This window comes from Seriola aureovittata, chromosome 21 (assembly GCF_021018895.1).
Source record: "Seriola aureovittata isolate HTS-2021-v1 ecotype China chromosome 21, ASM2101889v1, whole genome shotgun sequence".
Taxonomy (NCBI): Eukaryota; Metazoa; Chordata; class Actinopteri; order Carangiformes; family Carangidae; genus Seriola; species Seriola aureovittata.
In genome coordinates this window covers 15736967-15955094 of record NC_079384.1, presented here as the reverse complement: position 1 = coordinate 15955094, position 218128 = coordinate 15736967, and the positions used below count along the sequence as shown (strand labels likewise).

Here is a 218128-nt window from a genome sequence, read left to right as displayed (position 1 = left end):
CTCCCAGGAAGTCGTCCAGAGTCTCAGCACCGGAGGGACACTCCGAGTCAAATGATCTCCTCAGTGTTTGTTTTGTTGAAAAGGTGTTTCATCTTGTTCTTGCTCTTCAGGATATCTTGGCTTTGTGTTTGTTTGCTCGCTTCCCCCATGGGTGGATCCATTTAATACTTTGTCTTTAACATGCTCAGATATTTGCTTGTTATGATACTGTGCAGGATGTGCTTTGTTGCCTTGGAAAAGGAGAAGGTGTTGAGTTCTTTTCTGTGTTCAAAAAGAACTCAAACGTGTTGGCTTGCAATAGAAACACAGCCGATATCAAATAACAGTTGATATTATGAAATAGCATAGAAGCTAGAAAAGTAAATGGATTGGAAAAAAAAAACCCCACCAGGTAGTGAGAAAAGGGGCCAGTTTCATTCTGCTATAACCTACAGTACAATATGTATCCAAGAAAACTTACATCTGGATGCCGAGGGGGGGGGGGGCTTTTCTCCGTGGGGAATCTTTGAAGTCCCTGCCAGCTCTGCAGTCATGCTCTGGGTTCCACTGTAGATAGCTTGAAGGCAGGACACCGAGCCTTTGTTCCATGGGCTCCCTGGCTCAGACGAAGCACTTTTCCCAAAGCCGCAGGGGGAAGACTGCAGGTGGCAAGCAAAGAGGTTTTGGGAGTCTAAGACTGTCTTGGAAAGCTTTATTTCTCGAGAGGGGTGGAGGATGTTGCTTATATGCAACTAGGGTTAAATACTGTGAGTATATTCCACAGCTGCTGTCATTTCAAATTCCATATAGTGTGAATTTGTATTGCTGTGTTGTTAGGTTTGAGACCTCTGCAGGACTGTGATAATGGTTAAAAACCTTCTCTTTATCCCTCCCAAAAGAAGCAATGATACAGTGGAAGCAGTGCAAAGAATAACATTTTCTGTAAAACTATCGTGCAACTTCCAGTACCTGATTTAGTGTTACTGAGGTCTTCAGCACCCTATCTCCAGGTTTTGAGGTGCAACCTTGAAACACAAAATAGCTTACAGTGTCATAATTATAACATAACAGATGGCAGCCAGCTAGTGTGGAAGAACATCTGCAGGCTCAGATATCATCAGGTGTGAAATAATCTTGGAGAAAGCAAGACTGTAGCGAGGTGTAACACCTGTTTCCACTGTCAGGTGTATTAACTGTGTGTGGTAGCAGCAAAGCCAAGGTCATGTTACAACCTCTGACTTGCAATGTTATCCAAAAGTTGTGATGAGAAGAAACATTGCCTGTTTTTACACCTAGAAACTATTTACATTTGAGATAAAAAAAAAAAAAAGTCAATGAGAACAGTAAAGACAAAGAATTACATTTACCTTTGGGCCAAAAAGCTAACATAATGTTTTAACCTCAGACAGTTATTCATAAGTTGTTATGAAATGTAAAAGTATATGAAACTTTTCCTTTTTTATACTGAAGACATTTTGGACAAAATATTTCCATTTTACATTATATATTAAACATTAGGATTTGACAGGGGGGAAAGGACTACAATAACAGTAAAGACAAAAAAGTGTAATGGTAAATAAATCTCAAATGTTAAGAAAAAAAAGGCAACATATTGTTTTAATATTACCGTCCTGGAAATAAAAGACCTGAGGGAATCTTGTTTTATATGGTTTTGCCAAATGAGCAAATCAGCTCTTCAGGGATCTGACCTGTGTCTTCCTATAGCAACTGTTGTATATTCAATGAGGGTCGGAGCAACCTGTCATTTCTTGTTATTTGCTAATATGCTATTATCATCATCTGTTCTTCTCAGGTTCAAATTCTTTGTTATATGACCTTATTTTTCCACTGTTTTTGATTTGTACCTCCTACAACACACGCAGTGGAGACTTGAGCTTTCAACTGTGGCAGGAGTATCTTCCGACTGCCTTACTGGCTCCAATGTTAATTGAAAGGGAAACAAGGCAAACAGCCCTAATGTAGATCGGTTTTACCAGACCCATGAGTACTTTGCAGAGAATTCTGGAAAGTACTTGAGTAAATGCTCTTAGTTACTATTTTACATGTTGGATGTGACATGATCTAGTATTATAGGGTGTTGCCTTATCAGTCACGCATTTAATGTTTTGATTTTTGTTCACATTCTAAATTTTTCAGCCACACAAATTTCTGTCTGGACCTCTGCTCGCTCATGACACACAACCACATATCATCACTGATAAAAGCACAGACCCTGTGATCTGTCAGTCTGATATTAGCATAACATCTGAGCATAGTTTAAAAGATACCCACTGGCATCACACATAGTTTTACCAGAGGAGCTGGAGCTCCAGTGGATTAGCAGAAGATCCAGAGCCAGGCCTCACTGAGTCACTCTCTTACTTCTCTGGCTCCCCCACGACTCTGCTGATCTCCCGGCAATCTTGTGTGAGCCTCCATTAATCTCACCTCCACTTGCAGTCGGTTAAAGGGAGAGTGGGCTGCACACTCACCTTTTACTGATTTCATTCTTCATATTCAGACAGAGGGAAAGTACAGGGGAAGACGGAGACAGAGAGAGAGAGAGAAAGCTGTGACAGGATTTGATTCAATGGCACTGGAAGCATATGTTGTTTCCTTCCAGAGGTGGGAGGCAGGGGGGGTTTTACCACTCGACTATCTGCAACCACCTCTTCCTCCATCACGCCCACCAGCACACATGCCCACACACACGTGCACACACTGTTAGAAACCCTGCACCAATGCCAGTTTCCAGGGCCTCCCTGAGGTATTTCTCATTACCATTTGCAGAGAGGGGACCTTTTAAAGTACAAATATGCCCTTTGGCAGGTTTGTTACGTCTGCCAACTGAAGGATATATTTAGGTTCATTGCTTACAAGCTGAGATGTATGATGTTGGCATGTCTTTCTGGCAAGTGTCAAATATGGGAGCAAAGGATTACCTTCTTTCTTAGAGAATTAGTTTTTATGAGAGTGCACCACACTACTGTTTTTTCCTTAGATATAAGAGAATACTCTTCCTTTATCAGTCAAACGATTATTGAAAATATTCATTATAAAATGAAAGGTGAGCACTGAAGTAGAGATGCACATAAATTACAGTTACCAAACAAAACCAAACAAACCCTGTGAAGCTCACACTAGAAATGACAAAGGTCACACGAACTGTTGATCCTACAGGTGTTTGTTCACTATGTCTTGATAGGGCGTCAGAGAAGCTGTAGTCAATAAAGCTGTGGTGCTTGAGTAAATAAATATAGTGGCTACACTGTGTGAGATACTGTGCTACACCTCCTAAGTTCATATCTTAATACTGGTTACGAATTAATCACACAATAAGAGAATAAGTAGATTACAGCCAATGCCAGATAAGTAGATTATCATGCACCTAATAATCAGTCTGAATCAGCACTTAATGTGGTGGTAAATAAAGAGTATTTAAACTATGACCACAACAACAGCCCCAAATATAATCAATAAAAATAGTTCACAAAACATTAAATTTTTTCCCTTTCAGCAAACAATTTCTAGTAATTGAATTATGATGCATTACTGTGATGCCTTAAAGGTTAAGTCCAGTCATCTGACGGCCATTTGTATGCCACAATCAAGCACTTTGTATAGTTAATTTTACTCCATACAGCATCCCTGATTGTAATTCTGGCTGATAGGCCTGTAATTTTATTGACTGATTGAGGAAGAGGTCAGGATAATGTCTGACACCGGCCAACCTCCTCTCCATCTATCATCTCAAATGGCAAACGCCATGGTCTGCAGGGGAGAGGAATTGAAGTTTGATTGGCATCGACCTTGTTTCTCTTGAATAATTATGAATGATTTAGGTATTAGTTCCTCCTTTTCATCATAAATAATTCATCAGACCTGCCTGCCTCCAACCCCCACTGTGTGTATGTGTGTGTGTGTTTGTTCCTGAGCTCCGTCTGTTCGCCATGGGATTTCAGCTGCGTCAAGCCGCTCAGAGAAAAACCGATTAATACCGGAAATATGGCACAAAGGCGGAATGACATGACATTTATTTTCGTCGAGTTCATGCATTTTGGAGGTATACTTTGAATTTTGGTTTTCGCACTTTGCACCAGGCGTTGAGAGCGATGCAAGTGTTGGGGTTTTTATTTTGAAAAAATAGGCACCGGAAGTGTTATACTTGATAGCTTTAACTGACTTGATCCAGTGATAGGCAGGTCAGCGCTCCATGTTGCGGCGCTGCGTGGCACTGGGCACCGACTGGCTCTGACTGCACTACACACACACACTCACACACTCTCACACATACTCTCACACACTCTCACACTCTCACACACTTGCCGTGAATGGCCCCGACACTTGGCACATTGGGCGGGGGGCGAGAAGTCGCCGTCAGTCCGGGCACTGCTACCTGCTGCAGACCGAGCTTGCACCGCATACACCCATGGGTGTCGCTCCTGTGACCGTCTCCTACGTTTGGACTGAATGTAGCCGCTTCGATCGGGTGCAGTTATTTTCAGAGACGCTCGCTCAAGCTATTTCGGACGGATTGGAAACGTGCAGACTGGACGGGTGATTTGGGTGTAGGAGCCGCACGGAGCGCTGCAGTAGTCACGGTACCGGAGCAGCAGCAGCAGTAACAACAGCAACAGCAGCAGTGGAGGCACGAATGTGATGCCAAAGCTGACCAGAAAAACAAAGGTTCAAGTCTAGCAAAGGTAATCTGTCCTTCCTTTGAACTGCAACTTCTGCTGCGTCTCAGCTGCGCCTGTTTTTCATGTTAAAGTTTATTTGATCACACCTTTTAATAATGAAAAATGTTAGTGTTAGAGGTGTCAGGCTCTTGCAGCAGCCAATCTATAACCTATAATGCCTATATCTTGCTGCCTCTCACAGGCAAAGCCCAGCCATTCAGCTAAGCCAATAAACACCCCCCAGTAGTGTTTAATGTGATGGACTTAGCTGGTCCTTTGTACACAATAACAGGCTGTTTTTTGTCACCAGACTGCAGCATGTGTAATTGTATTTTTTCGACTTTCATGTTAGAGCTGTGCAACATATTGCGGAGTGTTTTTTTTTAAATCATTATATTGTTTCTTGGTGATGGTCATTCACCATTTGTATCCTTGAAAGACCAGGCAGGCTTCCACAGAATTTGCAGATGATTTTAAAACGGAGGCCATTTTCATTCATTTAACACGGAGAATGGATATTAACGTTATTATGTAGGATTTCTATATGGTGACTACACTGCAGGTTACACATACTTCCTCTATGTGTAACCTATATTCATCATCTCAAGGTAGAAGAGGGAGGGGGGGGGTTGCCCACCCAGACAACAAACTGTCCATAAAGTGAAGAGGTTTATATGGAAGAAGCTGTTCTTACTTGTTCAATGGCTTGAGGCCAGCACCTACCTCACTCTGCACAGCCTATTATCTGACATCTGGTCCTTCTCGACAGGGACTTATGTGGTAATAGTATGTTTCAACAAAGGCTGTTAATCTGTGTAATGCCTGTTGTTTGCAAGGGAAAATGCTTATTTCCCTATGATCACCATTCAGCGCTTTATACGGTGGAAAATAATGCTGCTTCGGATGGGGAACGTTACAAGATGTGAAAACCTTGGCAGTTGATTTTGATGTTTTATGTTACTCCGTTACATGGCTAAGATTTGACGTGGTAGAGGTTTGTAAAATAGCAAAACCGTCACTGAGGAAAATGTCATTTTTCGGGGGAATAGTTTACACACACACACACACGCACTTACAATCACGAGCTCTGCCTTCGTGGCTTCCAGAGAACTGCTGTGATAAAGCATTTATCAGAAAAATAGGTCTGCAGACTGGTAAGATTTGAGCTCAAGTACTCATGGTTTTTGTATGAGGCTGGAGATGCCTGCTGTCTCGCTGTACTTTTTTTTATTTTTTTTTTTATTCAAGTTCTTGGTTGTCAGCTCGCCTCGGCATAGATAAAAGACAGTCATCCTCAAAGCTTTCTCTCATCACATCAATGACATGCGCTAGTTTTGCTTCTCTCTTGCTACCCCCAGTCCTGACACACATCTGTGAGTTCACAGTGTGGAGGTTTTCCATTATGAGATCATGATGTTTTTCTTGTTTAGTCGACCAGACCCAAACTTTTTGTCTTTCAGTCCTTATATCTCTCTCTCTCTCTCTCTATCTCTCTGTCTCTCTCTCCCTCTGTCTGCTCAAGGGGGGGTAGTGACAAGGCCTTGTTTTCCACAGCCTGAGCCAACATAGTCTCTCCTGTCACGCTCACTGACAGGCCAAAGGTTAGAATAAAAAAGATTCTGCTGCAGCAAATGGGCGAAGGATTTCTCAGCAACTTAAGTTGACAGAAAACAGCCTTCAGGCTCACAGTGTACTTAAGAAATCGACAGTATAAATAAAATATGCCTCAAATCTTTGAATACAAACTGACTCTAAAAGTAGTCACTCTGCACCAGATCAAATGTAATTCACTGTTGAGAGCAAAATCGTTATCGCAAGTTATTATATGATACATTATGCAGCTCTGAGTGAGCAGAATTGTCAGAAATTCAGTTTATACAGCACATGAAATCTCAGTTTCCATCTCAGTGGCCGATCTTTAACAGAAATGTTTCCCCTAAACCTCTAAACCTCATTAAAAACCGCTTCCTGTGACATTTGGCATATTGTTGACCGCTATATTTTTCCAATGCCAGTGGAGATCTGTCTGTTTATTGCAGAGACTCTTGTGTTTCTAAAGAACAAATGACAGTACAGCAGTACAGGGGGCCGTGTTGTCTCAAGAAGATTGACAGCATCAATGGTTTTCCTAAAATGACATTTGTCTACACTGAAATGACAACGCTCTCTAGTGACCATAGGAGTTATGACAAGAAAACAGCAGCATCAGTGTTGTTTTTGTTGTTTTTTTTTTTTTTTTAAAGCATGATTGTCCCTTAACCTAAACCAAGTGTGTTATTGTGACCGTGACGTCAAAGGTCTCCTAACCTTAACAAGCTAGGCATTTTAAACCAAACCGATGCTATTCCCTAATCTAAATATGTATTTTAACCCAAACCATGGCCTTTCCTGTAAACCTAACCAAACCTTGTCACACCATTAAATTGATTTATTTGTCAACAGAGATTTGTCACAGTTTTGAAGGCTCAGACCAGTGGACGTCAGACCAGAAAACACTTAATCTGGAGGACCTGTTGGTACAAGGGAAGATCTATTGTACCGGTTTCACTACTTATGAAAGTTATGTTTTATATAACATGTGAAACCAACTTTTTCCTGACCAACAAAACCCTCTTATTTTAGCACAGCTATCATTTTTTTCACCTTATTCCACTGCTAAAATGTTCAGGCGCTTTGGTATTCAGCGGCCCACTGAGGGTCATTTTTGGAAATGTAGAGAATAACTGATTAAATCGGGTGGACGAGGCCGGCTGAGGCAAAGTTGATGCATCAAAAAGAGGCAAATTCCAGCACTTTGTCAGAAAATAATACCGACTCTTACTGTATTGTATAATGTTTAAGTTCAATAAAGCTTAAAGTCTTCAGTTTTCCTTTTGAAGAGTCACCAGCAGCTGTTTATAGACAGTTTTATACAACTTATACTCGTAACAAATATACTGTACCTGACACTGCACTTTGTGTTCTTTTAAAGTGGTTTGAGTTAATTAAGAGACTTCTAACCGCACAAGAGTGTTTGACTGCTCCTTCAGATATGAAAAGGTCTGTTTTTTAATGAGCTAAAATGGCTCTTTTGCTGTTGCATCCACGACCCAGCCAGACGGCACTGGGTGTCGCTCTCTGAATCTTATCAGCTCTGAAAATGCGAGCTGTGTTTCCTGCACAGGGAATAAAGGTGTCATCCTCAGGGATGTTTTGATTCATTCCCCTGAGCGCGGAGGCAAATGGCTCTCCTTTATGCTGTTTTAATCAGGAAAAGCCGTCACGGAAACCAGGAAAGCCTACTGGAAAAAAAAAAACCAAAAAATGCCAGGCTTCTCAGTTTTGTATGCACACGATTGTGCAACGTACGTGTGTACTGTGGTATGAATAGCATGATCATCAGTTTAGAAAAAAAATGCAGTGTAGAGGGAATTAGGATTGATACTTTGGTCGTAATTTATTTCCTTCTTTGCCAGTAACTCAGTTTAAGACCCTAGAGTGGGCAAGGCAGTCGCATTAGAAATGCAAGGCGAGGGGGCTTTGTGTAGAGTTAATGAGTGGCAGTATAGTAAAACACAGGTGCACTAATATAAAATATGTCCTTATAGAAGAAATTGGCTCATTTGGCAGAAGCGGTGCACTGAACTCCTTTTTAATGAGGGACGGATCCTCCCCCGGCATGTCTGTCATCTTCGGTGTGGCCCTTTGATTGTGTAATAATGATGCGGAAAAGGCGTCTTCATAGCGTCTCATCCTTTCTTGTTAGCGAGCGGACTCTGAGGCAAGCCGGGCCATTTTTATCTCGGCCTTTCAGCTCCTCTGCCAGAGCTGTTGCTATACCCTTTTGTCTCCTGTACTGTCGGGGAGTCAGTGGCATTCATTGAGTTCTGATGGGCTCATTTTGACTCCACTGGCACAGACAGACTCTTTTGACTAGATGAAGATGTTGAAGTTTGTATCAGGAATCAGCCCCTCTGTCGCCGCAGTTCGGTCTGAGCCGATTTGAGGTTGTTCTGGGGTATTATTTGTCACAAATACCACTTCACGTTGCTTTCTGTGGCTTTGTTATCGCTGAGAAGTGCTTTCAACAAAATGACGAGGACAATGGTGCAGCAGTATTTTGATTGTGCAGTTTGTATGGTCTGTGGTTTATATTAAAAAAAAAAAAAAAAAAAAAAAAAAAAAAAAAAAAAAAAAAAAAAAAAAAAAAAAAAGCCCAAACAGAATAGATTGGAGGAAAGATGCTGGTGTATTTCTTGTACATGTTGTTGCCTGTTTCTCTTCAAAGGAGTTGGATATACACCTTAAACAAGAATCCAGCAGCTCAACCAAAAATACAGCGCAGGATCAAAGTGCTGTAGTTGTTCCTCTGCTATGTACAAGGGAAGCTATTATGATATGTAGGCCTAGTTACGGTTTCATAACAATAAACGGGAGCACTGCATCAATTTCTTATAACTTGAGGTTTATGTTTTTTTTTTTTTTTTTTACTTCATATTTTAGTCTGTCTGCTACACAGCATTGTGATTTGTATATCTGGAAGGAGCATGTGTTCAGTTGCCATGAGACGTTGCTTACAGATCATTACAGTAGTGTGGTAACTCTTTATATGTCCCAGAAGAGAAGGTGTGTAATAAGATCACTCTTTCAAATGAGAATAGATGAAAGGCTGTGTATGTAATATACTGTTCTCATTTCTATCTGCACTTCCAGATTAAAACCTGCAACTGATTTCTAAAGCATGCAAAAACAAAATGCACAAATAATCTTAATGGGTGGGTCATAGTCCGCTGTGCTGTGTGCGGAACATCTACCTGTGCGAGCCCAATATCAGAATTAACAAAACTAGTAATAATCATATTCATCATCATAATCAGAAGTGAATTGCTGGCACGCTGTGCTCTGAGCAACAAACAATAAACAAGGCTTTGAAAACAGTGGAAAGCCACTTGGTGTAAATGGAGTACAGCTGCTGGCTCAAGTGGCCTGTGAATGCCCTGCAGAGGAAATTTAAGTGGCGCTCTGTTGTTTTGGCATCTCAGTGTGGATGTAGAAAATGTTCTTTCTAAAAAAGCCTGAAAGATGCTGACATGCAACAGCACGTTCAAACTGATGTGTTTGAGAACAGAGGCTTGTTCTAGCCGGGCCTGGGACGTGTGGAAAGTCATTTCTAGCCCCATAGTTTGCACAGATTTATTTCGTATTGGCAGTTACTGCCGTGACTGGAGACTTTGTTGCTGCATTGCAGCTTTAATGAAATCAAGTTAATCACTCCTTTCTAGACGAGCAGAAGTGATACACGCATTATTTTCTATGTGCCACCTCTTAAATTACATGGCATTACCTGATTCTGCCAAGATGGCTAGGCTGTTAGATAACAAAGATTGGCTATGCGGCTGTATCCAATCAGTCTGCCACTCAAACTTTCCTCCTGGGAGCCAAAGATCCCTGTTAGCCTATTAGTCCGCTGCTTGAGCCGGCCCCAGCTGCTGATGGCAGATGAATGGCAGAGTATTCATCAGGCTTGAAGGCTGTGTCTCAAAGCCGGAACAACAGCTATGATAGCAGAAACCTTCATTTTGCAGTGTTGTCGGGAGCAACTGTGACCCCTGTGATGCTGAAAGTGCATAGTTTTACACCCGGCAGATACTTTCTCATGCACACCAGAGACATCATCATCATCCTTCTCCTCCTCGCCTCAATCACAACATCTGGTGTCACTATTAGCAGATTATCATGGACTTTACCATCCGCGATGAAAGCTGCGCATTTTAACTGTGCGCTGTAATAGGTTCAGCGCAAGATAAATAGGGGTTACCACCATGCCACCTACTTAATGCCTGTACATTGACGCCGCTGCTGCCAAGGCTTTGTGATGTGATCTGTGGGCTGGCGTGAAGTTGTCAATGAAACACTAGTGCTCTGTCATATCTAAATAGCTCCACTGTTCCTCTATGAGTGGTGCTGCAGTTAGTCAGTGGGAGATGGGGCCTCAGCTCTGTGATGTGAAGCGCCCTTTAATGGGTTAACTTCATTATAATTTGCCAGGCATTTCTGTGTCTGTAAAACATAGTGGACACGTTGTTGTTTAATCCAGCAGCATGCGTTGGCTTTGTGTGCTAAAACAGGGTGTGACGATGAGTGTAGGAGTGTAGGAGAAAAGGATTTTTATGAAAAGTAGCATTGTTATGAGTCTGAGCCCACACAGTTTTCAATGATACCCTTTGTATTAAGGAGCTTGAATGCATAAATAGCTATAAATCATGATGCCCATGATTTAAGGGGAGAAGTTTGGAGAGGACACTGATGCAACCTGAAGCATCTCGAGTTGCAAACATGTTTGACATGGCTGACAAAACCACGAGATCCACTTTTTAGTTTGTTTTGTCAGCATATGACCTTGCGTCTCTCTGAGGAGTGAGATAACGGTCGGTGAGCGGCCAGTTCACGGCGTGGTCAGGCGGAGTTGAGCTAAATCGGGCAGTTTACCACCATTGTTTTTAAATATTCACAGCTTTGTTCGCACATTCCTGTGAGCTGATGACACGAGTTTCTTATCGGCCGTCACTGTCGGTGGGGAATTCTCCGAGTGTTATCGTTTCATCTTGTTTGTGATATTCCATCCTCCATCCATCTCTTCGTTTGGCACCACCACAGACAAAGAGTCTCCAGGTTTTCATTCCAGCTGCATAGGTCCACATCTGTATGCTCGTACGACCTGATCTAGCCTGAATCTGTTTTGTGTGTGAAACCAATGCCAGAAAACACAGTTGAAACTTATTAATCATCATGACAGAAAATGAATCAAAAGCAGTTTGAGAAGTTGAATAATTGTTTCAGGTAATTTATTATTAGAAGCCAGCTTTTCAAATTAGAGGCTTTCAGTCCAGATTTGTGTCCAGGTGAAGACCCTGTGTGGTCAAACCAGTTGGCATTTTACACCAACATGCTCGATAAAATAAAAGCTTTTGATATAACTATTCTCCTTGCACTGAAAAACCTGTTATTGCATCCTCAGTAGCACCTTAGGGCCCTTGGACTAGCTAAATGTGAAACTGACTAACGACTGTGACTCTCATCTCTTATGCTGAGACTGAATCCCTTTGAGTTTTTTTCATGGTTTGGCTTCACATCCTGGCCATGGACGTTTATCTTTATTTCACGACACTTGAAGCAATAATCACTTCACAAATGAATCAATATCAGAATGAATCATTAGTTGCAGCCCTTTTCGTTACATTTACGCTCCCAGCGTCATTTAGATATGCAATACAGTGGTAAGCAGAGTTTACAGAGTGCTGATGAAATAGTGTGACTAAAATTGGACATTGTTGATCTTCCTGGTGTTTAGTGTGTGTATATTCAAATTAGTGTAGCTGCGGACCAAGCCAAACATGTAGTATTTGCTGGTAGCACAGCAAACACACTAAAGCATCATTTCAAGATTATATATTTTTTGACATCTACATTTTTAAATTGATGTTTATATGAATTTATATTTAAAATAGAATGCACTGTAAGTTTGCAAAGAAGTAATGTTACACACTGTGAGTGCTTTACTGAATGCATTCCCCACAAACAACAAAATCTGATTAAATAAATCACAGCTAAGTGAAGTGGCTCTTGCTCTGCATGCTGTCAGTCTGCAGCCCTGTAATGCTACGTGGCACAGCGTGCAAGCTATTTTTAAGACTCCTTTTAACCACACTTTTGTGTTTCGCTCAGGCCAAGATGGTTTTACTTAGGCCACGCACACTTGTAAATTTCAAAAGAGAAAGCGCATGCAGATCAAAAAGATGCATTTTTTTCAGTTCAACTAAATGTCAGATTATTGACCACAATGCTTGCAACTGTATGGGCTTGTGCAGAAAAGCCTTGACTGTGGGAGCTTCAGCACTCTACCCCTTGGTGGCACTGGGATTTAAAGATCCTGTTTATATGTGTAAATGCAGAATATTCTGTGGGAGATGCCCTACAAAATGGATTAGCCAGTTTCCTATGGTATGGAAAGATAAATGTCTGTAGTGACAGACCCCATACACAGCAGCAGGGCTCGTTTGAGTGAGTGGCCTTCTCCAGCAGTGGCTTGTTTTGAAGGTAGGGGAGTGGTCTACTGCTTGGCCTCCAGTCACCAAAATATGTCCTTGTTCAGGCATGAGAGTTCATTGTGTTAGCAGTCAGAACACAGAGTCCCCTCTGAGTCTGTCTAAAAATACTCCATACCACCTCTGCCCCAAACTGCACACCAAGGGGCAGGAGTAAAGAAGAGCTGCATGAGGCTGGGGGAGTAAATATGCAAACATGCAGCACACACACGGAGCCAAATGCATCTCTCTGCAATACGCCCTGCAAGCATGAAAGCATTAAATACCAACTAAGCTCCTAATTCAGGCTGTATTGGAAAAGTAGCTGAATGCATTTAGTCAAGTATTTCCAGTTTATGCCACTTCATACTTCTCAGCTGCTACATTGCAGAGGTAAATTTACTTTCTACACCACTACATTTATCTTGCAGCTTCAGTTAGTCAGATTATTAATGAAAAATATAATGAACAAATAAATGTTAGTGTGCTCTAAAGGCAGTTAATATAGCTCCACCTTTAACAGCTGCAACATTAAAGCAATGCATACACATGCAGCAATAATTATAATCCAATAATATAGTGTAATGTAATGTATATTGTACTGAAATGGGCCATTGTGCATAATGAGTTCTTTTGCTTTTTCTGATACTATTTTTACTTAAGTAAAACTGAATTTATGACTTGTAGCAGAGCATCTTTGCAGTGTGATCTTTCTACTTTTAGTTAAGTAAACTGAATTCAGGCGACTATTGGAGGGTGAATGACAATGAATTTGCAAAAGCCAAGCCCGAACTGTTTCAAGTTGTTATGCAGATCTGTGAAATTCTTTTTCCTGTTTAGCTCTCATGACCACATGGTTTTTTTGTTTTTTTTTAAGTGTGTGTATATATATATATATATATATATATATATATATATATATATATAAAAAATCTATTTCAAAACATTTACAAATGTGTTTTCTGAAATCTAAGATTTGAGGGATGCACGCCTGATGCAGTTCCTTGACAGCTGTTCTCCCAGCACTGAAAAGACCGAGAGTGCCAGCCTTCCCTCAAGGTAAGGGTCAGCCGGTTTCACAGTGGGCGACAGGAAGCCAGAGGGACTGCCATGTCTAAATGCCTAATGAGCTTCTAATTGATATCCAGCTGAAAACCCCACAGAGTGTTAATGCCAGTTCCAAGGAAACTATATTATGTTCCCTCTTCATTTAGCCAACAAGACACAGCAGGCCCTGAAGCATACATTTTTAACATGGACTCACATAGGTAATGAGAGGTAATGACACAGAGGTTAGCACAGATGGATAACACAAACACACACACACACTAACACTATTGAAAACAGGTGAAAATGAACTTGGATCATGCTCTTTCCTTAACACGTCTTCCTTTGGTCAGTCGAAGTTTTTGTGTCCCCTCTAGCTGTATGTCTGGGATCCACGGAGAAACACATTTCCCCTGAGGCTCCGTGACCATGACTTTAGTTGCAGTAATACGGGCAGAGTAATATTCCCATCATCTCCCACTCTTTTATGAGACGTAACTGCTGTAATGAGACGGATTTTAAGAAAGGGGTTAATCTTAGGCAATGCTTTAAACCAGCTCGCTTTAACCATATCCCATTCTCAACGCTTTGAAGGCTCCAGCCCCTTCTGCCAGAGCAGCTTTCAGACTGTATTTGCCCCTAAACGTTTCCTTCATCGCGATCGACGCTGACTAAGATCAAGCCAGTGCTCAAAATAGCAGTGGCTGCAAAGCATCTGCAGACTTTTTATTGTTGTTTTTTTAGACTGTAGACCGACAGATGATGCGTGTTTGTTTGAGAAAGTTGCTCCCTGTTAATTCAGACACGCCTTGTCATTCAAACCTGTACCTGCCACTTAAAGCATGGACACCTGCTGGGGTGCTGCTCAGGTGTTCTATTTTAGTTTGCTATGATAAAATGGTGAGCACATTTTAGGTTGGTTTGTGTAAGTAGGTTGTTAGAGGTGGAGCTCACACTGATTTTCTTAGCTTCTTAAAGCTCCATATTTTACACTTCTCCTGTGTTTCATTCGAAGTTTGTATCCATAAGAACATATATTTGTGGTTTTAAGAACCAAAAACCATGTCAATGTAGTTTTGCATCTCCTCTCTTGGACTTCTTCCTTACCCTAGCAACAACAGGTTGGTCAGCAGGTTAGCCAATCAGAAGAGAGGCTCTGAGCCTTGTCTGAGTGATTGAAAATATAGCAGATTTCAGGTAAACACTCAGAGAAACCAAATCCTGCAAGGTTGGATGCCGGGGTCCAGGTGGGACTTGCTTGGGGTATGGCTTAGGGTGGTGTCTGTTTCCTTATGACATCATAAAGTTATGGAAGTCCTGACGGCTTGTTTTAAGGCTCCGTTTTTGAATACGTGTGTTGTGCACTAAGTATTACAATATTAGTATAGTATTAGTATTAAAAAAAAAAACAGTATAACTATAGAACCTAGATATACTTTATAATCAAGAAAGCTTTAAAAGGCGGGCCAAAACCTGTGTCTGGACGCCACACTGTGCTTTTCAGCCTCTCTTTTGCTGGCTTCCCACACGCCAACATTAGCAACATGTTTTAATGAACCAAGGTCCCAGCACAAGAGGCAGCATTTGTGCTCAAATGATGCTGGACCTATGTGAAAAAGAGTGTTGCATTGGTCAGACTGTCACATAAGAAACTGCCTTGTGGTGGTGGTGGAGGAGTAATGGGGAAAAACAGTCCAGGTTCACTTCCACATCAATTTGAAGGGACATACCTCGTATCCACTGATGAGTATATCAGTGGTAGAAGTTGAAGCACGGGTGAATTGCCTCTCAAAACTAGACGGCAACTTGGGAATGCAAAAAAAAAAGTTGTTTAAAGTTGAACATTTTTTAATTAACTTTATGCAAATGATACTGAAATTCTCCTGGAAGCTCTGAGGTGTTTAGCAGAAAAAATTGGCAGTGGGAAAATGACGCAGTAGCGGGTCAGGAAGTGACCTGATGTGAATATTCAGCAGTGGTTTCTTGAATTCTTTCTGTGCTTGATCCTTTGCTTTCATAATTAAAGATACCAACAGTGAGGTTGGTAATAGGTTTATGTAAGGACACGGTGATGCATGAGAAGAGGTGGAGGCTTTTGCAGGATTTGTTCACTTGGGTCTTCCCTCTGTCTAAAACGTAGAATACGTGGAATAACAAGAAATGTGAGATGATCATTTTGAATTTTGAGGCCAATATTTAGCTATTTTTGTCTCAGAAATAAGAAACACAGAAATAATATATTTTTTATAAGGAATCCCTCAAATTGAATTATTTAAGAGCTGTGACAAAGATGTGTGGACCAGGCTATTTTACAGTTAAGCAAAAAAATGTATTATCAGCATTGACAGTAAATAGAACAGTTGAAATTAAATTAATATAGATAACTGTAAATAGAACCACGAGTTAAACAAAAGTATTTTAAACTTGATGTGCTGTCAGTTATGTTGACTTGACAGATTGGCTTGTCAACCGCGTAACGGAGCGAATTATAAGTGCAAAGAATATATAAACAATTGATGAGACATCTCAGAGGGACATGAAAGACAACTAAATTCCCCATTTACAGCTTGACTCGTCCTCTGGTTCATCTAACTTGTTCGTTGCAGAAAAGCAGTTTCATAAAAGATCATTTTTAAAACCTTTATTTTCTGTTTTCATTGTATAATTTACTGCCTTTTGTATGACTTCAGACTGACACACGAAATAAAGACAGTATTGATCTTACTCTCAATTTAGTCTACGTGCAATACAAGAGCCACTTTGATTGCTCTGAATTCACAGTGGCTTGTTCTCCTGATCTCCTGTCTTGACTATATAATGTAAATTAAGTGGCGATAACACTGGTAAGTGATTTTTCTTTTCTTTTTTTTAATGGCGGTAATTGGTCCGCAGTGCTCTGTGTTTTATTTCTCAGACCATCAACGAATAGAAAATATGGTCAGGGGAGAAGTCAGACACCTTGTTGTGAGCGTGAAGGCTGGTCTAAGCCGGCCAATTTGTCTGAGTGCCTGTTCCTCCAGTCGGCAAACAGAGTCTACAGAGCAGCGTTTTTTTTCTGCATGTGAAGCAGCACACGTTAGCCAGTGATTAGGAGGCAAACATGGACTTTACACAGAGGCATTTGTATTACATGAAAGCTTAAACACTTGTGGCCTCTGAGAAAAAGATGAGAGGGAGCGCTTTAAATGCCATATTTATCAGCCAAATGGGGATTTAGAGTGTTGGTCGCATAATTTGTTTTGATCTAATTTCTGGCCTTTTCAGTTAATAATACAGACACCCAGTGGACAAGGGAGAATTATGCATTCTGTCACATGATGGAGATTTGAATGGGCAGTCTATGGGACCAAGATTTTGCCAGCTTTTGCTCCCAACAATCCATATCGTCGTAAACCAGACAAACAGCACAGGGAGGTGTTCTGCTCTCGCTTCTCCTCTAATCATCATCTACTGGGGGGACAGCTGCCCGGGCCTTTGTGACCCCAGTAGCTCCAAGTGACAAGCAGAGCTGACCTTGGAAAATGTTCTGTGTTTTTCTGTAGCCTCTGCCATTTTTATTTAACCCCAAAACCATTAGATATCATGTCCAGTAAAACTCATTCTGTCACACATGAAAACTGTTTGCACAAATTAAGAAAAAAAGAAAAATCCAAAATAGACAAAAGCAGTTTCTGATTGAGGAGATTGCATTTCATTAAAGGATCAGTGTGTGGGATTTCACAAACATTTTATAATTGCTTCAAATTAAAAAAAAAAAAAGAAATAAAAAGCCAAGTGTTACCCCAAGCATCACAGAAGCTATTTAAATTTCCCCTCCAGGCGTGCAAAGACCCGAACACAAAGACTTCCAAAAAAATAAATAAATAAAAAATCAAACTGAGAATGATGGAGATATGACTTTCTTACTGTTTCTCATTATTATTGCTGTAACTTATTTAGGCTCCCATTGGTTGGCTCGGTTTAATTAATGTGTTGGCAACTCAGTGTAAAATTCAGATTAAGTCTTACAAAGTGTTCCCCACTGAGAGCAATGTGCAAACTATAATTAGAAAGTGATAAAAGTATTCAAAGTCCACGTGGCACCTTGAGGAAACTTGATTATGGTGTTGCAGTTTGTCTGACGACTTCTTTTGTACAAAAGTGACATTCTTCAATAAAAGGATGTCGCCAGCATTGATGCTGGAGGATGTTGCAGAGGCAGGATTAAGGGTTGAAACAGGGACCTTTTTTTTTTTTCTTTTTTTTTTTGGTGTTTGCACATTTTCAACATTTTTTTTATTAAAAAAATTCTACTCATAACTCAATTTTAAAGTAATGTGCTCTTTCCAAAAGTGTGGGCTAATTAATTCTCCACAGAGCAACTTAACTGCCATTTCTGTTTATGTAATTGCCTGATAACCTGAACATAACTGGGCCAATGCAGCTTTAAAGGACCTATTTATAAGTTTTGCTATTGCTACATAGCCATTGTTAGCATTAACAGCTGTTTACTCACCAGTCTTACAAAGAGCTTTCAGCCATCGTCGAGTAAAGGAATGAAATTTGATACTGAACTTGCATCGTTTCGTGGTAAGTAAACAGCTGGTAATGCTAATGTTAGCTATGTAGCAATAACAAAATTTAAAAAAGAAGACGTCAAAGACTAAATGTCCTTGTGTTTTGTGACTAGCTAAGACGCTAAATAAGCAAACGCACATGTAATATGTTTACATCTCCCTGTTACTCCCCCATTTTAGAGTTTCTCATCGTATGACCCCTAATGTCTCCCACACAGAAATGTCAGTCCCCCCTCTCTCCTGTCCAAAACCCGCCACCTAATTTCATAATGACACATTTGGTGTGAGTGCTTTAGGGATTGCGTGGCAACACATCACAGCTCTGAATGCAGCACTTTATGTCAGATACACCCCCTGAAGAGAGTGACAACTGTTCACTGTCCCAGTCTGCCCTTTGACAACAAGCCCTTGTAGCCACCCCAGACAGTGCTGCTTGCATCACCGACCACTGTTTGTGCTCTCTGTTTGGAAAAAGATCATCAACAGTGAACAGAGTGAACAGTGACAGCCCGGGCCATCCGCTGCATAGACTTACCACGCCACTGGGCCGGATGTCAGATTGCGCCGTCTGCTGTTTTCTGCTCTGTGTCAATACGGGGCTCTCTCAGTCCGTTGCTCTCCTTGAGTTAAAGTTTTTCATTTCACTGTGGTTGCCTTTGTAGAGAACTGTCGGGTGTCCCCTTCTGGAGAGGGATCGGGACCGGGGTTCAGCACAGCGAAATGTAGCGCCTCACTGCCCTCAAAGCCGGATTTGGAGACCTGCCTGCTGTCTACTCATGGTGAGTCTTCTCTCAAGTTTCATGCCACTTGAACCAGTGTATATTGCCGGAACCTCTTTACACCTATTGATGCGTCACACCAAGGTCATCACAAGGAGTAACATTCACAGAACAACACATTATCTGCCTCTTGAAGCAGACTTATGTATTTGTGCAGTGATTCCTATATATGTTTGGGTAAACTTGTAGAAAACCAGCCTTTAATAACTGTGTTCTTGTGTGGTACTTTTACTTAAGTAAGGGATCTGACTACTGACACACTACTGACTACTATCTGATGACTTAAAGTCACACAGTAACACCAACCAATTTTAGTGGACATATGTTGACACAAACAAATGCATAATTTGATTACATTGTAAAAATGTAAACATGGGGAAATAAGGCAGAGTTATCCTTTAAGGTGCTTTATCGGTGAACTCCATCTTGGCATTTTATCTTGGATTATCATATGGGTCTTCAGCTTGTTTAAACATGTCATGTAAAACAAGTTGTGCACGAGTAAACTTACAGGACTTGTCTATCTGTAACATGTCATCATACAGAAGAAGCTGTTAACACGCTGGTAAAAACAGACCAGAAATAACATTCACTTTTTCCAATTGCTATTTTTCCAAATTAATTTAAGCTCAAGCTCTTTTTTTTTTTTTTTTTTTTTTCATTATTTGGGATAATTAACAAACGTATTTGAATGCTTATCGCCAGCGCTGCAGAATTTTTAAAAGAGCATTTTATCCAAACAGTCTAAGCTCAGCTAATGTTCTCACATACTTAGTAGTGACGCATCTTTTTGGGATAGCGCTGCAGAATAACTCTGCTGTTTATCCAGGAAAACTCTATCGACATTTTCACAATACGTGTGGTGGAGGTGCTGTCGCCTCCACAAGAAGCTGTCTGTCAAAAATAGTCTTATTTTCAAGAAGTGTCCCGAGCACTGATCGATGTGTCGGCTTGGGGCCATATGTAATTACTGTGCGACTGACCAGCCATGAAATTGTTGTTTGGCTCTGAAAGGGATCCAAAGTCATTTCATAAGAAGTTTTTTAGAGAAAGGCCTTCTAGTGCTGCCATTGTCCAAATGAATTACCATGGCAGCACCAGGAATTGTGTCTCCAATAAATAACGTAAGAAGTTTTAAAAAGAAAAATATCCAGTGACCTCTGCAGTCTCATTACCAGGCTTTAACGTCATCTTATCTAAACACATTAAGTCTGTAATCTGTTTAGTTTTTCAAGTGTGCGTCTAAAAGATGAACAACTTCTGTCAGCTGTTAAAGGCGGTGTGGCGCTCGCGGTATGCAGAGAGGTATGCGGAGTGACAGTTGCTGCCTCACATGTATGCAGCTGTGGCCTGTAAGATGCGGGCCGGCAAATGGAGTGGAAGAGTCGTCCCATTAAACCCCGGCTCTCCTCTGAGAAAGAGGCTAACGGCTCTGAATGCTGGCCTCTCACTCCCTGGCAGAAAGTGCTGACACAAATTTTTTGTCTGACTAAAATGCCTCCTGACCGCATGACACTGGCTCTTTTCTTCCCCTGAGATTCCACGGCTGTAAAGCACGGGCTGCACAAAAGACACACAGTCTGCGAGTGCCGCTAAGGAGATGGCATAAATTATAATCATACCATAAACTGGCGCAAAGGTCTGCATTACTCACATTTTAGGGGGTGAGGAAGGGATTTCTTTGTTTGAGCAGTTAATTGGGTGTATATGCGTAAAATCTTTCATTTTTCATATCATGCCAATACATATCCTGGGAAACAAATGGATTTTGTTCTGCAAGCTCTCTCTCGTCTGACAGCTTCACATATACACTATGTTCTTCGACATCTATTCAAAGATACAAATCCTGTAATTTGCATGTGTCCTGGGCCGGAGAAAGGCCGCCTTGTCTGTTTTTTTGGCCCGCAGCGTGGATCTGTCAGGTTGTGATTGACGCGCCGTGGCTCCTGTATTGGTCACTGGTGCGGATGTGCAGAGACAGGACAGCGTTTCTGGGGACATAAAGCACCGGCTTCTAGTCCTTGAATTGTGCAAGTCATCAAATGTGATGTGCTGTTAACCTCTAGAAACTTTTGCTGGTGGTGGTTTTGCACTGCAGAAGCTGTAGTTACTCATTTATACAAGCCTCATGTTCCTGTTCCAGTAAAGCTGCTGCATTTATTATTCTTCCAGTAGTACTAGTCATGCTTTGACCAATCAGATGCTTTAGGCTGTAAATCTCTGGTGAGTTCTGGGGGTGAGGGGTGGGGGCAATGACGAGTGTGATCAGTGTTGTCAAGTTGGTGAATCTGGATCTGAAGACGATGGCTGCTCCCCAGCGGGGTTTGTGGGTGTTTATACAGCCCACAGCTACTGAAGGGGAGTTGTGTCAAATCTGACACGCTGAATCCCACAAATGCCAACACTGACAGCCAGTTGTGACGAAAACCAATTTACAGGCAAAATAAATTCTGTTTGAGTTGCGGGGGAGCTGTCCTCCATGGCTTGATCTTGCTGCTTTAGTTTTTTTAAGTCGTCCTCGTATGATGGTAGGTTGGCTGGTTTCTCTTTGGGCTCTGCTGGGACTTGTCATCACAAATCCACCAAAGATTATAGAGCAGATGAGGAGTTGAAGAGTTTATTTTTCCAAGTCGCTGGAATGTTCAAGGAACGTGATGCAGGTAGCATCACATTGTTACATTACAGAGAAGCCACAGACTTGGATCACTAAATGGCTCAAGATAGACGGTTAAAGACTGAGTCTGTTGTTTTTACCTTTACCAGCCTTGATTTTTCTGAAAAGTGACTGAATGAATTTAGTCATGACTGAATGCATTAGCAATGGCAAAATTATGAGGTGCTGCATGTTCTTAAAAATATCATCAGTGACAATTCTCACCCTTCAACACACTCACAGTCTGCCCATTGCAGTTTCTGTCACTTGCGGTCTGACTGAAAAAAAAAATGTACGGCTCTATTGACAGTACAAATACAGAATTCCTCACAGGGTAAATGGCATAAAAAGCCTCTTGAAGCCCTTTCATGTACAACTTTCCATATTTCGCCCTGAATAAGCGATTCTCTGCTCAAAGCCAATGCAGCTGCCTCCCGTCTCAAGCCACTGAGTCCCGAGCGAACCGAGGTGTCCAGCTTCAAAGCCACCAGCCTGAAATGTTTTAATGAGCTGCAATTAAGGCTGGCTTATAGGTATGAACACACAAGTCAGCGGACACTGTAGAGCATTTGTTTTTGAAGACAACAACAGCCAACATCGCGGATTAAAAGCACTACTTGGTTGGTTGGTTGTCCCCCAGATGAACACGATACAGCTGCTTCCTTTTTGCATTATCCTGGAAGCTCATGCTATTCACGTCAGATCCCACCACACAGAGGAAGTCATAAGGGCAGTGAGAAGACAACAGTCCCTCACTGGCTTCCCATGAAACGGCCAAGATCTTCTTACCAGGAATTGAGCCCAGGTTTCTGTGGGGGAGAGTTTTGCTCATGTGTCACCAATGTACTATACATGAGACACAATAGTTGCATGTCACATGCTGCTCCAGCCCATTTGCACAACTACAAAGGCTCTTGAAGCCGTGCCATTAAGCATAACGGTGCCTGGCTTCCAGTCCACACTAATACCAACACAGGAATTGAAGGGGACAGAAATCAGTCTGTGCTGTAATGTATGTTTTGAAAAATAACACAGCATGGACAACATGAATAGCAAATCAGCATTTTAGTCTCGACCGAGCTGTACCACAATTTCCTTTAAATTTTCCTCTCGTTTGACTTCATGCATAATAACTGTGGGGGCAGGAGATACGGCCCAGCAAAATTGTAGTGAATTAATTTTTTTTCTCTCAAAATTGGGACTTCTTTTCCGTCTCCCCTCTCAAGAAACCCCACCTCAGTGTGTCCAGTGCAATTGGCTGAACTGTGTTTGAACTTAATGCAACAAGACCACAACATGTTGTGGGTATTTCTTAGATTATCACACTGAATGCGCAGCAAACCAAAAAGACATCTCACGTTCAGCCCGATTCTGCCAAGTCAATCATGTTTTCCGCATCTCTATCACAGTATTTAGCATAATTAATGTGCGCATGGGATTGTAAATATGCGGCAGATGCAGAGGTAAACAGAGACATCAAGTCATCATCTGGGTTTTTGAGGAAATTCTTGTGATGCTCCATTGGGACTGTGTATGCACAGGTTTGTTGAAAATCAGCTCCTCCCCTCTCTTCTCTGCCAGCCCTCATTGACAGCTGGGCCCAGCGAACAGCTGCCTCCCCCTCCCCCAGAATCTAATACATTAAAAAAACAAAAAGAGAGTTGGCAGCAAGCGTTGCTTTGTAGGCGAGCAAATGATTTTGTAAAAGCCACAGTGAATTTGTGGGTGGTCCCTCTTGACCATGGTCACAAGGTGTAGATTGGCCTTTCAGTTCAGTTTATTTCAGGTCAATCCTCGCTGCCCAGGGGAAGATTTGGTGGGATTTTTAATATTGAATACAGTAACGCAATAAAAGTTTGGACAAAAACAACAAATAAAGAGATAATATGACGATAATAACGATGATGATGGTGATCGAAAAGGACTGATTTTGTTTAGTGGGCCAAGCCTGACATTAGAGAAATCCAGACTTCTGCGATATTCACTTCACCTCTGTGACACACATGACTTGTAAAACCACCCACATGCACAGCAGACATACAGTACATGTGACGGCCACTGCCAAATTTCTGTGGATGAAATGCCTGGTTGGGGTCCATTATGAGGGCGTTCTCTCTCCTGGGCAGACTGCTTCTATAAAGTTCAGTACTGAAACCGAACCCTGAGCCTACAACGTGACTTTTTTTTTCACATTTTAATTGGTTTAAACAAGATTACATGGCTACCTTTTTTTATTCTGATCTTCTGTAGACAAGTTTCAAAGACGTTACTGGTAAAATTGTGTAAAGGACACCACATAGAGTTGTGTTTTTCAGTGTTATTGAGAACTAGTGATAGGAAATGGGTTTAGGCACCTGCTGATGAGTGCAACCAAAACTGACATAACAAAAAGATGGTGGCAATTTGATATCGCCTTGCAGCTGACCTACAGTGTAAACTCCACTGGCTATTGCCCGCTGTCGCCTGCTCTCTGCTGTGATTAATAAAATATATGAATGCTTGTTTACCAGTAGTTCGATCCAACAGGGCCATTGACAGACTTTTTCGAAGGTTATTTCTCCTCAATCATTCCTTCCCATCTCCACAATCCCTCCCCACGGTCACACTGTTTTTTGCACTATTTACACTCACTGTAGATGGTGTGTGTAAAGCCGACACTTTCTATCTCAAGAGGGCAATAGAACCTCGTCTATTTCTTTTGCTGATGTTTGCAAGGCCTGGCTCAGCCTGCTAATGTGCATGGCAGAAGGCCCGATGAAAGGCGCACTCATCTGTCGGCGAGTGACCTTCAGCAGAGGGGAAGGACTGGACGTGACCCTTTGCGTGTTTTCCATCTACATAATATCTCTGCACCCTCACCTGCATTAGCTCCCTTTTCAGGCAGAGGTGTGCAGCCTCTATTCGCCACCTTAATCATCTTCTATCTGATTCGCAGGTTCACGTCTTCAGCTCGTGTGTGAGGACACCTCAGGCGTGCACACACACACACACACACACACACACACACACACACACACACACACACACACACACACACACACACACACACAGGAACACACACACACCGGAACACAGACAGACAGACATGTACCTCCTTGAAGATACATAGTGGCTGCTACCGTGTGTGACTATGTTCTGCAGACATTATCACCCAGAGGAGGATGCTGCGCTCCTATTAAGAATACACTGCCTTGTTTTAGTGAAATTAATAAGGACTAGATGGAATGAAGATGCCCTTTCTTGTATGTATAGATCATTAATTTTCACAACAGAGCCTCATCAACCCAACACTTTGGATTAGTCGTCATAGCGCAGGACAAATAATTGCAATGCGATGTGAAAACAATCAAAGTCATTTAATGAAATGACTCATGATTAATATCTCTCAATTAAAAGCCACTAAAATGCATCGCTGCTGAAGTGAAAATGACATGGATGAATGCCGGTATGAGACCCAGTCTTCGATAGTCTTGAGTCTTCACACTGTCACCACACTTTCTTTCAAACCAAGCTCACGGTGTTATGTGAGTGCAGGAGTAAAACTGCAGCTCCATCACTCCGTGCCTGAGCCGCTCGACTGACACGCGGCGCGATAGTGGCCTGAGTCGTAACGGACATTTATTGGTGGTCATCAAATTGCCATCAGAGGTCAGTGGCCAGCTAACACGCTAATTGGGTGTTAGGTTTTCCCGTGGTCTTGTCTGCGCTTTCAATCAAACGTCAGTCCAGCCTGACAGCAATCTGGTGGTGGGCTGAACTGGAAGAGCAAGTAATTTAAGATGTTTTCTCTCTCTCTCTCTCTGTTTCCCTCTCTCTCTCTCTCTCTCTCTCTGTTTCCCTCTCTCTCCCGCCCACGCTCCCTTCTATCCTTTGTACCGTCGCCTAACATCCAGATTCGTAGTCACAAATAGCAACCCTGAAGGTATCATTGTCCTTGTGAGGCACACTAATGTGTCTCCTCTTTGTTGTATTGTATTGCAGGCTCTGGAATAAATAGTGAGTCTGGAAAAATAAAGAAAAGCACATCTCTAAATCTTGAGATACATGTGAGGGGGAAAAACAAATTTAAGCCACACATCCCATTTACGATGACAAAACTGCTGTTGGTTGTAGACTGAAATCCTTTTTTTTTTCTTGCCTTCCACAAGCAAGAGTGATTACAATAAAAACCCCAAAAAACAAAACAGTAGTGCAGCACATCTCTGGAACCTGTCAGCGCCTCTTTTCCACTGTTATATTAAGTCATTTGCATGCTAAAGGCTTACACACTTATCTCCCGCAGAAACTGTCTGTGGATGAGATGAAAGGAGATTAGAGAGGTGCTGCTAATTCACAGTGGACAAAGAAGTTCTTCAGAGTGAGCGTGAACATGATGGTGGTGCACGTGATAATACATGGGCTGGAACAATGCATAATTCATCGAGAAACAGATTTCGTCCCCTATCTCGGTTAGTGTGCCTGCGCTTTAGTGCTTATATCCACGCCAGTGTAATTCACAGACTTATTTCCCCAGACGTGAAGAAAACCGAGACTGCTGTCAACAATCACTTTTGACAATTGGACCTGTTTTTCTGTCTTATTTAAGTGCGGTCGGGCACAGTTGAGGGCAGAAACTCATTTGGCTGGCGGCAGATGTCATTATGGGTTCCCTTTTGACATACCTAAGATACTCTGATTCTTCCTCTCTTTTTCTCCTCCTGTTTGGTTGGACGGTGATACCTTATTGATCTGTTCTGTTCTTGTCTTGTGGCTTTGAAATCAAACCCACCCTCTGAGTGTCTGAGGACTTTCTGTCTATACCTTTGGGACGTGCTGGGTACACGGACTCGTTGCGGGCGTTCTTGACGTCACTGGCACGATCTGTAGATGTCATGAAGAGAGAGTATCAACACGTAACCTCATCATCATTGTTTCTCTCACCTTCACCTGTCAGTCAGTCAGAGATAACTGTTTCTGCTTCTGTTGTCTCACACAGCAGTGAAATGAAAAATGAAAAATGTAATACCGAGATAAAATGACAAGATGTAAAACGTCAGCTCGGTACCCCTAATAATTTTTCTTTTTTTTTCCATTTCGGAAAACATCGCACCTTACAATTCATGCCCACATGCAACTGAATGAAGAAGTGAGACCTTTATGTAGCGAGGCAAAGATTACAGAGTGGAAAAGACTCGAGCAGTAATAACTTTAATGCAGGAAACAACAGTTCACATCTTGTCACAGAACTGCAATTGAATTCTCATTTTTAGTAACTTTGACCTTTTAAGTGTTTCAGTTGCCTAACCATAACCCTACCTTAACTGTAGTTTATAGGCCATAACCACAATTTTGTCTCTCACCTTAAAGGTCCCCTATTTTATACTTATCTGGTGTTTTTATTTGAAGTTTTGATCCCCATAAGAAGATATATTTGTGGTTTTAAGCACCATAAAAAGAACCAAAAACCATCTCCATGAACTCTCTGGAACTCTAGTTACAGCAGGTCAGTGAGTGTCTGACTGTTTTATAAGTAATTGAATAAAAATATAGCAGATTTCAGGTCAACACTCAGATAAACTGAATCCTGCAAGGTTGGATGGTGGGTCCTGGTGGGCCGGGCTTGACGCATGGCTGAGGGCGGTGACTGCTTTGTTGTGACATCGCAAAGTTATGGAAGTCCTGATGGCTTGTTTTAAGGCTCAGTTTCTGAATACAGGCTGTGTGCATTTCTCTGTGGACTGAGCACTTTGATACCTTCACAGTATTAATATAGAACCTAGACCTGCTTTATAGTCAAACAACACATGGACATCTACCTTTAGACAATATGGGACCTTTAACCATGCAGTATTTTCTACTATTGCATTTGTTGTTGAAACATCCTACTGTCACTGAATTTCAATTGGGAAAAAAAAGGGAACAATGTGCCATTTTATTTTATAGTGAATTGTAATTGGCTAGTTGCATTGCTGCAGTGCAACATAAGAAAATATATGACTCTGACACTTATTTTGTTGCTGCAAACAGCAATGCAAGACGAAGCAGCTGAGCTTTGCAAGTCAAAGTGGTGCGCCAAGCTTTTTTTTTTTTTTTACATGACGGTTGAAGCTTTGACTCGTGGTTTGTAATGCATTTCAGCTGCAGATGTCCGTATGAAGGGGTAGACGTTATTCTGCACAACTGCAGTGCCTCTACTCTAGTACACTTTGGTTTAAGTTCATTTCAGATGGAGACTTTTGTAAATCTGACGATTCACAAAGGGAGCCAACCCCGGAGTACCCCCGTGGCTTTATTTCACTTAGAAGCCATGTTAAGCCTATCAACCACCCAGCTGCACTTAATACACAATAGCCTAAGGCAAGGAAGTCCTACACTCTATCTGGCTCTGCTGCTCAGAGATACAAAGTTACTACGAGCCCTCAACAGGCCTCTGGCTGAGGAACGTGTGGTCAAGCATTTTAAGGAAATGAATTTAACTTGGATGCGCACATCAACTTAAATAAGAGCCAGCGGCAGCTTGTGCTAGTTGGTTGTTTAGTTATTCCCTTGAAGTGGCCAAATCAACCCATTTGGGTATCATCTGAGGGCTAGTTATGTCGGGCAGAGAGAACTGACAGCGCGCAGGGAAGGAGGGGCACTTACAATTCTGTGTGAAACCAGCTTCAGGCTGGCACTGGATCCATGTGACAGCTGAGCCAGGACAAGATGTGTGGGGATGTGATGAGAAGCTATCACAGCCACTTTTTTGCTTTCATTTGGAGCCTTTAAAAGTTATTCACAGATATTAAACCTTTTTGTGTTTTATTCTTTTACAACACCAAAACACAGTGGATATGATAACGGTAAATTGATTGCAACCATCAATAATATATAATACAAGACTGATTTTTCTCGTTTTTATCTTCAATTTAGAGAATTCAGTTTCCCTATACTGCCGTTTTAAATTGACTAACACATTGATTTAGGGATATGTGGCATATAAGCAAAAAAGTGAAATGATATAGGTCTAAGAACTAGAGTTTTTCAAGACAGGGTTACCAGATTAGGTCATGAAGCAGTACCCACCTTGCAGGTACAGGAACCCCTGATGCTGTTAGCCATGGGGTGGTTGCTAGCTTTGCCCTGTTGGTAATCCAGCCTCGGTGCCACCTCAACTATCCCATGTTGTCACCAGCCGTGTCTTTTCATCTGCTCGTGACGAGCTGCACTGGGGGCTTCATGCCATGTCTTCCAAGTCACCCTGAGGGCACCCAACCCATACGAGTCAGTTTTGCAGCTACAAGGATGTGATCCCCTGCTGGCTTCCCACAGGCCAATTGTTTATGTCTTCTGACAAACACAATCCAGAGTACCATGAATCAAAATCCAGGGTCTTTGCACTAGTGGGTAAGAATTTTGCACAGATTGACCTTTTCTATTAATTAGTGTCAAATTCAGCTCAAATACATTCATCGCTAAATAAAATAACAGGACATCAAGGGTGTATATACTTTGTCTAGAAATTGCAGTTCGGTTTTAGATGCCCTTTTGCATGGAATCTAACAATTTTCCATGTTGTTACCCTGTTGTCTCATGGAGTGGGATTACAGTGAATAAAATCCTACACTGCACCTGTCAAATACCACTTACAGTACACCAGGAGATCCTAGTCTGACACAAATTTAAGCCATGATTAACAAGCAAATGAGGAGTGACTGACACCAGGAGATGCTGCAGGACCCCAGCCTGTTTAATTCTAAAAATTCAATCTCAGCGCCCGCCCAGACCAGAGACACCAACTGATTTTTAAATGCCTCTATCTCAATGCAAATGAGGGCTTCTGCCGATGTTGATTACCTGCCGTTAGCGGCCTTCTGCAGAGTGACCTTCCCTCCTCATGTCATGACTGTATTTGCCCCTTTAAGCTGCCTGTCAAACATAGAAGCATTCTTCTTACTGAAGCCGGGGTCTATTTGTTTGAGCAGGATCAGGACGCCGGAGGCATACAAATGTGAGCCTCTGAGAGGATTTATGCAGAACAAAATATTCTGTGTATTCGACAGACTGGGTGATGGACATCTCAGTGTCATATGTCAGCAGCGAAGATGAAAGGCTATGATTTAGATTAGGTTTAGATTTATCATTTCATTAATACAACTACTGGCACCGCTGCTCAGCATGTCAATGCGGATGGTGCAGCAGCACTTCCAAATGGCCAGCAGGTGTAGCAGTGAGGTCTCTGCATGAAGAGGCAGTGGATGAAGATGGGGAGTGGAGGGAGGACTTGGAAGCAGCAGTCGGTGGGATTAATCGAACTGTCTCATTTAACCATCCCTCTCTCTCGGCGAATCCAATATTTAACACAGTGTTTGACCTTTAGTGTCCTCATTTAGCTTCATTTGTTGGTAAATGGTAAACTTTTAAGGATGCTCCATTATGTCCTAACCTTGTAAGATTAACTGAAGGTGATGCTGTACCAGGAGAATAGTCCCAGGAAAGATGCTGAGCAGCTCATTCGTCCTCCACTGTGTTGCTCCCTCTGCCTCGTCTGTTGCAAAGCTTGGTTAGCTTTACACCACACATTCACTGCTGCTCATCCACACAGTCTTGTGTTATTGTTCACAGCAGCAACCAAAACGAGAGCGAGGGAGCAGTAAAGTAGCACTTTCACAAGATATTAAAATCAGAGTTCTGCTGCTGTTGTCTTTTTGATGTCTGCAGGGAAAAACGCTTTTTCATTAATCACTGACAAACGCCTGCATCCGCACTGTCTGCCACTGAGGAGATTACGAAGGAGACATGCAGCTGAACTTTAAAAAAAAAAACTGAAAAAAACTGTGGTCATGCAGTTCTGAGAGAATAAATAGGTTTTGTGCATTTAAATGATTTCTTTCCTTCCTCGGTCTGGCTAGGGGAATTTTCCACACCTGCCCACATGGCTCACAGTATTTCATCCCATTATTTGGTCTTGCCGAGACATCCTCCAAAACAAACGAGGGAAAATAAAGACAATGAATTACGTCCTTCTTCATTTGGCTCTCTTTGACTCTGATAAAGGTTGACATGCTATTTCAGTCGCTTCCTTTTGAATAGATTTGAACGAGAGGGTGAGAGAGGTCTAAGCTGGTTTAAACTGGGCACAGATCTGGTAATGAAACGGCGTGCCAGTTGGCCCGCGTAGGAGGACTTCTGTTTCCCCACAGGGAGATGACACAACCAAAACACATAATAATTCACTTGGCTATATGTGGGCCGTGTCAGTGTGTTGGAGAAGAAATGCATTAAGCCCCGACTTTTCCTGAGCGGCATTGACCTTTAACACAAGGCCGGCAAGGAGAAGATACCTGCTTAGACCCACAGCTTGTTGGGCCTGGTTCTAAAAGATCAGATAAGCAATCATCAATCAGCCAAAAGCAAAAGACGTGGAACCTTCATATGAGAACATGTCACTTCGAAGGGGCTCTTGGGAACCCGAAACTTGTGCCAAATGTTGACTTTGCTCTTTAGCGTTGAGCCCTCAGGGGTTGGGGTCACAGATGGTGTCCTGAGAGTAAGATCTAAATCATGTGTCAGTGGAGAGCAGAGTGGTAACTGGTTTTCGGTTCGTGACAGCACACATAATCTCAGCAGAATTCACTGCACTTTAGGAGTGCAGGGTTCCAGAGGTAAAAGTCTCATTCATTTTCTATACAGACAACATCAGGCGACTGAAAAAAAAACGTAAGGAGAGAAAGTATACTACGATTCCCAGGGTGCATTTTAGTGAAAGTGATCCAGTCACTGCACCTCATTCAGCAGTTAAAAATGAGTTTGCTTTTGAATTCTGGGTTGGTTTTGGATGAATTATGTTACTGTGGCTTGGTTCTTGGTTCCCAGTCATTCTTAATTTGGTAGAGCTCTGATTCACACCTTTTATTGGCTTCATCTCCACAACAACAATGGCTGAGGTTCATGGGTAAAGTACTCAGAGCTGCGATTTCTGAGAAACAAAGTTGAAATAATTGAAGTTAATGGCCATGACATAATGTAATATCCTTAATTGATCCTGCAGTAATTATGAAGATATCTTATAAACTTGAGGTGCACACATACATCCAAGCCAGAAATAGGACAGGTGCTGGGCAGAAAAACAACAAACGAATACAATTTTCACTTATTTCTTGCAAAAAAAAAAAAGCACCAGTGGAGCCCTTCAGTGTGTGAGGATCATTTTAAAACAATACACTGAACCAAGAATTTATTGTCAGGGAATAAAACTCTAAAGCCAGCAGGTCCATCAACTTTGCAAATCTGTTACTATTAGAATTTCAATATTTTATAACAGGTGTTTTTCTTATCGCTTTTTTTTCAAAATGTCAAAAACCAAATCATATTGCCATTCTTGGAAAAATGAAACTGTTATACTTTGCTAGGCTATGTGACACTCCCTTAAGTATGTTTTTTTGAACATACCTTATGTTCCATGAAGAACTCACGAAAAAGGTCCTGAGGACAGCAATCCTGGCCGCCCTGAGACCAGCTGTCTCGTGTGTGTGTGTGTGACTGATCATACCCTTGAATGGTGCATGGTGATACAGATATCACCGCCTTGCCCTGCAAAGCAACGAGTGCGGGGGCATTAATCTAGATTAATAAATAATCTACCGCAGGGAAGGAGTAAAACTTTGTTAGCAGCAACCTTAAGTGGTTTCTGCATCACCCCGCGCAACTCTCACCTTGTGAGCCGGGCCCTGACACTTCCCCTTATTGATATCAGTGTGATTTATGGAACTCTGCTCCCCTGGCCATCCTCAAACTGGAGATGGGAGTGTGATTTATCCCCGTCTGATGCTGCGGGGTGTCTACTGCTGGAGAGATGAGGGAGGAAGCTCTGACTGAATTAGCCTCCGGCTTGAGTCCTGCTTTTAGTTTTTTTTTTAAGAGTGAATATCTTCTCTGCACTTCTGCAGCAGGATTTTGTTTTAATGAACAGGTCCATTTGCCCCCTCCCCCCTCATTGCCTCACTGTTTCTCCCTGAACCCTGACAGCAAGAATGTGTATAGAGACAAATGGAGGAAATCAATGGATTGTGGATGACTCAGCTTCAGTTATTACTGCAGTGCTTTCTGTTATTATTTAATAACTTAATATCTGCTCTGTTTTTTTTTTTTTTTTTTTTTTTTTTTTATAAAGAGCATAATTCGCTCCATTTCAGCTGAAACCTCTCTCTGCTCTGTGACCGCTGTAACTTCTGTGTCACAGGTAATCACAGTAACAGCACTCCCATGGGAAACATGTGTCCTCTCTAATTCTATGATTGTGTCTGTGTGGTTTCCTCTCAGATGAGTTTTAATTTGGAGCCGAGGGGTAATATGAGATAAATCCTATTGCATGCCCTGCAACACTGGCCTTTGCCATGGCTGGCCCCATTAAAGGATACTTTATTGATTGTAAATAAGCTTTGTAATTAATGGAGTATTATGGCAGTTCTCAGTCCAGGCTTAGACTGACGGGGGGGTGTCTACACCTGCCACCAGTTGGATTTTTAGTTTTTTGTGTGTGTTTAGAATTTAGATGAGGCTTTAGTGTTTAAAATTTTTAATTCATTCAACAACAGGGCTGCAGAATGAAGAGAACTAAGCTATAATCCTCTAATAATCATAACTCAGGTTTCTCAACATTATGCCATGACGAAGCAATTCTTCCAGCAAAGCTTATAGCTAAAGCTACATATTTAATGGCTAAGGCTGGTAAATCAGCACCAACTTTAAAGTCTTTCACACAGGTGTCTGTATAGCTCTGTCTTTTTTTTTTTTTTTTTGTCAATTCAGCCTTCGTGAGCCGTGCTTACAAATGAACCGAGCTGCGTCTGTGTTTTATTTTTCATCAGAACAAACAAGTGCGCTGCCACCGCTCCGGGTGACCAGAGCAGATGAAAGTGGCTCGTCACGCAGGGCCGGTGAATGTGCCTTTAAGTGGCTTTTAACACACTGTATGAGCATCATGCCCGAGCTGTGGAGGAGCCTGAGATGGGCTGCATCCGCTTACGCACATTATCTGTGAGAGCATGCTGCTTCTTGGCTTCCCTTCACAAAGGCTGGTACACAGGGTCAGAGAGAGTGGGAATGAGAGATGTGTATGCTTACACCCTCAGATGAAACATTGACTCAGCTGTGCATACGGGTACATTTTTTTTTTGTGTGTGTGCGTGCCTATCTCACTCTGTAGCAACCCGCGAGTCTGTATGTATGTATGTATGTATGTATGTATGTATGTATGTATGTATGTATGTGTGTGTGTGCTTCACTTGCCTACTCAGTATCCCGTCCTCTTAAGATTTCAAACATTGATTGCCTCCTCTAGAAACAGACAGCAGTAGCTCTCCCTTTTTCCTGCTCTGGCAGTGAGTAAACTGCAGTAGCCTTGTCTGGTTAGCTCACTGCTCTACATATGGACACAGATTTATTGGGCGAGACTGTGAAGTCCTTAGTCCTTTCGGCTACAATGTGTACTTACTAAGTCATGGCTTTTTAAGATTTTGATTTAGTATGATAATCACAGAGCACCTTCTGGCCTGTAAGCTAACCAGACCAGACATAATAAGCTGCTCCCTGCTCATATTTTATACTGAGGTGACGTTGCGGTGAGTAGCGCGGATGCTTGCGTAGATGCCCCCGCACAGCCTTGGCCTGTATCTCTGGAGATGAGCGTGCATGCCAATAGACCTGACCCACTGCCACCTTACACTCTCTTACCGCTGTCTACATCTTGTCATAGGAAAGCACATGATTCATACCAATGAATGGATCTCAGACAGAGGGAAGGGCTTGCGTGGTTCTACATGATAAAACCACCCCTCATCGCTGGAGCGTTTATTTAAGCTACGGAACATTATCGTCTCAATTTAGAAAATGTGTGAGGTTAAAAGTGTTATTCTAAGGGAAATATACTTAATTCTTTGTTGATGGTAATTAATAGTGTGAATTAGCTCTCAATAAGTAAAATTGGATTGTGGGAAAAAAAAAAAAAAAATCTGGATCATTCCCGTCGGCCCACACCGCGATGTCGCCATTCATGGCATGTGTCACTGCTCAGCCACCTTGAACTAGAACTGCTGCGTTTGATGTGACTAATGCTTTTCATCTACCCCTCTGGTAGGTGTGAGGATCGCTTGTGTCACTGTATCATAAAGCAGCTGTAATGATTGCTGTGATTAAGCTGCCTTTTAACTAGTTCTTTCCCACAGCTCAGGGGACCCGATTAATGCAACTGAGATTGACTGTAGAACTAAAACCTTTATCACACGTCACACAGATACATTTACAGCCGTTAGAATTGCAAAGGTGGCACAAAAAAAACAGGGAAAAAGAATAAAATACTGTGAGGATTCTTTGAAAGTGGCAGCGGTGCGACTAACCCCATTATTTCCAGCCTTTAAGCATCTGGTCTAACGTGACCAAATAATTTCTTAATGTCAATTATTCCAGTATCACACAATCGCTGTCCTATTCAACACTAGTAAGAGTACAGTGGGAAATTAACCTTTAACATTTGCAGGATGATATTTCATCAGTAAACCTTTGTTAAAAAGTGACAAGAGGCCATGTTGCTGCCTCGTACTATGATTATAAAATTATTACATTTTCTATCCTTTGTGTCACATGTAATTTACTGCACTTAATTATTGCAAAAATTAGAGAAATTTCATATCTTTTGAGGGTCTGTGTGCCTGTAGCATCAGTTAACTCACTGCCTTAGCTCAGTTCCCAAGACAATCATATCATTAGCTGATAACACATTTATAACAGACAGCCCTGTAGGAGGCTCTTAATACCATCGCACACACTCTTAAGGTTCTTTTCACTTCACCAGAGAACAGTTGCATCAGGGTCATGGCCAAGCATTACGGAGAGAAATGGCAGCCTGTCCTCGAAGATCCACTCCTTTACATCAGGGCTCATTTTTTATTTAGAAGAACCCGTCACAATGGGTGTGACGGGTGAGACTGCTCGGAAAATGAGGTCAAAGATATTCATATTTATTGTCAATGATCCCTCTAAATCAGAGTGTTTTTTATGAGCAGTGGAATTATTAGCCAGTGATACAGACTTAACTTGTAAGTATGAAGGTACGTCAGAAGACGGAACACTAAAAATGCCATAAGCCTTATTCACATTAGCTTTAATTTAACCTGTGCATGTGTTAGGGACATTTACTAGCACTATAACTGACTGGGGGAGAGGAATGGTAACTGTGTTTATTAGATGGACAACCATATGAGGCATCAGGATCCTCTCGTACTGCCACTGATGGCCAGCAATTACTAATCCAGCCGGCCAGTAGCAAGAAAGATATTTCTATATTGTAAAAAAAAAGTGGTTAAAGTAAACAGAAATTTTACATAGGCATAATTATAGTAATAATATTATGTGCTCTTTCTTCTGTACTACGTCTTTTATTCTGGAAAATAATTATTAGATTGGATTCAACTTTATTGTCATTGGATACAGTAAGTATACAATGACATGGATGTAGTTTTGTATCTTACAGTGCTGTAGTGATAGAAAAGCAAACATGATATACGAAATGTAAAGCAGCAATGATATGTAATGATATGTACACAATGAACCGTAGAATGGTCTGACTATGTTATATTTACAGTATAAACAGTGAGCATACACATACATCTGAACATAGTGAGAGTTATATAAGCACTGTAATACAATCTAATAATGTAAGCAGTTAAATATTGATAACGGGGAGCGCAGAATCATCCATTCATTAGATTTCGCAGGTTATGTTGTGGTTAAAGGCGTGATGCCGAGTATAGGCTTCACGTCGGGAATGAAACCTTGTAGTATGTAGTGGTGTGTCACAGTGGACGGCAATTCTCTGACCGTCCTGATACAGACTCGAGCGCTTCAGATTTCTTTCTTCTCTGTCCTGGTTTTACAGCTTCTATCATGTTTTGTTCGCACTCTGTTGGGGTTGACTGTGACTCCTTCATGACTCTTTCACCTAATATAATCTAATCTAATACAGTGACCAGTGAGTAAATATGACTACAGTCACCACATTCTCTGTGCCTCCTGCCTCTGAATCAACGTTTCGCAAAAAAAAAAAAAAAAAAAATTACATTTACAAAAAATCTGAACAGTCATTTATGGAGGAAAGGTCAGAGTGTCAGCACACACACTCTTTCAAAACAAACAACAAACACACAGAGTCATTTCCAGGAAAGCATCTGAAGTGATATGAGCCTGTGTCTGGTCTCGTTTTGGCAGCTGCAGTCGCTTCCCTCAATTTTCCCTTGGTATAGTTTTTGTTGTTGTTCAAATTGACTTTCTCTTTCAGTTCTATCTCTGTTCTTTTATTTTTTTTCTCCCCCTTTTGCTCTAGGCCTAAACTCAAAATGGACACCTGCCGGGACTGCACTCAGGTTTCAATCTTGTTGAGACTTTACTGTGGACAACTTCATTTTACAAAAAGCAAGGCGGACACAGCCTGATGAAATCAAAACTCTGCTGGAGTTGTGGTGGAGTCAAAGTCTCAATCTCATCAGAATTCAAGCTAATCTGCAACTATAGTCTAGTGGCTTAGACCAGCCACAACTAGTCCAGACACCATAGGTCCATTTCGGCTTAAATCATTAAGTGTGACGCTTTCAAAAATAGAAACAAAGAAGACGAAATGTCCCAAATCAATCAGTAAATACAAATAGATTTTGTATGGTTCGGTTTCATCCGACCTGACCGTATCATCCATTGTCTCATTGTCAGTGCCATTTCCCATGTCCATCCCACTGTCTGGACTGTTATGATCCTGGAAGCCTTTGAGAGGGGGATTGTGAAAGACATTGGTTTAGTAGGGTTGGGGGAGGGGGAGGATGGCTTTTTTGAGAGCTTTTCCATGTTATCCATTCAGTTATTTTTATTATTATTATTATTATTGTTTGGGTCCAAAGCCGACTCCTCAGCTGGAGCTTTTCCATGGGGCTTTGCAGAATCGCTCCCACCTAATGGAGAACATCTGCTGCCATGCTTTTTACTACCAGGACTCACAGCAGAGTGATGTGTATGCCTGGGGTGAGGGGAGTGGGGGCAGGGATTAGCTGTGTAACTCCTGTTTTGTACTGATACACCCAGACCCCCCATAGTCTTACAATACTGTACAGTATATGCCTTGTATTAACTTTGTATGCTATATACTGAATATATCAGATCCTCCTCACTTTATTTGGACAAATTCACCATAAACAATCAATGTGATGTGACCAACTTCACAGATGTTAGCTATAGCTGTCAGCTTTTTCCTCTTGTCTTAGTGCTTTTGTGGAAAGTAGTCCTCCAGCTATGGGATAAGTGTAAACTTGACTTTTTTAATGCTCTTCCACATCAAAGCTTTATATCATGTGTATATAGATATGAACAACTGCTTTATGAATATGGTTTAGGGGTGTCTTCTGTCTTTTTTTCCATTATCCAGAGTATATTTTGATGGAAGCTTCTTGGATTGATTACTTAAATGATACATTAGCAACCTGGTTAATAACTCTGCACTGTAACAATGATACAATGCTGTGCCTCAGCAGCCGGAGTTGTTGGAGCATTAAAGGTCCCATATTTTACGCTTCTGTGTTTTATTTGAAGTGTTGATCTACAAGAAGATATATTTGTGGTTTTAAGAACCAAAAATCACCTCCATGAGTTTTACATCTCCTCTGTCAGGCTTATCTTTGAAGCTCTAGTAACAACAGGTCGGTGAGCCAATCAGAAGAGAGGAGGCTCTGAGCCTCTCTTCTGATTGGGTGTCTGTTTTCTGAGTGATTGGATAAAAATATTGCAGATTTAAGGTTAAAACTCAAAGAAACCAAATCCTGGAATGGTTGGATGGTGGGTCCAGGTGGCTTGGGGCATGGCTGAAAGCCGCAACTGCTTTGTTGTGACATCGCAAAGTTACAGAAGTCCTGACGGCTGGTTTCTGAATATAGGCTGTTTGCATTTCTCTGTGGACTGAGCGCTTTGATACTTTCACAGTATTAATATAGAACCTAGAACCTAGAACCTTTTTATAATCAAAAAACACATGGAAATCTCAATTTCTACAATATAGGACCTTTAATTACAGGGTTGGTGGTTTGATCCTTCACCTCCACCTTATGTCCACATTGTCAGTGTCCTTGAGCAAGACACTGAACCCCAATTGCTCTCGAAGGCCTTGTAAGCAGTTTGCATTGATCACACTACTGAATGTATGTAAATATGCTTTTTGGTAGGCAGCAGTAGTAAAAGCTCTGGTACTCTGGACACTATGAATAGGATTTATCCCCTTTTCAGTGTTTTCTGACACATGACCTCTGTGAAATGACCATTCCTGTCTCGACAATCTATTTTGTTGTGTTGCTCTGAAATTAATCATTATACTTTTATCTAAAGAATGTAGTTGTTAATAATGTAAGGTCTCACAGCAGACAGTTGGTCAAACCACTAGAGCTCTCTCGGAAATATTAATATGTATTGTCTTTTCTTTCCCTGACAGATTTTTCTGTAGTCTGGTCCAGGGCATCTGCTACAGTCATGTTCAGGAACAGCTTGAAGATGCTGCTGACGGGGGGGAAGGCCAACCGCAAGAGTCGCAGCAGTGGTGAGTCTGTCTTCTCATGCCAGCCACAAACAATGACGTATCTGCCTGTCAGCACATAGAAGGTGTTCACTAGTTCCTGTGGGTATATTTTTAGGAAGCAGAAGATGAAATGTATTTTGGTTCTTAAAGAGTAATGCGTGACTCCTGGAGACCCCTTCAGACCTGTTTGGTGCTTAAAATAGGTCTAAACTTACTCATCATTTGAGTAGTTGTGACTCCTGTTGGGAGATCTTAAAGGCACAGTATTGTATAGTAGGAGTCTCTAAATCAGAACAATAACAAAAAGAAGTTGGGTAACGTTGTGAAATAGCATGGGATCATGGGAGTTGTTGTCATCACTGAGATCAGCTTCTCCTGGTTGGGATTCCTTCAGTGTCAATCGTTTTACCGGGACTTATCCACAGAGGTACCAGGTGATTAAATCTGGTAAAAACACTGAATAAAGAAGTTTCACATTAAAAATCTGTGTTTCTCCGACAATGTGTAGTGTAATGTACACGACGTCTCGGAGTGGGTGGGAGCAGAGCTGTAGCTAACTACAAAGCTGACGTATGCGCAAAGGGGATATGACGCCGTTGCCAGGCGACCGAATGAAACGGACCATTACTTTGATTTAAAATTACAGATTTCTCAAGGTTTGAAAAGTGCTGGAAACATTTGGGATACTGTAACTACACATCTCAACAAAACGTAACCCAGGTTTAGTTGTTTGTAGACATTTTAATGCGGAGAAGTTACATATCAAACCTTTAACACTAGTTTTCCACCAACACTTGCAGCATGCTTTGACCATGAACGTCATGCTGTACTATGAAGATTTTTCCATTATGCATTTACTGCAGCGGATTTCTGAGTTGCCCTTTATCATTTAGCCTTGAACAGCCATAATGTGATGCTTCCTAACTCAGCCAAGCTCTCAAGATATCAGTTCAGTAGTGGAGGAGGTTCACTGGAGGTTTGTTTCACTACGTTCCTGTTCCTTCCTTCAGCTGGCTGATAAGAACCGCACCGTCTCATGATCGCTTTCCTGCGCTGTGCCGTCAGAGCTGTGATAAAGGCGTGTTGATACACTGCACAGCAAACTCAACGCTTCCTGCAGCTGTGTTACAGTAAAAGCTTCCCACCAGTGAAACACTTTTTGTCCTCAAATCACTCAACAGATCAAGCTTTCAAGGTCTTGCCATACATTTTTGTTCTTGTTGTATTCAAACACGTTTTTATCATGCATGGTACAGTACATAGGGTGTCTGCGGGTCTTAAAGTCTTGAAAAGGCACAAAAAAGGCCTTAGAAGGTATTAAGAATTCTTGAATTTGATTTGCTATGGTCTTGAATGTTTTTCTTGCCTACTGTGGACAGGCAAATTAGTTATAATCCTTTTATATCTTCAGACACATCTACAAACTAAAAGTGGGATTGTTGCAACTGTTGCGACTGTACACGTAGGAGGTTTATCAATCCTTTATTGTAGAGTTTCAGTCACCACCTGCCTCCAGAGTTCTTGCGTGGGCCTGGGCTGCTGCACTGAACGCACCGCATGACGCACAGGAGTCACATAACGTCACCTTCATTCACTGAAAATGAAATGAAGTTCTAGGATAATTCCACAATAACCGTGCGGTAATGATGGCAGAACGTTCACAGCACAACTCGGCCGCGGAGAGAGTGAGTTCCACTCCGAGCAATCTTAAAAGCCCTGTTGAGAAATATTTTGGTCAGTAGATTGTGGACGTTTTATGGAAGGTATGTAAGCTAGAGTTAGTGTAGCATTCCAGCGCTAGCAACCAGAGGGCACATCTTGGAGATATGCACCCAAATGAGCAGCTATACAAGTAGTTACCGCTCTCATTGTATTGGTTTGCGCAAAAGTAGATATTCGAATGGTTTGAACCTGTGTGTTTATTACGAAGGAATATCCAAACGTCATTTTTGGCCAGTTTTGACAGTGTTACTATGTGGTACACAGACCAACCTGTGCATCCCCCTTTTTCCCCACACTCAGGTGAAATGACTATTAAAAAGCAGAAGCCACGTTACTCTGAGGTCCTTGGGGGGAAAAAAAACCACATGAAAACTTTTGTTCCTGCACATGCATTACTGCCACTCAAGCCTCATAAAGCTCTCACTTACAGGAACAGGGCCTTTGATGTGGTGTAATCCCAGCCAAAAGCAACACTTGGGAGAGCTTTGACCGCTCATTTTGAAATGGTGCGGCCGTTCTTATTCCAATCTAATAAGTTTCATGTTATTGCCTGGTCAGTGTAACAGCCTCCGCTCTCGTAAGAGTCTCCCCAGGATAGGGTCTTTTATTACGGTGTGAAAATGTGCCTTCTAAGGCTTTCGTCCAGCCGCCCACTCGATTTGCACAGATGAATTAATTTTTTAAAGCCTGAAATATCGCACACTATATTATGTCACTGCCTTTTCCCTCAACTTAGCCACTCAGCGGATGTGTTTATGAAAATCAGTCTTTGCAGGTCTTTTTGCAGTAGTTTGGGAGGTTTTTGCGGTGTCGCATTGATACAGTCAATTTCAGCAAGTATCCCAAATGAATGTTTGACTCCCATTCACTGGTTTGGACAAGATGTTTTGAAATGCAGAGCAATGTATGTGCAACTTTAGCGGTTGTCATAGAGTTCTGTGGCAACCTTGAGATGTTGAGTTAAAAACCTTTAATAACTTCACTTTAGCAGCCAGTATTCTGTTTTTTTTTTAGTGTTATGATGTTCCATCGTTCTTTTTTAGGCTTCAATAAAAAATAAAAAAAATCCCTTGTTTGATGTTTGACTTCCTGGCTTATTATTTATCTCGCTTGACTTAAACTCTCCTCTCCTCATGGAGCTGGGTCATCAAAGGAATTGAAGATTTTTTTTTTTTACTGTTACTACAGAAACTATGTGTTGTAATTCTCGGTGAAATCACACTTTTGTCACATTTTTCTAAACATTTACAACATTTAATTGGCAAAATATGATAACACAGATCAACTTGTGTCACAGGTTTTCACGAGCGCTGCTCTAGATTCTTGGATTTTGGGTTAGCAGTAATCACCATTAAACTGGTTGAACTGCTTTCATCCTGTATATATACATATACAGTGTATATGCAAATATCTACCCTTTCTTGCATGTACATTGTGGGGCCCCCACTGCGAGGCTTCAGGGCTGAAGTGAACTTGCTGCTAGCAAAACCCACCTCCTGTGCCTTCAGTGTGTTTGTGTGTTTATGTGTGAAGTGACGAGCAGACAGACCGAGCAGCAGCGCATGAGTGGAGTACCCTCCAGTGTTGTGATATCTGTTGCTGTCACTTTGCGGGGAATCCACTCCTCCCAGCAGACGAGTGCTACTCTTACAATCTGGCTCCTCCACTGAAACATCTGTATCAAGGCAGTTTCCTACATATCTGCGTGCTCCAACAGACACCACCACTTTTTTTAAAGCTTTATTTAGACAGATAATTTACACTTATGTCATGAAGGTGAGACCCACCCAGATATAAATACACACAAACATGTTTTTCATTGAGCTGTTCCGTCCCTTCCAAGGACATCCGAAGGACTGGTTCTAGCAACTCCGACTTATCAGCTTACGACAGACGGAGAGTGCCCGAAAGCCACATCCGTCTGCTGCTACTGTGGGAGGAGCACTCGGCTCAGAGGGAGGACTTGCCGCTCTGAGTAACTGCCCCCTGTACGTGGATGCACTGGCCGCTGAAATTGGTCTTCGGTTCAGATGTAAGATCGCGGGATAAGATGATCATCCTCCGTGTTTGATGCAGTTACAAGCGAGCTTCTGGCTTCAGGAATGGCAGAGCTCCAGAGGGGAACAGGCACGCTAATCTGAAGACAACAGATGAGCCAGCTGTCCCCTTGATCTGCACTGGAGAAATTGTTTGAGCCCCAAGTTACTAAGCCGGTGAATGGCATTTTTTAAATTGAATAACACAGATAAGCGGCTCTGATTGTGACGATGCAGACATGTACAAATCTCTGTCACGGGAATGGGGTGTTATCTTGTGGGAAACTACACTGTGCAGCCTGTTTTGTCCTCAGACACTATCATTAATAGTTTGAGTCAGTCTCTAACTTGCTGCTATTCTTCTCAGTCCAGCTACTCTGAGATTAATCAGCCGCCGTTCAAGCTCTGAAGTGAATGTTCACTTGAGAGAGCCTATAATCTCACAACCTGAGATTCCGGCTGTTTAAACAAAAAGGACAAATGTCTTGGAGCTACTGCAGCAGCGGTGTTTAGATATCAGATACGCTCTTCGTCTTTTCGTTAAGACACAGATCAGACTTCAGCGTGTCGTATGTAAGGCTTTCTCTCCGACAAAAGTGGCCCATTGTTACTGTTGCCTACGGCGGTTTCATGTACAGTTATACTCGCCTGGAAAGCTGAAATGTGAACAAGAAGGAAAATGTCCCCTCATGGTCTTAGGATATTACACTGACTTTCTAGCTTGAAAATGGAGAAGTGTGTCAAGCATTTGTTTCATTTTTGTAGTGTTATGGGTAAAGATTTTGACTGCCTCTCTTTCTTGTTCCCATCACCAGGGGTGGAGAAGTGGGTCTAGACTTGAAACAAAGTCAACAGCCTGACACCGCAATTACAGTTTATGGCATTGGCTGATTGGAAAATGAGAAATGGGGTTGAAAGGTTGGACAGCGAGCTGTTGCATGACTAATACGCGCCGAGAGGGGCCCGAGCGTGGAAGTTGAGGAGCAAGATGTAGTGTACGCACATGTGCACATCCTCACCGGGAGTTGAAACTAATGTGGATTAACAAGATTTTTTTTTTTTTTTTTAATTTACTGGAAAACAGAATAAAAAAACGTATACCGGCTCATAATATCCAGCTTCACTGTTTTAACCCATGACACGTTGGCATGCCGCATCATCAGCGCTACATGGACCCACGTGGGGAAGCCAAATAGAAATGCAAGTCATGCTTCACTTCACTGCACCTTATGTTTAATTTATCTCAGCTGCTGTTTGCAAAAAAAAAAAAAAAAAGCCTTAGAAAAATTAACTGATCTCTAGCATTAATAGTCCAGACTGTACCTGGACCTCGTTATGTCATAAATGGTGGTGAACAGACAGAAACGGGACAAGAAGGGACAGCTTGTTCCGTAATAACATGGGACTGTGCGGCTGCTGCGTTTTAACTGCTAAGATTCAAAGTAGGACACAAGCTCAATGCACTTCTGCTTTAAGTTGTATTAATTTTTTGATGGACCTGGGAACTGGATGGACCACAGTTACAAATGATCTTGTACAAATAAAGAAAGGCCACATATTGTCTATACAGACTGGGAACAGTTTGCAATCAGCAGATGTATTTAACTGTTGAAATTCAGCTTTTGGATTCAAAATCTGCACTCACACAGTGATTAGTCTGCTTTCTTCTCATGCCTTAAGTATGAAGTATGCATTACTTCCAGCTATCTCAGTGCTGTTTGTACGTGTTGTGCCGTTGATGCACAGAGACGCTTGCAAGGTCGATGGTTCGACATTTGACTGTTCCAAATTGGCCTCTGTAGATTGTCGAAGACTATCTTGCCAACCTGTTCTTCCGCAGAGATGAATCACGCTGGCTGTCATTTGAGAGCATTCAAAAAGGCAGAGATATACTAACTTAATACCTCCTAATACCTCCAATTCAAATAAGGGCTAATTAAAAACGTCAGTATTCTACTGAACACAGCCCTTGCATTGTCAGCCCCCCCCCCAGCAAGGATTCATCCACGTTCCGCCCTTCATTCAGACGTGGAACGTTCCAGTAACTCGACAAGTCTGAAGGCAGCAGGTGCTTGACAGGAATCAAATTGCTCCCCCCTAATCACGGCACTCTAATTGATGGCTCATTTTCCACAGTGGTGGGGAAATCTAATTAGAGATCATCAGATCAGCAAACATGCTTTGAGCTCTAAGGCACAAGGAGTGACACAACAGCCAAGCCTAATGCAGTGTAAACGCAATTATTGTCAATCTTAAACTGCAGATAAGCCCACTTGCACAGGGCAATTCTAGTAAAAGTCAAATAATAATAATAATAAGTTTTGCCTTTTCAGATACTCCAAGTATCTTTCTGTATGGATCAATGGATGTGCTGAATTCAGTCATTCATGCTTTATTACTTAGATTTGAATAATTCTACAGTTTGGCTTCTTTGTGCTTATAATATGACACATGAACCTAAAGTGCCTCGCTCTAACTACCATTATGTTGTTAAGTATTCCTCTGCAGACTCATTATAAACCTATAATTACTGTTTTCCAAAGATTTTAGTGGTTAAAAAGATACACGACCTTGTATTCTGTCGATCTTCTGGTATACTTAACACTGTTGATGGATGGAAGGTATGGACAAGAACTAGGTACGTTTCAGTTAATTAAAAGTGAAAGACTTGTAGCCAACACATAAAAGAACATTTAGGTTGCTGACATCTATGAAAAACTACACTGAGGACACGTGGGCCTAATGCATTAGCAAGCCCCCTCTTGACTCTGATGTAAATCAACAGTTATATCCAGATCTATTCAGTCAATCATTTGCGAACCATCTTTGCAGCCATTATTTAGTTGATTTTCATGTTTGCTTATGTATCTGTGATTGCTTTTTATCTGTCGCGTACTCTCTGCACTTTAAAATCTAATAAATGCAATGGGGGGAAAACATATATGCAGATGTTGCAAATTTCCATATATATTGCTACTTACATGCAAATAAAGCTATGGAATATCTAGGGAACATTAGCGACTGCATTGACTGCATAGAAATGAATCATTCCAGTGAGTAGAATATTATCAGATAGATGTGAGAGGCCACAGGAGGAGCAGCAGCAGCAGCTTAACATGCACTGATTCTGGCTGATCTCCACAGTGCGACAGATTGGCACCTACTGCTCCACAGAATGGCCCCTTCCTTCCTGTATTAATGAACCCGGGAGGGGAAAAAAAAAAAATGAATGGAGGGATTTCAGTGGATCAGGTCCTGTTAACATGCGGGAACACTGTACTCCTGCAGAGGGATATCATATTTAGCCCTTCATTCACTCCAGACTAGAAAATGTTCAAGTTACTCTGGTTGCAGACCCAAATAATACCTATAGATACATTGACATTTTGGGATCTGATTGATGCTATATTTTAGGGCTACAACTTATGATTTTTTTTCATTATCCATTAATCTGCTAATTATTTTCTCAATAATCGATTCATTGTTTGGTCTAAAAAATACCAGAAAATTGTGACAAATGCCTGTGAAACCTCCTAAAACCTGCAGATGCTTTGTTTTGCACAACCAACAGTCCAGAAAGCTATAAATATTCAATTAATTGCAACAATATAAAACAGAAAAACAGCAAAATCCTCATATTAGAAAGACTGGAGCCAGAGAAGTTTAGGAGTTTATGCTTAAGAATGACGATTAATCAGTTGAATAAACAGTCGCAGCTCACCGGCCAGTCATTTCAGCTCTACCTGATTTGTATTCAGCTGATGCTTGTGTTTTTCTGTTGTAATATTCTGCTGCTCTCTGGCTACTGCAGAACGTACATTCATCTGTAAACTCCTTTTTATCTCACACCACGCCTCAGTAACCTCCATATGTCTTAATTCCCTTTAAACGTGAACATTAAGATGCTGAGTAAACACAGATTGTAGCCGGCAAAGCAGACAATGAATCTGTGAATCAATATGGTGCGCAGCTGTCGAGAGGAGCTTTAACCTTTGGTTACTAAGGACAACAGCCTGATGTCTACAACATCCTCGAAGCTTCGCTGCGATGTGTCATCCTTCAGCTTTTGACATTTATTTCTGAGCTGCCTTTACGCGGCGGTGACTGATAAACGCACTGTCTGCCAGAGTAAAGTTGCTGAATCAAGAGTCTGTCCGACTATGAGATGCCTTCTTATGTAGATATATGCACGAGTATAATCTGTTTTCCTCATCAGAGCTCAGGAGGTAAAGTGTTTACGAAACTGTCAGAAAGTGCTTGTTTTCGGCTCTCGAGTTTGTCTCTTCCCCCTGAGGATCGTCTCGTATAATTTTCCCTTCTCTCTAGAAAGCTCATTATCATTTATAAAGTCTGTTAACTCTGTCTGTGAACTCAGTGTGGAGTTGGTCTGCAAAGGTTTTAGGAGTGGCGACGAGAAGGGTCCTCAGGAGGAAGACCTCATCACTTCCTTGCCTGTGGCCTCATCAGCTTTCTCCCAAAACAACAAAGAGCAGGAGAAGTTAGTCCTCGCCTCGGGTCAGAGCCGGTATCACCAGTGTCAATCAGGTGGACGACACGGCCCCTCGAACCTGCCAACCTCATCAGCAGGCACCTGTGGCCTCGTTGCTGAGTAACCATGGTAACAAAGCTGCAGCAAAACGAAGAGTGTGCTAAAGGTCAAAGACAATTCAGACGACCCTTGGAGAGGGCTAGGGGGGGCTGAGAGACGATGTGCCCGAAGTGTCAGCAGCGGCACTCTCCTATCTCGTAGAGTGTGGGAGGCACTTATGGTCCCATCATTACGGCTCAGTGGTGCCACTTGATGCACATACCACCCTTGTCACAGCCACCCGAGTGACCTCCTTAAAGTCCCTCAGGCTCAAGAATGTGACGGTTGAGTCACGGTTAGCTCTGGATGACATGGTCGAAATCAATATCATCATATTAAAGAGTAACTTAAGTCCAGTTAAGTCTTTCCACAGAATATCAAGAATCCGATCCTCCACACACACTCCATGATCTTGAAGTACGAGGCAATGTTCACCACCATCAGGACACATAAACGTGTTTTAGATCGTATTTTCTTTTGCATATTTTCCTGGAAATATGGTTAAAATTTGAGCTACATTCAGACATAAAAAAAAAAAACATTGCTACTGTCATGACTTATTGTTTAATGACACAGTAAGACGTCATTAACGTTTTCAGTAACACCCGTGCTTTCCCTACTGTGACAAATCAAAATGTCTACAGGGAAAAATTGGCTATTTATTTATGTTTTTCCTTTAATTTGCTACCTGTCTTCATAAGGTACATGCACAACTTGAAAGATGAGCTCTAAAGACAGAACACAGTCATTGCTAACTGTTGAATAAAAAACACAATACTGTCAAGTGCATTCTTTGCTGTAATAGCGGGCACTCACTGCTGCTAATGGTGCTCAGCTGCACATTGTTCCTTTTGTATCACCATCATCGCAATAATCACAGTGAAGCACATCCTCTAATGGCTTTTTTTGCTATAGTACACTCTGATGTGTGAAAGATGGCGTGAGTCATGTCTGAGTATGTCGTATCACCAGTCTGCACTCCATATTCAGCAGTTCTGGATTGATTGCTGTCATAAATTTATATTAAAGGCCTGATGCATGTCTAAAATCAGTCCAGTGCATGTTCGCCCTGAGACTGCCCTCAGCATGGTCTTTGAATATCCAAGTGAGGTTGACGCTGGCGGTGGTTTTTTGACGACTGTTCTCACCTTATTCCTAGTAATTTAACTTGTCCGTGTAGAAATACAGTGACATTTAAATGGAGACCAGGGCGAGAGTCCCTGGCTGCGTCTCTCTCACGCAGCTCTTTTGTAAAGGGAACCGTGCTTTCCAGTTCTGGCAGTAGGGAGTGGGCAGCATGAAGCGTGGGTAAAGAAGCGCTGGTCTAACCTCTCCTCCACTCTCTGATCACAACGTCAATAGTGGGAACTCTTACTTCTGTTCGCTCTGTCTCCGTGTGTCCACTTCCCTTCCCCTACCTCCCGCTCTACTCACTTTCCTGCTATCCCTTCTATGGACTTTTCCTCTTTTTAGTTTCCTTACATGAAGTTTCCTCATTTCACTCAGGCTCTAGGTAGAAAATTGTACAGAGAGTAGACTTTGATGGTGTATTGTTATGTGAGAGCATGTTGCATCTTTACACTGGATCTGTGTCAAGTCTCTACGTTCACTGTTGGATTGAAGGGACGTGTTCATGGCTGAAGTGTGACTGATGTTTAGCAGTTAGCAGCCTTACTGTGACCTAGATCTAGTGTCCTTTTCTTAGGTGGCAGCTGAGAGGGATAGTGTTGACAGTGTTTTATGGTAATGGAAAGTGATAGGCCTCAAACATGTGATCACTTACAGGTCAAAGGTCAAGGTCACGGTGGCGGTGTGTAGCCTTACTGTGATTAGTTGATTAGTACCTGTGCCCTGATTGGTTGGTAGCCTGGTTTGTTGGTTTGTACCCGTGCTCTGTTAATTGATTTGTAGCCATATTCTGATTCGTTGGTTGGTTTGTAGCTGTATTTTGATGGGTTGATTTGTATCTATTCTGATTGGTTACTCGGTTTGCAGTTGTATTTTGATTGGTTGGTGTATAGTTGTGTTCTGATTGGTTGATTTTTGGCAATTTGTATCAACCAATCAGAATAAGACTACAAACTGACGAATCAGAACAAGGCTACAAATAATTAATTTGTAATAATAATTCAGTTATCAGTTAATTGAAGAATTACTTCAACTTCAGATCATACATCATACAGGCAGGTGCGGTACCTGCTGCTCTTCTGTTATATGTGAACATGCGTAGAAGTTGTGTATCTGTCTACATACCTCACATAATGTTACCCTGTGCCCTTGGTGGCAGTGTTGCATTTACTAAACCTGACTATACAGAAAACTGAATTTTCAGCCCCTGGAAATTAATCTTGATGTGAAAATTAATTTGGGAAATAAATAAACCTGAAAGCACTCAGAAAACCACATGCATGCACCTCTGCCAAGTCTGAATTTATTATTTTAAAATGCACCTAAAACTACTGTAATTACTTGTTCCTTGGCCTGTGGCCGAACTTTCTCCCACATTTCATTCACATTTTTTAACAAGCTTCAGAAATGTCCTGCTAACTAAGAGGAACAAATGGGAACAAAAATATAACCTCATCCATGGTGATAATAATAACCTTTGTGTGTTTTGCAGGACTCACCCTAAAAATCCTGGACATAATTTTACAACCAATTAACAAGAAAGAATGACACACACAGTGGTAGACTGTATGAAGCAGTTCATGATAAAATATATTTAAGAGGTCGTTTGAGCCAGTTCCAATCCTGAGGAGCCCTTTTTCTCTACTGGTTACCCAGGACAGTAGACACACTCAACATGTAATAGAGATTTTGAATATAAGTATTTCTGCAGGCTTCCCTGAGCTACTGTTACCCATAAGCCCTCCCACTGTGTCCCAACACACAGTACAATTTCATATATCTTCAGAGAGACACGTTTCAGCTGTAAGTCCCTGATGGGCACTGAGCTCCCTAGTGTATTATTTCTCTGTGATATTGGATCTTTTAAGATGTCGCCTATATCGATGTCATCCATATCTATATAGAAGAGGCAGGTAGACTTTAACAGTGTCTTCTGTATGACTAAAATAGAATAAAGAGGCTGTTTGAGACATGGCGTATTGAATGTGGACTCAGGAGAATGGATACTGTATATATGGTGGTACATGAACCTGCTTCCCTTCATTTCTCTCTTGTACTATCTCGCCATTATTGTATGATGCAGTTCTAGGAAAATGATTAAATGTTCATGTTTTATGTGGCTGTTGTGTTTGGTGCCGAATGAAAAGTATTGTAGTTAGGGCTGAACCATTTGAGGAAAATGTGTAAACATGTGTCTAAACATTATTAAACAAGATACAATTTATACCAAACATAATCACAAATTTCTCTTGATACTACATGGATAGAATCTGTGAAAATAATCCAATTACATCAGTTGCATAAGTCAAAGAGAAGTCAACTTCTTAGTAAACTTGGCTAGTTTTGGCAAATCAAAAACTGATATTACTTTTAGAGGCGTATGTGAGATTACTGACCACTGTGCAGTTGTAATCATGACACTTGAAAGTGGCTTTAACTAGCAACATCTTCAAAATTGGCTAGTTTTTGTAATTATAGCAAACAGCTGCTAAGTCACATCTGACAATGATGCAATTGACCGCGCCGCACTTTGGCCGCCTATGCTAATGCTAACGTTAGCTTCACAGACTGACAGCACAGACCGCTTCATTGCCCTGAATGCAGGAGGTCCTGATTTAGAGCTTTTGAGGTGATAAGCTAACCTCCACTCTTCAGTGTTTAAGTGTTGTTTATCTTCTACAACTAGCTAACAAGCTATATGCTAGGTAGTTGTCTGAAACACAACAACTGACATTAGGCAATCACCCAAATCATTACTCTAGAGAACTCACCATCTTTGTCCATCTTTCAGGACATACAAAAGAGGTTTCCTGGAAGATATTTTGACGTGTCATGGTAGGACAAGTGCAGGTGTGAATTGTAAAATTAATGATAGCTGAATTCCAATTAGCTTCTTTGGTTTCATGGTCCTGATATTGTGCATGCTGGCTCCCTGTCACGCTTTAATAGAACGTGGCCCTCGTTAAAGTTATTAGCAACACCTGTGCCTTTCCTACTATGACTATCTGCTGTGAAACAGGTGTTTGGTTATGCAGGGAGCACATTAACCAGGCAACAGTTTCTTCTTTTCTTTGGTCAACTCGTGGAATTAATGAAATTGGGTACAGTGGAGTAAATTTTTTTTGGCAGTGGTCACCTGTGAAATCAACAGATACCTACTAAAATATGTACTTCCTACAACATGGTAAGATGCTGTTAATTGTGTAAGGTATAATTAATATATAGCATATATGTTTTAATATATTTTTATTAACAATGTGGTTAAGTGGTTGATCGAGTGTAGTGTAAAAGGGAATATTACCTTTTCAGTTCTTTTCTGCTCTGGAATTTTTTCTTTCAGCTGTGTTGTTTTTGGCCACATGGCTCTTTTTTTCATTGACAAGTCTTTGATATAACCACTGTACACTGTCTGCCCAGCACCTAATGGTAGACGGACAAATTTAGTGACTACCTGGTGAACAAAGTGGAGCATTTAGCAGCTAAAGAGTCACATATTTCCCTCAACAGTTGGTGGAGACCAAAAACAGAGCTAAAAGGAGAGGTGGCTTGAAACATGCTAATATTGCTCCATGTCTGCTGGGTGTATATCAAGGCAACTGTTTGCTAACAAATTCACTATATCGACTTTATGAGGCGATCATTTGTTAATGTTATGTTTACAGTTTGTTTCTGCTTGTGGCCAAAACTATTAAGCAAAGCAGGCTTATAATCGGTCCTTCTGCGGTTTGGATATTTCCCTCTTTCAAATCTTGATTTTGATATTAATCATTTCATTCAGCCTTAGCATGATTGAAAGTAGAAAGAGCAATCGCTCTAAGAGATCGCTGGCTTTGAAAGAGTTAAGGAATTCTACCATGGCTGAAAGAGGAGAGAGAGAGAGAGAGAAGGAGGATGAGGGAGTTATTGCCGCCAGAGAGCCAGAGGAGGTGGAGGAGGAGGAGGTGGAGGAGGAGGGGGAGAGAATGAGAGCGAGAAAGAGTTGCCTGTCTGCCTGTGTGTGTGTGTGTGTGTGTGTGTGTGTGTGTGTGTGTGGTGTGTGTGTGTGTGTGTGTGTGTGTGTGTGTGTGTGTGTGTGTGTGTGTGTATGTGAGTGAGTGTGTGTTTGTGTGCGTGTGTGCATGCGCGGCTCAGTGAGTGTATGCGTACTGACACCTGGCGCTCGCCCTTCCCCGCTGCTCACATTGTGGAGAGCTCTCTGCCTGTCTGGGCCATTCTTTACCTCGCTCTCTCTCCTTCTTTTCCCTTCTATTCCCTCCCTCTATCTTCTGTCCTCTTCTCTCTGCCTTTTTTTTTCCCCCTCATGTTGTTTTTTTTCCTCTTCGTGCCCCTACAGTCTCCTCCTTTTGTTTAGGATCTCCCTTACTATGGTGCAGGATTTTTATTGCCTGGGCAGACGAGGCTCTCAACTGACAAAGGTGAGCCGGATGAATCGGGGCGGGAGAGTGGATGGATGGATGGATGGATGGATGGATGGATGGATTGCATGGATGTAAATGATTTAAATGCTGGGATCTCTGAATGCTGATGTGAACATAGGGAGTGGTGGAAACTGGCTTTGGAGAGAGACACTATTCATGAGGATTCAGCTGTTAATTGTTTGCTATGATTTTGGTCGTCTCACGGTGCAGGTCTGAGCAGCTCTGGATTTCCAAAAGGCACTGTGTAGGCGTCTCGGGGTGTACTTTGAGAGGTGAAGGGCTTAAGTGTGTGATTTAAGAGCAGTGCTGAGGGTCCGATTTTTGACTGGCGTCAGCAGCACGTGTCAGAGCCTTTCTCTGACTGATTTGTTTGCTCTGTTGTGGGTACTCTGCTGGGTGTCACCTTGACCCAGGTGGTGGGCTTTCTCAGCAATCAGTGTCTTGCCGGCATCGTGCCACACCTTGGACACTCTGTGTGTGTGTGTGTATGTGTGTGTGTGTGTGGCTGTAGATAGACACTGAAAATAAATTTAGAGTGACAAAACTGGAGAGGCTGTGGTGTCTGACAGATGGCCATTAGAAGAGAAAATTGTGTGAGCGACAGAAATGAAAGATCAGGTATGTCTTGATGGTGATTCACTCTGTTCTTCATGAAATATCTGTCGCTCTTTATGTCCTCAAGTTTATTAATAACACCGAGTCTCTCTGCTTGCTCTTGGTGATTGGTTTCCTCAAATTTATATCACCTCTCTCTGGTTTCACCTCTCCATCTTTTTTCCCCCACACTCCATCAGCCCCTCTCTAGAGTTGGGGAACAAACCTACAGAGTTTTTTTTATACTAACCAAAAATGTCTGTTTATATACTGAAAGCTCCCTTTGAAAGCATGGTTAGATTGTAGTTTTGTTTCCTTATTTTTTTGATCAGATAGTTCCAGATTTAGATCAGAATTTGGCTAATTTTAGATGTTTTGTTTAGGATTTCCCGTTAGGATTTAAAACTTAAGAACTCTGGCTTTGTTCAAAGGTTTTATAGAAAAACACAATTCAGAAAAGTGTTGTTACGGTTCTGGTGCTGCAACTCGGGTAGAAATAATATAAAAAAAAGTCAAACAGTAACCAGTTTGACCTCTGTCTTTCCTCTCATCCATTAAAAACACTCTCAAATGCTCCACAACATTTTCTCTCTTCGCCCTTTGCTCTTCACCTCATTAGTAAAACTACTTGAACAAATGTTCATATTTTTTGTGTAAGTTTTTTGTAAGTTTCCAAAGTTGAAGATCCAAACAAATGCTTTGTCATATTATTAGTCTTGCTTTCTCGATCGGATATTTCCTGATATAAATCAGAATTTTATATAGGATATTTCTGCTGCACTACAACCTGAATGTTATACACGATTAGTCAGACAATCAGACAGGTTGCACATAAGCCAAATGTTTATCCAGATGATCTAAAATGACTTTATTTAAAGGTAAAACTGAAAGTGAGAGCGCCTTAAATGCTGTCAGCCATTCCTCGTTGCGCAGGTAGACAGGTATGTTCGGTTGAAGTTAGACCCGGAATTTCGTTAAACTGTGGTCTGCAACTAAAGATTAGTTGAACTGTTGGTTAATCTGCCGATTATTGTCTCGATTTCTTGATCGATCACAGTTTACTAAAGCACTAAGTGACCGACAAACAATCCAGAAGCTAAGATATTCGATTTACTATCACATAAGACAAAGAAAACCTGCAAATTCTCACAATTATTTTTGCATTTTTGCTTGAGCTTACTGATTAATTGACTAATCATTTCAGCTCTGATTAGTCTGATGGATATTTACCAGAGAGAGTTTGAGTAATGATTTTAGTGTTTAACCTCATTTTCTTCAACATGTCATAATGAGTTTGTGTAACCTAGCTACTGTACCTTTAAAAGTGATGATGGGTTAAACAATCACCTCGCAGCTTCATCCTCAGCAAAGTAAATATCAAAAAATAACTCAGATATCAGCACCATTGGCACTGCATCTGAAGATTTCTAAAGATATCAGACCAGCTCACCAGTCATCTCCTTCCTCTGTCACTCTGGTGCCTTCTCGCTCCCCCTCACTCTGTCATCACTTCACTTACTGTAACTGTTCCTCCTCTCTCGCACACTCTGTTACTCTCTCTCCCACCTACTCAGATATTTCTGGAGAACAAAAGGAGTCAGAAGAGAGGGAGATAAAACAGTAGAGCAGGGAAGGCTTAATGTACCAGCCCTGTGTAGGCTAATGAGTCTCCACCACTCCATCCCTTCTCTTCCTCCCATCCTCCTCTCCTCTTTCTCAAGTCCTTCTGTCTCCATTTATCCACATCATCTCATAACCAAACTTGTCCACCTTACTCCGTTAAGGTGCTCCCACCTTGAGGTAATTTCCCTCTCTGTCTTTGTCCTCTCCATTTATCATTGCTGCTTCTTTTCCTCCTCCTTCATCCCTTTTCATCAATCCATACACTCTAACATTTTCATCACAGCTTCTTTTTACATCCATCCTCTTTTCTTTTCATTCCCTTTTGGAGTGGTTATTTTCTTCCTCCCCCTCATCCTCCTTTTTCTTTTTCTTTCTTTTTTTTTTTTTTTTTACTCAAGTCCCACTCATCCCACTCATTCATCATCCATTTATTCTCATTATTACAGGTGCTAACGATTTGCCATCCCTTGTCCTCACTTTCATTTGTTTTTGTTCTGTCAATCTTATTTTTTCCCCCCCCAGACACATCAATCCATTCCACTGTCCTGTTTTATTCCATCACTGTTTTTATACCACAGCCCTTTTTTTCTCCCTGGTGTACCACACACTGACACACACGCAATCATAGACCCCAAATCCTCCATAAACAAAACAGCCTGCTGGATTGTGCATTTGGCCGTGAGAAATATGAAATAACATGGTGGTGGCCCATTTAAATTTTTGATGCCATGCAGGACTTATCAGCCCCCCTTCTGCAGCGGCTTCCTGTTGTTCTTGCCAGTCGGGAAACTGGGCTTTCATTGTGCCTCTTGATGTGGATGGGCTCATTATTGCTGCTCAACGCTGTGTGGCTTTGAATAGCAGGAAGTGCCCTTGCTAGCTGAGCATTCTGAGGGATATTGTGTTGCCTCGCACTGAATGATAAAGGCAGCAAAAAACACAGCGTTACATAAGTGAGCGGTTCACTTCACAAGATCTGTAATTTGCTAAGGACCACAACAGCAAGGCGTGGACTGAGCCCACGCCAGCTGTGTGTCCAAATGCGTCTCCGCGGCTGTCTCAGATTGACGGCGGTTATCGTGCCATCCCTGAATTCAAACCTACAGTCTGTCTATGTCTGTACTTGTCTGTCTGACTGTCTGGTCCCCTCCTCCTCCTCCTCCTCCTCCTCCTCCTCCTCCTCCTCAGCCATGTTTTCCGCTCTCAATAGCTCTAACTCCTGCTGACATTCACTGGGAGGACAGGATTTATCAGGCCCACCGGATAAATTTATCTGCCTTGACGGATGATGGTGCCACACACGTGCAAGTGCACATATGCAGACACATATTACAGGTGCATCCCCATGTGGGCTAAAACAATTAGTCGAATTTGAGCAATTCTGAAACAGTCAATAAATTGGTCAATCACCAGAAACTTTTTGATAATCAATTTCAAACAATTTGCTGGTTTTCAGTTTTTTATCACTGTAATTTTTATATCTTTGGGCTGTGGACTGTTGGTTGGATCAAACAGGAAGTCTGACTTCACCTCGGGCTTTAAGAAACCGTCATGAGCATTTTGCACTATTCTGTGACATCTTGTTGACCAACAATTAAACAGCTGATTGACAAATAGTTGACAGATTAATTGATAATGGAAATAATCAATAAGACCATACACCCAAACAGTATAACATTAAGTACCCAGCAGAAAGCTACACATGAATAAATTAATGTAAAACCAACATGCTGTACCTGCCAAAAACAATACGCTTCTCTCACACACACACACACACACACACACACACACACACACACACACACACACACACACACACACACACACACACACGCTGACCCATATCCCGGAATTTGTAACCTTGTTTTTTTCATCCATTTGTGAGTTTTCTGTACTCAGCAAAAACCCTTGTTTTTTGGATCTTTGTATTAAAAATTCCTTTTATAAAAAAGTTTGTGTCTGACATCGAGCTGGTTCAGCAGTTATTTAAATTATATACTAATATAATAATATAATCTAATAAAATATTGTGTTTTAGTCCGTCTTTGTGAAATATAAAACTCTAGTTGTTCACTTTGATAGAACAGCACTAAATATGATCTAGTTCAGGTTAGGACTAACCCTAACCCTTTTTTCTAGACGTCTAAATATATCCACATATCACACATACTGTAATATAGGGTGTAGCCTTTCATAGTAATGATAAAAGACATCCAGCCACATACAGTAGCCTACTTTCTCCTCACGATGTGTAAGTGTTGGTGTCTGCTGTGCCACTGCAGGTTCTACAATCCCCCTGCCTCTTTTATATTTAATGCGTATTTCATTATTCAGGCCTGCTTGTTTGCAGTTGTAGGCCCATCTCCATTGCAGTTGAGATGGTGTGTGTATTATCCATGTGTGAATGTAGTTTTTTTTCCCCCCCTCCGCGCTCTCCTATCGTCACAATGACACTGAGAACAGAGTGAATTATTGCATTGCTGTGGGCAAGCAAAGGAGAAGAATAACAGAGCGCAATGAAAGAGGGTGCAGTAGCAAGGACAGCCTCTGTCATATCTCTGTTTCACCTCCCTCCGTCCTCCGTGCTTCGTCTGTTACTATGGCCACAGTCAATGGCCATTTCTCCTTTTGTTTCTTCCTGTCTTCCTCTTCGACTTCCTCCTCTCCCTAATTGTTATCCCAGCCCAGGTTGAAAGCTTTGCACTCCAATTGGAATGAGGAGAAAAACAAAATGACACTTTGCCTGTCTGCCGCTGGCCTTTTTCTATCCAACATCAAACACCCTCTTTTACCGTGGTGTTTTTGTGCTCATGGCTATTTTGGAGACAGTGTGTGCCGGGCTTTTTTATCTGTTTGTTTGTTTAGCATTTAGCTGGTGCTTCACAAGGAGAGGTTGCACACTTTGGCCCATATAAAACGGTACTTAGGATTAAATCCTTATATATATATATATAGGTAAAAAAAATAAGCATTTTTTAACTTCAGTAAGTCTTATATATCCCTATATGAGGTGGAATCCTATCAAAACATGACTCATTTCAATGGCGACTCGAACAGGATGATTTACATTAGTCAGACGGCTTGCAGTAAAGTACATGGAAAGTTGAATTGTTATGTGTGAACCTGCGAGAGAGGAGTCAGACTTTAAATGTAGCATCATACACTAAGCCACAGCCACCACTGTGGATTGTTTGTCTGAATTTCATTACCTAATCTGAGCGTTGCATTTTAACAGGCTTACAATTTCAAGACGCCTCATTTTTATATAAAATAAAAAAACATGGCGGTCTGTTCCTCTAAACATCAAGTTGTTAAAAATCAAAATTTCTTTGTGATAGGCAGAGGTGCACGGGAAAACAATCGGTGCTCATGGCGTCATTATAGAGAGCAAGCTAATGCATAACTTTGCAACAAGTGATGGCTGCAGAGTTGCTAATAGAATAGCAGTGACAGTTGTTTCAGTGTTGTGTGCGGCAGAGTTGTTGATTTTTGAAGCAAACATTTCTGAAGCCCCTTGAATATCGTTCTTGATGTGCTTGATCTTCTACGAGCTAATTCATCCTCAGAGGAGCTGGCAAAGGCGAGATTAGGGTGTGGTACAAACTTCTTCCACGTTTCTGGTTTTGTTGTGAGGCTTACAAATCCCCACAGTACAGAGGAGCCCCTAAGCAGCAGAAAAAAGGATCAAATTTACCTGTACGCGTCTTTAAGCCGCTGTATGGTAATGGCTCTGACTGTCATTCACAGAGGCAGTAATTTGAAAGGCAGTAAATATCTTCCACCGTAATGAACAAGCACCGGCTGCAGCAGGAGCTCTCCCTCATCGGCTTCCCTGTGTGAATTTATCAGGATTCCAACCTTTTCTCATTAAACACTCTTCTTCGGTGCAGAGAGAGGCATCTGCAACCTTAGCAGGAGTCGCACACACCCTTCGCCTCACTGTAGACAGCCAAAGGGAAGGAGAGGTGACGCTGCAGACTGAGACGTGTAGATTAAGTGAAACAAGGCAGCAGAATAACAACAGTTCCTAGACAGCAGGTGCAGTATGGTGGCGCGGGTCCAGCAGGCTGCCCCACACGTCAGATGGAAAATGTTTACCTCAGTCTACTTCTTCATTTACTCACGACTCGAATAGTCCTGAAACCGGTAGTCATCTAATTGATTAATCAGGTGACATTTTAAAAATGAGAATCATCTAAAAAGGATTTAGAATATGTGCTCAATGGCTAGATACATGATCCTGTGCTAAAAGACTGAAGCTAAAGCTAACAGGTCAGGCAAAAAGTTAGCATTCTCAACAGCTGATGATCCAGAAGATATAAAGCTAGTTCTCAGTGTTACAAAGGTGATGAGAACAAAAATGTAAATTCAGATTATCATTATAACCTTGTTCAGCTTGTCACTTTCAATATTAGGCCTGTAAAAGTAAAGGCTTCCAGGATGAAACCAAACCAATGTGTTTGGTGAATGTAATGCTTTGTCAGGTAACACATAATTTCTCAAGTTATCATAATTTATTTATTTGACGCTGCTCACATAGACTCCCCCCTGGAGTCATAAGGATGTTGATGTGTTGCTGAGACCTATGCTAAAAAATGTAACATTTAATTTCTCAAAAACAGCGCGAGCACAAACACAGAGGGTCTGACGGACTGGCTCACTGAGTTTACAACATCTATTTCTATTTATGTTTTATGAAAATAATGCAACTATTTTCTGTGTTAAGGCATTTCATGTTTCAATATTTGTGTCTACAGCTATCTGAGCCTCCAGAGTCCTTCAAGTGTCCAAACCTCCTCCTATCTATAACAAGTCTAAGGTAGTAAAGCTGTTCAGTGTGCACAACAACACCGCTGCTCCTCGGAGAAATACTGTAAACAATAATTGGACAATCGCTGTTTAGGGGAGGAACTTTAGCAAACGATTGATTACTAATGAATCGTTCGTCATTCACCTAGAAAGGATGCCAAACATTTGCTGGTTCAAGCTTCTCAGATGTGAGGATTTGTTGGTTTTCTCTTTTTGAATTTCATATCTTTTGGACTGTTAGTCAAACAAATTGAGCAGTCTGAAGACATCGCCTTGGGAAATTGGCATGTCTTTAAAATATTTCCTGACATTTTATAGATTAAATCTTTAATCAAAAAAAATAATAGGCAGATTGACTCAACCTCTTAATGAGGAGAGGTTTAAATTAAAAAAAGAAACATGGGAGATTGTCATAGTGTTGGTTCTAGTATTAGTGATGGAGGAAGGAGGAAATGTGAAAGGAGATGATACAGGTGTGATGTCTGCCGTTTTTTTTATTTTTGTGGTCCCTCTGTGTGTCATTGTCAGGGATTAAAAATTATAGAAACAAAAGCATCATTCTTTACCGGAACGCCTGGAGGCAGACCGGGAGCATTACCAGCTTTTATGTCTCTGCTCATGCTCTTACTCTCTGAGTCTCAAGGCAGCCAAAGCAAAATCCTTATAACACTTCCATTTCCGTTTGGTTATTTTTGCTGCATGCTTTTCACTTCTCTGCTCTATGATGTAACCCCAGTGGTGTGTCAGACTGAAGGTAGGAGATGCTTCATGCAGCCTCTCTTTGTTTTCCAGACTCTTATTCACTAGGTTTTTTTTTTTTTTTTTTGAACGAAGGCCACCCACTCAGTGCTGCGACACAGCTTTTTTCAGCATCGGATGGCAGTGTAGGAGTCGGGGCATATCACTCTTTTCTTTCTTTTTTTTCCCTTTCTCTCTCTCTCTCTCTCTCTCTCTCTCTGTGCCACACATTCTCCATTCCTCCCTACTTCCTCCATCATAACACCTCCATCCATCCAGGACACTGCTGAGTCGTGGTGCTGTCAGCCAGAGCCTGACGCACTCAGCCACTCACATATGCGTCACCTCTCTGGCCCACCGCCGCCGCCGTGCTGTTCACTGTCCTCCAGATATACCCCGGTGGCCAGGGTCACAGGCTCTGGGCTTTTCTGGAGGGTGGGAGGGGATAAAATGTTATTTTTAAGCCAAGGAAACACATCTTTTTTGTTGTTGAGTGTAGAAGATGATGCTTGGGGCGAGTATGCCACTGTTCAGGTGTACTGTATATCTTCAATATACAGTACTTATAGGTGTGCTATCAGCAGAGCTAATATCTGCCAATGTATCAACTCTGCATATTTACTGGTATAACTATACTGGTTTTAACTGATTTTAAATGTATTATGTATTTAAATGTACATACACATTTTATTGATGTAGTACTTAAAGCTGGTGAACATATTTGGGGCATTTTGCAGCTAAAGAGCCAGATATTTCCCTCAGAATTTGGTAGAGACCAAAAATAGATCTTTAAGGGAGGGAACATCATCATTCACCCAATGAATGATAATGTCGCTCTGTAACAGCTGGCTGTTTAAATAAGCAACTGTTGCTAACAAGTTTCCTAACTTAAAAGATGATAATATGTCAACGCTATGTTTCCAACTTACTTATTCCTTTATTGCATGAGCTGTTGTTGGTAAGTTGGAAGATGCCACTAATTTACAGATTGCTTTTGGCATGTAGGAACAACAGATGAGGCATGGATATAACAACAAAGATTCATCTAATTGATCTGCAGTACTTTCTCAGAAATTAAATCTCTTTGTTTAGGTTGTGCTTTGGGTGTTTACCTAAATTAGAGGTAAAGCATTTACTGGCTCATCTTGGATTTATATAGATAATATATGCAAATAAGCCTAAATGTATAAACTAAACCATACGGTTGTGTGTATCGGCTGTTAAGTGGGCGAGCTTTTGAATCCCATTGGCAGGTGTAACATGAACTCTTGTTATTTCAATTCGTTAGCACCGTTTTTGATCAGAACACAAACGGAGAATGATGATCATCATGTATTATACATATTTTATTGGCAGATAATCTTTTGGTTCTCGGAAGAAAATATCAATGACAACAGTCCTGCTAATAAATACTATTGTTCCTCTGATTTGTCCTGTTGTGTGCTTGAGGAAAGGTGCTCCAGCTGATAGGCTTTTTCCAATACAACAACTTAATGAGGTTGAGCTCCTGAAACCTCAGGTTCGTGTTATGGGAAGCTCCAGATTACAGTTTTCCCATAGTGGAAAAGAGCTATGAGCATTCATTAATTTGCTTGGTACGCTCACTCTATGTGAATCCAGAGTCAGCTAGTTCAAATCCAGTGTGTGCATCCAGGATAGAGATTGTGTAGGCAGTGTGTTTTTAAATTCAGTTTTTGCTGCATTATTGTACTCTTCAGCAGGCAGTACGCATTAGAAACATTCAGAAGTGTCTACTACCCACACAGTACACCATGTTTTGCTTGAATGCTGGCTGGCTGGGTTTTTTTTTTTTAGCTTTCTTGCTTGTAAAGGAGTACGATACACACATTAAATCAAAGCTGATATGGGCATTGTCCTAAACGCAGTTAACAGCTTGTGAAACTACTGGCTCGTCTGGCCCTCCCTCTCTCAGTCTCCTTCCTACTAGACTCGGCTCAGCACACCTGCATTATGCTCTCCCCGCAGACTCACAACTACAAAGGTCCATAACAGTATCTTCCCCTCTGCTGGGAGCCCTCATAGCTGGTGCCGTTTGTCCTCCCTCAATCTAAGATTGCTTAAGAGTTGACAGGATTGTCTTTCGGCCTGTCACTGCAGGTAATACAGCCGGTGACAAACAGGCAGCGTGCCTCAGTCTCAGCCTCGGCCCTCCTGCGGTATCGCTTTAAAACCAACACACGGTTGAAACATTGAGCAGCAACGCCTGAATAGTGTTTACAGACATCAGATGTTTAAACAGTTATCAGAATAGTCGCTGAGCAACTGTCTGTCAATCGACTAATTGATTGAGTAACTGTTGATTGTTTTTAGTCCAGCAGGCGACAAAACTTATAATCTCAAATGGCATTTTAACTAAGTAATTATGTTCTTAATGAACACAAATTTATATTTGACCAAGTTCTCGTTATATCTAAAGAGGGTTTTCTGCAGTTTTTTGTTTTGTCTGTGCTCTTGATGGTTTCAAGTGTGTGGGGAAAAAGGTGATGTCACATATTTATGTGCTCCGATCAGGAATGAGCAAGATTTGAATCAGTGTCATGATGGTTAATGTTCTGTCCCCGGATTCAAACTTGATGGATATTTAATACAGAGGAATCAGATTTTAAACCAAAGTTTTCTGGAGCTTTGATAGTGAAGCAGCACTGCGGCTGCTGGTATGTTGCTGGTGTATCTGTGCTTTTCTGTGATTTTCTGCTCCTGCTGTGTTTCCTTCACCACTTCCCTCTTTTATCTGTAATTTATCAAAACAAAAGTCTGAAGAGCTGATTCCAAACCAGAGGTGGACTCACAACCTCGTTAAAGCCAGTGACCCAAAGCAGATTACATTACACCACAGATATACTTTTAATGAAATTCGTAGTTGGATATGTAATTGCCGAGGGGAGTGAGATGTAGAACCTCCTCATCGACTGTTGAAATCTAAATTACTGTTCACACAAGTATCTCCTGCAAAGAATATTTAGTCTTGTCTGAGTTTAGCATCCCTATTCTTGTTGTGTATTGCTGTGTGTATGTATATACAATCTGTGTGTGCTTGTGTGTGTGTGTGTGTGTGTGTGTGTGTTGTGGTTTGGATGAAAGTGGTTCCCTATTGTTTTACATTGGCAGGATGTCAGAACCCTCCACTTCCTGTGGTAGAGCGGGGCTGGCTCGGTGCAGCAGGGGAGAGACAACACTCGACGAGCTCTCCCACAGAAGACGTGCACGTGCTTATCATCCTATGCATGAATCTTTGTGTTAGCTTGCGCCGCGGCTGATGCTAATGAAGATGTCTGCCAGCTTTACATCTGAGCAGATGTCTGCGCTCTCACGCGGCTCGATGCAGCACACTGTGGTGTTGTGATTCATTAAGACGCTCCACTTTGTTGTGAATCTGATTAAATCCAGCTTAAATGAATGTAACACCAGAGGAGCAGAGTTTCTGTCAGAGACAAACTGGATCACTCGACAGCACACTTTAGCATCCTTGTGCTTAAAGGAGGCGGTGATTGATTGATTTGTTGATGGACAGCAGGAACAGTGTGTTGATATTTGTGCTGTCGGTGTGTCTGCTGACAAAATGTTTTGAGATTCAAATATAGGTAAAATGGTGAGTTGATGAATTGATCAGACAGTGAATGGATTGTCAGAAACTCAGTACAAGAAGTTTGATAATTAGGTGATTCATCAAGCAGAAGTGTCAATCATTTTCTGATTTCAGCCTCTAAAACTTTGTTTTGTGTGTGTTTCTAGCTTTTCTCTGTTTTAAACTGTTGGCCAAACAAAACTAGTGGTATGAAGGCTTCATCTTGAGCATTTGTCACAGTTTTTTAACATTTTTGGAGCAATGAATTATCATTTAAGGCATTTATCATACACAGAGGTTATTCAATGTGCTTAACAGAAGTGGAAGTAAAAGAATAAGAAAACAGTGTAAAACAGCATAAAACACAGACTATAACAGGTAATATCAGTGCAAGATTCAATGTTTCAAAGAAGGCAGAGGAGAATAGAGCAGTTTTTAGCTTCTTTTTAAAGCCAGTTAAGTGTTGGGACATATGTCCATTGGGAGCTGGTTCCAGCAGTGGGCAGCATAGTGGCTGAATACCATTTCACCCTGTTTAGTTTTAACCAAGCATCAACCTCTGGGGCTGAAAAATGAGGCCGACATGCAAATGCTAAAAACTGCAGTTCTTCAAATGGCCACTTGACACTAGAGAGTCAATCCCCACAGACTCCCATGTTAAAATGTCCCAACTTTACAGCAGAATAAAAACATGTTTACAGCCTGGTGCAATAACAGTTTTGGTCTCTACGGTTAAGTTCATCTTTCATGAAAACTGTACGGGGGGTGAATTTTTATATAACTTAAATAAATTTTATTGAGGCTTAAAGTTATATATAATAGAAGGCGTGCCGCTTTGAGTGACAGGTGGGTGAGGGTATGTCTGCCACAAACCGGCATGCACCAAAGTTTCGTCTCCACACTCTCCTCCTCTTTGCTCATTTTTGGATTAACAGGAAGTTAGGTGGAGACTGCCAAAACAGCGACAGCAGAGCAGCTCACTCTTCAACTTGAGCTTCGAAACCGCTTTTCAGAAACCTGAGGGTGACATCACAAAGGCTACATCCATCTTCATTTACAGACTGCGGTTTTAACTCCAGGCATCACCAGCTCCTGACCTATTAGGCTTATATTTAATCAAAAAAGTATTGATGTAATTGATCATCTAAAGAATGATTAGTTGGAGCTCTGATGCAAACATAAATGGCTGCAGCTTTGTCATTTTCAGGATAATCTTCAGCCTTCCTGTAACACACTTGCATTGAAGTTCAGGGCCCTGCTCAAAGGCACATGAGCAGTAAATATCGCAGCCTCTTCTCCAATGACATCAGCAGTTGCAGTTTGGCAGCAGCGACTGTTATTCTCTAAAGGAATCAACACATAGCACTGATTCACTCCTTGGCATTTACCTTTTCCAATTCCAAACTTTTCTTTTTTAACACTCTTTTAAATCAATTTCTATTTTGGTGAATTACCCGTGGTTACATCCAGTCGCACAAGACAAGTCCGTGTGATATATGGCGTGCACATTCGTTTTATTTGTGTGTGGGTTACCGTGTGATGAATAAATGTCAGTATGTTTTATTATCGTAGCTCGCACATGAGCCCTTTGTTTCAGATATGAATTTGAGATAGTTCAACATTTAGCTCACAGGAGAAAGAAGTGTTTAATAGGGCCCTAGGATAATGCAAGGATGGCGTGCACTTAATTACGAATGAATCATTTTTCGCACCAGACTTGCACATTTATTATTCTGCCTTCGTAGATGCCATGCTTTTAAGATATTTAAAGTACAAAAGGGATTTCTGTGCCTGGTGTAATGCATTACAAAGAGACTGTGATAAAATAGGAAGAAAAATCTGTACCTACGTCCAACCTGGAATATTAGCTTGATGAAAGGTGAGATGAATTTGCTGTGACGTGGAAAGTAACTGGTGTTTAATTAGGGTACTACTTTGCTTCCTGGTGAGAAAGTGGGGGTTGACAACAAGTTGGCAACACAACAACATTAGGGCCCCGTGGAGGCAGTAAGCAAAGGTAAGAAATAAGGCAGAGAGGAACTGAGCCTTGCACTGAATCAGTGTGCTGTCACTGAGTGAAGTCATTGAGCTGAAGGATGTAATTCTCCGGGCTCCTAATATCCGGGATGTGTCTCAGTTACACGGCTCAGTTGTAATCTCTTTTTCTCTTCCTATTGTTGGTTAGTTTGGAGGGTCCCTCAGCTGGAAGACGGGCTTCGATCGCACTTTTGGGGCAGGTCGATTGATTCCTTTTTGTGTGTGACGTGATTGATAAGTCATAGTAAAAGAAGCATATCCATTTTGAATCTCAATTTTGTTCCACCTACTCTCCCCCAAATTAGTTATTCAGAGTTTTTGGATGCCCAGCGTGAAGATTTCAAACCCCCTCTGTGTAACTAGTGATGACTTGGCTTTCTGTCAATCTTTGTAGGTCTTCTTTTTTCCAAAGGTGATCACACAAATGATCATAATTTATAGTAATCACTCTGACAGTACCTGGGGATAGAGGGCTCATTTCGGAGGTCACGTTGAGCACTGTGACCACAGGCATGTTCATCAAAGTCGGCCCGAACGATAATGATAGCGGAGTTCTCCCCGCCATGCTCCATGGGATCACTATCAGATGTCACGCTGACTTTTCCCGTAATGACTCTTTGTCCAAGTGCGAAATTGGCTTGCTCCTTTGACATCCTAACACAGCGCCGTGGCATTACAGCTACAAAGAATAGCCAACAGACTAAGTGCACCATTATTTCTTCGGTTTAGGAGACGGTCTTTTACTTCCAGCGAGAGTAAAGCTTTGATTTTACAGCTGTACAGATCGCCTGTGCTGACTGTGAATCGGATACTGAGCTGTGTTCCAGTTGTATTCTCACAAGTGGATGACAGATGTTCTGTAAAGAACCAGACTGATGTCCACTGTTTGTCTCTGCGGCCGCAGTGAAAACATGCCTCTGTCTTCTGTCAGCCACAGGTCCTCCCCTTTCATGTTCCCTGCTTAATATGCCATTGATCTGTGGCGCAGGACAATGCACTGAGATCACTGGTAACAAGAGAGCAATCTGCGCAGAAGAATAGAAGCTTTCTCCTTGGAATGAAAGAGCTACAAAGATGTGTTTCTCAAGCCTAAAAAGAAATTGTAGCTTAGAGAAAGGAGGCTGCAGTAAAGCGGGAAAGCCACATTTGTGCTGTGTAGAATTTTTCCTCAACCTCAGTAACAGTTGCAGCTTTAACGTAGATTTGTCATTTAGTGGGTGGAATGTAATTGTACCTGAATATAAACTGTTCCATCCTCATTTCTATTTTACACCAAGCTACTTACCATGCGTAACACAATAGGTAGCACAATCAGGAGTACTGCAGTTTTTAATATCAAACAATACAACCACACATCTGAAGGAGATAAGGCTCAAGAGCTTTGTCATCTCTTGTATCTAATTCTACAGCTTCTTGTCTTCATTTAAATTATGAACGCCTCAGATATGACATTTCGGGCCGCTGAACTCGTCTGATGACAAGCAAGTCGCTCAAAACGTCACCTGAGGTGCTAATCAGATACGCCACAGGAGCATAGCAAGTGTGCAAAATCTATTACTGTACATCATTGAGCTTCCCTGCTCACAGCATCACACTCTTTTTATATGTGCTTGCATGCGCGCGCGTGTGTGTGTGTGCGCGTGTGTGTGCGTGTGTGTTTTCACGGCTCACTGGGCAAGCAACGCTCATCGCTTGTGCGCACATCATCTTCAAAGCCTGCATTGATTTTCACGACATTGATTTTACAGGACGATATGGCTCATCAGGTATACGAGGTGAGAGAAGCTATTTTTGGTCGGATGAACCAGATGGAGGTTGTTGGAGGAGCCGGTTAGCAGCCGGATGTTTGTTTGTGTCTGTAAACATCGAGAAGAAAACACTTGTATTGCCGATTTCTTTCTTTTTATTAAATCACTCCCAAATTGTATGTTTTCACTGTATCACATTTCACCTGCTTATTTTTGTTGCTGTACCTATTAATTTGACACACCTTGGTGACGGTGGCTCAGGTCAGGAAGCGAGCGCTGAAAAATCCTCTGCAGAAGACTCCCTCCCACAATCAGTGTCAATCTCAGGCTGGCCCAGTTCTCACACACAATCATGCCCCACAGCTTATTCTATCTGTCCATCGACAAGCTTGATCTTTCCACCAGCGAGCCAATCTAGCCTGCTGTGTGGCTACTGGCACACAGTGTGTGAACCTGCGATGGGAGAGATAATACTTGAGTATTTGTTTGGGTTTTTCTGGGTTGGTGGTGAGCTCTGTGATTGAAACACAGTGCGGGGTTTGCCAAAATATACAATCCTTCTGCGATAAAAAGGGCTCGACTTAATGCATCACGCTTTGATCTGTCTACACATAGAAAACCAATTTGCTTAGACTGTTTATATATATATATTTATTTATTTATATATATATATATATATATATATATATATATATATATATATATATATATTATATATATATATATATATATATATAAATACAAGTAGTTTAGATTTTATTAATAGCTCATTTATTTCCAGTGGGATGAATGTATTCTGAGTATCAATCACTTGTTCTAAACCTCCTCTGCTGGCCTGTCGTGCTTTACAGTAGATCCATCCACACTTGAACAGGATTATGAAACAATCCCCCAGTGACACTGACTGTGCTGCCCAGAGATGCTGCCCCCCCCCTTCTTTTCAGCTCCATCCACTGTGGCTAATTCTGCCTGCCTGCTCCCTTGGGCGTAATTGATCCTCATATCGTTAACGTATGTGGATCTATCTTGGGGGAAACGCCCACTGCTTTACTGCTAGTCCGCGCTCATTGAACCATAGAGTCCAGTGAGCTCTGTGATTGTGGCTCTACCACAGCACTATCCGCATGCAACAATGGCTGTAATGTAAACTGTTTTGTTATCTGCATGGGCAGGCCCCACAGATAGACTCGGTGACTGTTTAGTCTAACCATGGGGAGGCGGAAAAAGTGGATCTTTGCGGCGCGGTCCCCCTTCGCAACCATAAGGGGCCACTTGGGCCCCAGGAGGAAGGGTGTGGAGGGGCTGTGTGTGAGCAGCCTGCTGGGGGTCCTCCGGTATCACACCTGGCTGATAGGAGAGGAGGAGGCGGCCCTGCTGCTGGCCTCCTCGCAATGCTACCAGCACCACCGAGCTCACTCCCTGTCTTTCTCCTTCTACTCCTCCTCTGCAGATGGTGGGAGCGAGGACTTGGCAGACCCCCGCTCGCCCAGTCTAGACCCTCACCTGAGCCACGTCGGCCAAGGTAAGCTGACAATGATTTCCCAAATCTGTTTAGTTATTCAAAGTAAATCTCAAAAAGGAAAAGAATGACCTCACAGATTCATGAAATACAGTTTTGCCTGTGAAATCTGAGCACCCCAGCAGCTTGTCTTCTCTTCTGTTGCTTATTATGGAGTGTACTGAGCCACACCCAGATGTGAATGTGTATTATGTGAGTGAATGAGAAGATAAGGTACTGAGGAAAAATCATGCAGCTCTTTTCCCACCTTTACCTTCTCATTTCCTTTAATACTTTTCTCTTAGTAGTCTCTTTCCAGACTCTATTTCGTCTCCCTTAATGTTTTTACAGCAGGAACCCACGGAGGCCTTGTTTGCCGGGGCTATATTTTATTCTTTTTTTTTTTATAGCAGAAAAGTTTATGACCACTGGAAATTAAGTTATATTTACAGGGAGAGAACTGTATGAATTTTATATTCTTGTAAATTTGTAAATCAGTGGGAAACAAGTACAAGTTTATTAACAGTGGGAATGTCAGAGCAAGGCAGGAAATGTTCTGGGCAATTATAATTTCATATGCAGCCTTTTTTTCCCCTCCTTGTGCATGTTTTGAGCCGAACACCTTGATGAGTAGGTGTTTGTGTTTATTTCTAGGCATGGAGTGGCCCTTAAACATGTCTCTCATCACAGTCTAAAATAAAAGACCATCATTTCCCTCTTGACGCTTTTGTTGTCTGGATTTTACCGCTGAAGTGCGGCTTTTCCTCCCTTTCCACCCTTCCAGTCTTTGCCTTAAATCACACCTTACGATTTCTGCTTCAGTGTATTGCAGCTTGCATGAGGCTGTTCAGAAAAATAATGTAGTGGGTGTTGAAATTGTATTACAGAAATTTCAAAACATATCATCTTTGGCATCACTGCTGATTTTGAGATGATTACCCTTGTGTAAAATGTCAGAGAATATTATGTTAGTAGTAGAATCCAATATTGAACATGCAGTAAAGGTTCCATATTGTTATATATAGTGTGTGTATACATATATATATATATATATATATATATTATATATATATATATATATATATATATATATATATATATATATAAATACAAGTAGTTTAGATTTTATTAATAGCTCATTTATTTCCAGTGGGATGAATGTATTCTGAGTATCAATCACTTGTTCTAAACCTCCTCTGCTGGCCTGTCGTGCTTTACAGTAGATCCATCCACACTTGAACAGGATTATGAAACAATCCCCCAGTGACACTGACTGTGCTGCCCAGAGATGCTGCCCCCCCCCCTTCTTTTCAGCTCCATCCACTGTGGCTAATTCTGCCTGCCTGCTCCCTTGGGCGTAATTGATCCTCATATCGTTAACGTATGTGGATCTATCTTGGGGGAAACGCCCACTGCTTTACTGCTAGTCCGCGCTCATTGAACCATAGAGTCCAGTGAGCTCTGTGATTGTGGCTCTACCACAGCACTATCCGCATGCAACAATGGCTGTAATGTAAACTGTTTTGTTATCTGCATGGGCAGGCCCCACAGATAGACTCGGTGACTGTTTAGTCTAACCATGGGGAGGCGGAAAAAGTGGATCTTTGCGGCGCGGTCCCCCTTCGCAACCATAAGGGGCCACTTGGGCCCCAGGAGGAAGGGTGTGGAGGGGCTGTGTGTGAGCAGCCTGCTGGGGGTCCTCCGGTATCACACCTGGCTGATAGGAGAGGAGGAGGCGGCCCTGCTGCTGGCCTCCTCGCAATGCTACCAGCACCACCGAGCTCACTCCCTGTCTTTCTCCTTCTACTCCTCCTCTGCAGATGGTGGGAGCGAGGACTTGGCAGACCCCCGCTCGCCCAGTCTAGACCCTCACCTGAGCCACGTCGGCCAAGGTAAGCTGACAATGATTTCCCAAATCTGTTTAGTTATTCAAAGTAAATCTCAAAAAGGAAAAGAATGACCTCACAGATTCATGAAATACAGTTTTGCCTGTGAAATCTGAGCACCCCAGCAGCTTGTCTTCTCTTCTGTTGCTTATTATGGAGTGTACTGAGCCACACCCAGATGTGAATGTGTATTATGTGAGTGAATGAGAAGATAAGGTACTGAGGAAAAATCATGCAGCTCTTTTCCCACCTTTACCTTCTCATTTCCTTTAATACTTTTCTCTTAGTAGTCTCTTTCCAGACTCTATTTCGTCTCCCTTAATGTTTTTACAGCAGGAACCCACGGAGGCCTTGTTTGCCGGGGCTATATTTTATTCTTTTTTTTTTTATAGCAGAAAAGTTTATGACCACTGGAAATTAAGTTATATTTACAGGGAGAGAACTGTATGAATTTTATATTCTTGTAAATTTGTAAATCAGTGGGAAACAAGTACAAGTTTATTAACAGTGGGAATGTCAGAGCAAGGCAGGAAATGTTCTGGGCAATTATAATTTCATATGCAGCCTTTTTTTCCCCTCCTTGTGCATGTTTTGAGCCGAACACCTTGATGAGTAGGTGTTTGTGTTTATTTCTAGGCATGGAGTGGCCCTTAAACATGTCTCTCATCACAGTCTAAAATAAAAGACCATCATTTCCCTCTTGACGCTTTTGTTGTCTGGATTTTACCGCTGAAGTGCGGCTTTTCCTCCCTTTCCACCCTTCCAGTCTTTGCCTTAAATCACACCTTACGATTTCTGCTTCAGTGTATTGCAGCTTGCATGAGGCTGTTCAGAAAAATAATGTAGTGGGTGTTGAAATTGTATTACAGAAATTTCAAAACATATCATCTTTGGCATCACTGCTGATTTTGAGATGATTACCCTTGTGTAAAATGTCAGAGAATATTATGTTAGTAGTAGAATCCAATATTGAACATGCAGTAAAGGTTCCATATTGTTATATATAGTGTGTGTATACATATATATATATATATATATATATATATATATATATATATATATAAAGTAAGATCAACGTGCTCAGTCTACAGAGAAATGCACACCGCCTGTATTCAGGAACTGAGCCTTAAAACGAGCCATCAGGTCTTCCTTAACTTTGTGATGTCACAACAAAGCAATCACTGCACTTTACCAAGCCCCGCCCACTTGGACCCACCATCCAACCTTTCCAGGATTTGGTTTCTCTGAGTGTTTACCTGAAATCTGCCATATCTTTATTTGATCACTCAGTCAGCCAATCAGAAGAGAGGCTCAGAGCCTCCTCTCTTCTGATTGGCACACCAACCTGTTGTTGCTAGAGCTCCAGAGAGAAGCCTCAGAGAGGAGATGTAAAACTACATTGAGATGGTTTTTGGTTCAGTTTAAAACCACAAATATATCTTCTTATGGATCAACACCGGAAGAATGTAAAATATACGACCTTTTAAAGATGAGTTGGATTCTGATTACTGGTAATTGCAACCAGAATACTAAGTTCCCCCTTGGTATTCACACCAGGCTCTGCATACATGAGGAGAATTTCCATGCGGGGGGATGTAACCACTGCTCTGGCTGTTATTTTTTGCTTTTGCAGTGACATTCCCCAGTGAATGGATGGACCGACTCCAGCACTGCTGGAGCCTCAGAGAGACGTGTGTGTTTGTTATTTCTTCCATGTGTGCAAGTGTTTCTGTACCCGTGTGTTTGCACTACAGCAGCCCATTTGCCCCCATCCTTGCTGTAATACAGGCTTCCTGTGGGACTTGTCACGGCCCAGTGTCTGATAATGGCTTCACGTCTCACTGTGGCTGCTGCTATCTGATGTGAGACTGTTGCTTGACCAGTTGGTTTTACAGCTCCGTCTGCAGGGAAATGGGCAGTCTGAGCCAGAACTGATTCACAAAATGGATGTTGTGTTTACAGACAGCTGGCTGTTTTTTGGTTTTTTTGGGGTTTTTTTTTCTTTTCACTGGGGGAATGTGAGTGTGTGAAGTTTCAAAAAAAAAAATCCCCAAGTTGTCATAATTTGTGGTTTTTGAAGCAAGAGAGGAAAAGAGGGTGGGTGAATGATGGAGAGTGGTTGTTTGGGTTCTGTCTGTAATTACCGCTCATTGTGAGAGGCTTTTTTTTTCTTCTTGTAAATAAATACTCTCTCATGGTCATGACTGTGCTCTTTTTTTGGGTTTGTTTAAACACAGTTCATATGGTTAGAAAATCCTCTTTTATTATATTAAAATTGTGGGGTATTGTGTTACTGTTGGGGCTGACAGAGGTCACACAGCCTGTATATTATAGCAGTGAATGTAAACAGCACGTGCTGCCTGCAGGGCGGTTCTCTCTTCTGGGTCACGCCAATCTTGTTACACTCGATACTGGTGGTGCAGTGATATCAGAATCCAGGGACCAGTCGCACGTTCTCTGGTCTGTCGTACAGTTTCTACAGAGGGTGAACAGACAGAAACACCTGCACAATCCAATCCAACACAGTCGCCTTCAAATAAACCCCAACCCTGAAACGACTCGTCGATCGACAGGAAACTGTCTTGGTTTTTATTATTGATTAATTGTTTGTCATATATCAAGCGAAATGACTTGTCAGTTACTTGAAAGATATATTTTTCTCAAGAGTGTGTCAGCGAGGATATGATCCGCGTTGCATTATTAAGGCGTTTCTGTCATTCTGTCCAGCCTCATTAACTGTTCGGATTAAGTATCAGCTGGATATCACTGTCACGAAACTGAAAAAATGTCCTTCATTACTGCATCCATAAATACAGAGAAGACTACATCAGTGACAGCCTGACTCTCACATCCTTACACTCTTCCATGAAGTCTCCTTGTGTTCAATGCAGGAACTGATTCTGCAGTCGACCCCAACAGTGTTAGAATGTCATTACTCAAAGGAGAGAGAAGCATCTCATGCTGCTTTGTGTTTCCCTCCCGTCCTGCAGGTGGCAGCATAGACAGCGACTGTGCCTTTGAAGGAGACTACGCCGTGCCCCCGCTCTCTATGACCGAGGGCATGCAGCACATTCGCATAATGGAGGGCGTGTCACGCTCACTGCCCTCCTCCCCGCTGCTCACCCACCAGACCATCAGTGTCAGGCTACAGCCTGTGAAGAAGCTCACAGGTAAAGACACTGCAGTGACAGAGGATTCACACAGGGTGCACCATTTGAATTAGTTAGGCAGTGTTGTCACATTTTTTTTAAAGCCTGGTTTTCGGGAAGAAAACCACAGCCAACAGAGATGTGGGCTGAATCTGGTTCAGATTTGTCTTGTACGCACATCCTTGCCTGTAGCTGTCCTCCCCCATGGACTCATTGTACTATTACAGTCTACCTTAACCCTTCACTGTACAACTGTAGGCAGTGTATCTGATCAGAGAATCACACACAGTGTATTAAAGCAGATGTCACGAGACAAAGTGAAGAGGAGTGGAAGGATTTCTTGTCCTAATGCTTGCTGATAAGCAGTCATCGCTTACTGTATTACTTACCCACTAATTCTGAGAAGAAACATAAAGCAGGGCCAGAGCTCTGGCCTGCGGCAAACACTGCAATTTCCAATTCTTGTAATCACCAAAGTCCTACCTAATTGACAGTGCCAAGACCAGCTGATGGACTGTGAGCTGTGGCCGGCTCTGCCTTCCTTTATGGCTCTTTATCTCTCACCACTAATCGTTTCCTTCCACACTCATCTCTGACATTCAGAGAATGTGGAAAATCGCCTCCCCTCTGTCTCCCCATTAACTGGATTATGAGTCTGTGTCATGTTCGCTCTGCTATTATTATGGGGAAGCTGTGGTTTTGGTACACAGAGCAGTCTGGAACGTCCAAGGTTTACTGCCGTACTGGGTTTCAAAACGAGAAATGAAATATTGACATCGCAGTTTTGCCTAATATCAGTGCAGCCTCCACACTGAAGTAAGAGTGGGTGTGAAGGACTTTAAAGCTCCGTTCAGCAGTCACCACTAGGGTGCACCAGCCTCTCAGCTACCTCAGATCATTAACCATTACTGATATGCCAGGGGGACCATGATTTTTACATCATACAGAATGATTTATGCCCCACCCTACCCCCCCAGGTCATTCAAGCTGTGGGTTTTTAAAGAGGAAACACGCCAAAACTGATTTTCTCTCATTTCAACTGGGTGTGCTACAAAACTGTGGAGGGTTCTGAGTGTGTGACCGGATCCAGCTGAGGCTGTTTTTTGGGGGGATCAGCAGTTGAGAATTAGATTTGAGAGCAAGCCAATCTTATCAGGCCAAATCACACATTCTTTTTTTTTTTTTTTTTTCTTTTTGCTTCTCTCAGCTGTTTGAGGAGCCATCTTTGTCTGTTCCATTCGTACTCTTCTTTTACTTAATGTTTTGTGGCAGATTGAGCCATGATATGACGGCTACACTTTGGTGTGTGTGAATCAAAATGAATCTTTAGATTGTCAGCTCATGTGAATCTGTAAATGTATATATTCTGTGGTTGTGTGTTTATTGTCTCGATGGCTGTCAAAGAGGAGTTGTTGTTGCTTAAGAATAGCTTGATTAATGATGTGCGGTGCCGCCGCATTTGTACTATTCTTATTCCACAGTTCCACATGTTGGGACAGGTTTCCTAGTCGCACATGTCGTCATTTGCCTTGACATATTATATCAGTCAGGTGCTGCTGGTTGTGACGGCTGCTTTGTATTTTTAGATTTTGACGTGGGGAATTAGGAATTGTCTTGTTTTTAACATGCAGCATGTCTCTGCTGTGCACTTCCTGCAACTCAGCTAACTTGTTTTACCTTTACAGAATAAGTCCAGTTAAAGTAGTCATCTTAAGTGTTTGTGTGCATGACAGTGAGAGATATCATTTTGGCAGGATTAGCTCTTCACTGTGTTAATCCTTCCAGATGTATGTCTCTGTCACACCACCTATTGTGCATTATATTGTAGTTTGTTGTACTAATGAAGCCACTGGAAAAAAAACAAAAAAACAACTTAAATGTTAGATTTTGTCCAGCTAGTGCGACAGATGTGGCACTGCAGGACAGAAATCTGCGCATCACCAAAGGTGATTTGGCTCCTTTACATACTGCATGTGAGGAGCCCTTCCAACAAGGCTTCCTCTTGTCAATATGACTTTTCACAGCTTATCGGAGTTAAAGCGCTCATGCATCAGCACTCCTGACTCTGACAACATACACAAAAGCCCTCGAGTGCCTTGAGGTGCCCTCTGTCCTTCAAGTCCTCAAAGACCTGCGTCTGCTCTCAAGTGGCATTGAGCACCAGATTGTTGGGTCTCATCCACCCCAGCTTTCTCACCCTTTAATTAATTCAACTCAGTGCCACTTCCTGCACAGCTTGACAGCACTAAGCCTGTGTGTGCGCTTTGGCGTCAGAGGCCAGAACCCCTCCCATGCCAGAGATGGCAGAGGTGGGAGAAAGACTGGTGACAGAGGAGTGCATTAGAGAGCAAACAGCAGCAGGTCTAAAGGCAGCTGCACTTTGATCTCCCCCGGTGGCCTCCACCTACCGCACCCTCCCTCTGCCCTCCTGTACAGCCCCTGATTGGCCTTAGGCAGACCAGAGTGGTGATGGTGGTGGGGACTTGAGTTATTCAACCTCATGGCTCTGATAGAATGAAAACGCTATGAATACGCTGACCTTTTTCGAGAATCACTGAGTTTCCGATTTAATCCCCTCTGCCTGTGTGAAGACTCTCGAGGGGGGGGCTTCAGATGCTCGAGGGGTCAACTTGTGAAACAAATTGGTGAAGCAGATGGGAGTCGTACAGTACAGTAGTGTACCACCACTGTGTGCTCATTTCAGATCTTTGTGTCGGTGGTCACTCCTGATTTTCTGTGGACATTTAAGTTTCACTTTTTCGCTGCATTTTTTTTAAAAACATTTAAAAACAAGAAGATATTTAGTAGAGCACAAGCAACGCCGGCCAATACGGTATTGATCCCTGGCAAAAATATATTGGCTGATATTCTTTTTACATTAACACATTTTTGAGAAAATAAACCTTATTATCAAAGATGACATACCTAATAAAGACAAAGTTGCATATATTAGTTTTGTGTTTTTGGCTTTCCAGATTTAAGTGTAATCAAGCGAACCCAGCTTAACTCGACCTTCTGCGACTACCTGCTGAGGAAGAGCAGGTGAAACAATCGAAAGCTCCAAGTTTAATTTAACTCAAGGTCCACTGACAAGCTCTTTCTGGCGCTTTAGACCACATCTCACAGTCTTCGGGGAGAGATTTTATATTTACTCATTGGGTCACGTGAGGACAAACAACAAGTTATTACCATAACCACTGCAAGCTTCTTTCTCTGAGGAAGACCTTGAGATGTGGTCTAAAGCTCCAGAAAAAGCAAGGGAGTTTCAACATCGTGAAACAACTTTCTTTCTGAATAGAAGGTGTTGTATGATCTGGAGCGTTCGATCGTGTCACATGACCCTCGTCAGCAGTTGCCTGGTTGAGTTTAAGTTAAGCTCAGTTCAAGTTAATATAGACATTGATATAAAATACTGCCAGCGCCACACATATATATCTCTGCATTTAACACCTGTCAGGTTCTTTCTGCATATTTGCCTGCATACAGTATATACACCAGTATCCACCAGTTTACATCAGTATATTTACCACTATAGTATGAAGGTACATCCACTCACGTACCATCTTTAAGTGCAGTTTTGAGGTACTCTTACTTGAGTATTCACATTTTAGACATTTTAAAGATGAAAATTGTGTCTACTTTTTATTTACTTAGAAAAACGTTTTACTCCACTACATTTATTTGAGTTAGTTATAGTTACTAGTTACTTTGAAAATCAAGATTTATTATATAATACATGATGCCTATTAAATATAAAACATAGTAATAACTCACTGATGGGGCCGTTCCGCTGCTTAATAGCTGCTTTTACTTTTGATAATTTCCTGTAAGTATATTCAGCTGCTGATACTTACACAAACGTGTAACTTGTAATGAGTATTTATTTTACAGCGCTACGTTTAGCAGTATCTGCAATGCCCCAGCGTTTCTAATACAGAATAAAAACACAGCGGAGTCCCCGTCACCTTTAATGCAGCTGAACTAACAATAATATTTTTATACTTTATTAAACTTCTAAGGGAGACTTCCTTTTTAATCCTCCTGCCTTCCAGAAAGGTCAGACTGCACGGTCAATGCCGACTCGCTGTGTCTGAGTGAAGTGCACTTCTGTTTGCCAACACTGCTGCTGTGGTGAAAAGTGTTTTTAAGTATTGTGATGGGACATATTTTCAAGCCCTTTGAATTTCTCCAGGAAAATGTTCATTTTATGAAACATTTTTCGAGCGAGTCGCGATGTAAGGCTTTTCGGTCTCCTGCTGTGCACTCATGAAAACATATGTTCTCACCGGGGCTGTAGTTGCGGAGGAAGAATTCACATTCTTTACAGTAATAAAAATAGCACTAAAGGTTAAAGTCCTGCAGTACAATCAACAAAATCAAAGTACTCAATACAGAAAACTGATCGACTGATTGAGTTGTAGCTTGTTTCGTAACACTTTCATTTTATAGCTTCCCGTAATTCCCTACAGAGTAAATGTGATGTAACTGTAGTTTTATCTGAAGGTTCCTGCTGGGAAGAACTATGTAATTTGGTTCTAATTATAAGAAACAATTCAGTTGGTACAATCCTAATGAATTAATTCCAATGAATTTTTAATGTTACCTAGACAGTCTTATAATAAGTCATTAAGATTTTAGCCGTTCCTTCATTGAAACTTCTTTGCAAATCAGTGACCCAGCACAAACAAATTACACACAGAAAACAGTAACAGATGTGGAGACAGGTAATTTGTACCAAATTAAACAGATATATCCTCAAAAACATCTTAATATTACGAGGAAGAAACTGAATCTACTTCTCAGGGTTTTTTTTTTTTTTTTTTTTTCAAATATTCATCATTCCTTCATCTTCATGCTATTTCGCAGATTCCTGGACCGCTGTGTTTACGTCGTCTGTTTTGAGGTTTATTTATTTATTTATTTTTTAAGAGTTGTCATGAGTGGCAATGAATGCTCACTCTCGCAGTGATATCTCCGTAGCTGACTATTATGAGTTGTAATCACTGATTGCCTATTTGTTTCTTAATAAACACCTCACTCAAGGGTCAGTCTCACCAGAGACGTCTCACCTACTTTGATTGATTGGCCGTGCTCCACTCCGAAACATTCAAAGGGAATTATTTCAACATCCCTCGCCAGATTTCACATGGTTTCTCCTAATTAATGGCAGCAATCAATACAATTACTACCTCCCCACAGATTGCCACATAAAGGTAGAAAATTGCATTTGGCCTTAAATCCTGAGAAAAAGGCTTCATTTAATTATACCACCTAATTTTTCCCCTACTCTTGCTGCAATTATCACAGTAATATGAGTGTATCTAAAATCCATTGTCTCGCTGGTGCTTACAGTAATAGAGTAATATGTGAATAAGTGGCAATGCACTACAGTAAGCGAACATCTAAATGGGTTTGATGTAGGTTTAAAAAAGCTCAGTAGCAGTGTGTGGACGGTCAGGATTAACAACGCACAGTGTGCAGAACTGCTTAGTCAGGTTTTACAGCTCATTGTGTGGGTGGTCTTAAAGGACCCACATAAAAACAGCTGAGCTCTGATAAATTAGCCGCTTGTGATGAATGCTGCGTTTCTGGGAATGTTTTATTGTTAGGTACTTTTTCTTTTTTTATTGTGCAGGATAAGATGACAGGATCACTTGTTGGGCTATTTCTTGCACAGATATAATGGACTGAAATAAGATTTTACTCCCGCAGCTGAAATTCATGCCATTATTTAGGGATTTACTTAAGGTATCTGGGAAATGTAGGAAATCTGCTGTAGAGCTGAAATGATTAGATGATCAAACAAAAATTAATCTGCAACTATTTTCTTAATTGACTCAATTTTAAACTACTTTTTCAAGCAAATATGCCAAAAAAAATGTGGTTCCAACCAATATCTTAGTGTTTTGAACTGATTAAGAAACAAAGTATTAACTGATTATTAAACTGATAGTAGTTGTAGCCCTGATCTACACCCAAAGTTGTGGGTGAGGCTGTTGAAGTTGAAGAAAATTCATCATGAAATACCTAATGAGTTATCTTTTAGTTTTATTTTAAAATCATTTAGACCTTTTTTTAATAAACAGCAGTGAAACAATCTAGAGCTTAAACAATGAATAGTTGACACAAAAATAATCAACAGCTTCTTTGATTATCAATTAATCATCAAATCAAACATTCACTATCTGCAGCCTCTAGATTGTGAGTACATTGTGATGATCGTGAACTGAATCTTAAGTTGAGAACACAAATCTCACCAAGACATCGTGATATCATGTTTCCCAAGTTTTTTCTCTGAGCACTTTAAGAATTTCTCCATTTTGACTTTAAAGCTGAGGGTCATAATGCAGTGGTAGAAGAAGTACCATAGAAGTAATGATACTACAGTGTATTCAAAATTTTACCTTCAAAAGAAAAAGTATTAATTAATAATTATCCCTATACTGTATGTATTATACTGCTAGATAATTAGTTTTGATGAATCAGTGTTAAAGCTGAATTTTAAAGTTACAGCTAATTGAGGTGGAGCTAACTTTATCTACTTTATATACTATTGGAATATGGTAAAAATCTTAACCTGCAAAGTAACTAGTAACTAAAGCTGTCACATAAATATACAATAAAAGTTAAAAGAGCAATATTTCCCTCTGAAATGTAGATGAGTAGCATAAAATGGAAATATTCAAGTAGTAATAGTAGAAATACCTCAAAATTGTACAAAATGTATTACTTTAGTTAGTTACTTTCCACCACTGTTTTTAGTTTTTTACGGCATTTTATAGACAGAACAATTAATCAAGAAGATAATTATCAGATTAATCGATGATTAAAATAATTCAATCCACTTTCAAGAGCAGGTAAAAAACATGTTCAGTTGCATCAGTAAACATCAACACATAAACACATAATATTCTCAACATCATGGAACAAAGTTGTTGCAGTCCTGTGACTCTGCTCTTATATGTTTTATACGTATATCAGTGGGTCCCCTGGTTTCTTGACACCATCATGTATAATATAGATGTTTCCTTTAAGTCATGACGTCATCTAACTCAAACCTGCAGTGCACCTTGCCTTTTGAGTATTCTATGATCCCCTCAGTGCATTTTTGAAAGGAAGACTGACATTTGGGACATCTCAATCTCCCGCTCTCCACGCCTCCATAGCCAGCCTCGCGTTTATATGGCATCTGCTATCCTCTGTGAATATTTGAGATGAACGCTGACATTTGGGACGTCTCAATCTCCACGCCTCCTTACCCAGCGCTGCATCTCGAGAAAATCACTCTTCAATTATTGTCATTATTTCTTGCTTCAACCGTCCCAGCCATCACGGACCCTCCAAATCATTTGTTCCGCTGAGAGGAAATGTGACATTTTCAGCTCCACTGTCACAGGTGAAAAATAAAGAGTGAAGGTTAAATGCATAAAGGAGTAATTGAAATGGAGGTATGATGCCCTCAGGAGGAGCACTAAAGAACCAGTTGGATTAAGTGCCTTGACAGAAATTCTTGTCATATTTTAGTCTTCAGTCAAACAGTCCGGATGTTTGAGTGATGAAATATCATCACCAAGCTTCATTATTCTTCATTAAGTGCAAACATCAACTTTTTTACTGTGTGTATTACAGTATTTTAATGTTAAGTTACTAGAGGGAATGAATGCATTCTTGTATCTGACATTATTTATTAAGCTCTGCCGATATGAATGGCGACTGCTCGTGCAGAACAGTAAAAGAAGGAACAGTCAAACGTTTTGAGAAAATCTGAGAAATGAGGAGGTGTGTCAGTTTGATGTAATCGTGGACACTCAGACACCAGAAATAAAATACACCGTACCCCCAAAAGACAAGTGGGGGGGTACAGTGTTTTTGTTCTGATAAGTAAGTTCAAATGGGAAATACGCTCTTTTCCCTAGAGTTAGGTGAGACGGTCGATAAATATTAAGCAGCCAGTTAGCTTAGCTTAGCATAAAGACTGGAAACAGGGCAAAACTGCTAGCCTGGCTCTGTCCAATGGTCATAAAATCTACCTGCAATCACTTGTAAAGCTTTCAGACTTTGGTTTAAATAAACAAGATATAACGTATATATTATTGAACTTTAGAGGTGCAGGGATGTGGACCTTACCTTTGGACTTGGGCTGAATGATATGGAAATATAGGCCTAGTGATTATTTTGACATATATTGCAAAACAAGTCATGATTTTTAGTGGGAATTTAATTTTTGCTGAAAAAATGAAATATAAAAATGATTATGATGATATTTTTGTTGGTTTTGTACCAAAAAAAAACATGTCTTCTTACATCTGGAGAATATGATTTGTAGGCTGCGCCATCACTGTAGCACCATGATGCTTCATTTTTAATGGTCTGTTGTGATACATTTTACCTTTATTAAAAAAAAAACTGCAGCTGCTGCCATTTGGATTTTGCACTTGACCATATTGTGATTTTCGATAATATTGTAATTAATGGTTCAGCCTTACTTTGGACTGATCCAGGCTCGCTGCTTAACCGGCTGCTGCCTTTAGCTTCATGTTTAGATGTAAAAATAGAGTGGTATCAATCTTCTCATCTAACTCAAAAAATGTCATTTTCTTTGCTTTCAGAGCCGTTCATATAGCAAAACACTGTGTTTACCTTGGAGTTTTATTTATGTTGGTAATGTCTCTGACACACAACTGCACATTTAACCAGATGAATATTAGAGTTCAATGAGCACTAAGGGCACTTTAGTTTCTCCATAACCTGTAGATTACTCTGTTTTCCAGTGTAATTGTATATTGTATTTGTTGGGTTACACTGTAAATGCATAGTTCTGTTTACACATGAATAAACATTTTAAATGTCATGTAAAGGACATTGATTGATTGAAATCAAAAAGAAAAACACTACAATAATGCAGATAGACAGTAGGACAAGAAACCCAACATAATGAAACAACAAATTAAAGAATCCTAAATGACTGCAAATAGTTTATAACAATAATGTTTTAAAACCACTTCCAATTTATTAATTTATAAATTGACATTATGATACATCTAATGGAAAGAGTAAAAAAGACTCACGCTATGGTGTTTAAAAAGTAAGGAGGGAGGGTACAGTAAAAGACACAGTGAATATAAACTAGGAATAGTAAAAATGTAATATACACATAATATCTCCAGACCTGTGTTTTGTGGCCATGGCAATAAAGATTACAGTTTATTCCCTGAGCTTAAAGCTGTCATGAACTGCATGAGGATGTTTAAAGATAACATAAAGACGATGTAAATTTAAATTGCCTCAGAAGCGTAGTCTGTGACGCAAACTTAAACTTAAAAATCAGGGCAAGATTGCCATCACTCCCCGACTGATTACAGGTCTCCTCATTTACAGGGAACACCAGTCAGCAACGATCTTGCTTATAACTGTTTCCTGATGCTTCTGTCTGTCACACACTTACGCAACCTCCTTGAACAAATGTATCTGAGCTCATTTGAATGATAATAGTGTTTTACAGTTAAAGCCAGGCATGTGATCAACCACCCCCACTTGTCATTTCACTGGATTATGTTGCATTCTGTTGATAATATGCAAAGCGGCTATAATATCACACCACTTGTATCATGTCACACATGTAAATGTGAAGTTATTTTTTTCCCCATAATGATAGATATGGCAGAAAATCAAGGCAGTGTTTGACAGCAGGGACATTTCAATAAAAGACCCAGGTTTTATGGTTTACATGGTGCACGTAGCATGGCACTCAAAAACTTTAAACTGTAACTGTAGCACATCTTTAAGGCTTGTTGGTATCATGGGCAGGTGGCTGGAGATGTCACTCTGGGGAAATAAGTGTGACCGGAGGAGATTGATTAAAAAAAAAAAAAAAAAAAAAACACTTAGAAAACAGCGGGCTTACAACGCATCCGATGTGAACCCCCGACAAAAGCAAAGACGGTACACAATAAACTCTCACCCCCGTGGGTTTGAACCCCTAAAAAGCCGTAAAACATGGCTGCAGCTGTACAAATACGGTTTCAAGGGTAAAACAAGGACAGAGCGGGATGCCTGAGCCCAAGAGGAAAATGGAGTAGGTTTTATTGAAACCCTTGTTTCTGTCAAATAATACCTCTGCTCCTTTTTCCCCACTTGTGATCTAATGTGTCCCCAAAGCTCCATGCACGAACGGCAAAACTGCGTCCCTTTAATAATACCCTCCCTCCCTCCCTCCCTCCCTTCCTCCCTCCCTCCTTTTTTTTTATGCCATTTTCTTTCCTCCCCCAATACCCACCCTTCTCCTCCCCCTCCTTTTGCTCTGCGGTTGCCATGACAACAGCAGCACTGCACCATTCATCTGTTGGAGACCTGGGCTCCTGTTCCTGTAGAGAGTGCGCCTCTCACATCTATACATAACACGCTAAGCGCTAATGCAGTCACGGAGGCGAACGAGGAGCTCACTCCTATCTGTGCTCACGGGCTCCTCGCAAGAAAAAGCTCCCTGTTCTGGTCCGTCTTATTTTATTTATTTATCTTTTTAATTTCTTTCGTAGCGTTGGAGGTTTTGGTCACCTGTCAGCCCTCGGTGCGCGCCGCCACCACAGAGGTGTCACCTCTGTGTCCCCCTCTTTCCCCAGTGACACAGTGACTGCTGCGTTCTTCCTTCCTCCTTTCCTTTTCCTCCCTCTCCCTCTCTTTCCTCCTCCTCCTCCTCTTCTTGCTCCTCCCGTCGCTGCCAAATCTGCCTGGCTCTGTATCATTTACTGCGACTGAATTGAGCGGGCAGCATCGGCACTGAAACCTGTGGAGATTTCCTCAGAAAGGAAACAAGAGGGGGAAGCAAGAGAGCGAGCTTCTGTTCCTCCGCTCTTATCCTCCCCTGCTCTGCTGCAGGTGGTTTTTTTTTTCTTCCCCTGTTTTTCTTTTCTTGTTCTTTCCTTGTTTTTGATGAACTGGTCATCGCTCAGGGAGGAAGGACTGCGCGTGTCGCTGGAGGGGGAAGGAGGGGAGCTGGTGCCGTACTCCAGCCTTCAGGAATGCGAGATCTGGTTTGAGAATGGTGAGCCCTGCCACACCCTCTTTTGCTCGTTTCATTCCTCCATCTGTGCCTGCAAACTGTGTCTCCCCCTCCGGTCACCTGCTGCTCCACCTTTTTGCCTGGCCAGAGCGTGCTCCTGGTCTGTCTGCTCTCTGATCTCACATCTGGAGCGGCTGGAGTCGACCACTGGTTCCAATGACGTTGGTACAGATATGGGGCTAATGGGAGGAGTGCAGGAAAGTAATTTCTCTCCGTGAAATGATGCATTTGTCAAAGGGCTGCACTCTAATGACAATGTAGGCTCGAGGACCTGTGAATCAACCAGAGTGCCAAGTGTTTTTTTCGTGGCAAGCTGGTCTGTTTCATGCGTCAGCGTGGGTGAGCATTCAATTGTCTTTGAGTGTGTGTGCGTGTGTGTATACGTGCATGTCTGTTAGAGTGTGTGTCTAAGCACAAGCTGTGGGTGGCTAATGGTGCTTGTTCTTGTTGTTGTGTGTCTCACTTTTCCTTCCAGAGCACAGCGTCATATGTAGCATACGGTTGCGTAAATGGGTTGAAGTTGGTGGGGGGAATAGTTTTCCCCCACACCATGCAGTCAGCAGCAGCAGCAGCAGCAGCGGCAGCAGCAGCAGCAGCAGCAGCAGCAGCAGCTTGTTGTTGTGTACCAGAATCACCCTGTCATGTGCTGGGATGTGGTTCCTCCTTCCAGTTCCAGTGCTGCAGGCTGCCTGCCTCCCTGCCTGCCCGCCTCGTCCCAGGGGACTACTAGCTGGTGTGTGAACAGAACAAAATGTCTCAATAACACTGTCTGCCAGCAAAACACAAGCACCTCATCAGCAGCTGCTATTACTGGTCTCAGGTGAATGGTTTTTGATGAGGCGCCCACAGCCGGTTTTCGCACCACTTAGTATCACCACCTGGAGAGTGATTTGATGAGCTTAGCTTGTCAGCTGTCATTCAGACTGTATCGGGCAATGACACTAAGAACTTCAATTTCAGGGTGGTTAGATAGCCATGTTGATTGTGCTCATGGTGGAAGAATGTTTCCTGGTCTAAGGATCCCTCATGGAGTTATTTGAACCTGATGGAGCAGGGTGAATTAGGTTCCATCCACGGTGAGAGAGAGAGAGAGAGAGAGAGAGAGAGAGAGAGAGAGAGAGAGAGAGAGACGGCATCCTTCCAGTTACAACACAAGGATGTCAATATTATTTCTCTCTCTCGCTCTCTCTGGATGTTTTAGCTAAATGATGACTGTCTGACAAGAAGTTGTCACGCCTGAAGAATCTAAAGATAGCTCGGCAGAGACGAGCCTTTTTTCAGACCGCTGTAGAGCTTTTCATGAAGAATATAGGCTGCACTATACCCAGAGAAAATGTGTGGTACAGTATAACTGGTGAAATGGCTGATACAGTATGTTTTCCAAGGTTGCAATCCCTGCTTCTACCTGAGTTCCTCAAGTGTCTTGTCTTTGTCAGCGCCCAGTGACTTCATATTTATTCACAAGACAAATCAGTTAAACATGACTTTGAATTGCAGGCCTCTCAATTGATGTTGCCCACTTACCTGAAAATCAGCCAAATAAAACCCTTATATCCTCTGCAGTGGTTCAGAGTGATATTGATTTATATAATTGCTCAATTTCCCTCCCTTCCAATCCCCTGAGCCTGTGTCAGACAAATGGCTCGTAAGCCTAAGATGAGTTGTGAAATAAATATGACAGACCGTCTAAAATCCAACCTCCTTGGGTCACTTTTTTAGGCATCACTTATCCTGACCCACAGCATATAAAATGAGCCTGGTTGGACTAATATTAAGTGCCTCTAGAAAATTAATGTGGTGTTAATTTGCTAACTGGTGGATTATAGGCTATATTCACCATTTAGTGACAGTAAGGCTTCTGGGTTTCTGCCGGAGCTGCGCGACTGTTTCACCACTCAATCTTGATTACAAAAGCAGCCTGCTGGGTGATTCTATTGGCAGGTGGGCACAGTATGTACTATGCGTGACAGCCCGGCTATAAATCAAGCAGTGACGACAACACTGTCCTTTAAAACCCCTCACTTTGTTTCTCAGTGCAAAAGGTTAGAAGAGGAATCTAATTATCAGCTACAAGCTGGAGTTTTTGGAAACTGGTTGGAGGTGATCTCCCATCAGTCAGGTGATCCAGCAACTCTCACTCAAGCAGCATTTCTCAGTTGTGTAGAATTTGAATTTGTCTTCAAACGAGCGAATGTTTGCTGCTTCTGCAACATCTCCCTGGGATCTACAATTACAATCTTTTATTATGATGAGAGAAAATGCAGTCAGTGCTGCCATTAGCAAGATGAAGTCATCCTCTTGTGTTCTTGACCCCCCTCAGACCAAGCTCTTTAAAGTCAGCTATCTGTGCCAGGTAACAACCTGCAATTAGAAATCTTCCCCCAAAGCTTTCAAAACAGCAACCATATACCTTCTGCTAAAGAAATGCAACCCAGGCAGCGCCAACCTTAGCAATTACAGGCCCATGTGTAATCTCCCTTTCCTTGAAAAAAATTCTAAAGAAAGCCGTTTTAAACCACATACCCAGTCATTTAAATGACAACGGCATATTACTTCAGTTTTAGAATAGTTATCGCACCAACCATTGCACTGAAATAGCGCTGCAAAAAGGAATACAGAAACTGAGACTCATTGTTGTGCTAACAAAGTGGCTGTCCTTGGCACAGTGTTTGACACAGCTGATTATGACAGGACAGTTCGAGTGACAGTCTCGGGCAGTGTCCTTGTTTGATTTCCTTCATACGTGACTATGGTGTTCCATAAGGAACTCTTCTTAGCCCTCTGCTATTTTATTTATACACGTTCCCTCTCTGTAACATTGTCACAATGTCGTTTACCACTCTTATGCTGACGATCCACAATTTCATAATTTAGTTTTACCAGACAATCCCAATGCTCCGACCACATTAATGCACAGAGGTAAAGAAAAAACTTCAGAACGAAATGAGAAAAAAAGCGGTTTGATTTTCCTCTCATAGGACTCAGTTGAAAGAGATGAACTTCAATAAATATTCAGGCCATGATTCAAAGAATTAAGAGCGATTTTAGACTCAGAGCTGAAGCTTAATTTCAATTTGAACAAGATTATGAAAATATCTATTTGTTTTTAATCATCTTAGAAGCATGGCTGAATAATTTTGCTGGAGCTTTAACAAATCATCACATTAGTCCACTGTTTATGGGACTGTGCTCTGGTTCTTTTTACTTGTTTTGTAAATCTTGAAATGACCTACCACCCCCTTTTACCAAAGATTACCATATTATTCAACTCCCCCACTGTCTTGTTTCTTGAACATTCCCCATTTTTCACACAATAATACTGGAGAGGCTGCCTTTTGTGGAATAACTTGATCTTAGATTAGCAAATTTGCTCTGTATTTTTTTTCTTTTAATATCAAAACCCATATTTTTTTCCTCTGCATTTAATTTAGAATGAAATTATGTCCAGGGCTTTCATGTTTTTCCCTTTTGGTTTTACTTTTTAATCCCCCAGTGATAATTATTAATATCAATTAACATATTTTACTATTTTATTGGTAATGATTCTTCATCCCTTACATGAAGCATAGCAAAGAGCTACATCTTTGCATGAGAGCTGCTATACACAAAAAAAGTTACTGTTCCTATCTTACTACCCCCTTACAATGGTTGTTTTGTGGTTGCTTACATTTGCTATTATGTGGATATTTAGCAGTCGGCTACCTTCTGGAAAAAAAAGTGCAAAAGAGAAACCCGCAGTGTGCTATTAATAGCAATGATAATGATTTGCTTACAAAACAGAGCAGTGGGTTACATATACCACCTCAGTGCTTTCTGTGAATGCTGATGTTGGAGAGCTGAGCAAACATTTCTCTGTGGCGATACACACACAAACACACAGAGGCCTAAAGAAGTGTGTTATTGTGTGTGTGTGTTTGTGTGTCTGTGTGTCCATGCGTGTTCAAACCCTTACGGACTACTGCAGAGGACTGCACAACGACACCAGTCACAGTATTAACATTCACCACTTGTCTGTCTGCTGTTAAGTTATTTGCTCAGTCATTTCAGGGCGCTGAACCGCTATGAGGCATTTTGTCTGGATCACAGCCCTGACTTTGCATGGCTGCAATCAGTCTGCTAAATATGTCAACGGAATTACATAAGAGCAACAATTGATTACAGTTTTTGTCAGACATGAAAGAAATTTGGGGGGGGGCTTTGATGTTCATTTCATGTTGTGCTATAGATAGTGGAAGATTAACAGAAACATCGTAATCAGAAGCTTAATCGGAAGTCATCTAATGCTTTTTCCTCATTTATTGTCTTGATTTGAGTGCTTAACTGAATTCCTTAATTGAATAAGAGCAGAGAAACATGCAGCTCATCCTGATTTTTCTCAATGACGAGGGTGTGGTTGCAGGGAGGTTATAAATATCTCCACTAGGGGCTGAACTCCATTCGGGACAGAGGTCAAGACAGCCTTGCTATTATTAGGCCACTGTATCAAGTGGTGTCCTTGGCAATTATGCTACTTTCACTTTTCTTAAAGTGGTGTCATATTTAACTTTGCAGCTTGCTGGTGTCCCTTATCCTAAGGAGAGCTGTCCTCTGTTGCCCCCCCCGCTGAGGAGGGGGTATGTGAAAAGTTCAGAGACATCGCTCCGCCACCGAAGGAGCCAAACCATATGAGAAGAAAGCTAACAGTGTCGGAGCTGCTCAGTGTTAACAATAGCCGCTGTGCTTCTACAGCTGAGTCATGAGGGCAGAGTCCTTCAGGAATGAAGGGTTTGTTCACCGGAGTAGACAGCTGCCCAGAAAGCCTGCAGTATGGAAACACACGACAGGGATTTAGACCAGATATGGTGCTTTAAAAATAAAGCAGCTCTGAGCAAATAAATGGTCCAGTGTGGTACATCTTAAGAAAACAGAACATTATTATTCTTCCTCAAATAGTGTCAAGCTGGAGGACTCTTTTCAAACGATAACTATAAACAGCACATTCGATTAGCAGATTGATAAACAATGTTATAAAGAGCCATAAATGAAAAATCCGTACAGTCTGTAGTTCAATAAAAAAATGTAACCGGTAAGAATATTATTGGAAAACGCCTGGATCTCTGGATTTTCTAGTCTTGAATGTTCGGGCAGGATGTTCCATTGTGCCCCGGTGGGAAAAATCCACATCATGTTAGGTCTTTGGAGTTCAGTCTTAACGTCAAACAGCCTTAAAGGCCTGTGTGAGGACTGCTAACTATGTTTCTCTGTCAGGTTCTTCTCAAAACCTTTTAAAACCCAACTAAATTTCACATTGTTACTCTTGTTCCAAGACTGAGGTTCTGCATACAGATTCATGCCTTGTGAAAAATGTGTGTGATTTTTGAATCAATGGATGAACAGATCAGAATATACCTTCTGCAAAATCTTCTCCTCCGTAGATTTAGTTCCTCCAGATTAAACTGCTCATTTGTTGATGTGGCTTTGATGTCACTTGTATGCTACTGGTCTAATCCAAACCCAATAAGGTTATGTGAAATGTTGAATTAACAGCTTTTTGGGCGAGGGAGAGCTCGGCTAATGACCGTTCTTAGAACATCAGCCCCTCCCTCCAGCCTCTTAAAATTCTGCCTGTGCCTCACCTTGCTTGGCTAATCCTCCCAAGGCTGTAATCATAGATACATACGTGCGTGTGTGCAGACACACTCGCACACAGACACTCACACGCATACATAAAAGAGGGAGAGGCAGCCTGGCTAATGGACTTGCTGCTGACTGCCTCTGTTTCGAGGCTGCGACGGAACAGATCGCTGTGTAGTACAGCAACATCTGGTCTGCATTGTTTTGTTCAACAAGTCAACAAGACAAGCACACAAAATCATCAGAGGTCTCTGAGCCGGATAACTATATGCACATTGGGAACAAGCCTCTGGGTCATGCATAAAGACCGGTGAAATTAATATGAAACAGCACGTCTAAAGTCCTGAGTATCAAGTCCAGACTAAATATCAGCCACATCTGTGTTTTGCTCTGTGTATTAAAAGAGCTGCAAAAGATGAAAAAGTTAATTAAATTTACTAAAAACTTTGTGTTTGTGTGCTTGCAACTTTTATTGCATCTCTTCTGACTTCATAAGCCGATTTATCGAGAATCTCCTTTGTTGTTTGAAAGATTAATGTCAAGAAAAATTCTTGACATTTTCAGAGATGAGCCATAATCAAATAAAAGTTTGTTAAATTAAATAAAATTTCCATCACAACTAAATAAAAAAGAGCATACACCTGTACATCATTCTGAAAATGGCTTTCAAGATTAATCGATTTTCAGTTCCACCACCTTATAATATTCAAAACTGTCCTTTATGATAAAGTCATAAAGGTTTAACTATGTCCTCCAGCTCTGTTGGAGAATGTGTTGTATGCAGGAACTCAAACGCGTAAAAGCCTCTTCATTGTCCTCGCATCCGTAAAGAAACTTGATAACGACCGCCTCAGCTCTCTCTGAGGCACCAGCAGACAAGAATAGCCACAACACAAAGGATCAGAGCCTCGGTTGCAGCAGCTTGTGTCTTCGAATGCTGAATTCCTTGAGTTGAGGGGACGAGGGGCAAGAGCTGGTCCTGTGAGGCAGCTCAGGGCCGTCAGTATGTGGAAGTCGCTTGATTACATTTGAGTAAACGTGTTGGGACCTTGAGGCTTTTAGCGGCGGCAAAATCACCCTCTCGCTGCGTTAGCACCACCATCTCCACCTCGGAAAAGGTGGACAAGACTCGTTTTCCTGTATTCTGCTTTTGTTGCCATAGCTACCAGGGCCGCGTGCTCGGTTTCTGTAAAGCTCTGCTTGGGTTGCAGACAGCTGGGCGATGTATGTCCTCACCCACATCATTGTTCTGTTTGTGTGTGTATGTTAATGCATGCATGTGTGGGCACCTATGTCTTTGTCTGAGTGGGTGCCTGAGGTCACATGTAACTGAGAAAGAACAGACGATGCTTCATTGCTAGAAAAATGTCTCTATTTACTGGTTTATCAGTCGCTTATCTGTAGCGAATGAGAGATTGTGCGCTGCATATTGGACTTTTTACTTCGTATTCAGATCTTGTCATTTATTTGTTGAAAACCCAGGTTGAGTCTGAAGGGAATGTCATGTTGAAAATAAGCTTTCATATGCACAGCAGCCTGTGAATTTAAATCACAATATTGATGAAGGAGCTTTTGCTGTTTAGAGAAAAAAACTCTCACCCCCACAGGGTGAGTGCAGTGTTCAAAATACTCAAAAGACCAGTGAATGTCCACACCAAAGAATTTAGTTCAAATTGTTTAGTGAATCTTTTCAGCAAGCAATGAACAATTACAGAATTCTGGATCAGATGTGCCTTTTCCTAACCAATAACAAGTGTTGGTCAGTCCACAGTCTGACAACCTAACTTTCCCTGATCCAGTGTATTTATACAAGTACAAACAAAGAAATGTGCATGGGCGTTTTGTCGTCTTCTGATTGGCTCTGCTGACTTCCTCCTTCCCATCTGACTCCGACCTCAAATGTCACCTAAAGCTCAGCACGCTCAAAGGAAGACAGTTAATGCATACATATAAATTACCACTAATCTACCTCTGTTACCTCCGGCTGCCCCCCTACACATGGCCATAGGGTGATCTTTATCAGTGGTTGTAAATAGTTTCCCTGAGGCAGATGTTTAAATGACCACTCACCCTTAGCACCTAAATATCCACTAGTATAAATCATTAAACAGTTTTAACTTTAATAGTCTAAAATACTACAACATTGACTTGCTTTCTTATTTGTTGATCATTTCATCAAAGGGTGTGTGTGTGTGTGTGTGTGTGTGTGTGTGTGTGTGTGTGTGTGTGTGTGTGTGTGTGTGTGTGTGTGTGTGTGTGTGTGTACGCTGACAATCCTGGGAATAGAGATCATCTTTTTACATTTTCACATTGTCTTATAGCTTATTTGTTCTCACCAGTCCCCCCCCCCACACACACACACACACACACACACACACACACGCACACACATACTCTAATCTCATGTACACTTGCATACATGCCACATGCATATTCATATTCACACCCCGACATCCAGAGCATGTAACAAATATCTATTTCACGGCCACGTGCATCTGCACACACAGACTAGATATATTTATTCATAAGCTCATTAGAGGAGTGGATTTGCCTGCTGCCATCCATCACACTGTCACCCAACCTCAGCCTGGCACACAGTGACAACAGAACTGCAGGAGAGAAGTCCCTGGGATTTAGTCTCCTGGAGCCAGTGCTATAGAGGGGATTTACTCCAATAGACAGGCGCACTTCACCATTTTATAGAGGTGAGATCAGGGAGGCAAAAAAACAAAAGAAATGATAATCTCCCATTCACCATAGTTTATCCAAAAATTGATATTCTGGGGGAGGGGGTGAATAAAAAAAATTTAAAAAAGGCATCTAGTCTATCAGCACAGACATTTTCAACTGGTGTTCAGCAGCATGAGAGGGTGAACTGTTGCTGTATATGAGGAGCTCCTGCAGACACTCTGTCACGTGAAGGCTCAGTCTCTCACTCTCTCCTTGTAGCTTGTTACAAGCTGTCGCAGGTACATGCAAACAAGCAGCTTATCAAAACAGGGCAGGACTGTGGTTCCAAAAAGAGCAATCAAACTCTGTGCCCCCTTTGCTTAATTGTGCCAAAGATTGTTCAGACATTTGTAGACTTCTTCAGTGACCTACTTCTATTTTCTACTGAAGGTCTCTACTAATTCCCATTTACATTCACTGGCTCGTATACACCAGCTTTTCTTAATTGTTTAATTAACAGAAGACTGAAATTCTCCTCAAACATACACACAAGTTCTCTTTTTTAATGAACAAGCTAAAAATTCAATGTGGATTCACCATCTTTGACCAGTCAGACAAATAATTTAGGAAAAAGTAAAAAAGAAAAAAAAAAGAAAAAAAAGTCAAAATCTGCCATAATTAATTAATGAATAATTAAGTAGATAAACAAACAACTTCAGTAAATTGGGGTAGGGAAATAATTATGGATACATAATACATAATTATTAATTATGTATTGAATAATTGATTTTAATCATCCTCAGTCCTGCCTTCCATACATCACAAGTTAATTAATAAAAGTTCATTTTTATGATGGATACTTCTCCTATCTTAACTTGTAAAACATTTACACGTCATTTAAAAGCAGGATCTCTGAGTCGCTTGTCAGCGTGTTTGTCAGGCAGAATATATCAAGTATGTCTCTGTCAGAGCTTCTGTCATGGCAGTTGATCCAGTCGTGGATAACTCGGGTCCCTTCCTCCTCTTGGCTGTCAGTTGGAGTTTCTCACTGTGGCATCTGTGCTGGCTCACTTCCTAGATGTGGTCAATTACCAGAGTCTTCTCCAGACCATACCAACACAGCATTAACAGCGTGTGGCAAGTGAACGCATCGACTTCACACACACACACACACACACACACACACATCTCTGATAGAGTACTTTCTTTTTTCCTCTGCCAAAGTGGATTTAGTTTTTGTTTGTTTGACTGCGTGCATGTGAGTGAGCAGAGCGTCTCAAAGCTCGACAACAGATTTGAGTGATTTTGGTTGAAAGTTAGATTGTGGGAAAAGGAAGAAGTTATTTGTTTTTGGTGCAGATCCGGATCAAGAAGCAGATTTTTTTTCAAGGAAATCTTATAATTGCAAAACATGGCGCTATTAAACATTACAACTGTTACACTTACCTGGCACTTCTATTACATTATTTGTCAGTATAACATCTGTCTGTCGTTGGTTCAACACTTTGGCTCTGACTGAAAAACCTTAGTAACTATTGGATGTTTTAACACTTAATTTAGTCAATAAGTAATTTATTCACCAAATACTGACCAAATACCTGCAAAATTATTGACGCTAATCCACTATGCTAACATGCTATACTGAGATGGTGCCAATGGTAAACACTACGCCTGCTTCACCTAAACATCTTAGCATTGCCACTGTGCGCGTGTTAGCAAGCTTAACATTTAGCTCAAAGCATCACTGTGTAAATGACTGTTTAAGTACATCCTCACAGAGCAGCTGGCATGGCTGTCCACTCTTTGTCTTGTGCAGATAAAATGTATGTAATAAAAGTATTACATGCTCCCTTATGGGTTGAGATATTCTACCGCTAACATACAGTATAAAGCTCTTTAAAACACATTGAATTGCCAGTAATTGGGGGGGGGGGGGGGCATTGTCAGTAAGTATAAAACAGAATTCCTGAAAAGTTGTTATTGTGAAGACAGTGGGCTTTGGACAGTGATGGTATCTGTCTTTATGTAGATTTGGAAGGATGGAGATTGAATAGTTTTTTTAATAATTAATATTTGTTCTTGAAATAGCAAGTTTGGAAGGTTTTGCAGTCTCGGTGGAGGTGGAGGTACTTTCTATTATACTGTACATATGTTTTATTGTGTGTATTTCATTGACCAAAAGTCTGTGCCGCTGCACTGTGGTCTGATGGATCCTATTTCTCCCGGTCTTCACATAAACTACTGTATATAGACAGAGATATACTCTGTCTACAGCTCTCCACCCATTTTATACACACTCACTCACACAAACATACATGATACTAGCATTAACTGTAACACGAGCCTTTAAACAAAAGCGGTAAAGAGCCTGTTCGTCGTTGCTTGAACATATGTTTCAGCTGCTGCTCATGACTTCCTGCTCACTACACTCTGCTTCAGCACAGTATTGCTGCACCGGATCGCTTTGGACATGTGCAGTCACCCACAGTAAGAATGGTTAACAGTTGCAGCATACAGTACATAATCTATTTTAAACCCTTATTTAACCAGATTAGTCAGTGAAGAACAAATTATGCTTAGTTCCTGCCCATCCCAAAGCCCAACAAGTACCAAAAAGAAAAAAAAAACCCAAAAGATTGGATTAAACCAATGAGCCTTGCACATGGTTTAGTTGATATTAGCTGAATGTCTTTGCACAATTGGGCCTGCGTTATAACTCCATCACAGTAGATATTACAAGAGAGTGAGAGCTTTATCAGAATTATGTCCTGGTTCCTGCTGAGGTGGTCACTCCTGGAGTTTTATTTGGCTCCATTACCCAGATACTCAGTGCGACCAAGCCTGGCATTTTGATGTTAATCAAACAGACTGGGTGTAGGAAGCTTTATGGTGGCGTTATATTTCAAACACAATCATCCTTGCAAAGTTACTAACTGAAGAATTACTCCCAATGGTTTTGTTTGTCTTCTCGTGTGTGTACAATATCAGTATAATGACTCCTCTCCTCTGCTTTGTGAATGGAAGTCTGTACAGTGACTAGTGGAGTTGCTACTGCTGCCACAATGTATGCACTCACGATACTATAAGTGGGTCTGGGTAACAGGTACTTTGACTCCCTGTACCACGTCCAAGAACCCAGAAAAAGATGGTGTCACATCCACCATTTCTCTGAACCTCATGTTGGGGGGGGACTCATTTCATGTCTCAGACGTTGTGCTCGACTCAGGCGCGAGGACATTCCCAAAATGGCGGTCATTTGCATTCTTTGTGTGATTATGTCATCGGACAAACAGGCACAACATCTTTTCAGGTGCATGTTGTTTGCTGCTTCGCGAGCGTTGCGAGGTAAATCTAGGCCCGTACAGAGGAAATACGGTGATTTCAGTGGTGTGTTGAGATTCTGCTGGTGTATTGGTTGGCCCTAGTCCACTACCTGATTGGTCACGCTGCTTGTTTACTCATGCTTTAGCTTTATTTGACCCAAAGCAAATACAAAGCTGCCTCAGAGAGCCTTCAGGATGTGTTCATTTTATCAGTGTGCCGCTTCAAGTAAGCTCTCTTTCTTCCTCCCTGTCTGTCCTGTCCCTGTCGCTCCTCTCTTTATTGTCTTCTTCCATCTCCCTGATCTGTGTGTGTGTTTTTCTGTGTGTTTGTGTGTGTACGTGTTGTCTCCTTCTCTATATGTGTGTATGCTTTCTGCTCCCAGCCCCTCTGCGGAAAGCAAAGTTTGTGGAGAGCCCTCGCATTCCACAATCAGAGCTTGGCTCCCCTACACACACCTCCACCACTGCCAAGAATCCAGACCTGGACACATACTGCCCTGGTAAGTTTTTGGCCAGCTCATCCCTCATTTTGTTGTGTTACTTTTTTGCATGTTCCATGTCTGTAAATGCAGCAGAGAGAGAGAGAGAGAGAGAGAGAGAGAGGCGGAGAGTGATGGGGACAATGTATAGTTCTTTCCAGTTATTGTGCCAGCTGCCGTAAAGAAGAAAACATTGCTAAGGTCATTGATGAAATAGCTTTGCTGGTGCCCACAGTGTCAGTCCTCATCGCCTCCTCCCTCTCTGTCTCTCTAATCCTCCCTCGCTGCTTTCTCACTCTGCTCAGCTTCTCGGACGCAGAGCTCGTTTAGGTGCCGCCGCTGTTTTCTGTTCACAGTCGGCGGTTGCTCTGTAATCCTGCAGACGGTCCAGATTTCCCTCAAACCCCCCCCTCGTATCTATCCCTGTCAAAACCCCCTCTCTCACCCTTTTGCCCCCCCCCCCTCCCATTCAGGGAGGACAGTAAAGCAGGTCACTCGAGGATAGCGCTCTGCTGAGATTTGGTTCTAGTATATCTGCTTTCTCATCTCGCCTCTCCTCTTCCTGTTGCCACTGAGAAACGCAGTGTAAGCTTCCCGACGTGTCTTGTTGGCTCGACCTCTGGTGGCTGTGTGGACTTCTCAGCAGAGCAGGACAAATGCTGCAACACCCCTCAGTTGGATGAAGACATAAGGGAACTACTGATGGGTCTCAGGCTTTGACTGTTGTAACTTAGGAGGAAAATGGTGGACAGGGTGCTACCAGCTTTCTCCGTCTGCCAGCCTCTACTGCTGAGTCTCTGCTCAATGGGAGCTCTAAGTAGGTGATCTGTCTATAGAGACATACATGAATATATTTTTATGGATAATATGCAGATACTAGATAGTATGCAGTACATTAGCATAAAACCTCTAGCTTTAGCACCTGGATTTCTGTTGAATCTCATGGATGGAAAAACTGTTGACCCTGGCTTTACTTTGCATCAACCCTGTGAAACCGACTGTGGAATAACCTTATCACTTGCGATGAGCTCCTGCAGATGTGACATATCAGGGTTGAAATTGTAATCTCTGCTGCCATTGAGGCAGGAAAACAGTTGATTACAAACAGGAATTCTTCTTGAATTGTCTTCCTGTCTGTCTGTGCAATAACAACTCGAGCTGGAGAGGAACCAGGAGGGCTGGGATGAGTTTTCATGGGTGACGACTCGCACCTCCCCGGGTGGACAGATGGACATCTGAGCTCTTAACAAGAGCTCCCTGGCATGAGTAGCAGCAGGGCCGTGACTTAAAACATCTGATCACATGCCAGTCCACACTCTGCTGCTGACACTGTCTGTTTGCCTGGAAGGAAGTCAGGTATCAGCTGATTTTTATGGCCTACAAAGAAATTTGTGGGGTCATAAATATGGTTTGTGAATATTTTGTGAGATAGCTCGTAAAATTCACAACCGGCCATCCTCCATATATTATGTAGAGAAAGCTTTTCTAATGATGGTAGAGCTCAACCTTCTTACAGTACATACACAGGCTAGGTGTGGACACACTCAATAACAATAACCATATATAGTGGATTTAACTTTGAGTTAAGTCTGACTGAAATCACATTATTTTTACGAATAATGTTGTTATTATTATTATTATTATTATTGTTATTATTTTGCTTACTATTGATTATTAGTAATAATTTTGATTTTAAACCTCTTGTCAGTGGTTTTTTAATTAATTAATAACAATTAATTGATTGATTGGCTGTATGCAATCGAATGGAAAAGTAATGGGGCGCCATCATGAGACCAAAAAAATGAAAATATGAATTTCCCCACTTTGGTTTGCACATTAGATTTATAGAGCAGATATATACAGTGTACTGTAGAGGGGGAAAGAAAACACACTTAAAATAGTGCATCATTTCTGCTTGACTCTTATACAGGGCAGATAAAACCATCACAAACACATTAAGATACACAAAATACTATACTATAACACTTAAGATAAGCTTACCTTGAAGTGCCAAATGTTTACAATTCAACAGTCAGATAACGTCAACATGAAAATATGCTGGATAACAGAAATAATTAAGAAGAAAATTATAAGACCAAAGAAAAAAATGTATCTTAAAGAACCTCAGGATCAATATTCAAGATTCATGATACAGTTAATTTTCAGAAAATTCAATTACGACACTGTTTATGGATGAAGTAACAAGATAATGTGTGTTTTTGGTTGTTCTAGTTAATGAAATACCTGACATATCAAATATCTTCTACGACCATAACGCAGTACTGCTCATTGATTTGCAACGTTGCTCACAATAGCCAGAAAGTTTCTTTTGTAAAGTCTCTACTTGTATTACACACCAGCATATCGCCCACTCCTAACCCAAACCTGGTGACCTAAGTCCTAGCATGCTTTTATATTTGAAACATCTACGTGTTGTTGTGTAGATAAGATCAATACTGTGCACATGAGGAATGTGAAATTCACTCCTCTCATCTCTTGATCAGTCCTCTACTCCCTGTTTTCTTGGTGATGCCTTAGCCTGTGCATACAAACACTATCTGTGCTTTTATGTTCAATGTTATTCATATTTTCCTTTGACCCGAAACTCTAAAATAAGTGTGATTCTACCTTGTTTTCGCTTCCTTTAGTTGTCAACAGCAATTCTGCAAAATTAATTTTCACCTTCTGATCAGTGTGTGTGTCACCTCCTCTTGAAGTGTTCTTCACTTTGCATCTTTATCTATTTAAGAAATACGGTTGGGTTGCTTTGGGGATCCTGTCATCATTTGTAAATGAGTATTTTTTCTCTGTGGAGTTAAAATTCCCCGGTATAGGTGAAACAGGAAGCCACCACACAGTGTGTGTGTGTGTGTGTTTACCTGCAGCCCAGGCCTATTAATACCATCTCCTGTCCTGTCCAGTCCCCTGCCTGCAGCACACATGCTTCCCTCTCCCCTCTCTCGGTGCGTGAGGGCAGATCTGTGGACGGCCGGGGAGAAACAGATGCGCTTGCACAGAAACACATTCCTAGCTGCGCGCAAAGATAGTTGCTATGGCAACCATCTGTCTCCTTCGCAGCTCAGGAATCCAATGGAGAGGACTGTGTGTGTGTGTGTGTGTGTGTGTGTGTGTGTGTGTGTGTGTGTGTGAGAGAGAGAGCAATAAGAGATGTGTTTTAAGCTTATTATTATTATTTAAGCATATATTCAAATTTGATCATTAAGGATCTCATGTTGGTGAGAAACACCTGGAGTTCCTCTCCCAGCAGGTGTTATGTTCTCAGTGCTGACATGAAACTTTGAAGCCAGATTAGATATAGTGACTTCAGTAAGAGTCTTAATTTGTATTTAAAGAACAAAAAGTAGAGCTTCAAACTAAGAAATTAATACATACATTATGATAATATGTGTATTCCCTTTGATAGTAACTGTTAGTGTTGGTTACATTCAGAGGAGGGTTTAAAGGTCCCATATTTTATAAAGTGAAATTTCCATATCTTTTTTGATCATAAAGCAGGTCTAGGTTCTATATTAATACTGTGAAAGTATCAAAGCCTCAGTCCACAGAGAAATGCACACAGCCTGTATTCAGAAACTGAGCCTTAAAACCAGCCGTCAGGACTTCTGGAACTTTGTGATGTCACAACATACAAACACCAGGGAGGCTCAGAGCCTCCTCTATCCTGATTGGCTCGCTGACCTGTTGTAACTCCAGCTCCAGAGAGAAGCCTGAGAGAGGAGATGTAAAACTACATTGAGGTGGTTTTTGATTCTTAAAACTACAAATATATCTTCTTATGGATAAGATAAGTAAAACACTAACAATAAAACAATGGAAAAGTGTAAAATATGGGACCTTGGGAACAGATGTGGGTGAGAGTGGATGAAATTGAAGAGCTGTGATCCTATCAAACATTTAAGGTTTGATTGTGTTTGACAGCCTCATGATTACAGTGCAGTCACCCAAACAGCTGTGTCTTAGCCGTGTTGTTTGACCGTGTTATAGGTTTTTTTTTTTTTTTTTGGAGTGTGACAGTTTAAGGATGTACAAAGGGATAGCCTATGTTTAGCTCAAGGGAGTGACTGTGGGCTCCAGCATCCAGATTAGAGATTTTCCTCCAACATCAAAAGAAACACAGACAAACTGCTTGCCACTGCACAGGGTTGTCCAACTGCTGGCTGCGACAGAGAAGCAGTAGTAAGAAGCAGAAAAAAACGTAAAAAAAAAAAAAAAAAAAGGAAGGGAGGGCAACTAAAACAGATACAGCACCAGCAGAGACAAAGAGATGAGTGAAAGGGACAAACCCTCACACGGAGGCAGCAAAGAGACAGACAGAGCCCCTGTTTGATCACGGTCACAGCCGCAAAAACCCCCCAGGAGCAGTTGACTAATCAGTGCTAATGTATTCACTGCTTACTACTACCAGTCTGTCAACTGGGAAGCCTTCGCTGCCTCCATGTCCAGACACACAGGCACACACACGCTGCAGCTATCACACACGGAACACATACATGAGGCTCAGTGGACAGATGTTTTTGCTTCGGTTTTGCCTGCAATTTTCCCTCCTCGATGGCCGTGTGCATGTCAGCTGTTCCCTGTGATATTGGCTGAAAGGAGGCGGACGAGTAAATTCCATCTACCTTCATCCTCTCCATTACTGCGCTCTACCTCCGGGAATGCTCTGGGATTCAGTGACCTTGAAGGCCCTCATAAATGTATTCTGCTCCATATATAAAGTGTATCCAGCTGCATTACTGAGCAGCCATATCAATCTCATCAGAGCTCATACGTAATTAGCTGTTTTGGACCTAATGTGCTGTGATTACCTCATTATTGGTTGCCGCTCTGTGTGTTTTTCTTTATTGAGGCACAGCGATATGTCATCTCCATTTGCTTCAAAGCTTTTTTCCCCTCCCCTTTGAAGATGCCCATCTTCCTTACTCACTCAGAGAGAGTTGGAGTAAATCTAATGAGGATCCTGACAGTTGTGCCTCGCCTTTTCTGTCCGTGAGAGAATGCAGAGGGGAGCCCGGGCTTTAGATCGCCTGTCTGTAGGTCTTTGAATAGACTTGCGAGAGGCTACAGGCTTTTTAGACAAGCTGTCTGTCTTCAGAGAGGTGACGTGGCGGCAGGGACTGTCTAATGGTTTGTCAGTCAGGACTTGGCGCAGCTACCTGCCAGTCCTGTCCGACCTGCCCTGCAGGAAAACGAGCGAGGAGAGGTGAGGAGAGGGAAAACTGGTCCTGCCGCTCGCTGTCTCTGTCTCGCCGCTGTTTATTTAAACACCGGCAATCTCGTTGTGTTGGCTTCAGTGTCCTTAATGTCCGGGCCAATTCAGAGGTTTATACATCCAATTACAGCTGTTTGTATTCAGCCAGTAGTTACTCTTTTTACAACCAGCAGGGAGAGTAATTAGTGAAAGCTTCAGCCCTGAGAGTCACACTCTGGTGAATAAAGTGGAATCGAATTGAAATTGATATAGAAGGCACCTCTAGGGTGTTATATTCAGGTGTTATTGAATAACATGACACCACCGATGACGGTTTGTTATGGGTAGAGAGTAACCAGGCAACTGGGCGAGAAGATGAGGTCATTAAGGGATTTTTTGTTTTGGATCCTGGTGCAAAGTTAGCAAATGAAATCCCTCAGCTCTACGAGTGTGTGTGTGTGTGTGTGTGTGTGTGTGTGTGTGTGTGTGTGTGTGTGTGAGTGTGTGTGTGTGTGTGTGTGTGTGTGTGAGTGAGTGTGTGAGAGAGAGATTTTTGATCATCTGATCATCCCGCAGGCTCACCCTGGTGTTTTCTTTTCTCTCTTTAGCACTAGTAGTCTTGTGTAAACAGGATAGAGAGGTGGATACACACCCACTTTGTCTTAAAAAGTCACACAGTCTCTCTCGCTCGCTCTCTCTCTCTCTCTCTCTCTCTCACTCACACACACACACTCACAGGTGAAGGGCGTATCTCATTACGTCACACAAGCTGCAGTGGTGATGAGTGGTGCGGAAGGAGTTGTCGTCAGTGTAGTAGTCTTTTGTTAGTCGGCGTGGAGAGGGTTTTTTTTTTTGTAAACACTTTGAAAGGATTATTGTAAGTTGTGGCTAAGGGGATTTTGTGTGGAGTTTATGTAAGAAGACACTTCAACCAAAAATGTCCAGCTGTGGAGGAATGTGTCTTTAATGCTACGGCAAAACTCAGGTAGGGTGTTTCATTTCGTTGTCCTGAACGAGCTGCTCTGTGTATCCTGTGTGCGGGTCTGTTGTCGCTGCTGTGGTTTATGCCAAACAAGCTCAGCAAATACTGTGTGTTTAGAATTTCCAGCTAAAGAGGACTTGAAACTGACGTATTAAAAGGATGTTTTGTTTTTTATTTTTATGAAAAGAGCTAAAAAAGCCGCTGTACTGTTTCTGCCCACTGCTGACACACATTCTTTCTCTCTCTCTCTCTCTCTCTCTCTCTCTCTCTCTCTCTTTCCTCTCTCTCTTCTGTGCCGTCCTCTCTTGTCTTCTCTCTCCCCTACCTCCTTCCTCCACCACCACCACCACCTCCTCCTCCTCCTTCCTACTTCTCTCCGCCTCTGCAGGGGAGTCAAGCCAGGAGCTGGGCCCCCCTCCGTCGGTGGATGAGGCAGCCAACACATTGATGACGCGCCTGGGTTTCCTTCTGGGAGACAAAGTGAGTGAGGGGCCAGCCGGCACCCAGTACAGCATGGAGGAACCCGAGGCAAGACAGGTAATAGTCTCACTAGAGAACTGGACACACCCCCCCACCCCCAATAACCAAATCTGCTTTGAGGACAGGACAAGCAGATTCATTCTTGTCTGCATTTCTGGTCAGTCTGAGTCAATTGTCTCGGGTTGAGTAAGATAAAGAATTGGTGCCAAAAAAAACTTGCTATTGATATGCTTTATCCTAATCTAATATTGTGTATGTGATTCTGACACATTTCAATTGTGAGCGATTTTGTTGTTGAATAAACAGGCAATCGTCTGATTCGATCTGTTTTGACATTTATCTCCATAATATCGTTGTTTACACTCGGACTTGACAGATGTTTAGAAGCCAGGATAGCCAGATGAAAAGACTTCTCTGTAAATTGCCCTCAGACACCACGGTCTCCGTCAAACATCAGATATCTCCCCGTCTAATTAGATTTTTATATAACAAAAACTCTTTAATTATTTATTTCCCAGAGTGCTTTAAAAATGTGCTTATTGAACACAAGTTTCTGGGGGGTTGACGTGAGGCAGGTCAGGCGCGATGTTTCTCTCCTGCACGGTAACCTTTCTGTTCGTGAATCTGGCAGTTGTGCAACAAAACAGCTCCTGGCACAACGGGCCTGCTCTAAGCTCTGTAGCAGATGCCCTGGTTTCTCTACCTAAACCTGATTTGACGGGTATGAATTTTCCAAGCCAGGGGAGAAAAACAGTTGTGGTGGGAGAGAGCGAGAGCGAGAGTGAGAAAACGGGGAGGGGAAAAGGGGGCAAACCTGTTGCTGAAGCATTTCAAGCAGGCCGAGGTATGGGTTTGCACTAAAGCAGTGTGGATAAGCGATTAGACTGATGGCCTGCCTGCGCTTGATGTGAGCGCTGCTGTAGCAGTGGGGGTGTATAAATTGAGAGAGGTTTATTCAAGCGGCTCTTTTTAGAGACGTGACTCATACTAGCACCCTGTTGCATCGTGCACACAGCAGAAACTTATTATGCTAGATATCTGCCTCAAATACTGTTCTCCAGATTGCAATTTTCGTTTGATTCATTAACCACCAAGAATGACGAGGCTTGCCTTCAGACACCATCTATTAGCAAAATAAGCTGTAGTTTTTCTAATTTACTTGGCATTTACTAGCTTTCAATGGACAGCAGATATTACAGTACTACAGTAGAGTCACATCTGATATTGCTAATGCAGCAGTGATGCTGAAAGTCTTAATCTTTGTCATCATGACCAAGTTACCGCAGTTAACCAACAGTGAAGCCAGGCACATAACAACATACTTAAAAATGAAATAGCGACCACATCATATCTCCCGACCCCCATTAGAGATGGTTAAATTCCTACAATAGGCGATGTCTTTGCTGCAAGACCTCACCAGCTGATGGAACAAGGTGACCTTAACTCGCGGTGAGTGCAGTTAATTGCCTTTCATACTCTCGTGCTCTCGCTCCCTGAATAGACACAACGCTCCAAGTTCAATCCAATCCCCGTGTGGCATTTAAGGTCAGACCTGCACAAGGCGAGGTTCATTACCGCAGCAAATACAGCCGCGGCAACGCCGTGGCCTCGTCGAGCTCCAGAGGTTTATCTGTGTATCCACACGCGTGTGTGTGTGTGTGTGTGTGTGTGTTTGTGTGTGTGTGTGTGTGTGTGTGTGTGTGTTTGTTTTGCGTCTGGGTCAAAGCTCCTGTAAACATGACACATGAGCGGTGCCATCCATGACGAGGGCAGAGGTTAGCAGTGACTGAAAGGGCCTGAACAACGGTTTCTCCTTCTCTCACTCAATCAGTTGTACACGCTCTTGGCAGAGCTCGGAGGCCGTGTGCCATAATGGACGGCATGTTGATTAGTTTACACGTGTCACAGTTTATAATTCAGCCACTAAAGCCAGTTGTACTGTGCGACATACGCTCGCTGGCCACTTTATCAGATACACCTAAAGAATCTAGTGCAATCCAGTGCAGCTCTGCCTTATATTCTACCTTTACTCAGCTTTCCTGTTTCTGAGAGGTGTTCCTTCAACTACTCACTTATTACTGAGGTCAGAGCTGGTGGTGGTGTAGTACTGGGCTGCATTACATTGAAACGTGTTTCTAATATTCTTCCCCCCTTGTGTTTGCTGGGAAAAACATTAGAAACACCTCAATATAATGCCATCCAGTTCAATCCCACTGCAAACTACGACCTCCATAGTAAATGTACTGTTAAATTAACATAGCTGCTAAACACGAGTGTGGTAGCATTGTCATTGTGAGAATGTAAGCTTGAAGATTAGCTTTCAGCTTAGTCTTCCTGCTTGATCATTTATGAAGCAAAAATGTTGCGGTTGATGTTTCCTGGTTGTAGCTTCTCATTCTTCCTTTGTTCAGTTCAAAGTTTCTATTTTCTGGCATTTTATTGATGAAATTATTGAATGATTAATCGGAATTGTTCGCGAAAATAAAAAGGAAATGATCTATCTGCATTAATGTAGTGCTTTTTATACAAAAAGAAAAAAACCTCCCTTATTCCCCCCCTCCCACACACACACACACACACACACACACACACACACACACACATACAGCTTCCTAATGGGAAAGTGGTCCAGCGCAACAAGTGGTCTCAGCCTTATGACTCCACTGTACATAGTGGAGCCATGCGGGCTTGGCCAGTCTGGATCAATTGGGGATTGGTTGTCTCGCTCAAGGACACTTTGACATGAGGGCAAGAGGAGCTGGGATCAACCTGTGATTAATTGACGACCTGTTCAATCTCCTGAGCCACAGCCGCCCCAACAGATAATTGACGGATCAATCAATGCTGAAAAGAATCATTGGTTACAGCTCTGTAGCCTGTCTGTAAACATGTATGGGTGCGTGTATCAGCACAGTGTCCCTGAAGATTAACCTACACTAGAGTTTCGCCTGAGCACGACTTCACCCCCTCCCGTTCTCTCTGTGTTTGCCCCGACCCGAACTCATCAACAGCAGCGTTAAGGAGAGACCTCCGGGTGTTTGTGTGTTTCGGTGTCTGACACACATATTTAATCACTTGGCATCCCTGTTTCTCTTGTGCCTTTGTATACATCAGTGGATGCTGCATGCATGGATCTTTTTAGTATGTGTGCCTGTGTGTTTGTGTGAGAGTGCATCTGTGGGTGTTCGCAGCAGCAGATTAGACGCAGCCGTGTTTTTGTTTTGTCCCCTGTGGTCTCTTGTCTTCTAACCTGAGCTGATGCAGAAGAGGGTCACTGCGGGGTGCCAAAACAATGCTGCGACTGGAAGGAACATGCATTCAGCGTGTATGAGAGTTCAGTTTTACCTTCTTTTTTTTTATTATTTAACTCAATTGTAGTCATGGCAATCAAGAGAAAAATATGAATAAAAATAGGGCTGTCAGTTAGGACAAAATACTGAAACTATTTTCAACAAATCATGTTATTTATTGATTATAAAATCCAATAGTTTACACTTCCAGTGTTTTTTTTTTGAAGGTTTAATATCCACAATAAGGTACATTTGTGGTTTCAAGAACCAAAAACCATCCCAATGTAGTTTTACATCTCCTCTCTCAGGCTTCTCTCTCTATCAACGACAGGCCGTTGAGCCAATCAGAAGAGAGGAGGCTCTTCTGATTGGCTGACTGTTTTCTGAGTTATCTAATAAGAATATAAAAACTCAGAGAAACCAAGTCCTGTAAGGTTGGATGGTGGGTTCAGGTGGGCGGGGCTTGGGGCATGGCTGAGAGCGGTAACTGTTTTGTTGTGACATCACAAAGTCCTGACAGCTCGTTATAAGGCTCAGTTTGTGAATACAGGCTGTGTGCATTTCTCTGTGGACTGAGCGCTTTGATACTTTCACAGTATTAATATAGAACCTAGACCTGCTGTTTAATCAAAAAACACATGGAAATCTACCTTTTTACAACATGAAACCTTTAAAGTTGTACTAGTACTTAAAACTCCCCACATATTTATAAATTCACACTTGTGCCATGGGACTGTGCAGAATCTGATTTTGGAAATGCCACTCCTGTTTTTCTCTGTAAAAGGGGAAATTACTGTTTTCCTGCATTTACATGCTCTGGGTCACATCCCTGATGTGTGTAGGCTATACTAGCTCTCCAACATTTGGTTTGTTCTGCTGATATTTGTCAGAATCAGAAAAAAATACTGCGCACTAATGTATATTTGTAAAGTGACTGAATGTTACAGGTGGTTTTAGTAGTTGTTGAGTGTTTGTATGTCTAAGTATGTTTGTGTTTTTCTTAGGCTGTGCAGTGTTGTCTCATTTGTGAAGATCTTTCAAACCTATATTTCATAAAAATGCCACAAATGATTAGATATTATGATTATTATGCTGTTTTTGATTGTGTGGGGGTTGAGACTGGCTGCATGTGGTGAAGGCAGCAGGAGGGCTGAGCTTTTGAAAACTAATATTGAAGTGACATTTTCCTTTGTATATGACTCAGACATTAAAAGTTCAAACATTGTACTTTGCCATTTATACCCATGTGTACCAATTGAACTGTAGGAACCGAGCAAAGCTTTTAAAGATGCGTGTGTGCGTGTCTGTCCCAGGGCCAGAACCAGAGGATCAGCCCGTGCTCCACCCTGACCAGCAGCACTGCCTCCCCCCCTGCAGGCAGCCCCTGCTCCACCCTCCCCCCTGCCATGCCTGGCCAGGCAGGCAACAAGGACTGTGCCTACGGTTCTGTCACCAGTCCCACCTCAACCCTGGAGAGCAGGGACAGCGGGATCATCGGTGAGATCTGGACACAGATTTACAGACCTGACAAACATGCATGCATGTAAAACACATAGTACTTTGTATATTTTATGTCACCAAATCTCCTGTAAAGACCAAAACCTACAGTGTCTTAGTCTCTTTGTCTGTACTTTCTGACCTCCTTACTGTCTGTGGCACCTACTGTAGAGGACACACAGTAAATCTAAAAAAAAGAAATTCTTCTTGATAGAAGGCTCAGTGATTTCTTTAAACAGCTCGTCAGTGTAGATTTTAGCAAACATTGCTCAAACAGTAGTAAATATTTTATTAGTTAGGGACTATTTTCAGTTGCAGATTTATACATATTTGGTGCTGTAGTGAATTCCTGTTAGTGGGATCAGTTCTTTGGTGATATTCTATATTCATTTTACTGTCAAGATATTCCATGAACAAACCAAAACCAAAGAGTTTTTCTTTAAGATTCTTAAGGAGTGAGAACTTTAAATACCATGACAGCTGTTGTTTTATTTAAAACTAACATTAAGAATGACCCCAAAGCAGTTACATTAATGCACTTTTTAATTTAACGTGACAAACAGTTTAGACACATATCTGAAGAAGTAATAGGTAGGGAAGTTATGTGCGTTGCTAACGTGCCCTGGCACAAGTGGCACCTGCCAGCTTCTTCTTCTTCTTCTATTGGCTTCTTCTTGCCTTCGTCCAGCTCGTCACTATCGTCATAGTTTTTAAATCGGAAATGCAGCCACTCATCTGCTGTTAGACTTGGCGGTACCGTCAGTGGAGCTGTATCTGCCATGTTTCTGTCTCTCACGTGACCAGATGTTGATGCGCAAGAAGGGCGGTCATGTGAGACTAATGAGGTTACAGCTTTACTTATCTGCAGGAGGCTGTAAATGCATATCAAAAGATCGATCTCAGGATTTTATGAATTGATATCGGATTTGGAATGAAGATTGATTTTTTTTTTTTTTTTTTTTCAACCCGGCCCTAGTCATAAAGTTTGGAACCAAATAAAGACAAGTCTATGAAACAGGTGATTTAAATGCCTGAGGCTGTAGCTTGGTGTCCAGTGGCCGTTTAATTGAAGTCTGGGTGTGGTTCAACTCAAAATCTAGATGTTTTGTCTCCAAGCCAGGGGGCGGGGACCAGAGACCTCACCTGACTCCACTCCACCTGGTGTGATCAGTTTCAGTTCAAACTGTCGTACCTGTCATTCACACACTGAACCAGTGTGTACTCCCGCTGGAAGACAATTCAAGTGTGCATGTCATGCTGACATCAACTGTAGCATTCTTGGATTGTTAGCAAGAAAACTGGAGAGATAAAAATGCTCAGTGAAATTGAGCACTTTGCGTATGTCAAGACAGGTGTATTCATCGTTTCCCGGCAACAGTGGTGAACGCCTGCGGTTTGATGAGGAAAGCATTACATCAACAAGCCTCCGATTGATTCAGAACAACAGTAAATAAGTGTAACAGCAGACAGGTCGGGTGAGGTGAAGAGAGGGGAGTTAGATTTAAACACACGCAGGGTGAAAAGTGCGACAGCAGCAAGTTAAATACTGCAGTTGTAACAGCACTGACGACGGTGTCCCTCTCTCTTTTTGCAGCCACTCTGACCAGCTACTCCGAGAACATGGAGCGAGGCGGCAAATACGGCGAAGGCTCCCGGGCGAACCTCAAACTGTGGCAGTCCCAGAAATCAGGCATGGACTCGTTCCTGTACAGGGTGGATGAAAACATGACAGCCTCCACCTACAGCCTCAACAAAATCCCTGAGCGCAACCTGGAGAGCATGTCCTCCCACTCTGCCCACTCCATCCCTCTGTACCTCATGCCCCGTCCTAACTCTGTGGCTGGTGAGTCCCTTCCTTGTTCCCTGCCTCTCCTATGAAAGTAGAAAAGGAGGCGATGGGGGGCCAGAAATAGGGTTATTTAACAGCATGCAGTACACAAACACTATTTAAACGGAGTACTTTTCTCTGGCAAAAATTGGATTGAGCTGCATGTTCAGTCATGTTACACCCTATTTCTGAATCCTGTAGCGCTCCCGCTTCACTCCTTTTAAGCTCTCTGTCCTTGCCTGTTTTCTTCCCAGATGAACTGTCCGTGTGTGTGTGTGTGTGTGTGTGTGTGTGTGTGTGTGTGTGTGTGTGTGTGTGTATGTGACTCCTGTGATCACAAATCCAACAATGAAACACATTTTTGAAAAGAGCAGCGGAATATATTTGTGTTTTGGAGGAGCAAGTCCAGCCTCATGCATGGGGGATAGCAGCGATCTAACCATCCAGATTTTTAAGGAAAAACATCACATACTGCGATGTCAACCAGAAGTTTGGGCGAACATTTAATCTGTAAACTGCTCGTATTATTGTGAACAAAAATCTGTACAGATCCCAAACCTCCAGATGACATTTCGCCTGCAAATCTGGGATAAATCAGCTTAAACTTCCTCAAATCTGAAACTGCTCTCAAAAGCACTCAGTTGTGGTTTTCTGTGATTCAATTTGCTTTAATTTTTACAGCACTTTTTAAAAAACTATTTAGGCAGGAAACAGCTTTTGTTTTCAAATTTCATTGGGGTTATGTTGAAATTTCAAGCTGCAAATCCGCAGTGGTATTTTTGTTAAACTCTCAGCCCCTCTGGTGTGGAGTGAAACCACAGAGCAGAATAATACAGTCTGGGAAAAAAAAAAAAACCCAGCTTCAGCAGAAGAACATACTGCGGCTGGAAGAATATCACATAGGAAAGCTGGCATTTGTATTGCTGACAGAGGTCTCATTGATGTGTGTTTGTTATTGTGGGCCACAGCTGCCTTTAAAAAAAAAAAAAAAAAGGCTCCCAAAAGTAACAGTAAATATATCAGGAAAAATGTTAGTTTCATAACACTGAGGCAGTCCTAATGGGCCTGATTGTGCTATTGTTCTCATCATCAGAGAGGCTGTTATAGATGATGAGCTCTATTATGCACTTCTCCCACTCCCACTGGAAAAAAAAAAAAAAAAAAGAGTGCGCGTGCACGTACTGTAGACTCGCATTTATATTTCACTAAACACAGTGATACGCCTGACAAGGGGCCGTTGCCGCAGCTATGACCCTTCTCGTTATGCTGGTCATGTTCTCCTGTTTGACACTGCTGTCTGGCGGTGCAGCGACTCCGCCGGGTTTAGAGATTCACCCTCAATCTCATCTCCGCCCCTCAATACCCAGACCTTCAAAGGAGCTGGAGAAAAAAATGTACTATAAGCTGCAGATGATGCAAAAAATAAGATAAAGAGGGAGAGAGAGAGCGATTTAAAAAAATAAAAAATAAAAAAATAAGAATAAAAAAAAAAAACAGAAGACTTTTCTGACGGCATTTATATTTGTCAGGAACAGGAATTCCATATTGAGGAGAGGGAGATGGATACATGTGGAAGAGGAGTGAAAGAGAGTTTCATAATCTCTCTCTCTTTCTTTCTCTCTCTCTCTCTCTCTCTCTCTCTCTCTCTCTCTCTCTCTCTCTCTCTCTCTCTCTCTCTCTCTCTCTCTCTCTCTCTCTCTCTCTCTCTCTCCTCCACAAAGAATTATTAGATGATGTAGGGATGGGAGGCAAGCACAGGCTGAGGATTGGCTGGGCTCACACAGCAGTGGAACATCAAAGCCCCAGGCATTAACCGTTTCTATCCCCCAGAGTGACAGAGAGACTCGCTTTGATGTGAGGAGTGAGAGGGAGAGAGGGAGACAGCTACAGAGCGAGAGCAGAAGGCGAATGGGGAGGAGAGCGAGACGGGAGGGGGCTACTCTATTACCTAATGAAGGCAGTGCGTTGGTAGAGCTGAAGATGGATATGGAGGAAGGAGTAACCAAGACAGAGTACTTCTTTTCTCTCTACCTTCATGGTGCCCGGATTTAAAAAATAAGTGAAAAAAATGAGTGAAAAATTGTAAGCAAGTGAGGACAAGAGGAGCAGAGGCTTACCTTGATCAGATACTGCTAATATCCCGAAAAAATGACAAGAGAAATGGGTGCTCCAGATTTTTTTTTCTTTTTTTTTTTTTATTGCTAAAGTTAGAGAAATATTGAGATGATATCCTGACTTTTAATCCCTGTTAACATCTATGCTTTAAATCTGGATACAAAATGACATTTGAGCCACGAGCCTTTGCATTTAAACAAACAAACAAACAAACAAAACAAAAAAAAGCAGTTTGTCCCAGGTCAAGGGAAGTAATGCCAAGGGTGGTGGGGTTCAGAGACAATATACAGACTGCATTTACACCTGGTTGAGATTACAATATGTGCCAGACCAAATTCCATCCAAAGCTGACCCTAATAGTAAAATGATTTAAAGGGTTGATTCACCCGAATTAGAAAAAAAAGACTTATCGTTTAGTTTGTCCAGGTTTTGAGATACTAATCTCAGCGTTTTACTGCTAATACAGGCAAAAGAAGAGTAGTTTACCGTGGCTAAACTTTAAACTTTAAAAGATCGTCTAAATACCCCCAATAATACCAAGTAATTTAGTGTAATATTGGGTGAAGTGACCCTTTAAGACCTTGCCATGTTGATGGATATACTGTATATGCACCATCTTACGTAACTGCCTGGGGATTGAGGGATCCCTCCCTGCTCATACAGAGAAGAAAGGGATATAAAAGACACTGTGAGATTCTCACTCTATCGTCTCTAAATTCACTAAATGAAGATAACGGCTCACCCGAGACGACATTTTTCAATTTGGAGGGCGGACAAGTGTCATTGATTTCCTTTTCTAGCATCTTTTCCTGATTTCCTTTTTGTCCCTGGTCCCACCTCCGCTCATATACTCATATAATTCCCGGAAATATAATTGTTTAAATATAAGGACCTCCATTATTTATCATCTCAGGTTATCTCTCGGGGAGGTGTGAGGAGAATGCTGAGGCGTTTAAAGCTCCAGCAGCCACCTCATATCTGAGATGACTAGTCGGCTCCCCGGCTGATACTGTGACTGGCTCTGGACGGCAGCCCAGCTGGTCTTTCAGTGTGTGTGTGTGTGTGTGTGTGTGGTGTGTGTGTGTGTGTGTGTGTGCGTGTGTGCGTGCGTGCGTGCGTGCGTGCGTGCGTGCGTGCGTGCGCATGGATGCGTTCATGCTATCAGTCACTCTTTCAAACAGGAAGTGTCTGATGTGGCTGTCATTGCCCCAAAGCAGCTGAGCTCTCTGCCGCACAGTTGGACTTTTTCTCACTTTCTTTTTCTTACTCTGTCCACTCACTCTCCATTTTTTATTTCTCACTCTCCATCCTTTATTTCTTTTCACTATGTGTGCAGCCTTAGCGCATTGGCACAGGAACTGTGAATGTGATCACCAGCAGCCTGCTGCATTGCAGATAGAGATGATGATCACACAGATTTGAGTCTTCACATTCAAACACAGTTGAAAGAAGAAGAAGAAAAGAAAAGGGAAACTTTTCAGCTCACTAGCCCTGAGTCATTCCTCCTTGGTGTAGCGGCAGATTAATGCCTCCACTGTCTCCGCTTTTAGCCCAGTTGGATGACCAGCGCCCCCATTCCCATCAGGGCCAAGCCTCCAGCATTCTCAGCTGCCATTTTCCCTCCATTTTGGGTAACCCATGCGGCTCATTTTTGGGTCCACGGCCGGGTTGAGTCAGCAGCATACACAGCCGTACACATGCTTAGTACTTCACTGAGCTTAACTCCGGCGACACAGAAACCACTCCATGAACCGAGGACAGTACAGGATCAGTGATGACGTGCCGGTGAGTTTCACACCGGCGAGAGGTGCTGGGCTCAGACGCCTGCCACTTGGAGGGATTATTGTGCCTTGTGCTTTTCGGAAAGCCTGGAGAGAGAGACTGAGAGGAAGCAATGCTTTGCCAGTTACACCTTTCCCCAACTGCTTGAATTTGACTTGGGATCTCTGGACCTCAGAGCGTTTCAGGTATAGTGTTAGAGAAAAGGGATTACCAGCTCTGATATAAATAGATACTTGTTGGATTCTGTTTTCGTTGCTTTGTCCATCAGTCCCATCAACCATAAAAACATGGTACTCACCGAGGTAATTGCCAAGATGTGGGAACACATTAGTCAAATGGGGCAAGAAGCAGAAGCAGCCAGAGGATCAGACAGCTTTTAAACAAACCTCCCCGCTTGTCAGATTTATTTGGGAGCGAAAATAATGGTAAATTGTAAAATTATTACCCAAACTCTCTGTTGTAAACACCTATCACGGTTTACAGGCCAACTTCCTGGTTTCCGTGTGCTTTGAAGCGTTATTACTGACATTTCAGGTGCACTCACTTTCGTGGTTTACATCCAAATAAAAGTCACGGTCGGCTTGTTTCGAACCTGTCTGCTCAGCTGCATCTGTCCCCGTGCGACTCTGTTATAGTGATGTCGCTGTGTTCCCCCCCGATCTCAGAGATTACCACAGTCAATAAAGTGTTGTCATAACAGATAGAAGTGATGGCCGCAGCTATGACAATCAGTTCAATCAAGCAGAAAAACAAACAGGATTATTCCTTAAATAGCACTAAAGAAGTTTCCAGACTCCACAAAGTACAAGTTTGTGGTTAATTATGTGTCTGTTTTTCTGTGGAACTCTGCTGCTTTCTTAAGTGATAACCCACATAACCCCCTGTCTCAGCTGATGACAGTGTCTCCTCTTGATGCGGTGACTCAGCAGCCATCAAGGAACCTCCAGCCTCTGGACGGTTCAGACCGTTAATCGCTCCTGGACTTTATTGTTTAGACTCATTCCTTTCGCTTCCTCCACCTCTAACTGAGCCGCGGGGGGTGCAGGTGCGACGGGGGGAATCAAGTCCGCTTGTTTACTCACACTGGTGACGTCTGATCTCATTTAACAGTCACTGGTTTTGAGCTTTGGCCCCGAAGACACAGCGTGGTGCGAACACTCGGCAGCCGGCGTCAGACGGCACTCACTCCATGAATAAGACATTTGTCTGCTGAGCTAATTAATCCTGAGAGGGGTCGGATGGCATCTGCCTCCGTGCCGCGTGACAGACACTGAGAGGAGGGAATTTTAGGACAGAACCATGTAGGGCTGGCTTGCTCTCTCCTGTAGGAGTTAGTAAGTATGAGAGCGGGAGCCTGACAACGGCCTCAGGAACTGGCACGAACCAATGCCGCCATCTTTTTATGTGTGTGTGTATTATGGGCTTATTTACTATGTGTGTCTCACAACGAACATGCATGCTGACAATAGTATGTTTTTTGTGCTCTTTTTCTGAAACATCCCGCTTGTTCCCCCCTCTGTCTCCCTCTCTCCATCTCTCTCACACACACACACACACACCACACACACACACACACACACACACACACACACACACACACATAACTACAGCTACCAGTTCAGCCCACCTGGAGGACCTGGCATACCTGGATGAGCAGAGACACACTCCATTACGCACCTCGCTGCGCATGCCCAGACAGAGCACCACCTGCGGGCCGGGTCGCTCCGGGCAGGACCTGAGAGGTGAGCGACATGGAAGACAGAGCACACACACACACACACACACACACACACACACACACACACAGCCCCTCCTTATCTCTAATGTCCACTGAAAGCTGTGAGGTGCACACAGAGCTGCTTCCACTGAGTGATGCTGTAGTGTCTCTGTGCCATGTGAGCTGCACACGGGACAGACGCGTCTCTCTGCCACTGACATTAGCATAAATGAGATACAAGATAAAGAAATGAGTACATAACAGAGGGATGGTTCAGATACAGCTTCACGGTTTAAAGGACATGTTGTAGTAGAATAATAAAGAAGAAAAAAATGCAGCCAAAAATATCAAGAGTTGTGGGCGTCCTGGTTGCCTACTGGTTAAGATGCAATCACACATGCATCACAATGTCCCTCATTCAATCTCAGACAGGGATCTTTACTATCCTCTCTCTGTGTTTCCTGTCCGGCTCTACTTTCATTGTCAAGATGCACTAAAAAATGAAAAAGTATTTCATGGTGGATGACATGCAACAAAGGTTTCCCCCAGCTGTACAGCGTCTTAAACCCCGAGGCCACCAGGACACCACAAATAATGAATTCGGTCTTGGAAAAAAAAAAACATTAAAAAAGAAAGAGCTGTCTGCAGCAGGAGATGTTGTTCTGTGGTGATGGACATAAGAAGTTCGGTATGACCCTGTGTGTAGACAGGTGAAAAAAAAAACATTCAACCATCATTTACTCTCACTTTAGTTGCCAAAAAGCTGTTTTGTTTCAGGCTGAGGGGCTGCGATTATTCAGTCGCTTCACATCAGACACAGTTCAGAAGTGAACAATAGGACACTGTTCTGTGTTTCATCCACAAACAGCACAAAGCAGCTGAGCGTCGCAAGGCAAAGCTGCATGACGAGCGAGTTATTTTCAAAACCCAAATGAGTCAGTGATGGTTGATTCGAAGTTTGAAGGAAATGGGTTTCAGATGCAAATGTCTGCATGTTCTGTACGGATACGCTCTCGTATCAGAGCAGTGGTGCCGCTGAGCCGTTGGTGCTGGACGCTGGAAGATGTCAGCTGCTGTATCGTTTGTGTGTGTGTGTGTGTGTGTGTGTGTGTGTGTGTGTGTGTGTGTGTGTGTGTGTGTGTGTGTGTGTGTGTGTGTGTGTGTGTGTGTGTGTGTTGTGTGTGTGTGTGTGTGTGTGTGTGTGTGTGTGTGTGTGTGTGTGTGTGTGTGTGTGTGTGTGTGTGTGTGTGTGAGACAGAGGAGTGAGAGAGACTGAGGGAATGCACAAAGAGCGTTTTGTCAGGTTGTGTCACCACTAAGCTAAAAATTTGTCTCAGTGCTTAACATTCAGAGTCAGTGCGCGCTCCACTGCACACTGTTCATGTCTCGCACACAGCGAGCGCCTCCTCAGCCTCCTCGCCAAATGGCCAAATGGCCTAATGTCACAACATTATGTGTCCCCTCGCCCTTCTTCCTCTGTCACTTAGCCGGTAATGAGCACCGTAATGGCAGCCCTGTGTCATCCAAGCGAACACAAATATGCGTCCCTGTGTATTTTAAACACATGTTAAGACCCCACTTAGCTGAGAGAGCGCTCAACTGAGCCGCGACGTGATTCCCCTGCCCGAGGGCGGCTAGCCGCACACAAATGCAGGGAGCGAGGGAGCGTTAGAGAGAAAGACAAAGGTAAGGAGAGAGATGGAAATAGACAGAGAAGGAGAGAGAAAAGACGGAGAAGAGGGAAGGCGAAGAGCTAGTTCCTCACAAAGCTTCACTGTTGCTGCCAGAGCCACTTGTTTCAACCCCTTCGTCCTCTAAGGGCAGCCAAGTGTGTTTACAAGCCATCCGACTGCGTCCTAGCATGCTTTCTGCCTCCTCGGATCAGTGTCAGAGCCTCCCTGAATGCACTGCTCCTGCGGTTTCTCCAGGAGACACAGAAAACAAGACAGAGGGAGACAGGAAGTGGATGCAAGCGACTTGATGAGCGGGGATTTTCCCTGCAGATCACACGACGACGCAATTCCAAGTGGCTTTATTCCTGAAATTTGAGGTAAAAGACTTGTAGGTAGGGAATCACTGAATAAAAGATTAGTTGGTGACTTGATTGCCTGTATGTTTACAACACATGGTCCAGAACAAGATAACTAGTGATCTACTTGAATGAAATTTATGGACCTCATTCAGGCTCCTCAGAACCTTTTCCATTTCCCCATGAGCTTTTCTCCAGCACCACCCTCATTACCAGCCCATGCAATGGCTGGATTGCCATTAGATGTATGATAGGTATTCAGTATGATGAACCGCACTGATTTCCTTTCATTCTGCACCAAAATCTCCAGTTTCCCACAAGATATTGCATCATGTCATTTCCTCATTGCAAGGACATTTAAGTAACAAAGAAAAAAAAACATGACAGATGGATGAATCTGTTTTCTGTTACCTGTTTGTTTGCATTTGTTCCATTATTATCCTCATGCCTCAGAAAGCACAAATATTTTTGACTCACTGTGCATCACAAAAGGGGGGGGGCTTGTTAGCTGTTTGTTTGGTGCAGACTAGAAGAGGAACTAGAGAAGAAGAGGACTGCTGGTTATTTGTTGGTCAGGTGGTAACCAGCTGACAGATGCATCTCTCTCTCTCTGTCTCTTTCTCTCTCTCTTTCTCTTTCTCTCTCTCTCTCTCTCTCTCTCTCTCTCTCTCTCTCTCTCTCTCTCTCTCTCTCTCTCTCTGGTTGGTTCAGTCGAAGCTTTTTCTTTTGATGCCGGCCATCGGGGGCCCGAGCTGCACTGCTGTTTTGAGGAGAGTGAGTCAGACTGTAATGGACCTTCTTGTGCTCCTGCCTGCCTACCTCTAAGATTTACCACCCACCTTATCTATTCACCGCAAACTCTCTCACATAACTGTACACTGCACACACATTTTCTCCTTCGTTTATCTTTACTTTCCCTCTCTTTGTCTTTGTCGCTCTCTGTCCCTCCCTCCCTCCCTGTCTTTCTACCTCTGCTCACATACACAGACAGAGCAGGCCTTGTTTTAGCTGATGGTTGTAGCTTTTGGCTGTTAAATATATTTTCTACTCCAGTGGAGGGTTTATTACTCTCATATATACTCACTCACAGGGGAGGAACATGAATAATAAGTCATAGAAATGAATTTGAGCGCTACAATTGATCAGTAATTTAAAGGATAAGGAAGCTTTTTTTTTTTTTATTGTCAACAAATCTCATAAAAACACCAAAAATGAATTGATCCTATCAACGCTTATTTCCAAAGCCTGATACATTTTAGAGCTCCATTTTTCTTTTTCTTTTTTTGATGAACCTGGGCACCGGCTCCTATAAATCCTCACTATTGCACCAAATGTGTATCAATCCACACCTGAAAATAGTCCCCAACAAATGCACCATTTACTCCAGTTTAAGCAGGGTTTGTGAGAAACTGTTCAGCTGATTTAAAGCCTTTTTTTAAAAGGATTTACTTCACATCTTCAGTAGAAACTCACAAACAGATAAGTTAAGGAATCAGGAAATAATCAAGGACAGACTAAGGTCTTTGTTGACAATAGGGAAATACAGAATAACACCAGCCCTATAATTTAACTGAATATTGACAGACGCTGCAGTCCGCATTAATTAGAATAACAGCACTGTTTATAGTAAACATGTATTTTTAGCAAACGCAGACTAAAGAAGGCCCTTATTGCTGTCTTAGTCGAGGGAGTTAGATAACAGTCTAGATTTGATGACAGTGCACAAACACGTTTACAACAAAACAGCGACAAGTTTCATGCGATTATCTCGTCTCTGGCTGCCACATTGTTCACTTCGCTTGATACCAATCTGTTTCCTTTATTCTTAATCTGATAAATGATTTTGTTGAGATGTTATATGCAAGTCTGTCTGGGAGTTCTGCTGTAGGCTTTGCTTCTTATATAACATATTGACATAATGTTTCTCTGCTGCTTGGCTGTGAGACATGACGGTAAGTCAGTAAATAGTACGGCAGCAAGAAAATAGTCTGTGTTAAGTGAAACTTTGCAGGCACATGGAAGATTAGAGTATATTTTCTGAACAAATGCATCAGCCATAGGCACATTTTGGTTTATTATGTTGCTCTGAGCCTACTGTGCGAATTACATAAGATTAGATTTTTTTTTTTTAAACAGAAATTATGTAAGATCCTGTTGCATATGCTAGCTGTAGCTCCACAGCCAGTGCTCGAAGAAATGACTGGAATTTTAACTTGTGTGTCTGAAAAACCAGACAGCAGAAAAAGAAAGGGGAAAAAAAAAATATATCCTTGGACAAACTCACACATCCACAAACTCCCACATCAGCCATAAGAAATGTCTTTCGTCTGACCTAAGATAACCCATCGCCGCACTCCCCAGACCCCTCAACAGCAAGCAGACCGATCATCTAAACTGCTTCTCCTCCTCCTCCTCCCATCGTTTCCGCTCTTCCTCCGCCGCCGTCCCGGCTCTGCTCTCCTCTTCTCCTCCCCTTCTCATCCCGTCCTCCACTTCCCATCCTCTTCTCCTCTCCTCCTCTGCAGCTCATCTTCCTCCTCCTCTTCTGCCTCCTTCTCAACGCTGTTCAGCCACCGTGAGTCATCCTCACCTGGTGAATAATTAAAACGTCTGAGACTCTCGCTCCGTCTGGCCATGGAGGGTTGGTGGTAGAGGAGGAGGGAGGGAGGGATGGAGGGGAGGGGGGGTGATACCTTGCTCAAAGTCGCCTGAGGGGGAGTGTTATGGGCAGGATTATGAGCAACTGCCATCCATCCATCCCTCACGCACACACATACACACACAACACATTTGCTTTCACCGTCCTGGAAACAACTCCCTCAGCCCCCGTTCACAACATGGCTGCCATGTTTTTCTTGGAATACCTGACACAGTGGAGCAGTAGAGGATGCTCGACTTAGCGCGCGAGAGGTGTAATCGTTTCTGCCATTAGGAGGATGGTGCCCGATAGTGCGAGCACGTGTTTAGTAATTCCATGTGGACAGAAGAGGCTTTGGCGTTCAGTCACACCCCAAGATAATTGAATTAGCGCCACTTAAAACAGAGTAGCTTTGGGCATTTAGCCTCTTCCCTCACTGGCCTTTGGTTTTGTAAACGGCAGCATTGGGAATTTTTTTTTTTGCCTTTCCTGTCACCACAGTTGCATCAGGTCCATTCTTTCACAATATGACAACCAACTGGAAGAATATTACATCAGTTTGTGAATTATAGACATAATAGGGTAGCCAGTCTCTCTCTGACTCTGTGTGTGTGTGTGTGTGTGTGTGTGTGTGTGTGTGTGTGTGTGTGTGTGTGTGTGTGTGTGTGTGTGTGTGTGTGTGTGTGTGTGTGTGTGTGTGTGTCGAGTTAGCACTAAAATAATCTGACTGGGGAATATGGATGAAATGTCTTTTATTACACTGGGCTGCAGCTGGCACAGAGCTCAGTGCAGCATAATGCAGCGCTGGCTCTACGTCCTCGGCATCAAGCGAGCACAGCTTTTCACCCACTTTCAGGTGTATTTGTTTGTGCTTTATTGCTGATTGTATAAAAGTATTGTATGATCCGCTCTCATTCTTCGCGACTATAATTAGCATTCCTGGAAAAAGAGTCACGTTTTGCACTTTAGGATGATGTGTGGTAGAAGAATACATTAAGAGCAATATAAGCTCGTTATGTTTTGTAGCCATGCTCTAAATCAGCACACTGGAGTAATTTACAGAAGACATACAGCTCTAATGCAACACTCAGCCCCCTGCCTGGCCCATGATATAGTTTTCGCTCAACTGTACCTGCACACTGTAAAGAAATATCTGCCGACATATAAAAAATTCTGCACTTATCCGGCCGCTCTAATGTATGACACATACAGCTCTGCCTCACAGTGTGCTTATTGCTGGTATGCTGCAGAGTGTGAAATGAACTACTGCACCGGCTATCATCTGACCAGCAGCCTATTTCTCTTCTAACACACTGCAAGAATCTGATCAAATTTAACCTCAGTGAAGGACTGGGACAAAAATCCCATTTTACACTTTGTTCAGGCTTCTGTGTAATCACTCCAAATTTGGGTTTTGTCTTATACTGAGGTAGATTACTGTCTGTCAAGATGTGACTAACTTCGGCAGCCTGTGATACACACACAATAGGCTGTGGAGTTGAGGTCGGAGTCTCCCCATCCCAGGGTCGAATTACTACTAGTACTGGATTCAATTACTTTTATGGGGATTGATTGATCTCGCCCGGCGCAATGGAACCAATTAGATTCTCCCAAAAGTGCATACCTTCCGCAGCCTCCCCTGCAAACATGCTGAAGAATACGTTCTGTGTAATTCAAAGGATTTCAATTAGTAATCGACCCCGGTCTGGTGGTTTCCCCTTATTTCTGACATCATGATGTGATGATGCTCCTGCTGCTTCCTCTTCTGTTTTTTGTTTTTTTTGTTTTTGTCATTGAGCTACACCTTGCCCGGTGCTATGACACACTGCTGCCATTCCTGTCCTCACTGCCTTTTCTCTCTCCCCTCCCTCCCTCCCTCTCTCACTACTGTTTCTGCTCTCACTCTCTGTCTCTCTCTCTCTCTCTCTCTCTCTCTCTCTGTCTATCTTTTGCTTGCTGTTCGTCTCAGCTTCCGCTAATAACACCCATGCCTGGCAATCCCAGTCACGTAAGTTACTTTAATTTTCATTTGTTGCATCAGGCGGCACGTTCTGCTCACCGTCGCCCCTGCTTGCTGGCCGGTGCTTTTACAAGTCAAAGCAGTCTAGTCGAGTGGCGTTCGCGCACACACACACACACACACACACACACACACACACACACACACACACACACACAGCACTTGTATTATTCACGTACAACTCACATTGGAAAAATCAGGCATAATTACCGGATGCTGATTTAACATTTAAAGGAACGACACACCAGATAGAAAGAGAGCACACTCTCAAAGCTCAAATCAGTTTAAAAGACGACCCAGGAGATGACACCCAGAAGCAGCAGACTAAATTTTACACAGAATTTATCACACAGCTTCAGAAGTTCATACCAGATTCATTTTAGCCTCATTAGTCTTTAATGGTCCATATGTTCTGCTGAAAACATGCCCAACCTCTGGAGGACTTCAGTTTAATGACTCCCTCTAGTGAGTAAAATCAACAGTCGGCTGTGGCTGTTAGAGCAGTCGCTCCCTTGACTTTCTGCAAATTTCAAAACACATAAAACGGCACACTTAATTTTGATGTGTTTTGTTGCAAAATATAGGTTTGTAATCAAAGAGGAGAAGAAGATAATGTGAATAATACAAACTAATAATACCAGTATGAACTTCCTCTGTGAAGTTGGGTGAAATTTTCTGTCTTAATTATTCCTATTCTTAATCCTTAGTTTACAGTGAGATCTTGGTGAACATTTTCCAACAATAATCAAATCTGTCCGAGCTAGAACGTTTTACAACAGACTGCTGTATCACTGTCTCATCAGTTTCTATTTGATTTCATAAGATGCAGGTCATTGTTATTTCAATTATGTCAATCCTTGACGTGAAATATCATAAATATCATTGTTTATGCTTTATTAGATATAGATATAGGTTAAATTCACCTAAAATCAACAGAAATAACCTTGTTTTGTTGTAGTTAAATGTTTAAAAAGATTTTTCTGATTAACTAACTGTTCACTCTTATCAGTTGTTTATGCACAGATATAGTATGTGGGTGTTTATGTGGCTGCGTAGAAGAACAGAAATGTTGCTTATAGCTGAAATACCACTAACCAGGTTTCTGTGTCCCTGACCCCTCAGTGCGTTTTGCACCCTATCGTCCTCAAGACATCGCCCTCAAACCTCTGCTGTTTGAGGTGCCCAGCATCACCATGGACTCCGTGTTCACGGGCCGCGAGTGGCTCTTCCAGGAGATCGACGCCCACCTCAACAGCCCCAACGCCAGCACCAACCGCGGCGTGGTAGTGGTCGGCAACATCGGCTTCGGCAAGACCGCCATCATCTCTCGCCTGGTGGCTCTCAGCTGCCACGGCACCCGCATGAGACAGATCGCCTCCGACAGCCCACAGGCCTCACCCAAACGTAAGGCATCCACTCATCTTTACGTGTGAGCTGAAGGCGCTTTGTTTTGAGAATAACTAAGTGTGTGTGTGTGTGTGTGTGTGTGTGTGTGTGTGTTGTCTTGTGTCCAGATGGAGAGGGGCTCCCTCTCACCCAGCCACAGCCCACGCATGGCACCCTGGGAGGAGGCAGCTGTCCCGGGACCCCAGAGATGAGGCGGCGTCAGGAAGAAGCCATGAGGAGGCTGGCGTCTCAGGTACCAGATACACCTGGGACCATGTGCACACACACACACACACACACACACACACACACACACACGAAAACACCCTCAAGTCTTCCAAAAGAAAATCGGTTGAACAATTGTCTCTAAATACTGAAATACTCTCTGATGGTCGATTGGTGCGTTTTCGACTCTTTCTCCTCCCATTGCTTTCTCTTACAAATGCAAATGATCTATTTTTCAGCCATTTACTCCTAAAATAAGTGCGCTTGTAGTGATTTAAAGTGAAATCTCCAGCTCTCATTTAATTGCCATATTTTACGAGAAGATAAGTGCACAATCCCAAGCCACTTAGGAACATTTCTGCCTCCCCACACACCTCCATTTCCCCCTTTTCCTCTCACAGTGGTGTGAAATGAAAAAAAATATATCCATTTGCCAAATATTGTGTCAAGGGCCCTATTTGCATACTACAGCATTGTCAGTTTTTATTTTTTTTCCTTTCGTTTTTTCTTCATCAAAGGAAACATAGTTCTATCACTACAATGGTCATCTTATTATAGCATTAAATTTCCGTTGTGTTTCTGGTTCAGCGTGAAATTTCCCAGCTACAGTCTGGCACTAATTGAAAAACTGCGAGATAATTTAAAACGGCTCCTTTTTATGTCTTAATTTTTCCCGTTGGTGGCAACAGAGGTGGTAGGATAGCCAATGATACGCTCTTTTGAAAATGCCTCTCCATAATAGGAGCGCGGACATGGCCGCAGGTTCTGTCAGAAACGATACGGTTTCAGGCTTTTGAGAGAAAGTCCACGTTTCATACAACTCACGCGGAGCTTCCTCTGTAGGTGGCAGACTTCAAAACAGGTGGAGATAAGCTGCGACTTTGTTTTTACCTTTTTAAGAATTTCAGCATAATTTATGTGACGCTCTTTTTTTTTTTTTTTTTTTTTTTTTTTTTTTTTTTAAATTACCCGGGTATTTAACTTCCTGTAACCTCCCTGCAACTGTAAACCTATATGATGTGTGAGACCGGCTCTTATTCCCGCTCTTTTTCCTGTCTGCTGTTGCACCTCGGTGCCCCCCCCCTGTTGCTTAGCCATCTGCATCCCCAGTCCCAGCCTGATGCATTATGCAGATGTGTTTAAAAAAGAAAAAACAACTTTGCCAGGGAGCCTTATGAAATATTTATACCTGCAGAAAGCCATTTCCCAGCCAAGCTATTAGATCTTGTTAACTCTGTGCATTAATAATTGAGCTCACTCCCTTTTTCACCCCTTTTGTTTTAAAGCCCTTTATTCCATTGTGACCAAAAATTAGCATTCCATTTTGATTAGTCTTTTTTTTTTTTTTTTTTTTTCCCCATTCCCTTTTTCTCACTGGCCTCTGATCGCTGCCACTGCCTCTGAAAATTCAAACCCTCTGTGATCTCTCAGTCCCCAGGAATCGCCTGGTCACACCTGCTGCTATTGTTTAGCCGGCTGACCTCTCAGAAAATCCACCTGCCCTTCTGCTATTTCCCAATGTCACTACATGTCCATCCTAAGATAACGTTTTTACTCATTCATTCGTTCATTTAATCATTCATTTGAACATGTTTCAAGTCCACAGCTGTGAAATATGACGGTTTAACACTTGACTCCTTCGTGCCACAGTCATCTCACACACGAGCATGCATGCACTGACTCCGAATCAGTCTCTCTTGGCAGGCGGAAACCATGAATTATTAATGGCTAAAACCGTACAGCGAAACGAGAAGTATTATGTTTCATTATACTGCAATCATCCACCATGAAGTTGACTCAATCTCAAATGAGTTGTAGCAGTAGTAGACGCTGGGAAAACTGGCTGTGCACCAGTAGAGCCGAGAAAAAAAAAAAAAAAAAGTGTTATTTTTGAATTTGTGTCATCGGACTCCCAGGCTCCTTGACACTGATCTTCAATCACTTTTGCAATACCCAAAGGTTGGTCAAGGTTAGGATTACCAGGAGGGAGTGGAAATGCCCATATGTTTCCCACTGACCGGGCTGCAATCTTTCCCTCAACTCTCTGTCGCCCCCAGGTGGTGGCGTACCACTACTGCCAGGCAGATAACGCCTACACCTGCCTGGTGCCGGAGTTTGTGCACAACGTGGCGGCTCTGCTGTGCCGCTCGCCGCACCTCGTCGCCTACAGGGAGCAGATGCTGAGGGAGCCGCACCTACAGAGCATCCTGAGTCTGCGCTCCTGCGTCCAGGACCCCCTGGCCTCTTTCAGGAGGGGGGTCCTAGAACCCCTGGACGCACTTTACAAAGGTGAGACAGTTGAACAGTGTAACTAAGTACATTTACTCAACCATTGCACTTAGGTACAATCCTAGATACTTTGCTTGAGTATTTCTATTTCATGTTGTTCTGTTCTTCAGAGTGACATAATCCACTACATCTATCTGACAGCGGACGTTAGTTTTTACTCCTCAGATTAAAAACCAGCGCTTCCCTTTTTGGCTTCTTACCTCTTCCAAAAAAATAAAAAACAGCGTGTGGTTGTGTTCTCTTATCACACAATACATAAGTTGTAAAACGTTCATCCAGAGTCATTTCTTCTCTAAAATTCTCACTTGGTTTAATTTAAGTCATTGTTTGATGCCCAAAGAACTAGAGGTATCGCAGACTGGAGAAATCTGCCAAAACAAATCCAAATGAATATATCAGAACTTAGTTTTTTCTTCTTTCCTCCCACGTTAATCATCTCATGATCCTCTGGTTTGATCTTACTCAACAGATCAAACTACCTACTACTGCTGAGTAATTATTAAAAGTATCTCCACCTTGATGCAACTGTATTAATAATGTAATACAAAATAAAGTATCAGTCACAGGGGCCATTTTAGTTTTACATTGTGGTATCAATGCATTTACCTTAGGAAAGGATCTGAATATTTCATCATACATGGTGATTTGAATGGAAGCTTTCTCATATCTGAATGTATTTATACATGTATATAACTCCAGCAAAGGGCTGGGCACTTTTTAAAATGACAGATATGCAACACAGACTTTATTCTGTGAGCTGACATTTGCATTGTATCCATGTCTTCCATGGAAACTGGATGTATGAGATCATCTGTATAAAGTAAATAATAATCCACTGCATAAAAACTTTAGATGACTGTAGTTTGAAAAGTGCAGACATCTATAGCTCAAAGTGATTTAAAGGCCTCTCGATGTTATTCTGCCTCTTTGTTTTATTTGCTCTGTTGGTTTGAACTTTTGCACATTCCTCATAATGATCTGGATTTTGTAATAATTTGAAGTCATTTACTTCACCATTCAAACACTGCGCTTTAGGCAAATTATAATTGATGCCTGTTCGGACGTCGGCCTCCAATTTATACTTTGACTCAAGTCCTTGGTGCATGATATTATTTGCCTCCTGTGCACAGTGTTCTCAATATAATCAAGATTAAAGTTCATGATCTCAGTGTATGAATTTCCTCTAAGCCTCCTGACTTATTAAAACAAACCCGAGCTTCACTGAAAACTTCATTTGAAATAGAGATGAAAGCAAAACCTGTGATGATTCATTTTTGAATATATAGTTAAATTTAAAACTTTTTGTCATATAGAAAAAGTAGGTATGACAAAAAAAAAAAAAACAATTTACTCCAAACTTGTTTCCAAGCTTATGACTATTAAGCAATTGCCATTTGCAGAGGAAGGCCATGAGATGTGGTTGAAAGTAAATTGGACCTTGTGCCTGTGCTGAGAATATTTTTTTTTCTTCCGGTTAATCTGCTATTTATAAGGTCAAGAATGAACCTTGAAGCTCAAACTGCAGATAGTTTTTCATTACAGTCCATCATTTATATAAAATATTTCCTAAACCTATGTCTGTTTTCACGTTTTTCAGAGAGGAAGATCAATTCCGAGGAGGACCTCATCATCCTCATCGACGGTTTGAATGAGGCAGAGTTCCACAAGCCAGACTACGGAGACACCATCGTGTCCTTCCTCACCAAAACCATCAACAAGTTCCCTCCCTGGCTCAAGCTTGTGGTCACAGTCAGAACCACATTACAGGTAGAGGACAAATGATATATTGATGACAGTGGATCTCACTGCTTGCATCTTTTAAATCCAGAATGGAGGGACTAGTTTTTATTTGCCAGCGAGGGTTAAATAACACTTTGAGTGGGTTATTTTTGCATCAACTAGAAGCCACTAACTGACAGTATTAGATTTGTCTCGAGTACAACTGTAGCCTCTTTGTCTCTGACCTTTTCCTTTTTCCTCTGTGCACATTATGCAGAGGATATGAATGAAATCAGAATTGTATTGGTTCTCTCTTGGCTATATTTGTCTCCCCCCACTTTATACCTATTTCTTCCTCATGAATAAAAGATAAAGTTCCTCATCGCATGTTGTACTTTATTTTTGACCTGCATGTGAGTTCGTTCACCTTTGTTAGTAAGTATGTAGGATGTGGTCAAATATATCAAAATGTCTGAACGGATGTCACCTGACTGAAACGATTGGGTCTCTTCAGGAGATTACCAACGCACTGCCGTTCCACCGCATCTCTCTGGACAGCCTGGAGGAGAACGACGCCATAGACCAGGACCTGCAGGGCTACATCCTGCACCGCATCCACAGCAGCCCAGAGATCCAGAACAACATCTCGCTCAACGGCAAGATGGACAACACCACCTTCGGCAAGCTCAGCGCCCACCTCAAGGCCCTGAGTCAGGGCTCCTATCTGTACCTCAAACTCACCTTTGACCTCATCGAGAAGGGCTACCTTGTCCTCAAAAGCTCCAGCTATAAGGTGCGGCATTACTGCTTCGGTTTAATGGGTTTTCACAGGGTCGGCTTAAGGTGGCGTATGTAAAGCAGAGGTTTTCAAACTGTGAGGCGTTCCTCTTCAACGGCGAGAGGCAGAGGCGTGAGACAAAGATACCGTGTGAGATGAAAGGGACAAGTGCAGGAAGGTGTTCTAAAAACAACTGAAATGAAGGAACCCTGCAAATCCTGATTGCTTCAATTTGCATCATTCGAGTCATAACTCAAAAGTCAAATCTTAACACACAGACATATCACACAGACTTTTTAGATGTAGTGTGATTTATCCTCTCCGAGGTGATCACTATCTTCAATGTCCGTCACGAAAAATGTCCATAAACCTGCTTAGAAATAATAGCAGAAGTCGCCTGAGAATAATCATGTTTTTAAGTTTTCTTCAGCATCAAAGTGAGCCAGTGATAGTTGTCTGTAGATTCATGGGTACACTGCAAACAGGACCTGCTAATAGCTAATTCAGCACACTTTAATGGTGCCAATTTGCCAAAATGTGAACAAACAACATAGCAGTTGGGGCGAGGGGAGATGTTGGGTGGGGGTTCTCGAGTTGTCTGCATGTGGAAGCCCACAGTGCCAAACTTTGAAAACCTAAATACCTCGTTGCTCATAACTTGCAACGGCCCCACTGGAAAGGCATTGCTTTTATTTACCTGCACCCTGAGATGCTTTGTGTAAAAGTAGTGTAATAAAATCTTCTTTTTGACAGTCAGAATCAAACACCTTTTTGATAAATAATTTTGTTGAATTGTTTCAGTGTGTGTTTCATAATGAAATATTTTATCTCACACCCCCAGGTTCATTTAATTTCAGTATTCAAAAGCAGGCTCGCAGGCTCCATGAAAAATGGCAACCAATAAATTCACATTTCTCTTCTCTGAGGAAGACCATGTGGAATAGTTGAAGATGTGCTTCACAAACACGATCCATTATTCATCGTTCTGTAGAGCTGATCCAAAGGAAAATCAGCATTGTAATTCAGACTCTCGCCCTCCCTCCTCAGGTGGTTCCAGTCAACCTCGCTGAGGTGTACCTGCTGCAGTGCAACATGCGCTTCCCCACGCAGTCGTCGTTCGAGCGGGCACTTCCTCTGCTCAACGTGGCCGTGGCCTCGCTTCACCCGCTCACCGACGAGCAGATATATCAGGCCATCAACTCCGGTTCACTGCAGGTAATAATTCTTAAGCATACAAGACCTCGTGCTCTCGTTTTGTGGGGTTTGGCCTGAATGAGAAAGATTTAGTATTGTTGATCTTTAGACAGCTACACTGTTTGAAAGGTAGGGAGTATGTTTTTAATGTTTCTGTAGTATACACTGTTGTAAATTGTACCTTGGTAACTGTAGAACAGTGTTCTTTTTAAGAAAGACCAGAAAAGGCTGTAATCAATAGGCACAGTACATATTGTATGTTGCATGTTGTAACTTCCTAGAGATTTTCAGAGCAGCTCTTAGTCTCCCACAGGTGGAGCAGTGGATAGTAAAAGGTTCATATCTCAAGCTCTTGAAAAGAATTAAAGTATTATCAAATGGCCCTGGTGATCCAGTCGGTATCAAAGTCAATTTTCCAAGTACAACATTTAAAGAGCAGAATTTTAATATGTATGAAATTTGGGTTTAAAAAAGGGTTTTAGTTACCTTGTGCAGTAATCTCGTGCTAATCTGTGCGTTTACTCCATCGAGCTAAAGTCAATGAGTCGGTAATTCAATCGAAATTCATAAAATGGTGTCAGATGTTTGTGTAGCACAGAAACGCACTTAAAGGCCCTGAAAATGTATTTTTGAATAGGCTTCTTTCTATGAACGACGAGGTCCGGTCTTACATGAACGCACCATATCTTATAGTTCTTCACCATCACGAATATTTATTGTCCGCTCTGTGATTTTCTCACTGGTTTGAAGCTGAAGCTCAGATAACAGAAAGGTGACACAGTGCGGTTTGGTTTTCAAACCACACCCACACAGTCCTGATCAAGCTATTCCTCTTAGTTTGTGGGTGCAAAACTGTTTAGAGATAATACCTTGTTGACTTGACTTGTTGCATATTATTGAATATTTAATGTTAAATAATTAAGATTAAAGCTTTCAGTGGATTTAACAGTCTTTTTTTTTTATTTGCATGAAAAAATAGATAAATTCAAATTATATTGAATTCATTTAATGAGTTCCAGATGGAGCAAGGATTCTCTTTCTTTTTGGGTGGAATGAGCGACGTCGACATGTATTGTTTTGTCAGTGAGAGTGTTAATGCACAGTGTTGTCGGACACCTAACACTTCTTCTATGATCATAGATAGATAACTTAGATTCTAAAAACAATAAGTGATGGCTTGTTTCCATGCACAGAGACCACGTCTAATATCAGCTGTTGACATAAACACTGTGTCAGTGCTGTACGAAACAGTATTCGGTGTCCAAAATAACATGGAGATGATGTGTGTGGCTGTAGGGAACACTGGACTGGGAGGATTTCCAGCAACGTGTGGACAACCTGTCTGTCTTCCTGGTGAAGAGGAGGGACGGCACAAGGATGTTTGTTCACCCCTCCTTCAGGGAGTGGTTGATCTGGAGAGAAGAGGGAGAAAAGACAAAGTTCCTCTGTGATCCAAGGTGAGGACAGGCAGGAGACATGGTGGTGTGAATGATATCAGGAGAAAACAGCAATTTTTAAGAAAAGAAATTTTTTAGCGTTTTGCTTCAGGAGTTTTAATTATCCCATCTGGAAACAGGACATCTGGATAGGAGGAAGCTGAGAGGGGCCATAAAACGCAAGGGAATTAAAACAAGGTTTTATTGGGGGGTTGATCACCCAGAATGCACTGCTTTATACTGACAAATTATTTTTGGAAGTTGTGGATGAATTTATGGATGAGGTTGTTCAGAAATCTGTTTTTCAAAAAGTAGAATTAACAGGATTTTGATTAAAAACAAAAATTAGAGTTACATCTTTAAGCATTTATTTTGAAATATATGTACGTTAGTTACTATTCATCACTCTTTTTTTACTTACTACCAGCACTACTAGTACTTTTAAAGCCACATCCATGACTCTGTATAAAGAGAAATCTCCCTGTTAGTCACAGGTACATTATTTTTATCCTACAGAGGAAGTCTTATAGAACATTTTATTTCATGTTCTATAATTAAAAACCGATTGCACCAACTGTGTAGACGATAACACAACGTAATGACCCGATGACTCAGGCTCAGGTATTGAAAGATTCTGCGTTTGTCATCCCTGCAGGAGCGGGCACACCCTACTGGCCTTCTGGTTTTCTCGGCAGGAGAACAAGCTGAACAGACAGCAGACTATTGAGCTGGGCCATCACATCCTCAAAGCACATATCTTCAAGGTATACTATTATGTGGCTCTGCATACATCTATATACACACACACACACACACACACACAGCTGTGGTCTGGTGCCAAAGTAATGAATATTTACACTCTATCTCTCTGTTCAAGGGTCTCAGCAAGAAAGTCGGGGTTTCCTCATCTATCTTGCAAGGCCTGTGGGTATCCTACAGCACGGAGGGCCTTTCAGCTGCACTTTCTTCACTTCGAAACCTCTACACTCCCAACATCAAGGTACAGGCGCTAACATGGCAGAGAGAAGTCATACAGAAAGAATATTTCAACATGTTCTGGGTACCAAATCAAGAGTAACTCTTGAAATATGCATCACAGAAGTCTTCCTCTCTCCTGCTTTTCAATATTTGAAGCTTTACTATGCAGTGCTAACTTTGTGTTACTTCATTTTTTTATTTATTTCCTGCACGTCTTCCAGGTGAGCCGGTTACTGATGCTGGGCGGCGCCAATGTGAACTACCGTACGGAGGTGCTGAACAATGCCCCCGTCCTGTGCGTCCACTCCCACCTGGGCTACATGGACATGGTGGCTCTGCTGCTTGAGTTCGGCGCCTCTGTCGACGCCCCGTCCGAAAGTGGCCTCACACCGCTGGGCTACGCTGCCGCCGGGGGACACATGGCCATCGTGACCGCACTTTGCCGCAGGAGAGCGAAGGTATGAAACTGCACAGAAAAATTCCCTCCGTCCCACCTCCTCCTGTGTTTACTCGTGTACCTGATCAAACCCCCCCTCGTCCTGTCGCCAGGTGGACCACTTGGATAAGAATGGGCAGTGTGCTCTGGTTCACGCGGCGCTGAGGGGCCACATGGAGGTGGTGAAGTTCCTCATCCAGTGTGACTGGAGCATGGGGCCACAACAGCAGCAGCAGTCACCACAGACCCAACAACAGGCGGCCTTCACCAAGAGCCACGCAGTCCAGCAGGCCCTCATCGCTGCAGCCAGTATGGGATACACAGAGGTACGGCAGGGCGGGTCAGAGAGCCAGGAGAAGCAGAATCAGGTGGTGAAGCATTAATGGCTTGAGAGAGAAAGCACTATAGAAGTGTATACCAGTTATACCAGTTTGAATGTGAGAAAGAGTGAAAGGAGGGAGAGGAAACAGAGAAAGCAGGAAGGAAGAGAAAAGAAGTTAAATGGAAATACAGTTATAATATGAGTTATGATATGTGGTAACTCCTTCTTGTTGCTCTATGATAATTATAATTTTGTGAAACTGACTGACCAAAGTCTGGTGGTCAGTGTCGTTACTAATGATGATTGTCAGTTTTCTAAAATTCAGCCTTTCAAACAGATTACAACAGATTCAAAAGGAAAGCTTTAAAATAAGTGGTTTTATTTTGTATATAATAATAATTATTGTATTTATTTGTATTTAACCTCTTGGACTGTCATAAACCTGGACATTAATCTGTGTCATCTTGAACCTTGTTCCCCGTCAGATCGTGTCCTACCTGCTGGACCTGCCGGAGAAAGATGAAGAGGAGGTGGAGAGGGCTCAAATCAATAACTTTGACACCCTGTGGGGGGAGACAGGTGGGAATACTTCCTGTAGCCCAGACATCACACCAATAAAAGCCTGAATTCAGTACGGACAGATGACTGTGAAAGCTTAATGGTTCATGTAGCTGTGAAGTCCATGGACAAATGTAACACACTCTAGTTTGTCCTGAGACGTATGTTTTTAAGGATCTGTGATGTGTTTTGTGAGAGGCTTTTTTCTGTGTGACACTGTGAGGCAGAGCGCTGCAGTGCGGATATGAGAGATCGTTTCTTGTGTGTGTCTGCTGCTGCTGCTGCTGCTGCGTCAGATGCTGATGGCAGTGCAGTGGTGTCATTGGAGCAGAGACAGGGCTGGGCTCACACTGAGGAGGGGGAGGGGGGAAGGATGAGTGTGCTCTAGGGTGCTTTAGAAATGACTAGTCTGATTGCACTGTGGCAGGGTGTTGAGAAATGTAATGTATCATTGTAACCTAAAGCTATGAAACCTCATTGCGAGCATTATTCCCCTGCTGGAGCGTTGGAGAGGCTGCTTCTCGCTGTCATATGGAGAGGGGACTTGTTCTCACTCAGCCGTGCTTTCATTGTTTATAAAGGATCAGGAGGACGACAGTTATTCTTGAAGATGCAATTTTCCACCAACGACAGTCATGCAAACGACTGTCGTTGACACTTGGAGCACAAAAGGGAACCAGTGACATCATCATCCTTGTGAACGCCCACAAGAGGTTAAATACCTGGGTCTCCACACCAGAAAGTAGGACCAGTCCTAGCCTGGTCAGATGCGTACACGAACTGATGAAGCCTCTTGGATGAGAGGTGAAACGTCTTCACAGACAAATAACCTAGTCCAGTTGTTTTCGATTTAAAAAACTCCTTTAGGGTTATTCTTGAAGATGATTTCTAATCCCAGAGTTGCTGGATAGGTCCACTGAAATACATTATTCTTTACTTTTGCAGCATGCACAGCGTGTAGGCTACACATGCACTTACTGAACTGTGTGTATTAAAAGGATCTTGCAGCAGGCTGACCAGGGTCACCCTTCCAGGCCTGCTACCACTCAGATCATAAGACATGGATTCACTCGACTTTAATTATTCCAATTATAGTCATTACATTCAAGAAGATGTCTTTTCAAAGGCCTTTGCTCCCAAAAGGTCTCAAGTGTATCCTCTTCTTCTCTTCTCTTCTCTTCTCTTCTTCTCTTTTCTTCTTCTGTTCTCTTATTCTCTTTTTCTTTTCTCTTCTCTTTTCTTCTTCTCTTCTCTGCATTTTTTGTGGTCAGATTTTGCTTTAAATCAGCTTATAATCAATATGTTTCTAATAAGAGTGCACAAAATGACAGTGTGAAAACAAATGGACAATGTAAAACAGGTTGATTATGAACCTGAATCTGAAGCTATCACTGGATTAACTGAGCTTTATAGTGGGTTACAACTCATTGTTTAGCTTTCTGGTCGTAACTTCTCTGTTTTGGTTCACTCTTACCACCTTAATAGCATCGTGAACATAGTGGAGTATTTAGCAGCTAAAGAGTCAGGTGTTTCACTCAGGATTTAATAGAGATCAGAAACAGAGCTAAAGTAGAGTTAATATTTGACTGGGATTACTCAGGTGGACACAGACAGGACTCTAAATTAATGATTATGTTGATAAATTTGCTATATCAATTTAAAAGGTGATCTTTTGTGTATAACTTGTTTCCAGTGCCACCAAGTAGCCAAAAAATCATTTACTGCAGATTTATATTTTACATTAGACATTAGATTTCAAGGATGAGGAGAAGGAGATAAGTGGTGAGGGGTGCGGACTTAACCCACCCCAAAATACATTATAATTTCTGTTTAAAACCCATGCATGCATGAAGGCACTTTGTGCATACTGCATTTACCCTGCTTACCTTCCTCTCTCTCCTCATTGTGATGTGTGTGTGTGTGTGTGTGTGTGTGTGTGTGTGGTGTGTGTGTGTGGTGTGTGTGTGTGTGTGTGTGTGTGTGTGTGTGTGTGTGTGTGTGTTGTGTGTGTGTGTGTGTGTGTGTGTGTGTGTGTGTGTGTGTGTGTGTGTGTGTGTGTGTGTCCAGCTCTGACTGCAGCCTCTGGTCGGGGGAAGCTGGAGGTTTGTCGCCTGTTACTGGAACAGGGCGCAGCTGTGGCCCAACCCAACAGACGCGGCATCGTCCCGCTGTTCAGTGCCGTCCGACAGGGACACTGGCAGGTGAGCTGTCTGCCTGGTCTCTTCCCCTCCTGTCAGTAAAGAAGCGGTAACCACTAAGCAAGTGAGACGTCCATTTGCTGTAAAATGACATGGATGCTGTATTTCGGTGTTTTAGATCGTGGACCTCCTCCTCACACACGGAGCAGATGTCAACCTGGCTGACAAGCAGGGTCGCACCCCTCTAATGATGGCCGCCTCAGAGGGACACCTGGGAACTGTGGAGTTTTTATTAGCCCAAGGTAAATTATCATATTTGTGATTTAAAAAAAAACAAACAAACTAGGGCTTCGAACAAATTGTAGTTGAGTTGATTTAATTATTCATTTGCCTAATGGGCATTTTCATGCAAAACTAAAACCAAATTACAAATACAACATTGTAAACACAAGCATGAATACATACATAAACAGGAGGATTTTCCCAAATGACTTTATTAAAATACTATACAGAATATCTCAACAGATGCTCAATGAGTTAATAGCTGAGGAAATAAATATGTGCAACCACTTGTCCTGTTTTCTCGTATAAAAGTTTGATGGTAATGTAAGAAATACAGTATAAAAGTCCAAATGACAGTGGATGCTCAATTTGAAGGCTACTGAAACTTAATGTGACTTTTTAACTCCAATCATTATACTACTGCTTTTTTTTTTGACAGCAATTCCTGTTTAAATATTCAATTTTTAACATTAAACCCCATAGTCTCTCATACAAAAACACACAGGCTGCATTAATAAGAATCAGGGTAATTAAAGTTCTTTATACAGTGATCATGGCCAAATAGAATTAGCAAGATTTTAAAAATGCATTAAAATGAATTAAGAATTTACTTATAAAATGCTTAGTGGTTACAAAGGATTTAGAGTGAAAGCCGGTTGGCTGTGTCTCTTTCTGCAGGAGCCTCCCTGTCTCTGATGGATAAGGAGGGTCTGACGGCTCTGAGCTGGGCCTGTCTCAAAGGCCATTTGCCTGTCGTCCGCTGCCTGGTGGAGAGTGGAGCCGCCACCGACCACGCAGACAAGAACGGACGCACGCCCCTCGACCTGGCGGCTTTCTACGGCGACTCTGAAGTGGTGAGTGAGGGCTGGGTATTGAACCTCGACTGATTCGTGTCCGTAGCACTCTGCGTTAAAAACAGTTAAGTAATAATCAGACGCTCAGATTAGTGCTCTTCTTTGCTTATTTTTGATCCACTAGTTTCTTACTAGATTTAATCATTTCGCCAGTTTTAATTAGTTTATTTCGTCCTTGTGCGGCAGCTTGTGATTGTGAACCTTGGCCTCTCTTGTTACATGAAAAAAAAAGGTTCTGTAGAAGAACATGTTCGTTTTTCTTCAATGTAATATACAGAAAAAAAATTATTGGTGCTCAAAAACTTGTATGTCAGCTGTTATCTTATTTTTCATCACCTGAGCCTTGAGACAAATTACTAATCTAGTGTTTCATATCATGAGGTCAGCGGAGGAGCGTGATCATTTCCTCGTGTTCTATTGTTATTTGTTCATCTGTTCACCCATCTGTCACCGTCTGCATCTCAGACGTCACTGATTTTGGCAAATGATTTTGGAGAATCCCTTCTGCTTTCGCTGTTTCCATTTTCCGATTGCGCTGAAGCTATTTTAATATGTAATTGCACTGTGTGTTTTCTGTTTTTATGTCTCTGTAAACTTGTGTTTGAAAAGTGCTGTATCAATAGTTTAATATTATATTATTGTTATTATTGTTTCTAAAATCAAAACAGAGTTAACAACAAAATAAAATATACATGTACAGTCCACAGTCTCTAGCTTCAGCTTCTCAGTTGCAAATTCTTGCTTTTTTTTTAGACTTCTGTATTTCATCAAGAAAAGTACAACATTTAACATGCAACATTTGTTGAATATGAGCAGTTATCCAGCTGGCTGCAGACACAGCTATGGGTGTAAGTGAGGCCATTTCTTCTGTGCTGCACATCTGAGTCTGTTTTGATCCCTCTGTTCTTAACAAAGAACCAATTTGGGTTTGAAATATTGTACTTTTCTTTAAGTAATTAAGAAGAAATTCTCACTGGAGTCTGGAGCAGATGAGAAATATCATTCACAGTAGCAGTTCTTGGACTCGGCACCTGGACCAGATAGATATGCACGTGTTTTCACACCGGTTGCTCTCCCTTGACTATTCTCACCACATGCCTTTCCGTCTTTCCAGGTCCAGTTCTTGGTGGACCACGGGGCCATGATAGAGCACGTAGACTACAGCGGGATGCGTCCTCTCGACAGGGCGGTGGGCTGCAGGAACACGTCGGTGGTGGTCGCCCTGCTCAAGAAAGGAGCCAAGATAGGTAAGAGCGGGCTGGCAGACTGAAGAGCCTACTGTTTAGCGCACAAAGGTCCTCTTTTAAACCGCAGCATCGTTGTCCCGTGGCACCATAAATAAAAGGTCATTTGCCTGAGATGCAATTTGAGATTTTGGTTGGAAATGTCATGCGTTGGAGTTTCAAGCATGAGCCGCATGAGAGACTATGAAGGGAGGATCCGACGACGGAAACACACTCCCTTTTTAGTTTGCTCTTCCTGCTGGTCATTATAGAGCACTGTAGCATTTTACTGCAATAAGCCATGGATTCAGGCTCGTGTCTCCATGTAGCTGAAACCACCTCCTACTACTGTATGTCATCCGCCCCGTCCCCCCTCCCCACCCCCCCCCCCCCACTGCCACACCGTGCTGCTTCTCCTCAGCTATTTCTAGCTCTGATGTGTGTTTCTTTTTATTGTACTACTGTTGCCGCTGTGTGGTTTTTGCTCTCTCTCTCTCTCTCTCTCTCTCTCTCTCTCTCTCTCTCTCTCTCTCTCTCTCTGTCATGTTCTCTGTTTGTCTCTATCGCTCATGATATCTCCCTGTTTCTCTCTCAATCACATCCTCTCTGGCTTCTCCTCTGCGGTTGCTCAGAGACAGGTTGTTATTAGCGCTTGCGGTGTTTCTTTTTGGTATCTGTGTTTCCTTTTCTTTTTTTTCTTTTTTTTCTTTTTTTTTTTTTTTTTTGCTGAGGCACTTATCTCCGCTTCTCACTGCTGCTTTTTTTGTGTTCCTTTTCTCACTTTTCCTCCTCCTCCACCACCACCACCACCGCCATCACCTCTCTTTCTCTTTCACCCTCCCGCTGTTTCTCTCTCTCTCTCTCTCTCTCTCTCTCTCTCTCTCTCTCTCTCTCTCTCTCTCTCTCTCTCTCTTTCTTTCCTCTCGCTCCTACGCACTCCCACACCCCTGTTTTCTCTGGCAATTCTGGCCCCCCCTTCCTTCCTCTGCCCTCCCCACTTACACTCCTTTTCCCTCGCTCATGACCTCCTTCCTCCTCACCCTACACCCCCCCCCCCCCCCCCACCTCCCACCCCCCTCTCTTGCCCCTATCCCCCGCCTCTCTCTCCGGCCCCAGGATGTCAGACGCTGCCCAGTCGGCCCCGAGGTAAAGCCAAGGCTGTCGACTTCTCACCCCACCAGGCATTTTGACAGCTCTATCTCCTCTCTCTGTGTTGTCTGTGTCGTCCTAAGTGTCGGCAGGCGAGCTTAGCTACCAAAACCTTCTCAAACTGACAAATAATAACATGCAAAGGTATTAGCACTGACAGTGATGCAGTCGGGATTGCCTAGAGGTAGATGCTAACATTCAAGTGGTTAATGACAAGCATGCCCGGCCTCCAGCCTGTGACGTCGTATCGAGGTGTTGACCTTCCATCCCACAGATGCATGACGGAAGCCCTCAGTAACACTTGCGTGGTAGTGACTTAGCGAGAAAAAAAAATGCATGTCTTTGTAATTCCTTTTGTACCACCGCCACCACAGACTGAGGTGATAAACCACTGTACTGTGCATCGCTCATCCTCCAGACGATTCCTCAGTGTCAGCTAGGCCAGTCAGCAGCATTCCTACCCTCACCACCACCACCACCACCAGCTCAGAGGGACAGCTAACGCCTGCAGAGCTCTGTTATGTCCTTCCTGCTTGCCTCTTTTTGTTTATTGTACCTGCCCCGTGTCTCCTTGTGCAAGACCCCACCCCTTCCTCCTTTTTCATCTCTGTGTGGTGTGTGTACACGTGTCAAGGATTGCGCAGATACACAACATATACACATCAGTTTCAGGGAAGAGATTGTGTTTGATTTTTCAGTCGTAAAACTGTCTCCAGGGACCAAGTATTTTTTTTTTTTTTTTTTTCTTTCCATCTTTAGATACGCAGCTCCCATTTGTTTTTATTGGAAAATTAGTGTTTTCCTGCTTTTCTGCTGCTCTTAATCACATCCCGGAAATAGTCAGTAGCGCAAAGAATTACTGTACTTCTGCACTTCTTGACGAGACAGAAAATGTGTCTCAGTAGAAAGACATGACAGTGTTGTTTATTTATTTAGTTAGTTATTTTTGTACTGTACATCTACACTGGGTTTGCCTGGGCCAAAACATATTTGCAGAAAATAGTTAAAGATAATTTGGGTTGAAAAATTCAAAAGGTGCTCAATCTGCACTCCAATTAGGCCGAGCCTCTGCGGCTCCCAGCAGGATTATAAAAAAAGCCTCATAGTTATTGGCAAATAGTATTTGACCCAGGTCTGATTTCCCATAGCGAGGTCACAGTGTTCTCTGGGTTCCAGAGCAGATTTTTTTTTTTTTTTGTAATCTTTTCTCTAGAGTGGATTGCCTGTCTTTTCTCATCCATCCCCCCCCCATTTTGGCTGTCGTCCTCACCCCTGTTATTATTGTTGTGTGTAGTGTGACTCCCAGTCGCTCCTTCCTTCCTCTTCTGCTTATTACTGTGTGTCTTTTCTCACTGTGTGTTTTCTCTTTTTTTTTTCATCTGCTCCTTCCTGTGTTACCCAGGTCCAGCCACATGGGCCATGGCCACGTCCAAACCCGACATCATGATCATCTTACTAAGCAAACTCATCGAGGAGGGGGACAGCTTCTACAAGGTCAGAGGACCGGCCTCGGATTTCACAATGTGAATTATAGATAATCTGTGAAAAGATAAAACATCGTTTAAATGCATTTTTTTCAGCAAAGATGATGTGATCTGTAAATATGGATAAATATGGATTTCCTTTGGGATCACTTAATATAAATTATATAGGCTGCTATTTTCTGCAGACTAAAATAAAGTAAAATGAACCCTGATTCTGCGGGTATGATTCTAGTATAGAGTATCGGCATTAGACTTTCCCGAGCAAAGCAAATTCTTGAACGAGCTCAGTCTGAAAACAGATGCTAAACGATGCTGAAAGAGTCTCTACGTTTAGCTCTGGTTTATGTTTTTAAGGTTTCAGGTTAGTCTTTAATTTCACTGTGAGTGAAAGGATAACGAGGCGTCTCTCTGTTCGCCCAGCAGAAGGGGAAGGTGAAGGAGGCGGCGCAGCGTTATCAGTATGCACTCAAAAAGTTTCCACGCGAAGGCTTCAGCGAGGACCTCAAGACATTCAGGGAACTCAAAGTATCGCTCTTCCTCAACCTGTCCCGATGTCGGAGGAAAATGAACGTAAGTCGGCGGGCGAGCTAGAAGACTAAAGCGCACTTATGTTAAGATTCACTTTTGCCCATTTTTGAGACAATTATCACATGAAATAACCGAACCGAACAGTATGATGCATTACAAGATGATAAGGATAATGCTGTTGACCACATTTTCCTTTGTGGCCAACGTGTGTTTTGGGTGTCGTTCAGTCGTCGTGTTCTCCTCTGCTCAATCTCTGCAGGACTTTGGGATGGCTGAGGAATTTGCTACGAAGGCACTTGAACTGAAACCAAAATCATATGAAGCGTACTACGCCAGGGCACGCGCCAAGCGTAGCAGCAGGTACGCACTTGTGTCCCCCTACACATCACTAAGTGATTGGCACACATGTTTAAGAACTTCCATGCAGTTGTGAATCTTTTGTTAATTATTATGTTTTGGACAACGACTTTTTTCCCCAGAAGGACAGTAACTATCATTCTCCTATTTCCAGACAATTTCCTGAAGCCTTAGAGGACTTGAATGAAGCCATAAAGCAGTGCCCCAACAACCGAGAGATCCAGCGGCTGCTCCAGAGGGTGGAGGAGGAGTGTCACCAGCTCGACCAGGAGGAGCACCAGCAGCAGGACCTGGAACTGGAGCCTCCTCCCTCCCCTCCTCCTACGCCTCCCCCAGAAGAGGAGGAGTCCCTGTCCCTGTCCATGCCTCTCCCTCCTCCCCCAGAGCCCCGCCTGGAGGACATGGAGCCCGTCCAGGACCTGTTTGAGGATGAGGACTACCTGGAGCAGGAGCTGGAGGCCATGTCTATGGGTCTGCCCCCACCTGAGTCTCTCGCAAATCCCTCCAGCCTTCCCATCATTCAGAGCCCACCGCTCTCCCCCACACATCCAGATCAGATCTATTTAGCTGGGGGTTCGCCCATGGGCCAGCCCTATGAGTATCACCCCACCTCGTCCTCCATGTCCTCTCCAACCCGCGGGACGTACCAGCCCACATCGCCCTCTCTATCCCCAACACATCAGAACTCCCACTACCGACACAGCCCGCCTCACACCTCCCCAGTGCATCAGCCGTCCTACCGCTTCAGCCCGCCTCCCATGGGCACCGGGGGTCAGGGAATGGATCACCAGAGCCCCCCGCCTTCCCCTTTACGTCGAGCTGCTCAATACAGAGCCAGCCCGCCAGTAGAAAGTGTTTGTCTGTACAGGTCCCAGTCTGGGTCGCCTGTGCGCTACCAGACAGAGCAGCTCCCCGGCCGACCCAAATCTCCCCTCTCTAAGATGAGCAGCCAGCGTTCGTTCCAGCTGAGCTCACAGCCCTCATTGTCCTCCCAGCACCACCAAGCCCAAGGCCTTCGTCTTCAGCCTTCTATAGCCCAGATAGTCCGCACAAACCAGCCCAGCAATGTGATGGGCAACAGCAGCTACGGTGGCCAGATGGGCCACTCCATCGGCGGTCGCTACCAAGGGGGTTCAGTGGACGTGGAGAGCCGGCTGGTGTACCAGCCCTCCCTGGATGGACGGTCCATGCCCCAGGTCCAGGCCAGCCTCAGTTCTGGGGCCCTCTGTCAGCACGGCGGCCGAGGAGGGGTTATGGAGTCGGGCCTGTTGAAGGATGAGCTACCCCAGCGCCCCTCCTCTGCCTACCGCGCCAGCAGCGGGGGCCCGGGGGGCATGCGCTACAGCCAGACACCCCAGATCAGCCGCAGCCAGTCAGCTGCCTACTACCCAGTCTCTGAACACGTGCTGGAGCGCGCTAACGCCATGCCACCCTGTCAGCTGGGCTCTCCTGAGATTCCCCATATGGTGAGGCGCCCCGTCAGTGCCAATACTACTGAGATGAAGCAGCATGTGCCCACCCCCAGGCCTCTCATCCATTCTCAGAGCGTAGGCCTTCGATTCTCCCCGTCCAGCAACAACATCTCAACTGGATCCACCTCGAATTTAGCACCGGGTTTCAGGCCTTCCTCTTCCATCCAGCAGATGGAGATCCCCCTGCAGGCCACATACGAGCGCACCTGTGATGACATGTCCCCCATCTCTCCTTCGCAGGGCAGCGGGGGGCTGTATCAGGGCGAGACCACCCGCTCTCGGAACACGCCCTTCATGGGCATCATAGACAAGACGGCGCGGACTCAGCAGTACCTGCATCAGCCCTCGCGGTCCAGGGCCATGACGTCCATGGACTCTGCCATTAGCCCCACCTCGCCCGGCCAGCTGGTCCAGCAAGGCTCCACCTACAGTCCCCCCGCCTCACTGGGAAATATCGCCTACTACAACAAGACCAACAACGCCCAAAATGGACACCTGTTGGAGGAGGACTACTACTCCCAGACCCAGCCCCCTTCACTGGGGAAGCTGGCCAACGGCTCCCGCGGCAGTGGAGACATCCTGGAGAGGGTCAGCCAGGTGCCCACCTACCCGGATGTGAAGGTGGCGAGGACTCTGCCTGTGGCGCAGGCCTACCAGGACAACATGTACCGCCAGCTCTCGCGTGACTCCCGCACCCAAGGCCCCACCTCCCCTATCAAACCAAAGAGACCGTTTGTGGAATCAAATGTGTGATGGCCTGTCTGTGACTGGTTGGTGGGACTGGGCTTGTTAGTGGGAGTAAGAGGAGAAAAAACAGTTAGCTCAACAGCACATGCTGCTGACCTTTGTACATGTGACATGGACAAACTTGTCTTAAAGAACTCACGAGAGACAGATCCAGTCAGAGAGAAAACCACACAGCCGGCATACACACACACACACACTTAGGGTATTAGACATTATCTTATATGAAAAACATAACTAACAGTGAAGCGATTATTTCATTATCATACTCTGCACACAGGTAGGATAACAGGAGGGTCCTAAGTTCTGATCTCACTGAATTAAAGACCAGTGCACTTCCAAAACATTGTGTGGCACAAAGTTCCCACAAGTGAACACAACAGGTGGGACTGTAAGAGTGAAAGTACTAATCATCGGACTCTACTTGTGGACTCTGTATCCATCTTCTGTTCTTTCAAAGTGTGCTCTTAACCAAGGTTGCTAGTAGGCTCTATTCTATGTAATACAATATTATATGTTCAATACTGTACATTGCTCAGAAAATACAAATGGCTCAACAACTCAGTACTTAGAGAAAGATGACAATATTTATAATTAAGTTATATATTGTACATAGAAATAAAAGGAAACATAGTTTGCGTTTGAATTGTATTCTGTTAACCCTGCCTTTGTGTCCCACTGCTAGTCATATGGATGTGGAGAACCGACCAGGGTGAGGAAGGAGGGACACAGACCAACTTTGAATGACATTATTACCTCTTTTGTGTCAAAATAAAAAAAGATTTTGTTGTGGTGTAATGCAAGAGAATGCTTTTTCTGCTGCAGTACGTCCTCAATAATGTAAAATAGGGCTGCAACTAACGATTATTTTCGTTATCCATTAATCTGCTGATTTTTTTTTTTTTCGATCCGTTTTTTGGGGGAGGGGAGTGGAATGTCAGGTATTGATAAAAAAAATATGCCCAGTATAATTTTTACGAGTCCCAAGGCAACATCTCCAAATGTCAACCAACAGTCAGATATTCAGTTTACAATGATATAAAACAGTCAAAGCAGTGACTCCTCAAGCTGGAGAAAAAGTCGGTGAGCTTTTGCTATTCTGCTTGAAAAATGACTGAAATGACTGAAATGATCAGTCGATTGAGCAACAAATGGTTTCAGTTAATAAACACACTTAATAAACAAAATTAAATCCTACCCAGACTGTGCCAGTGTGCACCTTCAAAAGGTCCAAGGCTTTGAACTGGTGTTAAAATGATTGTGTCAAAATGAAAATCCAACATCTCCCTGCATCTATAACTGCATCATTTTCCATTGATTAAAATCATTTTTGAGTCACGTCGCCTCATTGAACCTTCTGAGGTTCAAATACATAAATTATGATTTTCTGTATCTCTGTTAAGTATCATTCCTGTGTCAGACCTCATGAAATGCCTTAGTGTGAAGTTAAACCAGCTGTCAAGGCTGCAAACCTCTAACTTTTACTGACATATTCATCCCCCTCCCTGTCATTAAACATCTTTGAAAACTTGTTTAACTATCTGCTCATATAAACAAGCAAAGCATGAGTTGCTATGGTTTTTTACAAGCTCATTTGATTTTTTTGGATAACTCATACATCTTGTTCTGAGGACAGATTGCTTTATTAGATAAGAAAAAAAAAAAAAAGGCCTTGAGCGCAGTAACTGTGTTTCTAGTGTGAATCTTTGGCCACAGAATGGTTCAATCATCTTTATCTGAATGACTGGTCAAATGATAAATAAAAAAAAAAAAAATCCTGTGGTGGGTGATTTTCATCACGAGTGTCAAAGTTCGCCTCTGTCCCTCCTCAGTACGTAACGACACTGTAAGAGAGAGTAGAAGGTTCAGCACATATGCTAGTGATGGGTTAACATGGATAGTGCTCAGCGACTAAAAGCAAGCAAATGCATACACGACCACTGTTACAGACGTTTTCCCTTTCTCCTGCATTTCTTTTGTGCTGTTTCTTTTTACCCATAATGCATTTTTATTCCGCCACCTCTGCACTAAAAATGCCTGTTAAGTTCTTAACTAAGGGTGCACTTTATGTATTTTACTTACTGTGTTGTTATGATTGTTGAATTTGGAGAAAGTGGGTGTGTGATGGGTCAGACCTCTGGCCAGTGATAACAGACTATCATAGACACTATTATTATTATTATTATTATTATTATTATCATATGATTTACAAAGCAGTGATGAATGACAATATGAAGAGCAAACAATGTTTTTAAACTGGTGAAGATGTATAGACTTTCTAGCACAAGTTGTATATACTGGCTCAGATATTCCACTCCGTCCAGCTCGGGTCCGTTAGTAAAGCAAGTCTGTTTCAAGAGGTCGACCATATTTAAGTATTCATAATAAATAGCCATCAAAACGTCCTCGAACTCCAAATCAGCCAGTCTAATCCACTGGTCCTGCACATGTCATGAAAAGAAGTTGAATCTGCTGCAACAGATAGATACATTTAAAGAAAAAAAAAGAAAAGAAAAAAAAAAAGATGACTGACATTTCAGTACCCAGAAACTCCATATTTGGAGTTTGACTGAGAAAGTGGAATAATGAGAGTATTCAAGTTATTTGTATATGTGCGAAAAGTTACAGACCATTTGTCTGTAACGTTTTATTTTGGTTCTAAATAAAGATTAAAATATCTAAAGAGAGACAGCAGCTCCTCCTGACTGCCTCCTGCTCATCCTCAGTTTCACCTGCTACCAGAGAGTTGCCGTACTTATCTTTACAGAGATGAAGGTATAAACTGTACTATACTTAATTTAAACAAGACTTCTAAGTTGAGGATATCTGAGGGTGTATGGTTTCAAGCTGTCTGTGTATATTAGTTTGCTGTAAATAGTCTGATGCATGTTCTATTCTTTCCATGAGCTCAAGCAGAAACATGTATAGCAGTGTCCTGACTCTGGTGTGTGATACAGTGTTCGGATCAAGATAAGGAGACTGCTATCCCTGAACTATCCTTATCATTTTCCTTAAACCTCGCTAGACAAAAGGGAAAAGGTTCTTTTATTTTATTTTAATGTATTTGCTTGCTGAGCAGAGTTCTCTTGTCTGTAAATGTGAGCTTTCAGATCGCTGTGATAAAAAGTTTAATTAAAAACAATAAAAAGAATGTGTTTTTATCTCATGATAACTGATTGTAATCTGTACAGTCAAACATAATGTATCGGGGGGGAAAAGAACATATTTATAAATGGTTACCAACTGAAACACGCCCTGCATGTCAGTTATTTATTTTACTCATTATGTGCATTTAACATAAATATGTAATTTATTTATTTTGGATGATTTTGGGCCACATAACCACATTTAACACCAGTGTGTCGACACAATAATAAACTTCTATACAATATAATGCAATTCAATGCCTGAGGCCCTGGGCAATTCAACTGCAACAATGACCTTGCAAAAATAGAAAGTATTTATAAAGCTTACATTGTTTTTTTTTTGTGTACTTGGTGGCAACTAAACAAACTGTAAACACAACAATGACATCTCCTTATGAAGTTTTATATGGTGAGCTTGTTAGTAATCAGTTGCCTATTTACACATCTAGCAGACACAGGCCGATATTAGCATTCACTGTCGGTCGTGCTTCTGGTTACCCAACTAATGAGGGAAATATCTGACTTTTTAGCTGCTAAATGCTCCACTATGTTCATCAGCTATAGTCGCTAATTTTCTCTGTCTGCTGTTTCTTGCTGAGCAGGAAGTGCACAGTGAGCTCCTGGAGCTTTTAAACCATCAGCAGCAGCGTGTTGCATCTGAAAACGATGACGTTGACTGTGGTGAGACTGAACCAAAACAGTAAAGTTGTGGGCTGTAAAGAAAAAGAAAAAAAAAGATGCTAAAATGCTCCATAGAGCTGGAGGAAACTGCAGAGTCAGGTGATGATTCCCAGTGGGTTCGTCACAACTGACAACCCCTCACACATTCACGTGGTGATTTGATCCATTGTTAATGCAAAAAGTATTGATCATAGCAGTTTAGATGTTTCAATTAATGGTTTGTTGCATGGTATTGCATTATTATTGTCAAATGTCCATGTAACTGTAAAATCAGACATCTGTTGACCCGAACGTGACCCTAGCATGAACATCAGAGTTTTTAAACTGCTGAATTACACACAGAATGTGAAGTGGTGACATTTTAGCCTTTCCTGGGAAACAATTTCTATAGGGTTTTAGCCCTCAGAAGGTCTTATTGACAGGTTTGTAGGATCAAAACTTGTGATTATGACAAAAACGAAGAGTTCTGGGGTCAACTATTCACACATTTTATTTTTGTTTTGGTCCTCAGACCTACATTAGGATACTTTTTATTTTTTATTTGATATACCTAATCTATAACGGGATGAAAGTCTGGGGACCAAAACATTAAAAATAAAGTGAGTAAAAATTACCTACAGCTAATTTTTGCCTCAAAAAATTCAAGTCATGTCATATTTTTGATGCACAGTACATCAAATCTGCACTTTTCTTGCAAACAACTGTAACACTTACAACACTTATTACTATTACAGTACATACACGTACTGCAAATGAGCAGAAATTAAAAATAAGATACATTCCCCTGATTTAAGGCCTGTGTACTCTCAAAACATTAAGTCACTGACTGAAAAAAAGACAATTGCTGATTGAACATTAAGAGAAAAAAGCAATATGGTGTGACTAACTATAGACTTTACCCGCAACCGTACCAATGGAATACATTACATAGACGTTTAAAGTGTTTACAGGAACTATTCTGTCAGAAGATAGCTATAGTCCTCAGAGGTGTGAAATACACCTGTAGCATGGAGAGAAAACCGTGTCTAGTCCTTCTTCTTTTTTCGTGTGAAAAGGTGAACCAGTCCAGGTACAAGCACCATGACAATCTGAGGCACTATGACGAATTTGACAAAGAAGAGGCCGTAGAAGAGGCCTTGTGGCTGAATCGGGAGTGGCAGGCGATTCACGTGGTAAAGTCCCATGGATGAAATAGCCAGAGATAACGCCCTTGGAGCCCATGGCAGAGAAAAACCTCCAGGCTTCCAGTACTGGGCCAGCCCCAAACCAAGAAGGGCCCCACAATCTCGAGTCAGAGAGGAGAAGGGGGCTGTATCCAAACGAATCCACTCGGAATGGCTGCACCATTTCTTAGCCAAAGTAATAGACCTGTGGAATAGAATATGTCCAGTCATGGCTGGAAAATTCTCTGCAGCTTCATCTGACAGAGATGTTTGTCACTAATATACATGAATATAGTAGAGAGACTCACCAGGAGAGGTCGATTCCCAGCTGCTGTAATCCAGCATGCAGCATCAGAGTACTGAGCAGCAGACCAATGCTGAAGTTGAAGAAGAACAGCAGGGGGCGACCTTCTGGTACTCTGCGGCTCAGGACAATCCCCAGAATGAGGCCTGACCAGAACAATTCAATCGGATCAAATTTGCAATGAAAGATTATACTGAATGTTCTTGAGACATGAGACAATATACATTTTTTTTCACGTGTCACAAGATTTTTCCATAGCATGTATGCAGAAAATACCATCTTTAAGTGTATTAAGCTACAGCGAGAATTGTTGCAAATCAATGATTTTTAAGGTAATTTTGGATTCATATGATTTTTGCATCAGTGTGAAGAAGTACATGTCAGGTATTCAATGGACTAGCCAAAAATAGACAAAACTATCTGGTTATTTTACTGATTTAAGATTTCCAAATTTGTTTTCCAGAAGATGTATTATAATACAATATACTGTATATATCAATACTTTTATGTAAAATGGATTTAATCAATATGGCCCACCCAGACTCCATATTTCAGCTTGCACATGACTCTGTATACAGACCTGTAATGGAGCCAGCAACAACCTGGTGAGGGAAGTGAGCCAGGATGAAGATCCTGGAGATTCCAACTGCCACCAGCATCAACACATAGAACAGGTAGGGAGCAGCTGATAACACCACACTGGAGGCAAGGAGAAAGAGGTTCATCAAACAATAGCTCTGATATTCTCCATTCTTTACCTTCACTTTCAAAGCCAAAACAGCATATGTTTATTTCAAAGGGGGATACCTGTGAGTACGGGAATACAGAAATGATCCCAGTGAGGACACCACAACCCACCACACTGCTGCTGTCACCATTGCATGTCCCGACGGACTTCCTGAGAGACGGACACCAGCTTTATACCTCTGGCTGTACAGTTAAGTAAGTGTACTATCTATGATTGATACATATTGTGTTTTTCTTTGAGGACTTCTCACCTGGTCCGGTTTCACAGGTGGAGGAAAACTGATGAACTTTGGGCTGCTTGTTGACAAATAGACGTGATTCACCTATCCACCAGAATGGTCTTTCTCCAAACAGCATCCTGGTAAGAAAATACATTTACAACACATAACTTACAATAACTTACACGACTGCCACCTACTGTACCAAACTCTGTATCATGACTAAATGTATTGTTTTTACTCTGAATGTTTATTATTGGCCCATATCTCAAAAAAATGATTTCTACAACCAGAGCCTTAACTCTGTTACATTGAGCTTTTTACATCCTATCAGCACACAATCAACATTTTTATTTATTTTTATTATATATTATATTATATTATTATTATTATACTATATTTATTAGTTACAAGTTTCACATTTATCTGACTTATTCATATATATTCTTGCATTAAGAAAAGACAAAATATCTCTTCTTTCTGAAACCTACAGTAACTCTATAAATTCTGACTCTTATAGACTTTTGTATTCTATAATAACCCCATCACTATATTGTATTTATCCTATATTACCTACCAAGATTTCATTATTCCATGTTTCAATCTTGAACATTAAATCCCATCTTTTGACAGAACTTTCCACGAATGCTTTTGAATTCCTCCAGTTAAGACTATATAATTTCTTTATTTTTGTCAGTAACTCTTATTTATCCATATATTTTCACTTAACTTAATTGTATTTTAAATTCCTCTTTGGTTGACATTTGACTTTTCTTAAACATGCTCTATGAATACCATATCATTAATATTTTTCTTAACGCTTTAACTACTTTAGACTAGTTAAATGCACACTCAATCCATTGTATGCTAATAGTAATGGCAGCTATTCATTTGTCTTTCTGAACACTCTCTTCCCTTTTCCTATATCTGGTTCTTAATAAATCCATGAGGAAATGCATGAGAAAATGCCACTACAAACATGATGGTTCCGGGGATGTCTGTTTCTAATCGGACAGTACATAGGGTTGGACTGCGTTTATTGTCCAGGAAGCTGCGACGTCAACAAAATAAATTGTACAATTGTGTCTAACTTCATTGTTGACAATAATTATTGAAAAAAGAATATCTATACATGATATCACAGCTAAGTGACAATGACTCAAGCTTAACGTTAACTAGCAACATGCTAATAAGCTATAGGTAACTAAAGTGTTTGGGGGAGTAAAAGCTACACATTAATGCCATGTTTAAAACATTTTGGCTGCCTTACCATTTAAACACCAAGTTTAACCACTCTGATATAGCTGCTACCCAAAGCACCGCAACTCCAGTTCGTTTGCTGATGAAATAGGTGAAAGGAAAGAGCAGCAGAAAAGCTGCTTTAGGATCTCCAATATGAGTGACAACTAGCCAGAATTTTTCCTGACTCCTCGTCCTCTGTTGAAGAGTTTCAGCCATCCAAATGCCTTGGGTATAAATCGCCTCCATTCCTTCGTCCTCTCCAAATTCACGTACTTATATGTGTAGCATAAAATTAAATGCTGCAATCCTGATTGTTTTGTGTTTGGAGGAGTGCTGCAGCGAAGCATGCAGTACCGCCACATCCCCGGTAGGGAGAGCACCCTGACTGGAGAGCGGGTCTATAGGTTTGAATCAGAGACAAAGCCACAACTTTCCACTTCAATTAATGAAATAACATCACCGTTAATCGACAATTAAAGCATTAGGTAGAATATTTAATGATACAACGTGAGGTAAAAATAGATTAAATTGTAAATGTAAGTCAAATATTTGAATAAATGACCACAACGCGACGTATTTGGACACGCCCATGTTGCGTCACTATACGAAATCACGTAGTTTTACGTAAGGCAGGCGCTCCGGTTTCCTGGCGGAGAAGATGGCGGCTCCTGGACCGGGGGAGTATTTCAGCGTCGGGAGCCATGTCTCTTGCCTCACCTGCTTGGGCCAACGTCTGCAAGGAGAAGTGGTCGCGTTTGACTACCAGTCCAAGATGTTAACTCTGAGTATCCTTTGTTTGTTTCGAGCTGCGGATGGCTAGCTGGCCTGCCTGGCTGCAAGGGCCTGTAGGGTAACCGAAAATATGTCAAATAGTGATCCGCGCAGGCGTAATTGGTGGTAGCTGAGTTACACATCTTTAACCGTTTTAAAATATTTTAATTTGAGAGGTAACTGCCCATACATTTATCATCGGTTGACGATCAAACCGGTGTTGCCGGGTCATTTTAAGGTTCACGTTATCCGCTAGGAAGTGCATGTGTTTTGAATCCACTCATTGTATTGCCAGACCTCAACATGGATCACTATCTGGCAACGGATTCTGTAAGGCATCATGGCTGTGTGCTCTCACAGGCACAAACCGTTGCTAGTTAGCAAGCTAACTGACATTCATCGCTTCTCGTTGTGGTTCGTGAACTTCGATTTCCCTCTCTCAGTTAGTGATGCCAACACTTGGAGATGCTAACGGCTATTTCCAAAAGCTAGGGATGAATGGACACCGTGAATCTTCCACGCTACAATCGAGCTGCCGTTAGCGCGGCTAACGTGCTAAGTTTCGGTCAGCCACACACCGCCGCTGCTAGCTCATTTAACGGCATTAGCATTCACAAGATTATCAACTGAGCTTTCCCCCACGTCTCATCCTATTCTTGCGATATTGTAATTTTTGCGCGACCGTGGAGTGAAATATCAGTTTCATTTCGACGTGATTGGGGTGGCACAGGCATCATGAGTTCATTATAACTAAGGCTAGCTCGCTGGTGAACATGTCTACACCCATTCATGGGGTGTGTGTACTATGAACATCGGTAAGGTGGCACGCTGGATAACCTCATGACTTGCACTGATTTTAAATCATGAGATGAAGTGGGCACGATGTGCGGCGAGGGACCGAATGAATGAAGTTAATACAGTGTGGGGGGTTGACAGTTTTCATCACAGGCCTGGGTGTTTGATTCAACCTTTTGACAGTTAAGTTAATCTAGGAAGGCATGTAAGGAACTTCACAGGCAAATTTAGTTTTAAATAAGCCAAGCCAATGCAATATAAAAGCATGCACTATTATACGATGCCTTCTCTGATGTAGTTAATGATATTTTGCTGAAGATGAAACTAACATAAGACCGTTTTGTACGTTAAATTACACATGACATTGAGAATTTTTACCACTTAGGTCAAACTTTAAGGGCATGCCATCATTGTCATAGCAGATCAAATCCATGTATCTTTTTTTTTTTTTCTTTTTTTTGAAAATTAAATCAGCAAAAAATAAAGAATAGTTGGGAGAATTGATGCCATCAATATGTCACAAATTAGTTTAAGATATGTGGAGAGCCTGTTGTGCAAGAGAAATCTCAATAACAAATGTGATGCGCCGTGTGTGTATTCCTGACAGGGCAGGTGAGGTGAATGCCTGAGGCCCTGGGCTGTCAGTATTTCAGAAAAAAATGATTTTGAGATAAGATGAGCAACATTTTCCTGTATTTTTTTATATATGTTTCTGTATTATATGTTAAGAATTTAGCTGTTTTTTTTTATTGTTTGTTTGTTTGTTTTTTTCATTCAGAATTTTTATCATGGGAAAATGAAGAAGGGCTTCATCCAACAGGAAACCAGGGCAGTTAAAGATCAAGAACTATTAGATCCATTTAATTTATTAATTAGGGACTTCATAAAATAAGCCAGGATTTATTGAGAAGAATGCAAAGTTTGGAAGGCTGCCATTGGGTAATTTACCCAAAAGCCATTTGATTTAGTGGACTTTCCAGCAAAGAAATTCATTCAGAATCACAGACAAAGTGAACACTGCTTTGGTGCTGTGCATATGTGCATAAACTTTACAGAATTTAACGCTTCTAACAAGTGTTCATTCATTCATCCATGCTTACTAGAGGTGGCAGCACTGCCCTTCATAGTCGCATGCTGTAACTGGCACTACCTTTCACTGTCAGTCAGCCACAGTTCTCTGCATCATAGGCCTCTCTGTGCAGGCTAACTAGTGGTGTTCAGGTTCATCAGGGGTCAGCTTTCAATAGTCACTTTGTCTTGTGATGCGTTGTCATGAAGTTGTGTGCCTTGACTTTTCTTTCAAAGAATGTGCTTCCTCCAGCGGTAAGCCAAACCTCAACGACGTCATCCTGATCAACTTAGCCTATGTTTCTGATGTGGACATAATAAATGACCGCACTGAGACTCCACCCCCACTAGCATCACTGAATGTTAGCAAGGTGAGTCCATCAACTTTGTTTCTGTTCTTTACATGTGTTGGTTTGTGCCTCAATTAATGATAATGAGTGATGGGAATGTTAAATTTAAGTCCTAAATAAATCAATGAGTGATACTACAACTGAATGTGAGGTTGAACTTAAACACATGTAACTGGACGCTCGTCATTTAGTCTGAGCTATGACTCAATTCAGAGGTGGATTTCCAAAATGTGTGGCCCACAAAGACTGCTCCTTCAAAGGAGTAGAGGTCAGTGTCGAGCCAGAGTCTCTCCTCAAAATGAGGCGGTCTAGCCAAAACTGATGATGCGCTCAGGTGAAGATTTGTAACCTTAAAGTAAAAAAAAAAAACAGTCAGTTTTTCTCAAACAGCCAGCAGTGTTGGGGCTTGTGACCTCAACGCATGATGGTCAACTCAGAAGTCTATAGGTTAGATTTACATCTTGCCACGCCTTTTCATTGGGCCCAGTTGAAGCACTGTATTTGCTAGTGACGGAGGAATATGTGAATGCAAATTATTTGGTAAATACAAAGATCTCATGTTGTATTTCCTTAATGAGGGTCACCTGAAGGCCCCCCAAAGAAATTTGGCTAACGCCATCGGCTTCTGGTATAATGAAGCTGGGAAAGGATTTGATGGTTACTATACACCCTTCAAATTAGGGCAAGATGAAACTCATTGTATTTTGAGGCTGGAAGTATGGAATTCCAAGGATCCTTCCCCTGAACAACCAAAAAATTCAATCTTTTATATATGCATTGTTTACATTGGTTATGTAGAAGATATTATGGGTAGGTGTAAATAAAGCCCTTTGAGTGAAAGTTCGCTCCCTGGGCTTTTTGATTTGATATTGATCAGTTGATCATGTCCACTTTTAGAGTGTTGCCTATGAAGCCAAAGATTATGAGCAATAATTCCAAGGGTCCTTAAACACAGCACAATAGAGGATTCAAACTGCCATGACTTGTTGTTCTTGCAATTAAAAAATAAGAATCTGTTCCTAGTTGAAAGTTTCCAGTTCCTGGTTTCAGAGATGTTTGATGTTCTATTCATCGCTCCACAGCTTGCCAATCGAGCACGGACAGAAAAGGAGGACAAGCTGTCCCAAGCCTATGCAATCAGTGCTGGGGTTTCTCTGGAGGGCCAACAGCTATTCCAGACTATTCACAAAACGTAAGAACTTCATGTTGTTGTTCAGTCACTGATCAGGTCAGTAGGGTCAAGCAGGAACTTGCTAAGCCAAAGCAAAGTCTTCTACAGTGAGGGTCAAAAGCATCAATATATAATGTCAAACAATTATATGCACTGAGGATGTCACCAAGAAGATAAGATGATGCTGATGTTCCAAGTATTCCAAGGGACCTGTGGGCATTGAAACACAATTCCATGATAGACCCAGGAATATTTACACATGATCCAAAATTTAGTGGATACTAAAAGCATCACAAAGAGCAGCAATACATGTTTTTTTTCTGCCGTTAACAGCTTGTCCTCTCCGCCTGCCTCCAGTAACACATTTCACTCTTGTCTTGGTTAGTAGGAACTGAGTCCTACACCTCAGCTACTGCACCAGTGTCACGTCAGACTAAAACGGAAACAAAATTCAATGGAACACTTGTGGACAAATCTCTTAAAACAAAACAAACAGCTCAGCAGAAACTCACTACTGATTTTTAAAAAGTGAAAGTAGCTGAGAAAATATTTTCCAGTCGGGGAATAACAATGCGTTTTCTCCAAGAGGTCTTGTATACACAGTGTACCCCCCCCCCCCCCCCCATTCCTTTCACCACAAATGTGATGGTGACTTATTTAAGTCCCTAACCTTCCCTCCCATCCCAACAAACAGACAAAATCACAGTCCAGACATCGTTACTTCTCCCGGACATAATATTTTATTGCATTAAAATACTTCTGGTTTTAGGGTGCATTGTGTACTGGATGTAATGAGAAAGCACCAGTTGTTCCTGTGGATGGGTGGCAGTGGAAACAAGACTGTTAACTTGCCTTGTTTCGAGCTGCATTAATCCATCTAGAAAACCTTATTGAGGACACAGTTTAACAAACAGTATTAATACTGCTACTCCCTAAAGTTACTCAACCAGTTGTCAGGTTTTCATTGCAAAGAACTGGTTCTAGACCAGTTTTAACAGATGTATAAGGAAAGTAATACACGGTAAGGAAGAGAAAACTTTTGTCTTGCTTTTTAACGGTTATGTTTTAGACAAGCAGAACATGACTAATTATGTTCCTGCATGTCCTGTGTCGCTGTTTGAAAAAGTTAAAATTAAATTCATGTCACTTTATGTGACGTATTTTATTTTAGTCTCGTATATCAGACTCTATTTTAGCCCGGTATCAGACCGCCATTGGACACCTGAGTGGGTGTTTTCCTACTTTGTGGGACAGGTGCAACTCATTTCTTGTAGGGGAATTGCCATCACAAGTTTTTTGTGCTACTTGCAGGCTCGTGTAAAATCCTGTTTGTTTCCAAAGGCTCTAAATTTTGTTGAAGATTAAACACATCAAGACAAAAAATGGCAGAATTTTGGAATCAGCAATTTCAAATTAATTTGATTTGAATTTGCTTTTTGTTCCCTTTTCCCAATGACCATGTTTAATATAGAATATGAAACCTATCTATTGTTTGACTTAGTTTCACTTTCACACAGTTACCTCACATGACAAACACAGTCACACCCCACGTAACAAATACCGTGAATGCTTAACTAAGCATTTTGACCATATTCATCTATCAACACATTTCACATAATAAATAGTGAGTGGACACTGTGTTTGGAACATCCACCGGTCACAACCTAGTGGTGGAAATTATTTAGCTGAGAAATGGAGACACAAATGTAAAGACAAGCATGATGAAGAGCCAGTGTCAAACCCTTGTTACATTGATGTGCTTCACAAATAAACATCTTGTCATTTACACAACATGATTGTAACTTCTCTTTGCAGCATCAAAGACTGTAAATGGCAGGAGAAGAACATTATTGTGATGGACGACGTCGTAATCTCACCGCCTTACCAGGTTGAGAACTGCAAAGGCAAAGAGGGAAGCGCTTTAAGTCATGTACGCAAAATAGTAAGTATATTTCGTATCTACTATATTTCACTAACTGCATCACAGATGAAGTAGTCCGCAGATGATTTTATTAAGTGTATCTACAAGTGCATTTGGCCACTGCATCAAGTGGCTAAATATAGAAATAGAAAAGGTATCACAACCTCTGTGCCCACGCTTAAAGGCAGAGAAGTTAAATTAAAAGTGTACCACATCATCTGCTGCTGTTCGGAGATTCACGGTCATACCCGCCACCCTAACTCCATTTAACTGAGTTACTCCGCCCTTGCTGTTATATAACAGTACACGCTGTTAGTACAAAGCATTTTTGTGATGTTATCACACATTTCCCAGCATAGCTCCATCCAGCTTCACCTGACGAGGTCTAGTCAAGTTAATGGGAAACACCTGTGCGAGTGTGCAGGGTTGTTAACAGCTCAGTGTGAGACAGGCTTTTTGAATTCGCCCTCTCTGGTGAACAGTTTTTGTTTTTTTCAGGTGTGGAAATGATTGGTGTTGTGTGGATGGGAAACCAAAATAAAGGAAATGCAGTTATAAATTAAATTGATAAAGCAACTAGTTTGTGCAAGATGTTGTCTACCACGTACTGTCACGCTCGAAGGCAGGGAGAAAGCTCTTAGAGAGGCACGTTTATTATCATCTATGACAAATATAAGCATCAAATTCCCACAATTATTTTAGCAAAATTGTTGACGATTAATTTTCTAACTCTTAATCGTTGCAGCTGTTTGAATTTACTGATTTTTACATGAAGTAACCCAAATAAACATAATCAGAATAAGTTTAGTATTATGTGTATATATGTGTGTGTGTGTGTGTGTGTGTGTGTGTGTGTGTGTGTGTGTGTGTGTGTGTGTGTGTGTGTGTATATATATATATATAGTGATTGATTTAAGGCAATTTATAAAACTTTCTAACCTCCTGTATTGCTCTGTGCATAAAGACAACATGAGCTTCAAATTGGCTCCTTGACTGCTGATCTGAATCATGGAGGTTCAGTGAGCACATCCAGGTGGTATAATAGGGAGCTCGTGTGATTCTTGTTTAGAGTTTTGTCAGAACCGATGTTGAAAACTGTCCATAAATTATCGTTTTTTACTCCTACAGGTTGAGAAACATTTTAGAGACGTGGAAAGTCAGAAGTCCATGCAACGTTCACAAGCACAGCAAACACAGAAGGACTCCACTTTATCTTCTTGAGTTGGCAGTGTGGGTCAGCCAGGGAAGGCGACGCGAGTGGTTTTGTTCCCACTGCCAGACTAAGTCGGCATTCCTTGTCCTCAGTCTGAGACCACAAGGAGGAGCGCTGAGGGCCCTGGATCCAGAAGATCAAAATACCATTAAATGAAAAAGACAAAAAAGAAAGAGGAAAGATTAAATCTTAAATTAGACTTTATAAAGAATAATTTAAACATGAACCATAAAGCAACCATAGTTTCCTTAACTAACTTGTCTCATTCTGCCCCCACTCCTCCCCTCCTGTCCCCAAAGCCTTTTTCTTTTTTCCGCCCTTCTTCCTTTGCCTTCAGTTCCATTTCAAAAAGAGAAAACTAGAGCAGTCAGAAAGGCTTGTTAGCTTTATTTTCTGTCATTGTTTCCTTTTTTTGCTGTATCCATGTTCTACTGTCTGTATTTTCTGTATTTTAAACAAAATGTGACTTGAAACGCCACACTTTAAAGGACATTTTCTAAAATAAAAGTAACAAAAATTCTGACTGTAATACTGTAATTTTCAACAACTTTTTGAAGGGGCTCACGGAGAATGGGTTTTAATCCAACAGGTCATGCAAACACATTATTGGTTCCAACCCTGAGATGATATTAACAGGGACATGTTTGACTGGGATTGGGTCATTGAGGTCTGCTTGAAAACGTGACGATCACCATCGTCCTGAACTTAGGGTGACGGATCGTGTCCACGTTTTTGAACAGATCAGGTTTTTATGGGTGACGCTCAGGTTTCTTGTCAGGGATTGTACGGTGGCCTTATTGCAATGCAGCCATGTAATTACAGAGAAACGACGCCATCGCTGTTTCAGTTAATTATTCAAATGTCTTAAGCCTCTGGTTTCTGCAAAGCTGCTCGATACATTTACTGCTGTCCTCTGGGCGACAAAGGGCACTTGACAGTTAATGATTTTAAATTCCTCTTATTAAAACATTTAGTTTATACAGTTTAATGAATACTGCTAATGGAGCTGGACTTGTGTGGAAAATACATCTAGAAAAGCTGTGATTTCTGTGCTTTTTGGGTGGAATTGCAGCTAAATCTCAGGTAGGCTTGTGTGTTTTGATGCTAGATGATTGTTCACTGATAATTAATGTGGTTATCTGCAGACTTAACAGACTTTATTCTTGACTAATCTGAAATATTTGGTCTATAAAATGTAAGAAAATAGTGTAAATGCTGATCCCAATTTCCCAAAGCACAAGTTGACATATTCAAATGTCTTGTTTTGTCCAAGTAACAGTTCAAAACCCCAAAATATTTAGATTATTTTCATAAAGGCAAAAGAAAACATGCATATAATCACATTTAAGAGGCTGTTGGTGGAGAGTTTTGAATTAGAATTATATAAAAGCAGTGATTATTTCAACCCAGTGACCTACATTGCTGCACAGATAACAGTTTGGGAACACATCCTGTGGTTTTCACAGTGTTGAGTGGTGAAGCCTACACTATTGAATTCATGTTGACCTCAAGATGCTCTGATTAAATTTTCAGCTCATAGCAATTACATTGAACAGGCTTTTGCATCATGTAACTACTAATTAAGACCAGTGTCATCTTTACCATTATGGGTAACAACCTGGTTCCCTCAGCAATGAGATTTAGTTATGAAAAAAATCTGATGTGATGTGATGCTGAAATACCAGGATGTAGAAACTACTTTAAAGCAAAAAAAAAAAAAATGTTCATGTTATAAAAGATCAGATGTAAATCCTTAGTTTAGGAAAGGATCCAAACCAGACCAGGTTTGTTCCCCAGATAGGGTAATGTTTTGTGATTATCCGTTAAAGCCCATAATCCCTCTCTAATCAGGAATTCTCAATGTCTGCTCACAGACAATTTACTGGAATGACATCACTATCGCTCCATTCAAACTGGTTCCCCTGGTCCATGCGCATGTATTTGCTGTGGGGGAGACGCATAAAGAGGGTAACTATGCCTTTTAGCAGGAGTGAGCAGACTGCGAAGTAATCAAAAAGATGTTCGCCGGTCGCTGCGCAGAGCTCGGTGCGCTGCCTCTGCTGCTGCTGCTGCTGCTCCTGAACGCAGCGTTGGGCTTCAAACTGTGTCCCAACCCCTGCCTGTGCTACGAATCCTCAGACCTGGTGGACTGCAGGTCTAGCGGGCTGGTCCGGGTCCCTGTTGGTGTCCCCCATGGCACCTGGCTGCTGGACATGAGTGGGAACAAGCTGACAGCGGTACACACCAAATCCTTCATGGGGCTGTGGTCACTCAAGATCCTCCAGATGTCCAACAACAGCATCAGCACTCTGCAGCCGCAGGTACCGAAATATATGTGCATTTTATTTTATTGTGCTTATTTTCTACAGTTTATATTTTTGTTTTAGACCAGCACTGTAAAAGTATTCAGATATTTTACTTTAGTTCAACTCTATTTGTATAGCATCAATCACAAAATACATTATCACTGAGAGTACAGAAGTATTGTGAGCTAAATATTAAAAATAAAGCTATGCATTATGCTTTTTTATTATTATTCAATTATTATTACTGGTGCATTCATGTGTAAGCAGCATTTAATGTTGCAGTTTGTGAAGGAGGAACTGATTTATACTTATATAATAGTTTATATGCTGGTGGTTTAATCTATAAAAATCCACAATATTTTATATTTAAGTTGTAATTTAGTTAATACAAAGTAACCACTAGCTAAAGCAGGGAAATAATGACTATTTTCAATATTGATTAATATTGATCATCTTTTCCATGAATCAGTTTAGTGTTTAGTCTATAGAATGTCAGAAAATAATTTTAAAAAATGTCTGTATATGTTCCCAGAGCCCAATGTTACATCTGCATAGTTCCTATTTTGTCAACAATCCAAAACCAAAGATTTTCTAATTAAAATGACGTAACATAGTGAAAGCAGTAAATCATCACAACTGAGAATCTAGAATGAGCAAACTGTTTGGATTTTTTGTTTCATAAATGACTAAACTACTTTTTTCCCCTTTTTTTTTGTCAACTGACTAATCATTTAATTGTTTCTGCTCTTCTGTTAAATAAATGTAGCGGAGTAAAAGTTCAATATTTGCCTATGAAATGTAGTGAATGATAAAGTAGCATTTAATAGTAATACCTCTAAACTGTCCATAAGTACTGTTCTTTAGTAAATTGTTTACATCCCATCACTGTTTTCAACACACTACTGTAAATGTGCTGGTCTGACTGATGCTTCATTTGACCGTTTTTCTGTGTTCAGTCTCTGTCATCTCTGCAGTTTCTGGAGAGGCTGGACTTGAGTTTTAACCAGCTGCGTTGGATCCCTCAGGACTTCTCTCAGAGTCTGTTTTCCCTCCTGGAGCTCCGGCTTGACCACAACCTGCTGGAGCACCTGGGCCCCGCTTCACTGGGAGAGTTGGAAAACCTGAGGAAGCTGGACCTGAGTCACAACCGCATCCGAGCGATAGATGTCCAGGGTTTCAGCAGCTTGTCTCGACTGAGCCTCCTCAGCCTGGAAGCAAACAGACTGAATGTGCTTTCAGACGGCCTGTTGAACAGGCAGCAAAGCCTGGAGGTGCTGCTGCTTAGCCACAACAACATCTCACTGATCGAGACCGAAGCTCTGGCTCCTTTGTCCGGACTCACTCTGCTGGGTCTTCAGGGAAACCAGCTAGATCGCATCAGGTTCAAGACTTTCCTGCAGCTCCAGACCACCAGCACCGGACTTCAGTTGTCCCTTAACCCCTGGACCTGTGACTGCGAGCTGCAGCGCGTCTTCAGCAAGATCCAGCATGTTCGACACCTGCATGTGGAGGACTACAAAGACATCGTCTGCCACGCTCCTGCTCAGCAAGCCGGGAACTCCCTGGCCTCACTGGACAGCCAGCTGTGCGTGGCCGAGACGGCGTCAGTGCTCGCCATAACCATCACTGTGATGCTCGCTGTGATTGGTGCCCTGGTCAAAGCAGAGCACAACCAAAAGAACAAACAAACTGCAAGTGATGCAGAGTCAGAGAGATAAGTAAAATGATGTGTTTTATTCATGGCCAGGTGTTCTGGGACTGAGGTGTGGCCTGGTATTTGATGTTGTTATGTAATAGCCTGTAGTCAACTACACCACATCATGTTTCATTCTATATTTGGACCCCCTATAAAGCTTTTTTTGTATTTACTATCTTCCATGTCCTGCTACATTTTGTATCAAAAAGGAGGGAAAAAGTGGAGAATACCCCTTAAGAACATTCACAATTGTCTACTTATTTAGTTTTGTAACAATATATCCAGATTATATTGAATTTACATGTATATTTTAAGCAATAGCATGATGATTATCCTCCTCTGTTGCCCCCAAACATTTATTCTGAATATGTGGAAACAGCTTCACTACAAAACAGGCTGTGTAAACTTAAAGTCAGACCCTGAATTTTCATGTCTTCAATTATATGCATGTTGCATGTTACAGCAAAACAGAAGTGACTCTCGGGGATGCGTTCCTGCTTAGAAAGATGACATTTGTCTATATAAATGATTGGTGGATTAATTCCTCCAAACATTTTTGAAATTCTTTCTCTACATCTTTAAAATGTATCTGAGCTACGTCTGTGTGTCCTCTAACCACGCCCTTCTGGCATTCGGAGAACACTTTGTTCTCCATTATCTGATCTTTCTTTTAGGTGCTGACCTTATTAAAGTGTGAGAGCTGAACCTCGCACTGCATGTTAACCTATAACATTTTCAGCACTTGGCTGCAAAATAGTAACCAGTGACGTAATTGGTCGCATCATAGTTTCCTCAGTACTTATTTCTGATGTGGCCACTTTATTAATACAACAATGGTCAAAAACCAAACTTATGTAGCCATCCTCAGACAGCAAACAGAAATAAATACTTCAACAGTCCTACTATAAACACAACCTTAGTTACAGTAGGATTTACCGTGTTCAGTTTTTGTTGAACCTGTTTTAAAGAGGCGTGTTTGGAGGATGTTTGTGTCGCTGTTGTATCTTGTGTTTTTGTCCACATTAGTCAGTCTGCATTAGTTTTAGCTAGATGTACTTATAATAATGTGTATAATCAGACTTTTTATGTCAAACTTTGAATAGTCTCCCTTGGACATTTTCTTTATGCTGAGATACATGTAATAGATAAAGGTAAAACATATGAAAATGTTACATTCATTTTTTATTTAATCAGTAAACATACTGATGCACCATGAACAGTCTGACAGGCTCATCAGTTACATTTATCTGATTTATCCTTCGCAACACTGTTCACTTTAGTTGATTGGTCATTGATAGCAAAATAAATATTATTACAGTATAACTAAAGTTTGTTCTATTCAGTGAAATAAAACTGTTTTAATAATGAAAATATTCAAACTTGGACAATCGTCTTCAGCATCTTGTGAATGAAATGATTTCACATTATTTTGTATAAAATGTGTTTTACACAGAAGTTTAAAAAGCTGTGCTTATTAAATGTAATAAAAACCAACACATTAACGTTAATGCACCAGTTAATAGCAAAACAAATATAGTGTTTTATTTTTATTTTTTACCAAATGGTCGGAAAGCAATACCATATATATAGTTAAAGTTTCCCTTTATGTGTAAAATATTTCAACCATATACTGTAAAACATTTAAGGAAAACAATTTTAAGACTATCATTTTTGGAGTAAAAGGTATTTTGCCTGTAGGTATAAAGTACCAATACTCACGATTCAGAGCAAAACAGAGACAAAATGTAAACATGAATCCAAATAAATTATTAAATTGCAAAAAAGGAAGCTCAGGTTTTTCTTTTCTTTTTCTTGCAAAAACAAAGCTACCAACTGGTAGGCAATGACAATCAACCGCTTGGCTTTCATCCAACTGTCTCAGCTGGGAGAGTCTGAATCCTGAGAGGTCACTGAACCACAGCTGCTTTGAAAACAAAGTCGGGCAGTGACAAACAGTAAAGGCAGACAATCTCATCCTGCGCAGTGCAAAAAAAGTTGTCTGTGGGAGCCCGAGGGTTCAGCCGTCAGTAGCTAGGATCAGCGCTGTGCCAAAGATGCCCACGTTGTGTCCTATCAGCTTCATCTGGTTCCAGAACTCCACCTTGCGAGTGTTGTGCCAGTAGCCCAAGTTACCGTCAATGAGCAGGATCACCAGAGGAAGGACGGTGGCCAGGATCTGAGCGGCCAGCCGGATGTAGTAGCCAGAGAGGAAGGCCAGAGCCAGCACCCCAAACAGCACCTCCAGCAGCATCAGAGTGATCTCTCCCCCAGCAATGTGGTTCAGATAGGCCTGCCTGTCCTCTTTGCTGTGTTGGAGGGAGTACACCTAGTGGGGGGGAGTGGTATTGCAATATTTAAAATTACACTGAAAACAGGCTTTGGTTTGGTTTTACTCTTTAACTTTAAAGGAAAACATGATTTAGTTGACCTACACAAATACAGTGTGCAGAATATCTTAATCTCATTCATTCATTCATTTCACATACTGAAAAATGATCCATCACAGTTTCTCAGAGTTTAAGGTGATGTTTTCAAATGTCTTGTTTGAATTATTAATGGAACAGAAAAATACAACAAATCTTCACATCTAAATGTGTGTTGGGAGTTTTTGCTTGAAAATGCCTTGACCACTTAATTAATTGAATGATCAATAATCAAATTAATTGCATAAGGTCTCTGGCATGTTCTTTTAATAAAAAGCACTTTATAATAATTTGGGTATGGGGTTTAGTCACTTAATAATCTCTGTGAATGCTCTGCTCTTGTTCAGACTGTCAGAATATGTTACTGAGCTCACCCACATACTAGTGGGGCAGGTAGGCAAAACAATTGTGCATTTTATGACTTAAGCATGAAAGTTTCTGAATATAATCTACATACCTCAAGGTTTTATTTCTGACGTGGAGGCAATTTGTATCTGACCTCTGGTGACCTTGTCATTGACCTTGAATTTTTTCAGTTGTTGCCCCATTTCTCTATTATAATCATATATATCTTTGCCAAAATTGCATAAATATGTAGATTTGCTGCTGTGGCCATGTATCATAATTTTGCTTAGAGCACCAATTTTGCAGGGGAACTGCAGACCCCACCATTTCCAGGTGTGAAGGTAGCTATAGCTTATTAGAAACACTGACAACTTCTGCTGTGTGTTCTATGGAATCACATGACTAGCTAGAACAATAGCATGAACATTCTAATCAGAAGCTAGCACTCTAGTTTGGTCTGGACCACACCCATTACTCCAGGGGGCTCTGCCCTGTCCCAGAGGTTACATCTGGACTGCCTCCACATCTGAAAATAAACTTTGTGGTTTATAGACACACTGGAGAAAGTTTCATGCTTTAGTAAAAAAAAAAAGCACAATACCTTCCATATACAAGCTTACGAACAATGTCATAGTATAGCAAGTCATAAAAACAACATAGTATAGTGAGTAATAAAAATGAAATAGTATAGTAAAGCATAAAAAATGTCATAGTAGAGTAAGGCATAAAAATGTCATAGATAGATAGATGGATAGATATATACATCATTTAACCCCAAGGGGAAATTCATATGTCCATTAGCTCATTGTTGGTAACAATGATAATAATTATAGTGATAATAATAATAATAATAATAGTATGTAAGGCATAAAAAGTAATTGTATAGTAAAGCATAAAAAATGTCATAGAAACATCATAGTATAGTAAGGCATGAAGACATCATACTATAGTAAGTCATAAAAAATAAAAAAAAAACTATAGTGTCAGTGTACAGAAGTCCATATTTCCTTCAGCCCCACTATTAATACTAAGTCATAAAAACGTCATCGTATAGTAAGTCATAAAAACGACAAAGTATAGTAAGGTATAAAAAATGTCACAGTATAGTAAGGTATAAAAATGTTGTAGCAATGACATAGAAAAGACATAGTATAGTAAGTCATGAAAACGACATACTATAGTAAATCAAAAACGTCACAGTATTGTAAGGCATAAAAACATAATTTGGTATGGCATAAAAATATTATAGTATAGTAAGGCATAAAAATGACATAGTATAGTAAGGTATAAAAACATCATAGTATAATAAAGCATAAAAACGTCATAGTATAATAAGGTATGAAAACATCATAGTATAGTAAGGTATAAAAACGTCATGGTATAGTAAGGCACAAAAACATCATAATTTGGTGTGTACTGTATAAACGTCACAGTATAGTAAGGCATAAAAACTGAATTTTTTTAAAAACAAAAACATCATAGTATGGTAAGGTTTAAAAAAGTCAGTATAGTAAGGTATAAAACCGTCATAGTATGGTAAGGCTTGAAAAAGTCATAGTATATAGTAAGGTATAAAAATGTCATGTATGGTAAGGTACAAAAACATCATTGTAGATAAGGCCTAAAAATGTCCTAGTATAGTAAGGTATAAAAATGACATAGTAAGGCATGAAAAACATCATAGTATAGTATTCTATAGAAAAGTCATAGTATGGTAAGGCAGAAGGTCATAGAATAGTAAGCCATAAAAAACATCATAGTATAGTAAGTCAAAAACGTCATAGTATGATAAGGTACAAAAACATCATAGTATAGTAAGGCATAAAAACGTCATATTATAATAAGGTATAAAAACGCCATAGAAACGACATAGTATAGTAAGGTATGAAAAATGTCACAGTATAGTAAGGTATAAAAATGTTGTAGAAATGACATAGCATAGTAAGTCATAGAAACGACATAGTATATTAAGTCATAAAAACATCATACTATAGTAAGTCACAAAAACTATAGTGTCAGTGTACAGAAGTCCATATTTCCTTCAGCCCCACTATTAATACTAAGTCATAAAAACGTCATCGTATAGTAAGTCATAAAAACGACAAAGTATAGTAAGGTATAAAAAATGTCACAGTATAGTAAGGTATAAAAATGTTGTAGCAATGACATAGAAAAGACATAGTATAGTAAGTCATGAAAACGACATACTATAGTAAATCAAAAACGTCACAGTATTGTAAGGCATAAAAACATAATTTGGTATGGCATAAAAATATTATAGTATAGTAAGGCATAAAAATGACATAGTATAGTAAGGTATAAAAACATCATAGTATAATAAAGCATAAAAACGTCATAGTATAATAAGGTATGAAAACATCATAGTATAGTAAGGTATAAAAACGTCATGGTATAGTAAGGCACAAAAACATCATAATTTGGTGTGTACTGTATAAACGTCACAGTATAGTAAGGCATAAAAACTGATTTTTTTTAAAAACAAAAACATCATAGTATGGTAAGGTTTAAAAAAGTCAGTATAGTAAGGTATAAAACCGTCATAGTATGGTAAGGCTTGAAAAAGTCATAGTATATAGTAAGGTATAAAAATGACATAGTAAGGCATAAAAAATGTCATGTATGGTAAGGTACAAAAACGTCATTGTAGATAAGGCCTAAAAATGTCCTAGTATAGTAAGGTATAAAAATGACATAGTAAGGCATGAAAAACATCATAGTATAGTATTCTATAGAAAAGTCATAGTATGGTAAGGCAGAATATCATAGAATAGTAAGCCATAAAAAACATCATAGTATAGTAAGTCAAAAACGTCATAGTATGATAAGGTACAAAAACATCATAGTATAGTAAGGCATAAAAACGTCATATTATAATAAGGTATAAAAACGCCATAGAAACGACATAGTATAGTAAGGTATGAAAAATGTCACAGTATAGTAAGGTATAAAAATGTTGTAGAAATGACATAGCATAGTAAGTCATAGAAACGACATAGTATATTAAGTCATAAAAACATCATACTATAGTAAGTCACAAAAACTATAGTGTCAGTGTACAGAAGTCCATATTTCCTTCAGCCCCACTATTAATACTAAGTCATAAAAACGTCATCGTATAGTAAGTCATAAAAACGACAAAGTATAGTAAGGTATAAAAAATGTCACAGTATAGTAAGGTATAAAAATGTTGTAGCAATGACATAGAAAAGACATAGTATAGTAAGTCATGAAAACGACATACTATAGTAAATCAAAAACGTCACAGTATTGTAAGGCATAAAAACATAATTTGGTATGGCATAAAAATATTATAGTATAGTAAGGCATAAAAATGACATAGTATAGTAAGGTATAAAAACATCATAGTATAATAAAGCATAAAAACGTCATAGTATAATAAGGTATGAAAACATCATAGTATAGTAAGGTATAAAAACGTCATGGTATAGTAAGGCACAAAAACATCATAATTTGGTGTGTACTGTATAAACGTCACAGTATAGTAAGGCATAAAAACTGAATTTTTTTAAAAACAAAAACATCATAGTATGGTAAGGTTTAAAAAAGTCAGTATAGTAAGGTATAAAACCGTCATAGTATGGTAAGGCTTGAAAAAGTCATAGTATATAGTAAGGTATAAAAATGTCATGTATGGTAAGGTACAAAAACGTCATTGTAGATAAGGCCTAAAAATGTCCTAGTATAGTAAGGTATAAAAATGACATAGTAAGGCATGAAAAACATCATAGTATAGTATTCTATAGAAAAGTCATAGTATGGTAAGGCAGAATATCATAGAATAGTAAGCCATAAAAAAAACATCATAGTATAGTAAGTCAAAAACGTCATAGTATGATAAGGTACAAAAACATCATAGTATAGTAAGGCATAAAAACGTCATATTATGATAAGGTATAAAAACGCCATAGCAACGACATAGTATAGTAAGGTATGAAAAATGTCACAGTATAGTAAGGTATAAAAATGTTGTAGAAATGACATAGTATAGTAAGTCATAGAAACGACATAGTATATTAAGTCATAAAAACATCATACTATAGTAAGTCACAAAAACTATAGTGTCAGTGTACAGAAGTCCATATTTCCTTCAGCCCCACTATTAATACTAAGTCATAAAAACGTCATAGTATAGTAAGCAATAAAAACGACAAAGTATAGTAAGGTATAAAAAATGTCACAGCATTGTAAGGTATAAAAATGTTGTAGCAATGACATAGAAACGACATAGAATAGTAAGTCATAAAAACGTCATAGTATATAGTAAGTCATGAAAACGACATACTATAGTGAATCAAAAACATCACAGTATTGTAAGGCATAAAAACATAATTTGGTATGGCATAAAAATATCATAGTATAGTCAGGCATAAAAATGACAGTATAGTAAGGTATAAAAAATGTCATAGCAATGACATAGTATAGTACAATATAAAAACTTCATAGTATAGTAAGTACTAAAAAATGTAATAGTATAGCAAGGTATAAAAATGTCATAGTATAGTAAGGTATAAAAATGTCACAGTATAGTAAGTAATAAAAACGTCATAGTATAGTAAGGTATAAAAAAGTCATAGTATAGTAAGGTATAAAAACATCATAGTATAATAAAGCATAAAAATGTCATAGTATAATAAGGTATGAAAACATCATGGTATAGTAAGGCGCAAAAACATCATAATTTGGTGAGGCATGAAAACATCATTGTATAAATCTCACAGTATAGTAAGGCATAAAAACGAAAACATCATAGTATGGTAAGGTTTAAATAAGTCAGTAAAATAAGGTATAAAACCGTCATAGAATGGTAAGGCTTGAAAAAGTCATAGTATATAGTAAGGCATGAAAAACATCATCGTATAGTATTTAATAGAAAAGTCATAGTATGGTAAGGCAAAAGGTCATAGGATAGTAAGCCATAAAAAAAACATCATAGTATAGTAAGTCAAAAACGTCATAGTATGATAAGGTACAAAAACATCATAGTATAGTAAGGCATAAAAACGTCATATTATGATAAGGTATAAAAACGCCATAGCAACGACATAGTATAGTAAGGTATGAAAAATGTCACAGTATAGTAAGGTATAAAAATGTTGTAGAAATGACATAGTATAGTAAGTCATAGAAACGACATAGTATATTAAGTCATAAAAACATTATACTATAGTAAGTAACAAAAACTATAGTGTCAGTGTACAGAAGTCCATATTTCCTTCAGCCCCACTATTAATACTAAGTCATAAAAACGTCATAGTATAGTAAGCAATAAAAACGACAAAGTATAGTAAGGTATAAAAAATGTCACAGCATTGTAAGGTATAAAAATGTTGTAGCAATGACATAGAAACGACATAGAATAGTAAGTCATAAAAACGTCATAGTATATAGTAAGTCATGAAAACGACATACTATAGTGAATCAAAAACATCACAGTATTGTAAGGCATAAAAACGAAAACATCATAGTATGGTAAGGTTTAAATAAGTCAGTAAAATAAGGTATAAAACCGTCATAGTATGGTAAGGCTTGAAAAAGTCATAGTATATAGTAAGGCATGAAAAACATCATAGTATAGTATTTAATAGAAAAGTCATAGTATGGTAAGGCAAAAGGTCATAGGATAGTAAGCCATAAAAAAACATCATAGTATAGTAAGTCAAAAACGTCATAGTATGATAAGGTACAAAAACATCATAGTATAGTAAGGCATAAAAACGTCATATTATAATAAGGTATAAAAATGCCATAGAAACGACATAGTATATTAAATCATAAAAACATCATAGTATAGTAAGGCATAAAAACGTCATATTATAATAAGGTATAAAAATGCCATAGAAACGACATACTATATTAAGTCATAAAAACGTCATATTATAGTAAGGCATAATTCTTTTGCTTAGAGCACCAATTTTGCAGGGGGACTGCAGACCCCACCATTTCCAGGTGTGAAGGTAGCTATAGCTTATTAGAAACACTGACAACTTCTGCTGTGTGTTCTATGGAATCACATGACTAGCTAGAACAATAGCATGAACATTCTAATCAGAAGCTAGCACTCTAGTTTGGTCTGGACCACACCCATTACTCCAGGGGGCTCTGCCCTGTCCCAGAGGTCACATCTGGACTGCCTCCACATCTGAAAATAAACTTAATGGTTTATAGAAACACTCGAGAAAGTTTCATGCTGTAGTCATAAAATGCACAATACCTTCCATTACAAGCTTATCTGCTGCACTATACAGACAATCTATAAAACTGATATGGGTCTTACCGTGCAAATGAGATAGACTCCAAGGAAAACCTGTCCCGTGGACTGCAGGGATCTGCTGCGAGGTTTCTGTCTGTACACCTCCCCCGCCCCACTGGCCAGAACCAGAAAGCCGCCAATAATAGCCAGCGCTCTGGAATACATTCGTACCTGCAGGGCAACACAGTTCAGGGTGTAACAATCTGAGGCAGGTTTCTACTACAGTGCCACTCTCTCTCAAATTTACTTTCAAATTTGTAGTGGTGACTCAGATCCAACTTGTCCCTTCATGTGGGACACAGATCTCTTTTTGATTAATATTTCAACACTGCCCTGGGCCAATTTGACCTCTATGTGAACAGTGTACTTTTTTATGTCCATAATTTTTCTAATTTTATTTGTATCAACTACTTTTATGTGCCCACATTTGTTCTGTTTGCATTATGGTCTTTATGTGTTGGAAAGGTTAATAAAAGAAAAAGAAAATGAAATAAAAAATAAAAAAACATAACAAAAAAATTACTTTATGATGTTGATGTGATGATGCTGAAACTTTACCTCATGTCAAATTGCCTAAAATAAATTTGTGTTGTGGAAACATCATTTCCTTCATGATATCACATAAGGTGTGACTTCTTCAAAACCTTGGTGTAGTTTACAATGACACTAGAGGAAAAGCCTACCTACAGCATAATAACTAATATTAAAGTGTGACCATAGAGAAATCTGGTGAAGAAAATTGAAGCTCTGTGTTTGGAAGCACAGGGGTAACCCAACAGCAGCGTTGCTGCTTTCTTACGGTGTATAACAGAAGGTGACTCACCTTAAGCCAGTCCCCGTAGTACACCTGTTCTCCGACATACGATGCATAAGTGCTGATGGCCAGTTGTATGGCAGCACCCATTGCAAACCACCTCCTCTTCACCCCAAATGACATGAAGCTGGCACAGAGCACTGCGGCCCCCATATCCACATACAGGTACGGTACATGGATGTCTGGCTTCCTGGAGATGACAATGAAGGTATCAACTCAAACATGGTGGTCTGATTTGATTTATACAGCTACTGCTTTATGTTTACTCATTTATTTATTACATATTGTTTATATCATACTTTGTTTTAAGTGAGTATATACATATGATTGTGTATCGTTGCAAGACCACAAGCTGTACATTACATTGGAGTAGACTGTTTCTGCTGTAATGACAGCTGCTATAACAATTAACCCAAAACAATCATCTTAAGTATATTAAAAATGACCAGTAGTCAAAACCTCTTAAGGAGAATACTGCATTTAATGGTTCAATTATTGCTAATTTATCATACTAAAAACAATAATCAAATTTAATTATAAAATTAAAATTAAGCTTGATAAGTTAAACTCAACTAACTCATATACTCCTGCACCTATTACCCCAACACAGAGAGCCAGACAGGTATCTCAAAATCTGCACACATTTCCCTTATAGCTGCTGTGGTGACAGGATAATTCAGAGGGGTGTGGTAGTCTAAATAAGACCAACCCACCACAGACTTAAACAATACACACCCAGCGTACATAAGAGATGAAAACCAAGGAAAATTACAGACCTTCCGCTGTCCGACAGAAAATTACAAACCAGGCAAAATGTAACTTGCAGCTTTAATTTAAACATCTCCATATGGCTGCAGCCTTATGACCTGAGGTTTGCTCTAATTTCTGAAATACAGCCCCCGTTAGCTAGCTGGCAGGTTTACACTTTCAACAGAAAATATATAAAAAGGTCGAGAAGAACGCAAAAGTTGTCCAGCTATAAACTGTTTTGACAACTATTGTGAAAATGAAGTCAATTTTGTATAAATTTAAGAGAACAGTTAGCTCGTTAGCTGTTGTTAGCTTCATGTGAGTGCTCTACTGCCCCACTCCTTTTACCTTTTTGAGTCCGCTCGCTCAGCAAACAGCATCAACATACAGAAGCAGTTCCAAAATCCAAACCGGGTCAAAACAAACGCTCCAAACTGGCTGAGAAACTTGAAAACCTGCTTCCTGCTGGGAGCTGCCATGGCTGCCTCTCAGCTCTAACCTATCCGCCGACAAGATGCTGAATGAACATCCGGCCAAAATACCATTACGTGTCGAAATAAAAGTACACATCTTTAACTGAGCAGGGTGTTCCTGCAGAACCGGAGACTGCAGTTTCAGGACCGCATTTGTCGGACTCTAGTTTCTGCCATATAAATATATTAGGATACACAACCATCTACGATATTTATATTAATGAAATTATATATAATTATTAATAATACACTGCGGTCTGAAACTGCAGCCTCCCTTACTGCAGGAACTTGTCTTACAATCTATTAGAGGCTATGCCATATTTTAGTAACATTAAGATATTACATTATAATTTGTATTAAATTACTATTAATGCTGCTTTTTTGGTCATTTCTATACTTTATATACGAACTGTATTAGTTTATATGTATTTACTGAACTGATTTTAGTTGCCCTAATTTTTCATCTATGGGGAGTAGAGCTGAGGGAAACTCACACATTTATTCACAATCCTTGTTATTGTTATTGTTTATTATTGTATTGAAGGACATATATATATATACACAGTATATAATCTTCAATCTGTCCCAGTAGTTGTCCTTCTGTCTTGCCTCTCTCCAACCTCTCAAATTTCTGGTTGACTTCTATACTGCAAAGGTCATAGCATATGTTTCCATCTTTATTTGTAGTATTTTGGTGGAAAACAACATTAAAACTACGATTGGATAAAGTTAAATACAATCCTGAAACTGCAGCCTCCGGTACTTCTAATCGCTAGGTGGCGGTGGCGCAAGAAACTAGGTTCCTAGGAATCGCTCCATAAACTGTAGTTTCCGGTACTGTATGGACATACAATTGCTCTAGATGCTGAAGAGGAGTAATCTTTGAATCAAACTACTCCGAGGCTCTTATTTTGAAAAGACGTTCGTTCGCAGGACAAAGGCATCCTCCTATTGGTTGACAGAATGAAGGGGGCTGGACAAGAGATTAAAATGGTTCGACACCGCCATCCACAGGACAAAGCAGATCATCACAGAAACGTTAGAGGTCACTGGAGGAAAATGTGTCTGTAGCTGCTACTTGACCTTATTCCTGTAGGTTCAGCGTTTTAACTTTAGTCAAGCAGTTGTTTATTTCAACTAAAATTAATTAATTTGCGCTGCAAGTAACGATTATTAGGTGGGATTGCTGTTTAGATTTAAACAGTGCCTTTTCATTCACTGGATGATTAAAGGAGTTTATCTAAGCTCATGCACAACAGTTGCAGCCGTTTCCCATAAATCTTTGGGTAGTTGAGTGTGATTCAACTGAATAATGAAATATGGTATGTCAATAAACAATCTTCTTATTATGACATATCATTTTGTGTCAAAAACACTCAACAACCTGGTAATCACTCGGACATGATGCTTAGCATTGGTTGTCCTTCTGGAAGTTTCTCCCATCCCCACACTCTCTGGAGCTCAGCCAGAATGATCAGGTTCTTGGTCACTTCTCTTTCTTGGCTGAGAAGCCGCATGTTCTATAGTTGTTATAGCTAATTGTTATTGTTATTACTCATTTATTTATGTATTTATTTATTGTATATAACCTATAGGAAAATAGAGAAAAATGCCCATAACCAGTAAATCCTAAGAAATCATTGATTAGGCATGAACATTTTTCTACATTAATTTCATTATAAAATATATACTTACTGCAAGTTTGTAACTCTATACATGATAACCTATACTTTTTCAAAGCCTTCAGCACAATATCATAATAACTATTCTGGTAAAGAAATACAAATCTTGTTATCATTTTAAAAATGAAGAATATTATATGTATATGTATCATTTATGTGTAATTGTAGAATGTAAACTCAACAGATTGTTAAACCTCTAAAGTTTAACAATCTGTTAAATTCTTTAATTCAATTTCAAAATTATTGTTGATGAATTTTCTGTCCATACACTAATCAATAAATTCTTTCAGCCCTTCTGTGAGTTTAAAAAAAGTCTCAGACTCACCAGTGTCATTGAGACAATTTCTTGCAAATGGCTGCAATTTAATGCAACAGTTATTTTCTGGCAATGAAAGTGTTTTTCATCAGGTGCTCGGTGATGATCAGGGGCGTCTCCACACTGCTGTTAATCCACCGTGACGTGTATGAGGTTAATCTTGAGTGGATGAGACTAACCCAGATCCTGAAAATGGCTTACTGTGAGTCCTGCTGAAGGTTTAGTTAAGGATCAGTAGCTTGTCATGTCTCAGATGAAATGTCAGGTGGGGATGACAGGCACAGAATAGCGGTTTTCATAAAACTTATTAAAACTTCAGATCGGATGGAGAAAGTTCTTTGTTCCAGACTTGAGTCCAACCCCCAGCTACATCATCATCATCATCATCATCATCATCAACACTTTAAATGACAGTGTGGGTTTTTGGTTCATATTCGACGAGCCACTGTGATGAAGTCAATCTGTTTTCAGAGACAGAAAACGCCTCAGATTACACTGAAAGAAACACCTTCAGTATCAAGTGGAAAATATCTGCAGTGCTGAACAGAATACAGAATGTGCTGCGATAATACTGAACAAGCATATACTGTATGTATCTATGCAGTTTTTAAAACCTTAACAAAAAAATGAAAGCTGTAAATGTCAAGAGCCGAAAATACAACCAGACTTTGCACAAAAACAAATTCATTCACAAAAACATGAGCATCAGTCGTGTTGTGTAGAATGACGTTAGATGACTAAGAGTAACTGATTGGATAGACTGAAAGATTAAAGTATATAATCAAATCAGTGATGAAGACTTGGCCTCCTTCCTTTTGATGCAAGGCCTGATGCTCATGATGTACAGTAAAAAACACACAATGAACCCACCTCTAATATTGTCTTATAAGATAATATTCGTTTTCTCTGCCTATGTATACTAAAGCTACATATTTGCAAAGTTAAAATACTATTACAAGTGCTGGAATAACTTGCTTTGATTGACTACTGATGCAACATTGATGAAAAGTAACTGAGAAGCAATGCATAGATACAACCGATCCCACTATTTCGTAATTTGGCATGTGTACCACAGTCAGTAACAGATGATGTGGCGTTCACGCATCCATCATTTCTATTTCAGTGTCTCACTTTCTCCGCCGTGCTGTCTGCAGATCTATAAGGATCTGTGCCTTCGTCCCTTCCTCCTTCCTGTTCAGGGGTTACGGCACCTGATTGTTTAATCTCATCACGGGGGATTGGTGACATCAGGCCCAATCCTGTGCCGACCTCTCCCAAAAGCCAGCAGCCAGGGATCAGCTGGGATGAAGAGCAGTGGGACAGCACGGATCAGTCAGTGTGGAGAAGCGACAGGACTAGAGGAAGGCAAACAGTCGATGAGCTCTTAGGAGCCAACACCTTTTCTCAGATTGTTGGCGATCTTGACATTCAACAGGTAACGACTCATCATTGAGACATTTATCTCTGTTGGATTTATATCTATTTTGACACTGAAATATTTTAATACAAACAGTGGATGATATTGACCTAAAAGAAACAGGTTATAGCATTTTCACAAGAGTACATTTTGTACATTTTTAGGCATTTGTTGGGATATTTAACACTTTTCAAAACAAGGATCTTGGTTTCTTCTTGCAGCCAAGATGGCTCGGGATATGTCAGATAAGGAAATCCTGAAAATGGAGCTGGAACAATTGAAGAAGGAAGTTAGTACAGCCAGGACACCAGTAAGTGAATAATCTCTCTCTCTCTCTCTCTCTCTCTCTCTCTCTCCTACCCAATTTCATATTTTCTTGCCATCAATTGTGAAAAACCTCATCTTTAATTTAAGGTACCAAAAACCTCTTGTAAACAATATGGGGAAGATAAATGCTCAGTGAATTTTTAGCATGTATGTTTAAATGTGTCCCTGAGTGTGTGTGTGTGTGTGTGTGTGTGTGTGTGTGTGTGTGTGTATGTGTGTGTGTGTGTGTTTGTTTGAAAGTGCTCACATTTGATTTCATCTCTCCTCTGAACAACAGGTGAGTGCAAACTGCGCAGACACGATCACTTTCGTTGAAGGACTGCTACCGAATGACCCGCTGATTAAGGGAGTTCCAGATGACAAGAACCCCTACAAGGGAGACAAGGGAGGCTGCATAATAACATAGCACACGTACATCCAGGGGAAAGTCATGCGTTTTTTTTTTTAATGGGAGCTTGTGACATTGCTGTAATATTCCTGTAGAAATTCTAATAGATAAAATGTACAGTAGAAAGAAAACTCAGATCTGTAATGTTACTGCGACCAGGACAGAGACCCTTTTCCATCACTGGATTACTGTACGTATCTGTTGATATAAAAATGTTTGTCAATTTGTAATTAAATGCAAATAGCTGTATAAAGCTTTACCTTGACCTGGCTGCTCTGATTATTGATATAGATTAGTAAATCTCTCTTTTACTGCTCTCCTATTGCACTTTCACCTCATTTTATTGTATTAGTTAATATCAAATAGGGGTGAACTATATATTTTTTTATTTCCAACATCTGACAGTAAATCAGCATAAGTCAACTTGACGCTCACCTGTGTTACTAGACAAAGCAGGGCAAAGTCACTGGAGTCGTGCAGCTACTGCTTAGTCTAATCTTAATAGGATTTCTGTGCTGCGCCACAGTCGGTCACTGTTGACACAGAGCTGCTTCCTGTATCAAAGACTTTAAGCTTATTCCTGCCGCTTCAATCCCGGCTTCCACTTCCAGCTCTCCATCCAATTAGTGTCATTTTTCAATCTGGGAAACAACAAATACACATCATTTGTTCAACACTGGCAACACAACTATTGGTATGAATGTAAAAATATACAAAGAGAAACAAATGGTAACTCATGCTGCATTAAACCTTTCAGTCCAATTACCTTAGGCAGCACATACTGTATCAGCACCTTTGTGCAACTTAACCTCTTCCCTAGTATATAGTGACCCACTTATCATTTAAAGGGCTATGGTGATATCAGTGTTTTGCTTCAAACTTAAAGTTTAAGCCTGACTTAACGCAGAGGCCAAAACAACCTCTAAACTTTGAGCTCCCTGCTTCAGTTAAAGGGCAAAGGACGTTGCAGCACTGGAGCTGGTGAGTGCAGATTACACATCAGAGTGAAGTAATCTGCTTTTCGTAAAATACGCAAAATAACATACCTCTTGAACAATTATTGATATAAGTATAAATGAAGATAATAAAAATAGTCATGTATAACTGGTAAACTGTAATTATTGGCCCATTTATGGATTAAATGAATCTAAATGGCTTTAATTTACAAGATCACTGCGGTGGAGAAGACCATTGGATTTTATTATCACATATAATCTAAATGTGTCTAAATGTCAGACCTCTCTCACAGTGGATATTATGACCTGTTAAACACAGTTGTAACTAATAACATTACTAATGTCCTACTGTATTTCATTCAGGAGGAACAGGACGGGAACACTTAAACGGAACAGAGCCATATTAGTTACAGTTACAGTATGTCACATCTTCAACGAGCCCAGTTTGAACTATTTTAAGTTTAATTTTGGGTGAATTTCATGTTCAATGTGTCCAGCATAACGGCTTGTTGCTTTGTTGTGGTTCACGTTATCTGTAGCTGCAGATTAAATCTATAGCTCAAAGTCAACTGAAGTAATGTATAACTGGAGTTTAAAGTCCATGCATGGATTACATGAAATTATAGCGCATTAAAAAAACCTGTTATCACACAGATCACAAGATATTTACGTTTAAAAAAAAAAAAAAAAAATCCTTTTTCAGAAGAAATATATTGTTGGTGTAGTTGACCGGTGCCTCCAGAGTGATTTTAATGATTTTCACATGTTTGGATTTCTTGCATTTTTTTAAACAGTCCCCAAGGACAACAACTGAGTGTTTGTTATCAGACCTGGAATGCTGAAACTCAGTGATTTGGCTCAGCTAGACTGTTGTAAAGACATAAAAGTGGACACTGCGTGTATAGTCAAGGATGACTTTTACATGGTGTATTCTTTATCTAAATTGCCTTATCAGATAAGAACAATTGAGGATATATCTAATCTAACTAGGTTTCCTATAAATATATTAATATATATTCATACTACATGCAGGATGAAAACAAAATGTTTTGTAACCTTTTAGATTACAACATTAGTGTGAATTCTAGTCATCTGCAAAGTTTATTTACTTATTTAATAAAACCATTGACTTTGAAATATTACACAGACCCTTACGCAGTTTATGCTTATAGAGGAGAGCATCTATTAGAATTTCTTTAAAAACAAGTGAAACATTGAAAAGTCATCACATCATTTGGTGACATCAATCCACCAGCTACAACATTACTGCAAATGTAAATATCCAAATATACCAAGACGTTTTTAGACGTATTATGTATATGTAACTGTACAGCAGCTGGCACACCATTATTGTGATCTGTGCACTGTCATCGCTGGAGAAAATGGGTCTTTCAGCACTTTATCTTTATTACTCGTCATAACATGAATAGTTTTACGTATAAAACTCCTGCCCCTCTCCTGCAGACCTTTGGCACTCGACGTAATAAAAGCGGTCTTTTGAGGAGAACGATGTTCAGACACACTGCTGCCTGCTGCTGCGAACACTCTGCTCCAGAAAAGACACCAGTCACAGTGATTTGATCGTCTCCACAATGTGGCTCTTGATTTTCTTAGTCTGGTTGGTTATATGGGCTGGTGGTACATACTGGTACCTGTTTGGGAAACCGAGCCCTTTCTCCCTGGAGTCAGTGAGACCTCCAGGACCTCGTGAGTTTGATCAGAAGAAGCGGGACAAAGTCATCAAGCAAGGTAAAATTATAGCAGTCGAAAATGCCTGTGTGCAGCATCACGATCAATTGGCAATGTGATGCAATGCTTTCATAAAGAAGTATATTTTCTACCAGGTGATGAGCTCTGTGGATATTCAGTTTAACAAGATACAAAACAACTGAAAACAATTATCCACTTACATGTCCATATGAGTTTTATATATCAACTCCAGCCAGCAAAGCACCAATGCTGCCAAGAAAGAGGAAAAACTAAAAACAAAAAATAAGACTAACTTTAAAAAAATTGAAAAATTAAAACAGCAAAAGAAAAAACAGCAACATTCCAGCTACTAACTGTGTAATAGTTGAAATTCTGTAGCAATATTAAGAGTAAGAGCTTCAGTATGAGAACCCTAACCAAACCTGATTTATTTTTTCACATCACCACTACACTACAATCATGTTGGTAGGTTCCTGAAATTAGAACATCTATATAGAGCAGAGCCAATATTCATGTTATCATTGCACTTGTGCTTTTCATCCTATGATGTATAAGTCAAAACATGCACTGTGAAAAAAGGTCAATTGGGTCAATTCCATTTTATTTTGTGAACATTTCTGGTGAAATTTCACCAGTTTTACAGGAGGTTTTGCGGCTCCTATAAACTCTGTAAGTTTTAAACTGTTTGTATAAATTAAACAAATGAGACATAACATGCTAACTGAAGTTTAGAGGTGTTGGTAGGCTGGTTTTCTTTACTTTTGCACTGAGATTTCCCATTCCAAGTCTTTATGCTAAGCTAATGCTAAACTAATCCTCATATATTTAAAACCTTTACACTGCAATCAACATGGCATGACACCAATTAAAATTAGTCTTATGAACTGTCATAATTAAAGCCAGAGGAAAAAAAGTAGTAGATGAACAATTAGCTCAACATGTATAAAACTAGGCTCTAGAATATATTCTTCAAATTATAATGTAAATAAAACCAACTCACTCTAGGTTTTACAACCTCTGAGTTGTGCTGATACAGTTTTATCTAAATCACCTGTTTGATGTGTCATCAGTCAGAGTTTAAATTAGCAGTACAGTAATTGTTTTTCATGTATGTGTTTTTATCTTAATTAGATTATGACCTGATGACTATGTTAGCAGTTTAATCTACAGTTTATTGCCAACATGGGAACACAGACACGGGAGAGGTGTGCAGTGCAACCTTCAGACTGAATTATGTAACCCAATTATGCAACACATGCAACACATGTCTCAGTTTCAGCAGTTGGTCGTGATAACATTTTCAATGTCTTTGCATTAAAACTATATGAACTAGAGAGATAAATCTGACCATGTTAACATCAGTTCTGTATGTTTCCGTTCAGGTTTCACGCTTGACAAGGTGCCTCAGAATCTGGATGTCATCGTCATCGGTAGTGGTATCGGTGGCCTGACAGCTGGAGCCACACTGGCCAAAGCCGGGAAGAAGGTCCTGGTGCTGGAACAACACGACCAGGCGGGAGGCTGCTGCCACACCTTCATAGAGAAAGGCTTTGAGTTTGATGTTGGTAAGAAGACTTGTGATGTATGCAATTGGCACCTTCAGATACTTATGTCTTAAAGGGGCAGTATGATTTTTTTTCAACCTTGAATGGGAATAATGTCTAGAATTTGTTGCAAATACATGTTTGGTTAAATTTGGATTCAATTTGTTAAACTGAATGAATCTGACACAACAATAACAGGTCGTCACTGCAATTGAGGAAAACAATCTTGTTTAATCAAATAGATATTTGCTGTTTCAGGGGCCTGTATGAGCTGTTATCAGGGGGCCTACCATGTCTAGCAGCACAACACAGCAGTTATATGTGTTCAAGGTGTAAACTGATGAGGCACAGTAGTAAGTAAAGTTTCTGAACCACCAACTGTGCACAAGGGTGTGGCAACATCGTATGAATGAACATTTTCTGAATGCATAGAACGGCTTTCTCAGGTGTTGTAGTTAGCACAGGACATTCAATACAATATGGCAGCACCTTAATCTAGAGAAACATGGATGTAGCGTGTCATTTACACACTTTCAGAGGGGGTGTTTTGAAGCTTCTGGTTGGGATTACCAGCTGGAGAAAAAAAAAAAGAGAATACCAGGCTGAGACTAGGGCTGCAAATAATGATTATTTTCGATTATCCAACATCTGTCAACCATTTAATAAAATGTCAAAAAATTCACAATTTCCAAAGGCTCAAGATGACATCTTCAGACTCACACTTCCTTATTTTTCAAAGGTTAAGACAAGACCTTGTGGAAGAAAAGGAGTAGTTATTTATTTTCAGGAGAACGTTTTAGAGCATATTTAGAGCCAGCAACACCCAGCCATGAAGGAACTGAAGATTAAGGCACTTTTGCTTTGCCCCTCAGTTGAGGTGGTTGATGCTTGGGCAGCCCTGATTGAGAGGCTGCATTTACAAGAGACTGTAAACACAACAATATAGATGCTGTAAAGACTAGACCTATCCCTGGTGTGACTTTCAAGAAGATATCAATGCCACTGTTCCTTTAGAAGCTACAGGAAATAACTTTGCACTCTTTCTTCTTCAGGGCTTCACTACATTGGTCAGGTCCACGAGAACAGTCTGTTGCGAATCGCCTTCGACCAGATCTCCGAGGGCCAGCTGGAGTTCCAGGAGCTGAATCAGCATTTCGATACCATTCACATCGGCCTGGGCGACGAAAAACGAGAGTACACCATGTTCTCTGGTAAAACTGAGATGAAGGCCCATCTGCTGAAGCAATTCCCCGATGACACTGAGGCCATCGAGACATTCTTCAAAATCATGAAGGTACTGAGGGCAAGTGGACACATATTTCACCCTGTCACCTGTCCCCAAAATGCAAACTCTAAATCTAAAACCCTTTCAAACTTCCTCCAAATTCCAACAGGTCTCAGCTAGGAAGACACACTATCTGGCAACTTTAAAGCTGATCCCTCAGTGGGTGTCTTTATTCCTGCTAAAGTCGGGCATCGCAAACCTCTGCTCCCCAGTCTTCCGCCTGACCGGCACGTGTGCAACAGATTTGGTGAACACCCTGACCAGCAACAAGGATCTCCATGTCATCTTCTCTTACCTTTTCTATGGTGGGTCTGCAAAAATGTAACTACAGCGGCTTTTGGTATTCTACTCAAATCTTCAGACAGTGGATTGAGGTCAGATGTTATGTACAGGTCGGACGGGTCCCTCACTATGGCACTATGGATGGGAACACCTTAAAATGAACAGACACTGAGTCAGCACCCTGATCTCTTAGTCAATAGGAACATATCACTGTCCTAGCACTTTATGTGTTTCATGCGGCTAAATTATAAATGTTGAGGAGACACAGAATTCATGCTGGATCTAAACTCTTAATAGATCTTAGTTATTACCCAGTAACATGAACTGAACTTAATAAATAGCAAAGTCCTTACTCTGTACTTCTTCTTCAGGTGTACCTCCAAGAGACTCCAGCATTCTGATCAATGCCCTCCTGATTCATCACTACAAACGAGGCGCCTACTACCCTAAAGGTGGTGCCAGTGAAATCGCCTTCCACATCATCCGCACAATTCAGAAATATGGAGGAAACTGTCTGGTCAGAGCTCCCGTCACCCAGATCCTGGTTAATGAGGAGGGAACAGCTTATGGTGAGAACTGAATCCAGCAGCTCGTTTTTTCACCTGTTAAAGGTAAGACGCTCTCCGGGTAACTGACTGGAAAGCTTCCCTTTTTTTGTGTGGCCTGTGACAGGTGTGAAAGTAAGGAGAGGTCAGGAGGAAGTGGAGGTTCATGCACCTGTGGTCGTCTCAAACTGTGGCATCTTCACCACCTTCCAGAAACTTCTTCCACCTGAGATTCAAATCAAACATGGTGAGCAACACAACTATAATGTCTTACCCGAATGGACAGATTCTCAAAAATATCATAAATTCATTTGTAAAATCAGTCAAGATGCTGCAAGGTGATTCTACACTCTCCCATATTATAGATATCCAGGAGAGACTGAACATGATGAAACATGCCAGAGGATCGTTCTTGGTCTTCTCTGGCTTTGATGGAACTGAGGAGGAGTTGGGCCTCGAGTCCACTAACTTCTGGCTGTTCAAGAACAACGATATGGACAAGTCGTAAGTATGCAGGGCAGTGATGACACTGAATAGGGATATAGCATTTAGAAACCACAAGGGAGCGCTACTGTATAAGCAATGATGATACAATGAACTCACAGAGGCAAAACTGACTCCTCAGTGAAGGCCTGCCACCACGAACATGAACACATTTATCATTTTTCTAGTGGCTCAACTTTTATTTACTCCAGAAGAAAAAAAACACATTTTACATAAAAAGACATAATGTATATTATGTGGCTTATTCAACTATCAAGATAGTAATTCCCTATTCGTCCTCTAGATGGAGTAAAGGATCAGTCTGGTTAGAGCTGCCGAATGTAAATACCATGCTGATGGATTCTTTAATGTTGCTGATAAAGCTTTGATTTAAGGATGATGATCTAAATTTGACTTTTTTTTTATTTTTTTTAGGATGGATGACTTCTTTGCATTGAGCAAAGAGGAAGCACCAGATAACATTCCCATGATGTTCATCACAATCCCGTCTTCCAAAGATCCAGAGGCCAAAATAAGACACCCAGGTACAAACAAAATCCAATACTTTTTCCACAATAATAACACATTATGATAAAAACAAAGGATATGCTAAAAGTAAAATTAAGGGTTTTATAAATATAAATGTTGTAAAGCTGCACTGCTACCAGAATATCATCTTATCTTTGTTTATTTTAATATGATCTGATTTCATGTTCCCAGGAAAATGTTGCATGACGATACTGACCATGGTGAAGTATGAATGGTTTGAGGAATGGAAGGACACCACTGTGCGCAAAAGGGGTGATGAATACTACAACTACAAAATGAGATTTGCAAAGAACCTCTTTGACTGGGCCTGCACTTTGTTCCCTAAAATCAGAGACAAGGTAGATGTGACCAGATTTTTTAAGTATGTTTCTATTGTCTTAGCATGCACATTAATACGACCTTTAATTTTATAAAACAACAACAAAAAGATCAATTTGTCGTTGTGTTGACTTGCTTTCCAGCTGGTTTTCCAGGACGTGGCAACCCCGCTGACCAACACACACTACCTGGGTGCCCAGCGTGGAGCCATGTACTCTGCTGAGCACAACCTGGACCGTTTCCATGCTGAGGCTGTGGCGAGGAACAGGTGCAACACCCCCGTCAAAAACCTCTACATCTCAGGTGTGAACATTTTCACAAACTATTGTCAAAGGATTTTATGTTAAAATTTTCTCTAAGCATAGTCAGCCCTTTGTGGTTTGCAATTGAAGGTTTCGCAGGCATAGAAATGTCTCAGCAAGCCCTCGGATTGATTTACTTAAGGTGGGAAGGTTCATAACATTATGAAATGCGATATGTTTCATACTAAACTAGCCAGTTTTTGCTTTTAATTAAGTGGCAGAGTTAAAAACCTTCAGACATAACTGTAGGAAGGCCGCTAAGCAGAGGAAATTGTATTATTTTTAAAGCTTGTGAAGAAAATCACAGTCTAGATGGAAACACAGACAAGAATCTGCGTCCAGACTCCAGCTAGTCTCGTCTCATCCAGCAACTTGTATGTATCTCTCTGTTCCAGGACAAGACGTGTTCAGCTGTGGGATAGCAGGGGCTCTACACGGCGGACTCCTCTGCGCGTCTGCGGTGTTAGATCACATTGTCTACATCGACTTGCTCCTCCTCAAGAAGAAGCTGAAGAGGAGGAAAGCCAAAGAGCTGGCCCAGCTGGCTCAGAAGAAACTGCAGTGAGCACGCTCTGTACTTCCCCTGCAGGACATTAGTGGAACTGCAAAAACCTGGTGGAAAAGGACCCTTGATTATTGTGGGGAGACTTAGAGGAACACACCACCACTGTGTCTACACATATTTATGCTCATAGTTCCTTTTACTGACAGTTCGAAGGAACAGATGCAATGTCCCTTTTGTCTTGAAAGGATGTAATCTAACTACGTGAACACTGTTTCAAAGCTGCAACAGCCGCCATGCCATCCTCATGGTGGATTGCACTGTCTAGTCTTAAGCAACTAGCATAATAAAGTACAGAGGGCTGGTTCACTCATTAAAAGGTGAACCACTCATTGAGGTTGCCCTTGAGAAGGTACCTATATACAGAAGTTAGAAGTAAATGAATTGTACCATTTTCTATACTTAATTGCCCACTTTAACTCTGATGATATGTTTAGCCTACTGTTTACTTGGGTATAATGTATAACATATAATAAGATTTCAGATTTTTTATTATTATGATCATGTGCACATAAACATAAATCATTGGGAAAAAGCTTTTTCTTTACTTTTATTATCTTATTTACTGATCTATGTAAAATACTATTGCTCAATTTTTTTGTATTTGTATTTAGGTCTATTATGATCTTCAACAATTTTGCAGTATTATGCTATGTAAGCTTAATCTAAAACTATGAAATATCAACAAATGCTTTATCATTAGCATAGTTATATAAAGAACTAAATGCTTTGATTTTTAAGTTTTTGTATGTACAGATGTTTTTTCTTAATGTTGAGCATATCTTTTTACTTACTTTTTGTAACCACTGCAGCACTGTGCTGCCCCCCCCCCCCCCCCCCCGAATAAACTTAATAAACCATATTAAACTTTCACACGCATTAAAATGCTTAATTCGGTTTAATGGTGTTAAAACTGACAGAGAACTTCAGTATATAACAATGTAAAAAATTACACAAACATGATAAACTGTGTGTAATGACTTTCATGAATTGTCTCTCTTTTAACAATACTACTGACAGCAAACAGGAAATCATTATTATTAAAAAACATCAGTAGAAGCCTAAACTTATTGATATGATCATGATTATGTATAAACTATTAGTAATCTTCCAAGAGTGATCATCTTATAGTATCAGATGTAATGGGTGATTATTTACGTATCACTTACTGGTGAAGTGACACTGTAAAGCCCCCTCCTGGAATTAGTTCCCACCTATGTTGTTCTGACCTGACTTATAACCCCAGTGTTGTTTGGGTAACTTCTGAAATCAAACGTATGGGGGGAAACCTCAGACTTCCTGCACTAAGTGAACATTTCCTCAGTAAACGGTTGGCAGATTGGCTGACAAACTGTGGCCTGTTGGAGACGACCGGGGGGATCCGAAGAGAAGAATGCCCCTTCTGTCCAGGCAGCCGGTGGGATGCCAGTACCTCTCTCTCTCTGTTAACCTCCATCCCTCTGCTGCACAAACCCAGGGAAAGCTCTGACAGTCACTGCCTCTTGGTGAACATGTTCGCTACTCTCACCATTTTTTCTTTCAATACTTGAGAATAAAAAAGGCCAAACTTTAAGGAAGCAAGTTTAAGGAATGAGGAGAGAACTGGGAGGGAGAGAAGTTAATTATACTGACTTTGCCTTGCTGGAAGTTCAGCAGGCCATAACATATAATTACCATGGCATGATAAAGTGCACAACTTCACCAGAAATAAACGTGACATCTTTAGTAACTCTTACTTTCCTGCGTTGTGCTCTGACTGACTCACAAAGTTATAAACAGATCCACGTAAACTCAGGTTAACCACCATTTGAGTAAAGAATAAAATCAACCCATCGTTTTTAGCCATGCTCATGGCGTGGCTATAGGGATGGTCATGTTGGTTAATAACTCCACCACTCTAGTCCAAGCTGAAATATCTCAATAACTATTGGAAATGTCGAAACAAAACTATTGGATGGATTTCCATGAAATTTGCTTCAGCCATTCATGCCCCCCCCCCCCCCCCCCCACCTGATGAATTGTAACTTTGATGATCTTCTAACTTTTCATTTGTTCTCATCTCATCATCCTCTACTTAACTTTGTGTTTAGCTTTAATTAGCAAATGTTAGCATGCTAAAATGCTAAATTATGAGGATGATGGTTAACATCATGGTATAATAATAATACATCTGCATAAACAGCAGTATGTTAGCGCGCATACTTTATAAAGTGTTATAAATATGAGTGATGACGTTATTAATGGTTAATGACTCACTAAACAAAACTTTATAGATCAGTAAAAAGATATTTGTAAGAACAACATTCTGATTGGAGGTTCAGGTTGTAGAAGATACATCTGTCTGCCTCCATTAGTGCTTGCATCATAAGTGGTGAGGTTAATAACCTTCTTACTATTATGATTGACTTACGTACTGTTTAATTAAATATTCATATATATAAAAAAGACAAAGTCCTTATACCAGATGTGGGTGTTCACCAATGGATTTTTTTCTCACAACCTGGCAACCTAAATTGTTCTCGTTAACAGCTTGTTACTTATCTATAAACCATTACTTTTATTATCATCCATCTCATCAGACTACAGCTAGTGTGTGTGGGTACTTGCTCTTTTAGGTTTTATGGTTTTATTTTCATTGATGATGATACTGGTATTTATTGTGTTTGTTTCTTGGCAAGATTATGTCGTCTAGCCTCCTTTTGCAACTTTTAGTGAAATTTATTTTTACAGTTGTGTTTTATTTGTTGTCTTCCTTCTTGCAATGTCATGTTACCACTTATAAACCCTTTTTACACTGTGTCTTACTGAAAAGTGGTAACTGTATTTATTTTAAAAGAAATAGTGATTCATCTTGCTAATTTGTGATAGTAGTTTCAGTTCCTTAATGATCACTGAATAGAGGGAACAGTTGCATTACTAGCCGTAGAAAATCATCATCACGTGTGTTTGCCATTTGTAGACTGATTTTAAAACATTTAATCTCATCAATGACAAAAAGTTGTTCTATGAAACTGCAGTAAATACAGAGAGCAGAAACTGAAGAGAAAATCTCATTTTACTCAGAAAGACATCAACGTTTTTGATAGAAAAGCAAGTCCAAAGAGGCAGATTTGAGGAGGAATCTAAGTTTTTCTTGACCTGTTCAAGCACCACCTCAACCCCCTTTCTCCTTTTTCCTCTAACAGGCGGCTCCCACATGTTTAGACATGCTCTTACATCAGGAGAGGCCCACAGGGTCGGATCTCAACAACAGCAGTCCACTCTTTTGACTGTGTCGAACCACTCTCCCTTACACTCGCTACCAAACAGATGCACACTTTTAAGTGAACTTATTGCTGCAGAGGCTGTGGTTCAATGCTAACCCCACAACACTGGCACCTGAGACCTTTTATTTACACAAAGCAAACAGTAAAGTGGCTAACACCGCGGCGGCTGCATTGGCTCAGAGAGTACTCATGTTGCTGGGCTCTCGCTTCTGCCTTTCCGCCAGCTTTCCCTCTTTTCCAGATGTTGGAGCTCCTCCCTGCTGGTCTGCTGCAGCCTCCCACAGCTTGAACCCAGCCAACAGCAACAGCTGCTACCAATCTGAAGACTCTCATAAGAAAGTTTCAGACGACCCAGATGAGAGGAAGGCCCAGTCTGAAGATAGCACCCAGGATCAGACTGGGCTTACGAGGATGAGCAGAAAACACCACAAGCTGTTTGTAAGGGTCACCCTTAACTAACTACCATCATTTGGTGATGTTTGATGCCCTTGATAGGTGAAAACTTTCAAACTGACTTTAAATTTCCCCTTGAGGCAGATGTACAAATTTATGTTTGCACAGGAAAGAGAAAAAAAGGATCTGTTCCTCTTCACTAAATAGACCTGTAGCTGTTTTCAGGCTCTGCACAGATAACAGACCTATTCTCCAATGTCTGCTGAGAGCTGCTGCTGCTGGTTCGGGCCAACTTTCTGGTGAGCTAAATGGAAAATCCAAGGAAAATGGCAGCTTCCCCAGTTCTCGCCTCTCTCTTCTATGATCTGAAACACAACTGCTTTGCTCAAGTCCACATGTCTGCATACTTAAAAGCTCAGACCAGCGGTCGTACATTATGTGTAGGTTAGTTCTGCATTCTCTGCTCACCTCATTGTTACATGCCACAGTTTCAGTTTGAGCTGAAACAATTAGCGAAAGAGAGAAAAACAATAGCCAAATACTTGATAATCAGCTGTTACAGCAGTTTCTCAAACAAAAATGACATACTCTGGTGAAATCAGCAGCCTGCTGTGGCTAAAAACTATGCTACAAGAGCACTAAAATTGGGGGCCGGACTAAACGATGATTTGAAACTCACCATAAAGCTTCATAAAGCTGAGCAGAGCTGCAGAATCAGGATTTAATTCACTATGAACCATCCCTTCACTGTTTTCACTTCATTTTATAAAGTGTTTATAAGTTATGTCATTTTATACGTTATTATTATAAACATATAGATTACAGCTGCTTTAACTATAAAATATAATGGACAGGCTAAATGATAAAGAAAATAATCGCTGGTTGCAGCCGTAGTTTCTGTGCTCCCAGGTGAAATCAACAACATGCTAGTGAGCTCCTCATCTTCACCACACCCTTGTGTTCAGAGAAAGCTGAACATAATATGCTTGCACACATATTTTGAAGCACTTCGTTGATAGTTGATAGTTGATACTTTCTGTGGATTTACTATCCTACAGCAATCGTGATATTATCATCGCTTCTTCTCAGCCTATCGAATAAAAAGTGTCTAAAGAATCTGTCCTGGCAGGCCTCTACTTTCCCTTTTCAGCTGGTTAATATTTCCTGTGTGGCTGTTGTGCACATTTGATTGTAAATTATGCTGCATTTTGGAGTCTGGATGAGAGAGAGAGAGAGAGAGAGAGAGAGAGAGAGAGAGAGAGAGAGGAGAGTGGAGAGGACAGGAGGCAGGAATAGGGAGGCCCAGAAAAAGGAGAACATTCAGAGCTTTGTAAAGCAGTACCATGTCTTCTCATATACAAGCCATAATAAGTATTCACTCAGTCTGCTGCTACAGTCAAGCTCCTGCTCCATTGTGAATCATGAATATAGAGAAAGTGCACTCCACCTACAACAAACAGCTGACCTCCAGATTTTCTTTAGGGATCCCAACAAAGGCAAGAAGATCCGAACGCAACCTCCACGTTTCTATCCATCTATTTGAAGCAGTGCAGCAAAGTGAATGAGAGGGAGAGACACATCGCTGTAGAGAAAACAAAAGTAATCACTACCTGCTAAACCACAAAACCACAACACTCTATTATGTGATCATAGTTTGCAGAGTTTCAGAGCTGTCCTAAGGATCTCTGGCTTTAATCCACTACTGGCAGTGTTAGGTGCTTGTCAGGTTGAGAATTTGGGAATGTTACAAATAAATAATTACAGTGGAGAAGCTGTTAATAACGAAAGAGTTTGTTAGAGTTAAGAATGCACTCTTTAATTCAATGCGGTAGAAACCCACGTTAATACTAATAATAATGACCCTGTGCTTGAATGAAAGAGTTAATCTCTTTGCTCTTTCACACCCATCTGCACTATGTGACTGAGGCTCCTCCTTCCAGCGGATGCTTCAGACATGACCCAGAGTGTCACATTTCAACGATTCGTCTTGAAGTTTCTCCCACCCACCACCACCACCACCACCTCCTCTTTCCCCATCAAATGAGCCCACCCTCCACTGAGTAATCCTCATCACAGAAACGCATCCGCATTCGTCATCTGCTCTGTGTTTACATGTTGTGCCAGGTTGTGAAGTTGGGGTGAGCCTAATGAAGGAGGCAGTATGCACTAGAGGGGGCTCTTCTGTGGGTGCGATCCCAGCCAACACTCACAGGGAGATGACTCCTCAACACATGACGTGGATACAGAAAGTATACTGTAGTTTTCATGTGGCGTTTGGCCTTATCCGAATCAAGACTTATGGATAGAAAGTGTTAAACGCTATACAGACTAAAAATAAACATGACTTAACATGATTAACCACAACAAAAGAAGCTCATTTTCTGTGCATCCTCTTTACTCTGGTTAACTGTTCAAGATGTCTCCTCAAGCCCGGTTTTACCGCATGCTTTTTCCACATTTTGCAAAGTGTTACACAGTTTGCAGAGACACGCTTAGGCCTTGATCTTTGCAAACTGACTATTTACTTTTCCACTTAACACAGATATGAGAAACATTTGGCCAGAAGGTGGCATACTCAATTTCTTCATGGATTCTTAATATCCTTTACTTATTTGATACTTTGTGAACATGATGTCAAAATTTCCTGAGTTAACTAAACTTGTGAACAGGATATATCGTCCCATGATCACTGGATTTCCCACTTTTCCCACTTTATCACTAGTATTTCCTCTGAGAGAAACAAACACGCGGGCACGGTCTAGGATGTCATCTGTTGCCTCTCAGCTCCGGTCTCCAGCTGACTGACACTAATTCTTTGGTCCTGATCTCCTGTGAAATCTCAAGTGCAGGCTTTGCTCTCCCATAGGGAGGGGCTGTTTTCTCTGGCCTCTGCTCACTGGCTCCAGGTCTGAGGGCAAGGCCTCACAGTGTGATGATCCCAGAGGGGTCGTACCTATATGTTTTTACTCTGAGACCATGGTGGCAGAATGACCTTTCAGTTTAGACAACATCTGAAAGGATCCAGGTGGAAAATATAGGGAAGTGTCATCATTCTCTTCATTATACCTGATAATACAACGTTTTCCTAAAGGACTGTCAACATTTTAAAGCAGCCATTTTCAGCTCTGTCCTGAACGTGAGATAAAGAATGAGGAAAGACTGGAGGTTATTGTTACTGACGAGATGTTCTGGCTTGGTGATTCATCCTCTCTGAACTCAAATGTCTGGTCTTCCAGCAGTCTGAGTGTGATTAAACTGTCCCAGTGAAACTACTGTGCCACAAACAAAGACATCCCTCAGACCACAATGAGAGACTCCACCTTTAGCCTTCTGGTCTGAGAGTTTTTTTCTACAGAGAAAGCTGCCAGTCTGAGCCTGCTTTATGTCCCTCAGTCAAATGAGTGCCTATATTTTTGCACATATTTGGCATTTTAGATTTTCATACTTTTCTGCATTTGATGGCGTTTTTCTTTGTATTATAACTGGAAAATGTGAAGCCCTTTGCCACAGTTTTTTTCTTGATTCTTGAGCTACTTAGTTTTTTTTTTTTTTATTTCCACATAGCACAACAGCATAAGAGAGTGCCAAAAAAGCACGGTAGCAAATAATGTTAAGTGTTTTCTTGATCGATAGATTAGTTGTTTTGTCTATAACATGTCTGAAAAAAAGTGAAGAATGGCCATTGCAGTCTCTGAAGCCCACAGTGACATCCTCAGATGTCTTGTTTTATCTGGCCAACAGTCAAAAACCCAAAATTACTCAGTTTACTATTTTTTACTATAAGTCTAAGGCAACCTGACAATATTAAAATTTGAGTAGCTGGAAGAGAGAATCTTGGCAATTCTTTAAAAAGACTTATTATTAATCAATTATCAAATAGTGGCAGATAAATTTTCTGTCAATCGATTAATTGACTGATCGTTGCAGATCTACAAGAGAGGCCAAGTAACCACAAGCTTCTACAATAGAGCTCTCCTAAACTAAGAAGACTAAGCAAAATGCAAAGAAACCATCTGAGAGCCGAGGAGTGATCATGTTACAGAGACTGTATAGGTAGCTGAGTGGTGTGTGTGTGTGTGTGTGTGTGTGTGTGTATGTGTGTGTGTGGAATACACATAGCTACAGGTGATATAAAAGAGGTAGCCTACCTGTTAAGGCTTGTACTGCCCTGAGGGAACTGGAGCAACATACAGAGAAGGCAGGAATCACTCTCTCTCCCTCTTTACACACACACACACACACACACACACACAAAACAAAGACTGAGGTTTATCTTAAAACTATTGACCACAATAGGTGTGACAGGAGTTTATGAATGACAATAAGAACCAGTGGGTGAAACAAGAATCCGGATGAGAATCAAAGTTCATTCATAAAGTCGGAAAAAATAGTTTGACAGTATAATTGTAACTCAAATTCGACTCGCTTAGCAAACATCATCAGCTGATGCACAAGCTGAAACCTCCGTAAAAAGGTAGAAAGTGGACCATGAGCTAGGATTCCTTAGTCTTCACATATTTAGCTTAAACAAAAGCACAGAATAAAACTTCTCAACTACAAGTAAACATCCTATAGGTATAGATCTATTATCTGTAAAAATAATTTAATATCAAAATTAAGAAATTCTCATTCTAGAGACGTGATATTTCCAGAGTGTAAAGGTGTGAATGCATTAGTGTGTTCTTGTCATGATGGAGCAAGTTCTCTTTGGACATTTAATCTAAAGTGATGCATTCTTTTTGAGCACTGGACTGTGTATAATGTGCAATATTTTCCTCAGTAATGTAGAGGGGTAAAAGTGTAACTTTGCACAAAATGGCAGTCATGTATTTGAGTAAAACATAGTTACTTGCCACTGCAGAAAAGAGCCAATTGCCCTCTATCAATAGACAAACTATTGCATGTCTTCTAGGCTTTAACATTCACAGATTTTAAACCGAATTTACAAAACTGACTGTCTAGACACAAACGTGGGCTCAGTCATGGACAAAAACCATCCACCATGATAGTAAAGCAACAACTTTATTAAAGGTGATTGAGATTATTGGCCATTGGTACAATGTACAATGTCTCTGCATAGTTTTATTGGGTGCTTCACTGTCTTAACTCTGTTCTGCAACTGTCTCAGGAAGCACAGAAGCACCTACAAGCCAAAACACACAGGTACATGAGTAAAGATGTAATATGTGCTTTTACACACCATTTGCACATGATGTTTGTAAGGGGTTAAATTAGCTGCCTGGATTTGATCTGTTACAGTAATCTGGTTTGAGTTGAGTGTTGGGATCATTGGGATCAATCACTGGATTAATTTTTGAGCTATTTGGTCTGTTGTAATTAAGATGAAATTGGCATGGCAGATAATTGCCATGTGAAAATTTCCATTTGACTGAAAAAAGTATGTGACAGCATATACAGACGCTTTCATCCATGACTGAGTTGTCGCGATATATGCACATATGGTAGTATGGTGATGGCAGATGTTAGACCGTGTGGATCTTTTGTCTATCACTTCATGTGGTTGCCCTTTTCTATTAAGTGTAATTGTTCTTTTCGTACACTTATCTACAGTTATAGTCACAGACTCTCTCTCCACCTCCCTATATTCGTATTCGAGCCCAATTCATTTGGGATAAAACACACAATAAATCAAATTTCCTATAGATATCGCAATAATATCGCTATCATGAATTCTTTTGCCCAAAACAATCGTGTAGTGAAAATCTGATATCGTGGCAGCCCTGGTGACGAAACAACCAAAAAACGTTTTATCCTTGAGACTGTTTTTCATAGCTGTTTTCATTTTTCCTCCTTAAGGCTCAGTTTCTGAGGCTGAAGTCACAGCGCAGAGCTGAGCACAAAGCAGCCAGCAGTACAGCTTTAAGTGATTCCAGATGCTTTAAGAATTAAACTCATGTGCAGGGACAGAACAAAAAGATGTCTCCTTTCCGCTCATTTAGCCAAGCTGTACTCTGTTACTGTCATCCTTCTTTTCACTTAAGAGTATGTTACCTGTGTTTTGGACATGAAAAAAAAAGAAAGAGTCTTCCCACAAATTGTGATATCAGATTTCATCAATATGGAACAAAAAGGTTTCGGAAAATTTGGAACAAAAGCAATCCTGGCTTACAGTGGGAGGAGTATCTCAGGGCTATAATCTTTTCTTAAACTTTACTGCTGTGAACTAAACAGTAAAAACCTCTGCACAAGACACAAAAGCTATACTGCACAAGGAGCAACAGTCTCTACAACTAAAGCTGCGTCTACTTTGCATAAACAATAACAGCCTCCATGAATTTGACAGTCGAAAGACAAACTGTATGTAGAAAACTTCTCTATGGGGAAGGCGAGGAGAGGCTGGGTGGGACCGGGGCTGGGTTTAGCGGGTGGGAGAAGGTGGAGTCTGACACACGGTCTGCACTCCTACCTTGTGAACTCTCGTGTCGCCCCAGGGTGGTTACGCTCTTTTTAAGACTGGGTGCTTCTCTCCCTCCCACTGCTGAGGGATGTTTAAGGGGAAGCGTGGGGTGTGTGGGGTGTGGTGGTGGGGCATGGGCGAAGAGAAATGAAGAACTTCAGCAATGCACAAGACAGGTAGAGACAAGACAAACATTAAAGGAAAGAGAGAGGGAGAGAGAGAGAGAGAGAGAGAGAGAGAGAGAAGGAGAGAAAGAAATAGAGAGAGAAAGAGAGAGAGAGAGAAAGAGCAAAATGTGTCTGTAGAGGTTGAGAGTGAAGATGTGGCAGATGCAGAGAAACAGATGAGACATAAACAATCAAACTGATTCTTAATGTTTGCTTTTATGGTTGTCAACCGCAAGCTGCAAGGTGAGAATATAAAAGTGGACAACAGATGCTATTAAACTACATCACTTTTTTTTTTTCTATTGCACATGATAGGGAAAGCAGATTGCGTTTGGTAATGGTGTCTTGTTAGGCGGCTGAGCTCCAGGAAAACAGTTTGGAGTAGGAATGCAGACTGTTGAGTGTCTGGACATGTGGAGGGAGAGGTAGTGGGCTGAGAGGAGTCCAGCTCCGGAGGTTTTAATCCTCCATAACCTCAGGGGTTAACATCTATCATCTGTGTAGCATCACACGCTTTTAGCATAGGGGTGGACCCATGTCATTTATCTACCTCTAAAATAACATGTAGATTACTCCCTATTCATTATGCACATGTTTTTCTGTTTTTGAGAAAATATAATTTTAAAAAAGAGGAATCCTAAAGGTGAATTTTGCTGCTAAAACAAACAATGACCCAGGTGGCTCTGCAGCTTAAGCGCCGTCATTAGATTCAGAAAAGTTTGAAGGGGCAGGAAGCTGTGGATCCTGTCTTAAATGTGGGCGGGCTCTGTGATTATCAGGTTAAGTATAACCATTAAACTTAATGAAAAGTCTCACCTCTGCAACTGCTGCTAGTCGCACACTGGCTATGATTCTGACACGGGGAGGTGCCCAGTTGATAGCCTTAAGATGATATACCCATCTTTCATCTAACATCTAAGGAGTCTCCTACACTGGACGCAGGTGCCTATCCTGTACATATACAGAAATATTAAAATTTTTGTAGTCAGCAGATTATATTCTATTACAGGACCTTCAAATTGAGCTAGACAATGTGCTTTAACTAAGACCATCTGTTTTAAATGAAGTCAGAAATTTGCTGTACTGCAAAGATGAATCATTCTGCTCAGACCTTCCCTCACAAAAATTTTCCTTCATCAAAAGACGTTGTCATCATCACGTAGCAAAGAGCGTATTTCATATCATCTTTTCAGATTCATTCATTTCAATACTGCAGCTTTATGTCCATAATTTTATGCAATAACAGCAGCAGCATCAACACTAGAAACTGGGTCTACGTGTAGGTTAATGGTGTAAGAGGGTAAAATAGGCTCAGTTTTGCCAGAATGGACTGCTCCTCCCTCAATTTTTTTTTCTCCCCCTCTGTGGTCGATTCTTACATTTTTTGTCTCGACACTGTTTTTGTTCCTCCTCTTTGCACTTGGGCCAAGTATACTCCCTTTGTTGATGTGGCAGGCCTGGGAATTGAAAAGTTGATACTTTATGTCAGGCAAAGAAGAGCACCTCCTCTTCTTCTTTGCTTGCAAACGTGGACAGAAAAGAAACAAAAAAAAAAAAAAAAAGATAATTTGGGAAGCTAACACAATGACACAGAATGTCAGGTTTAATGGATGGTCAGTGGTGGCCAGGAAACACGAGCCATCCAGCCATGCTGAGCCTCTCTGTTCTTGGTTGTTTCATTGCATTTTAACATATCTGTATTAAGCAGTGATCTCTGGAGAGCAAAAGTAAAGATGGAGAAAAGAGGGGGCTGAGTCTGTAAATACACAATTGGGCACTCATGGTTTTCAGTGTAAACAGAGGCTAAGACTGGTAACCCCTAGACTTTGTCACTATAAGCCACACTTCATCTCCCTGTTTGACTGTCTGGGGCTACAAGGGAACATTGATCCTCACAGATAAATGATAGGATTTCCATCTACATCACCGATCACAAGCCAGGAAAAAAAGAGCAAAACTTTCATGGACTTCAGTTTCAAAACTTCCAACATTTAAATCCTTCCAGGGGAGAGGGAGCTAATAAATGACAGAGGAAGGTGCGTTTCAGAGCCAGTGAACGAGCTCTCAGTGAGTTTCCATGATGTGATGTGGAGCGAGAGAGCAACCAGACATCTTGCCTTTCATTCCAAAGCACAGCTGAACACAAACCAGGGAGGGACATGACACTGATCTAAATATGGGCAACCGGCTGTAGCCAATCAGAGTGTGAGCATCCATTAGCCCCCTCCCACTTTCAAACTCGCCCTAAACTCTCTACCAGTGCTTATTGCAGTTAAACATGTGACGTGGAGACCTTTTGCTGCTGTTTCGTCTTACCATCCCTAACCTGCTTGGCCCTGAGCGTCTGTTCTCTTCTTTTCTCTATGTCTTCATTGGTATTTCCTCTGTAGAGTCACTCACAAAGTCTGTGTCCCATCTGAAACACTGAGGCTATACTACAATGTAGAACAATGTCTGCAGGTTGCTATCGCAATATCCTGACACCTGTAACACCTAAAAAACCTGCAAATAAAATCATTCCATAACTGAAATTCACTTTAGCATGAACCCCAATTATCACAATAGCTCAGATATTAGGTGCTGTGTTGAACAGACAACCAATTCAGTAAAAAATATCAAAATTTAACAGTCTTAGTCAGATTTCTTTGTAGAAAGTTCCAAACTTGCCATTAAAGTCAAAACTGTGATACCCATGTGCTCCATCGCCATGAGCTGTGACGTGGAATCTTAACCCAGATTGTACAGCTTCATGTGGGCCGGCACTGACTGGAGCTAAATCTGGTTAAATTCTTGCAGTGTGCATCCAGCCTTTAAGGTGTTGTCCAGTTGAGTCAGGGCACCCCTCCCCCCACATGTGATCAGCTGCCAGCGTCACATAAATTGTGTTATTTCACGTCTTCGCCGACAGAAGGCGTTTAGACTTGAGCGCCTCGTGCTTACATCTGGTTTGATGGGACACAATATGAAGATATTGAACTAGAGTTGCTTTTCACTGTCAGAGTTTGTCTTATACAATAAGTAGCAACACAATATACCTGGTTGTGAGGATGCAGTCATGTCAGCAGCTCATAAAGCTTAATTACCAGCTGTCTGTGTTCCACATATGGAACTGCAGCCCCCTCCCTCTACAGATTTCTGACAGGCAGGGGGTAAGGGGTTTACATAACTATGGTTTGACTGAGAACACAACATCTCCTCTTGTTTGAAACTGCATAAAACCCACCCCATCTTATGTACCCTTACCCCTCTACCTACCGTATGCTACCCATTAGCTGAGGGGAAGCAGGCAGCTTTATGGAGCCTGCCACTGGGGAGTCTGATCCTGACTTAGCTTAAACTGCTAAAAGCCCCGTGGCAAGCAACACTTTTGTCTCAGATAGAAAAGACCATAAACATTATTCTAGTTAGATTTAATGCAAGTCAGTTTATATTCACTTAGATTGCTGCTCCTTTGGTTTAAGGCTGAAAAATTGATGTCAGTTAACTCTTGCATTTAATTAAAGTAGGGTTGCAACGAACAATTATTTTCATTACAATGAAAAAAAACTGTGAAAAACATCTCTCACAGTTTCCCAGACCCTAAGTTATGTCTTCAAATGCTTTGTTTTGTACTCCTCAACAGTCCAAACCCAAAGATATTTAATTTACAACAATGTAAAGTGAAGAAAAAGCAGCAAAGTCTCACATTTGAGAACCTGAACCCACTGAATGTTTGGTATTTTCACTTGAAAAATTACTGAAACAATTAATCCGTTATAAAAAAAAAAATAAGTAACTGATATATTATACATTTTTGCCAGCCTTGTTTAAAGCAGCAGTAATCCATATTTTTGGTTGGACTGCAGCAGCGGGGCTAGACTTATAAATGCGTATGTGGCTGACTGACTGAGTGATAATTTTACACCATTGTCAGCCATGTGTTGGAGTTTCTTGATTGGTCGTTGCTGTTTCAAAATTAGTTATTGCGAACAAACAGTGTTGCCAATTTAGTGCCTTTTTCACTAGCTTTTCCAACTTTTTAGACCCCTTTCGTGATGTTTTTCAAAAAGGCAACAAATCTAGCAACTTCCCCGCCAGCACGAAGTCAGGCTTTTCCTCCACCTGTCTATGCTGACTTCAGGACAGGACAGACAGCTTCTAACTCAGACTCAGTGATCATTTTACAAGTAAATATAACAGAAATCACAGCACAGCCGTTGTCTTTCACTTATGTGTATAGCGTTTTAGCATCTTTTAGCTCATTGTTTTGGTTTAATGGCCTCATGATATGTTATTCCAAAAATGTATCATTAAATGCATCACATTTAACATCCCATATTTCTGTTAATCCCACAGTTTTGATACGGAGAAGGTATCTCATTTCTCATTAAGCATCATGGATACAGTATAAGAACAGTTGTGCAACAACAATGAAGAAAGGCTTGACAATTTTCCATGTTAATTTTCCACTACCATAAAACATTACAATGCAGCCCTATTTAGCCCTCAATAGGGGCCTTTGAGACCCTCAGCCCCCTACTGTACATTTTGCAAGGGCCACAAACTGGCTTCTGGCTCCTAGTTAAACAACACAGGCACTAGAGCTATTGTAAAACACCCAGGGGTGCTGAAACACCTGGAATAAAAAGCCCTTGATCTTCTCACTTAGTAAATAATGAAGGCAGCAACAGCCTCTTTTAAACATGGACTTGCTACTGTGAGGGCCCTTGCATATCAATCTCAGCTTACTCTAATAAACAGTCATGTAAAAGCCTCTTTTCTCCTTCACACAAACAAGCTGGTCTTTGATGTAGGCTTACGATGGCAGAGGTTCCCAAATACATTTTTTATGATACAGTAAAAGATAACATATGTGACACGTTCAAAAGATGGAGAAGAGATGATAATTTTATAAAACTGTGAACAGCACACACTGAATATTGCACTTTAGTCTTCACTGAGGAACATTTCCAACGAGACACTTGTTTTAGTTTGAATATCGATCACGTAGTTGGCTGCTGCAGAGACAATGTTCGCTCAGGTTGCAGCACCAGCGTCCAAAAACATCTGGTTTTGTCACTGTTGGACACATTCAAGGCTCAGCCATTAAACACATCTTACAAGAATGTGGCTGGAAGAGAAATTATGCAGAGGACAGGGTAGAGGAGCAACAGATTGCAGTGTTTGGAAAAATTTCGGGAGTATCTCTGTACCTGTATCAGATCATATCCACTGGAACAAATCTATGTTTATGTGAGGAACTAAATAACTGTTTCTGTTTAATTATTATTTCTAGCCCATTAAAGCACTTCCAGTCTCTGTGGATCAATGAAGATCCCAGCTAATATCAACAGCAACTATAAGGTCGAGGTCATGAGGTCTGTAAGCCCACAGTTTCCAACTTGGATCTTTCAAGGATACTTGAGTCAACGCTCTTGACAGCTCACAGAGCTTATTGGTAAACTGCTGTAGCTGATGCGCTCAACACTAACACGCTAGCAAGTCAGGAATATACTATAGCACATAACAGATTCAGTCACAATTGATCTCCAAGCTTCTTTTTATTTTCTCTGTATTGTGTAAAGAGTTACTGAAGGGAGATAAATAGTCTCCAAGCTAGTAAGTTAGCCATCTTGTTAGCTTGGTCACCAATGGGACAATAAGGTCACAATTTATTCAAAAGACGTATTTGTGCCATTGAATCCTGTCTGCAAACCATTTCTCTTTTGTGGATTGGTTTATACTCCAACAGAGGATGGTTAAGTAAAAGTTGTTGGCCCAACATGGCTAATAGCTAAGCTACAAAGCTTTCTCTATTATCAACTTTCCAGCACTCAAAGTTCAGGACAAAGAATCCAATTATCACGACAATTCCATTGAAACTGATCGATTTTGCCTCAAAATTTCATTGACTGGACCTGGACTTGAAACTAGAATTCTCACAAAATGGCTGCACTTGAACACCTCCCAAGTTTTCTACATGTACTCTGTCATTCAAATCCTGTTTTTTAAACACTGGAGGAGGCAGTACAGCCGGTGTGTCCCTTTCCCTCCACCTCTCCCTGTCATCTTCTCTGTCTTTCTCTTGCCTTTTTGTCTGTCTGTCTCTGTCTTACCTCTCCCTTCTACTTCTCTCCCTCCTTCTTTCACTCCAACTCTCTCCGTCTCTTGACTCATCCAGGCAGAAGACCAGGAATAATAGGAGACAGGAAAGAAAACTGCACATCGGCTGAGTGCGTGGGGGCCAAGAACCAAGCCCAATGGCCTTTTTTTTTCCTCCACTACATAACCCTCTAATTTTACATTTATTTTAGGATGGGAGTTTATTGAGCTCAAGTCTCAGTGCAATGCCAAAAGCTTGGTACTCAGTCACTGTGATATTCACTCTCCTCTCCTCTGTGACTTATTTCAAGTCATTATGGTGTTGAAGATCAATCTACAGTAAAATTTCCAGTGCAGCATAATAAAGACTAAAAGACAAATCTTATTTAGTCCAAACTGATCACCACACCAAATATTCCAGGAACAGCTGAATGACTACAAATTATTATCTGAGAGACAGACCATGTCAGGAAACTGAGGTGCCAAAGGAGAGACTGTTTTGTCTTTATTTGACATTTTTATAGATGCAGTTAAATGCAGAGCTGCAGCCGGTAATGCAGGGTCTGTTCAAATAACAGTTGCCACACAGTACAGTAAAATGGGAGAATCTGTATGCTGACCACCAAGCTCACCTGGTTTCAGAACTATCCAGGTGTCCATGCAACCTAACTGCATATGCAGGTGCATAGAAAGAAGCAAAAAAAAATTATAGTTCTGTGTTTTAATGACAGTGCAGGGCTTCAGTGGGTATGGCCCGAGCCCTTACTGTCACTGAGGATGAATAATGGAAGGAGGCATCATGTGAGCTGTCAGCAAGTCATTATCACTTAACTTATATATAGAAACAGAACATAATTAGTGCACACAGAAAAGTGCTCCCTGATTTGAAAAGATAACCATGAATAAATTTGTAATATAATGATAAAAGTATGTAATTTAACATAATTCACAATGTATTGTAACAACTGGGCCTGTTTTGACATTCATCTCCTCAACTACGCCATGCACTTCAGCCTTGAAATGCTAACATATCCTTACATGTGGGTCTTCAGCAAGGTGCAGTAATATGCATCATCACAATTGATCACTTTAGTCATGCTAGTGGCGTGGCTCTAGGCTAGGGATGGTAGGGATGGTAGTGTCTGGCTGGTCCGCCACTTTGGTCCAGCTTGAAATATCTCAGCAACTATTACATGACCTTTTATCAAATTTCATGCATACATTCAAGGTCCCCAGAGGATGAACACTACTGACTTAAGTGATTCACTGACTTCCATCCAGCACCACCAGCAGGCCAAACTTAGCTTATCTAGTATAATTTCTCAACATCTACAAAATGCATGGTGAAAAACTTTGTACAGACATTCAAGGTTCCCAGAGGATGAATCCTCCTGACTTCTACTCTAGCACCAACATGAGGCTGACATTTGTGGTTTTGAGAGAACCACAAACAACATGTTCATAATATTTGATGGGTTGCCATGAAAATAGGTACAGACGCTCATGTCTCCCTCAGGATGAATTGTTAAAACTTAAGTGATCCCTTGACTTTTCATCTAGTGAATTAAAAATTTTATTTTGCCCATTACATTGCTTTTTGGCTTAACACCTGCAAAAATAATGACACTTCCATCAACCTCAGTTTTGCTTTGTGATAAGTGCTATTTATCCAACGTTAGCATGCTAGCACATTATACCGGCATGCTAGCCTCGTCATTCTGACCATGTTAGCATGTGGAGGTTAACAATTAACCTCCACATGCTAACATTAGAACGACACAACTACAATGTAGTACAGCCAAGAAACATCAAATAAATGTATCGACACACTTGCAACTGAAGCAGTAGCCTCAACAAAAGTGTGATATTTTTATAGTGACGCTGATTTGTAATGCATTATATCAGGCAGGTGTTTCTACTTTTTTCTAATCATCCAGAGTATATATGAAATGAAAAGTGTTAAATCTAGCCCCACACATGGATTAATCAATATTTCTGAGAGCAAGAGGGAATTGACACATTATATAATATATGGCTGAAAGATTGTCACAGCTGCAATTGTCTACATGCTATGAATGATAAAATTCTAAATGCCACCATTAGAATAGATCATTAGTATATTTTGCAAAGCACAATCCAAAGCACACACTCCTCCAACCCCACCACCACCATCCTCCATACTTCCTCCCCAACCAACATCTGAAAGCTGTTAGTCCTGCATTTTCAGGGTGACACAGGAGGCAAGCATAAATCTTAACTCCTCCTCCTCCGGCAGCACCAGTAGTTTCTGAACATGTGGCTGGCACCAGGATACCTCATCATGCATGACATTTCTTCTCCTGAGGCCTTCACACAGTAGACTCTCCACATTGCAAAATCAGAGACACTAATAGCACAACAACAGTCAGAATGAGATTGATTTTTGTAGACCTGTCACAAATTTAACTTCAACTTGATAAAAATTTCTATCATTCTCTCTGTGTCTCTCTCATCTATTTGCTTGCTCTGTTCTTTCAATGTGTCCACTTAGCCATTGCTGTAAAACACAAAAGGGTACAGGCAAAATAGGCGAGGAACAAGATGGGCAAGGATAACTCTCACTACTGCAAGCAGTTATACACAAGCTATCAAAAAAAGGAAGGCAAGGCATGGCAAACGGAAGTTAAAAACTGCTATCAGCATGTGTGATCAGAATATGTTTACTTGACTGAAAGACATGGCATTCCCAATGCCTCTGCTGAGACTGGAGAGGGTCTGAAAACATCAACAAGTGTATCTGAGCAAAATGTAGGCGCAGCTTTAGATACATGTTATATGAAGAATAATGAGTAAGGAATCAATGTGTGTGACAAAGACAAAAGTATTTGCCAGCAACAACTTCATTTGTTTTCTTAAGCAATCACAAAGGGAAAGAGAGAAAGCTTTTAACGTGGCAACTATACTCACATCCTCCCCGTGAAAAGCAGAGGTGGAAATAAGGGAGGAAGAGAAGTATGGAGGCAGAAGAAGGCGGCTATGTGGCCATTTAAATGGTTCAAGTCGTATACACTCCCTCTGCTAAACAGTAGGTTAAGAGAAGTCTTCTTTGCCCGTGCTGGATGTTAGGGGAGGGAGAACAGACCACATTACATTCTTTTGTACTGAGGTCACTTTTTTTCTTCTCAACCATTCTGAAGTACTCAGCAGACTGAGAGCTCGATCTAATGGAGCATCGAGAGATCTACTGCACATGCTCAGAAGCCGGCGTTCCTCTTTTCAAAACAGAATGAATTTCCCAAAAGACATCACAGCAGAGTAATTGATTAAGAAGCTGAACTGGGTGCTACAGTGGGCTTAAGAAAACCTAATTACAAACTCCATCCATCCATCATCATTTCAGACTGGAGGTTATGAGAAAAAAGGTGCAACATAGTTCCATCTGCTTTAACCAACACTGAAGATGTTTTTGAGGAATTTTCCTATTTTTCCTGCTTATCTAAAGCCCGAAAAACTTGTGGATGCCTTTCTTATGACTCAGCATTAAGTTGGCCCGCCGAACAGTGACTAAGCTTTGCTCAAATCATATACTGTCTAAGGGATCAGCTCCTCCTCTGAAAAGTAGAAATATACACCATGAAACTTATCCAGAGGCCAATATTACATGCTTTGATAATCAGAGAAGTAGAGATTATAATATCACTGTAACATGTAAGCGGTGACAGTCGGACTCCAACAAGTCCTTAAGACTAAATGATAAAAATGCACATTGCCTTCCACATTAACCATATGAGCATTTTCTGATCTATCAGCAGGAAGATGTTAAGTTAGGTGCCGTCCAGAAATTTTACAAAAATTATTCTCATGACTGTTTTCTGATCTGCCACTGCTATGGCTAGGATCATTATGTTTTTAGATAGATACATATTGTGTCATGGTCTGCTGACTAGGTAACAGGATTAAAAAATCATCTTTCCCTGTCAGAGTGACATGGTTTCTTGACACCAACCTCCTCACAATGAGGTTTGTTGTACTTGTGACAATGTCATACTACTGTTTTATTTTCCTCATTTGTCTTTAGTTTGCTCTTTTAAACACTATTTATCTCTTTTTATATGTTTTTACATCTTGTCTTTCATGTATGTAAAGAATTTAGAATTGCTTTGTTGTTAAGAGGTGCTACAAATAAACTCACTTTGCGTCAACCTTTGCGTCTGAGACATATCAGCCGTAGTTCACATGAATACAAGAAATCCTAGACAAGAAAACATAAACATACCTTGTTTTAGCCAATTGAACAAATGATCTAGGTTCCCATTTTTCACCGACTCCACAATATATATCTTGCCAAGCACTTGATCAAAACACATGTTCACAACAAGGTGGGAATGTTATGTACAATGGTGCCTCCTCTCTTACTGTAGGCATAAATCAGTTTCCAACAAGGTGTGCAACAGTGACACAGAGAGAGATAAAGAGACCTGTGTCAGGTTGTGTAGCGGAGAAAATATTACCAACGTCTACGGTAGACTCGCTATCTTTCAGACAAATTAGTATTAATAACCTCCTGAATGAGTCATAACTAATTTCATTACAATTTTGGAAGAGTGATTAGTAATGGATTACTTTTTCTAAGTAACGTCCCAACTGGCCAGAGTACCTCAACCTTAAAAACACAATTTTTCTCACACAAATAAAATAAACAAACACACAAGTGTTTCTGAGTGTCGTTCACCTCAGCACATCATTCCTGTGGTTTCCTGCTCGGCCCTGGAGGGAGTCGAGTCCAAACTAAGAGGCATCTTTTCATCCTTCACTGCCATATCCTGATGTAATGTCAAGTGCTGGGAGCTGGGGACCTTGAGCAAACAACATTGGCAAAGTGATGAGAGGCATTTTGCCCTTTACCAAGGCTGTGATCAGGTAACACTGATTCTCAGCCTTGTAAAAGGATGAGACACACGTTCCCATAAGAAATACAGTATACATAAGACATGCAGGATTTGATAAATATTGAGATAATAAGCAAATCTTTATTTAATAATATTAGCCATAAATTGATTGATTCTTTGTATGACACTGGTTGAGCATTTTAAGCAGCTCACAGCATTTCTCCCTCTTGATACTTACATTGGATATGATCACATATGGTGCACAGATGAATATTACTGTTAGATGGGCGTGTCCTCAAGGATGAAGTGCTGCAAAGACAAAAAGAGAGGTAAAATATGAGGATTTTTACTATTTATTTTGATTTTGAAACATATGAGAAGGGGGGGGGGGGTGAAATATTGAGAAGAGGCAAGTCTTCACACTTTAAACACTAAACACAGATATTAAACTGATGTTGACCTTTTTAACAAAGAGTCAGGTAGCAAATTGCACTTCTCTGTATGTATTTCTTTAAAACAAAAACTGGAGAGGGGAGGACTCTGCACAATAAGGGCCAATGCAAGTATTCTTATTATTATCATTATTAATAATAATAATATTATGAAGATCTGCCCTGATGAAGGTCTGAATACTTTGTTCTGATATATTACTTGCACTTGGCACAGGTATGCAGACAGATAAGAAATACTGCATACTAAGAAGTACACCTGTTAGCTGACTTACTCAGAGAAAGATGAGACGATCAATATGAACGTCATCTGTGCAGTTAGTAAAGTAAAAGTAAAGAAACATGCTCCAGGAACCTGGTCTAGGTGGTCAGCAAGCTCATAAAATCATTTTGTAGTTTTATTTCTAATTTTTACACTGTATGTTTTATATATTTTATATTTTAACCTCACTATTGACTGTTGCTGCTCATGGTCATTAGTGTTTTCCTGGGACTTGTAAACCAGTTCTCTTTCAGGATAATAATAAAGCTGCAATTGAAAAGTGCTGTGTTTAGTTAAGCTAGTTTAGCATGAGAGCAGGAGCTTAGTTGGAGCGCCAGTCGTACTAGCCTTGTTAACTTGTTACCTTGTTAACTAGCCTGTTATCTTACGCTCCACCGAAACATCCAAGACTAACTCACCTGTTTAGCTCTCGCCTAGCTGCTCTTGGTCAGTAGCAAATCAAATTCCACATTTCTACCCATGTTAAATACAGAAGATACAACTAGGAGTTGTTGGAAAGCGTCTTCGGCAGGGCTAAGCTAACTGCTTCCACCTGCGTCCAGCCGTGGCACTAAGCTAGGCTAAAGGTATCAAAAGCTAACAAGGTACAAATAAATGTAAGTAATCTCGTCGTCCAACTCCTTGTGAGAAAGCAAAGATTTACGGCTTGAATGAGCAACTGTGGTTGTTGCTTAGTTCCTGAGTTTTAGTTTAATTTATTTGCACAAGTTTGAAATACTAAATGACAATAAAATAACCATGGAAAATAATGTGTAGGAATAAGAAAACAAGGCTCAGTCATTACATATAGGGCTATAATGCAGTAAAGCTAACATGAAACAGTATTTAAATTTTCCAAACATGCTGTCTTGGGCTATAAGAGATTATGAGATTGAAATTAAATGACTGGTAGAGTATATGGAAAATTTGAATCTCTGAGCTTTATCTGGATATAGAAGATATTTGGAAACCATTGATATAAGAAGTTGTTGATGTGTCTAAATAAAGGAGTTGAGAGCAAGTATGTCATACGAGGTGACAATATGAATGCCAGAAAGTTTTGACTGTATGACTGATGCAGTAATGTACTTTATGCACACCTTGTTTATCATAGTAGGTGAAAACAAAGGTTAAAAATCACTTGCAATCATCTGATAAATGCATGTTCTGATGTTCTCGTGTGTGTAGGAGCTGAATGCTATCCATTACAAAAAAAGTTGCTGGATTTCGTGGATGGCTGAGGTAAGTATCTTTTTTTTCTCCTTTTTCAAAAGAATAAACATCCAGAGCTTGGCCAGCATCGTAGCCAGGTAGACTAATGCCTTTAACTTCTGCTCGTCTGTATTGGGAAAAGTTACTAAGAGAAAATCCTGCCATGACTGATAACATGCCAGCTTGTATTTTATTGTAAAAACCTGGGACAGATAGTTCAGGCCAGTCATTTTCTTATCAAACAATCAGAAGTATTAACAAGTTTTATTTATATTTACCCACTTACACCAAAAGTATAGATACCCACAATTCATCTCAATTCAAGGCACACTTTAAGGTATCATACATACATACATACTACAGATGGACAGTGCTTCCAGCAACAGTATATGAATGTTGACATAAAAATTGTTGATCAGGAATCTATTAAAATTTTAATAATATAATAAGACATTCATATTCTTCAAATATTTGCCCAGAATATCATTCTCTTAGCAGTGTAAAAACTAGGACGTTGTTAGTTTTTGTTTCTGTGGCCGAGGGGAGAGTATGAGTCATCCGACAGATGGGAATTTTTTCCCCACATAGTTACAGGCTTCCCTATTTCCATTTCCAGTCTCCCTTAGTTTGAGGTTACCTGCTGTCTGTTCTTCTCTTTTCTCTATCTGTTAGTTCTCTAGAAATAATGGACCTTTAATGTGGACAGTAAATTTCCCGCTAGATTGCTTTGAATCCAATGCCTCCTCTAACTCATTTATAGTCTTTTTTTTCTCCTCACTTCTATTTGTTTCTCTCTCTTGCTCTGTCTTTCGCTTTCTTCTCTCTCATACTCAGCTGCACCTCCTACTTTCCCCACCGTTTTCCTCACATGTGAGCATCTCTGTAGGTCGCAGTATTTATGAGTTCTTGCAGAGGGGCGGCAGGGCAGCTGGAGTAACGACATTTCCAGACGGGATCTCTTAGCTCATCCCCCCCCCAATCATTCCTAGCAAGCTCACATTATGAGAGAGGCTGAGTTTAGTGTAAAATTGTGCACTGTTTCTAAAGTAAAAAATTGGTTCAGAGGAGAAATCAAAGTGCTCAGCATTGCTCAGAGATTTGCAAAATATAGTTAGTATTGTAAGGATGACTATGAAAACAGCTCAGAATTAGAAACTTTAGAAAGTGGATGATTCTAAAACTTAAACCTTTATTAAGCATTTGCTTTGCTGCACAGATAAAGCAAAAGAGGAAAACTAGGGATTTAAAGGACAAGACAGGGTTGTTAAATCACTGACTGACTTTCCCAGATGTTGGGAAACACCGGCGTCAAACCATCCTGAAGAGACTGCAGGTCAACTGGAAACTACATTCAGAGAGGAATGAAAAGAAAACCTTAACTTCAGACACCAAATCCTCATTTTAGTTACGTATCTCTTTTCAGGAGGCATGAAATCTTATGATACCACACATGTCTAAAGTTTTAAAAGTAATTTGGAGTTGATGATTCAAAATAGCTCTAGACATATGTATCCTGTTTGGAGACACACACACACACACACACACACGCACGCACACACACACACACACACACACACACACACACACACACACACACACACACACACACACGCACACGCACAGATGAAAACGTGTGTCACTTTTTCCTTTTTGTGTGTGTGTGTTTCCCATCCAGAATAGAATATTCCATCCCAACATCATTGTTTTAACGTTGCAGCGCTGCAACAGGCCCTCCCTCACTTTAAGAGGGAAATATGACACCCACAAGCACAGTGGGGCTCTTTGGTTTTTGTCTTGTGGCCTCTGACGTTGTGCTAACGTGTAAATAATCAACATAAACGTCGTCGGATGAGGGGATACTTTGAGGGTTTCCTCTGATTCGCTGCGACTGTCTAGGGACAAGTAATTTGTTCTGAAGCTTGTGCACATCATCTGTGGACATATTCTAAACCGTCCCCATCTCATAATGTGCAGTTAGCCCTTCAGTTAAACTGCTCAGTGTCCGGTACGCTCTTTCTTTCTCTCTCTCTGCCTTTCCCTGTTTTTTAGTGGTGCCACGCTCGCCAGCAGCCTTTCACATTATCTGAAGTCAGGGAAGGATCCAGTCATATTTTCCATCCATTCTCTGTGTCTGACTGGGTGTCTGCGCTGGTGGTGGAGCAGTGGGGTGGGAGAAAGGAGAGCAGGCAGGGAGAGAAAGAAAGAGGGAGGGATGGAGAGCTGGAGTTCGGGTGGGGGCTGGGACAGTGGAGAAAGCCAAAAGCAGAGACGAGAGGAAAACCAGACCAGAGAAATGGGAGGAAAAAAAGGCCTTTGCTCAGATTTGTGTTCTGTGAGAGAAGTGAAGCCAAGAGATAACTGTGTAACACATCAAAACCTGAAAAACTTGTGCCACGTGCGTCTGAAGACACAAAACCAGTAATCTGACCTTTTAACTTCAAACACTAAACTGTCAATAGATATTTAGACCAATGAAGGATGTAGTACTGTGATGGCGGCTATTGGTTTGTAGGTTTGGGTTCCCCACCATTTTTCTCTCACGCCCCAAAAGGGAGGTGATGTGTCATGATGGGTGGAGCTCTGTTTGGCAGCGGAGCTCTTGTTTTAAAAACAGTTAGAAGAATTTAAATATTACAGCATCCATTTGTCCTTTAGACATATCTTGGAATTCCCTTGGGAAAAAAATAACAAGAATTAAGAGCTGTAAGAGCCCATTTACTAAAGTTTCTATCTAAGACGAAGAATCTGTCCACAGAAGAGCTGTTAATACCCAATTCTTCAGGTGGTCAGTTAAATTTGGATGAGTAATAATGTCATGGCGATGAAGGCCACAATATGGTCTAAAAGGATTAAAAGAGTGTCATATTTGTGGGATGTTACTTACATTTTCAGAAGCATAAGAAAGAAAGACTGCTGCCTCAATACAGCAGGTTCAATGTAATCTAAACAGTATCATGCAGTTGCATTCCAACTGTCCATTGCCTGCTAGGGTATAAAATGTAAATGACTACAGTAGAGTGAGAGTGTTGCTCAGCCAGCAAACACTAACCCCAGCCCAGAGTCTAAAAAGACAAAAGTCGGGCCTTTAAGAGATGATTACAGCTCACATAGGGCTCTACTTGAAGTAACAGTCAGAAGTGGGCTCAAGCATTCACCCTGTAATTGAGCATTTACCCATAACGCCGCGTGGAAGTCCCACTTTTTTTTCTTTTTCTTTTTTTCTACTGATGCTACTGCTTTGAATGAACTTGCAGCATCTGGGCCTGAGCTGGAAGGTTTATTTCCATGAAGGCGACTGTTGTAGTCACACTAGTCATTTTCCCGTCTGTACACGTACACGGCAGACTCTAGAGGTCCTGACTGTGAATGAGAATTTCTGCTGGAGACCTGAGGTTCACAAAGGAGTTGACTCATATCAGATTTTACTAAATGAGCTGTAGGACTGCTCTGGCTTAGTCACAAATCCTTATTTGAAGATCTGTGTTTTAACAGTAACAAAACAATTACATAGCAGCAGGTCATGTATTACCTCACTCTCCTTTAAGAATCTCCATATTGTTTATCACTTAGAGGAGGAGATGTCATGACATAAGCCATGCATGTAATTATTTGCCATTCGCAGAAGTCTGTTACTGTATATAGTCTGTTTCCTGTTTTGTAATTTTGTCCAAAAGTGTATTGAGAATTATGATACATGATTACCCTATAGAGTGGTTTCAAATCATCTCACAGTGCGACGTATAAAGTAATGTACAGTCTATGGTCACTAATTGGAAATAACTACCATCATCACTGCGCTGACAAGGGGAAAAGGCTCATTCAAATGGAAAGAATCACCAGAGTAATGTTGGAAATAGCTTCTTTGGTATCGGACACATCATGCTGCAGTGTGTAGTGAATGTTGAATGATTTCAGATGAGGTGGGCGATAGCACAAAATTTGGTTTCTATCTGATACCAAGTCAAACCAGGACGAGAACCACCAATATCGATACCAAAAGGAATACCACTACTTTTTATGATTAAAAATGGCCAATGTACAATTACCATTCATTACCAATGAATAACTTTCCAAACATGATGCAATTCTTTTTTTTTTTTGTACTATTCTCTATTAATTTCTTAATCACATGCATGTTTAAACACACATTTGTAATGGTAAATAAATGTTTATTGTGTGTATTGTGTGAACTAATCAGCTGATCACTGCTAATATTCACACAATAGCAGCTGTGAAACAAAGAGCTCAACAAGCTCAAACTCAAAATAAGGATTGATATCAGTTGTATTGATACTCTAGATATCAAACCACTGCCTACCACTCGAAAACTGACTGTAAGTTGCACAAACATTCATTCAAAGCGTTGTCTTGGGAAAAAACTGACAACATAAAACAATAAGAACAACCACAGTATGTTCTCTGTCCACATAGATTAGCTTCCACTCTACATCATTTTTAACTGTTAATTAGGAAATCCACTGTAGTTGAGCTCTTCTGGATGGAGCTGAAGATTTTTCTGCATCAAAGTAAAAGTGCATGACATTCGTTTTTATCATGATTATTGACTAACAAGTTGGTAATTTTTTTAAATGAGCAATTGTTGACAACAGTTGCAGTTTACTTAAGGAAGAAAGTCAAGAAAAAAAGCTGTAGCAGTGTCTGTGGAGGCACCTGTTCCCACAACCTGTCACATCTTGGGCTCATTTTCCTCACAAACTGCCAGTGACAAACATTCAATTTCCTCCCCCGATTCGGCAAAGCCTGGTTGTTCGACTTCATTTATTTTTGTACTCCTTCTATTATTATTTCTAGTGATTATCTACTCTGGCAACGAAGAGAGTTGGAGATTGTTTCTGATTCTCTTGGCGGGAGAACCTGACAGCAAATTCACTGCTCAAATCTGCTAAATATCTTATCCACCTGTGAGAAACCGCGTAGCTTCAAGCAAAGTGAAAAGACATTTGAGTGCAGCTAAAACGCCATGAACTAATTCTGAGCACTTCCACAAATAATTAGAAATAAATATACAAGCATATGCATCATTTTTAACAGTTACTTAGGAAATCTACTGTAGTCGAGCTCCTCTGGATGGAGATGAAGCATCAAAATAAAAGTGCCTGAAATTCATTTTCATCATGAGTATTTACTAAATGAGCACATACAATTTTGGAAAAGTGTTAAGATACACAGTATTACAGTTTGGTACACTTGATAACAGCCATTTAAACTTTAAGGATACACTGTACAGTGACTGATTTTATTTGAGATACTGTACAATTTTCCTCGTCATACCCTGTAATTTGTCTGCAGCAGGTGGGCCTACAATGGGCTTTTACCTAAACAAAGCATGAAATGTCTGTGCAAAAACCTGTCATTGAAAATAATTAACAAACATCATAATGGCCTGGGACAAAGGTTTAACACTAAGTAATGGTGGCCTCATCGCCAAAATTTCCAGTCAGACAGCGAGTCAACGAAGACATTATAGTTAAAAAAGCAAAAAAAAAACAAATAAATGGCCCATGGTGGCTTAAATAGGGGTGGAGGAAAATGGGCCCTGAGGCACTAAGTGATAGAAAGAAGTGAGAGAGGGAGGCTCAGAGGTTTTGGCCTTGTTAGGGTTTGGAGCAGCGACGGTTCAGACTCTTACAAGTAGAAACACGTGGACACAGCCAGGCAGATGCTACGTGTTGCTGGCTATAGCTCAGAGGCTTGCAGGGGAATGCACAGTTTAGACCTTTATAGTTGCTTCGTGAGCTCTGCTTGGTCTTACTGCTGCATGTTAATATACTTATGCATAGATTTTCATTGCCTTATAGTTCTCATAGCCCCATTAACATGAGAGCTGGACATGTTTCAAATGAGATCTGCATGAGTTGACCCCCTCCTAAGGGCCCGCACCACTATCAAACAAATGACCCCTCCGCAATCAAAGTGCTACAGTTTCCGTTCGTGAAAGCTCCTCCAGTGGAGGCCTCTGAGGCTTAATTGTGGAAAACAGTTTGCACTTTTCTCATTAAGAGGTAGTAAGGCATGAAAAAGCTGCAGCAGTGGCTGTGGAGGAGGCACCTTTTCCCACAACCTGTTACATCTTGGGCCCGTGTACCTCCACAAGCTGCCAATGACAAACATGGAATTTCCTCCCCTGAGTCGGCAAAGCTTGGTGGCTCTAATTCAATTATTTTTTACTCCCTCTTGTTATTACACAAAGGTTATCTGACAAGGATGGATTTCTAGCGATTACCTACATTGGAGATTGTTTTTGATTCTCTTGGCGGGAGAACGTGACAGCAATTTCTCTACTAAAATATGCTAAATATCTTATCCACCTGTGAGAGAGCGTGTAGCTTTAAGCAAAGTGAAAGGACATTTGAATGCAGCTAAAACGCCACAAACTCATTCTGAGCACTTCCACCCAAACCACCAGTCTGAACTCTGAGAGACTCGCCACAAAAAAATATATTATAGATTGCAGCAACTGGAGTCAAAGGCAAACACCAGAAAATTACCAGTTCTATTTAAACACTGTCCTGTGAGCTTCAGCTTCATTTCACTCATGGAAAGTCACTCTGAATGTGCAAGTCACTGCCTAAAAGACTGATGCCATTTATTCATCTATTGATCATTTTGACTGCATTTTTACCCATTCAGCACAGGGATGACAGAATGAGACTAAAACCAACAGGAGGAAAACATTGTTTTTTGTAAGCTAAAATCACAGAGGCAGCACACAGGCACAGGTCTTATCGCATGGGTTTCCTCTCAGACAAACAACAGGACTCTGTGAAACAGGACTTCCCTATTTACATTTCATTCAAAAACACCCTGAAACCTATGATATTCTGCAACTTTAACAATTCCCCTCTCATCCCTCTCTTTATTATCAAAATAAAGTCGCGTAGATGGGTGCGTCTTGTCTTGAAGCCTCCTTGCTGTGCACTTGTGGCAGTTGAAATCACTTTGTAGTTGCATTATGCATGTGGTAACTATCTCCCTTTGTTAAGCAAGAAAGACAGTTCTGTTGCTCCTGTAATGTCTCATTTACAGTATCAGAGAAGATTATGCACATATATATATATATATATATATATGGACAGTCTCAGACTCGAGGAAGGTTATATAAGCCTCTCTCAGACATGGACATTACACAAAAGCGTGACATAAGGTGAACTGCAACACTTTAATGAGAGTGAGGAGACAAAAAATGTGAAGAGCCACTGAAATGGAGATTGACAGCTGTCTGTTTGGCAGGTGTTTGAGCAGACACCCGCTGCTTTCATTAGATTGGGAACAGATGC

The 218128-nt window shown here is 41.1% G+C and overlaps 7 protein-coding genes and 2 long non-coding RNA genes across 27 annotated transcripts; 5 read left to right on the top strand and 4 right to left on the bottom strand.

Moving 5' to 3' along the window:
* Nucleotides 1–4113: 4113 nt before the first annotated feature.
* tanc2b (tetratricopeptide repeat, ankyrin repeat and coiled-coil containing 2b) lies at nt 4114–148320 on the top strand. Of its 16 annotated transcripts, none has more exons than XM_056365630.1 (32): nt 4114–4682; nt 18987–19103; nt 39233–39337; nt 71662–71733; nt 74718–74897; nt 97925–98041; nt 104600–104748; nt 109295–109478; nt 111073–111321; nt 116814–116945; nt 123557–123595; nt 124730–125011; nt 125122–125246; nt 127276–127507; nt 129105–129274; nt 129741–130019; nt 131052–131219; nt 132495–132655; nt 133290–133398; nt 133512–133634; nt 133834–134070; nt 134162–134374; nt 134856–134949; nt 136996–137129; nt 137245–137368; nt 138027–138202; nt 139317–139449; nt 140542–140571; nt 141977–142068; nt 142482–142628; nt 142846–142946; nt 143098–148320. In XM_056365630.1, exons 3-32 carry the CDS (start codon nt 39271–39273, stop codon nt 145166–145168), a joined length of 6390 nt encoding a protein of 2129 aa, XP_056221605.1. In that variant the 5' UTR covers nt 4114–4682; nt 18987–19103; nt 39233–39270; the 3' UTR covers nt 145169–148320. The 16 variants fall into 16 exon arrangements, with proteins under 16 accessions (XP_056221605.1, XP_056221604.1, XP_056221609.1 ...); XM_056365629.1 differs by lacking the exon at nt 71662–71733 and adding an exon at nt 69794–69865; XM_056365634.1 differs by lacking the exon at nt 71662–71733.
* Nucleotides 148321–149458: 1138 nt separating this feature from the next.
* g6pc3 (glucose-6-phosphatase catalytic subunit 3) lies at nt 149459–153030 on the bottom strand. Its single transcript, XM_056365646.1, has 6 exons — nt 152689–153030; nt 151452–151558; nt 151261–151351; nt 151034–151152; nt 150458–150599; nt 149459–150354 (listed from the first exon to the last, which is right to left on the bottom strand). Exons 1-6 carry the CDS (start codon nt 152904–152906, stop codon nt 150012–150014), a joined length of 1020 nt encoding a protein of 339 aa, XP_056221621.1. The 5' UTR covers nt 152907–153030; the 3' UTR covers nt 149459–150011.
* A 256-nt stretch (nt 153031–153286) lies between these two features.
* On the top strand, nt 153287–160469 carry lsm12b (LSM12 homolog b). Its single transcript, XM_056365648.1, has 5 exons — nt 153287–153445; nt 155532–155665; nt 156727–156836; nt 158631–158757; nt 159865–160469. Exons 1-5 carry the CDS (start codon nt 153319–153321, stop codon nt 159955–159957), a joined length of 591 nt encoding a protein of 196 aa, XP_056221623.1. The 5' UTR covers nt 153287–153318; the 3' UTR covers nt 159958–160469.
* Nucleotides 160470–160610: 141 nt separating this feature from the next.
* LOC130162098 (insulin-like growth factor-binding protein complex acid labile subunit) lies at nt 160611–164981 on the top strand. Its single transcript, XM_056365645.1, has 2 exons — nt 160611–162270; nt 163212–164981. The coding sequence occupies exons 1-2, from the start codon at nt 161968–161970 to the stop codon at nt 163971–163973; spliced, it is 1065 nt and encodes a 354-aa protein (XP_056221620.1). The 5' UTR covers nt 160611–161967; the 3' UTR covers nt 163974–164981.
* Nucleotides 164982–165114: 133 nt separating this feature from the next.
* On the bottom strand, nt 165115–175083 carry tmem101 (transmembrane protein 101). The gene is made up of 4 exons (XM_056365647.1): nt 174924–175083; nt 173835–174015; nt 173036–173182; nt 165115–166277 (listed from the first exon to the last, which is right to left on the bottom strand). Exons 1-4 carry the CDS (start codon nt 175052–175054, stop codon nt 165969–165971), a joined length of 768 nt encoding a protein of 255 aa, XP_056221622.1. The 5' UTR covers nt 175055–175083; the 3' UTR covers nt 165115–165968.
* Nucleotides 175084–178636: 3553 nt separating this feature from the next.
* On the bottom strand, nt 178637–179977 carry LOC130162601 (uncharacterized). The gene is made up of 3 exons (XR_008826285.1): nt 179614–179977; nt 179038–179159; nt 178637–178731 (listed from the first exon to the last, which is right to left on the bottom strand). It is a non-coding gene; the product is annotated as an uncharacterized LOC130162601 (long non-coding RNA).
* On the top strand, nt 178676–179363 carry gngt2b (guanine nucleotide binding protein (G protein), gamma transducing activity polypeptide 2b). Its single transcript, XM_056366366.1, has 2 exons — nt 178676–178773; nt 179068–179363. The coding sequence occupies exons 1-2, from the start codon at nt 178690–178692 to the stop codon at nt 179194–179196; spliced, it is 213 nt and encodes a 70-aa protein (XP_056222341.1). The 5' UTR covers nt 178676–178689; the 3' UTR covers nt 179197–179363.
* A 1613-nt stretch (nt 179978–181590) lies between the features above and the next one.
* On the top strand, nt 181591–187717 carry si:ch1073-13h15.3 (inactive all-trans-retinol 13,14-reductase). The gene is made up of 11 exons (XM_056365408.1): nt 181591–181883; nt 183227–183409; nt 184441–184682; nt 184783–184978; nt 185327–185524; nt 185628–185747; nt 185866–186004; nt 186419–186528; nt 186704–186870; nt 186994–187153; nt 187548–187717. The coding sequence occupies exons 1-11, from the start codon at nt 181727–181729 to the stop codon at nt 187715–187717; spliced, it is 1842 nt and encodes a 613-aa protein (XP_056221383.1). The 5' UTR covers nt 181591–181726.
* LOC130161994 (uncharacterized) lies at nt 183305–210230 on the bottom strand. 4 transcript variants are annotated; one of them, XR_008826211.1, is made up of 8 exons: nt 210038–210230; nt 209146–209216; nt 208751–208874; nt 185673–185726; nt 185309–185496; nt 184969–185106; nt 183920–183961; nt 183305–183377 (listed from the first exon to the last, which is right to left on the bottom strand). It is a non-coding gene; the product is annotated as an uncharacterized LOC130161994 (long non-coding RNA). The 4 variants fall into 4 exon arrangements; XR_008826210.1 differs by having other exon boundaries at nt 183324–183377; nt 183878–183961; XR_008826209.1 differs by lacking the exon at nt 183305–183377 and having other exon boundaries at nt 183600–183961.
* Nucleotides 210231–218128: the final 7898 nt, after the last annotated feature.

Bases quoted from the DNA above. Each gene is read 5' to 3' on its own strand.
- tanc2b (XM_056365630.1), top strand. From the start codon at position 39,271: ATGTTCAGGAACAGCTTGAAGATGCTGCTGACGGGGGGGAAGGCCAAC. The intron at 116,946-123,556 runs GTGAGCGACATG...TGTTCGTCTCAG, and splicing joins CTCCGGGCAGGACCTGAGAG to CTTCCGCTAATAACACCCAT. The intron at 134,375-134,855 runs GTACGGCAGGGC...GTTCCCCGTCAG, and splicing joins CCAGTATGGGATACACAGAG to ATCGTGTCCTACCTGCTGGA.
- LOC130162098 (XM_056365645.1), top strand. From the start codon at position 161,968: ATGTTCGCCGGTCGCTGCGCAGAGCTCGGTGCGCTGCCTCTGCTGCTG. The intron at 162,271-163,211 runs GTACCGAAATAT...TTCTGTGTTCAG, and splicing joins TCAGCACTCTGCAGCCGCAG to TCTCTGTCATCTCTGCAGTT.
- si:ch1073-13h15.3 (XM_056365408.1), top strand. From the start codon at position 181,727: ATGTGGCTCTTGATTTTCTTAGTCTGGTTGGTTATATGGGCTGGTGGT. The intron at 186,005-186,418 runs GTAAGTATGCAG...TATTTTTTTTAG, and splicing joins AACAACGATATGGACAAGTC to GATGGATGACTTCTTTGCAT. The intron at 187,154-187,547 runs GTGTGAACATTT...TCTCTGTTCCAG, and splicing joins CAAAAACCTCTACATCTCAG to GACAAGACGTGTTCAGCTGT.
- lsm12b (XM_056365648.1), top strand. From the start codon at position 153,319: ATGGCGGCTCCTGGACCGGGGGAGTATTTCAGCGTCGGGAGCCATGTC. The intron at 153,446-155,531 runs GTATCCTTTGTT...TTTCTTTCAAAG, and splicing joins GTCCAAGATGTTAACTCTGA to AATGTGCTTCCTCCAGCGGT. The intron at 156,837-158,630 runs GTAAGAACTTCA...TTCTCTTTGCAG, and splicing joins TTCCAGACTATTCACAAAAC to CATCAAAGACTGTAAATGGC.
- gngt2b (XM_056366366.1), top strand. From the start codon at position 178,690: ATGGCTCGGGATATGTCAGATAAGGAAATCCTGAAAATGGAGCTGGAA. The intron at 178,774-179,067 runs GTAAGTGAATAA...TCTGAACAACAG, and splicing joins TTAGTACAGCCAGGACACCA to GTGAGTGCAAACTGCGCAGA.
- tmem101 (XM_056365647.1), bottom strand. From the start codon at position 175,054: ATGGCAGCTCCCAGCAGGAAGCAGGTTTTCAAGTTTCTCAGCCAGTTT. The intron at 173,183-173,834 runs GTGAGTCACCTT...GTTGCCCTGCAG, and splicing joins ACTACGGGGACTGGCTTAAG to GTACGAATGTATTCCAGAGC. The intron at 166,278-173,035 runs GTAAGACCCATA...CCCCCCCACTAG, and splicing joins GAGTCTATCTCATTTGCACG to GTGTACTCCCTCCAACACAG.
- g6pc3 (XM_056365646.1), bottom strand. From the start codon at position 152,906: ATGGAGGCGATTTATACCCAAGGCATTTGGATGGCTGAAACTCTTCAA. The intron at 151,153-151,260 runs GTATCCCCCTTT...CCTTGCCTCCAG, and splicing joins CTGTATTCCCGTACTCACAG to TGTGGTGTTATCAGCTGCTC. The intron at 150,600-151,033 runs GTCTGTATACAG...TGTTCTGGTCAG, and splicing joins TGTTGCTGGCTCCATTACAG to GCCTCATTCTGGGGATTGTC.